Source organism: Aotus nancymaae, unplaced genomic scaffold (assembly GCF_030222135.1).
Source record: "Aotus nancymaae isolate 86718 unplaced genomic scaffold, 86718_ANA_hifiasm-v0.15.2.pri h1tg000012l, whole genome shotgun sequence".
Lineage (NCBI taxonomy): Eukaryota > Metazoa > Chordata > Mammalia > Primates > Aotidae > Aotus > Aotus nancymaae.
Genome location: NW_026988423.1, coordinates 48,615,383 through 48,868,437, shown reverse-complemented (window position 1 = coordinate 48,868,437; position 253,055 = coordinate 48,615,383). Strand labels below are relative to the sequence as shown.

Below are 253,055 nucleotides of genomic sequence, written 5' to 3'. Positions count from 1 at the left end.
TGGATTGCTTGAGCTCAGGAGTTCGAGACCAGCCTGGGCAACACGGTGAAACCTCATCTCCACTAAAATACAAAAAATTAGCCAGGCATGGTGGTGTGCACCTGTAGTCCCAGCTACTCAGGAGGCTGAGGCAGGAGGATTATTTGAACCTGGGAGGCGGAGGTTGCAGTGAGCTGAGATCATGCCAGCCTGGACGACAGGGCGAGACTCCATCCAAAAGAAAAAGAAATAGAAAGAAAGAGAGAAAGAGAGGAAGAGAGGAAGGAAGGAAGGGAGGAAAGGAAGAAGTGTCTTCTCCAGGTAAGGAACAGGGAGTGCAGGGGACAGGACAGGCAATGCTAAGGGCATGGTAAGACCCAGGGACCCTTGACTAAGAGGGCTAGGGTGAAAAGGAATTTCTCATGAAGAAAGCTGCATTCCTGTGAAGGTGGTGGCTGGAAACATAAGATGAGACCTTCCAAGAAAAAGCCCAGTGTGGGGACAGTGGGTGGGCAGCGATGTGCCTCCTGATTTTTCTGGAGGAAAAAGATTCTTTGTAATTGTCAGAAATGAGACAGAACTGAAAAATATGCATGAAACCAGGTCCTTAGTCTGGGTCTTGGTCAAAAATAAGTGTGCAGCAACAATGGTTTGTTAAGATATTTTATCAAGCTGGGAAAGAAAAGCCATCTGCATTGTGCCAAGGAATCTAGGCGTGTCCCCACTCCAAATCCTGGCATTGAAGCCAGGTACAGCCAAGACGGGGACATATTCCCTGGAGCACTCTCCTGCTGAACCTTCCCTTCCCTGTGGGAACCCTCTGCAGACCTCCAGCCTTGAACAGTTTATCCTGGAGGCTTCCCCTGTGCTCACTGCCCAAGAGCATGGGGCTGGGGGAGTAAGGACCACAGGACCAGGAGACACCCCATCAACTCCAGGGTTGAGTCATTCATTCAGGTCACAGCTATTTGTGAATGGCTACTCTGGGGTTCACCAGAGGATAAGAGAGAAATGCAGAAAGAGAAGCACAGGTGCTTATCATGCTGGGATGATGGGTGAATGGCAGAGACATCTAATGGAGCTGGGGTGTGTCAGGAGAGAAGCGTAGCTAGGAGGTCTTCCTGGAGGAGAGATCTTGAAGCATAAGTAGGAGTTGGTGGGACAAAGAAGGAGGAGAAGGATGTCCTGGTCAGGGTGTAGGGGTGTGTGGGAAGAAGGGATGGAGAGGAAATAGAGAAAAGCATGGACTTGTGGCTGGGCGTGGTGGCTTACACCTGTAATCCCGGCACTTTGGGAGGCTGAGGCGGGTGGATCATTTGAGGTCAGGAGGTTGAGACCAGCCTGGCCAGCATGGTGAAACTCCATCTCCACTAACACAAAAAATTAGCCAGGCATGGTGGTGGGTGCCTATAATCCCAGATACTTGGGAGGCTGAGGCACAAGAATCGCTTGAACCCTGGAGGCGGAGCTTGCAGTGAGTCAAGATCATGCCACTGCACTCCAGCCTGAGCGACAGAGGGAGACTCCATCTTAAAAAAAAAAAAAAAAGCATGGGCTTGTCTTGGCTGAACCCACTGAGCCAGGAGGGTAGCAAGGGCCAGACCCCAGGGCCTTCAGAGCCAGGCTGAGGAGCTAGGACCATATTCTGCAGGCAATAGGGAGCCAGTGAAGGGTATTGAGCGGGGGAGGTCAGATTTGCATTTTGGAAAGATCTCTCTTGCAGCTTTTTAAAAATTATTTTTGAGACAGGGTCTGATTCTATCACCCAGGCTGGAGTGCGATGGTGTAATTATGCAACCTCACTGCAGCCTCTGCCTCTTAGGCTCAAGTGATTCTCCCACCTCAGCCTCCCAAGTAGCTGGCCACTACTACACACAGGCACATGCCACCATGCCCAGCTAATTTTTAATTTTTTTGTAGAGGCAGGATCTTACTAGGTTGCCCAAGTTTGTCTCTAACTCCTGGACTCAAGCAATCCTCCTGCCTTGGCCTCCCAAAGCTCTGGGATTGCAGGTGTGAGTCACCGTGCTCAGCTCTCTCTTGTAGCCTGATGCCCTCAGACCCCTGCCTTTTGGAGAAAGTTCTGCTCCTAGAGGATATCCCGGTCCACATGAACCAAGACAGACCTGTGCCGATCAGCCAGTAGCAGATGGGTTCAAATCACTTACTCTGTGTGCTTAAGTGACTTAACCTCTTCCTTATCTGTAAAATGGGGTTAATATAAATACCCCCACCTCAGGGTAAGGAGTAAAGGAATAACGTGTGTACAGTGCAGCACCTGCGTAGGTGATAAGTTCTATGCATTACATGTTAGCTTTTATCAGCCATTAACTACCCCAATCAGTCTAAAGCATTACAGGCATGAGTTAGACCAGGAGGAAATATAGATGCATATAAATCAGAACAGATCAGATTGATAATTACCATTTTAAATCAGTACAAACACTCATAGCCCAATCATGGTACTTTTCACAAATACAAACCCACATAGACCGGTAGAGACCAGTAGGGACGGGTAACAGGCCAGACATGGTGGCTTATACCTGTAATCCCAGCACTTTGGGAGGGTGAGGCAGGTGGATCACCTGAGGTCAGGAGTTCGAGACCAGGCTGGCTAACATGGCAAAACCCCTCTACTAAAAATACAAAAAGTAGCCAGGCGTGGTGGCGGGCACCTATGATCCCAGCTACTTGGGAGGCTGAGGCAGGAGAATCGCTTAAACCCGGGAGGCGGAGGTTGCAATGAGCCAAGATTACGCCACTGCACTCCAGCCTGGACGACAAACCGAGACTTTGTTTAAAATTAAAAAAAAAAAAAAAAAAAAGACGGGTAAGAAGACACTGCAGGAGGAGGTGGCGTAGGCAGCCAGCAGAGAGAGGTTAGCCCAGTGAGCTTCCTCCATGTCTCCTTGGCGTGTCTCTGGGGAGGCGCTGGTGCTGGCACGGCTGTTTGTTACCCAACCCTCCACAAGACGCGGTGGGGGGAGGGGAGCTGCTGAAAGCCTTGCTTTCAATTATTCAGCAGCAGGAGCTTCCTGCCGCCCCTGCTGGAGCTGGAGGAAAATCTTGGCCAGAGCCCCCAGGCTCTCCGGCTGGGGGTGGGAGGGCCGGTTCCTGGAGGGGCAGGCAGCCTGGCCTGCAAAAATGTGGGCACTACAGCTCTGTGTTCTAGCCACAGCCCCGGTAGTCCCTCTTCTACCCTCCGGTTTTCAGTCTAAGGCTGGGTCCAGCGGTGCCTGGGCAGGGCTCGGGCTGTCCCTTTTTCCTGCTGTCTCAGTCTGTGCTGGGGAAAGGAGGTGGCTGGGCTGGCAAAGTTTCCAAGGGCCAAGATGAGGTGCCCAGGGCCGGCAAGGCAGAGAGGGCAAGAAAGTCCTGGTGGCATGGCTGGCAATGTGTCCAGCCCCACGCTAGTCCCCGTCCAGCCCCACACGGCGTTCTGCTCCACCCAAGAACGCACTGACCCACGCTGTTCCTCATACCTGGAAGGTCCTTCCTCATCTACCCATCCTGCAAGACTGCTCAAGCATCACATCCTGCGTGAAGCCTTCCCTGACTGCCTGGAAGGACTTCCTGGGGGGACGTGCCTCTGCTGTTACCCTCTGGCTACTACTAGCAATCTAGCATGACTGTTTGCCTCCTGGCTGACCGAGGGCTGTCCAAGGGCAGAGACTAGGCTGATCCGCCTCCATCTCCCTAATGCCCAGTGCAGGGCTTGGAACAGAGCAGCCACCTGGGTCTGTTTGTTGAGACCCAGCCTGTGTTTGCACCGATAGGGAGCCCACTACTTGTTTTTACCAACACCATCTCTGGGAATTACAGAGGGAAAGGTCCTTGGTCACTGCTCTCACTACGCCTAGACCATGTGTATGCTGACGTTTACATGGGCCTCATGGTCATCTACTTTGTAAGCCTTGGAGTCCAGCCCTGTCTTTTTTTGTTTTTGAGACAGGGTCTGGCTGTGTTGCCCAGGCTGGAGTGCAGTGGTGTGATCTCGGCTTATTGCAACCTCCACCTTTTGGGTTCAAGCCATTCTCATGCTCAGCCTCCCAAGTAGCTGGGATTACAGGTGCATGCCACCACACCCGGCTAATTTTTTGTATTTTTAGTAGAGACGGGGTTTCACTATATTGGCCAGACTGGTCTTGAACTCCTGACTTCAAGTGATCCACCCGCCTTGCCCTCCCAGAGTGCTGGGATTACAGGTGTGAGCCACCACACCCAGCCCCAGCCCTGACTTTGAATAGATAGGAAGGATTTGCCTGGTCCAGGCTCCGCTCTTTGTTGGCTTTCATTTGAGTTCCTGGAGCAAAGGTTTGGGTGGCAATCGAGCAGGGTGCCCGGGGCATCCCCCCAGGTTTCTGCTGGGCTGGCTGAGATCAAAGGAGACAGCTGGGGGCCAGAGCATCACTGACAAGGGACAAGAGGGGACAAGGAGGCTTCTGCTGTCTGCTCCCTCCAGAGGAATCCACAGTACAGGTAATGCAGCCCCCGTGAGAACAGGTAACAATGCTCAGGTGAGATCAGAGCAAACTGAAGTAGCCCAGGGCAGGTCATACAGAGCCTTATAAATGGGACAGACCCAGCCAAGCCAGGGGCTCAGACTGGCTGATCAACAGAGGACAGTGGGGACACTGCACACCAGCATGATAGACCTCTGGAAGATATCAGAACAAGCAACGCTGGCTACTGAAAGCAATACAGGTTGGGCGTGGTGGCTTGCGCCTGTAATCCCAGCACTTTGGGAGGTCGAGGCGGGTGGATCACTTGAGGCCAGAAGTTCGAGATCAGCCTGGCCAACATGGCTGTCTACTAAAACTACAAAAATTAGCCAGGCATGGTGGTGGGTGCCTGTGACCCCAGCTACTCAGGAGGCTGAGGCAGGAGAATTGCTTGAACCTGGCAGGCGGAGGTTGCAGTGAGCGGAGATCACGCCACTGCACTCCAGCCTGGGCAACAAGAGCGAGACTCCGTCTCAAAAAAAGAAAATTAACCAGCTGTGATGGTGCATGCCTGTAGTCCCAGCTACTTGGGAGGCTGAGGCAGGAGAATCGCTTGAACCCAGGAAGTGGAGGTTGCACTGAGCCGAGATTTCACCATTGCACTCCAGCCTAAGCAACACAATGAGACCCTGCCTCAAAATAAGAAAGAAGGAAAGAAAAAAAAAAAAAGCAATACAGACCAGTTCAACCCAGCAGACAGATCTGTAAAGTCCAGAACTGATATGAAATAAACAAGTAGTGGTTTGGTCTCCTCTCCCCTGCATTCTAGTGGAAGAAAAGAATCCCTGCCTCACTCAGTCCTCCTGCTCTCTGTCAGGGCCCTCAGTGGCCTTGTGGGAGGCTGAAGCCTTTCCACCAGGAGCAGACAGCTTCCCTGGGGCTGCCTGAGTGAGAATGGAGATTGGGGGTGGAGGGAATGTTCTACAGAAACAGCTTCAGCTTAGCCCAAGAAAGAGCAGTCTTATGACTGAGCTGTCACTGATGTAAGGTGGCAGTGTCTGTGTCCCAGGAGGGTGCAAATCAGATGGCCTTGGGGAGACACGGAGGGAGAGCCACCTGTGTGTCAGAAGCCTATGCTCTCTGAGGACCCTCCCAAGCTGGCCTTGAACACTGACCCTGCAGTGAAATCGGAGAAGCTTATGTGCTTTCCCTGGTTTTCAGCACCTCCTTCTCCTTCCTCCAGGATCAGATCCCAACCCCGGCTTGGGCTCACACCTGGGAGCTAGGCAGAGGAAGTTGCAATGGGTTAGAAGCTGTATAACCAGATCCCTTTTTTTTTCCTGGGTCTCAGTTTCCCTCATTTGGACCAAGTGTCAGAAGCGTGGATACTACTAGCAGGGCTGGGGTGGTGTTAGTCTAAACTGCACCATTTCCTAAGCTCCTTGCTCTTTTGCAGATCTTGGTCAAAGAGAAACATTTCACGGGGTTCGAACCATGAGAAACATCCCGCCTAACCACCTGACCGCAAGGCGAACAAAGGCCCAACTGAAGAAACAGCCTGCCTCTTAATGATATTCTGCAGGGAGAAAGTGCAGGGAGTACCACATTCTGCCGGAACAAGGGCCAGACTGCCTCATCACTGGGACATCTTATCAATATCCTGCCGGGCAAGCCAGACTGCCCAGACTCCCCCCGCCCATACCTGTAAATTGCCCCAGGCTGTAAGCAGCGGTGAGCTCTGGCATTAGGCTGGTCCCCTACTTCTGTAGGTTTTATGCTGGACACAAAACCTGCATTTGGGGCCGGGTGCAGTGGCTCACGCCTGTAATCCCAGCACTTTGGGAGGCTGAGGAGGGTGGATCATCTGGGGTCAGCAGTTTGAGACCAGCCTGGCCAACATGGTGAAACCCCGTCTCTACTAGAAATATTAGCCTGGTGTGGTGGCGGGCGCCTGTAATCCCAGCTACTTGGGAAGCTGAGGCAGGAGAATCTCTTGAACCTGTGAGAAGGAGTTGGCAGTGAGCCGAGATTATGCCATTGCACTCCAGCCTGGGCGACAAGAGCAGAACTTTGTCTCAAACAAACAAACACCCTGCATTTGCTTTTGAGCTGCCCTCTTCCTGTGTGTGTGTCATTCTATAACCCTCAGCTTCCCTTCAAAACCTAACAGGTGGGGCTGGGCTCTGAGTCCCTGGCAGTGCAAGGCTGACAAGAATCAAAATTGGATGGTGATGTCCACCCCTGACCCTACCCGCTACCAAGGCCAGAGCTATCAGCAGGAAGGATGTGTGCTGGACAGACAGACAGTTGACCCCTTCCACCCGCTGGGGAGGGTGACAGGAGAAGCCAGGGGCAGCTGCCTCCACTGCCCATACAATCTCATTATGGAAAATTCCCTCTATTGACTCAGCTCCAATCAAGCTGGCTGCCCGGGGGCTTCCTCCCAGGTTTCTGCTGGGCTGGCTGAGATCAAAGAGAGCTGGGCTGGGGGCTGGAGCAGCACTGACTTTGCCATCGATCCAGATGCGCCTCTCGTTGCTAGGCAACAGCCTCCAGTCTCTCCCGTCCTTCCTCCCCCCGGGGGCTGCAGAATTGGACAGTTAAGGGGGAGAGAGGGAGAGACCCCACATTAGCTCTCCATGTCATCCCTTCTCAAGCTAGAAACCTCTGTCACCAACCTAGGAACCCCTCCTCCCTAGAAAGCAATCCCCCATCCAAGATGAGCACTAGACCCTCCCACCAAATGAAGCTCTTCCCTCCCCTCACATTTGTATGCACCTCCAGGGTACTGGAAATCCACCCCTCCTCTGCTCCATGTAAGCACTCTCTCAGGAAGACAGGCCAGGGACTCACCATTGAAGAAATCAAGGCCCAGAAAGGGGAAAGGACCCTCAGGAGTTCAGTGCAAAAGTCAAGATAAGACTGTAGGCTCCCTGTCCAGGGTTGGTGGCTCATGCCTGTAATCTCAGCACTTAGGGAGGCTGAGGTGGGAAGACCGCTTGAACCCAGGAGTTCAAGACCAGCCTGGGGCCAGGCATAGTGGATCACGCCTGTAATCCCAGCACTTTGGAAGGCTGAGGCTGGCGGATCACCTGAGGTCAGGCGTTCAAGACCAGCCTGGCCAACATGCTGAAACCTCATCTCTACTAAAAATACAAAAAATTAGCCGGTGTGGTGGCACATGCCTGTAGTTCCAGTTACTAGGGAGGCTGAGGCAGGAGAATCACTTGAACCCATGAGGCGGAGGTTGCAGTGAGCTGAGATTATGCCATTGCACTCCAGCCTGGGCAACAGAGCAAAACTCTGTCCCAAAGAAATAAAAAAAGACCAGCTGGGGCAACATAGCAAGACCTCGACTCTACCAAAAAGAATTAGCCAGGGTGGCGGTGCATGCTTGTAGTCTTAGCTACTCGGGAGACTGAGGTAGGAGGATCATTTGGGCCTAGAAGTTTGAGGTTGCAGTGAGCTATGATTACACTACTGCACCCCATCCTGGGCAACAGAGTCAGACCCTGTCTTTAAAAAAAAGGGGGGGGCTGGGTGCAGTGGCTCACACCTGTAATCCCAGCACTTTGGGAGGCCAAGGTGGGTGGATCACAAGGTCAGGAGTTCGAGACCAGCCTGGCCAAGATGGTGAAACCCCATCTCTACTAAAAATACAAAAATTAGCCGGGCGCGGTGGCAGACACCTGAAATCCTAGCTACTCGGGAGGCTGACGCAGGAGAATCGCTTGAACCCAGGAGACAGAGGTTGCAGTGAGCCAAGATCTTGCCACTGCACTCTAGCCTGGGTGACAGAGCAAGACTCCATCCCTGCAACCTCCCCCCGCCCCCACTACAAAAAAAAGAAAGACTGCAGGCTGCTAACTCCCAGCCCAGTATTGGACTAAATATGGGAGCCATTTAATCTTCAGAGAATGGCTCTAAAGACAAATGCACACTCCCATTTTTCAGTGGGTTGGCTTTTTTTTCCTCTTCCCAAAACGTAGGATGCATTTCATAGTAGTTTTTTTTGTTGTTGTTTCAAGTGCTATAATTTAAAACTGTTGGTTGTGTTTTAAAACAGGCATAAAAATGTACTGTGGGTTTTGGGGGCTGTAATTGACTAAATAATGCAAATCTGATCATTTTATCATAGTTTAATATTTTGCATATTTTATCTACCCTACACTGCTCATCTTTTCTGTTTTTTTTTTGTTTTTTGACTGAACATATGCACGTCATCCTAGCAGTTGTTATGTGGTGACCTACTTACTTCACGGCTTATTTAGAATTTTAAGGTCCCTCTCCCTCTGAGGTCTTTACAGCCCTTGGGGATAGAGGAAGGAAAGTCTCTTGGATGGGCACTGTGGCTCATGTCTGTAATCCCAGCACTTTGAAAGGCTGAGGTGAGAGGATCACTTGAGATCAAGAGTTCGAGACCAGCCTGGGCAACATAGCAAGACCCCATCTCTCTCTCTCTGTCTTTTTTTTTTTTTTTTTTTTACAAAAAGGAAAGTTTCTCAGTCTTCCCCTGGTCCCTGTCAAAACTTTTCTTAAACAACTAAGGGAGAGGAAGAGGTGATGTGTGTCCCAAGGTGTGAGAGGCCAGAACTCAGAAGCTGGTGCTCCCTGAGAGGTGCCAGGAGGTGCACAGTCCCTGAGCAGTGGTCCTGGTGGCCTTGGAACTGCCACTGCCTGCCACCTGCATACCCCCAGCTGTTCAGCACGGTGACAGCTCCTCCCTGACTCCCCTGCCCGGCACCAGTCACACACTTCAACTCTGAGAAGCACAGCTTTTCAAGGTCCTTGACAAATGGTAACCAATTAATGTCAATTAATCTGATTAGCCTAAATAGTTAATTAAGCAGCTAATTAACAACATCATTGACAATAACCCACAGCCCCTGAGGAATGGTGGGTGGGGAGGTAGGAATGGTGGGGATGCTGAAGGGAGGTCCTCTTTTCTCTGGGAACAGGTGAGCCCCTTAAGGTCAGATCGGGAGCGGGAGCTGCCCTTGCAGCCGAGCCATCTCTAAGTCTCCACTCTGCTCTGCCATCATCTGAGAATCTCCATTAGGGTACCTACCCCCAGGCCGGGGTCAAAGGGGCTGATTTCTGTGGGACAGGCTGAAGTACAGCACGGCGGAGGAGGGACAAGTTCTCCTGTCTGGGAAACAAAATCCCAGAGAGGGCTGGGCGCGGTGGATCACACCTGTAATTCCAACTCTTCGGGAGGCTGAGATGGGAGGATTACTTAGTCCGGGAGTTCAAGACCCACCTGGGCTGCATAGTGAGACCCCCCCCATTCCTACTAAAAATGAAAAAAAAAAAAATTAGCCAGGCATGGTGACATGGACCTGTAGTCCCAGCTACTTGGGAGGCTGAGGCAAGAGGATTGCTTGAGTCTAGAAGTTCAAGGCTGCAGTGAGTTATGATTGTGCCATTGCACTCTGGCCTGGGTGACAGAGCAAAACCCTGTCGCAAATAAATAAATAAATAAATAAATAAATAAAACATAGAGGAGCCTCTGCCACTGCTCCCCATCCACACCACGCACTTTATAGCTCACAATCTCTCTCATATCCCCAAGCTACAGAGCAGCCCTGGGAGATAACTGCTCTTCTTCAGCCCATCCTACAGATGAGGAAATTGAGTACCTCTTAGATACCAGGCCCTGTGCTTGCACTGACGACCTGCAACAGTGAATCCCACAAGGTCCCTGCCCTCAAAGAACGGCCACTGTGGGGCCTCACAGTGCCCCGGTGCAGCCTCTGCGGGTCAACCACTTCTTAGCCGGGTGATGTTATCAACCTCTCCGTGACTCCATTTCCCAAACGATGACCTGCCTGCTTCACTGGATGTCGTGAGGACTGAATAAGTTAATACATGCAGTAGCCTCCGGCTCACAGAAAAGGCTAAATGAGTTGGAAAGGTAACCACCAGACAGAATGGGGTGTAAAGTGGGCCGGGGAAGCAGCAGCACTGGGCCCTCGAGGGCACTCAGACTGGAACAGTGCATCACAGAGAAGAGGTCTGAGCAGAGCCTGGCGCTCAGGGAAGCAGAGGAAGAGGGAAGAAGGGCGTTCCAGGTGAAGGGAACTGCATGTGCAAAGCGATAAGGCACCGGTTCTCAACTCTAGCATGTAGGGTCACCTTGGAGCCTTAAAAAATGCAGACTTTGGCCAGATGCGGTGGCTCACACCTGTAATCCCCGCACTTTGGGAGGCCGAGGCAGGCGGATCACTTGAGGTCAGGAGTTCAAGAGCAGCCTGGGCAACATGTCAAAACACTGTCTCTACTAAAAAGACAAAAATTAGCTGGGCGTGGTAGTGCACGCCTGTAATCCCAGCTACCTGGGAGGCCGAGGCAGGAGAATCACTTGAACCTGGGAGGCAGAGGTTGCAGTGAGCCAAGATTGTGACACTGCACTCCAGCCTGGGCAACAGAGTGAGATCCTGTCTCTAAAAATAATGATAGTAATAATAATAAAATTATTGCAATCAGTCATTTTGGGTGAGTCCTGGGAATCTACTCATAGACTGTTCTAGAAATACTAGGGCAGGGGGCTGGGCATGGTGGCTCATGCCTGTAATCCCAGCACTTTGGGAGGCTGAGGTGGGTGGATCATTTGAGGTCAGGAGTTTGAGATTAGCCTGACCAACATGGTGAAGCCCCATCTCTACTTAAAATACAAAATTAGCCGGGCATGGTGGCGCATGGCTGTAATCCCAGCTATTTGGGAGGCTGAGGCAGGAGAATCACTTGAACCAGAGAGGCGGAGGTTGCAGTGAGCTGAGATCATATCATTGCACTCCAGCCTGGGCAACAGTGAAACTCTGCCTCAAAAAAAACAAACAAACAAACAGAACTTGGGGAGGTACCTCTGCACCTAGGAACCATGGCTGCAGCGGTTCTGGGTGTCCAGGTTGGGCTGAGCCGCAGAGAGGAGGGGAAAGGCCCCAGGCCTTATGACCCATGTCCTGAAAACACAGCACAGGCCCCCTGTTGTCTCCATCTGTCGAAATCACACCCGCTCTTCAGGGTGACCTTCCTGGAACAGCTCTGGCCATGCTCTTACCTACTGGGAACATTCCTGGCGTTCTCTGCTGTCCATGGAAAAATAGGCTAGACTGCCTGGCACTAAGACCCCCCCACTGGGACACCCCTGTCTCCAACCCTGGGCTTCAGCTCCTCCACCCAGACCCTGGCACTCCAGCCACACTGTTCCCAAGCACCGGGTGCTCTTGCCTCCTCCTCTCTGCTCCTGCCAAAAGCACCCGGCCTCCTTGTGCCTCCACCTGGCAAACCTACACTCATTCTATGAGCTCCATCTGTGATGCCAGCTCAAAAGTTAATCAAAGTCAACCAGGTCAGGTGGAACTTCCCCACACCAGTGTCCCCGCAGCCCTTGGAATGCTCCTACATCTAAAAACATTCTCCAGGGCTGCTTGGGATCAAGAACTGTCCTGCTCCTCCCAGTTTTTTAGAGACAGGATCTCACCATGTTGCCCAGGCTGGAGTCCATTGGCTATTTACAGGCGCGATCATAGCGCACTACAGCCCCAAACTCCTGGGCTCAAGCAATCCTCGTGCCTCAGCCTCCGGAGTAGCTGGGACCACAGGTGCACACCACTGTGCCCGGCTCCTGCTTCTCCTCTCTTTACCTAGTGCCTAGCACAGGACTTGGGGATGACAATGTGTTCATGCAGCTTTAAGTGGGGAGGAGCTGCTGCTGTGTGATGATGAATGAATGAGTGAATGAATGACCTTCTCTGCTTTCTGATGTCTGAAGAGCAGGAGAGAGAAGAGAGCATTTGAGAGGCAGGGAAGAGAGAGGTGTTTGGGGAGAATGATGGATGGGTCGCAAAGACCAAGACACATGTGTCACACAGGGCTTGACAGAGAGGGAAGAAAGGACTGCCCCGAGGAAAGACCCACTGAGTGTTCCAGCTTGCCTGCCACCCCAGAAGCCCCCTCTGGGGCCCTGATGGGAGAAGGGGTGGCTTGGAGATTCTGCCAGTCTTGAAGCCTGCTCCTCTGACAGTGGTACCATCACCTCCTGCCCAGATGAACAGGCAGACGGACACCCCCCTGGCCTCTCTGCTCTTGGTCTCTTTCTCTCCCTCTCTCCCTCCTACCCCATTGCAGCCAGAGGGGGCTTCCTGAAGTGCAAAGCTGAGATGGCATTGCCCCAGAGCATATGACTGTCATTGCTTTCTGAATAAATTTCCAGCTCTTGACGGGTGCAGTGGTTCATGCCTGTAATCCCAGCATTTTGGGAGGCTGAGATGGGAGGATCGCTTGAGGCCAGGAGTTTGAGACCAGCCTGGGCAACATAGTGAGACCCCGTCTCTACAAAAACATTAAAAAATTAGCTGGATGTGGTGGCACAGGCCTGTCGTCCCAGCCACTTGGAAGACTGAGGCAAGAGAATATCTTGAGTCCAGGAGTTGGACTCAACTACAGGAGGGTGTAGTGAGCTATGATCTCACCATTGCACTCCAGCCTACCTGAGGGTGAGACCCTGTCTCAAAAAAAAAAAAAAAAATTCTAGTTCTTACTATGGTTTTCAGGGTCCTTCAAGGCCTAGCCTGTCTGACCACGCCCACCGGGCTGCCCTCTATTATCAGGCCCGCCCCTGTCCAGGGCTATGTCCACATCTGATAACTCTCTATCCCCTGAATCCAACCAGGAGGTTTCATACCTCTGTGCAATTGCCCATGACGCCGTCTGGAGTGCCAAGCCTCTGCCCTCTGTGTCTAGCACCTCCCCTGTCATTCTTTTCTTTTTTTTTTTAAGATGGAGTCTCCCTCTGTCGCCCAGGTTGCTGTGCAATGGCATACTCTCAGCTCACCGCAACCTCCACCTCCTGGGTTCAAACAATTCTCCTGCCTCAGCCTCCCGAGTAGCTGGGATTACAGGCTCCCGCCACCACACCCAGCTAATTTTTGTATTTTTAGTAGAGACGAGATTTCCCCATGTTGACCAGGGTGGTCTGGAACTCCTGACCTGATGATTTGCCCGCTTTGGCCTTCCAAAGTGCTGGGATTACAGGTGTGAGCCACTACGCCCAGCCTACCCAGCCTTTATAAGGCCATTAAAAATATGCTTTTTGAAGAATATTTATATATTTATTGAAACAGTCTCACTCTCTCACCCAGGCTGGAGTGCAGTGGTGCGATCTCAGCTCACTGCAGCCTTGAACCCCCAGGACTCAAGCAACCCTCCCACTTCAGCCTTCTGAGTAGCTGGGACTAGTCTGGCTAATATTTATCTATTTATTCTTTATTTCAGTAGAGATGGGATTTCACTATGCTGCCCAGGCTGGTCTCAAACTTGTGGGTTCAAGCGATCCTTCTGTCTCAGCCTCCTGAAGTGCTGGGATTACAAGGGTGAGCCACCAAACCTGGCCCTAAAGAGTATTTATTTATTTATTGAGACGGAGTCTTGCTCTGTCGCCCAGGCTGGAGTGCAGTGGCACGATCTCAGCTCACTGCAACTCCGCTTCCCAGGTTAAAGCGATTCTCCTGCCTCAGCCTCCTGAGTAGCTGAGATTACAGATGTGTCCCACCACGTCCAGCTAATTTTCATATTTTTAGTAGAGACGGGGTTTCATCATGTTGGTCAGTCTGGTCTCAAACTCCTGACCTCGTGATCCGCCCACCTTGGCCTTCCAAAGTGCTGGGATTACAGGCGTGAGCCACTGCACTTGGCCAAAAGTCTTTAAAGACATCAGTGAATGCTCATGATAGAGTAAAAACAGCCACAGACCTCCCCCAGCCACGTGTTTCTGGTTATTTAACTCTATGTACCTATGGACACATGGAAAAAAGCCTGCAAGGAAATACCATACTGTATTCAAAGTGGTTGTCTCTGGGTGGTGGAACTACGGATTTTTTCTATTTTCTCCTTGGTTTCTGCATTTCCCAAGACTTGTACAATGAAGGTATGCCATTCTCTGTGTGTGTGTGTGTGTGTGTGTGTGTGTGTGTGTGTGTGTTTTCTTTTTTTTTGAGATGGAGTCCCACTCTGTCGCCCAGGCTGGAGCATAGTTGTGCAATCATAGTATACTATAACCTAGACTTAAGCAATCCTCCCACCTCAGCCTCCCAAGGAGCTGGGACATCAGGCACATGCCACCACACAGGGCTTATTTAAAATTTTTTTTTTAGCAAGCTGAGGTCTTGCTATGTTGCCTAGGCTGAAGATATGCCATTCTTATGATTATAAGAATCTAACAACTTGCTTTTACCTGTCTCTATCCTGGGGAGTCCTGGGAAATGGTGGTGGGGAGGAGTGCTGGACTGGGAGGGGCTCAGCTCAGGAAGCTGCTTGGACCCTGGGGTCTGGGTAACCAGGTGAAGCCGCCTCACAGCCCTCAGAGGCCCCGGCAGGATGCTGAGGGAGCCGCGGCACCGTCCGCCAGCTTCCACCGGCACAGCAGTCTCAGCAGTGGGCAGGAGGCCAGAGCGGGGGCGGCTGGAGGCTGAGGCCAGGCTGGCTGCCGAGGAAGCGGCACTGCAGACGGACAGGCCGGCGGCTTTAGGCTCTGGAGGAGCCATTGAGGGGGCGAGGACTGCTCTGGAGCCAATGCACACATGGCCCCGGGGGGAGGGGGCCTGTTTTCTAGGTCAGCAGTCAGCAAGGCAGCCTGAACCTGGCTCACCCACCCAGGCCCTCTGAGAACCCTATTCTAGATGACATGGGGCCCACAGACTGAGCCTCTGGCATGGAGATGTCACCCTCCTGTGCTCATGACTCATAAGAGGGCATAGGGGCAGCACCCCAGAGGCATCAGCAGGTGCTAAGCCACAGTGAACGCCTAGGCTGGGCCAGGCTGGGTCTGTAATTGGTGATAACAAGCCCTTCCCTGTCATAATCCCCTCTGTTCTCCTGGGCCTCCCGCTCTCTCTCTCTCTCTGACCCATTTCTCCTCTCTGAACCCACTCCTCACTCTGCCTCCCAAACGCCTTCCCTTCCCCTCATCTGACTCTTCTCCACTCATCAAAAGCTCTTCTTCGATGGGCGTAGTGGCTCACACCTGTAATCCTAGCACTTTGGGAAGCCAAGACAGCATAGTGAATCTCCATCTCTAAAAAAAAATAATAATAACTGCATGTGGTGGTGCATTCCTGTAGTCTTAGTTATTTGAGAGGCTGAGGCTGGAGGTCTGCTTGAGCCCAGGAGATCGAAGCCGTAGTGAGCTGTAATTGTGCCACTGCACTCCAGCCTGAGCAACAGACTGGGTCCCTCTCTCAAAAAAAAATTTTAAAATGGGTTTTGACTAGATGATCCCCCCAACCCACGAAGGCCCTGTCAGTCCCAAGACTTAAACATCTCTCTGCCCTATAAATCTGTATGTTAGGAAGCCTGCAGTTTCATCACTAGAGGTAGAAGTCACCTCCAGTGTTTCAAGCTTTGATTTATTGGAGCTGAGATTTCAAATTCACCTGTTCCAAGTCACCCACAGACTTGGGTCTTAATTAAAGGGGAAAATAAGGCTAAACAGGCCCAGTGGCTCACCTAGAGATCCCAGGACTCTGGTTGAACCAAGATTAGAGTCCTTTCTGGCCCAGAATTTGAGGTGAGCTGCAGAGACACCAAGATGTCTTCCATACACCTCCTGGGGTGGTTCACCAGAGCCCAGGAGGCCCCCCAAGGACCACAGGCATGGGACTGGAAAAGCAGCAGAGGTGAGGTGATTGAGGCTTATTCATGGAATTTTGGGGAAAATAGGACTGAGTTTGCAGCTGGTGCTGTAAAGAGAGGAGGCATGGCCGGGTACAGTAGCTCATGCCTGTAATTCTAACACTTTGGGAGGCCGAGGCAGGTGGATTACCTGAGGTCAGGAGTTTGAGACCACCTTGGCTAATGTCACAAAACCCTGTCTCTATTAAAAACACAAAAATTAGCTGGGCATGCTAGTGCATGCCTGTAGTCCCAGCTACTAGGGAGGCTGAAGCAGGAGAATTGCTTGAACCCAGGAGGCGGAGGTTGCAGTGAGCCGAGATTGCACCACTGCACTCCAGTCTGTGTGACAGAGTAAGACTCAGTCTCAAAAAAAAAAAAAAGAGAGAGAGAGAGAGGTCAGGCACAGGCTCGGTGGCTCACGCCTGTAATCCCAGCACTTTGGGAGGCCAAGGCAGGCAGATCACATGAGGCTGGGAGTTCTAGACCAGCCTAACCAACCTGGAGAAACCCCGTCTCTACTAAAACTACAAAATTAGTCAGGCGTGGTGGTACATGCCTGTAATCCCAACTACTCAGGAGGCTGAGGCAGGAGAATTGCTTCAACCCAGGAGGCGGAGGTTCCAGTGAGCTGAGATTGCGCCATTGCACTCCAGCCTGAGAAACAAGAGCAAAACTCCACCTCAAAAAATAAATAAATAAAAAAAAGACAGGAGGCAAGCCCTGCAGAGGGACTGGGTCAGTGTGCAAATGAGTCCACGCTGAGTGGGAGGGACTACAAGAAATGGAGATGAAGGGCTTTCTCAGTTCCAACACCTTGGCTCAGTGAAGGAGTGGAGGGCTCAGAGACGGGGCAGGGTTCAATGAGGGGAGAGGGGATCAGGAGTGAGGACTCACTGAGGGGCAGGAGGCTGAGTGAGGAGAAAGGAGCTCAGAGAAGTGGTGTTCAGAGAAGAGTAGGCTTCTTTTTACAATTTTTTAAAGAGATGGGGTCTCACTCTGTTGCCCAGGCTAGTCTTGAACTCCTGGCCTCAAGGGATCCTCTTGCCTTGGCCTCCTGAAGTGTTAGGATGACAGGTGTGAGCCGCCACACCTGACATTGAACCCCATCATTTTAGGATTGGGGGCACTGAAGCCAGAGATAGGAAAGGCCCCCTTCAAGGTCATACAGGGAGCCAGGATCAGAGATAGGCCCAGAAAGAAGGTCTTGAACTCCTGTTCAAGTAAGTGTCCTTCAGTTGCCACCAGCACCTGCCACCCACCCCTCCAACACTCACCGGCCTACAGTGCCTGGGTTGATTTTCACCCTGGGGAGCCTGGAGAATTGGGGGCAGAGTGGTATTGTGGAAGTCATCCTGGGGTCCTGAGGCAGTGGACTTGGGTTGCACTAAGACCTTGCTCTGTGACTTGAGAAAGTCCCACCACACTCTCAGGCCTTGGTTTGCTCCTCTGTGAAACGGAGATGGCAGCACCTTTGGCTCCAGGTTACGTGAGGTGAAGATGAGACCATGTATGTGAAGTTACAGGACCACGGGCAGAGGTTCAGTGTACATATAGGAGTGAAGGAAGAGGGGCTGGGCTCCCCTAACCTCCCTATCAGTGCCCCTAGCAGGCTTCTGAGACTGGAAAAGCTATGATTTTGTCCCTGGGAGGGTGTGTGGCAATAAAATGTGGGCAGAGGAGGGAGAAAAGTCAGGAAGGGAGACTGACCCCAGCAGCGCCAGTAGCCATGTCTGGCCATGGACCGTCTCAGGAGGTGAGGGTGATGCACTAAGAAAGGAAGGGGCAGTCACTGGCTTGTAGAGGTCAGCAAGAGGTTGGCAGGCAGAGGAGATGCAAAGTGGGTGCAGCAGTGAGCAGATGGGACTGTCAGACCCAGACTTCCCCTTTGGCAGGCGTGACAGGGGGAGAGGCACCCAGCTGGCCGGTTCAAAGCATATTCTACCTCCAAGTATCCCAGTGACCTTGCGGAGTCACCTCCTTACTGCACTGTACACTCTCATCCATCTCCCTCAGGCTCCCCACCTGTAAATCTGGCATCGTGAATCAAGACACTGGCATTGAACTGGGCCTTGATAAACAGAGGATGGGACAGGTCATCAGTAACTCTCCTGCCTCCAGAAGGACAGCGTGAGTGGCTTCATGACCTTGGGAAAGTCACTCAAGCCTCATTTCTCAGCTATGAAATAGGGACAATGATGCCTTCCTCATGAAGCTTCCGTGAGGATTAGCTGAGTCAACCGTTGCATTGTGCCCAGCATGGAGCTGGCTATGAGGCCCTCAACCAATGTTCATCTCCTCTGGGAACAGAAAAATATGCTTCAAATATCACTGAACACTCTTCCACATTTATACAGCTCTTTAAGAAATTCTTACTTGTCTCCTATTTACTAACACTCACCCAGCATTTTATACCGTAAAAGTAGTCTCCCATCCCCTCATCCAGAGTATTTCTTTCAACAGCAAAGTAGACATTGTTAACACCACACCTGCTTTGCAGACTGGAAACAGACTCAGAAAGGTCAATGGCTTACCTGAGGTCACATAACCTAGATTTGATCCTATGTCTTTCTGACATCAGAGTCCACGACTCCCAACCCACATATCCCCACCTCTTAAAACCCAGTTGACTCTTTAGTCACTCTTCAAGAATACCTCCTCCACCCCACAGGAGAGTGGGATGGGGTATAAAGTTAAGGAACCAGAAAGCTAGTGTTGTGTGGGAACAATTTCCTAGCCAGCTGGGTCCTATTTTTGGCTGAGGAAGAAGGTGGCACAAGCCAGGGCCATGACCTTAAGATGCCCCCTGGATAGAGGAACTGGTGTACATCTCTCCATCAAAGCCCAGCACCTGCCATTTCTCTTGCCATGGGACAAAAGACCAGCCCAAGCCCCCTGATGCTACGGTTAGTGAGGTCTTAGGGCAACAAGAAGTTATGACTGGAATAGGAAACAGGCATTGAAGTAGCAGGCCAGACCTTGGTACAACCTTCCCTTGCTCCCCCTAAATCTCTCCCCACAATGGATCTGCTGTCAGGAGCAGGAACTGCAGGAGGCTTCAACACTGTCCAGGCAGAAGCCCTGGGAGGGAGGGGGAGGTGGATGCAAGGCAGAGGCTGCGTCTTTTCTCAGTTCTCCTCTTTACCAGGAATTCTCTCTGGGGCTGGGCTAACTCTGGGCTCTAGAAACTCTCTCTGGGCATCTGGGGGTAGGGGGTGTGCACAGAGAACCCCCCCAAACTCCTAGTAGCTATTTTCTCTTCTGTGTCCTCCATCCTCTTCCCAGTGCAAGAGTAAATGCCATCCTGTGTGAAACCCAGTTCTCCTTGCCAGCTCCTGCCTCCCTAGGGGCATTTGGGCAGCTGGGAAAGGGGCCAGGCTGTCCCCTGGGCTGGCACCTCTTGCTGGAGGGAGGCCCAGCATCCAGGTGGGGGCCTGCTCCCTCCACCAGGGCCAGTGACCAGCATCTCCACGGGGTCCCTGCATCGGTCTCTCCCTTCCCTGGGGAGCAGGTCCTTCTCCTCAGTGGGACTGCAGTTGGGGGCCTCCCTGGCACCCTCGTGGACCAGGCCATGGTCATTTATGCCCAGGGGAGTCCTGCTCATGACCCCATAGTGTCCCCACTGTCTCCATCCCTCTCAGTGAAATGAATGTCCCTCATCTCTGCTCTCCGGGTGCCTGGCACTCCTGGACAGACACCCTCACTGTCCCCCCACACCGCCCCTCTGCTCGGAGGGCCTGCAGACCCTGGGGGTGCTGGGGAGGCCCGGGCTTCCAACCAGCCCCAGCCCCTTTGGGAGATGCCCCCGCCCCACAGGCGCTCTCACCTCCCCGCTGACCGCCGCGATCTGCCGGGCGGTGGGGCCAGGCCCTCGGGTCCCGCCGGTTCAGGCTGCCGCCTCGCTTGGGCTGAGCTGGGCAGGGCAGCTCCACGGCCCCCACGGCCCCGCGCCCTCCGCCTCCCCGCGGGTGCCGCCGCCGCTTGCTGAAATGCTGGACAGCGCACCGCCACCGAGGCGCCTCCCTGCCCGCCCGTCGGCCAGAGCGGCGCGGTCCCGTATCCGCAGCGCCCTCGGCAGGCCTGGAGGAACGCTCGCAGCGGAGGCAACGGCAGGGAAGGACGGGACGAACCCTCCCCACTGTCCACCCACTCCCCGCCCCGGGGAACGTTTGTTGTGAGGCTGAGGCAGGAGAATCGCTTGAACCTGGGAGACCAGGTACTCCGGAGGCTGAAGTGGAAGGATGGCTTGAGCCTGGGAGGTGGAGTTTGCAGTGAGCCGAGATTACTCCATTGCACTCTAGCCTGGGCAACAGAGACACAGCTTGTCAAAAAACAAACAAACAAACAAACAAAAACCTTTAAATTTTTGATAGAGCTAGGGTTTCACTATTTTGCCCAGCCTGTCCTCAGAAAGGTCAATGGCCGGCCTCAAGCAATCCTCCTGCCTTGGCCTCCCAAAGTATTGGGATTACAGGCATGAGCTGCTGCAACCGGACTTTTTTTTTTTTTTTTTTTTTTTTTTGAGACGAAGTCTAGCTCTATCACCAGGCTGAAGTGCAGTGATGAGATCTCGGCTCACTGCAACCTCCGCCTCCCAGGTTCAAGTGATTCTCCAGCCTCAGCCTCCGGAGTAGCTGGGATTACAAGCACCTGCCACCACGCCCAGCTAATTTTTGTATTTTTAATTGAGACGGGGTTTCGCTGTGCGGGCCAAGCTGATCTTAAACTCCTGACCTCGTGATCCACCCGCCTTGGCCTCCCAAAGTGCTGGGATTACAAGCATTAGCCACTGTGCCCAGGCCTTTTTTTTTTTTTTTTTTTTTTGAGAGAGGATCTCGCTCTGTTGCCCAGGCTGGACTGCAGTGGTGTGATCATATCTTACTGCAACCTCAAACTCCTGGGCTCAAGCCATCCTCCTTCCTCAGCTTCTCAGAGTGCTGAGATTACAAGCATGAACCACTGTGCCTAGCCGGGGGGAAGAGGATTTTGAGAATGGAAATGCTGAGCCTTTGATGTTGCTGGGTTGGGAGTCTGGGGTCCACAGTTCAAGTCACCATTGGATTACTCTCTGTGTAACCTTGTTCTGTTCCTCCCACAGCTCCTGCCATCCTTTCAGTGAGCAGGCTAAGTGGAGAAAATTCAGAGGTGGAAATGCTGGGAGACCAGAGACCTTCCCTTAATGGAGACGTTAGGAACCAGGAAAGTGGAGGCCCCTGTTTCAAGCTCACCATTGATGTCTCCAGGACTGTGTCGGAAGGCAGGACTGGAAGTGCTGCAGCAGGTCTGACTTGGGAGGACAGTGGTGAGGCGTATCAGGTGACAGGGGTGCAGATTTTAGAAAGCATTTGCATGACACCAAGAGGCATCCCTGGGTCTGAGTGTATGTTTGTTGTGAGCCTGTGTGTGGGTTTGTGTGTGTATGTGCCCCTGTGTGTCTGTGTCTGTGCATCTGTTTTAATTTTTTTGAGACAGAGTCTCACTTTTGTCATCCAGGCTGGAGTGCAATGGTGTGATCTCAGCTCACTGCAACCTCTGCCACTTGGGTTCAAGCAATTCTCCTGCCTCAGCCTCTGGAGTAGCTGGGATTACAGGTGCATGCCACCACGCCCAGCTAATTTTGGTATTTTTAGTAGAGATGGGGTTTCACCATGTTGGTCAGGCTGGTTTCGAACTCCTGACCTCAGATGGTCCGCCCCCCTGATCTCCCCAAAGTGCTGGGATTACAGGTGTCAACCACCGTGCCCAGCCTTTTTGTTTTGATCTTTGGTTTTTTTGAGGCGGAGTCTCGCTCTGTCGCCCAGGCTGTAGTGCAGTGGCACCATCTCAGCTCACTGTAACCTCCGCCTCCTAGGTTCAAGCGATTCTCCTGCCTCAGCCTCACAAGTAGTAGCTGGGACTACAGGCGCCTGTCACCATGCCCAGCTAATTTTTTTGCATTTTTAGTAGAGATGGGGTTTTACCGTGTTAGCCAGGATGGTCTCGATTTCCTGTCCTTGTGATCCACCCACCTTGGCCTCCCAAAGTGCTGGGATTACAGGCATGAGCCACTGTGTCCGATCGTTTTTGTTTTGTTTTGTTTTGTTTTTTTTTTTTTTTTTGAGACGGAGTTTCGCTCTTGTTACTCAGGCTGGAGTGCAATGGCACGATCTCGGCTCACCGCAACCTCCGCCTCCTGGGTTCAGGCAATTCTCCTGCCTCAGCCTCCCGAGTAGCTGGGATTACAGGCATGCGCCACCATGCCCAGCTAATATTTTTTTGTATTTTTAGTAGAGACGGGGTTTCACCTTGTTGACCAGGATGGTCTCGATCTCTTGACCTCGTGATCCACCCACCTCGGCCTCCCAAAGTGCTGGGATTATAGGCGTGAGCCACCGCGCCCGGCCTTGTTTTGTATTTTTAATAGAGACGGGATGTCACTCTGTTGGGCAGGCTGCACTCAAACTCCTGACTGCATGCAGGTGATCTGCCTGCCTCAGCCTCCCAAAGTGCTGGGATTACAGTCCTGAACCACCATGCCTGGCCCTCTGTTATAATTTTTGCAAAGGCGGTTTCACTCTTCCCTTCCCCTCTTCCTTTGTCCAGATTTCTTTACCTACCAGTATCTTTGGAGTGTGTGTGTGTGTGTGTGTGTAAGATCCTTGAACTGCAGGCCCTTGCACTATCTGCAGAACAATGATTGAGAGTGAGGGAGGGGGTGGGCGACAGCTGCTGTCACCAGTACTGCAGCCACAGCCCCGGCAGGGTGAGTCCTCTGCTGGTCTCCTACCTTCTGGCTGCATGAATATTTCATTTGCTGGGACTTTGGGCTGGCCTAGCACCAGTCAGCTTGCTTGCTCCTTCTTCCTGAGAGGAGCTGCCCCCTCTGTGCCTGGTTGGGACTTCCAAGGCGAATCAAGGTCTGGGAGAGATCCCTGGGAGTGGAGGGTTGGGGGTGGCAACTGCAGATCTCTCCTTGATTGAAAAACCATGGCCAGGTGTGTGGAGAGGCGTGAGGAAACTCACAGGAGGCAGAGATGCAGCATCATCTCAGGGTGAAATGCGTGCCTTAAATGAGTTGGATTTTTTTTTTTTTTTTTTTTTTTTGAGACGGAGTCTTGCATTTTGCTCTGTCTCCCAGGCTGGAGTGCAGTGGCACGATCTTGGATCACTACAACCTCTACCTCCTGGATTCAAGCGATCCTCCTGTCTCAGCCTCTCGAGTAGCTGGGACTACAGGTGCACGCCACCACACCTAGCTAATTTTTGTATTTTTAGTAGAGACAAGGTTTTACTGTGTTGGCCAGGCTGGTCTTGACCTCCTGACCTCAGGTGATCCACCTGCCTTGGCCTCCCAAAGTGCTGGGATTACAGGCGTGAGCCACTGCGTGCAGCCAAAGTTGGTTTTATGAAACCTCACCACATTGCTTTGGTTCCTGACCAGCCCTGGCCTCAACTCTAGAATCAGCACCTGGGAACACTTTGCCCCAGCTGGGCACACCTTCTCCTACCCTCCCCTAGTCCGTCTCTGCATTCTGCCTCCCTGGTTTCACAATGGGAGCAGCTTCAAGGGAAGAGGGGATTCAGGCCCATAAAAGCTGGCTGCGGCCAGTCGCAGTGGCTCACACCTGTAATCTCAGCACTTTGGGAGGTCGAGGCAGGCAGATCACTTGAGGCCGGAAGTTCAAAACCAGCCTGGCCAACATAGTCAAACCCCGACTCTACTAAAAATACAAAAATTAGCCAGATGTGGTGGCAGGTGCCTGTATTCCCAGCTACTCGGGAGTGTGAGGTGGGTGGATCGCTTGAACTGGGGAGGTGGAGGCTGCAGCGAGCTGAGATCATGCCTCTGCACTCCAGCCTGGGCAACAGAGCAAGACTCTGTCAAAAAATTGCTGGCTGCAAGCAAACTTTTCCAGCTGCCTGGAGCTCTCCATGCTACCAGTCTCGGAAATACCAGGCCACCTCTCCATCCCAGTATTCCCCCCTCTCCCTTCTCACTCCCTTCCCCCGGCTCATAGAGACAGACTCTGACTTGGTTTCCCCACCCGGCCTGCTAACTTCCCAAAAAAGCGCTCCTTCCCTTGTGCGTCTCATTTCAACAAGCGGCACCGCCATCTGTGCTGGCTTTTCTTCGTGCGATCCTCTGGCTGTCTCTGCCCTGCTCCAAGCCTTGGCGGAAGGCTGACCTCTGCAGGCCAATTACCCAGGCCCCCTCGCTCTTGGAGTCTGGTTGGGTTCATCTAAGGAGAGGCATCACCAGGAGAAGCCAGATCCAGGAGAAGGGGAGGAGAGAGCTGTTAGGGATCTGTTCCCCTGCTGAGCTCCTCTCCAGCCTCGCTTCTCCACCTCCTGTTCTTCTGGCCAAGTTCTGGCTTTCGGCTTCCTCCCTGCAGCCTAGGAGTGGTAACGGCTTCCCAGTAATTTAAGTCCTTGGCCGCTTCTCTATGTCTTGTCAGTCCGTGCTCCTATCCTCATCTGCACCTGTGTGCAGGGTCCCTTCATCAAGCTCTCGTTAATCGGACCTTTGGAAGGGGATGTCTATTTCATTCTAGATCTCTGACTCAACAACCTTCCCTGCCCCAAGTCTGGTCTGTAAGTCAGAGACTTGTGAGTTCACAGGATTCTCCAGTTCCTCCCTTGCCCTTTAGACCTTCCATCTCCTGGGACGGTCCCCAGTTCTTCTTCTTCTTTTGTTTTAGATGGAGTCTTTGCTCTGTCGCCCAGGTTGGAGTGCAATGGTGTGATTTTGGCTCACTGCAACCTCCGCCACCTAAGTTCAAGTGATTCTCCTGCCTTAGCCTCCCGAGTAGCTGGGATTACAGGCACCTGCCGCCATGCCTAGCTAATTTTTGTACTTTTAGTAGACACCATGTTGGTCAGACTGGTCTCGAACTCCTGACCTCGGGTGATCCACCTGCCTCGGCCTCCCACAGTGCTGGGATTACAGGCGTGAACCACCACACCTGGCCCTGTCCCCACTTCTGCAGCCTCAGAGTGTCTGTCTGGGCCAGGCCTTGATACAAGACCCCTGCCCTGTGTCCTCCCCTTCTCCAGTCACTCTCCCTCTGAACAGGCAATCTCTGCTCAGATGGCACTTGGCCAATGAACCTTTTCAAGACATCTGCATATAAAACAGTGTCTCGCCAGCCTGGGCAACATAGCCAGTATCTGTTTCTTTAAAAAATAAATAAATAAAAATGTGCTGGGCTTGATGGTGTACAGCTATAGTCCAAGCTACTTGGAGGCAGAGGCAGGAGGATTTCTTGATCCAGGAGGTCGAGGCTGCAGTGAGCCGTGATCGTGCCACTGCACTCCAGCCTCGGCGACAAAGCTAAACTTTGTCCCTGAAAATAAAAAATAAAATAAATAAAACAGTATCACTGGCTGGGCGTGGTGGCTCACACCTGTAATCCCAGCACTTTGGGAGGCCAAGGTGGGTGGATCACCTGAGGTAAGAAGTTCGAGATTAGCCTGGCCAACATGGTGAAACCCCGTCTCTACTAAAAATACAAAAATTAGCTGGGAGGTATTACTAGAGTCTCAAGCCAGGTACAGGATGTGGCTAATTCCATGGGATGAGTGGGATCTGGAATCAGACCCAGGATCTGAACCAGATTTGCTGCTTTGTAGCTGTGTGAACTTGGGAAAGTGATTTAAGCCTCCTGGAGCCTCAGTTTCTTCATCTGTAAAATGGGGCTAGTAACACCTGTCTCTGAGGGTTACTATGAGGTCTAGTATTAGAAATCTTCTTGGCTGGACACAGTGGCTCACGCCTCTAATCCCAGCACTTTGGGAGGCCAAGGCAGGTGGATCACCTGAGGTCAGGAGTTCGAGACCAGCCTAGCCAACACGGTGAAACCCCGTGTCTACTACAAATACAAAAATTAGCTGGGTGTGGTGGCGGGCACCTGTAATCCCAGCTACTTGGGAGGCTGAGGTAGGAGAATCATTTGAATCCGGGAGGCAGAGTTTGCAGTGAGCCGAGATCAGGCTACTACATTCCAGCCTGGGAGACAGAGGGGAACTTGATCTCATGGTTATAAACTGGAGGGATTTGATGATGGGTGTGGTACCTTTTATCTGGGAATGACAAAACCTGGGCCAGGTGCTGTGTCTCACGCCTATAATCCCAGCACTTTGGGAGGCCAAGGCAGGAGGATTCCTTGAGACTAGGAGGTCAAGACCAGCCTGGGAAACATGGCAAAACCCCGTCTCTACAAAAAAATACAAAAATTAGCCAAGCGTGATGGCAGGAACCTGTAGTCCCAGCTACTTGGAAGGCTGAGTTGGGAGGATCCCTTGAGCCCAGAAGGTTGAGGCTGCAGGGAGCTGAGATCACATCGCTGCACTCCAGGCTGGGTGACAGAGCGAGGCCCCGTCTTATACGAAACAAAACAAAACAAAACCTGATCTCTCTGCTGTCCCAATACCTTAACTGCCCACTCTGCTGGCCCAATCCATCAGCGTTCCCGTGCTATCAGCCTCCTTTTTCTCTCCTCACTCCCTCTGGCATCTCCCTGGTGCTCTGTCCGTGCCCAGCACTTTGTTGGGTTCAGATCATATTGAGGTACCCCTGTGGACCACGCGGCCTCCTTCTCTTTGTGCCCCTCTGCCTAGCCCACCCAGGTCTCTTCCTCTCCATCTCCCTCCCCTCCCCCAGCCCATCTCCCTCTCTCTGCAGAGCCTGGGAAATTGAGGAGTCCCTTGTGGCAGGGCTGACCTTGAAGCAGATCTTTAATAAAAAATGAGCAGAGTCGGCAGCCTCCCCTGCTCGCCCCTCCTCCCTCCCAGCTTTCTACTCTTTTCTCTGTTGCTCATAAATCCACCATCAGGGGCCATCGCTCCAGGGTAAGCATTGCCCTCATTAGGGTCTTTTAAAACGTGCGCATCCTTGGGATGTGGGGATGTGAGGGAAGAAAGCTTTTGTTGAGATCTGGGGGTGTGATGTAGAAGGGGAGGGGGCTACACTTCAAGGCTGTGGCCTCTGCTGCTTCTGCCCTCCCGCCCCCAGGACCCCCTCTCACCACCAAGGTGTCACACGGTCCTAATGGTCTGGTCCCCATCTCAGCCTGGGGTCATCCTCCTCTGGGAAGGGACGGCTGTCAGCAGCAGCCTATGCCTCACTCACTTGGAGGGGCTTCGAATCATGTCTCCTACAGACCCACGTCTGCTCTCAGCCTGAGCCCAGGAGCAACAGTGATGCACATCTTTGAAAACTGCACTAATCTGGCTGGGCGTGGCTCCTGTAATTGCAGCACTTTGGGAGGCCAAGGTGGGAGGATCTCTTGAGCCCAGGAGTTCAAGACCACCCTGGGTGACATAGTGAGATCCTGTCTCTACTAAAAAAAAATAAAAATTAGCTGAGTGCAGTGCACATACCTGTAATTCAAGCTACTTGGAAGGCTGGAGCAGAAGGATCCCTTGAGGCCAGGAGTTTGAGGCTGCTGTGAGCTATGATCGAACCACTGCACTCCAGCCAGGATGACAGAGTAAGATTCTCTATCTAAAAATAAATAAATAAGGCCGGGCACGGTGGCTCACACCTGTAATCCCAGCACCTTGGGAGGCCAAGGTGGGAGGATCATTTGAGGTCAGGAGTTCGAGACCAGCCTGGTCAACATCACGAAACCCTGTCTCTACCAAAAATACAAACATTAACTGGGAGTGGTGGCGGGCACCTGTAATCCTGGCTACTCAAGAGGCTAAGGAGGGAGAATCACTTGAACCTGGGAGGCAGAGTTTGCAGTGAGCTGAGATCAGGCCACTGTACTCCAGCCAGGGCTAAAAATAAGACCCTGTCTCAAAAATAAAAAAAATAAATAATAAAAAAATTTAAAAATGAAAACTGCTGTATTCCAGTGATTGTATTTCCTCCTGATTACCTCTAATCCCACAGTGAGCCCGTGAGGAAAGGATCAGCATCCCATCTTACAGATGAGAACACTGAGGATCAGGGCGGTTCAGAGCTTAGCCACAGCCATCTGGGTCCATAAGCAACCTGGGCAACGATCTGAGCCAGGATCTGTCCGACCCAAAGCCAGGCCTGCCCTGAGCCAGTGGCCTTGAGTCTGTGCCCCATCTCATCTCTCTTCCTTGGGTCTGCGGCCCAGGCCCCTACCTTGAGCAGGGCACACAGCTCTTCCCCTTTCCTGATCCTGGAACCCACCCAGGCCCAGAACCCACCCAGGCCCTTGAAGGCGGGCCGTGCTAGAGGGACAGAGCTCCTTAGAACCAGGTTGTCAATTGCCCGACTCCTCACCACGTTCCCTCTCTTCCCTTGGATCTCTTGGTTCTCTAGAGCCTGAAGCCCCCTGAGCTGTCCACATGGTGCGTCTGGGACCCTGGCTGGCCCTGCTACCCTGCTCAGTCCCCTAGGTCTTGAATGGGTCTTACAGGAGGTGCAGATGTGTGTATGAATGCGTGTGCACAGATGAGTGTGTGCATGAGACATGGGGGGGGTGAGTGAATGAATAAATTCATGAATAATTTTGCAAATGAATGAATGAATGAGGATGCATTCCAATGAATAAGTGAATGAGGCATTGAGTCAGTGAACTCTGCCTTCCAGGCAAGGCTGAGGCAGAGGCAGAGACTTCATCCTCTCTGGGTTCTCCCTCCCCATGACCCCCACTGTGACCACCAAATGTTCCTGCTTCCCTTCCTGGGAGAAGAGTGCCAATCTGGGGACTACATCTCCCAGCATTCCTTGTTGGTATAGAGATGGACCAGGTGACTAATTCTCACCCATGGAATACAAGCAGATGTGACCACTTCCTGGAATAGCCCCTAGAAAGTAGATGGGCCCTCTCTGCTCACTCCTCCCACACTGCATTGGCTGCTGGCAGAATGCCCAGGATTCCAAGGCCCTGGATTGGGTGGGGAGCCACAAGATGGAAGAGCCTGGGTCCTTGAATCACCACACGGAGGAGAGCTGCCTGCTGACCACAAACATCAACTTAGGATTGTCACTTTGGGAGGCTGAGGCAGGAGGATTGCTTGAGGCCAGGAGTTCAAGACCTGCCTGGGCAACATAGTGAGACTCTGCCTTTATTTCTCTAAAATTAAATTAAAAATTAAAACAAAGAAACAAAAAACCTTAGAACTACCAGAACATAAGAAATAATAAGTAGAGAGAAGCCCCTGAAATGCTGCGGTTTATTTGTTGCAGCAGCACTGCCTGAACACACTTGCACAAGCAAATTGTTTGTCATCAAGGTATATTTAGGCAGAGGTCCCCTGTAGGCTTGAGCCAAAGAACTTAGCCCAGAAATCTGGCTGGGTGCAGTGGTATACACCTGTAATCTTAGCACTTTGGGAGGCTGAGGCAGGTGGGTCACATGAGGTCAGGAGTTTGAGACCAGCCTGGCCAACATAATAAAACACTGTCTCCAATAAAAATACAAAAATTAGCCGGCATGGTGGTGCATGCTTGTAATCCCAGCTACTTTAGAAGCTGAGGCAGAAGAATTGCTTGAACCCAGGAGGCAGAGGTTACAAGATCACACCACTGCACTCCAGCCTGGATGACAGTGAGACCCTGTTTAAAAAAAAAAAAAGGCTGGGCGCAGTGGTTCATGCCTGTAATCCCAGCACTTTTGGAGGCCAAGGCAGGCAGATCATGAGGTCAGGAGTTTGAAACCAGCCTGACGAATATGGTGAAACCCTGTCTCTACTAAAAATACAAAATTAGCCGCTGTGGTGGTGTGTGCCTGTTATCTCAGCTACTTGGGAGGCTGAGGCAGGAGAATCGTTTTATTTTTAATTATTTTTTCTTTTTTGAGACGGAGTTTTGCTCTTGTTACCCAGGCTGGAGTGCAATGGCGCGATCTCAGCTCACCGCAACCTCCGCCTCCTGGTTTCAAGCAATTCTCCTGCCTCAGCCTCCCGAGTAGCTGGGACTACAGGCACGTGCCACCATGCCCAGCTAATTTTTGTATTTTTAGTAGAAACGGGGTTTCACCTTGTTGACCAGGACAGTCTAGATCTCTTGACCTCGTGATCCACCCACCTTGGCCTCCCAAAGTGCTGGGATTATAGGCGTGAGCCACCACACCCGGCCCAGGAGAATCGTTTTAAACTGGAAGGCAGAGGTTTCAGTGAGCTGGGATTGTGCCACTGTACTCCAGCCTGGGCCACAGAGGGAGACTCCATCATAAAAAAAAAAAAAAAAAGCCCAGTAGAGGGAAGGTTAGGATGTGGAGAGAATAGGGTGAGACAGAGTCTCGCTCTGTCACCGGGCTGGAGTGCAATGGCGTGATCTCGGCTCACCGCAACCTCCGCCTCCCGGGTTCAAGCGATTCTGCTGCCTCAGCCTCTCAGGTAACTGGGATTACAGGCGCGTGCCACCATGCCTGGCTAATTTTTGTATTTTTAGTAGAGATGGGATTTCACCATGTTGGCCAGGCTGGTCTTAAACTCCTGACCTCATGATTCACCCGCCTTGCCCTCCCAAAGTGCTGGGATCACAGGCGTGAGACACTGCTCCCTGCACTCCGCCTCTTTCCTTGGCCATCACCTACTCACCATAGTCCCTCCATCCCACACTGGGGACCTGTTTCCAGGTCGACTGGACAGGTGCCCAGCCTGGAGACCCTCACCCCCAAGGATTGCACAGTGAGCTCTCTCTCCTTGGAGGCTGGGAACACTGCACCTGGGTCCCTGTATTCCAACTCGGGGCAGAGACAGCAGCTGAGGGTACCTGGGACAATGTGACCCACTTTCATCTCTTGCATCTGTCTGCCAGGAGAACAGATTTAGTCACCTGAATTCACTGCACACATCCACACCCACACACCAGACTCACACACATCTACCATGTATTGTATATCGTATATACGTGCCACCTACGCAAAGCCACGTGTCCCCCACGCTTCTACACGCACCCCTCATACGCCATGATGTGCTCCCCTGTAAGAATCAGACTTCAGGCACACCCCACACTCACGCAGCTGCCGCCATCCACAACACACACACTCCCATATAACCAGACTGGCCAACATAGGGAAATCCCGTCTCTACTAAAAATACAAAAATTAGGGGCCGGGCGCGGTGGCTCACGCCTGTAATCCCAGCACTTTGGGAGGCCGAGGCGGGTGGATCACGAGGTCAAGAGATCGAGACCATCCTGGTCAACATGGTGAAACCCCGTCTCTACTAAAAATATAGAAAATTAGCTGGGCATGGTGGCGCGTGCCTGTAATCCCAGCTACTTAGGAGGCTGAGGCAGGAGAATTGCCTGAACCCAGGAGGTGGAGGTTGCGGTGAGCCGAGATCGCGCCATTGCACTCCAGCCTGGGTAACAAGAGCGAAACTCCATCTCAAAAAAAAAAAAAAAAAAAAAAAAAAATTAGTCTGGGCGCAGTGGCTCACACCTGTAACCCCAGTACTTTGGGAGGCCGAGGCGGGCAGATCACGAGGTCAGGAGATGGAGACCATCCTGGCCAACATGGTAAAACCCCATCTCTACTAAAAAAAAAAAAAAAAAAAAAAAAAAAAAAAAAAAAAAAAATTAGCTGTGTGTGGTGGTGTGTGCCTATAATCCCAGCTACTCAGGAGGCTGAGGCAGGAGAACTGCTTTTTTGTATTTTTAGTAGAGACGGGGGTTCACCGGGTTAGCCAGGATGGTCTCCATCTCCTGAGGCAGAGACTGCAGTTAGGCAAGATCGCGCCACTGCACTCCAGCCTGGCGACAGTGTGAGACTCTGTCTCAAAAAACAAACAAAAACAAAAATTAGCCAGGCATGGTGTGTATGCCTGTAATCCCAGCTACTTGGGAGGCAGAGGCAGGAGAATCACTTGAACCCAGGAAGCGGAGGTTGCAGTGAACCGAGATCATGCCATTGCACTCCAGTCTGGGAGACAGATCGGGACTTCATCTCAAAAAAACATGGGGACCCACACCTGTGCACCCATGCCTAATATACCCACCAATGTGTTAGACCCTGGCCTGCCAAACTATCCTCAAACAAACCCTGGTCTCCAAATTTTCAGGGAGATTGATTTGAGTAATAATTCTGTCTTCTACGTGGCATGGCTGGCCTCATGACACTTACCACCCTTTCTTTATTGCAATGCCATGGTCTCAGGGAATTGGTTTCATCTGTGCAGTGGGCAGGAAGAACCCATCGGCGACTACAGCCCCCAGCCAGACACGATCCAAGAGCGAGCCCAGGGCAGCTATTGCTGTCTTTATGGGATGGCCACCCTACTGGGCATGGATGTGGGGTGGGGAAATGAGCAAGCTGAGGCTCAGAGTGGAAGACCTAGCCTGTAGAGGTGGCTGCCGGTAGGAAGAGCAAACCCACACTGACTCAGAGCCCCGGCTACCCAGAGACAGGAGGAGATGGACTGAAGTTTCCTCCACGGGGTCCTAGCCTGGGGCCCCATCTCTTCCACAAGGCCTTTTCTGACTGCCCAAGGGGTCCCAGTCCCCAGAGAAGCCCAGGCAGCAGAAGTCTTTCCTTACTTTTTTTTTTTTTTAGTAGACAGGGTCTGTAAGGAGCAGTGGCACATGCCTGTAGTCCCAGCTACTCGGGAGGCCAAGGTGGGAGGATCACTTGAGCCCAGGAGTTCTGGGCTGTAGTGCGCTATGCCGATTGGGTGTCCGCACTAAGTTCGGCATCAATATGGTGACCTCCCGGGAGCGAGGGACCACCAGGTTGCCTAAGGAGGGGTGAACCAGCCCAGGTCGGAAACGGAGCAGGTCAAAACTCCCGTGCTGATCAGTAGTGGGATTGTGCCTGTGAATAGCCGCTGCACTCCAGCCTGGGCAACATAGCGAGACCCCATCTCAAAAAAAAAAAAATAGACTGGATCTCACTCTGTCGCTTGGGCTGGAGTGCAGCCGTGTGATCATAGCTCACTGAATCATAGCTCTTGCATCAGCCTCCCTGGTAGCTGGGACCACAAGTGTGCCCCACCACATTGGCTAATTTTTATTTTATTTTTTAGTAGAGATGAGGATCTCACTACGTTGCCCAAGCTGGTCTCGGACTCTTGAGTTCAAGCAATCCTTCGCCTTGGCCTCCCAGAGTGCTGGGATGATAGGCATGAAGCACCTCACCTGTCTGTACTTCATGTTCTTGGTTTTTGTTTTGAGACAAAGTTTTGCTCTGTCACCCAGGGTGGAGTGCAGTGGTGCGATCTTGCCTAACTGCAGTCTCTGCCTCAGGAGATGGAGACCATCCTGGCTAACCTGGTGAACCCCTGTCTGTACTAAAAATACAAAAAAGCAGTTCTCCTGCCTCAGCCTCCTGAGTAGCTGGGATTATAGGCACACACCACCACACACAGCTAATTTTTTTTTTTTTAGTAGAGATGGGGTTTCACCATGTTGTCCAGGATGGTCTCGAACTATTGACATCAAATGATCCACCCACCTCTGCCTCCCAAAGCGCTGGGATGACAGGCATAAGCCGTCATGCCTGGCCTGTAATTCATATTTTATGTCCACATTCTTGCTCCACTTTTCCTGCAGGGCTATTTATTCCCCCCACCCCCCCCCCCCGCTTTTTTTTTTGAGACTGAATCTCCCTTTGTCACCCAGGCTGGAGTGCAGTGGCAGGATCTCAGCTCACTGCAACCTCCACCTCCAGGTTCAAGCGATTCTCCTGCCTCAGCCTCCTGAGTAGCTGGGACTACAGGCAAGCGCCACCATACCCAGTTAATTTTTTGTATTTTTAGTAGAAACGGGGTTTCACCGTGTTAGCCAGGATGGTCTCCATCTCCTGACACAGTGATCAGCCTGCCTTGGCCTCCCAAAGTGCTGGGATTACAGACGTGAGCCGCCGCGCCCGGTCACTTTGTCCTTTCCTTTAAGTCTCCTTACATTTGTACTGAGCGGTGTTCTAGGCAGCGCCCCCCAGGATGTGGTAGACTCAATGTGCTGTCTTCTAGCATTTCTGATACTCATATTCGTATGCGTGAATTATTCATCATCCACAAAATGAACATGTGTAAGTCATCTTGGCACCCCTTGGAGAGGCCTGGCTTGGCTCCCAGCACCAGGCCCTGCCCAGAGCTCCTGAGACAATCCCACTCCCTCCCACAGCCAGGCTGATGACCGCACTCCCTTACCCAGAAAAAGCACTGTGGGGTAGGGTCTGCTGGGGCTCAGAGGATTCAGGTGCCGCCCACCCATCTCGTGCTGGGTGACTGCAGGCTAGGTCTTCCACTCTGAGCTTCAGCTTGCTAATTTCCCCACTCCACATCCATGCCCAGTAGGCGCCTGACACAGAGTGGCCGTCCCATAAAGACGGCAGTAGCGGCCCTGGGTTCACTCTGGGATCGTACCTGGCTGGGGGCCATAGCCGTGCGATGGGTTCTTCCTGCCCACTCCACAGACAAAACCAATTCCCTGAGATCACAGTATTACAGTAAAGAAAGAGCATAGGCCAGGTGTGGTGGCTCATGCCTGTAATCTCAGCACTTCGGGAGACCCAGGTGGGCAGATCACCTGAGGTCAGGAGTTCGAGACTAGCCTGGCCAACATGGCGAAACCCTGTCTCTACTTAAAAAAAAAAAAAAAAAAATTAGCCAGGCGTGGTGGCAGGTACCTATAATTCCAGCTACTAGGGAGACTGACACAGGAGAATCTCTTGAACCCAGGAGGCAGAGGTTGCCTTGAGCCGAGATCATGCCATTGCACTCCAGCCTGGGCATCAAGAGTAAAACTCGGTCTCAAAAAAAAAAAAAAAAAAAGGAAGAGTGCAATTGACAAGAGGCTGGCCACGCCACTCAGGAAACGGAATTATTACTCAAATCGATCTCCCCGAAAATTCGGAAACCAGGGTTTTTTGAGGATAGTTTGATGGGCCAAGAAGTGCACATCTGGGTGGGGCCACATGGCTGGTTGGTGGGTCTGGATGAGGCAATCAGTCATCAGAAATGCAAAAGCCTGGCCAGGCACAGTGGCTTATGCCTGTAATCCCAGTAGTTTAGGAGGCTGAGGCAGGAGGATTGCTTGAGCCCAGGAGTTTTTGACCAGTCTGGGCAACATAGCGAGACCCCATCTCTACAAAAATTAGCTGAGCATGGTGGCACACAACTGTTCCCAGGTACTCAAGAGGCTGAGATGGGAGGATCACTTGAGCCCAGGAGGTTGAGGCTGCAGTGAGCCATGATCATGCTATTGAACTGCAGCCCCAGCAACAGAATGAGACCCTGTCTTTAAAAACAACATTTAAAAAAGGCAAGATGGGGATTGGTTGGATCAGATCTCTTTCACCGTCATAATTTTCTCACTGTGATAATATCTGTGAAGGCGGTTTCAGGGCAGCCCCTCTCTGCCTCTCCATGTGTAATGTGGGGTAAACAGCCTCCCTCGGAGGCCTCCGGGGACTCTGTGAGATGGCAGATGGAAGATTCCAGGCGACAAAATACTCTGCATGCAGGCATTTCCAGGATTTGCTCTGGGGTTTGCAGCAGGCGTTGGGGGGGTTCCACTGCACCCCTCTTTCCTGAGCCAGACCTTTCAGCTGAGCTCAGCCCAGCCTGGGGTATATCTGCCATCAGTCACCACTGTCAAAGTTTACCGTACCCAGCCCTCAATACATACACACCCATGAACGTAGCACTGCCCTCTCCCTAACACAGGATCAGCCTCAGCCCGTGGGGGGAGCATTTTCACTATCCCCGACCATGGACTCAGGCAAGAGACATCCCTCCAGGGCTGCATCGGAGTTAACCTAATTCCGGGCCTGTGGTCTGCCTGGCACACTGGCGCCGGCTCACAGCTCACAGCCGGCTGGGAGAATACAAACCAGAAAGAACCCGGGGGGAAGCCAGCAGGACGTGGAGGAGTTATTTTTAGACAGCAAGGTGGGGTTTGTGGTGGATCTGGTGGGTTAGGGAGGAGGGGCCTTCACAGAGTGATGGGAGGCTCCAGTCAGAGGGACAGGGTGGTGGGTGTGTGTCTTCTCCTTCGAGGGACCAGGCAGGCCGGCCTGGGGCTTCCAGGAAGGTGGGGAGGGGGCTGAGAGCCAGAAAAGGGGTTGCTGTGGCTTCCTGCCAGAGCTGTCCCCACTGGGCCTGGGACAGATGCAAAGCACACATAGGGGTTTTTGGGCCAAAGAGGCCAGCTTGGGAGAGTGAAATGGCTCTCAAGTGGGCAGAAGGTTGGGCATGGTGGCTCACACTTGAAATCCCAACGTTTTGGGAGACCGAGGTGGGAGGATCGCTTGAGCCCAGGAGGTTGAGGCTGCAGTGAGCTATGATTGCACCCCTGCACTCTAGCCTGGGGGACAGAGCAAGATCCTATTTCAAAAAAATGAAATGAAATATAAAAATCGTGGGCAGAAGGTTCTGGGGTGTGTGTGTGTGTGTGTGTGTGTGTGTGTGTGTGAGAGAGAGAGAGAGAGAGAGAGAGAGACAGAGTCTTGCTCTGTCACCCAGGCTGGAATGCAATGTCATGATATTGGCTCACTGCAACCCTCGCCTCCCAGGTTCAAGCGATTCTCCTGCCTCAGCCTCCTGAATAGCTGGGATTACAGGCATCTACCACCAGGCCCAGCTCATTTTTGTATTTTTAGTAGAGACGGGGTTTCACCATGTTGGCCAGGCTGGTCTCGAATCCCTGACCTCGTGATCCGCCCACCTCGGCCTCCCAAAGTGCTGGGATTACAGGCGGTAGCCACGTGCCTGGCCTCTGCCTTGCTTCTCGGGGACAAGGATGACAGAGTCTGCACTTCCTGCTCTGATACTGTGTCTCCGGTTTCCACTGGCCTCCTGGATCCACTCCCCCTCCTTCTCGTTGTCTGATGATGGCTGTCCCTCCTGCCTAAAGGAGCAGAGACCAGACAGAGCCGCGAGCTGGATTTGGCTATGGAATGCTACTGCGCGCTCCGCCGACAGCGACCTCGCGGGACTGGAGCAGGGTTGGTGCAGCCGCAGCCTCTGGCTCCCTCTGCAGGCAGCAGGCGGGAACTGCAGGGGAGCTGTGGCCTGCGGGAGACCAGGTCTTCCTCGAGGAGGTCAGGACAACCGCGTTCGCAGATTCGAGACTTGCCTTCCTTATAATTATCTAGCATGGCTGGGTGGCCCGAGGAGTTTCTTTGCCGGATGGACTCCCCTGCTGTCTCATTAGTCCATCCGGCAAAGAAACTCTTCGGCTCACCCAGCCACGCTAGGTAATTATAAGGAAAGCAAGTCTCGAATCTGCGAACCCGGTTGTTCTGACCTCCTCGAGGAAAATCTGGTTTCCCTAAGGCCACAGGCCCTCTGCTCCCACACTCGGTTCTTTAAAGACTGCTTCTCCGCCTGGTGGGTGGCTTATGCCTGTAATTCCAGCACTTTGGGAGACTGAGGCGGGAGGAATCCAGGAGGTGGAGACCAACCTGAGCAACATAGAGAAAGCCTGACTCTACACACACAAAAAAAAAAAAAAAAAAAAAAATTACAAACATTAGCCAGGTGTGGTGGCATGTGCCTGTAGTCCCAGCTACTCAGGAGGCTGAGGCAGGAGGATCACTGGGGCTGGGAAGGTGGAGACTTCGGTGAGCTATGATTGCACCACCACACTCCAGCCTGGGGAACAGAGGGAGACCTGTTCTCAAAAACAAAACAAAGGCCAGGCACTGTGGCTCACGCCTGTAATCCCAGCACTTTGGGAGGCCAAGGCGGGCGGATCACCTGAGGTCAGGAGTTCGAGACCAGCCTGGCCAACATGGCGAAACCCCATCTCTACTAAAAATACAAAAATTACCCAGGCGTGGTTGTGGGTGCTTGTAATCCCAGCTACTCGGGAGGCTGAGGCAGGAGAATTGCTTGAACCCGGACGCAGAGGTTGCAGTGAGCCGAGATCACGCCACTGCACTCCAGCCTGAGTGACAGAACAAGACTCCGTCTCAAAGAAAAAAAAAAAAATGCAGAATCTGTGCCCAGCATCAGGCTCCTGGGTCAATGAGAGCCCCTGCAACCCACACTTTGTGGAGTGTGAGCAGCCTTGGCCACTGTGTCACTATCCTGCTCAGCTCCTGTGATGCCCTGTTCCTGTCATCCACAAGCTCTTCAGCCTGTCTGCTCCGGTAGCTGCCTAAGACGCCAGTCTCACCCTCCCTGCTGACTGAAATCCTGCCCAGCCTGCAGAGCCAGTGCGTATGCCATCTCCTCCTCCTCTTCTTCCCTCCTCGATAGGGCAGTCCTCCCTGACTCTTGCTCTGCCAAGATGTGCTGAAATAACTTTGCCCTCCTGTGGAGTCCCACAGTACCGACTCTGCATTCTTCTTGTGGATTCTCGAGCACCTGACTTGTCTGTAAGCCCTGGAAGGCAGGGGCAGGCCTAGAGGGTGAATAGCCCAGGGACGGCCGTTAACTCCAACCCCCTTTGTCATCATCTGGAAGAATCTGGGATATTCTAGGTTCCAGGTCCTCCTTTTAGGATGCTAGGTCTAAACTTCTGAGATAAAGCCAGAAACGGGCTTTTTTTTTTTTATTTTGAGATGGAGTCTCCCTCTGTAGCCCAGGCTGGAGTGCAGTGGCACGATCTCAACTCACTGCAATGTCTACCTCCTGGTTCAAGTGATTCTCCTGCCTCAGCCTCCCGAGTAGCTGGGATTACAGGCATGCACCACCACACCCAGTTAATTTTTGTATTTTAGTAGAGATGGGGTTTCACCATGTTGGCCAGGCTAGTTTTGAACTCCTGACCTCATGATCCACCCGTCTTGACCTTCCAAAGTGCTGGGATTACCGGCGTGAGCCACCGTGCCTGGCCTGGGCCTTTTTTTTTTTTTTTTTTTTTTTTGTCTTGCTCTGTCTCCCAATCTAGAGTGCAGTGACACAGTCACAGCTCACTGCAACCTCGAGCTCCTGGGCTCAAGCAGTCCTTGCACTTCAGTGGAAGTATCCTGAGGAAACTCTCGGAGGTTCTTAAGGGGTAGCCCCTGGTATAAGGAGAGGTAGTGACCGTCCTCAACTGAGACACAACCTGACCTAGCTCTTGTCCCAAGTCCTGTCAGGTCGTTGTAAGGATCCCATAAAATGGCAAATGCACCCCAAACAGAGCCAGAATAGTGTTCTGCTCTCCACAGCAGTGAAAAATGAAACCACTGAGTTATCCACCCGCAAGGTTATCCAGCTGTTAAAAGAACGCCGGCGCACGGTGGCTCATGCCTGTAATCCCAGCACTTTGGGAATCGGAGGTGGGAGGATTGATCGAGGCCAGGAGTTCAAGACTAGCCTGGGTAACAGAGCAAGCCCTCCCCACCCAGACCATCTCTACAAAAGATTACAAAATTAGCTTGGCGTGCTGGCAGGTGCTCATAGTCCCAGCCACCGGGGAGACTGAGGTGGGAGGATCTCTTGAGCCCAGGGGTTGGAGGCTGCAGTGAGCCATGATCATACCACTGCATTCCAGCCTAGGCAACAGAGACCTGTCTCCAAAGAAACATTTAGAAAAGTGACAAGGGGCCAGGCGTGGCAGCTCCCGCCTATAATCCCAGCACTTTGGGAGGCTGAGGCAGGTGGATCACAAGATCAAGAGATCGAGACCATCCTGGTCAACATGGTGAAACCTCATCTCTACTAAAAATGCAAAAATTAGCTGGGCGTGGTGGCATTCGCCTGTAGTCCCAGCTACTCGGGAGGCTGAGGCAGGAGAATTGCTTGAACCCAGGAGGCGGAGGTTGTGGTGAGCCAAGATCGCGCCATTGCACCCCAGCCTGGGTAACAACAGCGAAACTCCATCTCAAAAAAAAAAAAAGCAAAGTGACAAGGGCAAATACAGCGAAAGGACAGGGTGAGCAGCACATCTGCAAAGATGGCCACCAAAAGTCAGGTCTCTCATAGCCACACCTTGTATGGTTCCCGCCCACATCTGTGCGTGCCTTGTGACTTGCTCTACCCTGGAGAAGGCAGTGCAAGAGAAGCTGTGCCGGTTCTCAGCCCAAGCCGCAGAGCCTGGCAGTTCCTGCTTTTGCTTGTGGGAACAAGTCATCAAGGAGCCTGCCCACCTTGCCGTAGAGGCCCCGTGAAGAATGAGACGCCCAAGACCTTGAGGAAAAGGCCCGCTGTCCAGGCATCTCTCAAACAGCAGCCCTCACCTCGCATGCTCCAGCCCAGCCAGGCCTCCAGCGATCACAGTGGGAGCGGTGGCCACAGAACCACTCAGCTGAGTCCTGTCAACCCTCAGCATCGGGAGATAGTAACAGAAATGACCTAAAAGCCACCAGACTGGAGAGGGGTGGGATTGTTACAGTAACGAATAACCCGAAGAGCAGGCTGCCTTCTCTCAGCCTGTGAAATATGCAAGAGAAGACAATATTATCAGTGGTTCCTTTCTCGCTTTATTTTTTAGCTGCTTTTTGGGTTTTATACAATGAACAGGTATTACTTGTAGAAGCAAACGATGTCATCCTTTATGATAAAATCCATTTCTGTTTTTTTTTTAAAAAGCTGTTGTGGACAGATGAACGTCCAAGTACTGGGCACGCCTCCAGCCCTCCCCCTTCCACGGAAGGTCATTGCCTGTTGCTAGAAAGTTCTTTCCCAGGTATGCAGCCGTGTCTCCACTTCAGAGGCCGCAGTTCTGGGGAACAGACTGCCCCAACACTAAAGGGAGTCAAATCTCTTTAGTTCCCCACTCCTCGATACAACAAAGTCCCTTCTCTGGGGCCACTGATGGAAACCTGGAACCCCCTTTTGATGGTGGCACAGCGTCCTCAGCCTCGACACAGCAGCTGGGGTTTGAGCTGTCCACATGCACCCTCACCCTGGTGTCCCCACAGCTCTGGCCATGGCTATCTCTTGTCACTGTCACTGAACATCAGGGCTTGGTCAGAAGATAAAATCCAGAGGAGGAGAGATCAGCAGAGGCAGCTCAATGAGAAAGATGCCATTTGCTCAGCCAGAAAACAGCTACCTGGCATTCACCACTGCACTATGACCCCATGAGGGTGAACCACCCCAAGGAGGAATCAGGCCTGGATGATGCAAAGGTGCCTTCAGGAGGGGCAGGGGGAGCATGTACAGGCAAGCTTTGCATACTGTGTCCAACCTCATCAATTAACATTTTAGACTTTCTCGAAGCTACTGATGAAAGCATCACACTTCAGTCTAACAGTTAAACAGCATCTAATTCTAACTGGTAACCAAGAGGAGGCAGACACTCTAAAGTCAGCTCTCACCGGGAAAAAAGCACATTTATAGAAGGGACCTTGAAAAATAAAATCCAGGACGGCTTTTATTGATGCACCCATGATGAGCCACCCACAATTTGGAAGGGATGATTATGTTAATACAGCAATCATCACCAAAGCAAATTAAAATACAAAGGTTATCTGCAACAGCTTTGCAGTGACATGATGCCTTCATAAATTAAGGAAACTGGCTGCCCAGCACGGCTGCTCACTTCATGGTCTTCACAAAATCTTCCCCCTTCTTGATGGAGGCCTTCAGCTCGGGGATGGCCTCGGCGATCATCTTCTCCTCAAAAGAAGAGACTTTGCCGATGCCCAGGTTCTTCTCAATGCCCTTTTTCTGAGGGAGGGAGGGAAGTGGGAACATGGTGAAATGAAGTTTCCAGGAAAGTGCTTGTTACAGAAACCCCGACCTGTCACTTCATCAGCCTCACAGAGGAGTGTGTCTACACCTGTGAGCTGTGGGTACCTTGCTGGGGCTGCCCTGCTGACCAGGTGGGTGGGTCTGGGCTGTGGTTAGGAGTGCAGGCCTCAGAGTCAGAGGGTGCTAGGAGCGGCTCCTGTCATTGTCACTGCCTAGGTAGGTACCCTGGACAATGCCTGACCTTCCAAATGTGTTTCCTTAGCTATAAAACAAGCACCATCCACCTCCGCGCACACGAGGACAGTGTGACAAGCACCTGGATGCCAGGCACTCAACCATCAGGGACACTCCACTGCATTCTCCCCAACAGACCCTGTTTCTGGGTTCTTGTCTCTTCCCTGAAAAAGGACTGAGAAACACCGTCACAGTCGCCTGAATCACACATCACTAAATAGGTAAATGTCTGACATTGGCAAAAACAACAGGTGTCTCTGCCACCATCTCCCCTCCAGAAACTGCAGGGCTTGTGCGGCAACAGCCTCAGACCTCACTTCAACTCAATCCCCTCCTACTGCCTCCCCTGGCTCAAGGGCCTCCGAGAGCCAGGTGTGTCTCACGTGCAGACCCCGCCTCCGCACACCTGCACCAGAACTACACTGCTGAGTGCCTCTCACCAAGGCCTGGGGCCATGGCTGAAGGATCTTTCAGTATCGAAGCATCTCTGAGAAAGGCCCTGGTGTGGCCCGGCGAGCCACGATACTTTCTGGCCACACAATGAAGGCAACCATACATCTGCCTGATTTTAGCACACACATGAGAAATGGAAACCCAGCTTGAGGGCTTCTGAGTGAGGCCTAAGGGTTTCTGCTTGCTGAAGACTCAGGCTGTCTGGCCTAGGCACACCCTGGAAGAGGAACGAGACCTTAAGCCCCCGCAGTCAGAACAAGATGAAAAGGCGGGGTAGGGAGGCCTCCCTGGGCTGCCTGGATATGGAGTGTCTCATCAGTCAACACTCCTGGGGACCTGCTGCCGAACTGCAGGGAAGGAGACCCACTTGCTGGGAGGTTTGCGTTTCGCAGTCTGTGATTTCTCCCAGCTCTTCATTCTCGGGTGTGCTTCCACCCTCAAAAACCCCCACGCTCACCTGGCAGGGACATGCAGTTACTGCACGAAGAGACAGGGGAGCTCCCGAGGCTGAAGCAGAGGGAACGCCCCTTCTCCAGAGACAGAAGGACCCACATCCAGATACGTACCCCCAGCAGCAGCGGTGTGGAGAAGTAGGCACATTCCGTTTCCTGTGACTTCACGAACGAACATTCCACAACGCCTTCCTTTCCGTTCATTGCATCCACAAGGGAGAAGACGAAGCGGGCACCGGCATACGCCATGGAGAGGGTGGCGGAGCCTGGGGGGCACAGGCAGGTCAGCTAGGCTGGCGCCACAACCGTGTCACCCAGGTGAGCCGGCCCCGCCAGCCAAGGCACCTGCACATCTTCCAGCCTGACAGTCGAGAACTTCGGTCAGCACCCCTTAATTTTTTTTTTCTTATACACAAATGGTGTGAAATTGGCTCCGCCACCCTCAAAAATGACTCTCAACCCCACAAAGCAGGCTGAGCTGCCCTCTCACACAGGGATTTCCCATCAGGCAAATGTAAATCAAACACTGCAAAGGACCCATCTGTGCCCAGGGACAAGCAGTGTTTCTCTCCAACCCTGAGCTCTCGCAGGGCCTCACTGGCACCCAGCCCCAGGCCTGACTGAGACTCTACCTGCTCCGGCTTTAGCCTTGACGACCTCCGTGCCGGCCTCCTGGATCCGCCCAGTGAGCGTCGTCAACTGGTCCTGGGGAAAGTCCACCTTGGGAGTGCACTGCAAGCCAAGCCGTGGGGTCAGCGAGCGGCTTCTGGGCCACCACCCCAGGCCCACTGCCTCCTGCCCACGCCCGACCCCTCCTTGCCCTCCAGGGCATGGGAAAGGTTTGCCATAAAGAAGAAAAAGAAAACCTTTATTTAAAAAAAAAGGACACGCTATGCTGGGCACACTGCCTATGGGATAGCCTTCTTCCACAAGGAGCAGCAAAAAAATAATGTTTTTAAAAAAGAGTCAAATCAACTCTGTCGGGAAGCCTAGTGAGTCCCTACTCATTTGTTTCTGGAGGCAGGGTCTCACTGTTGCCTGAGCTGGAGTGGTGCAATCATAGCTCACTGCAGCCTCAACCTCCCAGGCTCAAGCAATCCTCCTGCTTCAGCCTCCCAAAATGCTGGGATTAGAGGTGTGAGCCGCTGTGTCCTGCCCTGGACTCATTTTTAAACAAAGCACCTCGCCCACTCCAGCCTAATCAGTAACCTGGTGAGGCTCGCAACAGCGGTTCTCCTTGTGTGCTGGAGCCGGCGGCCCTGAGCAGCTTCTGCCCACACTCGCTCCACGTCTCACCCTGCCCCGCAACAGAGGGCTGAGGGTCTCTATCCCCCACTGGAGCTGCCGGCAATGGGAGCCCTTCCAAAACCCAGGGCATGGCCAGGCCTTCTCCAGTCTGCCAGGACTGCCTCAAACAGGTCCTGGTAAAGGGACCACTGACCCCGAAGTCCCTCACAAGGTCACACGCGTGTACCTGAGAGATCAGGGGGATGATGGTCTTCCCGGCATGGCCACCGATGACAGGGACGTTGACTCGAGCTGGATCCAAACCCTGGTGACCAAAAGTGTGAAGCTGGATGAGTTTTAAGCTCTTTGAGCACAAAACATGTCGCAGCTGCCCACAGCCCCAACACTGGAAAAGCCCCCAGAACTCAGGGTGGAACAGAGCGAGCTGGGAGGAGGCCCTGTCCTGCCCCTGCTGCGCTTGGATTTCCTGCCTCGGTGCCCCAAAGAGCTGAGCATGAGCGCCAGCAGGGGCTGTGAGGACTCACCGCCATCCAAACACCACCATTCAAGACCGCCTCATTTCTTAAACTGGAGGTACCACACCCCCAAGAATCTGTGACAACAAGGTTTGGTTTTTTTGACACAGGGTCTCTATCCCCCAGGCTGCAGTGCAGTGGCACAATCTTGGCTGGCTGCAACCTCTGCCTCCTGGGCTCAATGATCCTCCCACCTCAGCCTCCCACGTAGCACACACCTCCACGCCCAACTTATGTTTTTTAAATTTTTGTAGAGATGAGGTGTTGCCATGTTGCCCAGGCTGGTCCTGAAATCCTGGGCTCAAGCCATCCTCCTGCATCGGCTTCCCAAAGTGCTGGGATTCTAGGCATTCACCACTGCACCCAGCTAAACCAAGTATTTCTTGAAACAGACAATAACCCGCTGGGAGTGCTGGTAGGGAGAGGGGCAGCCACTTGCCCCGATGGCCATGCCTGCTGAGAGCCCAGCCCTAGGTTGGGAAAGAAGCCTGGCCTGGGAGAGGGAGGACTGGCCTCATGCGCGGGCAAAGCAGGATTAGCTTCATGGAGCTGAGAGCCAAAGACCCGAGAGGCTTAGCTTAGCTGGCGGTGTGTAAGCACACACGTGCGGGCACTGTGTGGTCACCAGGGATGGAGAGCTGAAGGGACACAGTTCTGCTTTCCAGAAGCTTGTCCTCGAATACAAGACTCCTAGAATGGATTTTCCTAAGACAGGAGGAAAAGGAGGCTTTGCAGCAAAGGGGAGCCTGGCATCGGCCTGGGGGGTCCGGGAGCTATGTTGAAAGGGAATACGACGGGTGAGAGGATGAGGGAGGAACCAGACACCGCAAGTTTAAGGATATTCATTTTGATACAATCCAGGAAATTTCCAGAATGTCAGGCAACCAGGGTAATGACAGTCCACTTCAACGTTGGAGGTGGGGGACAGGGGATCTCGCAAGGGACCCCCCCCATGTAGCTAGTGGCAGCTGTGGTGCAGGGCAGGACTAGGGCCTGGGGCTTGCCCAGCCCCGAGAGCTCATGAGAATGAATGCTGTTGCCTCCAGGACGCCGGGGGATGCGCCTCTGGAGGTGGAGGCAGGACACTGGCTGGTGTGTCCACTTCCAGACTGTGGCCATCACAGGGGAACTCTACTTACCTGCACTGACCTGGTCACTCAAACTGTCTTTTTTTTTGGGGGGACAGGGTCTTGCTGTCACCCAGGCTGGAATGCAGTGGCACAATCACAGCTTATTGCAGTCTCGAACTCCCAGGCTCAAGCGATCCTCCCACCTCAGCCTCCCAAAGTGCTAGGATGACAGGCCTGAGCCACCACACCAGGCTTAAACTGTCTCTTAAATTCAAGTGTTTCTCCCATTCCATGGAACTTCAAGGCCTGGGGCCATGCCTTTTGAATAGACGTGTACTGCCGTGTGCATTACAGTGGGGCACCTCTAATTCCTCAGAAGCAGACCTGCCCGGCCCTCGGGAGTAAAGTGAAGGCCGAGGGTGCCGGCGTGCACTTCCACCACACTGAGCGCCCGACAGCCTCAAATCTGCCGTCAGAACGAAACGGCGTGAAGTGCAAGAGGAATACTTTCTGGGGCCAAAGGAAGTGGCTCTGCGGGCTCCACAATGGAAGCCAGTGGAAAGCAGGCTGTGCAAGGACTCCAGACCCAGCGCTGGCACCAAACCAAGACGACCTCAAGCCCCCAGCAGCTCAGCCTCGGTCCAGCAGCCCAAGGGCCAAGCACCTGGCCAGGCCCGGACTCTCCAGGGTGAGCTACCATGGGCAACCTGAAAAAGGCAGTGCCAGGGACCAGGGCCAATGACAATTTTGATGCCTCAAGACTTCTGGCGCTTTCCTCAGTTCTTCATGTTTGCTCATTTTACCATGCTTTATCTAGTGGCCAGCAGGTGAATCCTCCTAGGACCAGTTTTCAGAAGCAAGGAGAAAGGGGAGGACTGGGGGAGCACTGTCCAAGTCCAGCCACTGAGAACCCCAGAGAAGGTCTGAAGCCGCAGCGCTCTCTGGGAGAAGGAAGAGAGCCATGAGCCAGGGTTGATGCCAGCAGGGGCCGGTTGCCTGGATCCCACAGGAAACACAGGGGCTGCTTCCACTAAGGGAGCGAGCTCTAGAAACACTGAAAACCCCCAAGTGACATGTGACCTGAGCATGCCCTGGTGTCTTCCATGCCCGTAAATGGGCAGGGGTGGCGGGAGACGTTCAGAAAGGTCACCTAAGCAACACCCACGCTGCCCTTACCTTCAGCTCTGCGACAAAGGTGTTGGCTCGGACGATGTCCAGGGTCGTCACGCCAAAGATCTTGTTGGGGTCGTATGCTCCGTGCTTCTTGAAAACTTCTGCTGTGATGGGGATGGTGGAGTTGACCTACGACATCCAAGAGACAGGTGTGACTTGCCCCGGGTTCCGAGAGCAGGGCCAAGCCAGAGAACGTCAGACCACTAACGAGTCCAAAGATGCCACATTAAACCGCCCTGTCTGATAACTCTGTGTACTGGCAAGCCACCCGCTACACTGACAGGCCACACCCTGTGAACAAAGAAACCCTTTACTGTAGAGGATGCTTCTTCCCTTGGTGGACCTTCAGCGATCTACTGAAATGTGTGATGATGGCTCCCTGGGCTACCTTCTGCCCGGCCAGGCCTCACAGTGGAATGGCGGCTCCTGCTGGGAGAGCGGCGCCCAGTGGCTGCGTGCGCCAAGGAAGCAGGCCCACCGGCAGCTCTGTCCCTCCGTGCTGCAACCCTGTGCAGGTCACCCTAACTCTCCGGGACCAGTATTTTTCATCTGTAAGTGGGGGAAACGACCACCTCATCAAGTCGTTGTAAAGGCTAAATGACTTCACACAGGGTGAGTGCTGAACACGTCACCCGGGACGCCGGAAGGGGACATAACAGCAAGGTTTCTGTTAGGCACTGCTTAGCTCCCCAACAGAGGGAGCAGCAGCTCTCTACGTGTGACCCACCACCCCGAGGAGGGCGAGCTTTTGGGGAAAGCAGGACCCTCTTCTCCAGCTGCTGTTTAGCAAGTGAGCACGAGGCCCTGAAGGTCAGGCTGGGGAACCATGGCCACGCTCTCGATGAGGGCAAGGCACTCAATGTTTCTGAGTAAGCAGCTACCTGCAAAAACCAGTGAGCGGGGCTTGGGGTGGCTGTGTGCGCCTGAGACTGTGTGTGGGTAAGGGGATGGGGATGACAGGGGACCGGGAATGCAAATACTGAGTAGAATGGAGTCCCACCTTATCCATGGTTTACTTTCTGCTGTTTTAATTACAAGCAGTCAACTGAGGTCTGAAATTATTAAATGGAAAATTCCAGAAATAAAGAATTCATGGGTTTTAAACCAGCCAGGTGCAGTGGCTTGCACCTGTAAATCCCAGCACTTTGGGAGGCTGAGGCAGGCAGATCACCTGAGGTTGGGAGTCCAAGACAAGTCTGGCCAACATGGTGGAACGCCGTCTCTACTAAAAATACAATTAGCTGGGCGTAGTGGTGCCTGCCTGTAATCCCAGCTACTCAGGAGGCTGAGGCAGGAGAATCGCTTGAAACCGGGAGGGAAAGGTTGCAGTGAGCTGAGATCGCCCCACTGCACTCCAGCCTGGGCGAGCAAGCAAGACTTCATTTAAAAAAAAAAAAAAAATCGAATAAACGAAAAATAAACTGCATGCCATCCCAAGTAGCAGGATGAACTCTCACTCCATCCCACTCAGGACAGAGGCCAACCCTCTGCCCAGCATACCCAGCGGTCTACACCACCTGCACTCTCACTCCATCCCACCCAGGACAGAGGCTGACCCTCTGCCCAGGATACCTATGCTGTCTACACCACCTGCACTCTCATTCCATCCCACCCAGGACAGAGGCCAACCCTCTGCCCAGCATACCCAGCTGTCTACACCACCTGCACTCTCACTCCATCCCACCCAGGACAGAGGCCGACCCTCTGCCCAGCATACCCATGCTGTCTACACCACCTGCCCCTGAGTCACTTAGGAACCATCTTGGTTATCAGAGCAGCTGCTGAGTGATCACGATGTTTGTGTTCCAGTTGTCTTATTTCACCTTTTAACAGCCCCAAACACAAGAGTAGTGATGCTGGCAATTTGGATAAAGCAGAGAAGCCATAAAGTACCTCCCCTAAGCGAGAAGGTAAAAGTTCCTGACGAAAGGGAAGGAAATCACTTTTATTATAGTATCTTGTTATGACTGTTTTATTATAAGTTGTTGTTAATCTCTCACTGTGCCTTGTTTATAAACTAACTTATCACAGGTGTGTATGCCTAGGAAAACACACGGTACATACAGGGTTCAGTACTACCCACAGTTTCAGGCACCTACTGGGCTCTTGGAAGGAAGGCATTTCCCTCTGATAAGTAGGGGCTGTTGTATAATAAAAAGGGAATCAGCAGGCCACCACAATCTTCAGGTGGGGAAACTAAAGCAGAGAGAGACATGGATCTGCCCAAAGCCCGAGGCTGGCTGGCTGGCTGGCTGTTACAGCTCTCCTTCAGTTAATGCCGGGAGGAGTCCTCAGGAAATGCACGGAAGGGCCTCTGCTTAGTGCACCTGACCTCTCCAGCTGAGCTCATTCATCTGTGTACCCCCCAACCCCCCAGCACATCAGCAGCCTCTGTTGCAAATCATAAGCTTCTCACGCACTGCCGGCGCCTATGTGCCTGCCACAGCTGCGAGAGCTGGGCGCCGCCACACTCACCGGATTGGCAATGACGCAGATCATGGCTTCAGGGCAGTGCTGGGCACAGGCAGCAGCCAGGGTGGCCACAATCGTGGCGTTGGTGTTAAACAGGTCGTCCCGGCTCATGCCTAGAAATGATCCAATGTAAGATGTTAACAGAGAACACAACACATTTCCAGACAGGCGGCATGTACTGAGCACCAGCTGTTACAGGAAATTTAGCCACCCAAGGTCCCCGTTTCAAGTCAGTCTCTCTTGTAGGGTAAACGATCCAGGATGATGAGTCCCAGAAGAGAGGTCCGTGGGAGTCGATCGGGGAAAGGAAGCAGGGAGGACAACATCTGAGAAGAATCATCAAGGGTTAATAAGAACCCCCAAGGGAGAGTGGGGCCGAGGAGAGGGAAGGGCGTTCTGTGCACAGAGGCACAAGGAGAATGGCAAGAGGACTTTGACCCCAGGCCAACCAAGAGATGTGACCTTTGCCCCACAGGCAACAGGAGCTGGTGCCATTTTTCAGGCAACGAAGCAATCAGATTAAATCCATTTTTAATAGAAAATAGATTTAATCCCCACATCTTCACCTGGGGAGGTACCAGACAAGGCTTTCAAACACAAACCTGGTTTTCTGGGGACTCCAGCCGGAATAACTACCACATCGCAACCTTTCAGGCAGTCAGGCAGCTGTTCAGGTCCAAGGTAGCCTAGAACAAACATCCCACAAGAGAAATTTCACCTCTTCTGATTCGGAGTAGCCTGGAAAGCTCAGCCCCTGGCCTTAATGCCAACTAATGGCCTCAAGAAAGGCTAGAAGGCCCCGCCTGTAACGTCTTCCTTCTGTTGCTGACTGCCGCCCTGTGAGCGGACAATCCCTGTGGCAGGAATCCTCCCCTTTTACCCGCTTTCCCCGGCCTCTCCCTGCCCAGGCCTCATCTAGGATGGGTCAGCCCTCCAGGTTTCCACAAAAGCAAGCTGAGCCGCTGCTCGTCTTCATCCTACTCGTGAGCACTTGTAAGTCACTCTTGGCGTTCTTACTCTGGTTAGAATTCGAGCTGCTCATTCCCACTCACCACCACCCTGATGAAAACTCCTTTTTCTTTTGAGATGGAGTCTTGCTCTGTCCCCCAGGCTGGAGTGCAGTGGTGTGATCTCGGCTCACTGCAGCCTCCACCTCCCGGGTTCATGTGATTCTCCTGTTTCAGCTTCCTGAGTAGCTGGGATTACAGGCATGCACCACCATGTTTGGCTAATTTTTGTATTTTTAGTAGAGAAGGAGTTTTACCATGTTGGCCAGGCTGGTTCTGAACTCCTGACCTCAAGCGATCTACCCACCTTGGCCTCCCAAAGCACTGGGATTACAGGCATAAGCGAGTTTGCCAATCCAAACTCCTTGATCAGAAGGCACTGAAGGCCAGGAAAGAAAACACCCTGTGCTGACAGACTCTAAATATTACCATTTGGTTCACTCCTATCATCTGAAGGAAAAAGTATGTTTTCAAAGATTTCAGTGAAATTTGCCACAATATCCAAAATCTGCTTTGATCTTGACTTTTTCCTTATTGCAGGGGGCTTCAGAAACTCAAATATATGGCCCAAAAGAAAATGGGCAAATCTGGCCGGGCATGGTGGCTCATGCCTGGAATCCCAGCACTTTGGGAGGCCAAGGCGGGCAGATCACTTGAGGTCGGGAGTTTGAGACCAGCCTAAACAACATGGAGAAACCTCATCTCTCTACTAAAAATACAAAGTTAGTTAGGTAGGGTGGTGTATGCCTGTAATCCCAGCTACTCGGGAGGCTGAGGCAGGAGAATTGCTTAAATGTGGAAGGTGGAGGTTGCAGTGAGCCAAGATCTCGCTATTGCCTGGGCAACAAGAGCAAAACTCCATCTCAAAAAAAAAAAAAAAGAAAATGGGCAAAGCCGTTCAGAGAACTCTGGAAGGTGCATGAACATTTGATTTGTCAGGCAGCCTCTCCAGTTGTTTACACCAACTGCAGACTCATGTAAACACCATCAGACATGGTATCCTCATATGCTGTCCACGGGGAAAGAAATTGGTAGAACCTTTCTGGACAGCAATTTGGAACTTCACAGTAAAAGCTTTGAATATTTATACCTACTAACTCTATGTTTAGAACTCTAAGAAACAAGATGTAAAGATAAACATCTGTACTGCAACTTACATTAATATATATATATTTATAGAAGAAAATAGCAGACAGCCAATGGTCAACAGTAGGGCCATAAGACATGATAACTTACAGCTTTAACAATGATTTAATCAAGGATTTGGGCTGGGCGCAGTTGCTCACGCCTATAATCCCAGTAATTTGGGAGGCCGAGGTAAGTGAATCACTTGAGGTCAGGAGTTTGAGACCAGCCTGGTCAACATGGTGAAACCCTGTCCCTACTAAAAACACAAAAATTAGCCAAGCATGGTGGCACATGCCTGTAGTCTCAGCTACTTAGGAAGCTGAGGCAGGAGAATCACTTGAATCCAGGAAGGAGAGATTACAGTGAGGCAAGATTGCGCCCTATTTTCCAGTCTAGGAGACAGAGCAAGACACTCTGACTCAAAAAAAAAAAAAAAAAAATTGTGAAGGTTAAATAAGCAGCATATATACATATACATAATTATGAATGATTTTTTTTTTTTTTTTGAGACAGGGTCTCGCCCTCTCACCTAGGCTAGAGTGCAGTAGTGTCATCAGGGCTCACTGGAGCCTCAACCTCCTGGACTCAAGTAATCCTCCCATCTCAGTCTCCCAAGTAGCTGGGACCACAGATGCCCACTACCACGTCTGGCTAATTTTTGTATTTTTGTGTTGAGATGAAGCTGGTCATGTTACCCAGGCTGGTCTTGAACTCCTGGGCTCAAGCAATCCTCCTGACTTGGCCTCCCAAAGTGCTGGGATTACAGGCGTGAGCCGCTGCACCAAGTCCAATGAACAATTTATTTGACAACGTTTACTGGATATCCGACACTGCCTTCAGCGGATGGGGAGATTTCTCTAAGAGGCTGTGCTTTCTGAGAGGCTATCAAGACAACCCTGGGATGGAGGGAAGGTGGCCCACAGCTGGGAACACCACCTTACTGGCCCCAAATCCTCACCAGAGTTCCCAACACTTCCCTCTTCCCCAGCCTCATACTACATTCCAAATTAGAAAAAGTGGAAAATGGGGCCAGCCATGGTGGCTCATGCCTGTAATCCCAGCACTCTGGGTGGCTGAGGTGGACACATTATGAGGTCAGGAGATTGAGACCAGTCTGATCAACATGGTGAAACCCCATCTCTACTGAAAATACAAAAATTAGCCAGGCGTGGTGGTTCGCACCTGTGATCCCAGCTACTCAGAAGGCTGAGGCGGGAGAATTGCTTGAACTCAGAAGGTGGTGATTGCAGTGAGCCGAGATCACGCCACTGCACTCCAGCCTGGGTGACAGAGCGAGACTCTGTCTCAAATAAAATAAAATAAAATAAAAATAAAGAAAAAGTAGAAAATGGGATGATTAGGCTCCCTCGCATTTCTAAGACACTGCCGTTTCAATTTTAATAGACCCAAGTCTAAAAGGGTGTAATCGCTTGTAAAATTTAAAAGTAAAACACGGAAACCCCAAGTCTCTAAGTGTCTAGCTTCATCTAAGAATCCTACTCAAAACTCAGATCCTGGCCTAGTGGGGAGAGGATGCAGGTCTCTAGGGTCAGCGCGCCCAGTACCTTTCACAGTTGCTTTGGTCTCAATGTGGCTCAGATCTGCAGCTACTCCGGGTGTGTGCGCGATATCATAGAGGGTCAGGCGGCTCACCAACGGGCTGTTCTTCAGGAGTAGCGAAAGGGGCTGCCCAATGCCTCCAGAGGCCCCTAGCACGGATACTTTGGCATTGTTCTAAAAAGAGGCACAGAGAAAGGACTCTTAGGATGAAATGAGAATGAAAAGGATTCACATGCTATCCTGCCAAAATATCGCACTGGGCCTCTTTTTACTGCAGTTGCCGAAGCAAGATACAATCATTGTATTTGTATCGGTGTCATTCTGGTAGAATTATGGACCTTCATTCCAAAGGTCCACTTCTTTTTTTTTGGAGACATAGAGGCTTGCTCTGTCACCAGGCTGGAGTACAGTGGCACAATCTCGGCTCACTGCAACCTCTGCCTCCCGGGTTCAAGCAGTTCTCCTGCCTCAGCCTCCTGAGCAGCTGGGACTACAGGCATGCGCCACCACGCCCAGCTAATTTTTTTGTATTTTTTTTTTTTTTTTTTTTTTTTTTTTTTGAGACGGAGTTTCGCTCTTGATACCCAGGCTGGAGCGCAATGGCGCGATCTCGGCTCACCGCAATCTCCGCCTCCTGGGTTCAGGCAATTCTCCTGCCTCAGCCTCCTGAGTAGCTGGGATTACAGACACGCGCCACCGTGCCCAGCTAATTTTTTGTATTAGTAGAGACGGGGTTTCACCATGTTGACCAGGATGGTCTCGATCTCTTGACCTCGTGATCCACCCGCCTCGGCCTCCCAAAGTGCTGGGATTACAGGCGTGAGCCACTGAGCCCGGACCAAAGGTCTACTTTCGAATGGGGGGAATTTATGTCTATAGAGGCTGTGATCCTCAGTGTACTTCAAAACCCTCCTGAAAGATGAACAAACTTGACTCCATCAGGCAGCTGGACTGGTAATAGCAGCCTTACCTTCAACCTGCAGCTTTAAAAACTACAAACACACACTGAGTGCCTAGCAACAGCCCCTTCCAGTAACTGAGGTTGCAGGAAGACCCCTGCTGGCTCTGTAGGAGACTGGTAATGAGATGCTTTAGGAGCTGAGAGAAGACTGTCACAAGAGCCCCTGGTGCAAAGGGAAGATGGGGGCAGGGCAATCAACTCGCTGCAGGGATGGGGAATCAGGGAAGCAACTTCCAGCTGGAGCCTAAGGCAGGATGTGGAGCTGCCTAACGGGGGAATGCACACTGCGAAAGGCTCCATCCCTCCTAGGTGAGTCGGATCTGTCATCTTGGGCTCCAGTATCTCACACCGGTTCTCCAGCTTAGGTGTGTATCAGAATCACCTGCTGAGTTAACGAAGCCTACCCAGGACTAGGCTCCTGGTAGCGGGATAGAGCTTAGGCCTTGGCATTTTTGCCATCTTCCCCAGCTAATTTTGATGCCAAACAGTTTGAGAATCACTGCTTCATATCGGGATCATCAGAAGAACAAGTAGCAAAGTTGTCAGGTCTCCATATGCAAGCCTGGAGCCTGAAAGTCTAAGTCCTGCTTGCCTCGGCCGATGTCTCCCACCCCCAACCTGCGTTCGCCATTGTCCGTAACGGCCCAGCTTTGGAGCTTCCCCATACAAGCCCCTCACCCAACCGTGCCATTGTAACTGAACTTGTGGTCGTGTATACTCCCTTGCCCCTACCCCCCACCACTGTAACTGATCTTACTCTGCAACACCCCCGCCCCCCAAAAAACTACCCAAACCTATAAAACCAACTCCTATCCCACTGCCCTTTGCTAATGCCGGCCTTAGCCCACCTGCACCCAGGTGAATAAACAGCCATGTTGCTCACACAAAGCCTGTTTGGAAGGTCTCTTCATTCAAAGTGTGCATTTTTCAACAAAAGTAGCAGCTGGCCCTGGACATTTCAGCTTGGGACAGTTAGGAAAGTGATGGGGTGAAAGTGATCCAACCCCGCATCCAGCAATCACTCCCATTATTCAAATATTCAAAGGCTCCCCTCTGGGTCTCACTCAAGGTCTGACCAAAATTCCAGCCACCCCCAGGGGAGCTTGTTTCCAATCCAAACTCACAAATGATAAGTGGAGCCTGTTCCTGGCAGGCAGGCAGGTAGCTGCCAGTGACAAACTGTAATCCCAGCACTTTGGGAGGCCGAGGCAGGTGGATAATGAGGTCAAGAAGTCGAGATTATCCTGGTCAACACAGTGAAACCGTCTCTACTAAAAATACAAAAATTAGTTGGGCATGGTGGTGCACACCTGTAGTCCCAGCTACTCAGGAGGCTGAGGCCGGAGAATTGCTTGAACCCAGGAGGCAGAAGTTGCAGTGAGCCGAGATTGTGCTACTGCACTCCAGCCTGGTGACAGAGTAAGACTCCGTTTCAAAAAAGGTGAACCCCTGACTGCCCGGAAACTTGAACCTGTCAGACCCGCTCAGAACCTGAGGTCGGGCAGCCTCACCCACTTCTGGATCTTCAACTCTCACTCCCACATCTTCAATCTTTGGGACTCTTAAACTGCATTCTCAGTTGTTAGGCATTCCATGGGTTCCACAAACCCAACTGTCCATTTATCCTGCCCCCCCTCCCTCCATCCCTCATCCCCAATAGCACTTGTGTTCGCTAAACGTAAACTTTTAGAACCATCCTCTGCCGCTGCCTTCTTCCTTATCAGAGACATCAAGTCAAGACATGAAGAACTTGTCAGCTCAACCACCCTCCTGACCCATTCCTTCTCTTCGTTCTATTCCATTATCTAACTTAGGTACTCAGCGATACCTCCAAAGCACCCTTCCCCCAAATCAAAGTCTTAATCCTTCACTTCCATGCTCAAATATCTAGCTGGCCCGGTGCTGTGCACCTGTAGTCTCAGCTACTCAGGAGGCTGAAATGGGAGATCACTTGAGCCCAGGAGTTGAGGCTGCTGTGAGCCATGATGGAGCCACTGCACTCCAGCAGAGGCACAAGATTCCATTTCCTTAAAAAATAAATAATTAAATCTTCTGGGCCAGGAGTGGTGGCTCAAACCTATAATCTCAGCACTTTGGGAGGCTGGGGTGGGTGGATCACCTCAGGTCAGAAGTTCTAGACCAACCTGGCCAACATGGCAAAACCCCATCTCTACTAAAAATACAAAAATTAGGCAGGTGTCATAGCCCACACCTGTGGATCCCAGCTACTCAGGAGGCTGAGGCAGGAGGATCGCTTGAGCCCAGGAGTTGGTTGCAGTGAGCCAAGATCATACCACTGCACTCCAACCTGGGCGACAGAATGACACTCTGTCTCAAAAATAAATAAATAAATAAAATTGGTCGCCTCTTCCCTAACACAAGTACCCCACAATCCCCATTTTTCTTGTGTGTTCATCACTATTTTAAGATACCTTATAAGAAGGGAGTACAGTAAAATATCTAGTAATTTCCATGAAAGCAGACTTCTGTGTTTTGTTCACCACTGTATTTCCAGTACCTAGCTCAATAAATATGTCGAATATCTGAAAATCCTACCCAAACTCAACCACAGGCCGGGCACAGTGGCTCATGCCTATAATCCCAGCCCTTTGGGAGACCGAGGCGGGTGGATCACCTGAGGTTGGGAGTTCAAGACCAGCCTGACCAACATGGAGAAACCCTGTCTCTACTAAAAAATACAAAATTAGCTGGGCATGGTGGTGCATGCCTGTAATCCCAGCTACTCAGGAGGCTGAGGCAGGAGAGTCGCTTGAACCGAGGAGGCGGAAGTTGCGGTGAGCCGAGATTGCACCACTGCACTCCAGCCTGGACAACAAGAGCGAAACTCTGTCTCACAAAAACAAACAAACAAATAAACAAAAAAACACCTTAACCACTCCCTGGACATCATTCTTCCCTGTCAGCTGCCCCTCCCCCACACCTCACCATAGACCTTCATCGCCTCCACCTGTCCTAAGTTTACTAATTTCTGTCCCAAGTGCCACTTGTCACTTAATCTTGGTATCCCCAGCAGCGTTGTTGGCAACTTATGATGGGGTCGCCTGTGGGAACCCACTGCAAGTTGAAAATATGCAAAGTTAAAAACTCGCCTTTTGACTTATGATATTATCAACTTGCGAAGGGTATGGGAAGTAGCCATAAATCCAGGAGCTTTGTATTTATTTTTCAAGTGAACTAGATGTACAGGAAACTGGAATGAGAACTTCAATGATAAATTTGGATTCCCCTTTAAAATGATCCCCCTCTTGGGCGTCGTAATTAAAGGGCAACGCAGGCACCTCTTGGGTACTCAAATTTAGGTTTAATTCGATTCACTTGGTAAAAATGCAGAAACCCTGGTCTTACGCTTCTTCAATGAGCCCAGGCCTTTGTTCTTTATTAGCTTTCAGGTGATTCTGATACACAGCAGAGTTTAAGAACCACCGTCCTAGAAGACGGCTAAAAATAGCTTTGGCTTAAGTGGTCGCGGGCCGAGTCCAGCACCGTGTTAAGACACCTGGAGGCCTGCTCAGTCCCGCCTACAACGGAAGAGATCCTTCAAAAAGGTTAAGAGGAAGCCATCTTCAGGTCAGAAGAGCTGACTTTTAATCCTCTGGCCAAATGGCTGTGTAAACCTGGCCCAGTTCTCTAGCCTCGGTGCCTCGGTTTGTCCATACTATGGAGTTGAAAATTACACGATTTCTTTTATTCACGCACACTCACACGGATGCAGGAAGGAGCTACGTCAAAGCAATGGAAAGCTGCAGAAAAAACGTAAGTTTACTTTCAGATCCAGAGCCTTGGTTTCCCAACCTTGAAGGCGTGCAGGCCAAGAGCAGGCCCTCTGGGGGACCCCTGCCAAATGCACCAGCCCTGGAGCGGGACTACCTCGTCCCCTTCTCCCCAGCTTTCTCCCCGGTACGTCCCTGCCAGTGTCAGGGCCTGTACCGGGCGCCACAGCCTCCAGCCTGCGGTCCAGGCTGGCCTGGAGAGGGTCAGAGCTGCCCGCGAACCAGGGACGCACGTGGCCCGGGCCGGGGGGCCTCCGCATGCAGCCCGCCCCTCGTCGGGTTTACCTGGGCAGAGGTGCTGAAGCTGCGGCGGAGAGCGGCGCTGGCAGGCCGGGCGAGGGAGGAGAGCATGGCTGGAGCGGGCGGGGCGCGGACCGGCAGGCACAGGAGCTGGAGACCGGCAAGTGACTCCAACGACCTCCACACTGCGCAGCGCTCCAGAGTCCGTTCCGTGGGGCCTCGCGAGAGTGACAGGACTTCCGGTTGCGTTCACCTCCCTGATCTCGTGAGATCACGGCTACTTCCGGGAGTCGGAAAGGAAGGCCCCGGGACGCGCTTGGCCGCTCAGGTGTTTTGCTGAGGCTTAGCGTGGCAGTCTGTGTGGCCGGTGGGGGACCTGCGGTCGCAGTGGGAGGGACAGTTCGCACCCGAGAGGTGGAAGAGAACGGGCTTTAGGCTGGAAGCGACTTAGAGGAGCCATTTTTCCAGGTGGGGCCCCAGGCAGAGGCTCGGAGCCGGGAGTTGGAGTGCGTCTCAGACTCGAGCCCCAGACCTCAGCCAAACCCATCCCTCCTGCCCCTAGAGGCCAGAGAGGGCTCTGAGCTCCGAAAAGGCAGGTCCAGGGGAGGCTGAGAGTCCTTGGGCGGGGTGGGAGGAAGGGGCCGTGTTCTCAGATCTGGGCCGTCGCCCTCCAAGTTGCAGAGACCCTTGCGTTCAGGTTTACAAAGTTTTATAGCGACGCCACTGCTGATAATGGCGACCTCCAGCCCTGCGAGCTTTAGAGGACCGCTACTCTGTGTTCCGGATGAGCAAGTAGGTTGTAGGGACAACAATTTCCGTGGTCATACAGTTCCTACCTTCTCTCGCCTGCCCAGCAGTGCTCTGAACGCGGTCCCACTGTTTCTGCTGTGCAAATAAAGACCCTGTGGGTGAGGCCTAGTGGATATGCTCAGAGTTAATGCAGACAGAAAGTCGAGTAGAATTCCCTGCTCACAAGGAGTTTGTCATTTAAATCTATGAATTTATTTTTGAGACGGAGTCTCGCTCTGTAGCCCAGGTTGGATTACAATGGCACGATATTGGCTCACTGCAACCTCCTCCTCCCAGGCTCAAGCGATTCTCCTGCCTCAGCCTCCTGAATAGCCGGGACTACAGGCGTGCGCCACCACACCCGGCTAATTTTTTATGTTTTTAGTAGAAATGGGGTTACACCATGTTGATCAGGCTGGTCTTGAACTCCTGACCTCAAGTGATCGCCTGCCTGTGTCTCCCAAAGTGCTGGAATTACAGGCGTGAGCCATTGCGCTCAGCCTAAATCTCTAAATTATGAGCTTCATTCTGTCCCCCCGTGCTATTTTCTGGGCATACAGAAATGTCTCAGACACAGTCCTTACCTTGAAAAAGTTTCACAGTCAAGTGGAGCCAATCGATGTGCCACAGGTTGCCACCCTGATAGAGGCATGTATGAACCCAGCTGGGACCAATGACTAAGGTAGCCTGGGGCCAGTGGTTGGGAAAAAGAGGAGTGACAATAACAGCAGAAGTGCTAAAGGTATCGATACAAGAGTTCACGGCGACTGCTGTACTCTTTCCTCTCTTCCACGTCTTTTTTTTTTTTTTTTTTTGAGACGAAGTTTCGCTCTTGTTACCCAGGCTGGAGTGCAATGGCGTGATCTCGGCTCACCGCAACCTCCGCCTCCTGGGTTCAGGCAATTCTCCTGCCTCAGCCTCCCGAGTAGCTGGGATTACAGGCACGCACCACCATGCCCAGCTAATTTTTTGTATTTTTAGTAGAGACGGGGTTTCACCATGCTGACCAGGATGGTCTCGATCTCCTGACCTCGTGATCCACCTGCCTCGGCCTCCCAAAGAGCTGGGATTACAGGCGTGAGCCACCGTGCCCGGCCTCTTCCACGTCTTTATTGAACTGCTAAGATATGCCAGCCTGGCTGGGGGCAGTGGCTGACCCCTGTAATCCCAGCATTTTGGGATGCCGAGGCCAAAGGATCGCTTGAGCCCAGGAGTTTGAGACCAACCTGGGCAACATAGCAAGACCCTATCTCTATATTTCATTTTTAGAAGGAAAAAAGTTTTGGCTGGGCCGAGTGGCTCACACATGTAATCCCAGCACTTTGGGAGGCCAAGGCAGGTTGATTATGAGGTCAGGAGATCGAGACCATCCTGGCCAACATGGTGAAACGCTGTCTCTACTAAAAACACAAAAAATTAGCCGGGTGTGGTGGCATTCGCCTGTAATCTCGGCTAATTGGGAGGCTGAGGCAGGAGAATTGCTTGAATTTGGGAGGTGGAGATTGCAGTGAGCCGAAATTATTGAGCCACTAGGCTGGGTGACAGAGGGAGACTCCATCTCAATATATATATATATATATATATATTTTTTTTTTTTTTTTTTTTTTTGAAAAAATTTGCCAGCCCAATTTGGGAACTGAGTATTCAACTGTGAACAGGATCTACACATTCTCTGCCTTCAAGGAGCTTGGAGTCTGGGGAGAGACAAGTAAATTGCAAGCAGCACAAATAAACAACAATAGAAGTGTGAATTGCTATAGGGACGCAGAGGAGATAGATCTAACCCAGGATTGGGCTGGGGGTAGGTGCTGTGTGAGAGAGGATCTTCCAAATCTGAGATGTGGCTGGATGTGGTGGGTCATGCCTATAATACCAGCACCTTGGGAGGCCAAGGTGGGAGGATCACTTAAGGTCAGAAGTGTGAGACCAGCCTGGGCAACATAGCAAGACCCCATCTCTATATTTTTAAAATTTAAAAACACCGCCAGGCATGGTAGCTCATGCCTGTAATCCCAGCACTTTAGGAGGCTGAGGTGGGCAGATCACTTGAAGCTGGGAGTTCGAGACCAGACTGGCCAATATGGTGAAACCCCATCTCTACTAAAAATACAAAAATTAGCCCAGCGTGGTGGTGCCCACCTGTAGTCCTAACTACTCTGGAGTCTGAGGTAGGAGAATCGCTTGAACCCAGGGGGTGAAGGTTGCTGTGAGCCAATATCATGCCATTGCACTCAAGCCTGAGTGATAAGCAAAACTCCATCTCAAAAAAAAAAAGGTGTGCGTGCGCGCGCGCACACACACACACAGAGCAGATAGGCTGAGACATGCTGGAAAAGTAGGTGTTTCTCAGTGGAACATTCAACTCCAGAGGAGGGAGAGATCCCTTGCCTGGGAATTGGAATTCTCAAAGGAGGGACACTAGGGCCTGGGCATTTAATAATGGGAAATGTTTAGACAGGAAAGGAGGAAAAAAAGCCAAATAACCTGGCGGGGGGTAAAAAGCACAGGCCAGTATTCAGGGAGCAGGGTATAGGTCATTTATTTTGCAGTAGGGATGTTAGGACAGGCAGTGTCCTTTATCTTATCACTGACTGTGTCCTCTGGTAATTATTTACCCCTCTGTCTTGTCGTTAGAACTGAGCACCTTGGAGCCAGGTACTAAGCCTTTCGTCTCTGTCTTTTTTGTCCAACTTGCAACTAGGCTGAGAGTGGGCCTCAGTGAATTTGGGGAGAGTTAAATGGTCTTAGGTACAGCTGGAAACAGCAGGTTGGGAAAAAACTAGATCATGCTGGTCCTGTGAATGTTAGCTGAGAAGTTTGTATTTCATTTCTTGGGAAGGCTTTTTTTTTTTAGATAGGAGTCTCACTCTGTTGCCCAAGCTGGAATACGGTGGTATGATCTCAGCTCACTGCAGCCTCCTTCTCTAGGCTCATGCAATTCTCCTGCTTCAGCCTCCTGAGTAGGTGGTATTACAGGTGTGTACCACCATGCCGAGCTCATTTTTGTATTTTTAGTAGAGGCAGGGATTCGTCATGTTTACCAGGCTGGTCTCGAACTCCTGACCTCAAGTGGTCTGCCGGAGTCAGCCTCCCAAAGTGCCGAGATTACAGGCATGAGCCGCCATGCCTGGCCAATCGAAGACTTTTATGACACCTCCAGAACTGTGTTTGCGGAATATTAGACAGACCTTGTATGCTAAGGATTCCCAGGGAAGAAAAAAAAGGAGGGCAGGGAGATTGTTTAGGAATCTGTTTTATGAGGTGACAAAGGTCTGAATTATGGTGGTGGCCATAGAAATGGAGAGGGTAGGACCAGTGTGGGAGAGGTCTCATGGGAAGAATGGGTTAGTCTGTGCTCATCTGGGTTTGAGGAATGAATGAAAGGAATGTGAGAAATACATACTGAAAGAGGGAAGTCGGGTTATGCCAAAGGAGAGCTGGCTGGAGGAAAAATAAAGAGCTCCATTTTAGAATTGGGAGTGATGCTGAGTTAGCCCTATAGAACTATCAGTGGACTGGGCTGCGCCCATGCCTGTTATCCTAGTACTTTGAGCAGTCAAGGCAGACAATCAAGCTCAGGATTTCGGGACCAGCCTGGGTAACATGGCAAAACCCTACCTCTACAAAAAGTACAAAAATTCAGCCAGGCGCGGTGGCTCACACCTGTAAACCCAACACTTTGGGAGGCAGATGGATTGCCTGAGGTCGGGAGTTCAAGACCAGCCTGGCCAATATAGTGAAACCCCATCTCTACTAAAAATGTGAGAAATCAGCTGGGTGTGGTAGCAGGTGCCTGTAATCCCAGCTACCTAGGAGGCTGAGGCAGGAGAATCACTTAAACCCAGGAGGTGGAGGTTGCAATGAGCCTAGATCACACTATTGCACTTCAGCCTGGACAACAAGAGCGAAACTGTCTCCAAAAAAAAAAAAAAAAAAAAAAGTACAAAAATTCTCTGGGCATAGTGGTGTGTGTGTGTCTGTAGTCCCAACTTCCCAAGAGGCTGATGTAGAACGATCGCTTGAGCTCAAGCCATTAGGGAGATCAAGGCTGCAGTGAGCCATGACTGTGCCACTGCATTCTGGCACAGGTGACAGAGCAAGACCTTGTCTCATTTAAGGAAAAAAGAAAAGGAAATGGGGGATTGAAACAGAGAGGCCAGGGCGGAAGTCACCTCTATCGAGGGGTAGAGTTGAGACCATGAGCAATCAACTGGAGTCACAGATTCTCAGACTCACTCCCACACCTGGAACTCGGTTTCCTTCACATCCCTCCCAAGTCAGCATCTCCACAGAAGAGGAACTCACCACCTCCTAAGCCTTCTACTTGGGCCATCCCAAACAACTTGACTGCTAGGGAAGCCTCCCATTTGGCCCGTGCAGTGTGGCTCACGCCTGGAATCCCAGCACTCTGGGAGGGCAAAGTGGGAGGATCGCCTAAGCCCAGGAGTTCGAGACCAGCCTAGGAAACACAGGGAGACCCTCTCTCTACAAATCATAAAAATTAGCCAGGCATGTGCCTGGGGTCCCAGTTAGGAAGCTGAGGCAGGAGGATTGAGCCTGGGAGGTCAAGGCTGCAGTGAGCTGTGTTTGCACCACTGCACTCCAGTCTGGGTGACAGAATGAGACCCTATCTTAAAGGAAAAAGCCTCACATTCAGCTCCTACCTGCCTCTGAGGATATACCAAGATAATTAACGATAGTCTTAATGGCTGCTGTATCAAGCACTGTGTGGTAGTCATTGATTTTACCTGGTGCTTTGCAAGTGAAACTTGAATTGAACAAGCAGTTTCCATAGTCAAGAAGCAGAGTTAAATCATAAAACAGCTGTCTTCTAATCTTTGCCCTTGGATTCCATCTGGTTACCAGGACAGACTTAATGCAGTAGCCACAATGTTCAGTTCACATTAATAATCAAAACTAGGACTTTAATTCAAGATAAATTCTCCTGAGGCAGGAGAATTGCTTGAACCACAGGAAGCAGTGGTTGTGGTGAGTGCACTTCAGCCTGGTACACACTTGTAGTCCCAGCTACTCAGGAGGCTGAGGTGGGAGGTTCACTTGAGCCCAGGAGTTTGAGGCTGCAGTGAGTGATGATCAATTCCCAAGGCAACATTCAATTCCCAAACATAAAGCTGGTCCTGACAGCCTTGATGTCACTTAGGGAGTAGGGGGGTTTTTCTGGGATGACAGGAGAGGCTCATATCCCACAGAACCAAACACCTCACATTCCTTCGTTCAAACCTCTCTGTTCTTCCCCATGGTTCTCTTCCAGAAGTGAGACCCTGTCTACAGAAAATAAAAACTTGGCCAGGTGCGGTGGCTCACGCTTGTAATCCCAGCATTTAGGGAGGCGAAGGTGGGCAGATGACCTGAGGTCAGGAGTTCGAGACCAGCCTGGCCAACGTGGTGAAACCACGTCTCTAAAATAAATAATAATAAAAACAAAAACTTTATGAGGTGTGGTGTCACGCACCTGTAGCCCCAGCTACCCAGGAGGCTGAGGTGGGAGGATTACTTGAGCCCAGGAGCTTGAGACTGCAGTGAGCCATGATTGTGCCACTGCACGCCAGCCTTCCAACAGAGTGAGCTGCTATTTTGGGGAAAGAAACTGAGGGTAGGAGTAAAGGAATTGCTGTTTCCTAAGCTCCCGCTATGTGTCAGGCCCAGTGCTAGGCAATTGACATCATTTAGCTTTTCCTCAAAAGCTTTCCATATAGCTTTCCATATAACTTTCCATCAAAAGCTATAGGAATGATCCTATAGCTTTTCCAGTGTGTGTTATTATCTCGGCTTACAGGTGAGGGCATTAATGCCTGATGCCTGTCACTGTGTTTAAGCCTTGGTCATCCTGGCACAGCCTGAGCTTACCACCGAGAACCAGAACAGTGGTGGGGATTGACTGTGGACTCTGATTCTTAACCTGTGCTGTTCAGCCTGAGCCAGGATCACAAAGTGAAGCTCATGGTCTGGCTTCTCCAGGATCATCAAGTGTTGTCTCTTCTCCACCAGAAGCAAATGCCCATCAATCGTGCCCACCTGGACTGTCTGGGGGTTTGGGATGGGTTGGCAGCTGAGCACTGTGTCAAGCCCTTGGTGTCCTAGAGCTCCTACGAGAAGCCTGTGGTCAGGCCCAGCCTCTGACACCTCCGCTGTCAGTCAGGGTGGAAGTTTTCTGGGTGTTGAGCAGACACAGGGAGGTAGGGAGATGAGCTGGATCTGGCTGGGTCCCTGCTTAGTCACAGGCTCTGGCAACCTCTAATGAAACATCCCTTCCCAGTTGGCCATTGTCCCCAAGTATAGACACATGCTGTCACTGGAGGGGAGCTTGCCAGCCTAACTGCTTCTGGACCACTGGGCTGACTCAGGGAGAAAGCCACATATGAACCCGGGTCATCATATGGAAGGTGAAAGACCTTCCCTCGGTGGGTGTACTGTCTGCAGGGACAAGGCCTGTGCTGGCACCCTGCTTTCTTGACAGTAAGTGGCTTTGGGCTGGGCATGGTGGCTCACACCTATAATCCCGGCATTTTGCAAGGCTGAGGTGGGCGGATCACCTGAGGTCAGGAGTTTGAGACCAGCCTGACCAACATGGTGAAACCCTGTCTCTACTAAAAATACAAAAAATTAGTTGGGCTTGGTGGTGGGCGCCTGTAATACAAGCTACTTGGGAGGCTGAGGCGGGAGAATCGCTTGAACCTGGGAGACAGAGGTTACAGTGAGCAGAGATCGCGCCACTGCACTCCAGCCCTGGCGACAGTGCTGCGAGACTATGTCTCAAAAAAAAAAAAAAAAATTGGCTGGGCATGGTGACACACACCTGTAACTGCAGCTACTCAGGAGGCTGAGGTAGGAGAATCACTTGAACCTGGGAGGTGGAGGTTTCAGCCAAGATCGTGCCACTGCATTCCAGCCTGGGCAACAGAGTAGGACTCCATCTAAAAAAAAAAAAAGTAAGTGGCTTTGCTTGTACCCCCAGAAAGCTATGTGGATTTCTCAGAGGGATCAGTTCATAGAAAGGTCTGTCTTTCACCCTCAGCAAGACAGATCCCTACAAAGTAGTCTCTGACCACCTCATCCACCTGCCTGTCCATCCCTCTGCAAGAACTATCACACTAAGCGCTCTGAGAGTCTCTCTCTCTCTCTCTCTCTCTGGTTTTTATGTTTTTGAAACAAGTTTTTGTTGTTGCCCAGGCTGGAGCACAGTGGTGCAATCACAGCTCACTGCAACTTCAGACTCCTTTGTTCAAGCGATCCTCCTGCTTAGGCCTCCCCAGTAGCTAGGACTACAGGTGCACACCACCATGCCTGGCTAATTTTTAAATTTTTTATTTTTATTTTTATTTATTGAGATGGAGTCTTACTCTCACCCAGGCTGGAGTGCAATTGTGCAATCTCGGCTCACTGCAACCTCTGCCTCCTGGGCTCAAGTGATTCTCTTGTCTCGGCCTCCTGAGTAGCTGGGATTATAGGCGTTTGCCACCATGCCAGGCTAATTTTTTGTATTTTTAGATGAGGTTTCACCATGTTGGTCAGGCTGGTCTCAAACTCCTGACCTCAGGTAATCTGCCTGCCTTGGCCTCCAAAGTGCTGGGATTACAGGTGTAAACCACTGTGCCTGACCTAAACTTTTTTTTTTTTGTAGAGACAGGCTCTCACTGTGTTGTCCAAGCTGGTCTTGAACTCCTGGACTCAGGTGATCTTCTGCCTTGGACACCCAATATGCTGGGATTACAGGTGTGAGCTACCACATTCCACCAAAGGTCTCTTAAGAAGAGCTGTGCTGTGTTTAGAGTCCCGCATGAAGGAGGATGTCTTAAACTTGCCATTTTGACTCTACTGTTTTAAATGGGTCACCATGAAAATGAGACTTGATAGAAGTAATTAATACAGGCTGGGCGAGGTAGCTCAAAGCAAAATAAAACAAAACTCCTCCCCCGCCAAAAAAAATTCACATGGAAAAGATTTGATCTTGGGAGAAATATATTTAATCAAAATTGAAGGTGAAAAAAATGGAAACTGGCTAATTGTGACATACAGAAAATCAATTAAGGAATTAAAGTGGCTTCATGGATTCACAAAGGAAAATCGTTCTGGCAAAAACTCGTCTATATTACTTTAATATTTTTATGTAAATTCACGATACATCAGAATATCCTTAAGGGCCCAAATGGTGGAGCCAAGGACATCTAAACTCTTCAGGGGCCGGGCACGGTGGCTAACACCTGTAATCCCAGCACTTTGGGAGGCCAAGGTGGGCAGATCACATGAGGTCAGGAGTTTGAGGCCAGCCTGGCCAACACAGTAAAACCCTGTCTCTAAAAATAGAAAAATCAGTCGGGTGTGGTGGCGCGTGTCTGTAATCCCAGCTACTCGGGAGGCTGAGGCAGGAGAATTACTTAAACCCAGGAGGTGGAGGTTACAGTGAGCCGAGATTGTGCCACTGCATTCCAGCCTGGGGAACAGAGTGAGACTGTCTCAAATAAATAAATAAACTCTTCAGGGTTCAGAGTAGCACCAAATGGGATGGTTACCCGTGCTAAGTCCTCAATTTACCCAAGGCTAGAGGTGCCCTAATTTCAGTTCACAGGGACGTGTCTGCTCTCAGAATCATGCCATTTGGTTCAGGGACTGCTCTCATCCTTCCAGCACTTTACCAGTGGGTGAGGGGCAGTTCCTGCCTGACCAGGTAGATTCCCCGCTTTGAGAAGAAGGATCTACAGAAGGAGATCCCTGGGGCGGGGTTTTTATCTAGAGGACCATAGACGATTCTTTGGCTAGTGAGTAAGGACATGGCAATGGGGGAAAGTCGGTAGTTTCTTGGTGGAATTGTTTCACAAATTTGGGGGCTGTTACCTCAGGAATGGCTGATTTCCCATCTACAAACTTGCACCATCCTTCTTTAGTATAATTCCCTGCTTCCCGAGCAAATCATGCCTTGTCATTTGGAGTTGGGAGGTGGTGAACAGTGTCTTGGGGAGGAGGGTCATGGCACAGGCAGCCTTCCTGGCCCCTGTGTGGGATGGCAGGGCACCACCCACACTGCCCGCTTGGCCTCCCTGTCTGCTTTTTCTTTCAGCTTCCGATGTTCCTGCTTTTTGGTGGCCCTTACAACATATAACGGCTACTTCTTTTGGTGCCTGTACTGCATCTAAAAGCTGCAAAATTTCTTCTGGATGCTTTGTCCCTTGGGCTGTTAAGAGCCCTCTTTATAGATATTCCCATGCACATGCAGGGTGGCAAATGCATATTTGGAGTCAGTGTATCTGTTGGCTCTTTTGCCCTTTGCCAGTAATAATGCTCTGGTTAAAGCTATTAATCCTGCTCTCTGGGCTGATGTTCCTATTGGCAAGCATCGGGCTTCTGTTACTGAGTCCAAAGTTAATACTGCATTCCCAGCCCACCGATTTCCTGCCTCTATGGAGCTGCTCCCATCAGTGAAGTATTCTCATCTGGGTCCTGGACGGGGCGTAAGATCCTTCTGGCTGGAGAACACTTCATCTATTGTTTCTGTGCACTCAAGGTGCGGGGCCCCTGGTTCTATGGGAAGCAGGGTGGCTGGGTTGAGGGTCTTTATGGTCTCTAGAGTTATGTGAGAATTCTCGCATAAGAGCCCTTGATCTTGGGTCCTCCTTGGATTTGACAGCCAGTGGTGTCCTCTTTGATCCATTAAGGTTAGGACTGAGTGCGGCACTGGTACAGTCCGGTGCTGCACACACGGCTCGGGAGATGAAACGGCTCGGTCAGTTTGTCTGCTTCCTTCACCAACAGGGCTATGGCAGCCAATGCCTTAAAGCAAGGGGGGCATCTTCGTGCCACTACATCTAATTATTTAGATAAATAGGCTACTGGGCAGTGCCAAGATCCTAGGACTTGAGTTAAGACCCCAGTGGCCATTCCTTTCCGTTCATGTACGTACAAGAAGAAAGGGTTGGTCATGTCTGGTAGTCCTAGAGCTGGAGCCTCAGTTTAAGGCTTGCTTAATTCATTTAAATGCCTTTTCGTGTTCAGTTCCCCAAAGGAAAGGTTCTTTTCCCCCCGTTTTGTGGCTTCATTTAAGGACTTTGCTGTAAGTGAGAAGTTTGGAGTCCAGATACAGCAGAACCCTGCTGCCCTAAAAACTGTTGTATGACACCTGCAGGCTGGGGTTGGAAGGCTGCAAACAGCCTTTCCAGGGCAAACCTAGACTTTGCTTCCCTTGGCTTATGCTAAATTCTAGGTACCCAGCACTTCTCAGGCAGACTTAGGCTTTCTTTCCTGACGCTTTATATCCTACTTTCCATAACAGGTGGAGCAGTCTTTGTGTCCCTTGGTAACAATCTCCTAGGGTTGGGGCTGCTAAGAGAAGATCATCCACGTGCTGCAATAGGACACTCTCTTTGTTGAGAGGAGCATAGGCCTTAAGATCTGTTGCCAATGCTTCCCCTGAAGATGGTGGGAGAGTTCTTAAACCCCTGCAGAAGTCTGACCCAAGTGAGTTGAAAATTGCCCCATTGGAAGGCAAATAATGGTTGGCTTATGGGTGCTAGACGGAGGCAGAAAAAGGCATCTTTTACATCTAGCACGGTAAACCAGGCTGCACTTGCCAGAATAAGAGTTATTAGAGTGTAGGGGTTTGGCTCTACTGGATGAATAGTGACTGTAGCCTCATTAATGGCTCGCAAATCCTATACTGGCCTGTGGTCATATACTCTTGGTATATGAGGTTTTTCTGTTGGCTTCTGCACTGGTAGGAGCAGAGTGTTCCAGGGGGACTGGCGTGGCACCAGAATGCCGTGGTTCTGAAGTTGTTCTGTGTGTTTACATATACCTCTGATGGCTTCATGAGGCAAGGGGTACTGACAGAGTCAGACAGGGGTGGCACCTGGTTTTAATTCTACTGCAATTGGAGCATGATTTACTGCTGACCCAGGCAGGTTAGTTTCAGCCCAGACCTCCAGCAATTCATCTATTAGCCTAGGTTTCTTCCTCTGGGGATATGGGGCAGTTTGGCGCCTGCATCATTTTAGTGTGCACTCTCCATTCCTCAGCCTGTGGCACAGTCAGGGCTAGCACCATGGCCATAGGCTTGGTGAGATCTAAAGTTATATTTCTTTCCGATCTAGGGGAGATCTGTGCCTGTAGTTTCTGAAGCAGGTTTCTCCCTAACAAAGGGACCAGGCAGTTCGGGAGGTATAAGAATTCATGCTGGACTTCCCATCCTCCAATAACACACCCTTTTGATGGGTAGAAAGGCCTTTTCTCTGCCACGCCTGTGACTCCAAATTATAGTAGCATGATTTAGTCAATGCTCCAATTGGTTGAGTTACTACTGAGTGTTCAGCACCTGTGTCTACCATGAAGTCTGTTTCTTGGCCCCCTACCTCTGTTCTGACCATAGACTCCTGGGGGCCTAAAGAAATGGAGCCAGGTCTGTTTCAGTCCTCCTAGCTCTCAGCTCCTGCCAGACTGATGAGGTCGGCATCCTGATCATGTAGGGTGCAGCGTCTTGCTTTTTGATTCTGTGTCTTTTTCTGTCTCTTATTACTGTCGCCTGCCTCCCTTTCCGGGCATTCATTCTTCTGGTGTCCTTTCCTTTTGTGTATCGCACACTGATCTTTCCCTATCTTAGGCCAATACTCAAAATCTTTTCGAATTAAACCTCTCTCTCGTCCTCGACCATGGCTGTGACCCCTCATGGCATTTGCTCCCCTTGCTGTGAGGGCCGCCACTAGCAGGTTGGCCTTTCGTTTAAGCCTCTGATCTGTTTCCCTCCTAGCTTCCCTTTTTGCCTCTTCCTCCTGGTTGATGAACACTTCGTGAGCCACTTGTATGAGCTGAGTGGCAGTCACACCTTAAACCCTTCCAATTTCTGGAGCTTTCTCCTAATATCACTCTGAGCCTGACTAACAAAGGCTGCGTTCACCATGAACTGACTTCCTGCTGCCTCTGGATCAAATGGAGTGTAGAGTCGGTATACCTCACAGAGCCTTTCGTAGAACCCACCCGGGCTTTCAGCTGCCTTCTGACGGACCTCGGAAATCTTTCCCCATATTCAGGGCCTTCTTCCCTGTGGCCTCGATTCCATTTAGAAGGGCCTCCCTAAATGCTCGCAGGCGTGTCACCCTTCTGCCTCACTGGGGTCCCACCGGGGATCTGTCATCAGGTAATGCTCCTTGGCATATTGGTGGGCATCAATTGTGCCTACTGGGGCGTTGCTCTCCAGATATTGGAGGGTTGCCTGGGTTACTCTGTGCTGCTCCTCTGTTAATGGGCAGCGTGAACAGGAGCTCCTGGCAGTCTGCCTATGTAGGGTTGTGAGTCAAGAAGATAGACTGCATTAGATCAGTAATGGCTTGGGGCTTCTCCGTGTAGGAGGGGGTGTGTTGTTTCCAGTTTGGGATGTCAGTGGTGGAGGGCTTGTGGGTAAAGAGCCTTTCCCCATCTCTGACTTGGCCCTCAGAATCCTGGTAAATTTGTGACCTAGTCTCCCAGAGGGGCATCTGCAAGGCTTGGGTGTGGCCGGGCTGGAGTCTACTAGAACTGTTTCTTCCCATTTCCTTGGTTTCTATGGGTATGTATTTCCATTCCTTGCCAAGGGGTGGCGCAACCTGCTTCTCCAGCTGCTTTTCCTTTCGCCTTGCCTCAGATTAGCCAAAGATGGTTATATTGGTACATAACGGGGTGGGCATTCTCTCTCCTCTGGACGGGCTTGTAGGACTGGTTTTTCTTGTCTTTCCTGCTTCCCCTTTCCTACTTTCTGGGTAAGGGGCAATGTGGTTTCCTTTACTGCCTTGGATTCAGCTGGAGCTACTAAAGTCTTACAGTACACTGACTGATAGGGCTGGAGCCACTTGGGGTTTAATTGTATTACATTTAGCCAGGAGTGAATGTATGGGTACTGATCAGGGTGTCCAGATTGTCCTCCGACCCCAGTCACTACCTAATACATACAGTCAACCACTTCACAATCTATTGTCCCTTCAGCTGGCCACCCGACATTGAAAGAGGGCCATTCTAGTTCACAGAGTTCTTAGCCTTTGAGGAGTTAGTTTAACCCCGTAATCTCCTCCAAATCCTTTTTTAAAGTTACTCAGCATGCACTCCAGTGGAGCTGGTTTCAACGCTGTTCCTCCCATCTCCTCCCTTGTGGCACTCTATCACCCAGCCTTTTGTTCTGGACAAGCCAATTCAGGTCCCACTACAGGAGTTTCAGGCACTGCTTAGCCAAGAGAGTGCCTTAATCCCTCCACAACAGCTGCAGTCATAGGGCAGCTCCTATCGGCCATATGTGGAATCGCCCTAGATCTGGTCAGTCCTACACTTGCCTCAGAGCGCACAGTCCACCCTAAGGGACCTGTGTCTCCCCATGTCACTTCCCACATTGGTTCCTCCTAGAACCATCTCTTTCACACACCTCCTCTTCCCAGTTTTTGCCTTTCCTTTTCTATGTTGGTGGGTATGTGAGTTTCATCCAAATTAGTGAGCTGCTCTCTCCTCCCCCAGCCCTACTGGGTTGCATTAATAATCACTGAAGCTGATCAAGTTGTGGTTAGGTGAGTTTCACTTGAATCGGGAGCCACTCTTGCTTCCCCTAGTCCTACTAGGTAGGGTTACTAGTCACTTCCTTGGAAGGTGACTGAAGCTCCAGACCTCCTTTCCTTTTCTTTAAGCCCCAAATGTCTGACTGTGGTTCCTAAAGCACGCTGATCCTAAAGTCATTCTGCAGCCTCTTCCCAGTTCCTCTGCACTGCCTAGGGAAGGCACCGGGACTTGGGAGAGCTGATCTTCTTGAGAGAAGCCTCCCGGTGGCGCCTAGGTTCTCAGGTCTCCCTCGACTCGGGGCCCTGGCCTCACAGGCAAAGCAGACAGCAAGCCCGTCATCTCCAGTCTCAGATGAGCCCCTAGACATGTTGCAGAATTTTAGAGATGGGAGAGACCATTGAGGTTGCAGAAGGAGTTTATTTTAGAGGTACACCGGCCCAGCTCAGATTCACATCCAAAATGGCTGCATACCCCACAAAGACAGAGCTTGACTTTTTATACATGAAGTATACAGTGGCACAAAAATAAATTTGCAGGTGCAGAACAAAGACAATTTATCAAGCAATGACAAGGCACATAACTCAGGCTTACATGTAACTTTTGCTATGCAGCACAGATGCATGCTATCTGTAGACCTCAAGGATTCTAGCATGGGCCTTATCTGTTGTCCTCCACTACAGCACCTAGAAGGCTGGAGTCTAGCCTGCTTAGGCATTTCTTATGCCCTTTGCTGTGTTACAGAAACTTACAGTTAACAGCTATAGAGAAAAGAATACAAGAATTTATAAACTTAAACTTGCAAGGCAAGGTGCAATTCCACAGGAAGGGGAAGGACTCAGGGAAGTTTGCTTGTATAGGAAAAATTTATATTATGTTTTATTAATTTTTCTTTTCTCTCTTCAATACCACTGTACTCCAACCTGGATGATAGCACAAGACCCTGTCTCAAAAATAAAATAAAAGGTAGCCTTCCTGCAGGAAGCTGCCGCAGAGGCCTGACCCTTCCAGAAACAATTGGGCCCAGGAGGCAGTGTTCCAAGAGCAGCTCTGCCAACTGGAACTCAACTCAAGCCTAGCTCTGTACACACCAGCGATTTTCCAGCCAGCAGTGACTGTTGGGATCCCTAACACAGAGGCGACCTGTGTTGGCCCCTGCAGTGTCTTATCCAGCTCTTAGTGGAGCCACACCAGGCTCCTTTGAACTCTCCCAGATACTGCACTTGCACCTGCCCCCAGGAGAATGTCCTTATCCTCTGTTTCACCCTCTCTCCCCTCCTCCTCTTGCCCAGCCTCCTGTCTCAGTTTAGCAGTCACATCCCTAACAACCCTTGGCCCATTCCTCCAACTAGGTGAGAACTTCGTCTTCTTAGGTACTCCTGTGACAATGGATCCTTCTTTTTTTTTTTTTTTTTTGGAGGTGGAGTTGCTCTGTCACCCAGGATGGAGTGCAGTGGTGCAATCTCAGCCAACTGCAACCTCCGCCTCCTGGGTTCAAGCAATTCTCCTGCCTCAGCCTCCCAAATAGCTGGTTTTACAGGTGCATGTGACCACGCCCACCTAATTTTTGTATTTTTAGTAGGGATTCATTTCACCATGTTGTGCAGGCTAGTCTTGAACTCTTGACCTCAGGTGATCCTCCTGTCTCGGCCTCCCAAAGTGCTGGGATTACAGGTGTGAGCCATCATGCCCAGCTGATCTTTTTTTTTTCCCCCCAAGACAGAGTCTCACTCTGTTGCCTGGGCTGGATTGCAGTGGCATGATCATGGCTTACTGCAACCTCACCTCCCAGGCTCAAGTGATTCTCCCACCTCAACCTCCTGAGTTGCTGGGGCCACAGGCATGTGCCACCCACACCTGGCTAACTTTTAAAATTTTTTTGTAGAGATGGGTCTCACTATGTTGTCCAGGCTGGTCTTGAACTCCTGGGCTTGAGCAATCCCCCCACCTTGGCCTCCTGAATAGCTGGGACTGCAGGTGTACACCACCATGCCTAGCTAGTTTGTATCACAGGGTCTTGCTATGTGGTCCAGGTTGGTCTTGAACTCCTGGGATCCAGCCTAGGCCTCCTCCTGCCTAGGCCTCCCAAAAGTGCTGAGAATACAGGTATGAGTCACTATGCATGGCCTCAAGATCTTTTATAGTGCTCTTACATCTTGCAATTCTTTCCCCAAGTGTCTGCATTTCATGCCAGACTGTAACCTCCATGAAGGCAGATTTGTTTACCATAGTTATTTCCAATGCCTGCGACATCGTAGGTGCTCAGTAATTATTTGCTAAATGAACAAATGAATTGGCAGCTGTTTTACAGCTCATGTGATATGTATATGGCTCAGATACGTTGTATTCAAGATTTTATTCTCCTCTGCCCACATTTCACTACACTTTTTTTTTTGAGATGGAATCTTGTTCTGTCGCCCAGGCTGGAATGGAGTGGCACGATCTTGGCTGTAACCTCCGCCTCCTGGATTCAAGTGATTCTCCTCCCGCAGCCTCCTGAGTAGCTGGAGTTACAGGTGCCTGCCACTGTACTTAGCTAATTTTGTATTTTTAGTAGAGACAGGGTTTTACCATGTTGGCCAGGCCGATCTCAAACTCCTGACCTCAGGTGATCTACCTACCCGCCCTGGCCTCCCAAAGTGCTGGGATTACAGGTGTGAGCCACCGCACCCAGCCGACTACACATTTTTGAAGCCTTCCTGATCACTTACATGATTATGCTCATCTTTATTTGAAGGTATATTAAGAAAGAATTGAATTCAATATATTACTTTTTTTTTTTTTTTGAGACTGAGTCTTTGTCACCCAGGCTGGAGTGCAGTGGCATGATCCTGGCTCACTACAACCTCTGCTTCCCAGGTTCAAGTGATTCTTGTGCCTCAGCCTCCCGAGTAGTTGGGATTACAGGTGTGCACCACCATGCCTGGCTAATTTATTTATTTATTTTTGAGACAGCATCTTACTCTGCCCCCCTCAGGCTGGAGTGCAATGATGTGATCTCAGCTCACTGCAGCCTCTGCCTCCCAGGTTCAAGTGATTTTCCTGCCTCAACCCCCTGAGTAGGTAGGACTATAAGCGCTCACCACCATGACTGGCTAATTTTTGTATTTTTTGTAGAGACAGGGTTTCACCATGTTGGTCAGGCTGGTCTTGAACTCCTGACCTCAGGTTATCCACTCGCCTCGGCCTTCCAAAGTCCTGGGATTACAGGTGTGAGCCACCTCACCTGGCCAAGTTTTTTGTATTTTTAGTAGAGATGGTCTTGTCATGTCAGCCAGGCTGGTCTCAAACTCCTGGCCTCAATTGATCCACCTGCCTCAGCCTCCCAAAGTCCTGGGATTACAGGCGTGAGCCACCATACCTGGCTAGATATGTTGTGTTTAAGATTTTATTCTCCTCTGCACACATTTCACTACACAGTTTTGAAGCACTCCTGATCACTTGCATGATTACTGTCATCTTTGTTTGAAGGATGTTAAAAAAGGAGCTGAATTCAATATATTACTTTGTAATCACTCATCTAAAATAGAAAGAGGTGTGTTACGCTGTGCATTCTAATTCTTCCCAGTAGGATGCCTCGTTTGGTTTTGTGTGAACCGACAGAGCTTTACAACATTCTGAATCAGGTCACAAAACTATCCAGATTAACAGAACCCAACTATCTCTGTTTATTGGGTAAGTACTTGGGGAAAAAATGGGGGAGGTTGAACACAGTGTCCTTTTGGGAGGGGGAATGAATGACTTTAGAACAGGGGTCCCTGGACCAGGTGAGATGGCACACTCCTGTAATCCTGGCACTTTGGGAGGCCGAGGTGGGTGAATCAGTTGAGGCCAGGAGTTCAAGACTAGCTGGGCCAACAGGGCAAAACGCTACCTCTACTAAAAATATTAAAAAATTAGCCAGGCATGGTGGTGCACACCTGTAATCCCAGCTACTCGGTGTAGGGCTGTTGGCCCCACAGGGTCGTGGGGTGTCCCCTATAGCTGTGCTGAAGCGCAGGATCCAAGAAAGAGACGGGTCACAGAAAAACTGGAAAAGAGCAGCTGGGCTCGGGGGGCCGCACCACCTATGTGTGGAGACAGGCGAGGCCCCGAGCATCTAGAAGCATCTGTATTTATTGGGTACAAGGCAGGGGGAAGGGTCGTGAGTGAGGTCATCTACAGGCTTAATGATAGGGCATACATAATCACATGAGTAGCAGGTGAGAGGGCCACCCCATTATGTCACCTGGGCAGAGAGGTGGGCTGTGCGCAGTAGGGGGGCGTGCCGTGCACAGTAGTAGAGGGTTGTGTAGAAAAAGGGGGTCCATCCCCATTAGGTCACTGAGACAAGGAGGTGGGCTGTGTGCAACAGGTGTCATGCGCAACACTTCTTATCTGGGGGCTGGAGACTTCAAAGGATTCTTATAGAAAGATGCTGTAAACCAGTGCAGTGGGAGCTGACAGACTTGTGCTCTTCTCTAAGATACTTTATGGGAGGATAATTTGAGCTAGCACAGAAGCGAGAAAAGGCTGAAGGTGTACAGCCGCCGTGACTGGTCACACCAGAGGGGTTCTTCTCCCTCGGTTACTTCCAGGATCTCAGGCCTGAGGCCTACTTTCCACAGGAACTGGATGCAAGGTACTACAACTCCTTTATCCGGAGGAGAGGCTCTTGCTCCAAGCCTGCCATACGGCGTATGCCCTTTCAGGCAGGGACGCCACCGCCTGGGTCTTTGGTTCTTGTCCTGGTCTGGCTGTTTTTCCCATATACTGCTTCTGTTCTGTGACTGCTCTAGGCATTCCTCCTACTATAAACTACTATATGGTTATATAGAAGGATTCTATAAATCAGCACTAAATGTGTCAGTACAGCTCTGACTACAATACCTATATGATTATATAGAAAGATTATATAGAACTAAGTATGCTAGATCTAAGTACTAAGTATGATTATATAAGCTAGATACATGTAAGCAGTAAGTTATACTTCAGGCACTAATTCTGTAAACTAATACATGATTATATATAAAGGATTATAAAAAGGAAATAACTGAGTAATAACACTTTAAACTAATATATTCTTCAGGTACTAATTGTGCCTGGGTTTTGCACAGCTCTCCTTCCTCAGTGCCCATGTTGGGGGTTATCCACACTCGGGAGGGTGAGGCGGGAGAATTGCTTGAAGCTGGGAGGTGGAGGTTGGAGTGAACCGAGATTGCACCACTGCATTCCCAGCCTGGGCAACAGAGTGAGACCCTGTCTCAAAAAAGAAAAAAAAACAAGAAAACAAGCAGGGGTCCCCAACCCCCAGTACCAGTCTTCCTGTTAGGAACCAGGCTGAACAGCAGAAGGTGAGGAGCAGCTTCACCTGTAGTTACAGCCACGCCCCTTCGCTCACATTCCTGCTTGAGCTCCGCCTCCTGTCAGATCAGTTGCAGCATTAGATTCTCATAGGAGTGTGACCCTACTGTGAACTGCAGATGCCAGGGATGTAGGTGGCATGCTCCTTATGAGAATCTAATGCCTGATGATCTGTCACTGTCTCCCATCACCCTCAGATGGGACTGTCTAGTTGCAGGAAAACAAGCTCAGGGATCCCATTGATACTACGTGGTGGTGAGTTACAGAATTATTTCAATATATATTACAATGTCATAACAATAGAAATAAAATACGCAAAAAATGTAATGCGCTGGAGTTATCCCCAATTCATCCCCAACCCCACAGTCCTGTCCTGTGGAAAAATTGTCTTCCACTAAACTGGTCCCTGGTGCTAAAGAAGCTGGGGATTGCTGCTTTAGAAAGCTGTTAAGAGGCCAGGTGCGGTGGCTCATGCCTGTAATCCCAGCGTCTTGTGAGACCAAGGCAGGAAAATCGCTTGAACCTGGGAGGCAGAGGTTGCAGTGAGCTGAGATCATGCCCCTGCACTCCAGCCTGGATGGGGATTTAGTGTGAGCTCACTTCAAATTTGATTTCTTCCTTTCCCTCCCTCCCTCCCTTGCTTCCTCCATTTCTTTATTTATTTGAGACAAAATCTTGCTCTGTTGCCCAGGCTGGAGGGCAACGGCATGATGTTGGCTCACCTCAACCTCCACTTGCCAGGTTTAAGTGATTCTCTTTCCTCAACCTCCTGAGTAGCTGGGATTACAGGCATGCGCCACCACGCCCAGCTAATTTTTGTATTTTTAGTAGAGACAGGATTTTGCCATGTTGACCAGGCCTCCTGGCCTCAAGTGATCCACTCGCCTCAGCCTCCCAAAGTGTTAGGATTACAAGGGTGAGCCATCGCGCAGCCCTGCATCTCAAGTTTTAAACCAACAATGACTATCCCTTAGCTGCCCAACAAATAGATGTTGATGACGATGGAAGTCCTCTAAGTAGTTTGGTCATGTGCTCCTTTGCAAATTCAGTTCTTAGTTAAATACTTTTCCTTTCCAGATGTCCGTTCCAAACGGGAATATGACGAGAGCCACGTGATTACAGCCCTTCACGTGAAGAAGGTACGTGGGCAGAGCCAGGATCTGAGGTAGGCTGGCTACACTGCAGCCAGCTGGGGAAGAAGGGGAGGTTTTACCCTCAATCCAGCGGGCAGCAGAGGCTGGACTGTTTTCTCTGCGTCCACCATGGTGGTCTTCCACACCTCTCACTCTCACACATTTTCTCAGGTATCCTCCCATCCCCCAATAATTATCAACACTCCATTAGACAAATATTGATTTTTTTTTTTTTTTTTTTGAGACAGGATCTTGCTCTGTCACCCAGGCTGGAGTGCAGTGACACGATCATAGCTCACTGCAGCCTTAAACTCCTGGGCTTGGCCAGATGCAGTGGCTCATGTCTGTAATCCCAGCACTTTGGGATGCCGAGGTGGGTGGATCACCTGAGATTAGGAGTTTGAGACCAGCCTGGCCAGCATGGTGAAATCCCATCTCTACTACAAATACAAATATTAGCTGGGTGTGATGGTTCACGCCTGTAGTCCCAGCTACTCAGGAGGCTGAGGCAGGAGAAATCACTTTATTTCTCAGGAGCTACTCAGGAGGCGGAGGTTGCAGTTAGCTGAGATCACACCATTGTACTTCAGCCTGGGTGACAGAGTGAGACTCGGTTTCAAAAAACCTCCTGGGCTCAAGCGATCCTAACCCGCTCAGCCTCCAGAGTAGCTGGGACTACAAGGGGCTGCCACCATGCCTGACTAATTTTTGGATTGTTTTGTAGAAATGGGGTTGTACTGTGTTGTCCAGGCTGCTCTTGAACTCCTGGCTCTAGCTGTCCTCCCGCCCTGGCCTCCCAAAGCGCTGGTATCACACTTGTGAGCCACGAGGCCTGGCCAGATATTGATTTAATTCCTTGATGTGCCAGGTACTGTTCCAGACCTCGGGAACACAACAGAATATAACAGCCTGACCTCATCCCTGCCCTCATGGAACTTTCTCTCTCTTTTTTTCTTTTTAGTTATTTTTTCTGTTTTTGTTGTTTTTATTTTATTTTTTTCATTTTTATCTTTATTTTTGGAGTTTTATTTTTTAAATTAATTTTTAGGGAAAGGTCTTGCTCTGTCACCCGGGCAGGGGTGCAGTGGCACAATCATGGCTTGAACTCCTGGGTTCAAGCCATCCTCCCACCTCAGCCTCCTGAGTAGCTGGAACTACAGACTTCTGCCATTAGGCAAATTTTTTTTTTTTTTTTTAAACAGGATCTTATTATGTTGCCCAGGCTGTTACAGACCTTCTGTTCTAGTCACCAAACAGACAATACACTCCAGAGATAACTGGCTATAATCCAAAGATGGAAACCCCTCCCTTTTTTCCTTCCCATCCCATCCCATCTTCCCTTCCCTCTCCTGAGAAGTGGACAGAGCCCTGCAGTCACCACATCCCCTACTACAGTGAGAATTCTCCCCATACCTCCAGTGTGTCTTCTCCCTCCAGTCATTGCGAAGCCTGGCCACCTTCACCCAGGATCTGTCTCTGTCCTCCTCAGTCCTGATCACATTCTCTGCCCTTCACTTGGAGGTTCTCTTGGACTTCTCTATTATTTTCTATCTCTTTGGTTCACCTTCATTTTCTTTTTTTTTTTGAGATAGAGTCTCGTCCTGTCCCCCAGGCTGGAGTGCAATGGCGTGGCGCGATCTTGGCTCACTGCAACCTCCACCTCCCAGGTTCAAGCAATTCTCCTGCCTCAGCCTCCTGAGTAGCTGGGATTACAGTCATGCACCTCCACACCCAGCTAATTTTTTGTATTTTTAATAGAGACAGGGTTTCACCATGTTGGCCAGGCTGGTCTCAAACTCCTGCCTTTGTGTTCCATCTGCCTGTAGCCTCCCAAAGTGCTGGGATTACAGGTGTGAGCTACTGTGCCCAGCTGGTTCACCTTCATTTTCTCCTTCTGCCACCTGAAGATAACTGTTGGTCTGTACTCCTTGATCTCCGTATCTGTCAGGGTACTTTCTTGCCAGAGATTTCACTGGAACTTAGAGCTGCAATGATATATGCATGTGCAATTAGCAGTCCTGTCAAGTTTACTTCTAAAATTGTGGGCTGGGCATGATGGCTTACACCTCTAATCCTAGCACTTTGGGAGGCCAAGATGGGAGAATTGCTTGAGTCCGGGAGTTCAAAACCAGCCTGGGCAACGTAGCAAGACTCCTGTCTCTACAAAAAAATCGAAAGATTAGCTCAGTGTGGTGGTGCACATTTGTAGTACTGGCTACTTGGGAGGCCGAGGTGGGAGGATCGCTTGAGCCCAAGAGGTTGATTGCACCACTACACTCCAGCCTGGGTGACAGAGCAAGACCCTGTCTCAAAAGTAATAAAATAAAATTTTGTCTTCAAAAATTCTCCTCTACTCCCCATTTCCGCTGTGTACTCTTATGCACCCCATCTCTGCTCCTTTTTCTACGCATAACTCAATGACTCGGCAGGGAGCATGGGCAGGGTATATTTTTCCAGGATATTTCCCCGTCCCAATCCATCATTATTGTCTTTTTGTCTTTTATTTTTTTTGAGACAGAATCTTGTTCTATCTGCCCAGGCTGGAGTGCAGTGGTGCGATCTCGGCTCACTGCAACCTCCATCTCCCAGGTTCAAGCAATTCTCCTGCCTCAGTCTGCCAAGTAGCTGGGGTTGCAGGCACCTGCCACCATACCCGACTAATTTTTGTATTTTTAGTAGAGATGGAGTTTTGCCATGTTGGCCAGGCTGGTCTTGAACTCCTGATCTCAAGTGATCCGGCTGCCTCAGCCTCCCAAAGTGCTGGGATTACAGGTGTGAGCCACCGCACCCGGCCCACCATCTCACTGTTAATCCCCATTAAAGGCCTCTTTCTTCAACCTGTTCAGAGCCCCTCGTGGTATATGGGCCTCTGTTCCCACTGAGCTCTCAAGTCTGTGCATTTCTTTGATTCTGGCAGCACCTCCTGCTCTGGGAAAGAGACGTTCTCTCCGCCTCTGCCCCTCAGTGCCTCTCATTTAGGCTGATAGCTCTTGCCTTCCCTCCCTAACGTCCCAGTTTGCAGATCGAGGCCTTCAGGGCATCCCCAGCCCCAGCAGGACAGAAAGGCTCCCAGCTCCGTGTTCGCAGCCTTCCTGGATCTGACCACATCTCTCTCCAGCCTCATCCGCAGTACACGTCCACTCTCACTGACGCCTCAGCAGCCCTGTGCTGCCACGTTTCCTTGCTTCTGTGATGCATGTGTATCCCATACTGTAACATTTTTTGAAAACAGGATATGTCCTACCATTGATTTGTATGGAGTGCCGCTCTCTCGCCCAGGCTGGAGTGCAGTGGCACGATCTCGGCTCAATGTAACCTCTGCCTCCTGGGTTCAAGCAATTCTCTCACCTCAGCCTTCCGAGTAGCTAGGACTACAGGCCTGTGCCACCACACCCGGCAAAATTTTTTTTTTTTTGGTATTTTAGTAGAGATGGGGTTTTACCGCGTTGCCCAGGCTGGTCTTGAATGCCTGAGCTCAGGCAATCTGCCTGCCTTGGCCTCCCAAAGTGCTAGGATTACAGGCGTGAGCCACCTCGCCCAGCCTGTTTTTATTTGTTTTGTTTTGAGACAGGGTCTCATTCTGTCACCCAGGCTGGAGTGCAGTGGCACCATCACTGCTCACTGCAGCTTTGAACTCCTAGGATCAAGCAATCCTCCCACCTCAGCCTTCCCAGTAGCTGGGACCATAGGCATGCACCACCATACTCAGCTAACTTGTATTTCTTGTAGAGATGGGGTCTTGCTATGTTGCCCAGGCTGGTCTTGAACTCCCAGGTTCAAGCGATCCTCCCTCCTCAGCCTCCCAAAGTGCTGGGATGACAGGCCTGAGCACCAGGCCTGGCCTGATTTGTATTTTTAATATGGTGGTGTCTCTTTCCCAAAAAGTGGGTGTGGTGAACATCTTTTGTTTTTCTGCCCAATACCTCCCCCTTTTGGGGGGCAAATTCTCCTCTCTCTGCTCAAACCATGGGTTTCTAGTGGCACTCTCTAAAATAACATCCTGGCCCAGCGCAGTGGCTTGTGCCTGTAATCCCAACACTTTCGGAGGCTGAGCTGGTCTGAGACTTGAGTCCAAGAGTTCAAGACCAGACTGGACAACATAGTGGGACCCCAGAAGGCATTTGTTTACTGCCTTCTTTTTGAGTGTTTGTTGTTGTTGTTGTTGTTTTGAAAAAGAGTTTCACCCTGTCACCCAGGCTCGAGTGCAGTGATGTGATCTCGGCTCACTGCAACCTCTACCTCCTAGGGTCAAGCCATTCTCCTGCCTCAGCCTCAGCCTCCTAAGTAGCTGGGACTACAGGCATGCGCCACCACACTCGGCTAATTTTTGTATTTTTAGTAGAGATGGGATTTTACCCTGTTGGCCAGGCTGATCTCGAACTCCTGGCCTCAGGTAATCTGCCTGCCTTGACCTCCCAAAGTGCTGGGATTACAGGCATGAATCACTGCACCTGGCCTTGTTGTTATTGTTTTGAGACAGGTCTTGCTTTGTCTTGCTCTGTCACCCAGGCTGGAGTACAGTGGTACAATCATAGCTCATTGCAGCTATAGCTCACCTCCAAGGCTCAAGCGATCTGCTCACCTCAGCCTCCCGAGTAGCTGGGACTACAGGTGCACTCCACCACACCTGACTTTTTTGTATCTTCAAATATATATAGAGAGAGATATAAATTAGCCAGGCGTGGTGGTGTATGCCCATGATCCCAGCCACTCAGGAGGCTGAAGTTGGAGGGTCATTTGAGCCCAGGAGTTCAAGGCTGCAATGAGCTATGACTGCACCACTGCAGTCCAGCCTGGGCAACTCAGTGAGACCCTGTCTCTAAAGCAACATAAAATCATAACCAGGACCCTGGCTGCAGTGATTGGTCATGGGTCTGGGATGAAAGCTGAGCCAATCAGAATTGGAATTAGAGAAGGGTATCTCTGTCCAGCCTGGTGGTAGAACTGGGAAGCCAGGAGTCTGAGCATTGCCGGGGTGTGTGGCTCAAGCCTCTGGAGGAAATCCTCTGAGAAGGGGAAGTCAGTGTGCAGGGGGAAGGGGAGAGAAGGAGAGCTCAAAGGAGATCTGGCCTTTAGGGCCTCTGGGTCCTAAAGCCAGCTGGTTTAGGTTTGGAAACCAGCTGCATCTTTGCCTTGCCTGGAGTGTTATCTGCCAATAAGTCCCTCTTTTGTGCGTACTCCTGATCAAATTGGTAGTACATCTTATCCAGTGTCTGTTTGTTTTTTTTTTTTTTCTGAGACAGAGTCTTACTCTGCTTGAGTGCAGTGTTGCAATCATAGCTCACTGCAGCCTTGCAGTGAACTCCAGGGTTCAAGCAATCCTCCCACCTCAGCCTCCCAGGCAGCTGGGATTATAGGCATGAGCCACCATGACTAGCCATATTTGATCTTCTAGTTCATCTCATTTCTTCTGCTCACTCATGACTTCTGCTTCTACACACTGTCTACCTACTGCCTTCTTTTTGGGTGTCTTTTGTTTTGTTTTTTTGTTGTTGTTTTGGGACAGGGTCTTGTTCTGTCACCCAGGCTGGAGTGCGGTGACACAATCACAGCTCACTGCAGCCTCCATCTCCTGGGCTCAAGTGATCCTCCCACTTCAGCCTCCTGAGTAGCTGGGACTATAGGAACATGCCACCATGCCTGGCTGATTTTTGTATTTTTTTTTTTCATAGAGACAGTGGTCTTGCTGTGTTGCCCAGGCTGGTCTCAAACTCCTGGCCTCAAGCAGTCCTCCTGCCTTGGCCTCCCAAAGTGCTGGGATTACAGGCGCAAACCCCCACATCCAGTCTGGTGCTTCTAGATTCAGTCTCCCATGCCAAACACCCTCTCTATGAGAAAGGATGTCACAATTCAATTGACCACAGTTTCTCTGACACCAGGGCACCTAACAGGCTGTGGACCAGTCAGCAGACCAGCCGTTCTTTGGTCAGGCACTTCTCTCTGATCCAGTCAGCTGTGGTCAGCTTTTATCAGAAGGAGACATAGTTGCAGAGGGATTTAACAGACTCTCCATCCACTGTCAAAGTGCTTCTGGGCCTGTGTCTGTAGTCAGGCAAGAGAATGCAGTCTTAGCTCCCCCCAGTGCTGGTATGCAAGGAGTCTCTGCCCAACCAAACCTGCCCACCAACAGACTTCTCTTGAGTGTTTTTTTTTTTTAAAGAAAGAAAGAAAAAGAAGACTGAAGAAGAGGAAGAAAAAGGAAGAGAGAGAGAGAATGGGAGTATTGCTTTCTTGCCCAGGCTAGAATGCAGTTTAGTAATGGGTATTGAAAACCTCTTTTATACCAATAATTATACTTAATGATGTAGACAGGAAGGAATAAGGGAAGAAAATAACAAACAAGCAGCCAACCAATATTTCATTTAAACCTATGAAATGCTATGCGATTACTGAGGAGTGATTTACTTCCAATTATGTAGTCACTTTTGGAATAGGTGTGAGGTGGTAATGTATGTTTTGTGTATTTGAAGTGGAGAGTTCTATAAATGTTTATTAAGTTTACTTGTTCCGGGTCTGAGTTCAAATCCTGGATGTCCTTGTTAATTTTCTGTCTCTTTGATCTATAGAATCGTTAGCTCTTCTTGTTACATTGATCCTTTTGCCATTATATAATGTCCTTCTTTGCCTCTTTTGATCTTTGTTGCTTTAAAGTCTACTTTATCAGAGGCAAGAATTGCATCTCCTGCTTTTTGTTTATTTATTTTTACTCTCTGGTTGGTTGGTAAATCTTCCTCCTTCTCTTTGAGTCTTTGTGTATCGTTGCATGTGAGATGGGTCTGGATGCAGCATACCAATGGGTTTTGGCTTTTTATCCAATTAGAATATATATAAGTTTAATACTGGCATTTGATGCTAGCTGGCTGTTTTGCCCATTAGTTAGTGTAAATTTTTCATTGTGTTAATGCTCTTTGCTTTTTGATATATTTTTGGAAAGGCTGATATTGGTTGTTCCTTTATATGTATAGTGCTTCTTTCAGAAGCTCTTGTAAAGCAGGCCTGGTGGTGGTAAAGTCTCTAATTACTTGTTTGTTCACAAAAGATTTAATTTTTCCTTCTCTTACTCTTAAAAAGCTTAGTTTGGCTGGATATGAAATTCTGGGTTGAAAGTTCTTTTCTTTAAGGATGTTAAATATTGGTCCCCACTCTTTTCTGGCTTGTAGGGTTTCTGCTGAGAGATCTGCTGTAAGTCTGATAGGTTTCTCTTTATGGGTAATCTGACCTTTCTCTCTGGCTGCCCTTAGTATTTTCTCCTTCATTTCAACCCTAATAAATCCCGCGATTATGTGCCTTGGGATTGGTCTTCTTGAAGAATATCTTTGTGGTGGTCTCTGTATTACCTGGAGTTGAATATTACCCTGCCTTGCTAGGTTGGGAAAGTTTTCCTGAATGATATCCTGAAGAGTATTTTGGGTTCATTCTTTTTGTCACATTCAGGTACACCTATCAAACGTAAATTAGGTCTTTTCACATAGTCCCATATTTCCTGGAGACTTTGCTCATTCCTTTTTATCCTTTTTTCTCCAATCTTGTCTTCTCATTTCATTTCACTGAGCTGGTCCTCGACTTCTGATATCCTTTCTTCTGCTTGATCAATTCGACTGTTTAAACTTGTGCATGCTTCATGAAGTTCTCGTGTTGTGTTTTTCAGCTCCATCAATTCACTTATGTTCCTCTCTAAATTGTCCATTCTTGTTAACATTTTGTCTAACCTTTTTTCAAGGTTCTTAGTTTCTTTGCATTGGGTTAGAACAAGTTCTTTTAATTCACAGAAGTTTCTTATCACCCACCTTTTGAAATCTGCTTCTGTTTTTGGAACACACCGTTCTCCATTAAGCCTTGTTCCGTTACTGATGAGGAATTGTGATCCCCTGTAGAGGGAGAGGCATTCTGATTTTGATTATTCTCTGCCTTTTTAGTTTGGTTTCTTCCCTTCATTATATATTTATCCCTCTGTCGTCTTTGTAATTACCAACTTTCTAACTAGGTCTCTGAGCGGACATCCAACTTGTTGATTCCCAGCACCGAAATCTGAGCAATCCACTGCTCCGGCCAAAACAGCGGTGTTAAGATTGATGGTGCTTTTCTGCCCGGGAATCTCCGGACTCTGCACCAAGAACTGCCACGCTGAGGCGCCAGCAAAACAGCCGCGCCAGCCACAAGAGTCGCCCTGGCGACCCATGGGGCTCCTCCGCTGGGAATCTCTTGGTCTGTGAGCAACAAATATTTGTCTGAAAGTGTGGCGTCCTCTCGTTCTCTGAGCTTTCACTGGGAGCTACGAGCCCAAGCTGCTAGTGATCAGCCATCTTGCATCTCTCTTCTCTTGTGTTTTTTTAAGAAAATGAATGAATATCTTCTTCCGGAGTCTGTGGACCTGGAGTGTGTGAAGTACTGCGTGGTGTATGATAACAGCACCAGCACTCTGGAGGTACTCTTTGATGACGACGATGGTTCAGACTCGGATAGTGCTGGCAAAGGTGGGTTTTCTGTGACAGCAGCAGGAATAACAGGTAATAGCTGTTGGACAAATTTGTTATAGGGCCAACAGGTTCGTATGCCCGTGGCGCGGGAACAGGCCCATGACACACAGCAGGGTTTGCGTCAGAGAAAGAGCTTCCTGATCACAGGAGATGGGAGGAGGCCCTCAAATCCATCTCCCCAAGGAGTTGTGGAATGGGTTTTGTTGGTGGTGGTGGTGGTTTTTTGTTTTGTTTTTTTCTTGAGACAGAGTCTCGCTCTGTTGCCAGGCTGGAATGCAATGGCGCTATCTCTGCTGACTGCAACTTTGCAACCTCTGCCTCCCTGGTTCAAGTGATTCTCCTGTCTCAGCCTCCCAAGTAGCAGGGATTACAGGTGCACGCCACCATGCCTAGCTAATTTTTGTACTTTTAGTAGAGACAGGGTTTCACCATGTCAGCCAGGATGGTCTCGATCTCTTGACCTTGTGATCTGCTCGCCTCAACCTCCCAAAGTGCTGTGGTTACAGGTGTGAGCTACTGCACCCAGCCAGAATGGGGCTTTTAAGGGGATTGGGGAGGGTGAGGGGCTGAAAAGTTGGGGTTATTGATTGGTCGAGGAAAGGGAATGAAGTCATTGGGACGTGGAAACTGCGTTCTTTGGTGAATCAGCTCTTGGGGGGCCCTTCAGAGCAGCTGTCAGTGGTTTCATTGGTGTGCAGGACCTGAAATAATATCTCTAAGGGAAAACAGTGTTTCATAACATTCAAGTTGTCATCTACAGAGCAGGGAAGGGGAACTGTGTTCTTATAACAGTCCATGTGATTCCAGCACAGTCAGCATCAAGCAGCTGTGAGCAAGCAGGTTGGAGAGCAAGCAAGGTGACCTAGTAAGGAAGGCTGAATGTGCTTCCAGCTTGGCTTATTTTCACTTGTTTCCCTGCTTCCTTTCCTGATTAATTTCATAACGTTTATGGGGACAGTTTCACATGTGCCATGTGCCAGGAAGCAAGTGCTTCACCTGGGTCTGTTCACGTAGTCTGCAGAACAACTTACAGGGATGCTAACATCAAGAGCTGTGAGGGTGCCGGGCCCAGTGACTCATACCTGTAATCCCAGCACTTTGGGAGGCTGAGGCAGGAGGATCACCTGAGCCCAGGAGTTCAAGACCAATCGGAGTGATATGCTGAGATCTGGTTCCCAGCTCATTTATTTCCTTTTTTGTAGGGACTGGGTCTTGTTGTGTTGCGTAGGCTGAGACTTAAGCTTTTAAAAGTGTGTGGACATATTTTTAAACCATCACACCTGTAAGTGGTAGGGCTAGGATTCAAACCCAGACCTTTCAGCTCTGTCTTGTCTCCTGGGGATTGGGAGCGTGCAGCCCCGAGTCAGAACAATAAAGCGCGGTCAGTTCCAGTGTGCTCCATTGAACCTCTGAGGCTCTGCTGTGTTCTTCATGAGCCCCTAGTTTTGGGCTGACCACTGGGAGCTCTGCTTCTAGGAATCAGTAGCCAATGAACGTGTGTGGGTGCAGTTACAGAAGCTGGGCGCACTCACACTAACTGCCACTAGGCGGCGCTATGCGCCCACCTTTCATAAAACCAGCGGTCTGGACTTTCTTCCCAGGAGGTCCTTGGCCAGGAAATTCTCCCTTTTTTCCTAAGCTTATCCTGTGGGGCTCCGGTCTGCAATCTGAGAACTGTAAGCTGGACCTTGAAATCCTAGCAGATGGTGCTCGACAGGGATAATCCCCTTTATGTTCTGTAACTGACCTCACTTTGCTATGGGGCCCCATTCACAGGAAACCACAATGACGCGGACAACTTCGGCACTCAAGCCAACTTTTCTTGTTTCAAATGTCATCCTTCAGGCCATTGCAAAGTCTTTGGGGTTACAAGACCATCTCAGGGCTTCTCTCAACACCCCTCTTTCCTTTTTTTTTGAGTCAGCGTCTCACTCTGTTGCCCAGGCTGGTCTTGAACCCTTGGCTTCAAGGAGTTCTCTTGTATTAGCCTCCCAAAGTGCTGGGATTATAGGCATGAGCCACCATGCCTGGCCTGGACTCTCTGACTTCTGAGCCAGGCCCTGTGGGGTGAGCTTTGGCTCCTGTCTTGACAGCTGCAGATTTTCTCTCAGTCTGGCTGCAGACTCCAGATCTTCCTCTCAGTGCCATCTCTCAGACAGGTCCCAGCCACTTAAATCCTCCTCAGCTCCTTCTGGAATTGTCTTTGTCTCCCTGAACAAAAATTCAATATGGAAGCAGAGTTGGCCAGGCACAGTGGCTCATACCTGCAGTCTCAGCACTTTGTGAGGCTGAGGCATTAGGATCACTTGAAGCCATGAATTTGAGACCAGCCTGGGCAACATGGCAAGGCCTGGCTCTACCAAAAATACAAAAAAAATTTAGCCGGGGATGGTGGTACACGCCTATAGCCCCAGCTACTCAGGAGGCTGAGGCAGGAAGATCACTTAGGCCCAGGAGGTCAAGGCTGCAGTGAGCTATGACTGTACCACTGCATTTCAGCCTGGGTAACACATAGTAAGACCCAGTCTCAAAAATAAATAAATAAAACTTTAAAAAAATATTTTTTTTATTTTTTTGAGACGGAGTTTCGGTCTTGTTGCCCAGGCTGGAATGCAATGATGTGATCTCGGCTCACTGCAACCTCTGCCTCCCAGATTCAATCTGCCTCCCAGATTCACTTCCCAAAGTGCTGGGATTACAGGCGCAAGCCACTGCGCCCAGCCTCATTCCTTTTTATGGATGAGTAATATTCCACTATGTGGACAGACCACATTCTGTTCCACCCATTTAGCTACTGATAGACACTTGGGTTGCTCGTGCCTTTTGGCTATTATGAATGACACTGCTATGAACATTCATGTAAAAGCTTTGGTGTAGTTGAGTTTTCATTTCTTTGGGTCTATATCTTAACTTTCTGAAGAAACACCAAGCTGTTTTCCACTGTGGCTGCACCATTTTACTTTGTGGTTAGCAGTGTATGAGGCTTCCAATTTCGCCATGTTCTCAACACCACTTCTTATTATCCGTCTCTTTGATTATGACCATCCTAGTGGGTGTGAATGATATCTCACTGTGGTTTTGACATCAATTTAATCTTAAACGCTGTCATTGATCAGCAGAATCACAATTAGACTGCATGCGAATTAGATATATGTGACAGGAAGCTTGCATAATTAGGGCTAAGCCAAGACATCCTTAAGCCAAAATATCCTGAGGCCAGGTTCTAACCCAGAAACAGAAATACTGAGTATTGTGCAATGGATTTCAGAGAACGAGATAAAGGCATAAAGGAAAGAACATGGACTCTAACTTCTTTTAAAAAAAAAGAAAAACTGCTGGGCACAGTGGCTTGCGCCTGTAATCCCAGCACTTTGGGAAGACGAGGCAGGCAGATCACCTGAAGTCAGAAGTTCAAGACCAGCCTGGACAACATGGCAAAACCCCATCTCTACTAAAAATACAAAAATTAGCCAGATGCGGTGGCACATGGCTGTAATCCCAGCTACTCAGGAGACTTGAGGCAGGAGAATTTGCTTTTTGCTTTTTTTTTTTTTTTTTTTCAATTGAGACAAAGTTTTTCCCTTTTTGCTCAGGATGGAGTGTGGTGATGTAATCTCGGCTCACTGCAGCCTCCGCCTCCCAGGTTCAAGCGATTCTCCCGCCTCAGCCTCCCAAGTAGCTAGGATTACAGATACGTGCCACCACACCTGGCTGATTTTGTATTTTTAGTAGGGATTGGTTTTCACCATGTTGGCCAGGCTGGTCTTGAACTCCCAACCTCAGGTGATCCGCCTCCCAAAGTGCTGGGATTACAGGTGTGAGCCACCACATCTGGCTATCTGCATCTTTATTTCTATATGTACCTGATGTTTAGCTTGTGCTTATAAATGAGAACATGTGGTATCTGGTTTTCTATTTCTGTGTTAGTTCCTTTAGGATAATGGCCTCCAGCTGGAGGTGCTGCAGAGGATATGATTCTGTTCTTTTTTTATGGCCGCATAGTAGTCTATGAGTGCCACATTTTAAAAATCCAATCTGGGGCCAGGCACGGTAGCTCATGCCTGTAATCCCAGCACTTTGGCAGGCCAAGCTGGGTGGATCACTTGAAGTCAGGAGTTCGAGACCAGCCTGGCTAACATAGTGAAACCCTGTCTCTACTAAAAATACAAAATTTAGCCCAGCATGGCAGCATATACCTGTAATCCCAGCTACTCAGGAGGCTGAGGTAGAAGAATTGCTTGAATCTGTTAAAATGTGCGTGCTGAATGAAAAGAGCCCCCAGACTGGCTTTATGTGAGCTACGTGGCTGTTTATTCACCTGGGTGCAGGCGGGCTGAGGCTGAAAAGGGCGTCAGCAAAGGGTAGAGGGATAGCAGTTGGTTTTATAGGTTTGGGTTGGCAGTGGAAAGTTACAGTTTAGGGTGGTTTTTTGCAGGCTTGGAGGGGATCGTAGGGTGTGGAGTAGGGTCGTAGGGTTGACCAAGGTCGGTTACAAAGTCCAATAGCCTTATCAATTAGGGCCAGAATGAGGAACAATAGAGAATGTCTTAAAGTTAGATGGGTGCCACAGGGGTTGACCATTTCTTCCTCTTTTCATGGTCTTCTAGTTGCTTTAGATTTTCCAGGAACTCATCTGGAGTGTCCGTGCAGGTCACAGAGGATAATGTGGCGTCCATAGCACTGTCAACCACCCTAAAAGACCTTACAGAACCCAGGGAGGTGGAGGTTGCATTGAGCCAAGATTGTGCCACCACACTCCAGCCTGGGCAACAAGAGCGAGACTCCGTCTCAAAAAAAAAAAAAAAAAAAAAATCCAACTGGTTGTTGACGGGCCCTTGAGTTGACTGTATGTATTTGCTGTTGTGAATAGTGCTGCAGTGAACATAGGGGTGCAGGTGTCCTTTTGGCATAACAATATATTTTACTTCAGATGTGTATGTAGTAATGGGATTGCTGAGTTGAATGGTAGGGTTTTTTTTTTTTTTTTTTTGAGATGGAGTCTCACTGTGTTGCCAGGCTGGAGTGCAGTGGCACAATCTCAGCTCATTTCAACCTCTGCCTCCTGGGTTCAAGTGATTCTAGTGCCTCAGCCTCCTGAGTAGCTGGGACTACAAGGCACATGCCATCATGCCCAGCTAATTTTTGTGTTTTTAGTAGATACGGGGTTTCATTATGTTGACCAGGATGGTCCCGATCTCTTGACCTCATGATCCACCTGCCTTGGCCTCCCAAAGTGCTGGGATTACAGGTGTGAGCCATCGTGCTCGGCCACATGGTAGTTCTATTTTTGGTTATTTGAGAAAGAAATCTCCAAACTCCTTTCCACAGGGGCTGAACTAATTTACATTCCCATCAACAGTATGTAAGTGTTCCTTTGGCCACAGCCCTGTCAAAATCTATTATTTTTGGCTTTCTAATAAAAGCCATTGACTGGTGTGAGAAGGTATCTCATTGTGGTTTTGATTTGCATTTCTCTGATGATTAGTGATGTTGAGCATTTTTTCATGTTCGTTGGCTGCCTGTATATCTTCTTTTGCAAAGTATCTGTTATATCCTTTGCCCACTTTATTTATTTATTTATTTATTTATTTATTTATTTTAAAGATAGGATTTCACCATGTTGGTCAGGCTGGTCTTGAACTCCCGACCTCAGGTGATCCGCCCGCCTTGGCCTCCAAAGTGCTTGGATTACAGGCGTGAGCCACCACGCCCAGCCCCCTTGCCCACTTTTTAATAGAGTTGTGTATTAGGGTGTATATATTTATGTATCTTTCCTATTATAGGATATATATATTAAAGGATGTAAATTTATATAATAGGAGATATATATAAATATATATATATACACACACACCCCCTAACACACACACACACACACACAAACACACACACACATCTGTATAAAGGGGAGTTTATGAAGGAGTATTAACTCATGTGATTAACTGTCTGCAAGCTGAGGAGCAAGGAAGCCAATCCGAATCCCACAGCCGAAGAACTTGGAGTCTGATGTTTGAGGGCAGGAAGCATCCAGCCGGGGAGAAAGGTGTAGGCTGAGAGGCTAGGCCAGTCTAGGCTTCTCACGTTTTTCTGCTTGTTTTATATTCTAGCTGTGTTGGCAGCTGATTAGCTGGTGCCCACCCAGATTGAAGGTGGGTCTGCCTTCCCCAGCCCAGTGACTCAAATGCTCATCTCCTTTGGCCACACCCTCACAGACACACCCAGGATCAATACTCTGCATCCTCAGTCCAATCAAGTTGACAGTCTTAACAATCATAGATTGTTTGTGTTTGGCTCCTTAAGTTCCTTATAGATTTTGGATATTAGATGTTTGTTAGAGGCATAGTTTGTGAATATTTTCTCCCTTTCTGCAGGCTGTTTACTCTGGTGACTTCTCTTGCTGTGCAGAAGCGCTTTAGTGTAGTTAGGTCCCACTTGTCAATTTTTGTTTTTGTTGCAATTGTTTTGAAGGACTTAAGGCCAGCGTCGAGAAGGGTATTTCCTAGCTGTTCTTCTAGGATTTCTATAGTTTTGAGGTGTTCCATTTGAGTGTTGAATCTATCTTGAGTTGATCTTTGTATATGGTGATGGGGTCCAGTTTCATTCTTCTGCACGTGAATAGTCAGTTATCTTAGTACCATTTATTGACCAATAATTGGCAGTCCTTGCCCCGTTCCTATTTTTTTGAGACAGGGTCTTGCTCCGTCTCCCAGGCTGGAGTGCAGTGGCACAACCATGGCTCACTACAGCCTCAACCTCCCTGGCTCAGGTGATCCTCCTGCCTCAGCCTCCCTAGCAGCTGGAACTGCAAGTGCCCGCAACCACACTCAACTAATTTTTTTGTATTTTTTTTGTGGGGGGGATGGAGACGGGGTCTTGCCATGTTGCCTAGGCCAGTGTCAAACTCGTGGGCCGAGGTAGTCCTCTGCCTGTGCCTTCCAAGGTTCTGGGATTACAGGTGTGAGCCACCATACCCAGCCTCCATTGCTTATTTTTGTTAAGTTTGTTGAAGATCAGGTGGTTATAGGTGTATGACTTTATTTCTGGGTTATCTATTTTGTTCAGTTGGTCTATATGTTTTGAATTGTATATTTTAAATGGGTGAATTGTATGATATACAACATATGGTTTACATATATAATACGTAAACCGTATGTATACATGTGAGTGGTTAACTGGAGCTGGGAGTTCTGTAAAACTCAGATTTTTCCATGATGTTGTATTGTATGATGTTGTATATCATATAATACATATATCTCAGAGTTTACAGAAAAGAAGATTAACCTAGGCTGGGCATGGTGGCTCATGCCTGTAATCTCAGCACTTTGGGAGATTGAGGCAGGCACATTGTTTGGACTCAGGAGTTCGAGACCAACCTGGGCAAAAAAGTGACACTATGGTGCTCGCTTGAGCAGCACATATAGTAAAATTGGAACGATACAGAGAAGATTAGCATGGCCCCTGCGCAAGGATGACATGCAAATTCGTGTAGCGTTCCATATTTTTTATTAAAAAAAAAAAAGTGCCACTACAAAAAAAAATACAAAATTAAGCCAGATGTGCCTGGTGTGTACCTGTAGACCCAGCTACTCTGGAGGCTGAGGCAGGAGGATGGCGTGAGCCCAGGAGGCAGAGGTTGCAGTGAGCTGAGATTGTACCACTGTACTCCAGCCAGATAGAGTGAGACCCTGTCTCAAAAAAAAAAAAAAAAAAAACCTGGTGGTAAGCTGCTTTTAAAATTTTAATTGTAACTCATCTCTATGCTTGTTTCAGCTTCCTAAATAATTGCATTTCAGGTCAGGCACAGTGGCTCACACCTGTAATCCCAGCACTTTGGGAAGCCAAGGAGGATGGATCACCTGAGGTCAGGAGTTTGAGGCCAGCCTGGCCAACATGGTGAAACCCTGTCTCTACTAAAAATTAGGAGAATCGCTTAAACCAGGGAGTCAGAGGTTGCAGTGAGCCGAGATCGCGCCACTGAATTCCAGCCTGGGGGACAGAGTGAGACTCTGTCTCAAAAAAAACATTTCATTCCAAAAGAAAGTGGCCATCTATCCCAGCTTGAGACCAATGGCAGATACACAGGAAACATTCATGTCTTTGGTCTCCACTCTCAGATGTGATGCCTCAAGCAGCCATTCAGTATGGCAGGATCCTGACCCGCCTCACCTGCCACCCCGTCTACATCCTGAAAGGGGGCTACGAGCGTTTCTCAGGCATGTACCACTTCTTCCGGACCCAGAAGATCATCTGGATGCCTCAGGTAGGGCAAAATGCTGAGCATAGGCAGGCCCAGATGGAAAGGATGGGCCTGGAAACTGACCAGCGGGTGACTGAATAGGAGAAATAGGAGAAAGGGACAGAGGATGTAGAGAAAGTGGACAGGATGGGGGAGACTGGGCTGCAGAAATGAACGTGGGGCTGCCAGGAGTCCAGGTCCAGTTTTTCGGTTTTTGGTTTTTATTTATTTATTTATTTAGAGACAGAGTCTCACTCTGTTGCCCAGGCTGGAGTACAGTGGCGCAATCTCAGCTCACCACAACCTCCACCTCCCAGGTTCATGTGATTCTTCTGCCTCAACCTCCTGAGTAGCTGGGACTACAGGTGTGTACCCTATGCCTCGCTATTTTTTGTGTTTTTAGTAGAGACGAGGTTTCATCGTGTTGCCCAGACTGGTCTCAAACTCCTGACTCTAAGTGATCCACCCACCTTGGCCTCCCAGAGTGCTGCAATTAAGGTGTGAGCTTCTGTGCCCGGCCCCAGTTCTTTATGAGGAATTGATCACTGCACGGTTGAAACAGTGGAGCCTGTTCAGGGGGCAGCCTTCCTTGAGGGAGATCTGGATGGTGAACCGATATCAAGGTCAGACAGTCAGGGGCATGTCGACCCGAGACCACCTCTTTTTTCTTGGCTGTCTGGTTTCACAAATCCTAACTGGATCCAGAGGATACAAAAATACAGAAATGTGGGAAGGATTGGTCAGGCTCATGGCTCACGCCTGTACCCCTAGCACTTTGGGAGGCCGAGGCAGGTGGATTGCATGAGCACAGGACTTTTGAGACCAGCCTGAGCAAAATGGTGAGACCTCGTCTCTACAAAAAGTTTAAAAAATAGAGCTCGGTGTGGTGGCTTATACCTATAAACCCATCACTTTGGGAGGCTGAGTTGGTTGGATCATTTGAGCTCAGGAGTTTGAGACTAGACTGAGCACCATGGCAAAACCCTGTCTCTACCAAAAAATACAAAAATTCACTGGGCATGGTGGCCCACCTGTAGTCCCAGCTACTCAGGAGGCTGAGGCAGGAGAATCACTGGAACCCAGGAGGCAGAGGTTGCAGTGAGCCGAGATCTTGCCACTGCTCTCCAGCGTGGTTGACAGAGCAAGACCCTGTCTCCAAAAAAAAAAAAAAAAAAGATAAGAAAATCAGCCAGGTGTGGGGACTCACACCTGTAGTCCTAGCACTCTGGGAGGCCAAGGCAAGAGGATTGCTTGATATCAGGAGTTCAAGACCAGCCTGGGTGATGCAGTGAGACCCCATCTCTATTATAATTTTTTTTTTTTTTAATGCAGAGACAGGGTTTCACCATGTTGGTCAGGCTGGTCTCCAACTCCCGAACTCAAGTGATCCACCCACCTCGGCCTCCCAAAGTGCTGGGATTACAGGCGTGAGCCACCTCACTCAGCCTATTATAAATTTTTATGCAAAAGGAGAATCATATCTGAAACCCCTCTGTCCCCTAGCTCCAAACATTATCAACTCCTGGTCAGTTCTGTTATAACAAAACAATTTTGAGATACCAGTTCCTGCTGGTGAGTAGCTGCGTCTGTGGGGAAGGCAGTGGTTGGGCCAGGGACACCCCAGACATCTGGAGCCCAGAGAAGGGACACTTTAGCTTTCCAGAGCCAAAGCTGGAGGAGGAGGAGCTTTGGAGGAAGAGAACTGGGTGGAGCTGTCTAAGGCTGGCACCAGACTGTGATTGGCAGGCAGGGCTCAGTCTCCAGAGGGTGCTGTATACAGATGTCTGGTTGATTGAAGCGTCTGAACACAATGGAATGTAAACAGAAAGTGGTTTTAACTATTTTTTCTCTTTTTTTTTTTTTTTTTTGAGATGGAATCTAACTCCTTCACCCAGGCTGGAGTACAGTGGTGCAATCTTCGCTCACTGCAACCTCCACCTCCCAGGTTCAAGCGATCCTTCTGCCTCAGCCTCCTGAGTAGCTGGGATTACAGGCACACACCACCACGCCCTGCTGATGTTTGTATTTTTAGTAGAGACAGGGTTTCACCATGTTGGCCAGGATGGTCTCCATCTCCTGACCTCATGATCCGCCTGCCTCAGCCTCCCAAAGTGCTGGGATTACAGGTGTGAGCCACCACACCCAGCTGGTTTTAACTTTTTCTAACAGTTGCCTTCAGCTGTGTTCCCATTCCTGCCCTTAGCAACATCTTGAGTAGATTCCATACTTTCTGGCCACTTTTGATTACAAAAAACTTCAATAGGGCCGGGCGTGGTGGCTCAAGCCTGTAATCCCAGCACTTTGGGAGGCCGAGGCGGGTGGATCACGAGGTCAAGAGATCGAGACCATCCTGGTCAACATGGTGAAACCCCATCTCTACTAAAAATACAAAAAAGTAGCTGGGCATGGTGGCGTGTGCCTGTAATCCCAGCTACTCGAGAGGCTGAGGCAGGAGAATTGCCTGAACCCAGGAGGTGGAGGTTGTGGTGAGCCGAGATCACGCCATTGCACTCCAGCCTGGGTAACAAGAGTGAAACTCCGTCTCAAAAAAAAAAAAAAAAAAAAAAAACTTCAATAGAAGTCATAGTATAGGATGACTGGGCAAATGTGACTATTCACAGGATGTGTGATTGTGTTAAGGAATTGTTGGTTTTCGAGAAGAATTGAAAGAATTGAAGATTCTTCCAGTCTTCAATTGGAAGATCAAGCATAATAACCAATAATATGGTTAATAACCATAATAATATTATTATAGTTATTATTAAAAAGTGCAAGTCCCGCCAGGCATAGTGGTATGTGCCTGTAGTCAGGAGGTTGAGGCTGGAGGATCGCCTGAGTCCAGGAGTTCTGGGCTGCAGTGTGCTATGCCGATTGAGTGTCCGCACTAATTTCGGCATCAATATGATGACCTCCTGGGAGTGGGGGACCACTAGGTTGCTTAAGGAGGGGTTAACTGGTCCAGGTTGGAAACGGGCAGGTCAAAACTCCCACGCTGATCAGTAGTGGGATTGCGCCTATGAATAGCCACTGCACTCCAGCCTGGGCAACATAGCGAGACCCTGTCTCTTAAAAATTAAAAATATAAAAAAGTACAAATCCATATCTTTTAGACATACAGAAAAAAATATTTACAGGTAAAATGACGTGACATCTGGAGTCTCCTTTCAAATAATCCGGGATGAGGTGAGAAGGCAGTGAGGGTATAGAGGAAAGCCCATGACCCGTCCCCTGCCCCACATGTGCCCACATTCCTTCACCAGAACCCCAGAATAATGCTGTGTGATAAGGCAGGGACTCCTGCCTGAGGTGAGACATGTTCCCAGATCCAGGGTATGCATGTCTGGCTCCCAAAGACATCCCCTTCTTCCACTGAGATAACAGCACTGTGAATTTCAGCTCAACAGGTGTACGATAAGTTAAAGGAAGTAAAGGCAGTCAGTCTAGCATAAGCCAGGGCAGTTCAATCTTCCAGCCTCAAATCTGAATCCATTCTTATCTTGATTAGAATGCCTCCTTGCTCTTAGAGGACCCCTTCCTGGCTTTGCAGGGTGCAGAGCGATTAGTTTCTTCTCTGCAAACCCTGCACTGCTGATAACTCATCATCACCACCCCCTCATTTCTGCAGCTTTAGTAAGGTGTAATTGACATGATGAACTGCACATATTTAAAAGGCCCAGTGTGGTCCGTTTTGACATATGCGTATTCCTGTAACTTGCCTTTGCCCCTAGTCTTATCAAATCGGGAAGAGGGGGCAGGGTCGTGGCTGGGGTGTCTGCGAAGGTTGGATTGGGTTACTTGTCTGTGGCTATCTTTAGAATGTAGGTGACTGGCCAGCTGTGGCGGCTCAAGCCTGGAATCCCAGCGCTTTTGGGAGGTCAAAGAGGTGGGAGGATCGCTTAAGCCAGGAGTTTGAGACAACATAGTGAGACCTTATTTAGACAAAAATTAAAAAAAAAATAGCTTAGCATTGTGACACACACCTATAGTTCTAGCTACTCAGAGGCTGAGGTGGGAGGATCGCTTGAGCCCAGGAATTTGAGGCTGCAGTGAGCCATGATTGTGCCCCTGAACTCCAGCCTGAGTGACAGAACAAGACCTCATCTCTTAAGAAAAAAGAAAGATCTTAGCACTTTGGGAGGACAAGGTGGGTGGATCACTTGAGGTCAGGAATTTGAGACCAGTCTGGGCAACATGGTGAAACCCTGTCTCTACTAAAAATACAAAAATTAGCTGGGTGTGGTGGCACACGCCTGTAATCCCAGGTACTCGGGAGGCTGAGACAGGAGAATCACTTGAACCCAGGAGGTGGAGGTTGCGGTGAGCCAAGATCATACCAGTGCACTCCAGCTTGGGCGACAGAGCGAGGCTTCATCTCATAAAAAAAAATAAGAAAGATTTAGGAGGTAGCACTGATCAGACATGAGGGCATGGGAGAGAGAGGGTGCTGGGATGATGGTCAGGTTTTAGGCAGTGACGGAGGGCTATGATATGGTTCATTGTGAGGAACATTCGGGAGAGGTCGGGGAAGAAGAAGGTGGTTTTAGGAGGAAAGGCAGTGGACTCAATTTGGCCACATTCATTTGAGATATTCATTTCCTTTGCATTGTGTCACTGAGGATTCACACAATTTACAGTACGGTATTTTTTTATGCGCACCACACCCTCTTCCCAGCCAAACCCACACAACCACAGAAAAGGAAGCTGGTTTCAAAATAGCAGGAAGAGCGTTGATAGATTTGCTATGGGATTTTTGCAGTTTTTTTTTTTCCTGTCTCTGTTGCTCAGGCTGGAGTGCAGTGGCACAATCTTGGCTCACTTCAACCTCCACCTCCCAGGTTTAAGTGGTTCTCCTGCCTCAGCCTCCAGAGTAGCTGGGATTACAGGCACCCACCACCACATCTGGCTAATTTTTGTATTTTTAGTACAGATGGGGTTTTACCATGTTGGCTAGGCAGGTCTCAAACTCCTGACCTCAGGTGATCCATGCACCTCAGCTTCCCAGAGTGCTTGGATTACAAGTGTGTGGCACCACGCCTGACCTTTTAGTGAGATTTTTCAAGTGGAAATTGAATGGGGGATTTCACTTGGCACCAGCAGGCTGAGTGTTCAGGTTAGGGGCAACCCACATGCTGGAGTAAGCATTGGACCCGCCTGCAGGCAATGGGGTCATGCCTCTCCGTGTCACAGGCTTGAGAACTGGCTCAGCTTGGTGTCTGTTCTTTGCTAATGGCTTTTGAAGCTAGTGGCTTGGGAAGGATGTGGGCTTGCAGAGAGTTCACTGCTGTGGGGAAGGGAATGAGGTGTGCTGAGTTCAGGTGGCTCTGAAGGACCCACACAGGCAGTGAAGTAGCTGGAGGTCCTTAAGATGTTGTTCCTGAGTCGGACTTGGAGCCAGGGGACTTTTGGAACTGATTTTGATTTTTGGCAAAGTTCAGCATTTTCTTTCTTTCTTTCTTTTTTTTTTTTTTTGAGACGGAATCTCACTCTGTCACCAGGCTGGAGTGCAGTGGCATGATATCAGCTCACTGGAACCTCTGCCTCCTGGGTTCAAGCAATTCTCCTGCCCCAGCCTCCTGAGTAGCTTGGACTACAGGCGTGCACTGCCACACCTGGCTAATTTTTTTTTTTTTTTTTTTTTTGAGACAGAGTTATGCTCTTGTTACCCAGGCTGGAGTGCAATGGCGCGATCTCGGCTCACCGCAACCTCCGCCTCCTGGGTTCAAGCAATTCTCCTGTCTCAGCCTCCTGAGTAGCTGAGATTACAGGCACGCACCACCATGCTCGGCTAATTTTTTATATGTTTAGTAGAGATGGGGTTTCACCATGTTGGTCAGGCTGGTCTCAAATTCCTGACCTCAGGTGATCTACCTGCCTCGGCCTCCCAAAGTGCTGCTGGGATTACAAGCATGAGCCACTGTGCCTGGCTTTCTTTGTTTTCTTTTTTACATAAGAGACCGGCTGGAGTGCAGTGATGCGGTCACAGCTCGCTGTAACCTCAAACTCCTGTGGGATCCTCCCACTTCAGCCTCCTGAGTAGCTGGGACTATGCCCATGTACCACCACACCCAGCGATTTTTTTTTTTTTTTTTGTAGAGAGAAGGGTCTTGCTGTGTTACCCAGCTGGTCTCAAACTCCTGGGCTCAAGAGATCTTCCCCTCTTGGCCTCCCAAAGTGCAGGTGTTACAGATGTGAGTGGCCACTGTGCCCAACTTCCTTCGAACCTTTGATTGCTAATGTACACCTTGTTTCTGAAAGAGGAATCATAGGTACAGCTGTCCATTTGTACAATTGTCCTTAAGTATCCATGGAGATTGGTTCCAGGGCCCCCAACAGATACCAAAATCCTTGGATCTTCAAGTTCCTGATATAAGATGGTGTAGTATTTGCATCTAACCTGAGCATATCCTCCTGTATACTTTATTTATCTATTTGAGACAGAGTCTTGCTCTGTGGCCCAGGCTGGAGTGCAGTGGCACGATCTCGGCTCACTGCAACCTCCGCCTCCCAGGATCAAGTGATTTTTCTGCCTCAGCCTCCCGAGTAGCTGAGACTACAGGCATGCACCACCATGCCCGGCTGATTTTTGTGTTTTTAGTGGAAACAGGGTTTCAATTGTTGGCCAGGCTGGTCTCAAACTCCTGACTTCAGGTGATCTTCCTGCTTCGGCCTCCCAAAGTGATGGGGTTACAGATGTGAGCCACCTCACCTGGCCCCTCCTGTATACTTAAATCATCTCTAAATTATTTATAATACCTAATACAATGTGCATGCTATGTAAATAATTGTTATACTGTATTGTTTAGGAAATAATGACAAGAAAAAAGTGTGTACATGTTCTGCACAGACACAACCATGAATTTTTTATTTTTTAATTTTTAATTTTTTTTTTAATAAAGATGGGGTTTCACCATGCTGGTCAGGCTGGTCTCTAACTCCTGACCTCAGGTGATCTGCCCATCTCTGTCCCCCAAAGTGCTGGGATGACAGGCGTGAGCCACCGTGCTCGGTAACAACCATGAATTTTTTTTCTGGATATTTTTGATCCAAGGTTGCTTGAATCCATGGATATGGAACCCGCAGATATGGGGGCAGATTGCATTTGGTTATCTGAACTCCTGAAGCCTTTTTTCATAGTGCCTTATGGGGGACTAGTGTTTCTTAGAACACACTTTGGAAAATGTAGAGATAATCCTTCACTTTGTGTTTTAAATAAATGAAAGTTTTAATTATAACGTTGGACCTGGAACTCAGGAAACTCCCATTTAAGTAGTTGTCTTGTTCTCTCCACCCCTCTACACATACGCTGGCTTAATCAGAATTCATTTTTGGACATGCAGGTGGCTCACATGTGTATCCCAGCACTATGGGAGGCTGAGGCAGGAGGATCACTGCAGGCCTGGAGTTTGAGGCTAGCCTGGGCAACATAGCGAGACCCCATCTCTACAAAAGATAAAAGTACCAAAATTATCTGGGTGTGGTCATGTGCACTTGTAGTGCCAGCTACCTGGAAGGTTGAGGCAGGAGAATCACTTGACCCCAGGAGGTCAAGACGGCAGCGAGCTACGATTGAGCCACTTGCACTCCAGTCTGGGTAGCAGAGTGAGACCCTGTATCTTAAAAAAAAGAAAAAGATAGGCTGGCATGGTGGCTCACGCCTGTAATCACCACTTTGGGAGGCCAAGGCAGGTGGATTACTTGAGGTCAGGAGTTCAAGACCAGCCTGGCCGGCATGACTAAGGCTCATCTCTACCAAAAATGCACAAAAATTAGCTGGGTGTAGTGGTGCACACCTGTAATCCCAACTACTTGGGAGGCTGAGGCAGGAGAATCACTTGAACCCAGGAGGCGGAGGTTACAGTGAGCCAAGATGGCACCACCACATTCCAGCCTGGGCAACAGAGCGGGACTCTGTCTCAAAATATATATGTGTGGCCCGGTGTGGTGGCTCATGCCATAATCCTAGCACTTTGGTAGGCCGAGGCGGGCTGATCACAAGGTCAGGAGATCGAGACCATCCTGGCCAAGATGGTCAAACCCCATCTTTACTAAAAATACAAAAAATTAGCCAGACATGGTGGCATGTGCCTGTAGTCCCAGCTACTTGGGAGGGTGAGGCAGGGGAATCACTTGAATCTGGGAGGCGGAGGTTGCGGTGGGCTGAGATCGCGCCCTTGCGTTCCAGCCTGGGCAGTAAGAGTGAAATGCTGTCTCAAAAAAATGTGTGTGTTTGTGAGGTTTGGACAAAAAAAAAATGTGTGTGTGTGTGTGTGTGTGTGTGTATAAAGAGAGGAGGGTGTTTAAATTCTGGTGGTCTCCAAGTGTAATGAGAGATCTGTCCTTTTCCATTCTCCCAAGCCCCCAGTACACGCCGGGTTGTTACAGTTCTGGGCCGCAGCGTCCTCAGTACAACCTTTGTGCACCTGGCCAAGTGTACACTGGTGTCATGGAGGGAAACAGACACCAGTGCTGAGACCCCGCACTCTGCACCATGAGACTGCGGTTCAGTGCTTTTGTCGTGACTTGCCCTGCACCCCCACACACGTTATGGCATGCCAGTCTCTTTCAAAGTCTGGATCTCCATCACTGTCACTGGAACTGCCCTTCCATGCCTGTTTGCCGAGCCGTGTTTCAAGAGACAAACATCCCTCTTCCCTGAGGAATATGCTCATAGCTGCCTTTCTCCTTCCCCACTTCAGGAACTGGATGCGTTTCAGCCATACCCCATTGAAATCGTGCCAGGAAAGGTCTTCCTGGGCAATTTCAGTCAAGCCTGTGACCCCAAAATTCAGAAGGACTTGAAAATCAAAGCCCATATCAATGTCTCCATGGAAACAGGGCCCTTGTAAGTACAGGAGATGCTATCAATTTGTATTTCATTTTATTTTTTAATATTTACATTTATTTGTTTTTATTTTTGAGAAAGAGTCTTGCTCTGTCACCCAGGCTGGAGTACAGTGGCACAATCCTGGCTCACTGCAACCTCCACCTCCCGGATTCAATCAATTCTGCCTCAGCCTCCCATGTTGCTGGGATTACAGGCGTGAGCCCCCACGCCCGGACTATATTTTATTTTTTATTTCATTTTAGAGACAGGGTCTTGTTTATTCATTTTATTTATTATTTTAAAGACAGGGTCTTGTACTGTTTCCCAGACGAGGTCTCACTATGTTGCCCAGGTTGGTCAGGAACTCCTAGCCTCAAGTGATCTGCCTTGTCCTCCCAAAATGCTGGGATCATAGGCGTGAGCCACAATGCCTGGCTAAGATAGGTACTTAAAAAAATTTTGAGGGGGATTTCCAGCTATCTGGAATCCCCTCCCACATAGTGGGAGCTTAAAATAAAAAATAAAAATTAAATTTTTTTGGCTGGGCGTGGTGGTTCACGCCTGTAATCCCAGCACTTTGGGAGGCCAAGGCGGGTGGATCAGCTGAGGTTGGGAGTTTGAGACCAGCCTGACCAACATGGTGAAACCCCGTCTCTACTACAAATATAAACATTAGCCAGGCATGGTGGCACATGCCTGTAATCCCAGCCACTAGGGAGGCTGAGGCAGAAGAATCACTTGAACCTGGGAGGCAGAGATTGCAGTGAGCTGAGATTGTGCCACTGCACTCCAGCCTGGGCAACAGAGCAAGACTCTGTCTCAAATAAAAAAGACGAACTCTCGCTTTGTGATCCTCCCACCTCTTGTCTCCCAAGTTACTGAGCTTAGAGGCATGAGCCACTGCACCCAGCCTGGATGTTTTTTCCCAGGAGTGGTTGAGTTACCTGTGCACAGTCCCCTTACACAAGCTCAGCGTCCTCCCTGTGGCCTTTCTGCTGTGATGAAAACCCCACAATGGGGTTGTGTGTCTTCTGCGTTCTGCCTGATGACCTGTGTGGTCCTTCGTGCAGTTTTGCAGGCGAAGCTGACAAGCTTCTGCACATCCAGATAGAAGATTCCCCAGAAGCCCAGATTCTTCCCTTCTTACGCCACCTGTGTCACTTCATTGGTAAGGAGCGTTCCTTGGCCAGGTAGCCACTGGCCTATGTCTGGGAAGCAGAGGGGCAGTGGCGCCTCCTTCACAGGCTTCTTCTGGATCATGACTCCCTGTGCTCTGGAGAGAAAGGGCAGGGCCCGGCACGTGCCCAGCCTGGGTGGGACGAGCTCCAGGACAGGTCCAGCATCTCAGGAGCCCTCAGTGAAATGAGCGACCATGGCATTGACCTCCGGGGGAGTGGGGCCCAAGATGGTGGGTTGAGCGTCCTAGGCTCTGGCCCTGGCTAGACAGCTGTGCCCTTCTGGGCTTGTAAAATGAGGATGATGTCTGCCCACAAGTGTACACGCTCATAGAGGCTCTGGGCTGAGCTCTGGGACCAGGAGGCAAATCTCTCTCCACCCACGCCTTCATCCTTGGTCTGTGGTCTGCGGGTGGAATGGAAGGAGGACTGCAAAGCCCTTTCAGCTCTGGCTTCCAAGATTTTCTTTTGTTTTTGTTGGTTGGTTTGTGGAGTTGGGGTCTTGTTATGTTGCCCAGGCAGGTCTTGAACTCCTAGCCTCAAGCGATCCTCCTTCCTCAGCCTCTCAAAGTGCTGGGATTATAGGCGTGAGCCACCATACCCAAGTGATGCCCACCAGTTACTTAACTCATCGAGAGTGGGTTTTTTCACTCAATACTGGGGCTCCAGATGGCCTGAGGAGAGTAAGATCCATAGAGACAGCAGGGCTGAGTCAGGTTGGAGTCCCCACCCCGTGCCTGCCTGTCTGGCACCAACACAGCCCCTGGCCTGAGCCACTGTACCAAGGGCTGGAGCATGGCGTTTTGGCCCAACCATCCCTTATTTTGAACTTTAAGGGGAAGGTGGGGGAGAGGAGGGGGGAGGGGCATAGGGGAAGGGGGAGGGGAAAAGGAGGAGGGGAAGGGATGGGGAGGGGGAGGGGAGAGGAGATGGGTGGGAGGGGGAGGGGAGGGAGAGAAGAGGGGAGGAGGGAGGAGGAGGGAGGGAGAAGAGAGGAGAGGAAAGGGAAGGAGGGAGAGGAGAGGAGAGGGGAGGGGAAAGGGAAAGGGTAGGGTTGGATCTTACTCAAGCCCCATAACCAGTAAGTGGCAGTCAGGATTGGCACTGAGACTACACTGCCTCTGTCAGCTCCTGAATGTTTCTGAGTCGATGGTGGTCCTGTCTGCCTCATCCTGGGAGGCCAGTTGGTCACAGAACTTCCTGGGCTAGAAGCCTGGAGTTCAGGAAAAGGTCTTTGCCTGGTGATGCTGGTTACCCAGGCATGATTCTCTGGAGTTTCCAGCCAGGTCTGAAGGATGCCCACTTGCTAGACAACGAAACGGATACCCAGAGAAATGATGGGACTTTCCGAGGTCGCGTGGGCTGGTCCTGAACTCATGCTTGGACCATGGCCCATGGAGGCCAGCATCTGATAGCAACCCAGGTCCCCAGGGAGGAGGGCCAGGCATGACCCAAACCCCACTTCTTTTTGCAGGAATTCATCTTCAGCTTGGCTCTGTCATTCTGATCTTTTCCACCCGAGGTATCAGCCGCAGCTGTGCCGCGGCCATAGCCTACCTCATGCATTGTAATGAGCAGACCTTGCAGGTAGGCATTCCTGGGCCAGGCCTACACCACGGCCACCCCTGGGAGGCGGGGTCAGAGTGCGACCTGGGAGGAGTGGGGCCCTGGTACTGCTTTGGGAGGAAGAATCCCAGAGAACTCCAAGTCTTGGGTGCTCCCCAGCCCATGTCCCAGTGTTGCAGGCTTGAGGCCTGAAGCTGGACACCAGGGACTCAGGCAGGGTCAGGCTGTTCTGCAGCCCCCTTGGCGTGGCCCCTGCTGCTGTTTGTCCACCCGCATGCGTTTGGTGTTGCCCAAGGGAGAACTGCTAGGAGTCCCAGAACTGCAACACAGGCGCCCACCCACTCCCGCCAACCTCCCTGTACCTTGGGTGCAAGGTCCAGAGAGGAGAGGGAAGCAGGGACCCATCGCGGCAAACCCAGGCAGAACTTGGGGCAGCTGACTTGCACACAGCACCTTTCTTAGGGGCTTGCCCTGCCTGTCACAGCCTGTTAGTGATCTCAGAGGGCTTGGTAGGACCCACAAAGCCCTGACATTTGCCCAGAGGTATGTTTAGAGGAAGGAGATGGATGAAGAATAAAGCCCCTTGGCCAGTGGTTTTGGTTGTCACCCCCATGTGAACTTTGGGGGTGAGTTGCAGGCTAGAGTCTTTTTTTTTTTTTTTTTTTGCAATGGAGTCACCTTCTGTCACCCAGGCTAGAGGGCAGTGGTGCAATCGCAGCTCCCTGCAACCTCCACCTACTGGGTTCAAGTGATTCTCCTGTCTCAGCCTCCCTAGTAGCTCGGATTACAGGCGTGCACCACCACGCCTGGCCAATTTTTGTATTTTTAGTAGAGACGGGGTTTCGCCATGTTGGCCAGGCTGGTCTTGAACTCCTGACCTCAGGTGATCTGCCCGCCTCAGCCTCGTGGGATGACAGCCTTGAGCCACTGTGCCTAGCCTAGAAAGTCTTGGATATCCAGGAATTCTGCTCCTGGGTGTGTGCCCAAAAGAAGTCGGAGCAGGAACTTCAGCAGATATTTGTATGTTCATGTTCATGGCAGTGTTACAGCAGCCAAAGGGTGGGAAGGACCCAGGTGTCCCTGGACAAATGAATGGAGATATAAAATGTGACATATACAGACAGTGGAAAATTACTCAGACTTTAAAAGGAAGGAAATTCTATTAGCTGGGTGTGGTGCTGCATGCCTGTGGTCCCAGCTACTCGGGAGACTGAGGTGGGAGGATCATTTGAGCCTGGGAGATTGAGGTTGCAGTGAGCTATGATCGTGCCACTGCACTCCAACCTGGGTGAAAGAGTGAGACCTGTCTCTTAAAAAAAAAAAAAAATGCTGGGCACGGTGACTCATGCCTGTAATCCCAGCACTTTGGGAGGCCGAGGTAGGTGGATCATGAGGTCAAGAGATCGAGACCATCCTGGCCAACATGGTGAAACCCCATCTCTACTAAAAAATACAAAAATTAGCTGGGCATGGTGGCAGGCGCCTGTAATCCCACCTACTCGGGAGGCTGAGGCAGGAGAATTGTTTGAACCTGGGAGGCAGAGGTTGCAGTGAGCCAAGATCACGCCACTGCACTCCAGCCTGGCACCTGGTGACAGAGCAAGACTCTGTCTCAAAAAAAAGGAAATTCAGACATGCTAATGCTACAGCATGGATGAACTTTGAGGTGGTTATGCTAAGTGAAATACACCAGTCACAAAATGACATACATATTCCATTTATATAAGATATTACAGTATCAAAATCACAGAAAGGTAAGTGCTGGGGGACAGAGGGGTAATGGGGAGTTAGTGTTCCATTGGGACAGAGTTTCAATTTGGGAAAATGAAGAAGTTCTGGAGATGGGCCAGGCGCAGTGGCTCATGCCTGTAATCCCAGCACTTTGGGAGGCCGAGGTGGGCAGATCACTTGAGGTCAGGAGTTCGAGACCAGCCTGACCAACGTGGTGAAACTCTGTCCCTACTAAAAATGCAAAATTAGCTGGGCGTGGTGGCGTGTACCTGTAATCCCAGCTACTCAGGAGGCTGAGACAGGAGAATCACTTGAACCTGGGAGGCAGAGGTTATAGTGAGCTGAGATCATGCCACTGCACTCCAGCCTGGGCTACAAGAATAAAACTGTCTAAAAAAAACAAAGTTCTAGAGACGGATAGTGGTGATGGTTACACAACAGTGTGAGTGTGCTTAATGCCATTTAACTGTGCACCAAAAAATGGTTATAATGGTAAATTTTATGTTATGTATATTTCAACACAATTTTTGAAAAGGCAGGGCATGGTGGCTCACACCTGTAATCCTAGCTTTTTGGGAGGCTCAAACAGAAGGATTGCTTGAGGCCAGGAGTTTGAAATCAGCCTGGGTAACATAGGGAAAGCCCATCTCTACAAAAAATAAAAAATCAGTGTGCACCTGTGGTCTCGGCTACTCAGGAGGCTAAGGTGGGAGGATCACTTGAGCTGAAGAGTTCAAGGCTGCAGTGAGTTGTGATTGGGCCACTGCACTCCTGCCTGAGTGATAGAGCAAGACTTTGTCTCAAAAAAAGAGTCTGGGCCAGGCACAGTGGCTCACACTTGAAATCTCAGCACTTTGGGAGGCCAAGGCAGGCAGATCACTTGAGGTCAGGAGTTCGAGACCAGCCTGACCAACATGGTGAAACCCCGTTTCTACTAAAGATACAAAAATTAGCTGGATGTGGTGGTATGCCTGTAATCCCAGCTACTGGGGAGGCTGAGGCAAGAGAATGGAAAACTGTCTCAGAAAAAAAAATACACACACACACACACACACACACACAACCATCTTGGGTGGGCACGGTGGCTAACGCCTGTAATCCCAGCACTTTGGGAGCCTGAGGCAGGCGGATCACGAGGTCAGGAAATTGAGACCATCCTAGCCAACATGGTGAAATCCCATTTCTATTAAAAAAATACAAAAAAAAAAAAAATTAGCCCAGCGTGGTGGCGCACACCTGTAGTCCCAGCTACTCCAGAGCCTAAGGCAGGAGAATTGCTTGAACCCGGGAGGCGGAGGTTACAATGAGCTGAGACAGTGCCACTGCACTCTAGCCTGGCAACAGACTGAGACTCTGTCACAAAAAAAAAAAAAAAAATTACCATCTTAACCATTTTAAAATGTATAGGTTAGGAGCATTAAGTACATTCATATTATTGTGCAACCAATCTCTCAAATTTTCCATCTTGCAAAACTGAAACAACAACTCATTACTTCCCCCATCTTCATCACCCCATGGGAACCACCATTCTACTTTCGTTCTCTATGAATTTGGCTACTCTAGGTCCCTTATATAAGTTCCATCCTTTTAAGGCTGAATAATAATCCATTATATGTGTAATTCACCAGTGATCTCGTCAGGGCTGGGTGCTTTCTGTTTTGGAAGATTACTAATTATTGATCCAATTTATTTAATATATGTAGGTCTGTTCAGATTGTCTGTTTCTTCTTGTGTGAGTTTTGGCAGATTGTGTCTTCCAAAGAATTGATCAGTCGCATTCGTGGGTGTGAATATTCTTTTATTATCCTTTTAATGTCTGTGGGATCTGTAGCAGTGTTTCCTCTTTCACTTCTGATATCAGTAATTTGTGTCTTCTCTTTATTTTTAGTCTGGCTAGAGGTGTATTGATTTTATTGATCTTTTCAAAGAACTGGCTTTTGGTATATTGATTTTTCTCTGTTGATTTCCTGTTCTCAATTTTATTCTTCTGTATGGGGATATCTAGTTTTCCTGGCATCATTTGTTGAAATGACTGTCCTTTTCCCCCATTGAATGGTCTTGGCACACTATCAAAAATTGCTTGACAGGCCAGGTGCAGTGGCTCACCCCTGTAATCCCAGCATTTTGGGAGGCTGAGGTGGGCAGATCACCTGAGGTCAGGAGTTTGAGATCAGCCTGGTCAACATGGCAAGACCTTATCTCTACTAAAAATACAAAAATAAGCTGGGCGTGGTGGCACATTCCTGTGATCCCAGCTACTTTGGAGGCTGAGGCACAAGAATCATTTGAACTCAGGAGGTGGAGGTTGCAGTGAGCTGAGATTGTGCCACTGCACTCCAGTCTGGGCACCAGACCGAGACTCTGTTTAAAAAAAAAAAAAAATGCTTGACCATATATGTAAAGGTTTATTTCTAGGCTGGCTGTTCTATTTCAGTGGTCTCTTTGTCTTCATGCCCATACCACACTGTTTTGATTACTGTAGCTTTGTTAGAAGGTTTGAAATCAGAAACTGTGAGACCTCCAACTTTGTTTTTTTAAAATATTTTGTATGGAGTCCCTGAGATTCCATATGAATTTTAGGGTAGATTTTTCTATTTCTGCAAAATAAGCTGTTGGGATTTTGATAGGAATTGCCTTGTACCTGTGGATTGCTTTGAGTAGTATTGGCATCTTAATAATACTAAGTTTTCCAACCCATGAACACAGGATGTCTTTTCATTTGTTTCTTTAATTTGTTTCAGCACTGTTTTGCAGTTTTCAGTATACAAGCGTTTTGCCTCCTTGGTTAAATATTTTCTTCTTTTTGATGCTGCTATAAATGGAATTGTTTTCTTAATTTCCTTTTTGAATTGTTTATTGTTAATATATAGACAAGCAACTAATTTTTGCATGCTGGTTTTTTATCCTGCAACCTTGCTGAATGTATTAGCTCTGTGTGTGTGTGTGTGTGTGTGTGTGTGTGTGTGTGTGTGTGTGTGATCTTTAGGGTTTTCTACATAGGAGATCATGTCATCTTCAAACAGAGGTAAGTTTACGTCTTCCTATCCAGTGTAGATGCCTTTTTTTCTTTTTCTTGCCTCATTGTTCTGGCTAGGACTTCCAGTACTATGTTGAACAGAAGTGACGAAAGCAGGCATCCTTGCCTTGTTCCTGATCTTAGAGGAAACACTTTATCTTTTGCCATTGAGTGTGATGTTAGCTGTTGCCTTCTCATATATGGCCTTTATTGGGGTGACGTTATTTCCTTCCTTTTTTTTTTTTTTTTTTTTTTGAGACAGAGTCTTGCCCTGTCACCCAGGCCTGGAGTACAGTGGCGCAATCTTGGCTAACTGCAACCTCTGCCTCCCGTGTTCAGGTGATTTTCTCTCAGTCACCCAAGTAGCTGGGATTACAGGCATGTGCCACCATACCTGGCTAATTTTTGTATTTTTTTAATAGATATGGGGTTTTGCCATGTTGGCCAGACTGGTCTCAAACTCCTGACCTCATGATCGGCCCGCCTTGGCCTCCCAAAGTGCTGGGATTACAGGTGTGAGCCACCACACCCGGTCATTTCCTTCTATTCCTAGTTTCAGGCACCACTCTTGCCTTTCCTCTTCCTTTGTCCTCAATCCAGATGGAGACCAGGTGCTCACCCTCCTTCATGCAGCAACCCTTCCTTTAAGGTGGATGCCTGGAAGAGGGCAGCTTGAATTTTCCTTCAGAGAATTTGCCCACAGTTCTCTTCCTCTTTCCATTAATTCATCCAGTCATAAGGCAAACCTTTGTTGAGACTGCACTAGGCTTGGCATAGTGTTTTTCATCCACAGGTGGTTTCAGGTATGTTGTCTCAATCCTCCCAGGAGCTGTTTGAAATAGGAATTGTTTCTGTCCCCAGATTTAACATGACTCCCAGCACTGATGAATTTATGCCAGGCTGCCTTGTTTCTGCGTCCAGCCCTTAAGCTGTGTTGCTGGCACTATGCAAGTGCCTCCTGTCTCTGAAAGTCGCCTCTGATCCAAGTGGAAAGGGCCCAGGACCAATCCTGAAGTTCACTCTCTCTCTTTGTGTTTGTATTCATAGAGGTCCTGGGTCTATGTCAAGAAGTGCAAAAACAACATGTGTCCAGATCGGGGGCTGGTGACTCAGCTGCTGGAATGGGAGAAGATTATCCTTGGAGATTTCATCACAGACATCACGGATCTACTCTACTGATCTCCACGGCCCAGTGAAGGGTGCTGAAGGGCCTCGCTTGGGGGCTTTTTGTGGGTGGAGGGCCAGAGTGTGTATACCCAGGCTTGTCTGGAAGAAGGCCTTTGCCACCTGAAAGTCTCATGTCAGCTTCCTGTACTGATTCTTCCCAAGTGCCTGTTCACGCCACACAGCAGGTGCGTCCTGCTCAGGCTCACAGAATCCACATCCCCAGGGCATCCTGGGCCATCCCTCCTGCACCCCTGTGGCTGCCTCTGGAAGAGTATCTGCCTGCTAGAGCAGCTGCCCCACATCCCCCTGTGACCTGGACCCTTTGGGGGCTGCCTGGGGGCACCCAGAGGTTGCCTGTGTTGGTTCACAGAGGATATCACAACACCCACCAATGGGCAGAGATCCCCTATCCCAAGATACCAAGCCCAGCCTTGTCCAGGCCCCAGGCTCCTGGAATGGGGTCACACCCTTGCCTCATCCCCAGTGCTTCCTGCCATCTGTCCCTTGAAACACATTTCCTTTCCCTGCTCCCCACTCATTTCTGTCTGGCTGTGTCCACCAAGGAGAGATTCGCACCCTCCCATCTCCAGCTTGCTAGAAATTCCTAAGGTCTTAAAAGTTTTCCCTTTTTTTCCTCCCCTTTCCTCTTTTTTTTTTTTTTTTTTTTTGAAGCATGGTCTTGCTCTGTCTCAGGCTGGAGTGCTGTGGTGCTATCATGGCTCATGCAGCCTCAACTTCCCAAGGCTCAAGGGATCCTCTTGCCTCAACCTCCTGAGTAGCTGGGACTGCAGGTATGCACCACCACACCTGGTTAATTTATTTTTATTTTTGTAGAAACAGAGTCTGGCTCTGTTTCCTAGGCTGGTCTCGAACTCCAGGCTCGGCCTCACCAAAGTGCTGGGATTACAGACGTGGGCCATGGCGCCCAGTTGGAAGCTGTTTTCTGAATGCACTTCTCCAAAGCTGACAGTACCCACAGTACAAACTGGGCATCAGAAGACGGCAGACTAGGGGGCTGGTAGGGGATTAGGATGTCCATTCATGCGGGGCCTTCCCCAAGTCCCTTCGGCAGCCATTCCCTGCCCCCACGTGGGTGGGGCTGGGAACAGAGAGATGAATGCCATCCCACCACCTAGCACTCACTGCAGAGGGATGGAGGGGGTGTGGGATTCCCCCCAACAGTAGGGCAGGCCTTCAAGGAGGAGTGGGGTTTTGCCAGCTGGGAAGGGCTTTCCAGGCAGCCCCAGCTTGAGTTGGGACAGAGACCGAGATGGCTGCAGAGCTCTGTCTGATTAGGGACCTACTGGTGGGCAGGACTGAGCCGCTGGAAAGTTTTAAGCAGGAACATGATGGGGAATCAGCCTTGTGTTTTGGGAAGGGCAGTCTGGTGGCTGCAAGAAGGGACAGTGGAGGTGAGGCAGGGAGAAAGGAGGCCGCTGTCAAAATCCAAGCGAGAGAAGCAGCTCTAATTCCCTTCCCCAAAGGGGCTGAGCTTTCCAAGGACGAAAGTGTTGCAGGCAGGTGTTACCTTCCTGAACCTTGGTTTGCTCCCAGCATGACGGGCCAGAGCTCTGCTCGCTGCACCACGCGGCTGGTACAGTCAGTGCAGTCCAGGCCCAGGGGCTGCAGCCGCTCCAGTCCCGGTCCAGGCCGCAAGTCGCGGGGCCAGCAGCAGCAGCCCTCGCGCATGGCCCCGCCCCTGCCCCGCCCCTTCCTCGGATTGGCTGGGGTGGGGGCGTGTCCTTTCCCCATTGGTTCCCGCGGCGGCGCGAGCCCGGAAGCGGACGGGGGCGGCGGCGGAGGCACCTTGGGCGGGCCGGGGTTGCTGTGCCTTCCTAAGCTCCTGGCTCCGAGCGCTGTAGCCATGCAGCCTCCGTCCCCAGGCCCGCTAGGCGACTGCCTGCGGGACTGGGAGGATCTACAGCAGGACTTCCAGAACATCCAGGTGAGCGCTGCTGCGGATGCCCGGTGGCCCCCGAGCCGCGTCTCGCTGGCTTAGGGTCAAGGGTTGGTCAGCCCTGGGTCAGGCAGCGGGGAGCTCAGGGTCAGGGGTCGGGGCCCTGGCGTCACTCCCGAGGGCGGCGAGGCCCCAGGTCCTGGTGTCCATCGCCGCTCTCTCCAGTGTCCAGGGACTACGGCGGGACCCCACCGCGCTCGGCGACCTTGGCCTCCAACGAGGGCCTTGGAAAGGGGCCCAGACCCCGACCCCGTCCCCTCCCGGGAGAGAGCGGGCACCTGAGTCACACGAGGGCTGGCCCAGCCTTGGGTCAGCCACTCAGCAAACGCGCAGCTGGCAGCGTCCGAGAGGCAGCCCGGGTCGGGGGAGCGGTGTTTAGGGGGAAGTCCTCGGCCTGGATGTCGGGGGAGGCTGGGGGGGCGCCCCAGGCGGAGGGACGTCGCCCGCCGAGCCTTTAGAAGGAAAGAGGGGACTTGACAGGCCCATGTGGCTGCACCAAGGAGAGCCAGGGGAGGGGTGGGCGGGGCCAGCCCAGGCCCTGCAGGGACACTCTAGCCTGGCAGAGATTGGAGTCCCTCTGAGGCCAGTGGAAAGCTACGGGAGGAACTGTCTGGATCGGGCTCCGCGGGGCCACCGTGGCTGTTCTGTCCAGAGGCCAGGGAGGAGGAGGCTGCTGGCCTCTTCCAGGCAGGGGAGAGGGCAGTGGCTGTGGGTAGGCAGAAGTGGCACATGCTGGGGTCCGAGGGGGCGTGGTGACTCCTCCTGGGCATGAGAAACAGGATCCAGGCAGAGTAGAGCCTCGGCCAGCTGATGGCTTGGTTAGGCGGTCGCTTCTGGACGGGCTCCAACCCCTTCCTGTCGGCAATGAAGCCGGCCCTGCCAAGCCACCTGCCATTGGTGTTTCTCCCCAGAGATCTGAGCTGACCCAGTCTCCATGCCTGGCTGCTGCTGTCCTGGCCGCAGCCCCGGCTTGGCTCTCCCCACACTGCCCTTTGCCCCATCTCTAGGTTGCGCCTTCTTGAGACTTACCCACCAGGGCAAAGTGCTCGGGGAAGCCTTGGGCCAAAGGTGCTGGGGGAAGGAAAGATGTCAAGAACGCCTGAGAACCTGAGCGCCCCCTATACTAGAAGGCTGGACAGGCAGGAGGAGCTTCGAGGACAAAGGGGTGGCTCTGGGGGTCCTGCTTGGTCCACGAGGTGGTCCTGGAGGCCTAAGCTCCAGAATCAAGGTGGGAAAGAGAGCCCCTCCGTGTAGGGTGGGGAGAACTAGCAGATGGGCTGAGACTAAGAAAACCTTGGCCCGGGGCGGTGGCTCACGCCTGTAATCCCAGCACCTTGGAAAGCGAGGTGGGTGGATCACCTGAGGTCAGGAGTTCAAGACCAACCTGGCCAACATGGTGAAACCCTGTCTCTACAAAATACAAAAATTAGCCGGGCATGATGGCAGGTGGCTGTAATCCCAGCTACTTCATCCCAGGAGGCTGAGGCGGAAGAATGGCTTGAACCTGGGAGGCAGAGGTTGCAGTGAGCCGAGATCATGCCATCGCACTGCAGCTTGGGTGACAGAGACTCTGTCTCAAAACAAAACAAAAAACTCCTAGTCTGTTTCTGAGAGAGGGGTGCGATGGAGGTCTTTGGGCTCGAGGAGGACACCCAGGTCCTCGCCTGCCTTGGGGAGAGAGCCACGTCGTCCCTAGGCAGGCCCACAAGTTCTGCCTCCTTTCCCGCTGAGCAAGTCCTGGGGGAGCCCATGCCCCACATCCTGCCTGCAGGTTCTAGCTCAGTGGCTTCCCAACCGGCCTGAGCCTTCTTCCCTCCGGCCCCCAGGAGACCCATCGGCTGTACCGCCTGAAGCTGGAGGAGCTGACCAAACTGCAGAACAATTGCACCAGCTCCATCACGCGGCAGAAGAAGCGGCTCCAGGAGCTGGCCCACACCCTGAAGAAGTTAGGCGCCCCTACCCCACCTGCCATGGGCTGAGTGCGGGGTGGGAGGGCTGGTGCTGCGAGACCCTGGGCACAGCTCCTCTCCTCACTGGGCTGTGTTCGCCCTTCTGCCCCGGTGGGAGTCAGGTAGTCCGCCCGCCCTGACTCTCCCTGGTCTCACCCACAGATGCAAACCCTCCCTCCCAGCAGAGGCCGAGGAGGCCGCGCAGGAGCTGGAGAACCAGATGAAAGAGCGTCAAGGCCTGTTCTTTGACATGGAGGCCTATTTGCCCAAGAAGAACGGGTGAGGGCCCCCACCACCCATCCCCAGCTCAGTTCCCAGCCACTCCTTCGGGGGAGGCCTGAAGCCTGGTGCTGTCTCTTCTTGGTTATTGAGTCAGCAAATGTTCCCTGGGCCCAGTTCAGGCTGAGCAATGAGGCCCGGTGCTGACTACAGGGGGGACGTCCGGCTGAGGGTGACAGCTCACTGTGAAGGCGCTTTGTAGGGGAAGCACGGGGGATGTGGTGGTGCAGTGAGGGACACCTGACCCAGGCCAGGGGGTTGCAGAAGGCTTCCTGGATTAGGGGATGGCTGGCCTGAGTCTTAAAGAATAAAGAGAGTGGGCCACGTACCGTGGCTCTCACCTGTAATCCCAGCACTTGGGAGATGGAGGCGGGAGGATGGCTTGAACTCAGGAGTTCAAGATCAGCCTGGACAATACAGTGAGACCCTCTCTCTCTATTTCAAAAGAGAAAAATAGGCTGAGTGTGGTGGCTCATGCCAGCACTTTTTCGGGAAGCCAAGGCAGGAGTTGAAGTCAGGAGTTCAGGAGTTCAAGACCTGCCTGGGCAACGTGGTAAAACCCATCTCTTAGTACAAAAGTTAGCCACGCCTGGTGGTGGGTGCCTGTAATCCCAGCTACTCGGGAGGCTGAGGCAGGAGAATCACTTGAACCCAGGAGGCGGAGGCTGCAGTGAGTTGAGATCATACCACTGCACTCCAGCCTGGGTGACAGAGTGAGACTCCGTCTTAAAAAGTAAATAAGCAAATAAATATAACGAGTGAGGCAGACACGTGGGCTGAGGGGGAGAGTAACAGCAGGTGGACACAAAGGCCATGGGCAAAGCCTGTAGTGGCCAGAGCTCAGGGCGGGAGGTGAGAGGAAGAGAAGGGATCAGGGGCTCTGCTGGGCTGCAGTGCTTGCCTTGAGCCCAGTAGGCAGGAGAGAGGGAGGGGCGAAGTGTGCACTTAGAAAGGCCAGCTGCTGTCACCCAGGATGGACGGGGCAGCTGCTGTCACCTGGGATGGACGGGGCAGTGCAAAACCCTCGGCTGAGTGAAAACTTCCAGCAGAGGCTGCGGGCAGGGAGACAGCTGGGAGAGGGCATGGCCCAGAAGCCAGGGAAAAAAGAGTGTCCGTAGCCTCAGGTCAGTCCTGTGATAAGGAAGGGGACCCGCTTCCTGGAAATCAGGTCACCTTGGCAAGAACCATTTGATGGAACGGGTGGACACTGATCTTGGGGGTGACAGAAGAGCCAAGGAAGGGAGATAGCCAAGTCTGGGAGACTTTTTAGAGCTCGGCTGTGAGCGGAGGGAGACAACTAGGAACTAGGAAGTGGAAGTTAGCACTGGGTCGAGGTGCAGCTGCTGCCTGGGTTCAGGGTTACTGTGTCCCTGGGAAGACTCGAGCACATCCACCTGCTGAGAGGAGGGGCTGGGAGGGGAAGGACCCAGGAGAGGGGCTGGGGGTGATGGAAGGAAGCCCCCGGAGAGTGAGAGGGGCTGCGGGAGGGGGGTGGACAGTGCAGAGATGAGGGTGAGGAGTGCTCTTGGCACAGTGCTCCCTAGGGAGCAGAGGCCAGGCTGTCTTCTCTGCCGTGTTGCATGTGGGGCCCGGGATGGGAGGAGACAGGATGAAGGGTTCAGGGGAGAGGATGTGGAAAGGCCACTGCTGGGAACTGGACGGGGAGCTGAGTAGGGACGAATCTGCGCCTGGTGGGTTGGCACTGGAGGCTGGAGCTGGCCTGCGTGGGGAGTACTGTGCCAGGAGCACTCTGTACAAGGAGAGGCATGGATGGGAGCTCCCGCCCTGGCCCAGAATCTCTTTCTGGTCTTGTGCAAATTGCCTAACCACGCTGAGCCTCTGTCCGTTTGGCTTGAGGGTGAACAGGAGCCCATGTGTCAGGGGCAGGTGCTGAGAAAGTGACTGTGGCTTTGCTGTCACCTCTTGGAGTGTCTCTGGCAGAGAAGGGCAGGATGATCTCAGCTGGTGGGTGTGGAGGCTGGAAATTAAGGAGATTGGCAAGAAAGTGGTGGAGTTGGTGGGTGGCCTGGGGACTTAGCCGGCTCTGACAAGATCTGGGACCGGAGATGGTGGGGGGCTCGGTGAGGGATAAGGGGGTCACGATGGGGAAAAAATACGCTGGAGGCTGAGCACTTAGGGTCAGCAGTCAGAGCTCCGAGTTTCTGTTCTGGTTTGGGAGGAGGTCCCAGGTGTGTGGGTCACTGAAGTGGACCCAGACCGAAGGTTCTGGAGGGGAGGTGGCAGGGAGGGGGTGTAGGTGGTGACCATCTGCACAGAGGAGCAACTGGGGACATGGGGATGGCCCTCAGGGGGAGGGAGAGCCAGGTTCTCTTGGGGCCCCAAAGTGGGGGAGTTTCAGGCAAGACTCAGTAGATAGGGGACACCTTCTCCAGGGGAGCAGGTGGCGAGGGAGGCAGGGTATGGCAGGGAGTGGGTCTGCAGCCCCCAAGGTCAGAACCCGATACCGAGGCCATGCAGAAAGCAGCGGGGGTGGGAGGTGGCACAGGCTGTGGCCTGGCAGGCGTGGCTGAGTGCTGTGGCTTCTGTCATTCGGCCTCTCCTCACCCTGCCACCTCCTCCCCGCTAGGTTGTACCTGAGCCTGGTTCTGGGGAATGTCAACGTCACACTCCTGAGCAAGCAGGCTAAGTAATCAGGCCGGGCCTCCACCCCCCAACCCCCCCACCTCCCCTCTGCCCAACTTCCCTTGGCTCAGCCTTAGAGTTCAGGGGCTGGCTGCCTTCCTGGGGTGGGGGCACACATGGGCCCCACCAGCACCCCACCCGCACCCCACCCGTCTCACTGGCCTGTGCCCCGCTAGGTTTGCCTACAAGGACGAGTATGAGAAGTTCAAGCTCTACCTCACTATCATCCTCATCCTCATCTCCTTCACCTGCCGCTTCCTGCTCAACTCCAGGTGGGAGTTCCTCCCTGGCCGAGGCCTGGCCCCATCCCCAGGTGCTGCAGCCCCAACCCTTGGTCCCCTCCCTCTGCAGGGTGACAGATGCCGCCTTCAACTTCCTGCTGGTCTGGTACTACTGCACCCTGACCATCCGGGAGAGCATCCTCATCAACAACGGCTCCCGGTGGGCAGGGCGGACCCCGAGGCTTTCCCCATGGGTGGGAGCATGGGAGGGGAGCACAGAATGGGGCTCTGGGACCCTCTGGGAAGCAGGAGCAGGCCCTGGGGGTGATTGATGGTGGCTCTCTGCTCCAGGATCAAAGGCTGGTGGGTATTCCATCACTATGTGTCCACCTTCCTGTCGGGAGTCATGCTGACGTGGTGAGTGAGTGGGCCCCAGCAGGGGCAGAAGCTGGGACAGGGAGGGGACAGACGGTGTCCCCAAGGGTCCCCACACTGCCCTCTACCTTCTATCTTAGGCCTGATGGTCTCATGTACCAGAAATTCCGGAACCAGTTCCTGTCCTTTTCTATGTACCAGAGTGAGTGTCCCAGACGTCCGTGCTGAGCCCCGGAGGCAGCCGTGGTTGGGGGTGGGGGCAGGGAAAGCCCCCAGGCTCAGCCCCACTATATCCTCCGCCGGCCCAGGCTTCGTGCAGTTCCTCCAGTACTACTACCAGAGTGGCTGCCTCTACCGCCTGCGGGCGCTGGGCGAGCGGCACACCATGGACCTCACTGTGGGTGAGCGGGGCTTGGCCTGGCATCTGGGCATGGAGGCCGGGATACCCTCCTCTCCTCCCATCCTGGGTCTGAATGGCGGCATCCCATCCATCCCTGGCCATCCTGTGCCCTGACCTTCCTCCCTGCAGAGGGCTTCCAGTCCTGGATGTGGCGGGGCCTCACCTTCCTGCTGCCTTTTCTTTTCTTTGGACAAGTAAGTCATGCCTGTGTCCCCACCTGTTTGTCCGTCCTCTGCTCTGGCTTTGGGCATGAGCAGGGACTGGGTTTTCTGAATAAAACACCGCCTCCTCCCTGCTCAGTTCTGGCAGCTTTTTAATGCGCTGACGTTGTTCAACCTGGCGCAGGACCCTCAGTGTAAGGAGTGGCAGGTGAGCCAGGGTCCCTGGAGAGACGACTGTGGGGCCGGCCCAGGCCCAGTCCTCACCCGATTCTTCCCGCAGGTGCTCATGTGCGGCTTCCCCTTCCTCCTCCTCTTCCTCGGCAATTTCTTCACCACCCTGAGGGTCGTGCACCAGAAGTTTCATAGTCAGCGGCAACGGAGCAAGAAGGATTGAGGCTGGGGCTTCCATGCCCCATGTGTTGTGGGAGGGGATGGGCGGCACCCTTCCAGAGGAGTGAGTGTGTGTGTGTGTGTGTATCGGGCGGGGGGGCGGGGTCTCTGTTCTCCCCTGGGGCTTCTATGCCCCGTGTGTTGTGGGAGGGGATGGGCGGCACCCTTCCAGAGTGTGTGTGTGTATCGGGGGGGTCTCTGTTCTCCCCTGGGTTTTGTGGGCTCTGTGGGCCCTGAAGGAAGACCTGGGCCCAGTGCCCTCAATGAAGAGAGGCCCAGAGGTGGCCTGAGCATGTGTGTTCTCCCGGGGGAGGACAGGGCTTGGCGGCCCCATCACACAGGTTCCTGGGGTCCGAGTTAAGGTGATCCAGGTGGAGGCCCCGGATCTTCTCACAAGATACCAGGCAAATACAGAAAACAGAATTTATTCCAAGGGTGAGAGGTATTTAAAATTATTTACACTCATTGGAAATCACGTGGAGCGGCTGGGCCCAGCTCAGCTGAGAGAAAGAGCCCTTCTGTGCAGCCACCAAGGGCTGGCGGCGTCCCGAGGCGTGGGACCCAGTGTCCTGGCCGCTGCAGACCCTGGCGGACCTCACCTGGCCTGGGAGGTTCAGGAGGGTGAACCCCAGGCCCGGAGGAGTCTTTGTCGCTGGGCCTGCACCTGTGCCAAGGTCAAGCCGAACCCACCCAGGAGACTGTGGGAGGGAGCCAGAAGAGTGATTACAGGCCACAGCCTGCAGGGCGGGCGGGGCGGGCAGAGCCCTAGCTCCACACGTCCAGGGAGTAGCGCCCCTTGGTCATCAGCTTCTTGATGTAGTCCACAGCCTGCGCGTGCTCCATGGCCCCGAGCTCAGCCACGATGTCGCAGAAGGTGTTCTGCACGTCCCTGGCCATGTTCCGCGCATCCCTGGGTGGAAAGAGGGGGCGCTGAGGGCTGAGCCAACTGACAGGGCCTTGTCCTCCCCACCCCCTACTCCAGTGCCCCCACTTACCCACAGATGAAGACTGGGTGCCGCCTTCCCTGCCTGCTACTCCAATCCCCCCACTCACCCGCAGATGCAGATGAGGGCACCATCCTCCCCGCCCCTACTCCAATCCCCCCACTCACCTACAGATGAGGGCACCATCCTCCCCGCCCCTACTCCAATCCCCCCACTCACCCGCAGATGAGGGCACCATCCTCCCCACCCCCTACTCCAATCCCCCCACTCACCCGCAGATGAGGGCACCATCCTCGCCAGCCCCTACTCCAATCCCCCCACTCACCCGCAGATGCAGATGAGGGCACCATCCTCCCCGCCCCTACTCCAATCCCCCTACTCACCCGCAGATGAGGGCACCATCCTCCCCAGCCCCTACTCCAATCCCCCCACTCACCCGCAGATGCAGATGAGGGCACCATCCTCCCCGCCCCTACTCCAATCCCCCCACTCACCCGCAGATGAGGGCACCATCCTCCCCAGCCCCTACTCCAATCCCCCCACTCACCTGCAGATGCAGATGAGGGCACCATCCTCCCCACCCCCTACTCCAATCCCCCCACTCACCTGCAGATGCAGATGAGGGCACCATCCTCCCCACCCCCTACTCCAATCCCCCCACTCACCCGCAGACGTAGATGTGGGCGCCGCCCTCGATCAGCTTCCACAGGTGCTCTCGGTCCCGCTTTAGCAGGTGCTGGACATAGACCTGGGGCCAAGGGTGATGCCATGAGTGGGGCACCGCGGCTGGGGCCCCGCCAGCCCCATCCCCGCCTCCATGGGTGCCTGCCTGCCTCACCTTGTGGGGCTGCTCCCGGGAGAAGGCCACGTTGAGCTGGGTGAGCGTGCCGTCCTTGTGGAACTGCGCCAGCTCCTCACGGTACAGATAGTCTTCATCGGAGCGGCGGCAGCCGTAGTACAGCAGCGTCTCCCCCACCTCCTTGCCTGCATGGCAGGGGCCGAGGTGAGCGCGGGGCTCCCACTCGTCACCACCCCACCCCGCCTGCCGCCCACTCACCCTGCTGTTGCAGCCAGGCCCGCTCCTGGATGAAGCCCATGAAGGGGGCCACGCCGGTGCCGGGGCCCACCATGATGACGGGCGTGGTGGCCTTGAAGGGCAGGCGGAACTGGGACTTGCGCACGAACATGGGCACCAGCGCACGGCCGCCGTTCTCCCCGGCAGGCTCCTTGGCCCGCAGCCAGTTGGTGGCTACGCCCTTGTTGATGCGGCCGGCCTTGGTCTCGTACTCCACAACCACGGCGCAGATGTGCACGGAGTTGGGGTGGACCTGTGGGAAGGGCCGTGTGAGCTCCTTGCCGAGGGCCCTGCCCAGCCTCACACCGTGTCCCGTTCTGCGGCCATCCCTGCCCACCAGGGCCTCTTCCCACCCACCTGATGCCCAAACCTCAGAGGCCCCTGCCCCAGCGGCTTCCCAGACTGGCTCTGGGGACCAGGGCTGGACATCTTGGGAATCTCACAGGTGAGTCCCACTGAGTCCACAGTCTGGGGAGGCATTTAGGACTGCGCTGGGGCTGGAACTGGGGCTCGGGGCTCAGAGCTCTTGTGCTGCCTCCAGTCCTTGTGCTCTGCCTGCCGTGATCAGGGCTAGGCCCTCACCTTAGAGGAGGAGGCGATGGAGTAGTAGCGGGCCTGCAGGCGTGGCAGCAGCTCACACAGGTGGTCGATGGGGGGCCGCAGGGACGGGCAGTCCTGCAGGATGGCCAGGATGTGCCTCCGGGCCTCCACCACCCAGCTCAGGTACAGCTCCTAGAAGGAGACGTGGGGGTGAGAGGGGCTGGATGGGGGCCCACGGAGCTCGGAGAACGGCGGGGTGACAGGGCAGAGGACGCGGGGCTGAGGGGGCGCACCTTGCCCTCGCCGGAGGAGGAGGCCATCTTGCGCAGCAGCTCCTGCTCCGAGGGCTCCGAGGCATACTGTGCCAGCTCATACAGCACGTTGGTGCGCGGTGGGTTGGTAATGTCCAGGTAGTAGGTGAGGGCTGTGCGGTAGGACGTGGGGCACGGGAAGGGGTGCTTCTTGTTGGACTCCTCTGTGGGGAAAAGGAAGGCAGGACTTGGGGTGTACAGGCACCTCCTGGGGATGGGTGACTGCCATGGGAGGGGGTGATGCCGTGGGCAGGCTCTGCAGGAACAGGTGCCCCCTCTGGTGCTGGAAACAAGGCCTGCGCTTTCTGATGCCTCCCTGGCCCTGGAGCCAAGGCTTGGGCCTCCAGTCAGGCAGGAAGGACGTCCTCATCAGAGGCAGGACCTTGCTAGGGGAGGTTGGGGACAGGGCTGCGCACTAATGCACCTGCTGTGCTTCCACCACACACACGACACGGTGTGGCCCGGCCTAGCCCCTTTTCCTGCTGCTCCCTCACAGGCGGGTGTGGAACCCGACAGTAAGGGCAGCCCTGGTGCAGTGGCTGAGGACCTGCAGGCAGGGCTGGGTCGAGGCAGGCTGGGCCCAGGTCGGTGACCCGTGGGGTCCAGGGGCTTCACAGAGGGAGGCTCGAGCTGGGCAGCACTCCCAGGCCCAGGCAGCCCTGCACCATGGCTACTACTCCTCGGCACTGGGCACCTTCTGCTAGGGCTGCCGACTCCTGACTTCTCCCTTGAGGAAGTGGGGACAGCCCCAGGCCCTCCTCTCCAGCAGGTCACAGTGGCCATGGGGGAGCTGGGGCTGGCTCTGCCTCCAGGCCTCAGCACCTCACTCCCTTAAAGGACTATGACAGTGACGGCGACCCTACAGCAACTCTGCCTCCCGTTTGCTCGGGAACCGGTAACCACGGAGTCTCAGGGGCGAGGGCCTCCCAGGCACCAGGGCTTCAGGCCTAAGCAGAAGCTGAACCCAGGGCCTTCCTGCACACCCGATCCCATGGCCACCTGGGCCCAGCAGAGTGATGGTGACTGTGGCACTCACCATCCAGGTTGTTGAGGGAAATGATGACATCCAGGTCGGCACCCAGGATCTTACCCAGCTGGTTGACGAGGGCTGAGTCGTTGGCAGGGTACACGGCCACGTGGTCCCCAGATTCATACCTGGAGGGAGATGCAAAGCTGGGGAGGGGCAGACGGCTGGCCCTGCCGCAGGTCGGGAGGCCTGGAGTGAGGGTTCAGGGGCCGACGGCAGCGGCTGGTACCTGACTTTGGAGTCCGAGATGTCCAATTCCAGGTGCATGAGGTGGCGCTCGGCTCCCTGGTTCAGCTTCCGGTTGGTGGTGACTGCAGCCAGGAACGGATTCTTGGCATCAAAGGGGCTGGGTGGGGAGGAGAGAAGCACAGTGGCGGCCAGGGCTCGGATCCGAGTCTCCCTGTCCCCAAGGACCATTCTGGTTGCACAAAGCAGAGGGAACCTCAGAGATCTCCACGAGGAAGTCTCACTGGTGACACTCACTGGGCAATACCAGCCTGGACCAGTGCGGTTCTTTTTTTTTTTTTTTTTTGAGATGGAGTTTCGCTCTGTCACCCAGGTTGGAGTGCAGTGGTGTGATCTCGGCTCACTGCAACCTCCGTCTCCCAGGTTCAAGCGATTCTCCTGCCTCAGCCTCCAGAGTAGCTAGGATTACAGGCATGCACCACCACACCTGGCTGATTTTTGTATTTTTAGTAGAGATGGGGTTTCACCATGTTGGCCAGGCTGGTCTTGCACTCCTGACCTCAGGTGATCTGCCCCCCTCAGCCTCCCAAAGTGCTGGGATTACAGGTGTGAGCCACCTCTCTATAGTTCCACCACGTGACCCAGAGCTGGGTCATCAGTGTCTCCATTTACAGACGTGAAAACTGAGGCTGGCCCCTAAAAGACCTGTGAGGCCCAAGCTGATGGCACCACAGGCTAGAAGGTGGCTGGGTCCCCAGATGACCGCACAGAGCACAGTCCCCCCACCCACACATGTCCTGGGCTACACCATGGACAAGAGAGAAACTTCCGCTCCGGAAAGCCCCTGAAATGCGTGGCTTCTCATCCCAGCCAGGCTGGAGCAGGCCTGCAGAAAGCAGGGCGGCTGGTCTTGGATGCAGTGGCACGAGGACTTCCCTGGGCAGCACCCAGGGGCCATCAAGGGCGCAGAGAGGAATGCTAGGTTTTTGCCCAAGTCTATCTCTGGAGATAGATTCTAAGGAAATGAGCCCTTCTGCCAAAGAGGATCCTAGCCACAGAGCCCAACGCGCTGTCCTTGCTGAGAAGTGGGATGCAGCTTGCTGCCCCTGGGCAGTGCAGAGTAAGGCAGCAACGTAGCTCAGTAAAAACTGGGTGAGGACCGGTCCCCCGGGGCCAGGTCCAGGAAGAGCACTGCGTTGGGGCATGGAGCAGCTACTTGGCTCTTGGGCAGTTCCCCTCTCTGCTCTGGGTCTCATGCCCTCCCTGTGCAGGGACGCTCACACCCACTCCCAGCACAGGGTCTGGCAAGAAGGGCCCTGGGAGGATACATGACAGACTGAGCCTGGGGTGCACCAGGGGCCACAGAGACATCTGCCCCCGCACGGTCCCTCCACTCACGGCTTCTGGTTCTCGTAGCTCTTCAGCCGGCCCATCTCCCCCATGTACACCTTGGCTGCGTCGATGTCACTGTGGACCACAAGCTCATACTGGCGAATGCTGGAAAAGGGAGACCAAGGGTGAGGTCGGGAAGCTGCAGGGGTCAGTCCCAAGAGGGAGGGGTTGGACTGCAGGGAAGACAGTGCATGGCTTTTGGGGCAAGGGCCCAGGGACACACAACAAGAGACAGGGGAGCCCCTGCTGCAGATGCACGAGGGGCTCGAGGGAGGGAGGAGTTGAGGGAGCGAGGAGGGGGAGGAAGTGAGCGAGCGAGGAGGAAGGAGGGGAGGAGGGAGGCAGCGTGGCCCTGGGCAGGCTTCCAGGAGATTCTGGGAGACGGAAAGCCCGGGCAGCACCCAGGGGCCATCAAGGGCGCAGAAAGGAACATTATGATTTTGGCCAAGTATATGGAGACAGATTTTAAGGAAATGAGCCCTTTTTGCCAAAATTGAACCTAGCCACAGAGACAGACACGCCGTGTCCTTGTGGAGAAGTGAGATGTGCCCCGCTGCCCCAGGGCAGTGCAGAGCAAGGTGGCAAAGTGAATCCTTGGCCGGGACCAAGGTTGCTCCCTATGACGGAGTGTCTTCTAATCTTGCTGTGACCCATGGCCAGCTCCCATTCTGGGGTGGCTGCCCTCGGCACCAGACCCGCCCAGGCCTCCCACCGCACCTGCGGGCACTCGCTCACCTGGACTCCTCACCAGTAGCTTCCACCCCAAAGTGCTCGCACACGGCCGGCCAGAACTGCTCTCGCCAGGTGATGAAGTCCTCCTCCAAGCTGGCCCGAGGAGAGGACAGAAGAGAGAGGAGGGGCTCAGGGGAGGCCAATGTGGTAGCAATACCTGGTGCCAGGCACACCCCATCCCACCCCACCCCACCCCAGAGCTCAGGACTGCGCTCCCTGGAACGCCCACTGACATAAACCCAGAGCATCAGGAAGGCTCAAGGGAATTGGGCAAACTGAAAAGCAAAGCCGGCAGGGGCAGGGCAGAGGCAGGCAAGCCCCTTCCCTCTGTGTGGGTGGTGTGTGTCGCTGAGTCTCAGCTGACACAACGGTGTGCAGCCCACTCACGTTCCACGGCCCCTGCCTAAGCCCGCAGCGCTGACCCACGGCGGCAGGGTGGGCACTCACTTCCCATCGTCGTCGCCCAAACCCAGATCAAAGATGCGCTGGGCGCCGAGCTGCTCCAGCCGCTTGTCCACGTACTTGCCCATGGCATTGAAGTGCTCATAGGTCTTGTTCCCAAGACCAAACACCTGTGTGGACACAGGGGCCGCTCTGAGGCCTGGCCCTCAGCCTGACCAGTAGGCAGTGCCATGGGGGCAGGGTGGGAGGGGGGGAGCCCCACAGCGCTGGCTGAGCTGCTGGGATCACCTGCCGGCCTCTGTCCCACCAGGCGCTTAGCACTGCGAGGAACACTGGGCAACCTCTGGACCCTGAAGAGGCTTTGTTCCAGTGACCTGCAGCCCATAGCCTGCCCCGTCCATGGCCAGCCTCAACCCACGGGGCAGCGGGGACAGCCCACCCTCCCCACTGGGCTCCAGCTCTCCGAGCCCAGCCAGGTCTTGCTTATCCAGCCAGACTGCTCTTGCCTTTAGTCTCCAGCAACCAATGCCCCCTGAAGCCAACTGGGGCTGGGGACAGGGAGGGGATGCTCTCTTAGTGCTGGGGTCCAGGGCAGAGGAGAGGGTCTCGTGAGTAGCCTGCCCTGGCTGCTGAGAATGGGGTGGGGGTCTGGAGGGCTGCGTTTCAGACCTGAGGATCCGGAGGCCCAGGGGAGGTGCTGCAGGCCACCAGGAGCCCACAACAGTCTTTGGGCGACTCACCGCGAACTTGACCCCAGAGAGATCCACGTCCGTCTCCTGGAGCCAGTCGTAGAAGTCCTGGGCATTGTCTGTGGGGTCCCCCTCGCCATAGGTGGCCATGCAGAAAACGACCAGGGCATTTTCAATCTCCGGCAAGCTGCTCAGGTCAGCCTGCAGAGACATGGGCAGGACCGCACCCCCGCCATGACTAAGCCTGCTGGAGGTTCAACCCGTACCAGATGAGGGAGGCCAGATGCTGCCCAGGGCAGCACCAAGCCAGGGATGTCCGGGTGTTGTGGGATCCGAGAGAAGGAGCAACACAGAGGGGGTGGGGCATGGGCATTTGTGCCAGGTGGGCAGAACAAGGCCATCTGTGTTAGGCTGGAGCAGAGAGAGGGTGTTTCTAGAGGAAAGGGAACCTCGGCACCAAAGAGCCATCAGAACCCGGCCCCCTGTATGATGCAGTCCGGGGCCACCCTGGGAACCTCGTCGTTCCAGGGCTCCCGGGTGCCGGTGCTCACTGATGTCTAACTAAACTGTTCATCAACTTGAAACTCGGCCTGGAGGTGGCTGTGGAGTGGTGCCCCTCACCAAGACCCTGGAGGAGGGGAGTGGAGCAGCTGGGGCAGGCAGCTTTGGTTTGGGAGATAGGGTGGCCACGGGACAGCTGCTGGCGCTCGGTGGGGGCTGGTCCTGGGGAAAGGACGCCCGGCACATGGCTGCAGCTGCAGGGATGGCAATGACCCCCACAGGAAGGCAACTTCCAAGGACGTCTTCCCGGGACCCCACTCCCTCCCGGCCTCCCACTGCTGAGGGTGCCTATAAACCTGCTCCCTCTGTCCTGCCCACTGCCTCCATCTGGGGCCAGCGCTCGGTGGCAGTTACCAAGTCGTACTCCTCAGGGTCCGCTGCCATGCCTCGCATCCCATAGCGGTGGGCGTCCTTGGACAGGCGGTTGGCAAACTCTTCCGCAGTCCCCGTCTGGGAGCCATAGAACACGATGATGTTCCTCCCCTAAGGAAGGCAGACGCAGGGTTGGTGAGAGCCACAGACCTCAGCCACGGCTCCAGTGGACACCCACAGGGCAGGCCCGGCGGGGGTGGGGGGGCCCTCCAGGCCGTCCCCTTTCCTCCCTTGTTTTGAGTCCTTTCTAAGTTTCTCCTGGACTGGCTCTTCATTGTCACAGCCACTGTGGTAAAGGAGGGCAAAGGTCACCAAGGCAATCTCACAAATGCGGCTAATCAAGATCACACTTCTGACACGTTTTCATGAGACGGGAAAACAAAAGTTTAAGTAAAAAAAGAAGGTAGGCAACGTACAGCTCACTCATCCCTTGGTATCTGTGGGGATTGGTTCCAGGACCTCCCATAGATACTTAAATCCAAAGATGCCGCCAGGTGGGTGGCTCACGCCTATAATCCCAGCACTTTGGGAGGCCGAGGTGGGCTGATCACTTGAGGTCAGGAGTTTGAGACCAGCCTGGCCAACATGGGGAAACCCCATCTCTACTAAAAATATAAAAATTAGCCAGGTGTGGTAGCGTGCACCTGTAATCCCAGCTATTCAGGAGGCTGAGCAGGAGAACAGCTTGAACCCGGGAGGTGGATGTTGCAGTGAGCTGAGATTATACCACCACTGCACTCCAGCCTGGATGACAGAGCGAGACTCCACTTCAAAAAAAAAAAAAAAAAAAAAAAATTCCAAGGATGCTCAAGTCCCTGCTATAAAATGATGTCATATATTTGCATGTAACTATACACATCCTCCCACATACTTTAAGTCATCTCTAGATTACTTATTAATATAATACCTAATGCAATGTAAATTCTCTGTAAACAGTTGCTATGCTGTATTGCTTAGGGAACAGTCACATGACAGTACGTGTTCAGGACAGATACCACCATCCATTTTTTCCTCCAAATATTTTCAATCTGCAGTTGAATTCTGAACTCAGAACTCACGGATATGCAGGGCTGGCTGTACAATCCCATTCTGTTATATAAATAATAGATACGTATATGCAAACATACATATATTATTTCTAACCCACATGCACAAAGAAAACAGATTGGCAAGAAATATACCAAGAGTCTCCGAATGGGGAGTTCTGGGTGTGTTTTTCTGGTTGATTATCATACATATTCACTATAAAATTATAGACAACAAGAAACGGTACTAGGGGTTGGCTCATGCTCTTCCATCCACCCTCCTCCTACAGCAGCTGTTCAAAAGCCTGAAATCCTGTTCCCCAGAGCCCCTTAGGGCTGGAGTTACAGTCAATTCAGTTCAGCCAATTGGACGTGCTTTGCAAGATCTGAAGGGTGAAAGGGAGGCAAAGGCTTCCTGGCCCCTCATGCTGATAAGAGGTTCTCTGGGGTGCCTGTTCTTCAGTGCCTGAGGGATTTCTAATCGTTTTGGTAGCAAGTTCCCAGTCCTGGCTACTGGCTTATGAGATGTTCAGAGGCAGTTCCAGAAATAGCTTCTAATCTTGGGAGGCCAAGGTCGGCGGATCACGAGGTCAGGAGTTCGACACCAGCCTGACTAACATGGTGAAACGCTGTCTCTAGTAAAAATACAAAAATTAGCTGGGCATGGTGACGCATGCCTGTAATCCCAGCTACTCAGGAGGCTGAGGCAGGAGAATCACTTGAACCCGGGAGGCAGAGGTTGCAGTCAGCCGAGATTCTGCACTTCAGCCTGGGCAACAGAGTGAGACTCCATCTCAAAAAAGCAAAACAAAACAAAAAAGTAGCAGCTTCTAATCCTGGATCACAGCTACACATGGTGCGTCCTGAACTCAACAGTTTCAGACTGGATTTGAAGGGAGCAGCTACCTTGCAGGTCACTTCTGTTATATCTTAGAGACCAACCTCAAATCTGCCTCTTCAGCCCCTCCAGTAACTGGGAAGCAAGCGCCCCCTTCCCTGTGTGAAATCCCTTCCAGATTAAAATGCCTAAAGTGGTCTCTAGTTTTCACACTGAATCCCAACTCATACAAGATAAAACTTACGGGGCCAGGTGCAGCAGCCCACTTCTGTAATCCCAGTACTTTGGGAGGCCGAGATAGCAGCCCGACTCGAGCCTAGGAGTTTGAGACCAGCCTGAGCAACATGGCAAAACCCTGTCTCTACTAAAAACACAAAAAAATTGGCTGGGTGTGGTGGCGCATGCCTGTAATCCCAGCTACTCGGGAGGCTGAGGCAGGAGGATCACTTGAACCCGGGAGGAGGAGATTGCAGTGAGCTGAGATCATGCCATTCCACTCCAGCCTGGGCAAGAAAGTGAGACTCTGTCTCACCAAAAAAAAAAAAGAACAAAGCTATCTAGATGGGCAAAGACCTCCTTAGTCTCATTCATAAAAATGTAAACTACAACTATACAGAGGTGTTTTTTTTTTTTAACCTAGAAAACTGGCAAAAATCTAGATTTTCATAAACTGTTGGCAAGGCTGTGGGGAAGAGTTTTCTCACACGTTGCTATTCTTGAGCGCGTGCCACGGTGTGACTCCTACAGGAACGATTTGGCAGCTGCTATCATGACTGAAAACACATCTCCCTTCCCATCAGCAATTCCACTTCCGGGAGTGCTTTGTATTTGTAAAGGTGCAAACTGAGCTATGTATGCACAGCAGCACTGTTGTTAACGGCCAAAGAGTAGAAACATCGCCAGCGCCCACCTTTCACAGGGCAGAGTTAAATACATTACAGCACATCCAGACGGCCATACAATGGAATCATGATACAGCTAAAATAATGATGGCAGCTGAATTCGAGTTTCGGACTCAAAGAATGTTAAAATAATAATAATAATAATGATGGCAGAATCTTTGTATTGATGTGGATCTCTGAGACATATATATATAACATATTACACACACACATATATATAACATATATAACACACACACATATATATGTATATATATATTTTTAAAGCAAGGTCTGAAACAATGCATATAATATGCCACCTTTTGTGTTTTAAGAAAAGTGTAGGCCAGATGCAACGGCTCACGCCTGTAATCCCAGCACTTTGGGAGGCTGGGGCAGAAGGACTGCTTGAGGCCAGGAGTTCAAGACCAGCCTGGGTAACATAGCGAGAACCTGTTCCTACGAAGCATAAATTAAAAAATCAGCCAAGCATGGTCGTGTGTGCCTATCTATAGTCCCAGCTACTTCGGAGGCTGTGGTAGGAGGATCGCTTGAGTCTGGGAGTTTGAGGCTGCAGTGAGCTATGATGGTGCCACTGCACTCCAGCCTGGGCAATACAGTGAGATCCTGTCTCTAAAACAAAAAAGGGAGGTTTTTTAATTAAAAAATAAGAGAAGTGAAAAATACGGGTCTGTGTTTTATTTGTATGTACATACAGGAACTCTAGAAGGATCCACAAATAATAAGAACAGTGGGGATGAGTGGGCAGCAGAGGGGAGTTCTCCACCGGACAGTGGATGTTTCTATTTTAATCATGTAAATGTAGTACTGACGCCTAAAACTCAACAGTTAAATTGGCTGAGTCCAGTGGCTCAGGCCTGTAATCCCAGCACCTTGGGAGGCTGAGGTGGGCGGATCACTTGAGATCAGGAGTTCGAGACCAGCCTGGCTAACATGGTGAAACCTCATCTCTACTAAACAAATACAAAAATCAGCCGGGCATAGTGGTGTGCACCTGTACTCCCAGCTACTCGGGAGGCTGAGGCAGGAGAATTGCTTGAACCCGGGAGGCGGAGATTGCAGTGAGCTGAGATCGCACCACTGTACTCCAGCAGGGGTGACAGAGCGAGCATCCATCTCGAAAAAAAAAAAAAATTAACAAAAACAGAGATAAAATGGCAGTGGTGCCCTGACCGCAGCTATGTGAGATTTACCTTTGCTCCTGGACAGTCTGAGACCAAAAGGGAGAAAAAGGGCAGCTCATGAGTTAGAGGGAGGGTCCGTTCTTAGACTTCGGTTTGTTCAAAAAGTAAACATTCAAGGAAACGAACTGTCCAGCAGCTGCAGAGCTGCTTCAGGGCCCGGGGTAGACGAGAATGCACTCCCAAGTGAGGCAGGCTGGGCTCTCTCCTGGCCCCGGACCTCCTCTGTGCGGTGACGCCAGCCATTTGCTGGACTTGCTTACATGCCCAAGGCTTCCTGAGAAGAGCAAAGACATGCAGGAAACTCACCGTTTTCTTCATCTTTTCCACGAAGCTGCTCTCTTTGACAGAGGAAGTCCTATAAGACAAAAGTGTCCAATGAGCCTGGGAGGCAGGTGTTGTGGGATGTGGGTGTCGTGGGACATGGGTGTCCTTAGATGCAGGTTTCATGGGATGCTGGGGTGGCACAGGGAGGGGACGTTCCAGCTGTGTCCTGTGCCACTCCCCAGGGGCTGAGCCAGCAGCTGGCCTCTAGTCCAGCACCTGGGTTTCCTGGCCTCCTGCGCCAGCTCACCCTTCCCATTTCCCCTACAGCAAAGCCTCCTGTGACACCAGTGCTTTGCAAAGTCAAGACCTCTCCAGCATCCAAATAAATACAGGCTTGTTTCCCTCAAAGAATAGCCAAGGTTTCCACTTCCCTCTTCCTCTCCACCCACAGCCCAGGTCCCCCTGGCCTCGCCTCACCTCCCCCTTCCACCTCTTCACCTCTTCCTTCTCCAGACCCTGAGTCACACACCTGCCACTGCGCTGCTCCGCTCTAAAACCTTCAACAGCTCCCATGACCCACAGGATCCAGGCACACGAGTCCCCTCAGAGTCTGTTCCCTGCATCACCTGCAGTTCACCTCCACAAACCATGCTTGATCCAGCATGGGGGGTGAATCACACCCCCTCCCTGCACGGTGGCCTCAGAATCCTGTGCATGCCATCGCCTCTACCCAGAGCCTTCCTGCCGCACGCCCCTCACCTGGCTGACGCCCACTCTGCCCTCCAGGTCCTGCGCAAGGGTCAGCTCCCCTGAGATTCAAAGACCCCCTTCGCTTCCCCTGCACTGGGACCACGTTTCATTTTTCCCTTCTCTGCGTTCCTGGGACGACAGTCCTGACCTGGGTCTGTCCCCTCCAGAGGGCAGCCTGGTGCCTGCCAGCCTCAGGATCAGGCTGGGGTGACACGATCCTTTGTCCACTCTCCACTTCCCAGTTCCGGCCTCCTGCCCCCACCCTCTCCATTTTTGGTCCTTCTGTTTCCTTCTAACTGCTGCCGCAGGCCTGCAGGCCCACAGGAACAAGCCCAATGCCACTTGCCCAGGACTTTCGAGCTGAATGAGGTTAAAAACCCTGGCCGAATACAGCAGGGTGGGAAACACCCTCCGGGTGGCAAATGTTAGGATATTTGAAATATGGCCATTCTGAATCAAGTGAGAAGCCTGAACATGAAAATACAGTTGCTCCCATTTAAAATGACATTTTTGGCCGAGCGTGGTGGCTCATGGGTGTAATCCCAGCACTTTGAGAAGTTGAGGCAGGTGGATCACTTGAGATCAGGAGTTCGAGACCAGCCTGGCCAACATGGCAAAAGCCCATCTCTACTCAAAATACAAAAATTAGCCAGGCATGGTGCTGTGCAACTGTAATCCTAGCAACTCGGGGGGCTGAGGCACGAGAATCACTTCAACCAGGAGGCGGAGGTTGCAGTGAGCTGAGATCGCACCACTGCACTCCAGCCTGGGCAAGAGACTGAGAATCTGCCTCAAAAAACTAAAAAACTAAAATAAAATGACACCATTAAAGGAAGGAAAGGCAAGCTGCAGCATGGGAGAAGGTATTTGTAATGTACTTACATGTGGACAAAAGACTGTGAGACTGTAAGAAAGCCCTACAAATCAACGGGAAAAAGACACATCCTTCATCAGAAAAACTGTCAGAAGACTTGAATATGCATTTTCTTAAAGAGAGTCTCCAAGAACCTGGCTCAGTGGCTCACACTTGCAATGCCAGCAGTTTCAGAAACCAAGGTGGAAGGATCACTTGAGGCCAGTTTGAGACCAGCCTGGGTAAAATAGCAATATTCTATCTCTAAAAAAATGTTTTTAAAAGCCAAGTGTGGTGGTCTGTGCCTGGCTGAGGTGGCAGGATGGCTTGAACCCAGGTGTTTGAAGCTGCAGTGAGCTATGATCTCACCACTGTGCAATCGTATGACTGTGTGGTGTGATCATGGCTCACTGCACCTTCAAACACCTCAGTTCCAGCCTGGAAGACAGAGCGAGACCCTGTCAATCCATCAATCAATCAGTCAATAGAAATAAACAGAAGTGGTGCACGTGTGGCCTGACCGACTGATTTGGAAGCCTTCAACAATAAGAACAATTAGAATAAGCTACACGCTGAGTAAGGAGACCCTGGCAGAGAAGATATTCTAAATATTCAACACCCCTCCCGCAGCGGCCCAGCCCCATTTCCTGCCTCTCCAGCCTCTGGTCTCTCTGGGCTGCACTGAGCTATTCACATTTCCATGGGGCTCCCTGGGCTCACAACACTCTTCTTGTGACCCCTCCCCACGAACTTCTACAGAACTTAACGTTCCTCTCCCGAGGCCATCCCTGCCCCTCACGCAGCAAGGCTACCTGTCGCCATGTTCGCTGTGGCACACACACCAATCAGCCAATGCCCTCTACTCTGGGTGTTCCCACAGCTTAACTGGAGGCCTGGGCTGAATAACCTTGGGGAGGCATCCGTGTGTCCCTGCCATAAGCGCAATGCCTGGCACATGGCACAGGACGCCGTGTCTCCTCCTAAAGTGGTCAGTCCCGAGCTCTCTGTCCAGCATGAGGCTGGAATGGGCGGACTAAGGCTGAAGGCACTTCTCACTCCCTAGCTACCTCTGAGGTCTGATCTGACATCAGCTGAAAAGCCAACCCCTATCTCTTCTCAAAGGACGGATGCTTTCAGGGAAGTTCCAACAAGGTGGATCTGAAGCTGTGCTGAAGAAAAGGACAAGAGGCAAACCCCGGTGTCCGTGAGTGCTGGGTGGCTCTCCCTGTACTTGCGGGAAACGCACGCCAGCCAGGTGGGAGCGTGGGAGGCACCGTGCCAGGCACCAAGGGCGTGAGACTAGAACGAGCCAATCTCTGACTTCACAGGGCCAATCCTCCAGCCAGGGGAAGACAGGCTCTGAGGAGGATCCCAGCAAGATGGGAAGAGCCACGTGGCAGAGCAGACCTGGCTTTAAATCCTGGCTCTGCCACCAGACAGGCATGGGACTGCCCAGGCCCTGCCCCTCTCTTGCCTACACTCCTATTATTTAAAGCGTGGCATCTGGTCTCTGCAGCCTCCCTGGTGCCTAACTGGGGAACTTAATTAATGCCCAATAGAAAAAAGAGCATTCCTTAGAAACCGGTCAGTCTGTGATTTCAAAGACATCCATGGCACAAGGTGGCATGTGCTAAGACCACACGGATGGATGGCACGGTTCACGCAACAGGGACAGATGGGACAGGATGGGTTCACGCCCCAGCTTCAAAGGGAGCAGACGCTTATGGCTGAAGAAACCAGGAAAGGCCTCTTGGAAGAGCTGGCTTCTCTTCTCAGGAACAGAAAATGCCCCCCAGAAAGACAGCGCCACGGGAAGTGGGCTGCCAGGGATGGCAACTTCTGAGCTCGGCTCCAGCCCCCGAAGCCCAGCACGTGGGTGGGGAGGAGGACTTGTGTGTGGATAAAGCAGAACGCCAGGCTAGCTGGCTCTGAGGGTAGAGAGGGGAGCCTCTGGGCTGGAGCATCAGAGTGGACAGGCTGTACCAGCTGCTCTGCCCCAAGGCAAGGGTTCTCCCAAGAAGTGTGAGCGGTCTAGCGGGGAAAGGGAACCCAAGGAGACAGGAAGACCTGTGCCTCTAGGTCACTGGCGCAACACAGAACAATTCCTTTAAGTTCCTGCTGGTTAAACCCATCCTGCCAGCAAGGCTGCCAGGAAACTCCCTTCCCACTCAAGGCCCTGCTGCTGGGCCCGGGAAGCAGGGTTCACAGGCTCAGCCCGAGGGGGCCCACACCGGACTGCTCTGAACGGGCTCTATTCCATCGAAGGGCTTCAGACGTGGATTTGCATGGGGAACCTGATTGATTATAGGCGGAGAAGAAGGTGCATGAGGCCTTCCTGGTCTCCAATCCAAATTCCTTCCTTTGAAAGCAGGAAATGCAGGGTGCAAGTCTGGGACCAGCGGGGCGACCAGTACCCAGGCCCAGCAGAGCCCCTTGCCACAGACAGGAGCAACAACCCTGGGAACGGCTGACTTTGCTGTTAACTCCAAGCAGCCGCATCTTCAGGCCTCCAGTGTGTCCCCACCAGGAGGAGGTCTCCCACACTCGAGTGACGGTGCGGGTGTCCCCTGGCCAAGGGGCATCAAGGGAGTCTGCCGCCAGGGACAGTGTCTGGAACTGACCTTCTCGGGGCGGGTTCCTCAGATGGAGATGAATACGTGCACCCCATGGCTCCTCACTCCCAGCTCCAGGACTTAAGGGAAAAGGAGGATGGCAGCTCTCTCCCGGACACCAGCAGGGGCCAGCGGATGGAAAGTTCAGGCCTGCACATCCCCCGTTCTGTGCTGGTGGGGCAGCTGCCTGGGCCCGTGGCCTCAAAGTGCTCCTGGACACCCCAAAGTCCTCTCAGAATCTCCCCCAGCTCCTGCCTGCCTCTGTCCCCACAAGCCCGAGAACTCTGCAACATCTGGAGCCCCAGCAGGCAGGACTCCGGATGCCAGACTGAAGCCTCCCATGAGCCCCTGCGCCGGGCACACACCCCTCCTCCTTCTGTATGGACCGAGGGAAGGAGAAAACCTTTCCAACCCCGACTTGGGTCTCCTTGGTAACTGTTTATATCAGAGCTCTTCTCCCCAGCCCTCCCCCTTTCCCATCTTCAAAAAAAAAAAAAAGGAAGTCATGTCTGTGAAACAAAGCTCTTAAGAGACTCTAGAAGGCAGCCTGCAGGTTGCTATGGCAGGGCTGCTCTCCATAAAGAAAGCCACGCTGATCCCGCTGCCAGGGCACTGCACAATCACATTAAATTAGATCTGGTCCCCGTCTTCCCCCACACAAAAGAACTTCGGACAAACAGAGCCTAAGACACTGGGTCTGTGTCAGCGGGAAGCGTCCTGTGTCTGTGAAGCACACACCTGCCCCCCCATCGGGGCAGTCAGGGAAATGCCCAGCAAGGTGAGCATCCATTCTCGAGGGAGATGATCCATCTTGGGGACCACCCTTCAGAGGTTCCTGAGTGCACACGGCCCATCTGAAAGCCCAAGACTCAGTGGGGTGCGGTGGCTCACACTGGTAATCCCAGCACTTTGGGAGGCCAAGGCGAGTGGATGCCTGAGCTCAGGAGTTTGAGGCCAGCCTGGGCAACATGGCGAAACAGCTCGTCTCTACCAAAAATACACAAATTAGCCGGGTGTAGTGGTGTGCGCCTGTGGGCCCAGCCACTTGGGAGGCTGAGGTAGGAGGATCACTTGAGCCTGGGAAGTGAAGGCTGCAGTGAGCCATGATTGTGCTACTGCACTCCAACCTGGGTGGCAGTGAGACCCCCATCTCAAAAAAAAAAAAGATAAAGCCAGAAACCTCAAGGCTCCAGCCGTACAGAGGTAGCAGCTGTCCCAGGCCTGGAGCCCAGAGACCATGTGACTCCAGAATGGCGCACGAAAGGTTCCAATTAGGCCTCTCCACGCCTAAATTGGGAGCAGGAGTTTCTCTGGGTTCAGGCTCAGAAGTCAGCTGCAGTCCACCGCCTGGGGAAGATGAGGGAGGGTGGTGAAAAGCACTGAGTCACTTGGACCAAGATGAACCAAGATGTGCGGTTCATTTTGCTCCAGTCCCAGACGACACTGAGCAGTGTTTCTGGAAACTGCAAATTCAGTTGGATTTTCTGCACAGCGGGCCTGGTTTCTCCTGAGACTGTCCCCTGCCCTTGGTGACACATGCGGAAGCTGCTCTGGACCAGCTCCCCTTCAGGGCCTAGCGTCTAGTGCCAAGTTCTCCAGGCTCCAGGGTCACAGGTGCCCACGGCGAGAGAAGGGGTGGCGGCTGAGGCACAGATGGCAGCAGAGCTGGGGGCAGCCTGCTCGTGGCAGGACGGACAGTGGGCTCCGCTAGGCGGGCCCAGGTTTCTTTACCTTCAGAGCCTTGTGGCATGAGGCTAATGGTTTGAAATGCTGGCCTTTGGTGAAAACAGAAAGAGGTTTTCCAGAGCTTAGATAGAAGCCAGCAGCTGTCTCTGTGGACGGGGACTCTGATGAATACGTGGGGAGGGCACCTGCCTGAGACAGCTGGCCACAGGCAGGGGGAGGTGACAGTAGATGTGAGGGGCCACAAGTCACAAACAAAACAGGGGAAGGGAATGACTACTTACCGAGTGCCTACTGTATGCCAGCTAGCATTCAAGGAGCTATTTTATTTCATTTAATCCTCACTACCCCGTGCAGTGAGCAAGGGTTTCTATTCACCTTGACAGGACGGTAAGGCTGGGGGTGGAGTGGTAATTCGACTCCAGGCTTGTGAAAGCTCCAGGCCACAGTGGCCCTGTGCCCAGGGTTCCTGTCTGCTCCCCCAGCCAGTTGCATCTACCCCCACCCTACCCTGTCTCCAGTGAGTCCCAGGCATGTTCAGGGAGCGCATCTCACGGCCCTTCCCAGGGATCCTGGGGCCCCGTCCTCAGGACTCTCTAGGGCCCTGGTGGGCTGCCGCTCCCTCATCCCCACCCTCTTATGTCCTCCACGTGTTCACATCGGGACTCCATGAGCAAATCTGTGAAGACCCAAAAGCCTGCTGTGCCAACACACGCGAAAGCCTTGGGGCGCTCTTCTGACCACCTCAGCAGTGAGCCTGAGCCAGTGGGTGGCCAGGACTAAGGCTACCGGAGACAGAGAAGAGAAACTCAGGGTTATTCAGCCCCTCAGTGACAGAGAGAAAAGGCCACAGCCTCAGACAGTAAGATGATGTGGCACAAAGTGGCCCTGCTATTTTGTGAGCAATCAAAGGGGACGGAAAGGAGGGCTGGGCTGCAGCGGCCATGACAAGAGCCAGGGGTCCTAGGGAGAGCGTGGTGCAGGAAGCCCCAGGCTGGAATCCCAGCTCTCACACCTAACGTCGGCTTTGGCCAGGTCATTCACTCGCTTCTCAGATCAGCACTGCCATTTGTAAACTGGGGATAAAAACCTCACCTCTGGTGGGTGATGAGGGTCTCAGAATTATGTTTTCAAAAGCCGTGGCTTGGAGCCCTTTCTCTGATCTGTTGGTACCTTCTGCATTTGCTCTCCGCTCTCCAGCTGTGACGTGGGGCCCTGGTCAGTTTCTGCGGGGCTGAGGCCAGCAGCCTCCTAGCCCATCTTCCTGCTTCCGAGTCAGCTCCCTCCACTCCAGCTCCAAATGGTGCTTCATGGGACCACCGCTCTCAAGACCCTGCCTCCTACAAAGGCTTCCCCAGCTCCCTGTTGGCGTGATACACAGGTATCACTTTTTTACACTGATTTTTTTAGTTTTTCTAGAGATAGGGTTTGTCCTGTTGCCCAGGCTGGAGTGCAGTGGTGTGACCATAGCTCACTGCAGCCTGAAACTCCTGGGCTCAAGCAATCCTCCCACCTCAGCCTCCCAAAGTGCTGAGATGACAGGTCCACACCACCACAGCCAGTTGATTTTAAAATTTATTTTCAAGTTTTTGTAGAGACGAGGTCTTGCTACGTTGCCCAGGCTGGCCTCAAGTGACCCTCTCGCCTCAGCCTCCCAAGTAGCTGGGATTACAGGTGTAAGCCACCATGCCTGGCTCAAAACATCACTGTCGAGAAACATTAAGTTCGCCCTGCCCCGTGGCTCCTTTGTGGAGGATACCTTTTAGTTTGTAATTAGTGGTAGGCAGGTAACAGCTGCCTACTTGGTATATTTTTGAGTTATAAGCAAATACAGAACACCTGTTTGTTAATAAGAATCACCTGTTAAGAGAAAATAAATCTGTGGATGAGAATCTGCTCGGGGCCTTCAGCCTGGAATGCTGTGAGCCCCTGAGGCTCTCAGCTCGGTGGGCAGCTGGTCCCTCCGGATGGATCCACCCTGTCGTCCTATCTGGGTGTCTGCCTCTCATTACCTTCAGCACCGTGTGGGTGGGTCTCCCGACTGAGATGGTACTTGGTACATCATATTGTATACTTTAAACTTACATAATTTTAAATGTACGTATATGATTTTTATTTGTCAATTATGTCATTTTAAAGCTGAGAAAAGTAAAATTTACAAAGAAAGAAAAATGCTTAGGCTGGGCACGGTGGCTCATGTCTGTAATCCCAACACTTTGGGAAGCCCAGGCAGGTGGATCACTTGAGGTCAGGAGTTTGAGACCAGCCTGGCCAACGTGGTGAAACCCTGCCTCTACTCAAAATACAAAAATTAGCCAGGCTTGGTGGCATGCACCTATAGTCCCAGCTACTTGGGAGGCTGAGGCAGGAGAATCACTTGGACCTAGGAGGCAGAGGTTGCAGTGAGCGGAGATTGCACCACTGCACTCCAGCCTGGGCAAGAGCGAGATTCCGTCAAAAAAAATAAGAAAAGAAAAGAAAGAGAGAAAGGAGAGAGAAAGAAAGAAAAAAGAAAGGAAAGAAAGAAAGATAGATAGATGCTCTGATAAATGTATATAATTTTTGTCATTTATACCTCAATAAAGCTGGGAAAAACCCCATACCCCTTGGAAGGTCCCAAGGCCCTCTAAGATGCTCTCCTGTGTCAGCTCCCTCCATGATCCAACTTCCTTGGTGACCACAACTCTTTAAGACCCCTGATCCCTCCATGACCTGTGCCTCCCTTGGTGACCTGTGCCTGGGCTCTACCAGGATGTGCCTTCCTCAGAGGAGCCCCGAGTGTCCTCGCCTCCCGGCCTCTGCACAGGCAGCTCTTCCCCAGCCTCCTACTCAGTCTCCTAGGCTTCTGTGGGGGCATCTCATCCCTGACACACCCGCAATGCGGTGGGGGGGTGCCCTTTCTCTGCATTCCCACCGCCCCCAGGCCAGTAGAGCATGTGTCCCACTGTGCCATCAACAGCTCCCCCTTCTGCACCCCGACAGTGCCCAGTGAAGTCAGGAGGTCAGACAACATGTGCTCTGCATGGCAGTTCCCGACAGCCCATGTCTGGAGTTTCAAGCACTTGTTAGAGTGACAGAAACCACCCCCATCTCATCAGGGACCAGGAAAGGAGGTAACGTCCTCTTGGAAGTCAGGTGGCAGCAGAAAACCCAGACCTGTGCTTGCAGGAGTGGCAGAAACATCCTGGCCCATGTCCTGGCCATTCTGACAGTAGCGGGAAGCACTGGGCCCTGTGTACCATCTACACTTGTAGCCATAGGCTTCCCTAATGCTTTCTTCCTTGAAAGTCTCATTTGTGTTTCTCTTTTCATGTTTGGTGGAGCCAAGGACCTCACTACAGAGAAAGTGACCCAGAACTGGATGTGGCGAGACCTCCGGATCCACTTCCCATCTGTCAGCACTCAGGGGATAAAAACAGACATGTTGAGCCAGGCGCAGTGGCTCACGCCTGTAATCCCAGTACTCTGGGAGGCCAAGGTGGGTGGATCATCTGAGGTCAGGAGTTCAAGACCAGCCTGGCCAACATGGTGAAACCCTGTCTCTACTAAAAATACAAAAATTAGCCGGTGTGGTGGCGCATGCCTGTAATTCCAGCTACTCAACAGGCTGAGGCAAGAGAATTGCTTGAACCTGGGAGGTGGAGGTTGCAGTGAGCCAAGATTGTGCCACTGCTCTCCAGCTTAAGCGATGGGAGAAAAAACAAAACAGAAAACAGACACATGTGATGCTGGCAGCCCTGATCCCTGGCTCTCCCGGGCTTTCTGTCAAGAGCAGGCCCCAAAATGAAGCTCACTCAGGAAAATGAGATCTTTTGTGGCTTTTCAAAAGCAGTCCCCAGGGGGATGTAATCAGGAAACTCCAGACTGTGGGAAACTCTATGATACAAATGACATTTTGAGGAAGAAATGGGATGGAAGGGAAGCCTAAGAATGGAAAGGGACTTGACGTGTAGGTTAAACGGCAGGGACAGGAGTAAGACTGGCAGTTGCCAGAGGCTGACTGCCCGGCGGAAGAGAACGATTGCAAAGAGATAGAAGAACATTTCGGAGAGACAAAATGTTCTAGATCTTGATTGTGACGTTGATTACAGAATTGCATACGTCTGTCAAGACTCATGAAATTATGCACTTAAAAAGGAAAGTTTTGGCCCAGCGCCATGGCTCATGCCTGTGATCCTAGCACTTTGGGAGGCTGAGGCAGGAGGACCACTTGAACTCCGATGTTCGAGATCACCCTGGGTAACATAGTGAGACCTTGTCTCTACTAAAATTAAAAAGAAAAATTAGCCGAGTGTGATGGCACATGCCTATAGACCCAGCTACTCGGGGGATGAAATGAAAAGATCCCCTTGAGCCTGGGAGGTAGAGACTGTAGTGAGCCCTGATTACACCACTGCACTCCAGCCTGGGTGACAGAGCACCCTGTCTCAAAAAAGGGTGGGGGGGGCATTTTACTGTATGTAAATTATATCTTAATATAGCTGACCTCTCCCAAAAGAACATTTGTTAATCAACTGCAGTGTATGGATCTTGTTTAGATCCTGAATTTTAAAAACTGTTAAACAAAATAAAACACTGATCAATCAGGGAACTATGAATAAATGTTGCCTGGCTACCTAATGATGCGGAAGAATTACTGTTGACTTTCAAGGTGTGAGGATGGCATTATATTATGTTCAGAAAGGAGAATTCTTGAATTTTACTTTTTTATTTTTTGAGACAGGGTCTCACTCTTCCCCCAGGCTGGAGTGCAGTGGCGCAATCTCAGCGCACTGCAGCCTTGGCTTTCCAGGCTCAGGTGATCCTCCCACCTCAGCCTCCCAAGTAGCTCCGACTACAAGAGTACGCTGCCATGCCTGGCTAATGTTTGTATTTTTTTTGTAGAGACAGGGTTTCGTTATGTTGCCAGGCTGATCTTGAACTCCTGGGCTCAAAGTGATCCCCTGGCCTCGGCCTCCTAAAGTGTAGGGATTACAGGTGTGAGCCACCACACCCGGCAGAAAGGGCCATTTATTATCATTACTACTGCGATTATTATTAAAAAGAACCTGCTGCTCATAACCACGCCTCTCTAACAAGTCTTTAATTGCTATTACAAAAGTCCAAAAGTCCTCCTCTGGAGGGATAAAACAATGTTTATGGAATGGAAGGCTCAATATTGTAGGATGTCAACTCTTCCCATATTAATTTACAGACGCAATCCAATTCCATCAAAAAAATCCCACCAGGTTTTTTTTAAAAAATGTGTTTGGCTTGGTGCAGTAGCTCACACCTGTAATCCCAGCACTTTGGGAGGCCAAGGCAGGTGGGTCACCTGAGGTCAGGAGTTTGAGACCAACCTGGCCAACATGGCAAAACCCCGTCTCTACTAAAAATACAAAAATTAGCTGGGCATAGTGGTGGGCACTTGTAATCCCAGCTACTTGGGAGGCTGAGGCAGGAGAATCGCTTGAGCACTAGAGGTGGAGGTTGTGGTGAACCGATATCGTGCCACTGCACTCCAGCCTGGGTGACAGGGCGAGACCGTCTCTAAAACAAAATAAATAAATACCAATTCTAGAAGCTGCTAGAAATCATGGTGAGAATTCCTGATATAGTCCTGGGCCACATACCTTCCCCACACTAAGCCCTATGACTCCCCACAGCTCTGTGCTGTGGCAGAAATCACCTTTCTCATTAAAATACAGGTAGCCGGAGACATTGATGTGGGATTTAGAGGAGGAGGTCTAGCCTTGAGGCCCGGCTGTTATCAGCTAGGTGACCTTTCTGAGCCTTAGTTTTGTCATATTTTTTATAGAGACAGGGTCTTGCTATGTTGCCTAGGCACGTCTAGAACTCCTTGGCTTAAGCAATTGCCTTGACCTCCCAAAGAGCCGGGATCACAAGCGTGAACCACTACACCCAACCTCCTACTTTGTAAAATAATATCTACAGGCTGAACGCCCCTAATCTAAAAATCTGAAATCTCAAAAACTTTTTGAGCACCAACATGATCCTCAAAGGGAAGAATCATTGGAGCATTTCAGATTTTCAGATTAGAAATGCTCAGCCTGTGAGTAGAATACAAACATCCGAAGTCCAAAATCCAAAACACTTCTGTCCCCAAGCACTTCAGACAAAGAATACTCTCCTCAAAGGTAAATTAACACCATCGTTTTTTTTTGTTTATTGTAGAGATGGGGTCTCCCTATGTTGCTCAGGCTGGTCTTGAACTCCTGGCTCAAGTGATCTTTGTGCCTCAGCCTCCCAAAGCACTGGGATTACAGGCGTGAGCCACCATGCCAGGCCTATTAACATTATCTTGGAAGACTGAAAGCAGCATAGCAAAGTAGAGAAAATATGGCTTGTGGAGTTTACAGACTTCATTCATAAGCCAACCCTGCTGCTACTTAGAAGTTAGGTGAGCTTGAGCAAACTCCTCAATCCCTGGTGCCTCGGTTTCTTCGTCTACAAAATGGGCTGCTAATGTTTTCATGGAAGGGCTCTTGTAAGACTGGAGATGGTATTAATAAAAATAATGACACACGGCCAGGAGTGGTGGCTCACACCTGTAATCCCAGCACTTTGGGAGGCTGAGGCAGGTGGATCGCTTGAGCCCAGGAGTTTCAGGCCAGCCTGGGCAACATGGTGAGACTCCTATTTGTACCAAAAATACAAAAATTAGCCAAGCGTGGTGGTGCATGCCTGTAGTCCCAGCTACTTGGGAGGCCAAAGTGGGAGGATCTCTTGAGCCTGGGAGGCAGAGATTGCAGTGAGCCGAGATCATGCCAGCGTATTCCAGCCTGAATGACAGAATGAGACCCTGCCTCAAAAAAATAAAAATAAATAATAATAAATAATAATAACCCATAACATCTGAGAGCCTACTACGCACCAGTAACTGGGCAAAGAGCTCTATGATGGATTAACTCAGTTTTCACAGCATTACGAGGTCAGTACTATTACTACCTCCAGTCTATAGCTGGGGACAAAGACTTGGAAAGACTGTCACCTGGCCAATGTCACATGGCTAATGTGGCAAAGTCAGGACTTGACCTTAGCCACCCAACTTCAGGGTCCAGAATTTAGCCCTGGTACTAGAAATATTTCTCTTGTACAGTGTCCAGGCAAAACCCCTGGCCACAGCAGGTATCCAGCGTGATTTAAGGAGTGAAGAGAAAAGACTCTGGAAAGGGCAGTTCTCCATACACATAAGGTTAGAAGATCATGATTAGGTGGAGAGAACAGAGTTTCAGCATCCTGGCACAGAGAAACAGAATCAACAAAATACAAGTGCTTTGGGACCCCACAGCTCCAACAGTCTACACGTTTTATTTCAAGTTCATCTTGTGAGGCCAGAGAAGTGACGGTGAGAATGCATGAGCTAAGAGAAAAACCCTGCCTCCTTTGGTGGCAGCTCCCCATGATCCCAGGACCCACCCACATCCTCACTCAGGGTGGGAGCAGTTTTACAGATAAGGGCCAGTTCAGAAGCTGGGTCCTGGACCCTGGTCTCTTTATCTTGAGTACTAGGCTTTTTTATCAAAAGTACTATCCCACACCAGCAATGCCAGCCCCAGACGGGATGGGCTGGATTCCAGCTGATCTGCCCTTCCTATCTCTGCTCCAAAGTCCTTTCAGCCTCTACCTTTAAGAACCTGCCCATGGCCAGGCGCGGTGGCTCAAGCCTGTAATCCCAGCACTTTGGGAGGCCAAGGCGGGTGGATCACGAGGTCAAGAGATCGAGACCATCCTGGTCAACATGGTGAAACCCCGTCTCCACTAAAAATACAAAAAATTAGCTGGGCACGGTGGCGCACGCCTGTAATCCCAGCTACTCAGGAGGCTTGAGGCAGGAGAATTGCCTGAACCCAGGAGGCGGAGGCTGCGGTGAGCCGAGATCGCGCCATTGTGCTCCAGCCTGGGTAAGAAGAGCGAAACTCTGTCTCAAAAAAAAAAAAAAAAAAAGAATCTGCCCAACACCCCTCCTGCAGGACATGGTCTGATGTCTGATCCTCGCACCAGAGGGAATTCCTTGTCTCGGAGAGCTGGAGGAGCCTGTCTCTCCAGCCTGGCCCTGCAACCTCCCAGCCACCTGGCCCTGGGCATATCCCATAACCTCTCTGAGAGGAGAAATGAGGCAACTGACGCTGCCTAATGCATGGCACTGTTGCAAGGAGGTCCTGATTAGACAACGTAGGTTAAAGCAGTTCACAAACGATTTCTAAAAAGAACACTGTGGCCGGGCGTGGTGGCTCACACCTGTAATAACAGCACTTTGGGAGGCCAAGGCAGGTGGCTCACCTGAGGTCAGGAGTTCGAGACCAGCCTGGACAACAGTGTGAAACTCCATCTCTACTAAAAATACAAAAATTAGCCTGGTGTGGTGGTAGATGCCTGTAGTCCCAGCTACTCATGAGGCTGAGGCACGAGAATCGCCTGAACCCAGGAGGCAGAGGCTGCAGTGAGCTGAGATTGCGCCACTGCACTCCAGCCTGGGTGACAAGAGTGAAAGTCTGTCTCAAAAACAAAAAAAGTATGTTGCAACACCCTCATTTTCCAGCTGCTTTAACGTAAGTGCCAGCTCTGTGGTCCTTATTGCACCCATCACCGTGCCTGGCACAAAACGCAATCAACGCTAACACTACACAGCTCCTATCCCCCAGGGGCAGTGCTGGTGAGTTGATAATCTCTTCCTCATTCAATACAAAAGCCCCACGAGATTGGGACTACTGCCTCCATTTAGCAGATGAGGAAACTGCGGGGGAAAGAGGTTAAGGTCTCGGGCAGGGCTCACCCAGCACTAGAGCGTAAGCCTGATGAAGACAGCATTCACGTATTTTCTTCATGGCTGCGGCCACAAACCTTAAGATAGTGTCTGGGAAACTGTAGGTAGGGCCTCAGGAAATATTTGCTCAGTGAGTCAATGATGGAGATAAGATTGAACCCAGTTGTTTTGTTTTTCTTTTAAGAAGGAATCTCGCTCTGTCTCCCAGGCTGGAGTGTAGTGGCACAATCTTGGCTCACTCTGCCTCCTGGGTTCAAGTGATTCTCCTGCCTCAGCCTCCCTAGTAGCTGGGATTACAGGCATGTACCACACCCTACTAGTTTTTGTATTTTCAATAGAGACAGAGTTTCGCCATGTTGGCCAGGCTGGTCTCGAACTCCTGACCTCAAGTGATTCACCCACCTTGGCCTCCCACAGTGCTGGAATTACAGGCGTGAGCCACTGTGCCTGGCCCTAAACCCAGTTTTAAAAAATGTAAAACTAATTCCCTGGCCATGGTACAAGAACTGTGTTGCATGAATATCTGCTTTCATGTGTGAAGGCTGTAACTGTTACCCAGCTTGGAACAGGGCGTCGGGACTTGGTGTGGACTGCATGCTTTACCGTGCTCAGCCTTGGAGAATGACTTTTCCATGTCGCTTATTCTTGCCAAGACAGCCACAGCCTTGGACTGGAACTGACATGACAGACAGCCCCCACTGGTGTCAGCACCAGCCCAGGGTGGTCCTGGGGTACAAGCTACGGCTGCAGCTGGGACTGGGTCCCCTGCAGACAGAGAGAATCAACGGGGTTCTAGTCTGAGAACGGCTCCCAATCCTGCCCCATGCCAAATCTAGGGAGTCTCTGAAGGCAGCAGGCCTGTGCCCCTGGAGCTCCCTCAGCCCAGACCTGACCTGGCAGGTCCCCACTCAAACCTGGCTTTGGGCATCTGGAGTCTGAGACTGAGCTGAGAGTAACCACAAGAAAGTGATTCTGGCTGCAGGACCCTCAAGTCTGGAGAATGACATTTCCATGTGGCTTAAGGAAATCCATCTTGGAGAGACAGGGACGAAGTCACTTAGGCAGACTTTCCGTATCATTTTTTCCTATGTACATACCATCTGTACCATTATTTCATGTTTTTCTTTTAACTAGTCCATCTTTTTCACTTATTCTTAAAAGGAAGCTTCATGAAAGGTTTAAAAGAGCAACAAAATAAGGCCTGTCCAAAGATTTTGTGCCCATTAGCACACAGCCTTAGACTTTAAAATGCCAGTTCTAGGTTGGGAACACTGGCTCATGCCTGTAATCCCAGCACTTTGGGAGACCAAGGTGGGTGGATCACTTGTGTGCAGGAGTTCAAGACTAGCCTGGGCAACACGGTGAATCCCTGTCTCTATTAAAAAAAAAAAAAAATACAAAAATTGACTGGACGTGGTGGCTCCCACCTGTAATCCCAGCACTTTGGGAGGTCAGGAATTTCAGACCAGCCTGATCAACATAGAGAAACCCCCTCTCTACTAAAAATACAAAATTAGCTAGGCATGGTGGTGCATGTCTGTAATCCCAGCTACTCGGGGGGCTGAGGCAGGAGAATCGCTTGAACCCCAGAGGTGGAGGTTGCAGTGAGCTGAGATGGCGCCATTGCACTCCAGCCTGGCTAACAAAAATGAAACTCCATCTCAAAAAAAAAAAAGAAAATTAGCCGGGTGTGGTGGTGGGCACCTGTAATTTCAGCTACTCTGGAGGCTGAGGTTGCAGTGAGCTGAGATCACGCCACTGCACTCCAGCCTAGACAGAAGACCAAGACTCCATCTCAAAAAAAAAAAAAAATTAGCTGGGTATGGTGCGCACCTTTAGTCCCAGCTACTTGGGAGGCTGAGGTGGGAAGATTGCCTGAACCTGGGAGGTGGAGATTGCAGTGAACCTGATTGTGCCACTGCCACTGCACTCCAGCCTGGGCAATACAGTGAGACCATGTCTCTTTAAAAAAAAAAAAAAAAAAGGGTTCCAGCTCTAGCGCTACTGTTGCTTGCTAATGACCTTGGCAGGCCCGTTAACATCCTTGAGCCTCCAGTTCTTTATCTGTAAACTGGTGTCATTCTCGGAATACCTTCTGTGAAGGTCAAATAAACAGCAGATAGAGAAGGGTCTCAGAAAACCCACATAAGAGATTATTAAGGGAGAGCTGAAGCACAATCTAGCAAGAAGGCAAAACCCAAGAGTTGCCCCAAAATGCTACAAGGAACCTTGCCTCTTTCAGCCTGCAGACCACGTGCAGGACGCTGCCTGGAATGGTGACAGAAGAGGGAGAGAGAGGAGGCTGAGAGGCGGCACTTACGATGTCTGAATTTTGGTGAACTCAGGGACTTCTTCTTTTTTCTTTCTAAAGAGGAACCAGTAGGTGAGGAGACCCACGATGAGTGAAAACAGAATCACGTCCGTCATGCTGAAAAGAGACACTTCTTCGGCCGCTGCCTCGGACACAGTGGAGCTGGTGTCCACGTTGGAGTCCCCCATGTTGATCATGAAACTGTCAGGAGAGAGACACAGCAGATGTCAGCAGTGGGGAGCAGGGTGCCCCTGAGGCAGGCTGGGGTGGCCACCTGAATGCTGGGCCACATGCCCCTGGGGCATGTCAACACAGCCAGGTTCCTGCCAAGACAGCCACAGCCTTGGACTGGAGCTGACGCAACAGACAGCCCCCAGTGGTGTCAGCACCAGCCCAGGGTGGTCCTGGGGTGCAATCTAAGGCTGCAGCTGGGACTGGGTCCCCTGCAGACAGAGAGAGTGACAGCCACTGACTCTCAGTGTGCTGGAACACCCTCCAATCCCACAAGGACAATGCACAGGGTCGGGGTGGGGGTCCATGAGAGAAATTTGCAGCAAACCCTTTCCCCAGCTGTGTGGCTGGCTGGGGTTGCCCCAAACTCTGCACGTTCCAAAACCAGTCCTGGCCCTTGAGTGGCTCCTGATATTCATGAGCCTTGAAATATCCTGCCTGGCAAGAGTGTCTCTGTATTCCTGAGACCTTAGGCCATGAAGGTAGTTCCTGCTAACAATGAGATTTATGGTGAATGCCTGGGCGTTTTTGTTCTTGTTTTTAAGAGGTAGGGTCTTGCTCTGTCACCCAGGCTGCAGTGCAGTGGTGCAACCAAAGCTCACTGTAGCCTCAAATTCCTGGGCTCAAGTGATCCTCTCAGCCTTCCAAGTAGGACGTCTAGGACTACTGGGGTGCGCCATCATACTAATTTTTAAATTTTTTTCTATTGACAGGGTCTCACTATGTTGCCCAGGCTGGTCTCAAACTCCTGGGCTCAAGCAGTCCTCCTGCCTTGGCCTCCCAAAGCACTGGGATTACAGGCGTGAGCCCCTGTGCCTGGGGTTTTGAATCGAGCTGTGTCAGTCTGATGTCTGTGGGTACTGGAGACGGAGTAGGTAAGCCTTGAGACTCAGGCGCTCCATGCCTACATGACTGACCCACCAATAAAAGCCCTGGACACCTTGGCTTGGGTGACCTTCCCTGGGCATCAAGTCTTCACACGTGTTCTCACACATCGTTGCTGGGAGAATTAAGTGTGACCAGCAACGATGGAAACACACGTGTGACCCACTGGAAACTCGTGTCTGGTCTCTCCTAGACTCTGCCCTACATGCCTTTGACCTTTGCTGATTATAATTTGCATCATTTTGCTGTAATAAGCTGTCATTGTAAGCAAAAGCTTTTCTGAGTTCAGTGAGTCCTGTTGAATCACTGAATCAGAGGCGGTCTTGGGGAAGCCTCAAGTCACTGGTCTAGTCCCTATGAAAGATGCTCAACTGGTCCTTCCACCACTGACACCTGGTAGGCAGATCTGACATGAGTCAACAAAGCCCCAAGTGAGAGTCCATGAAACATCAGCTTCTGCTGCTTACCAAGGAGGCTGGGCTCAAGACATGAAATCAACATCATTCCATTTTGCAATCACGGATATGACCTACTGTGTTTCTTTCACCACAACCAGAGCACCCAGATGCAATCAGGAATGCCTTAGTCATGTGTCAGCAATTAGGCAACGGGAAACTAGGTTCCAGATGACTTCTGATGGCTGTCACTGTCACCAGGAAACCACAGGGCTGGTCTGGGAAGCCAGGGCATCTGAGGGTTGTGAGCATCAGTACACCCCTATACAACCTGCTGGGAACAGGCCATTCAGAACAGGCCCGCAAGCCTGGGTCTTTGCTTTCTCACTAATCTGAGATGCTTTTCCAATGGCTTGAGTTAATCTCAGTTTAGTTTTGTTTTTTGTTTTTTGTTTTTTTTTTTGAGATAGAGTCTCTATCTGTCGCCTAGGCTGGAGTGCAATGGCGCAATCTTGACTCACTGCAACCTCTGCCTCCCAGGTTCAAGCGATTCTCCTGCTTCAGCCTCCCAAGTAGCTGGGACTATAGGCGCCGGCCACCATACCTGGCTAATTTTTGTATTTTTAGTAGAGATGGGGTTTCACTATGTTGGCCAGGCTGGTCTCAAACTCCTGACCTCAGGTTTTCTACCCACCTCGGCCTCCCAAAGTGCTGGGATAACAGGCGTGAGCCACTGTGCCTGGCCTCAATTTAGCTTTTTTGATATGACATTAAAGGACAAAGTGAATTCTGTTGTCCCCAGAGAATACTGTTTATATTTAATCTTATCAACACATTTAATATTTACTCAAAGCTAGTCATATCAGGATCTGTCAAGCTTATGAGCCACCGGTCACACTTTCATGGAACCAGACAGAGGGGCATTTAGGATCTGCTTTGATGGATGCTAGCAGGACCTGTCTCACAGAATCATGAGGCAGCAGATACTCAGAGGCCAACTGCAACCAGCTGGGAGTTCAGTGATGACACAGGAAATAATCCCCTAGCTGTCACCCATCACAAGGCAGCAGCTGATAAGCTTGCACTCCCTGTTCACCCTCCTCCCTTCTAACTCCCCAGGTGACCCGGTCCCCTCATTTTCCAGAAGAGGAGATCTAATGCCCATGAAGCCAAGTCCCTGTTTCTCAACACAGACCCAAGCTGATTGTATAACTCATGGCAGTTTCTATGAATTAATCAACCATGCTGAGAGTGAGGTTAGTGGCACATCTGTACCCACATGATCACCGCCAAGAGACTCCTGATGGACGGGCCTTTCCCCACACAGCAGCCAGGTGGATGCTTTAAAAAATCAGGTCAGGTCCCCTCCCTGACTTTTTTTTTTTTTTTTTTTGTTGAGACGGAGTTTCGCTCTTGTTACCCAGGCTGGAGTGCAACGGTGCGATCTTGGCTCACTGCAACCTTCGCCTCCTGGGTTCAAGCAATTCTCCTGCCTCAGCCTCCCAAGTAGCTGGGACTACCGGTGCATGCCACCATGCCCAGCTAATTTTTGTATTTTTAGTAGAGACGGGGTTTCACCTTGTTGACCAGGATGGTCTCGATCTCTTGACCTCGTGATTCACCCGCCTCGGCCTCCCAAAGTGCTGGGATTATAGGTGTGAGCCACCATGCCTGGCCCCGCTCCCTGACTTTTTAATCAAAACCAGGGATCCTGGGATTGATTTTTGTTTGATCAAAACCCTGAGATGGGCCGGACATGGTGGCTCATGCCTGTAATCCCAGCACTGTGGGAGGCCAAGGCAGGCAGATCACCTGAGGTCAGGAGTTTGAGACCAGCCCGGCCAACGTGGCAAAACCCTGTCTCTACGAAAAATACAAAAATTAGCTGGATGCCGTGTCGTGTGCCTGTAACCCCAGCTACTCAGTGGGCTGAGTCTGGAGAATCGCTTGAACCCCGGAAGCGGAGGTTGCAGTGAGCCGAGATAGCACTATTGCACTCTAGACTGGGCGATAAAGCGAGACTCCATCTTAAAAAAACAAAAACAACAACAAAAAAATCCTGAGATGTCTTCACATCATACTTAGAACAAAAACCTAAAGTGGCCAGGCGCGGTGACTCACGCCTGTAATCTTAGCACTTTGAGATGCTGAGGTGGGCAGATCATGAGGTCAGGAGCCAAGTGCAGTAAACCGAGATCGCACCACTGCACTCTAGCCTAGGCAACAGAGCGAGACTCTTGTCTCAAAAAAAAAACCCCAAGAAAAACCTAAAGTCCTTACATAGCTCACAAGGCCCATTATGACCTGGGCCTTAGAATCTACTCCCATCACCCACATTTCTTATTACACTCCCCTTCCTCACACCTCACAGGTCACACTGGCCTCCTTCTGTTTCAGGGCCTTTACACACAGCCATCTTGTTATTTGCAAAATTCACTCCCTCATTTCATTCAAGTTTCTGCTCAGATGTCACCATCTCAGAGAGACTTTGCCTGAGGACAGAATCTACAACGGCCCCTTGGCCACAATCCCCACCCTCTGACCCCTCAACAGAGCTTATCCCTAATCTGACATGATATTAAACATTCCCCCCAACCCCACCTATTTCCCTGACTAGAGGGTCAGCCCTTCAAGGGCAGGAACTTGGCTTCGTTCACAGACTGGCATATAATGAGCATTTATGTCAATCTGTCGAATAAACATGTGAACAGAAGGCAAAAACCTTCCGATTTTCGGGTACCTGGACTGGCAGTGCCTGGCACATGGACTATGGAATGCCTTCATCATCTGAAAACCACACTGCAGCTCCATCAGGACACAGTCTGGGAGGCTGACTCGATTCCCTCCTCTTCATGCTGGCTGTCTCTAGCACCTGCACTCACAGCTTCTTTCAGGCTCTTCCCCGAGTTCCAGAGTCAGGACCACACATTCTTGTGCCTCTAAGGAAACTAACATGCAACACCAAAGAAAGCAACAGGAGCTGCTCCTTGAGGCCGTGAGGGACTCCCTGCAGGCAACAGCGGTGGCCTCGGCCCTGAGCGCCCTCCGCCCCAACCAGCACGCTGGGCACTCCCAGCGCTCAGCCTGGAGGCTCCACAGACCGAGAATGTTCCCAGCAGCTTTGACTTTTAAGTATCAAATGACTTCTGACAGAAGACATGTGTGGTGGGAAGGGCCCAGCCATCACTTTATCCAAGGCCCTGAGTTACAGATGAAAATACAAGGGGTAAGCAGTTCGTCTGAGGGGCGAAACGAGAAATAGGCCCAGCCTCCCGGCAGGCTGTGTTCACCACCCTCTACTTAGGACATGGGTCTCTCTCCCACTCGGTGTGAGCTCCTTGAGGGAAGAGCAGCATCTCAGGCACCTCTGTGTCTGGCATGCAGTGGGAAAGGAAGGACTCACAAAAAAGAGGTTAAGCTTGGAGGAATCCCAGGATCCAAGCAGCGTGCCTGGGGGCTGAAGCCACAAGTAAGCCCCCAGGTTAAGAAACGTAACCATTTTCCCCTTGACACACACACAAACACCCACCCATCTCTCCAGTCCCACCCAGAGGCACTCTCCGGCTCGCACCTCTGCGGTCCTGCCCCACAGCCCAACAGGTGTCTGAGATGCCCCTTCTCTCAAAGCTTTGTACTCATTCTCCAGACCTCAGCTCCACCAGCCCTTCCCCAGCACACACTTCCTCGGCACAGAATCCAGTGCGCAGTAACTACTCACGAGAATGAAGGGAAATCGGTGAATGCACTATGACATGTGCAACCTAAAATGTGCAGAAATCAAAAACATGAAGTGCAAGGATTTAAAACACACATTGGGGCCGGACACCGTGGCTCATGCCTGTAATCCCAGCACTTTCGGAGGCCGAGGCAGGCACATCACTTGAGGTCAGGACTTTGAGACCAGCCTGGTCAACGTGATGAAACCCCATCTCTACTAAAAATACAAAAATTAGCTGGGTGTGGTGGCACGCACCTGTAATCCCAGCTACTCCAGAGGCTGAGGCAGGAGAATCGCTTCAACCAGGGAGGCAGACGTTGCAGTGAGCTGAGATCGTGCCACTGCACTCCAGCCTGGGCAACAAAGCAAGACTCTGTCTCAAGTAAATAAATAAATAAAACACATGTTGGGCGTGTCATGTGTTCTATTTATTTATTTATTTATTGAGACAGATCCTCTGGAACAGAGAAAATGTTCATCGTCCATGGAGCCCTTGGTATCTCAGCAAATTTTTCATGGTATCCACAGGCCAAAAAAAAAAAAAAAATGCCTAACAGTTCCGCATATAAAGTAGTTAGGTCCAAACAACCACCGCAAACCCAGCTTCGCAAAGATGTAAAATCCTAAGAAGGAACGCAGCAAAGATCTCACGCTGGAAATGTAAGCTGCTGCAAGCTAGCGCTTCGCATGGAGTTCAACAGCCTGGAGGGTCTGCAGCATTTGAGAAAGAGGCACTTGTGAGTTTGCTGCAGTGTCCCGGCACAGTTTGGGAGCCACTTCTGCTATACCAAATACTCTGATGGGAAAACTCCAAATGTCTCGACTGACGACTCTCTTCCAGGTCAGGTGGTCCCTACAGGCACTCCGAGGAGGTTCTGGGAGCCTGTGTGAGCCTTCCACCCTGAAAGGTCTTTCATCTCGAGTGTAAACCTTCAGCAAAAGGAACGGGGGACAAAGCAGAGTTCATGGGGCCAAATGCAGTATCAGTCCGCAACAGCAAACAAAAACTAGACCAGGCTCTTGCCACAGCCCCGCCACACCAGCTGGCTGGGATCCTAGACACACCCCTTACCAACAGAAGGCTTTGACGTGCTCATTTATAAAATCAGGCACAGAGCTGGGTGCAGTGGTTCATGCCTGTAATCCCAGCACTTTGGGAGGATAAGGCGGGCAAACTGCTTGAGCTCAGGAGTTTGAGACCAGCCTGGGCAACATGGCAAAATCCCACTTCTACCACAAAGTACAAAAATTAGCCAGGCCTGATGGTGTGCGCCTGTAGTCCCAGCTATGTGGCAGGCTGAGGTGGGAGGATCGCTTGAGCCCAGGAGGTTGAGGCTGCGGTGAGCCATGCTCACACCACTGCACTTTAGTCTAGGCAAAAGGGTGAGATCCTGTTTCCAAAAAAGAAAAAAAAAAAAAAAAAAAAGGCACAGAAAAAGGTATATGTCAAAATAGCAGCCAAACAGATCTCCCTTACTCTAAATAGAGAAGATCTGACTTGATCTTTTATTATAGATTAGGTCTCTGTAAGTTTTCATTGTTAAATACAACAGACAGACAGAGAAGGGTAAACCTAGGCATGTATAGCTTGACCACAATTCCTCGTCTATTTCGGTAGCTGGCTGGTTCCCACCAAGGTAGCAATCGAGGGCAGCAGCTCCAGTCTTGCATACCACCAAGCAAGGTAGACAAATAAACCAGGGGGCACACAGGCTGGGGGGCACTGGAGGGAGCTTCACCAGCTTCTCAAAGGGAGAATGACGCAAGAACACAAGGGCTGTCTGTATAACCGTTTGCAACACTGGAACAGGTTATCTTCCAGGAAGTATTTGCAGTTTTGCATTTACTGTTTCCAATTTCTGGTCAGTAAACAAGATTGAACAACCAACTCAGCACCGATATTAGGGTGAGTCAGACACCCCAGTCAAAGCAGTAACAAGGAAGGAGAAACCATGTAATTTAGCCCTTTAGCTGACTGTCACTGGCATGTCACGGCCACCTACACAAGGTTCTGGCATCCACCCTCTGACTACAGGGGGAGCAGGGTTTATTTGGGTTTACAGACCCCTCAGGCAAGGTTTAGTGGCTTCAAGATGAGGGAAAACCCTCACAGAACCATACCCTACTGCTGCCTAACAGCTCAACCGCCAGAGACTGAGAGGTACTCAGGGAACACCACACTCTCCAGGGTGACCTGTTAAAAAGCAGTGTTCAAGAGTAACTCAGACAGACACAGCTAGAGTGCCCAGGAAGTTTATTATCCATACTGAAATGTTGGTGTAGATTTCTTTTTTCTTTCTTTTTTTTTTTTTTTTTTTTGAGACAGTTTCACTCTTGTTGCTCAGGCTGGAGTGCAATGGCACGATTTCAGCTTACCACATCTCTGCCTCCTGGGTTCAAACAGTTCTCCTGCCTCAGCCTCCTGAGTAGCTGGGATTACAGGCATGTGCTGCCACACTTGGCTAATTTTGTATTTTTAGTAGAGACAGGGTTTCTCCATGTTGATCAGCCTAGTCTTGAACTCCCAACCTCAGGTGATCCGCCCGCCTAGGCCTTCCAAAATGCTAGGATTACAGACGTGAGCCACTGCACCTGGCCTGGTGCAGAGTTCTTTGTGTTTATCTTGTGTGGGGTTCGCTAAGCTTCTTGAATCTGTAGATTTATGTCTTTTGCCAAATATAGCAACTTCTCAGCTTTTGCTTTTGGAGATATCATGGCACAATCATGGTTCACTGCAGCCTCAACTTCTTGGGCTCAAGGGATTCTCCTATCTCAGCCTCCTGAGTAGCTGGGACTACAGGCGTGCCTCACCACACCTGGCTAATTTTTGTATTTTTAGTAGAGATGGGGTTTTCCCATGTTGCCCAGTCTGGTATCGAACTGCTGGGCTTCTGCCCGCCTCTGCCTCCCAAAGTGCTGGGATTATAGGAGTGAGCCACCATGCCCGGCCGCCATTGTTTTTTAAATTACTTTTCAGCCCCACCCTCTCTCTCTTCTGGAACTTTGGTGACATGAAAGTTAGATCTTTTGTTATTAGTCCCACAAAATCCTGAGGCTCTGTTCATTTGTTTTGTTTTATAAGTCTAGTTTCTGTCATTTGGTTTAGGTAATTTCTACTGTTCTAACTTCAAGTTCACGGATTCTCTCTCCTGTCTTCTCCATTCTGCTGCGGAGCCATCCATTCAGTTGCCTATTTTGGCTATTGTATGTTTCGGTTCTAAGACATCCATTTGGTTCTTCTTTACATCTTGTTTAATTCCAGCATCTGTGTCATCTTGATGCTGGGGTCTGTTGACTGTCTTTTCTCATTCAAGTTGAGAGTTTTGTGGCTCTTGGGATAGTGATTGATTTTTATTGTACCCTGGGCATTCTCAATACTTTAAGATCCTGAATCTTATTTAAGTCTTCTATTTTATTTTATTTTCAAGACAGTCTCTATTACCCTGGCTGGAGTGCAAATTGCATGATCTTGGCTCACCGGTACCTCTGCCTCCCAAGTTCAAGTGATTCTCATGCCTCAGCTATCCGAGTAGCTGTGATTATAGGCGCATGCCACCACACCTGGCTAATTTATGTTTTTGTATTTTTAGTAGAGACAGGGTCTCACCACGTTGTAGGGGCTGGTCTCAAACTCCCAGCCTCAAGTGATCCACCCACCCTGGCCTCCCAAAGTGTTGGGATTATAGATGTGAGCTACACCCGGACTCTTTTGATTTTATTAAATATTCTCTGTCACCCTGCTGGTAGGGAAGGAACATATCAATTCATTGCTGTCAGGCAAGACTCAGCCTTCCTCCTGGAGCTCTGCTGATAAACCCTACCTTGGAGACAGAAGAGTACCTCATTATTACTCCCCAGATGGTCTCCACTGACACGTGGGGTGGGGCTTCCTGTTTCTGCCAGGTGGTGAAGTCCTGACTTGCACTGGGTCCTCCTCTGTCATTCCCAAAGAAAGTAGGTTTCCTTGCTTCCTTGAAGAGTTGAGATTTCCTTGGCTATTTTTTTTAAATTTGGTAATTTTTCCTCTTGCAAATTTCTCTTAAAAGATGTCGCAGGTATAAAATTAGACTGAGCCACAGGCGCAGCACAGCCCTTTGGACTTCCCTGCAATTTCTATAGCATTCACTCGTATCTTGGAAGCATTTAGAGGGAAGCCACTAAGAGGATTTAAGAACACAATGCCTTGGCTCTTGATGAATCTAAAGACATTACCAATACTTTTCAGTTGTTGTTTACTTGGAGTCAATACCAAGTTTGAAGAATTAGCATGTAACAACTACAAATAAGAGCATTTTCAAAGAAGTTAAGAAAACTTTAGTACAATCTGAAATGGAATCTACTAAGATGTGTTATAATGAATGTGAGGGACAAAAAATGCTTAGTTGGAGCCTATGGTTGTTTACTTTGTTATTCTCCAGCAGATACTATGCAAAAAGTTTGAACCTATTATATGTGATTGAACAAGGGAATGTCAACAGTATCTGCCTCTCATGGACTTAACCTAAGTCAGTCTTATGAATTTTTGCCAAAAATAGAAGCTGAATATCCTGTCCTACCATACAGAAGTTCAGCAGCTTAGCAGTGGTAAAGTCTGGTGTGACTATTTTGAGCTCAGAGTGAATACTAAAACTTTTCCAAACAAGAAGAACTGAAAAGTACTGCCCTCTTATTCTAAAAAAAAAAAAAAGAAAGAAAAGAAAGACAGATAAGAAAAAAGAAAAGAAAAAACTGCCTTCAACCACTATTACCAAATAAGAAATGGCTTTGGGAATTAGCTTTTGCTGCAGACTTGATGTTTCTTAATGAGGACAACCTAAAATTATAAGGCAAAAGAGCAGTTATATGCAAAATTTATACTGCAGTAAAGTCATTTCAATGAAATTACCATTGTATGAATCACAAGTAATGTCAACCTGAGTCATGCAATTCCTAGACTGTCAAGGGTAAAACAGGCAAGATAACTTTCCACATTTTTCTGAGCTCAAACCATAGTTCTAGCCTTAGCAGTTTTTCAGATCTTGATCTACGTATGAAGGAAATGTCCATATTTAAAAATCCATTTAACTGTGCAATGCAATTGAGGAGCTCTCATCTAACCTTCAATTGGATGTGGCTGATCTGCAATGTAATAATGCAAAAAGGCAAATATCAAGAGGGGAATCTAAAAAAAAATAAAATTCTATAAATACTATCTTCCAGTGATTAATATGCTCCATTAAAGTTTATGCTCCCTGACTAATATAACTTGGCAGTGCCTATTTGCGTGAAAAGATATTTTAGGCTGGGCGTGGTAGCTCAGGCCTGTAATCCAAGCACTTTGGAGGCCAAGGCGGGCGAATCACCTGAGGTCAGGAGTTCAAGACCAGCCTGACCAACATGGTGAAACCTCGTCTTAAAAAAAAAATTAAAAAAAAAAAGAAAAGATATTTCAAAGCTGTAACCTATACAATCTCATTACAGATGAGCGCTGACAGGTGGGTATTTGCAGCAGATTTTGATATTTGGGAACACTAACTCAGAACCCCAATGAAACAAAATGGTTTTCTGGTTTTTTTTTTTTTTGAGACTTGGTCTTGCTCTGTCACCCGGACTGTGGTGCAGTGGCACAATTACAGCTCACTGCAGCCTCAACCTTCTGGGTTCAAGTAATCCTCTCACCTCAGTCTCCACAGTAGTCGGGACTACAGGCACATACTACCATGCCCGGCTAATTTTTTATATTTTTTTATAGAGACAGGGTTTAGCCATGTTGCCCAGGCTAGTCTCAAACTCCTGGACTCAAGTGATCCTCCCAACTCAGCCTCGAAGGGTGCTGGGATTACAGGTGTGAGCCATGGCACCTGGTCCAAAATTGTTATCCCTACAAAAATCATTCCATTCTTCTTAATAAACCTGTATTAAAAACCTACACTCAATTGTTATTTGTTGTTATTTGAATTTCTTAAAAACTACATTTTAAAATATAGAGATGGAGTCTGGCTGATCGCAAACACCTGGGCTCAAGCAATTCTCCCACTTTGGCCTCCCAAAGTATTGGAATTACACTGTGTGACCCACCACATCCAGCCTTATTTGAATTTCATCAACAAAAAATGTGGAAACTTGTTGCCTCTCTTGTTATGTGTAATATCCTAGATTTTAGCTCTTGGGATGCAAAGCCCAAAATATTTATTACCTGGCCTCTGACGGAAAATAGTTACCAATGCCTACTCTAGATAACTGAAGTGCACCTAGTTAACAGGAGCTCTGCACTGATTGAACAGTCTAGATGCCAGAGGCTCTGGCTGTAGGAGTCTGGGCAGGTTACTTGACCTCCCAGGCCTCAGGTTTCTTCTCCATAAAGCAATATGGAGATGGTCACCAAAGATTATCCTCAGCTCTAAAATGCTACACAGCTAGAGAAACACTTCTGGAATATGCGAACCATGTCCATGCTGTCTAGAGTCCATGCAGGGTTCCTTTTGTAGATTACTCAGCCATCGTGTCACTGTACAATGTACTCAGGGCTTAATGATGCAGGAGAGGCTGCTTGCACCCAGAGGGAACCCAGGCTGTGGATCTTAGGTTCCTGCATCTTTTTGGTTTGTTTGTTTTTAGAGACATGGTCTCACTCTGTCACCCAGGCTGGAGAGCAGTAGCATAATCATAGTTCATTGCAGCCTCAAATTCTTGGGCTCAAGCAATCCTCCCACCTCGGCCTCCCAAAGTCCTGGGATTCCAGGTGTGACCCACCATGCCCAGCCCCTGCTGGGATTCACTCAGGTGGCAAAATATTAAGGGAAATATTAGAGAAAGTTGTAAGATTATAGTCTCAAACCTTTGGAAGACTGAAAGGTTTTCATGGGACAGGCTGAAGGCAGACAGTTCTTACTTTAAAGCATTAGGTCCTAGGGTGAAGATTAGGGATAACAGAAGCTTCCCCAGTTAAGTAGGTTTACCCCACATTCCTTTGTCTCTGTTTTACTTATGTAAACTTTGTGCTGGATGGCCCTCTCGGGGGAGGTTGAAGGGGGATTACCCATTAATGGTGTTTGCTCTGGGCTCCAGAAGCAAAACCTTTTATCATTCGTAAAACCACTCTTTTAACCATGTTAATTATCCACAAGTCTACTGACTTAGAATCTCTATTATGAAATCTACACTGAATAAACGTGAGGAGAAACAGCTAGCAAGGGGTCAGGCAGCTGTAATCGCCCTCTGAGAGCAGTGATGAACTCCCTAGCCCACTCGATCACCGTACTCTAGTATGTGAGTGTATTTCCTTCATCCGTCTCAGAGTCAGGCTTTGCAGGACAGACCCCCACAGGTGGTGATCAACGTCTCAGGCGGTGACCCCGACATGAGCAACGCTGCAGGCCCTTGCATCTTTGTTGTTGATGGTGTTTGTCTTTTCTTGTGGCAGGATGACTCTCATCATTATAAGAGTGCCTATATTTTTTCAAAAGTCTCTCACCCACTTCAAACTGGCTGCTTTGAATCTGTATAAATGAGAAATCAGCTGTTTGTTAGCTTGATATCTAAGATAAGAGTAAGCCAGGCACAGTGGCTCATGCCTGTAATCCCAGCACTTTGGGGGCCGAGGCAGGTGGATCTCCTGAGGTCAGAAGTTTGAGACCAGCCTGGCCAACATGGCAAAACTCTGTCTCTACTAAAAATACAAAAATAATTAGCCAGGTGTGGTGTCACATGCCTGTAATCCCAGGTACCTGGGAGGCTGAGCCAGGAGGATTGCGTGAACCCTGCAGGTTGAGGCTGCTGCAGTGAGCTATGATTGCACCACTGCACTCCAGCCTGGGCAACAGAGCAAGACCCCATCACTATATAATAACAACAATAATAGTAGGAGTAAAGAGGGCTAGGTGCAGTAGCTCACGCCTGTAATCCCAACACTTTGGGAGGCCAAAGCCAGTGGATCACTTGAGGTCAGGAGTTCAAGACCAGCCTGGCCAACATGGACAAAACCCCAGCTCTACTAAAAATACAAAAATTAGCCGGGTGTGGTGATGGGCCCCTGTAATCCCAGCTACTCTGGAGGTTGAGGCAGGAGAATCACTTGCACCCAGGAAGCAAAGGCTGCAGTAAGTCGATTGTGCCACTGCACTCCAGACTGGGGAATAGAATGAGACTCTGTCTTGAAAAAAAAAAAGAATAAAAAAAGAATAAAGAGTAAAAAAAGAGTAAAAAAAAGAGTTCTGTATTTTAAAAAACAAACAAACAAAAAGACTGTTGAGTAGGGCCTGCAGGCCCTCTTACACACAGACTTTGTGAAATTCATTCCAGAAACTCGGAGTCGCTTCCAGATTCTTAGCTGTGCGGGAGATGTGCTCCGAAAGTCTCACAAGCTACTGCTCTGTGTGGCTGAAGACGCTGAGCACTCCCACCAAAGCAGGCCTGGAACGAGCACCAGGCCTCCACTGGCCTGTGGGGCCCAAAGCACTAAGGGTTCCGGGGAGTGCAAGGCAGGCAGGCTCCTGATCTCACAGAGCTTACAGTCTGGAAGAGCCTCTAGACAATGTTCAGGTACAAAAACGTCAAGTCGAAGGACTTGCCTCTGCCATTCTATGTCCACGCATGCAGCAAACAGCTGAGGAGCACCTGCTGCATGCCAGGAACTGTGCAGGTTGAGGTGGGGTGGACACTCCAACTTTGCCCTGAAGAGCTCTCCTGCTATGAGAAAGGGCAGACCTATCCCAATGGGCACAGCTACTCAGCGAGGCCAGGCACGGGGGAAACAGAGCTGGCAGGAAAAAGCAGGTATGACCATCTGAAACAGTCAAGGAAGGGGCACCCAGAGGTCAACATCTGAGCTGGACTGTGAAGAATGACCAGGGTCCACCAGTCAGATAAGGAGGATGAGCGAAGCTACCAAGAGAGTGTGTACCAAGGCCTAAAACATGGAAAACTCAGGGTCTGGGGTAACTCAAGTGAGTTAATCCCATGGTGCAAGGGGATGTACAGATGGCGAGTAAGAGATAAGCATTCATTCATTCAGTAAACAGGGTCTTGCTCTGTCACCAAGGCTGGAGTGCTGTGATGTGATCATAGCTCACTGCAGCCTCCAACTCCTGGGCTCAAGCAATCCTCCTGCCTCAGCCTCCTGAGTAGCTGGGACTATAGGCATGTACCACTATACTAGCCGATGTTAAAATTTTTTTGTAGAGATGGGGTCTTGCTTAGTTGCCCAGGCTGGTCTCAAACTCCTAGGCTCAAGCAATCCTCCCACCTTGGCCTTCTAAAGTGCTGGGATTACAGGTATGAACCACCACACTCAGCTGAGATAAACTTTTAAAAGAGACACCCAGATAAGTGTGTAAGGCCCTAGGGGCCTATATGCCAGTCTAAGGTGTTTGGGCCCCAGGGGGCTGGTGAAGATGGGGCAAAGAGGGTGGTGTGATCAGAATGCTGCTACAGGAAGGTAATACTGTACAACAATAACTGCACCCCCAATATCAATGCAGTCATGTGGCCTTGACCAAGGTGTCCTGGAAAACACTCTCCACTGAAGATGCCCAAATGTCCCCAGCTGACGACCTTTTCCCCACACAACAGAACTTAATTTGGAAACACATGACCAGCATGTGCCCGATGCCATGACATGAAAGGGGAAGGCAGATGCTGAGTCAGAGATGTGCAAGTGTAATTCGGGGGGCAGTAGGTGAACCGCAATCATGGCTCAGCACAAATCAGTGGGCATGACTCAGCACAAATCAAGCTGACCAGGCCCACAGGGGCTGATGCTGCAGCTGCAGCTCCCTGTGCCTGCTTCTAGCAGCATCTCTGAGGCCTTGGCTCCCTGGCTTGAATGCCAAACGGGGCAAGCCTACAGTTCCCCTAAGCTCCGGGGCATTGCATGGATATAATTCAGTGACACCATTAAAAGGTAGCACAAGGTGATTTATGGACATAAAACTCTCCATAGGAGTTGATGCTGGTTCATCCTCCTGACCATCCCCCCTTTTGCCTCAATTACATTTTGTTTTTAAATTTGAGACACAGTTTCATTCTTGTCGCCCAGGCTGGAGCTCAGTGGCATAATCCTGGCTCACTGCAACCTCCACCTCCCAGGTTCAAGCAATTCTCCTGCCTCAGCCTCCAGAGTAGCTGGGATTACAGGTGCCTGCTACCAAGCCTGGCTAATTTTTATATTTTTAGTAGATACAGGGTTTCACTACATTGCCCAGGCTGGTCTCGAACTCCTGACCTCAGGTGATGCACCCACCTCAGGCTCCCAAAGTGTTGGGATTACAAGTGTGAGTCACCACACCCAGCCCTTTTTTTAAAAATAAAAAAAATTAAAAAAAAAAAAAAACAGGGCCTGGCTCTGTCACCCAGGCTGGAGTACAGTGGTGTGATCTTGGCTCACTGCAAACTCCACCTCCCAGGTTCAAGCAATTCTCCTGCCTCAGCCTCTCAAGTAGCTGGGATTACAGGTGCCGGTCAACATGCCTGGCTAATTTTTGTATTTTTTTTTTGTACAGACAGGGTTTCACCATGTTGTCCACGCTGGTGTCAAACTCCTGACCTCAAGTGATCCACCTGCCTTGGCCTCCCAAGTGCTGGAATTACAGGCATGAGCCACTGTGCCTGGCTGATTGCCTCAATTAATTTTGAATAAAAATATAGAAAAGAGAAACAGAGCCAGGGGACTTGCTTTACTTTTCTCAAATTCTGGGAGGATCAGTTCTGAAGTCTGCTTCTGCCTCTAGCGCTCGGACGACAGTCTGGAGAGAACACCCTGAGGCAATCAGAACGTCCCCCGACCCCCGCCCACACACGGATGTGTTATAATTCCTACAGCATGTCCACCATGGCAGCAAGCCCGCAGCGTGGACAGTGCTACTGCCTCCTCTTTGACAGAAACGAGAATGGGATGGGCCGAAGCCAACATGGCCTCTCCAAAAGGGAATGCATGCTAAGAATGGGTTCGTTTTGTGCTCGATTTGAGAGAGTCTCACTCTGTTGCCAGACTGGAGTACAGTGGCGCAATCTCCACTCACGGCAACCTCTGCCTCCTGGATGCAAATTCTCCTGCCTCGACCTCCCGAGTAGCTGGAACTACAGGCGTGCGTCATCATGCCCAGCTAATTTTTGTATTTTTAGTAGAGATGGGGTTTCACCATGTTGGCCAGGATGGTTTTTTCTTTTTTTTTTTTTTTTTTGAGACGGAGTCTTGCTCTGTCACCCAGGCTGGAGTGCAATGGCGTGATCTTGGCTCACTGCAACCTCCATCTCCCGGGTTCAAGAAACTCTCCTGCCTCAGCCTCCTGAGTAGCTGGGACTATCCGCACCCACTGCTGCACCTGGCTAATTGTATTTTTAGTAGAGACGGGGTTTCATCCTGGGGTTAGCCAGGATGGTCTCGATCTCCTGATCTTCTGATCCACCCACCTCACTCTCCCAAAGTGCTGGGATTACAGATATGAGCCACCGTGACGGGCCGGATTGTTCAATAGAGTTCCAAATGAGTTCCACATTGATCATCAAAGACAAACCGCAACACAGTCAGAAAGTGACCCTAGGGCAGAACAGTCCCCAGCACCTGTCACAAGAGAAATAGTGGGCCAGGCATAGTGGCAATGAGCACTTTGGGAGGCCGAGGCTGGAGAACTGCTGAAGTCAGGGATTTGAGACCAGCCTGGGCAACAAAGTGATACCCCCATCTCAAAAGAAAAAACCTACCCAGATGTGGTGGCATGCACCCATAATCCCAACTACTCAGGAGGCTGAGGCAGGAGGATCACTTGGGCCCAGGAGATAGAGGCTGCAGTGAGCCATGATTGTGGCTCTGTGTCACTCCAGCCTGGGTGACAAAGCGAGACCCTCTCCACCCCCACCCCAAAAAAAGAAACAGTAAAGGAACTGGACAGGTTAATCCTAAACAAAAGAAGATTCAGAGGCACTTTATCCCTTCTTTAGGTGGTCAGAAAACTGCCAAAGGGAGAGGCCCAGGCATTCAGAAACAGAAGTGGGCACAGAGGACAGAGGTTTACAGCCCTCCAAGCAAAGACATTCTAATAAAGGAGTCTGAACATACAATGCGCTATTGTGAGCGTGGCTCCCCATCATGGGAGATGAGTCGCAGAAGGCTGGGTCACGTGAACTTAATGACAGAAAGTGCCTGCACCCCAAGGGCCTGGGAACAGACCAACCAAATTAATGTTAATTAATCTGTGCTGGCTCATTGGTGAGGATGCTGTTGAAAAATCCCAAGTGTCTGACCTAATACTTAAATACAGATCTCTGTCTTTGAATCACGCACACACGCACGCCCCAAGCAGTCCTTGGAAAAAGGCAGCAAGGGAGAAGTACCAACCCTCTCAATTAAAAAACTGGTTCCACCAGCCAGGCACAGCGGCTCGTGCCTGTAATCCCAGCACGTTGGGAGGCTGAGGTGGGAGGATCACCTGAGGTCAGGAGTTCGAGACCAGCCTGACCAACATGATGAAACCCCATCCCTATTAAAAATACAAAAATTAGCTGGGCGTGGTGGCAGGCACCTGTAATCCCAGATGCTTGGGAGGCTGAGGCAGGAGAATCGCTTGAACCCAGGAGATGGAGGTTGCAATGAGCCAAGATCACGCCACTGCACTCCCATAGTACTGGGATTACAGGTGTGAGCCATTGCACCTGACAGACAGTCATTAAATCTTAAAGCTCCAAGATGATCTCCTCTGACTCCATGTCCCACATCCAGGGCACACTTGTGCAAAGGGTCAGTCCCAAGGTCCTGGGCAGCTCCACCCCGGTGACTTTGCAGGGTTCAACCCGAGGCTGCTCTCACAGGCTTTGAATGCCTGTGGCTTTTCCAGGCACAGGGTGCAAGGTGCTGGTGGATCTACCATTCTGGGGGCTGGAGGACAGCGGCCCCCTTCCCACAGCTGCACTAGGCAGTGCCCCCGTGGGGACCCTGTAAGGGGTCTCGAAGCCCACATTTCTCTTTTACACTGCCCTACTAGAGGTTCTCAGTAAGGAGTCTGTCCCTGCAGCAGGCTTCTGCCTGGGCACCCAGGCTTTCCCATACGTCCTCTGAAATCTAGGTGTAGGCTGCCAAACCTCTTCACTCTTGCACTCTGCCCACCCACAGGCTTACCAACACATAGAAGCCACCAAGACTTACAGCTTTCACTATCTAGTGCGGCAACCTGAGCTATATCTGGGCCCCTCTGAGCCAAGGCTGGAGGCTGAGTGGCCAGGGATGTGAGGAGCAGTATCCTGAGGCTGCGTGGGTCAGGAGGAGGGGCTGCAGGGAAGGTCTCTGAAATGCCTTCAAGGCCTTTTTAATTACGCAAATCGCCCTAGCAAGTGGTTGTTCCATAGCCTGCTTGAATTTTTCTCTTGAAAAAGCTTTTTCTCTGCCACATGGCCAGCCTGCAAATTTTCCAAACTTTTACGCTCTGCTTTCTTTTTAAATATAAACTCCAACTTTAAGTCATTCCTGTGCTCCCACATCTAAATGTAGGGTATGAAAAGCACCCAGGTCACCTCTTTCTTTTGTTGCTGTTCACTTTGTCGCCTAGGCTGAAAGCGGGATCTTGTTATGAGAGAACGTGAGACAAACCCAAACCAAACAGACGTTGACAAAGACACAGCCTCACGTTTTGAAAAATGTCAAGGCCACGAAAGATAGACTGATCTGAGTAACACACACACACTCTCTCTTACACACACACTCTCTCACTCTCTCTCTGTGGTCTCTCACACCTGTAATCCCAGCACTTTGGGAGGCCGGGTGGGAGGATCACTTGAGGACAAGAGTCCAAGACTAGCCTGGCCAACGTGGTGAAACCCCGTCTCTATTAAAAATACAAAAAAAAATTAGCTGGGTGTGATGGCGAGTACCTGTAATCCCTTAGCTACTTGGGAGGCTAAGGCAGGAGAACTGCTGGAACCTGGGAGGTGATGGTTGTAGTGAGCCAAGACTGCACCAATGCACTCCAGTATGGGTGACAGAGTGAGACTCTGCCTCAAATAAATAAAAATCATACAGTAAGTGGCCCTTTGTAACTGGCTTCACTTAGAATAATGTCTTCAAGGTCCACCCACATTGCAGCATCCATCAGCCTCATTCCTCTTCATCCCTGAGTAACATTTCATTGTATGGATATTCCACATTTTGTTTATCCATTCACTGGGTGGATACTTGAACTGATTCCTCTTGGGGTCTATTATAAATACTGTTGCTGGCCAGGCACGGTGGCTCATGCCTATAATCCCAGCACATTGGGAGGTTGAGGTGGGAGGACAGATTGAGGCCAGGAGTTTGAGACCAGCCAAGGCAATAGAATGAAACCCCATCTCTGCAAAAAAATTTTAAAAAATAGTGAGGCATGGTGGTGCACACCTGTAGTCCCAGCTACTCAGGAGGCTGAGGTAAGAGGATCACATGAGCCCAGAAATTGGAGGTTACAGTGGGATATGATCCTGACTCTGCACTCCAGCCCGGGTGACAGAGCAAGACCCTGTCTTTAAAAAATAAATACATAAGGGTTGGGCAAGGTGGGTCATGCCTGTAATCCCAGAACCTTGGGAGGCTGAGGTGGGCAGATCACTTGAGGCCAGGAGTTCAAGACCAGCCCTGGCCATCGAAACCCCATCTCTACTAAAAATACAAATATATATATATATATATATATATATATATATATATATATATATATATATGTCAGCCAGACGTGATGGCACATGCCTGTAGTCCCAGCTATTTGGGAAGCTGAGGCAGGAGAAATGCTTGAATCTGGGAGGCGGAAGTTGCAGTGAGCTGAGATCGCGCCACTGCACTCCAGCCTGGGTGACAGAGCAAGACTCTATCTCAAAAAACAAATTAAAACGAAATACATAAATAATGTTGCTACATTTGGGTATGAGTATCTGTTTGAGTATCTGTTTTCAGTTCTCTTGGGTGTATACCTACAGGCAGAATTGTTGGGCAGAGGTTAATTCCACACTTAATGTATTGAGGAAATGCCAAACTGTTTACCATAGTGGATGCATTTTTTTTTAAGAGATGGGGTCTCGCTATGTTGCCCAGGCTGGAGTGCAGTGGCTATTCACAGGCGCGATCCCACTGGCACGGTAGTTTTGACCTGCTCAGTTTCCAACCTGGACCAGTTCACCCCTCCTTAGGCAACCTCATGGTCCCCCGCTCCCAGGAGGTCACCATGTTGATGCCAAACTTAGTGCAGACACCCGATCGGCATAGCGCACTACAGCCCAGAACTCCTGGACTCAAGCAATCCTCCAGCCTCAGCCTCCCGACTAGCCGGGACTAGAGGCACGCGCCACCGCGCCCGGCTGGATGCACTACTTGACATTCCCATCAGCAACGTATGAGGGCTCCAAATGCCCCACACCCTTGCCAGCACTATTTTTTGTTTTGTTTTTGTCTGTCTGCTTACTTTTAATAGCCGTCCTAGTAGGTGTGAACTGGCATCTCATTTCTCCTGGTTTTGAATTGCATTTGATTTGCATTTTCCTGGTGACTAATGATGTGGAGCATCTCTTCATGGGCTTGGTGGCCATTTATATATGTTCTTTGCAAAAATATCTATTCGAGTCCTTCATCCATTTTTAAAATTGGCTTGTTTTGTTGTTGTTGAATTATGAGAGTTCTTTTCATATTCTAGATACCAGACCCTTATCAGACATATAATTTGCAAATACTTTTTAAATTAGCAATAATCGCGCCTCGGCTAAACCTCATTGGCTACGATACTGCCACTGTGCTTGCAAATATACTTTTTATCCCATATGAGAATTCTCATTGTCTTGATAGTGTCCTTCGATAGAGAAAAGTTTGCAATTTTTATGAAGTCCAATTTATCTTTTTCTTGTTGTTCCTTGTGCTTTTGGTGTCCTAGCTAAGAAACCATTGCCAAATCCAAGGTCATGAAGACTTAACCCGCCTTTTCTTTAAGAGCATTACAGTTTCAGCTCCTGTATTTTGGTATCTGATTCATCATGCACTGATTTTTGTATATGGTACAAGGTAAAGATCCAGCTTCATTTTTTTCACATGTGAACAACCAGTTGTCCCAGCACCATTTGTTGAAGAGACTATGCTCTCCCCTACTGAATGGTACTGGCACTCTTGTCAAAAATCAGGAAATCATAGGCGTGAGTTTATTTCTGGACTCTCAGTTCTTTCCCCTGATCTATATGTCTCACACATGAGAGTATCACACTGGCTTGAATACTGTAGTTTGCAGAAAGTTCTGAAACAAGGAAGTATGAGTTCTCCAGTTTTGTTTTCCTTTTGCAAGATTGTTTTGGCTATGTGGGGTCCCTTGCAGTTCCATCTGAATTTGGGATCATCTTTCCCATGTCTGCATAAAAAGTCATTGGAATTTTGATAGGGATTGTACTGACTATATTGCTTTGGGACGTAACAATATTAAGTCTTCCAATCAAGGAACACTGAGTATCTTGCCACTTACAGATCTTATTTGCTTTCAGCAATGTTTTGTAGTTTTCAGTATAAACATTTTCTATCTCCTTGTTTAAATGTATTTATTTATTTTTATTTATTTTTGAGACAGAGTCTTGCTTTGTTGTCCAGGCTGGAGTGCAGTGGTACAATCATGGTACACCGCAGCCTCCCTCTCCCAGGCTCAAGTGATCCTCCCACCTCAGCCTCCTGAGGACTACAGGTGCACACCACTACATCTGGCTAGTTTTTGAATGTCTCTAAAACAAGAGATAGTATCCTTGGTTTTTTTTTTTTTTTTTTTTTTTTTGAGACAGAGTCTCCCTTTGTTGCCCAGGCTGGAGTGCAATGGCATGATCTAGGCTCACTGCAATCTCTGCCTCCCGGGTTCAAGCAATTCTGTCTCAGCCTCCTGAGTAGCTGTAATTATAGGCATGCGCCACCATGCCTGGCTAATTTTGCATTTTTAGTAGAGACAGGGTTTCTCCATTTGGTCAGGCTGGTCTTGAACTTCCGACCTCAGATGATCTACCCACCTCCACCTCCCAAAGTGCTGGGATTACAGGCGTGAGCCACCACACCTGGCCCTAGTTTTTGAATGTCTCTAAAACAAGGGTTGGTAACCTTGGTTCTTAAGAAAAAGTGCTCAGAATTGCAGAAGACAGAAAGGCCTGCCTAGTCTACACAGCACTGTGTTTATGCAGGCTCACTAAGCAGGAGCCACGCAATGCAACCAACATTCACTCAACACCTTCTGTGTGCCAAGCCCCCGGCTAGGTACTTTCTACAATTTCTTTCTTTTGATTCGTATGATAAACCTGTTTAGAGAAATATTATTTCACCCATTTTTTAGACTCAGGTTCTATAAAATGGAACTAAGGACCAAGCAAATTACTGTAGTTCCCACAACTTACAGAGGGAGATGTAAAGATCTTGTGGGACCCCCTCTGTCACTTCTTGTTGCAACCCTAGACAAGGAAGGGGTGACTCAACTCCTGGCTCACAATGGCCTTGGTGGTTCTCATGCTGGCTACTGTCGCCCCACATTCAGCTAGTACTGGGCTATGCCATTCAGCTAAAACTGAGTTTCTACTAGTACATGGAGGACCAGAGAGCCACGGGGGTGCTCTGGGCGACAGCTTCACCCACATAACAGGTCTTGGTCAGTGCCTTCCTTCTATCCAAAAAGAGGCTTCAAACTAGCTCTTCCACAAGCTGACAGGAACAATGGTGCTAATGAGATAGGCCTGATGGCCCCTGGGCTGAGGCCTCAGAGGACACCATATTGGTCATTCCCTCCGAAGTGTTGCTTGCATTTCACCTTGACATTAGGTCATTGCTATGCATTTAAGACTGGTGTCAATCAAATGTATATTAAGGCTAGATGCAGGGGCTCACACCTGTAATCCCAGCACTTAGGGAGGCCAAAGTGGGCAGATCTCTTGACATCAGGAGTTCAGGACCAGCCGGGCCAACATGGTGAAACCCCATCTCTATTAAAAACACAAAAATTAGCTGGGTGTGGTGGTGCACGCTTGTAATCCCAGCTACTCAGGAGGCTAAGGCAGGAAAATTGCTTGAACCCGGGAGGCAGAGGTTGCACTGAGCCAAGATCTCACCACTGCACTCCAGCCTAGGTGACAGAGCAAGACTCCCTCTCAAAAAACAAAACAAAACAAAAAAAAGTGTATTGGGCACCAACTCTAGGTCATCTCTGTGACCTATGCTTGGATATTCACAGCATATGTTTAAATTCTAGAAGGTGGGCAGTAGGGTCATTAAAAACCGACAACATGAACAAGTCAGTAATAATTAGATCCTATTGCTACAGTGTCAAAGGACTGTCATACAGTGTCTATAAAAGCATCACAATTACTACACCATTTACAAGATTGCACATACAGAGCTTTTTATTGCCCCAAGTTGTCTTATAAGGAAGACAAAATCCTTTGATGCTGGCCTGACATCGTATTATGCCTGCTGCTCCAGACAGGCACACTAGATTACCCAAGATGCTCCTTTAGGCTGAGGGCTTAATGCTCCACTTGTCAGACACCACCAAGAGAGCTACGTACTTAACTACAGCGAGCTGTGGAGATGTGCTTGGGTTAGGAGACCCGCAGCTCTGCTGCACCTGCTGTGGCTTCCCCTTAGCAAAGAGACCCACCACATCACACAGTACCCCTGCATGAGAGGCTAGAGGGAAAGTTCTCCAGGCCACAGCACTAGAAAAAGAGTCCTTCTGAGCAGTGACTCCCATCCCATGGCTTCATGCTGAACTCTAAGCAACAACTAGTGTGGGCAGGGTGACTCTGCCAGGCCCTTGGCCTCCATAAGGTGACTCTGGTTCAAGCAGCTTTTTCTCTTGTCATTCCACAATCTCAACATACAACTTCTGGGTCTGTCTTGATGAGAAGAAGATTGTTGGAGGGCCCAGCCCTGGCTCCTAAATACTTCCATCCAGAAGTGACATACATCACTTCCTCTCACAGACCATTACCCAAAGTTAATTTCAAGAGGGCTTAGAAATGTGTGGGAGCCGCCGGGCATGGTGGCTCACGCCTGTAATCCCAGGACTTTGGGAGGCTGAGGCGGGCAGATCACGAGGTCAGGAGTTCGAGACCAGCCTGGCCAACATGGTGAAACCCCATCTCTACTAAAAATACAAAAATTAGCTGGGCGTAGTGGTGCATGCCTGTAGTCCCAGCTACTCGGGAGGCTGAGGCAGGAGAATTGCTTGAACCCGGGAGGCGGGGGTTGCAGTGAGCCGAGATCGTGCCATTGCACTCCAGCCCGGTGACAGAGCGAGGCACCGTTTCAAGGAAAAAAAAAAAAAGAAACATGCGGGAGCCCAGAAACATGCAGTGAACATATGTCTGCTGCAGGTGTACAGGGCTCGCTCAAGGTGATAGGAAACTGGCGGCAGAAGTGGTGGGAGTCTAGCTGCTCCAGAACTCATGACTTATAAACCTGATTTTGAAAAAACCGAGATAGAGGCTGGGAGCGGTGGCTCATGCCTCAGGCCGAGGTGGGTGGATCACTTGAGGTCAGGAGTTCGAGACCAGCATGGCCAAGGTGGTGAAACTCTGTCTCTACTAAAAATATCAAATGTAGCCAGGTGTGGTGGTGGGCACCTGTAATCCCAGCTACTTGGAAGACTGAGGCAAGAGAACCACTGGAACTCGGGAGGCGGAGGTTGCAGTGAGCTGAGATTGGGCCATTGCACTCCAGCCTGGACCACGGAACAAGACTCAGTCTCAAAAAAACAAGAACAAAAAAAGCTGAGATAGAATTCACATACAATTCATCATTTTAAACTGTGCAATTCAGTGGTTTTTACCATATTCACCCACTGTGGAAGCATCACCACTACCAGATTCCAGAACATTTTTCACACCCCAAAAAAGAAATCCCATACCCAACAGCAGTCATTCCCCACTTCTGACCTGCTTTTTGTTTTCTGGGGTTTTTGAGACAGGGTCTCACTCTGTCAGCCAGGCTGCTGTACAGTGGCGTGATCACAGCTCACTGCAGCCTTGACCTCCCAGGCTCAGGCGATCTTCTCGCTTCAGCCTCCTGTGTAGCTCTGGGACTACAGGTGCCCACCACCAGGCCCTGTTAATTTTTGTATTTTTTGTAAGCTATGGGGTTTCGCCCTGTTGCCCAGGTCTCAAACTCTTGGGCTCAAGCCATTAGCCTCCCTCAATCCCCCAAAGTGCTGGGATTACAGGCATGAGCAACCAAGCCTGGCCCTGATTTGTTTTTAATTCATGAACAGAGTGAGTTAGGTCTAAGAGAATACCTTCCCCTCTTATAATGTAATGTACACGTCATAACAGCATGTATTAAGCACTTACAGTATGACTTTTTTTTTTGAGATGGAGTTTCACTATTGTTGACCAGGCTGGAGTACAGTGGCACAAGTCAGCTCACTGCAACCTTTGCCTCCCGGGTTCAAGCAATTCCTGCCTCAGTCTCCTCAGTAGCTGGGATTATAGGCGTGTGCCACCACACCCGGCTAAGTTTGTATTTTTGGTAGAGACGGGGTTTCTCCATGTTTGTCAGGCTGGTCTCAAAATCCTAACCTCAGGTGATCTGCCCATTTCACCCTCCCAAAGTGCTGGGATTACAGACATGAGCCACTGCGCCTGGCCAGCACCCATTATTTATTTGCTGAATGACTGAATGAACAGAATCTCCCAGACCAGAATCAACATTTCGCCCTCAATGGCACAGCACACTGGACCTTCAGCCAGAAGCATCGGAACAGAGTTGTGCCGCTTTCTAAGACCACTTGGCTCTGCCTGAAATCACCTACTAAAGGACAAGAAACCAAGCCAGGCTCTTCAAATTTCACAGCAAAAAGGCAGGGGGCCAGGTGCAATGGCTCATGCCTGTAATCCCAGCACTTTGGGAGGTCAACAGGAGGATTGTTTGAGTCCAGGAGTTTGAGATCAGCCTGGGCAACATAGCAAGACCCCATCTCTGCAAACCAAAAAAAAAAGAAAGAAAGAAAGAAAAACTAGCCAAGCAGGCTGGGCGCAGAGGCTCGCCCCTGTGATCCCAGCACTTTGGGAGGCCAAGGCAGGCAGATCACGGCCTGACCAACATGGTGAAATCCTGTCACTACTAAAAATACAAAAATTAGCAGGGTGTGGTGGTAGGTGCCTGTATTCCCAGCTACTCAGGAGGCGGAGGCAGGAGAATCCCTTGAACCTGGGAGGCAGAGGTTGCAGTGAGTCATGATCGCACTACTGCACTCAAGCCTGGCTGACAGAGCAAGACTCTGTCTCAAAAAAAAAGAAAAAAGAAAAACTAGCCAATCATGGTGGTGTGTACCTGTAGTCCCAGCTACTTGGAAGGGCTTAATGAGTTTGAGACTGCAGTGAACAATGATTCTATCACTGCATTCCAGCCTGGGTGACAGAGCAAGTGTCTTGCCTTAAGAAAAAAAAAAAAAAAAGCAGGACATGCACATGGGAGGTACTAAGAACTTCAGAACCTCTACTTTGGACTGGCTGCCTCTCACTCTGGCACAAGATCGCTCCCCATTCGGTCAGATTCTCAAGCTTCACTCCTGCCTGCTAAAATAATCACTCTGTTTCTATTCTCTTGTTCACACCTCCCAAAGATCTGCCCCTACAGAATTTACAACCAAGCCTGAAACTCTCAGCCTCTTAACCTAGATGGGACCCAGAAAGGGTCACCTGTGGGAACACTCCTCTGTTCTTGAAAACAGCGCCTCCACCCTGGCCTCGGCCAACATCATCTTTCATTTTATTGGTCTTTTCCACACACAAGGGTACTCCCAGCACCTTGAAAAGAGCTTGGAACATAAATGCAGCTCTACAAACACTTGCTGAGTACAGGGGCTGCTGCTCATTGCTTTATTCAACGATCCTCATGTAAAGGCCCAGGGAAAAGCACTTTTTGAAAAAATTTAAGGCTGGGCATGGTGGCTTATGCCTGTAATCCCAGCACTTTGGATGGCAGAGGTGGGTGGATCACGACGTCACGAGATCAAGAGATCGAGACCATCCTGGTCAACATAGCAAAACCCCATCTCTACTAAAAACACAAAACTGAGCTGGGCGTGGTGGCACGCGCCTGTAGTCCCAGCTACTCAGGAGGCTGAGGCAGAATTGCTTGAACCCGGGAGGCGGAGGTTGCAGTGAGCCGAGACCGTGCCTCTGCACTCCAGCCTGGCGAAAGAGCAAGACTCCGTCTCAAAAAAAAAAAAAAATTAAGAGACAAGTTCTTGCTCCATCACTCAGGCTACAGTTTAGCGGCGCAATCACAGCTTATTGCAGCATTGAACTCTCAGGCTCAAGTGACCCTCCTATTTCAGCCTGCTGAATAGCTGGGGCTAAAGTTGTACACCACCAGGCCTGGGCTAGTTTTTTAAATGTGTATTTTCTTGTTGAAGAGACAGGGTCTCTCTCTGTTGCCCAGGCTGGTCTCAAACTCCTGGCCACAAGTGATCCTCCTGCCTCAGCCTCCCAAAGTGCTGGGACTACAGAAATGAGCCATCGTGCCCAGCTGAAAAATACTAACAAGAAACTGACCGGCTTCCTTTTTCCAATAATGTTTGCTATGCAAACCCGTCCTTCTTTGCCTTGGCATCTACACTCTGGGCGGAGTTGTGTGCTCAATCACAAGAGCTCCCCTGGCCTGTTTTTGATACCACTACCTCCCAGAGTCTTTCTCTCAATGACTAAGCTCTCAGCTTTCAGTTCCCTCTATGGTTTTTGGTTTGGTTCGGGAAAGCGTGGAACCTGAAATTCAACAAACTCACAACCCAGTTGAGCCACGAAAGGTCAACCGACCTTGGTTCAAAACCCAGATATGCCACCTCTGCACCCTGGGATCCTGGGCACATGACTGATTACAGCCTGTCTCCGGGATGACCACCCCCACAGTGCTACGCTGGTTACATGAGACAGAAACACCCAGCACAGACACTCAAAAGTTACACTCAACCCCTTTTATTTTCATTAGACTTTTCTATTATGTATTAATTATTCATTTTGGGAATTTTCTATTTTTTGTTTATTATTATTTGAGATGGGGTCTTTCTCTGTCACCTAGGATGGAGTGCAGTGGAGATCATGGCTCACTGCAGCCTCAACCTCCCCGAGCTCAGGTGATCCTCCCACCTCAGCCTTCCAAGTAGCTGGGACTACAGGCACACACCACCACACCCAGCTAATTTTTAAAAAATTTTTCAGAGATGGTGCTTTGGCATGTTGCCCAGGCTGGTCTTGAATTCCTGGGCTCAAACAATCCGTCCACTTCAGCCTCCCAAAGTGCAAAGATTATAGGCATGAGTCACTGCACCAGGCCCAGGAATTTTTTAAATAAGCAAATGTATCCGTGTCTTCAGCATCCAGGTAACTGATCTAGAAAGATTTAGAAAGAGTTAAAATGTTCTTCTTCTACTATAAAGTAATTACTGAATAAATTATCAACTACAGAAGGAACTGGAGATACAAAATTTTATACCTAGATGGAAAACTAAAGTCCCACCAAAAGGTCCCATTGTACCTGGGAATAATCTTCAAAAACACAGATCAGGCCAGGCGCAGTGGCTCACACCTGTAATCCCAGCACTTCAGAAGGCCAAGGCGGGCAGACTGCTTCAGGCCAGGAGTTCGAGACCAGCCTGTGCAACATGGCGAAGTCCCTTCTGTACTAAAATTGCAAAAAATTAGCCAGGTGTGATGGCACACAACCGTAATCCCAGCTACTCAGGAGGCTGAGGCACGAGAATTGCTTGAACCTAGGAGGGAGAAGTTGCAGTGAGCAGAGATTGCGCCACTGCACTCCAGCCTGGGCGACAGAGCGACACTCTCTCTCTCAAAAAGAAAAAAAATACAGATCAGACCCAATTTTGACATCTGGGCTCAGTCAATATGCAGGAGAGAGTTCAGCAGTAAACTTGGGGGATAGAAGCCATATTTATTCATCCATTCATTCATCCAAGTGCCTACCATATGCCTGGCATTCTTCTATGCACCAGCTTAACTCACAGAAACAGGGAAGTTCCCTGTTCTCACTGAATTCACCTTCTATTCCAACCGTATTGCTACTAGGGAGGGGAGAATTAGACACTTTTCATTATAAACCACTGTTTATTCTTTATGAAAGCAGATGTAGAAGAAAACACACAAGACAGTGACAGTGGCCAGCCGCAGTGGCTCCCAGCACTTCGGGAGGCTGAGCTGGGTGGATCGCTTGAGGTCAGGAGTTCGAGACCGGCCTGGCCAACATGGTGAAACTGTCTCTACTAAAAATACAAAAATTAGCTGGGTGTGGTGGTATGTGCCTGTAGTCCCAGTTACTCGGGAGGCTGAGGCATGAGAATCACTTCAACCTGGGAGGCAGAGGTTGTAAGTTTGCACCACTGCACTCCAGCCTGAGCGAAGAGACTCTGTCTCGAATTAAAAAAAAAAAAAAAAAAAAGAGCCGGGTGCAGTGGCTCATGCCTGTAATCCTAGCACTTTGGGAGGCTGAGGTGGGTGGATCACCTGAGGTCAGGAGTTCAAGACCAGCCTAGCCATCATTGTGAAACCCCATCTTAAAAAAAAAAAAAAAAAGACAGTGACAGTGATTACACATTCTTTAAGAAAGGAGGGGTGACCCAAGCTCCAAGATCAACTAGTAATGGTACCATGGAAAGATCTTGGGATGTGGTGGGGAGGGGAAGAGAGGGAGAATTAGGGGTCAATTAGGGGTCGGCGCAGCAGGAAGTGACAAGGGTTACAGTGAGACCACAGCAGTAGAAAGAGATTCAAAGACCAAAACCTGACAGGACTGGGTGGTGGTGGGAGTCCCAGAATGGAGAGGAAGGGAAAAGGGACAGGCGTCTTTTGTCCCTGGAGCCTCAGGGCCCGGGAAGTCAATGAGGCTACCGACAGAGACAGAGCTCTTGTTGCGGAGGCTTCAGGTAGAGGGGCTGGGAGCTTTTGACCACTGCTGTGACACTGAATGACTCCTGAGACTTTGCAAATCACATTACATAAGGAACACATCCAACGTGTCCACGTAAGACTGTGTGGTTTCGTAAGCAGTTACGAAGGGTCTGAAGCTCTTAACCAAAACCAACAGCGGCTTTTCTTCACAAGACCACAAATAACTGATGGAACATTTTCTGAAGCCCAGACTGTGTACCAGCCAAACTGCACTCTGAATGATCCCGGGCACCATTGGCTAATACATTCTCCTGTGCGTTTCAAGAACTGCCATCGCTGTTTGCAGTGTTGAAAACTGACCCCAGGTGACCTACAGTCATTATACATGAGTTCAGAAAGGTGACCAGAGTTCATGTGTTCCTATCTAATCCTGCAAACCTTTGTACAGACCCAGCCTACCCTACGCACTGATGATGTATCCTCATAAAGACTGAGGTATCATAAGGATACCACATCAACACCTGCATCAACACCACAGAGGTGATGTGGATGCTGAGCTCCGCAAACAGGTCAGGAGTTCAAAACCAGCCTGGCCAACATAGTGAAACCCCGTCTCTACTAAAAATACAAAAAACGTAGCCAGGCGTGGTAGCATGTGCCCCTAATCCCTGCTGCAGGAAAAGGCACTGAAGATAAAAACGAGGAGAGATAAACAGAATGACTAAGTACCGTTCCTAACTTTGACCTAGAAGTAAATTACATCCGTTTCAAGTTAGAGGACATGCCCAAGTGCCCTATCTTCCTCCCCGTTACTACATCCAGGTAGACAAAAGGCAACTTTTTCCCTTCTGTTTTCCTACCGATATCTTCTAAAGAATTCAATTCTTACGCTAGGTACGGTGGCTCACGCCTGTAATCCTAACACTTTGGGAGGCCGAGGCAGGTGGATCACTTGATGTCAGGAGTTCAAAACCAGCCTGGCCAACACAGTGAAACCCCATCTCTACTAAATATACAAAAAAAATTAGCCAGGCATGGTGGCATGCACCTGTAATCCCAGCTACTCAGGAGGCTAAAGCAGAAGAATTGCTTGAACCTGGGAGGCGGAGGTTGCAGTGAGCCGAGATCACACCACTGTCCTCCAGCCTGGGTGAAAGAGTGAGACTCTGTCTCAAAAAAAAAAAAAAAAAGAATTCAACTCTTGGAAAACAGTCCACAGCTGACAGCACCACAGTTTGGCCACCACATTATTCTAGGTTAGCCTTAAAACTGATGCATTTCAGGAAAGTATGTGTACAATTCTCTCAGCTGTGTACAGATGTTGCACAAAGGAGATCCAAAAGCCACACCCTTCAGCACTCCAATTAAAGGACAAGTCTTAGATATCCCCTTTTACAAGTCACCTCTTTATAAGTGAAATAAACAAGCTTTCCACATCAACAGTTTGCTGCACAACCCATCAGAAGGATCAGGTTCCCCAGAGCTTCATTCACAACATGGCCAAGCATCAACCGAGCTGCCACATCGACCAGCATCAGAAGTAACAGTTACTGGGCTGGGCACAGTGGCTCATGCCTGTAATCCCAGTGTTTTGGGAGGCTGAGGCAGGAGGATCATTTGAGGCCAGGAGTTCAAGACCACCCTGGGCAACATAGCCAGACCCCACTTCCACAAATAACAATAATAAAGACGGAGAGATAAAGAAAAAAAAGAAGGAAAGAAAGAGAGAGAGAGAGAAAGAGAGATAGAGATGGCAAGGCATGGTGGCTCACACCTGTAATCTCAGCACTTTGGGAGGCCAAGGCGGGCAGATCACGAGGTCAGGAGATTGAGACCATCCTGGATAATACAGTGAAACCCCGTCTCTACTAAGAATACAAAAAATTAGCCAGGCGTGGTGGCGGGTGCCTGTAGTCCCAGTCCCAGCTACTTGCGAGGCTGAGGCAGGAGAATCACTTGAACCCAGGAGGCGGAGGTTGCCATGAGCCAAGATCATGCCACTGCACTCCAGCCTGGGCAACAGAAAAAGACTCCATCTCAAAAAAAAGAAAAAAAAAAAACAGAGAGAGAGAGAAATAGAGAAAGAAACAAACTGACGAATGTGGCTCCAGTGAACCCATCCAACTGGAGCCACCAACCTGCAAAGAACCATGGTTTGCCCCATGGACTCCACCATCTTCTCTCCCTCTCTCGTATGTACACACAGACACACATACACACACACACATGCACAGACAGGCGTGTTCACACTAATCCCAACAGGTATACAACTGACATAAACGTCTCGCTTGGGGAGGAAAAACTTGTAAGATGTAGAGCTCTAAAACAGTATGACTGCAAATTTAGGCACACTACAAATTTCCCAAATGGTTGTTTGTTCAACCAGAGAGAAGGCTATTAGGCAGCAGGAAAATATGCAGTGCAAGGAAACACTGTTCCTGAGCCGGGCGTGGTGGCACACGCCTGTAATCCCAGCTACTAAGGAGGCTGAGGCACAAGAATTATTTGAACCCAGGAGGCGGCGGTTGTAGGGAGCCAAGATCACGCCACTGCACTCCAGCCTGGGTGACAGAGTGAGACCCTGTCTTAAAATAAAATTAAAAAAAAAAGGGAAGGAAAGAAAACACTGTTCCAAGCTAGTCACACAGCCCTGACCTTTTAAAACACCTCCCCATCTCTTCACATGGTTCCTAAGACTATTTCAGACGAGTGCCACCACGCAACCTCAGCCTCATGCAACCTACACCCTACACGCCCCCAAAGCCTGAGTGGACTCAGAGAACTGCTAGCAATCCGCCAAGACCCGACCCAAACATCACCTCTTCCATGGAGCCCCGTTGTGGAAACAAACCAGGCTGACCACCAATAAACATCTCACCCAATCACCTCAAGAATGAATGGAACATACCATGCCATTCTTGTTGATTTTTACGTTTGCTCCCTTCCCTGTGAGACGTCTCAAGTGCCCAAACCAGAAACTACACAGATCCTGAGGCCAAATGTGTGTTTTTTTTAATGTATCACAACACAGGTATCCAAACACTGCCAAGAAGAGGAAGCAGGACCCACTGTTGACAGGGTAACACCTTCTGAGCTGTCCCAGAGGCAGGTGGAGTGGGGATTCTTTCTCTGACTTTACGGACAAAGAAACTAAGGCTTAGTGTAGGCCAGTGGCCGGTGCAAGCAGGTAAGTGACCTCTGACTCAGGTGCTTCTCCCACCTACCCGGTGGGTCCAAATTTCTGCTCAATGCCAGATGACAGAACTGCACAGCAAAACAAGTTGCCATTATTTATTTTTTTTTGAGACACAGTCTCATTCTGTCACCCAGGCTGAAGTGCAGTGGCTCACTGCGACCTCCATCTCCTGGGTTCAAGCAATTCGCCTGCCTCAGCCTCCCAAGTAGCTGGAATTACAGGTATGCACCACCACACCCAGCTAATTTTTGTATTTTTAGTAGAGACAGGGTTTCATCATTTTGGCCAGGCTGGTCTCGAACTCCTGACCTCAAGTCATCCGCCGACCTCAGCCTCTCAAAGTGTTGAGATTAAAGGTGTGAGCCACTGCAATTTGTGTGTGTGTGTGTGTTTGTTTGTTTGTTTGTTTGTTTTTTTAAGAGAGTCAAGGGTTCGCCGTGTTGCCCAGGCTGCTTTCAAACTCCTGGACTCAAGCAGTACGCCCAACTCAGTTTTCTGTGGGGATTACAGGCATGAGCCACTGTACCCAGCCTAGAATTGGCATTTTAAAGTCTTTTAAGGCTATAACCACCTGGGAGGCTGTGTGCTAATGAGCACAAAATCTTTGGACAGGTAGTGGTTACCTGTAATCTCAGCTACTCGGGAGGCTGAGGAAGGAGAATCACTTGAACCCAGGAGGTAATGGCTGCAGTGAGCCGACAGTGCTCCCGCCTGGGCAACCGAACGAACTCAGTCTCAAAAAAAGGAAATTGTAATTTCTCCACTTCGCTTTTCCTAACTTTAATTTGTTAAGTGAGTCTGACATATAATAAAAAGTTAAATCCCTAAGTGCTCAACTGAGGCCACACACGTGCTACTGCTAGACCTTGACCTCTGTTTCTCCCAATCCACTCTGCTCCTCCCCAAAGCACAAGGACGCTGAGGCTCTTTCAGGAGCGGCCAACCTCTCTGGAACCACGAAAGGTCCTATAACTTCATGAACTTCCAACAGAAAAAATAAAGAAATAAATAAGAAATAAGAAAGCCAGGCATGGTGGCTCACACCTGTACTCTGAGCACTTTAGGAGGTCAAAGCAGGAGGATCACCTGAGCCCAGGAGTTCGAGACCAGCCTGGGTGACATGGCAAAACCAAATCTCTACAAAAATATTTAAAAAATTAGCTGGGTGTGGCAGTGCGTACCTGTACTCCCAGCTACTTTGGAGGCTAAGGAGGGAGGATTGCTTGAATCCTGGAGGTTGAGGCTGCAGTGAGCTATGATCGTGCCACTGCGCTCCAGCCTGCACCACAGAATGAGACCTGTCTCAAAAAAATAAAAAAAATTCCTTAAAAGCTTAATTATTTTTAACTTGAAAAGTTCCATGGGCTTCACAAATAAACGTTCTGGATTTGCCAACAGTTTTTATTTCAATTGGTCTGCCTCCTAAGTATACACAGACTTACCCAATACAGATCCTGATTTTCAAGGGGTAAAGGGTGGATCAACACAGAGTCAACCAACAGCAGGTCCTAAGATTCAAGTTTGTCAGGCAGTAAACATCCTCTATGGCATTTACAAACTCCTGCTACCCAGGATGATGCACACCTGATTTACATTGGCTGCGGTCAATGCTGCTATTTTCAGGAATATCCCTGGGTTGTTTCATTTCAAATCTACCTATTATTTTTTCAAGTGCTAGACCTGAAGAATTTTGGAAAATTAAGACGACTCCTAAGTGTCCACACCACCAAACAACTGGAAGCTAACATTCCATTCTCTGAAATGCAGATGTTGCACAAATACTTTTTATAATAAGCTATCTGCTCAGAGAAACAGTTTCCAACATTAGATGGTATGAAGGTCCTAAGTAGCTCAAAAACCATGAAAATAAGAACTTCTAAGACAGCCCTCCTCCCAAAAAAAGGAAGTGGACCCTTCTGGGTTTCCTGGTTTACTAACTGGGACTTTGGGGCTTTTCTCCTGACCAAGCCAACTCCATAACCACTCAAGAGGGAATTCTCATAAGAGGTTAATCAATCGGCCGGGCGCGGTGGCTCAAGCCTGTAATCCCAGCACTTTGGGAGGCCGAGGCGGGTGGATCACGAGGTCAAGAGATAGAGACCATCCTGGTCAACAGGGTGAAACCCCGTCTCTACTAATACAAAAAAATTAGCTGGGCATGGTGGCGCGTGCCTGTAATCCCAGCTACTCAGGAGGCTGAGGCAGGAGAATTGCCTGAACCCAGGAGGCGGAGGTTGTGGTGAACTGAGATCGCGCCATTGCACTCCAGCCTGGGTAACAAGAGCGAAACTCCGTCCGTCTCAAAAAAAAAAAAAAAAAGAGGTTAATCAATCAATGCCTTCTCCATAAAACAAGACCCAAGGAATTACAGCAGTCAACAACGGTGGGGACACCGGATTCCAGAGGGTTCCATAAACGCTCTGCTTACCAGGAAGACTAAAGTTCTCTATGCCACTCTCTGGGACCCTGTCTTGATCCTCAGAATCTCAACCCTGTGGGGAGAGCAGGGGTGCTGTCTTACTACCCGACCCACTGATCAGAAAACAAGCTCAAGAAGGTATCTTGCTATTATAGTTAGCCAAGACTCAAAGCCAGGGCACCCAGTCCAGTCCTGTCTCTCTTTGTGCTGGCATCATTCTCCAGCTTGGCCAAGCTCAGAGGCAAGGCAAGGCTGCAGCTTTAAGGGTTTAAGAAAGGTGACAGTCACTTTCATTGAAACAGCCCCAAACTCCTTGACTGGTCACCAGTTTACGCAAGGGTAACTCGCTTTTAAAACAACACGCCGAAAGTTGAGGTCAAGCTCACTGAAACCCCCCTCCCTCCTCCCCCTGGAGCTCAGGCGACCTCGAACTCTTACCCAATTGCCCCCACGAGCTAAGGGTGTTTCGGCTCCCCAGGAGAGCCGGGCAAGGTGTGTTGCGGGGGCCGCCGAGACACCTGCCTGAAAGGGGGACTGCACTCAGGGAGAAATGCATTCCGGGCTGCGGGGGCTCGGTTCAGCCCACCTGATACTGCAGGGTCAGATTCGGCTCCCACTAGCACGCATCGAGCGCCTCTCACGTTAAGTGCCCCCGGCATTCGCTGCCTCCCGAGGCCCATCGTACAGATGAGAAAACGGAGGCACGGAGAGTTAAAGTGGCTTAGCCCGTGGTGGGCGGCGGTGCGGGGACTGGACCTCGAGCCCCGACCCTCAGCCGAGGACCTGCCGGGCTCCCTAGGCCCAGGTTGTGGAAAAGTCGACCCTCAGGCCGCCGCAGGTCAGTTCTAGAAGGGCGACGCGGAGGGCCGGGGTGGAAGCCATCCTTCCGCCCGAGCGGCGGGCGAGACGCGCCGCGCCCCGGCCAGAGAACCCACCCCGACGCGGAGAGCCGGGCGGCCGCGGCGAACTGAGGCGCCCAGCAACCCCGAACCCCGGGGCCCGACCTCACCCACCCGGCTGTCACCGCGAAGGCTCACACTCACCACGGGCAGCTCAGCTGCTCTCTGGGGGCCCCTGGGCAGGACGCAGGCCCGCACCACTGAGGCGCTACCACAGCCCGTGCCGGCCGCGGGGGTGGAGGCGTGGCCATAGGGCCGCCGCCCCGCCCACTCAAGCCTTGCGCGCTATCGTGGCCCCGCGCTCCCGCCCCCCCAGCGAATCCGCGCTCTTGGTACGGCCCGTCTGGCCACGCCCCCTCGCAGCTCGGCTGGGTTGCCCCGCGGAGAACCCAAAGTGAGTCATTTTGGGGGTGGTAAAGTCGCCTGGCGGCAGCCGCTACAACCATAACTTCTCCAGCTCTGACCCTGCGGTTCACCGGGCCGGCTGCCCACCCTCCTGGGGGGTCACTGCAGGGCCGTAGCTGTGCGCCGGCCGGTCTGGCCTCCTCCTTGGGGCCACCGCTCGCTTGTGATCGCCCCATTGTCTCTTCCACGACCCTCAGTTTCCTCACCTGAAGAGGGCGAGGCTGCAGGCCCGGGTCGTCTCCCTGGGTTCCCTCCATCCAATCTGACGGCCGAGGGCGCGCGTTTGTTTTTAGAGACAGGGTCTTGCTCTGACGCCGGGGCTGGCGTGCAGTGATGCAATCACAGCTCACTGCAGCCTTCAACTCCTGGGCTCAGGCGATTCTACCACTTAAGCCTCCCAGTACCGGGGACTACCGGCGCACGCCACCACACCTAGCTAATTTTATTTTATTTTATTTTATTTTTTATTTTTTGCAGAGATGCGGTCTCGCTATGATGCCCAGGCTGGTCTTGAACTGGCCTCAAGCGATCCTCCCTCCTCGGCCTCTCAAAATGCTGGGATTACAGGCGTGAGGCCCCACACCCTGCCTAGAACTTAAATTTGAAGGCTGGCCAGTTGAGGGTGGGAAGTGACCAAGCAGGAGTCAAGCCCTGTATGGAAGAGGAGTGGTGGCGGGGTACAGAGAGCTTCTGGGGTTTGAAAAGTCTGGCAGCCTTGGTGGGAATATGAAGCCCACCTCTGCCTCCTGCTATGGTTTCCATGTCACCGGGTCATGAAGTTTCAGTATAACCTTTGTTCCTAAAGGATTTACAGCAGGGTGTTAGTGAGTATTCTCATCGCCATTGTTACTACTTCTACTACTACTATTATTGCCAGCTATGCTGTGAATTTCTTTTGCAGCACTGAGCAGCTCACTTCTTTCAGGGTTCCTTCTCCATCTTTTAAAAATAGGCCGCATACGGTGGCTCATGCCTGTAATCCCAGCACTTTGGGAGGCCGAGGCTGATGGATCACCTGGGGTCAGGAGTTTGAGACCAGCCTGGCCAACATGGCAAAACCCCGTCTCTACTAAAAATACAAAAATTAGCTGGGCATGGTGGCAGGTGCCTGTAATCCCAGCTACTTGGTAGGCTGAGGCAGGAGACTCGCTTGAATCTGGGAGGCAGAGGTTGCAGTGAGCCGAGATTGCACCACTGCACTCCAGCGTGGTGGACAAAGTGAGACTCTGTCTCAGAAAATATATATATATATGATATTTTTATATATTGTATATTTTATATATAACATATATAAATATAGCATTTTTATATATTATACAAATATGTTCTATAATAATATATATATTATTTACTTTTTGAGACGGAATCTCCCTTTGTCACCCAGGCTGGAGTGCAGCCTCCACCTCCTAGGCTCATGTGATCCTCCTGCCTCAGCCTCCCTCATAGCTGGAATTACAGACATGTGCCATCACACCCAGCTAATTTTTTTTTTTTTTTCATTTTAAAGAAAGTTAATTGAAATTTTTTTGTAGACATGGTGTTTTGCCATGTTTCTCAGGCTGCTCTCAAACTTCTGGCCTCAAGCAGTCCTCACACCTTGGCCTCCCAAAGTGCTGAGATTACAAGTGTGATCACTGCATCCAGCCTAAATTTTTAATTTTCTGTAGAGACAAGGTCTCACTATGTTGCCCAGGCTGGTCTCGAACTCCTGGCCTCAAGTGATCCCTTGCCTCAGCCTCCCAAAGTGGAGGGATTACAGATATGAGCCACCATTCCCATCCACTCTTCGTCTTTAAAATATTGTGAAAATAGCAAAATCCTATATAAAGAGATTATTACCATGGTCCGGGTACCAGGCTTCCTATGTCCAGAAACCAGTTCCTCCAATAGATTGGATGAATGCAGTAGCCCTCAGGGTGGGGCACAATACCTGTCCAGCTAAGGGATTGAACAGGTAATTCCCACGTTCGCCCCTGGAGAGAGCTGCGGAAAAATTCATCACCCAGCTATCTGATACTCTGTGCCATCTTTTCTACACTCTGTTGGATATCTCCCCTGGCTGTCCCAGTGACGCTCCAAATTTCAACTCTGACTCCATGCCCCCTGCTTTTTTGTGAAACCAGAACTCCTAAAACACTTGAGTCTTCTCTCTCTGCTAATAATATCATAGCGTCACTAAGGAAACATCAAGAAACAGGCATTTTACCTCTTTTTTTTTTTTTTTTTGAGATGGAGTTTCGCTCTTTGTTACCCAGGCTGGAGTGCAATGGCGCAATCTCAGCTCACCGCAAGCTCCGCCTTCTGGGTTCAGGCAATTCTCCTGCATCAGCTTCCCGAGCAGGTGGGATTACAGGCGCGCGCCACCATGCCCAGCTAATTTTTTTTTTGTATTTTTAGTAGAGGCGGGGTTTCACCATGTTGACCAGGATGGTCTCAATCTCTTGACCTCGTGGTCCACCCGCCTCGGCCTCCCAAAGTGCTGGGATTACAGGCATGAGCCACCGCGCCCGGCCATTTTACCTCTTTGGGCTTCTCCCATTGAACCAATAACCAGGTCCTGTGAATTCTATCTGCAGGACTTCCTCTTATCTTTTCTGCTGTCCCTGCTCTAGTTAGGGCCACGTGAATTCACTGTTTACCTTGATGATCTCAGCAGCTTTTTTTTTTTTTTTTTGAGATGGAGTCTCACTGTGTCACCCGGAGTGCAGTGACACGATCTGGGCTTACTGCAACCTCTGCCTCCTGAGTTCAAGCGATTCTCCTGCCTCAGCCTCCCAAGTAGCTGGGATTATAGGTGTGAGCCACTGCACCCAGCTAATTTTTGTATTTTTAATAGAGACAAGGTTTCACCATGTTGGCCAGGCTGGTCTGGAACTCCTGACCTCAGGTGATCCATCTGCCTCAGCCTCCCAAAGTGCTGGGATTACAGGTGTGAGCCACCATGCCCAGCTGGCTTCCTGACTATGTCCACCTCTGGTTTCTGCTACACCCACTGACAAGAAAGCTTCTCTTCTTGCCACGTGGCCCCAACTAGTCTATAAACAACAACAACAAAATTAGCTGAGCCTTGTGAGCACCTGTAGTCTCAACTACTGGGGAGGCTGAGGTTGGAGTATTACCTGAGCCTAGGAAGTGGAGAAAAATAAAAACTCAGCCAGGCTCGGTGGCTCAGACCTGTAATCCCAGCACTTTGGAAGTCCAAGGCAGGAGGATCAGTTGAGCTCAGGAGTTTGAGACCAACCTGGGCAACATGGCAAAACCCTGTTTCTATTTTAAAAAATAAAACTAAATTAATAAAATTGAAAATATCAAAACTCGATGTGTGACAAACAGCTACAAGTAAAGTCAAAAGACAAATGACAAACTAGGAGAAAATATTTGCAATTATATTTAAAGGACTAATTTGCTTAATAAAGAACACTACTAATTAATAAGAAAAAACTAATTCACACAAATTAGACAAAAGATATGAGTCATCAGTTCACATGAAAAGAAACACAAATGACTCTTAACTACATAAAAAGTGCCTCTACTGCATGCATAAAGAAATGCAAATGAAAACTTGGCTGACATGCCATTTTTTACCTGTGACTATGACAAAATCCAAAAGTTGATGGCACACAATTAGTGAAGCTGTGTGGAAATAGACTTATTGTTGCTACATCCATATTTGGATACCATCCAGCTATAAAAACAAACGAGGGGCCGGCTGGGCACCGTGGCTCACGCCTGTAATCCCAGCACTTTGGGAGGCTGAGGCAGGCAGATCACCTGAGGTCAGGAGATGGAGGTCAGCCTGGCCAACATGGTGAAACCCCATCTCTACTAAAAATACAAAAATTAGCCGGGCGTGGTGGCACATGCCTGTAGTCCCAGCTACTTGGGAGGCTGAGACAGGAGAATCACTTGAACCCAGGAGGCGGAGGTTGCAGTGAGCTGAGATTGTGCTGTTGCACTCCAGCCTGGGTGACAGAGCAAGACTCCATCTCAAAGAAACAAAGACAAACAGAAAAGAGGCCAGCAGGGCACGGTGGCTCACACCTGTAATCCCAACACTTTAGGAGACTGAGGCAGGTGGATTACTTGAGGTGGGGAGTTTGAGACCAGCCTGGCCAACATGGTGAAACCTCGTCTCTTGAAAATACAAAACATTAGCTGGGCGTGGTGGTGGGCACCTGTAATCCCAGCTAGTTGGGAGTCGGAGGCAGGACAATCACTTGAACCTGAGAGGCAGAGTCTGCAATGAACGGAGATTGCAACACTGCAGTCCAGCCTGGGTGACAGAGTGAAACTTCGCCTCACACAAACCAGCAAGGAAGCTCATTGCTTAAACAGAACAATCTCTGAGACATATTGATAAAAGAAATATGCAAGATTTGGAACAGCAGGTATAGAAAGTTACTGTTTGTGTGTTCTCGAACAATTGTGGTGGGAAGTGAAGGAAGATATTACCTCTGGAGTCCTGCTGATGTGAGTTAGGTCATTTAAACCACAGCTCACCTCCCCTTTCCACACCCTTCCAACATAATTACTTATATACCTAATTATTATTATTTTTTGAGACAGAGTCTCCCTTTGATGCCCAGGCTGGAGTGCAATGTCATGATCTTGGCTCACTGTAACCTCCGTCTCCTGGGTTCAAGCAATTCTCCTATGTCAAACTCCCTAGTGGCTGGGACAGTCACATGCAACCACGCCTGGGTAATTTTTGTAAATTTTTTTGAGATGGAGTTTCCCTCTTGTTGCCCAGGCTAGAGTGCAATGGCAGGATCTCTGCTCACCGAAACTTCCGCCTCCCCTATTCAAGCAATTCTCCTGCCTCAGCCTCCCAAGTAGCTGGGATTACAAGCATGCGCCACCACGCCTGGATAATTTTGTATTTTAGTAGAGACAGGGTTTCTTCATGTTGGTCAGGCTGGTCTTGAACTCCTGACCTCAAGTGATCGACCCAACTCAGCATCCCAAAGTGCTAGGATTACAGGCACGAGCTAACGCGCCCGGCTAATTTTTGTATTTTTAGTAGAGACAGGGTTTCAGCATATTGCTCAGGCTGGTCTCAAACTCCTGACCTCAGGTGATCTGCGTACCTTGGCATCCCAAAGTGTTGAGATTACAGGCATGAGCCACTGCACAGGCCCATATACCTAATTTAGTTCCTCTGTTAATCATTTTTATAATTTAAGTAGTAGTCTGGTGCCTTTATTTTTTGTTCTATGAACAGTATCTCTTAATATTGTACCATGAAGCTTCCCTTTCCCTTTGCTCTGATTGAACTTGATAACATCTATATTCTAAATACGTTTTCTGGCCAGGTATGGTAGCTCTCAACACTTTGGGAGGCTGAGGTGGGAGGATGGCTTGAGGCCAGGAGTTCAAGACCAGCCTGGGCAACACAGTGAGACTCTATCTCAAAAAAAAATTTTTTTTTAATTACCCAGCCTGGGCACGGTGGCTCACACCTGTAACACCAGCACTTTGGAGGCAGAAGCGCGCAGATCACCTGAGGTCAAAAGTTGGAGACCAGCCTAGCCAACATGGCAAAACCCCATCTCTGCTAAACAAATACAAAAATTAGCCGGGTGTGGTGGTGGGTGCCTGTAATCCCAGCTACTTGGGAGGCTGAGGCATGGGAATCGCTTGAACCCAGGAGGCAGAGGTTGCAGTGAGCCGAGATTGTGCCACTGCACTCCAGCCTGGATGAGAGAGTGAGACTCCATCTCAAAAAGAAAACAAATAAAAGCAGTGGAGCTGGGCATGGTGGCTCACGCCTGTAATCCCAGCACTTTGGGAGGCCGAGGTGGGGGATTGTTTGAGGTCAGAAGTTCGAAACCAAACTGAGCATCAGAGCAAGACCCCGTCTCTACAAAAAATAAAAAATTAGTCAGGTGTGGTGGCACGTGCCTGTAGTCCTAGCTACTCAGGAGGCTGAGGTGGGAGGATTACTTGAGCCTGGAGGCTGAGGCTACAGTGAACTGTGATTGTGCCACTGCACTCCAGCCTGGGCAACAGAGCCAGACTCTGTCTCAAAAAAAAAAAAAAGAAGAAAAAAAAACGAAAAAGAAAAAGTGGATTCAGGCCGGGTGCGGTGGCTCACACCTGTAATCCCAGCACTTTGGGAGGTGAAGGTGGGTGGATCACCTGAGGTCAGGAGTTGGAGACCAGCCTGATAAACATGGAGAACCCCGTCTCTACTAAAAATACAAAATTAGCTGGGCATGGTGGCGCATGCCTGTAATCCCAGCACTTTGAGAGGCTGAGGTGGGTGGATCACCTGAGGTCAGGAGTTCAAGACCAGCCTGATAAACATGGAGAAGCCCATCTCTACTAAAAATACAAAATTAGCTGGGCATGGTGGCGCATGCCTGTAATCCCAGCTACTCAGTAGGCTGAGGCAGGAGAATCGCTTGAACCTGGGAGGCGGATGTTGCAGGGAGCTGAGATTGTGCCATTGCACTCCAGGCCTCAGCAACAAGAGTGAAATTCCATCTCAAAAAAAAAGAAAAGAAAAAGTGGATCCCAGATTAACTTGGCCTTGAGAGAAGCTGGATTGACGTCCCCCACAGATGCTAGAGGGGTGTGGTTGATCCAATGAGGAGACATTCCCATTTCCCCCGAACTACGGATGTCACACCAGCTTCTGACACAGTGTCTCATGTGTGTCCAGTACCACACCATGGCCTTTGGACAGGGCAGTTCATTTCCCTTGAGCGATGTCCATAAGGGTGCAAAGCAAGTGAGTTGGCAGATTTCCTGGAACTACAGCACTGGGATGACCCTGCAGGGTCAGGGGTGAGAACATCACCAAAGTGCAGAAGCACAGACTCTCTCTCTGGATATCGGGGGCCAAATTCCAATTAGACAGAACCAAATACATGGGCTTGGGCAAGTGTCTTTATTACACTCCCTGGATAAAGTCAGTGGCGACCAGGCGTAGTGGCTCATGCCTGTAATCCCAGCAATTTGTGAGGCTGAGGCAGGAGGATCACTTGAGGCCAAGAGTTCAAGACCAACCTGGACAACACAGTGACACCCCCTATTTCTCTCTCTCTCTCTTTTTTTGAGATGGTGTCTTGCTCTGTCACCCAGGCTAGAGTACAGGGGTGTGATCTCAGCTCACTGCAACCCCACCTCCCAGGTTCAAGTGATTCTCCTGTCTCATCCTCCTGAGTAGCTGAGATTACAGGCGCACACCACCATGCCCAGATAATTTTTGAATTTTGAGTAGAAATGGGGTTTCATCATGTTGGCCAGGCTGGTCTTAAACTCCTGACCTCAGGTGATCACCTGTCTCGGCCTCCCAAAGTGTTAGGATTACAGACGTGAGCCACTGCGCTCAGCCCACCCCATTTCTATGTTAAAAAAAAATAAAAACAAAAAATAAATTAAAATGAGATCAGAGAAACAGGAAGGGGGCAGTTGCTGTCAAGTGCAAAGCCCTGAGGATGGTTGCCCCGCCTGGCTCTCTTCAATGTCCAGATAACTTCCCCAGACCTTCTTCCCTGCCTCTTTGTTGCCCCACACCCCTGGGTCCTCCTAACACCAAAGTTTAAAGGTTTCAAAGAGGCAGCCCTGAAATGAGAAAGCAATACAAACCAGTGCTTCCATTCGTGTTGTGGAAAAAAAAGAAAAAAGAGAAAGGAAAGGAAATGAAATGAGAAAGCAAACACGACCTTTAGCTACAGCAGATCGGGTTTCCAGCCAGCTGTGTGGCCAGGGATGGGTCCTGGGCATGCGGACCCAGGCAGTTGCGTGAGGATTAAATGAGTTGCTGTATGTGTGACGTGAGCTGGTGCACGCAGCGGTTCTCAGCGCCCAGGACGGCTTCTTTCTCCTTCCTACTCCCTGCATACTCACCCCCGCTTCCCCGATTTCACTCCCATTCTTTGTTCCTCTCTGTTACGCAACCAAACTTTCGACTCTTCTGGGTTTGCATGCTGGAGTCAGAGCGAGCTTCTAGGGAAATGAGAGGGTGCGTTAGGGGAGAGGGGGCTTTGGAAGCCACGCCCTTTCTCCCCTTATTCCTCCCCATTCTTGTCCACATGCCAATGGGCCAGAACCTTTGCCCTGCGTCCCCAGCGTGACACAAGCCCCATGATTCTGTGCCTAAAATTGCTTGGCTGCTGCTCCTGGCTGTTGCCAAGGCAACCAGCACCATCGTGCAAGGGCCAATGAAGAGAAGGCTGCCTGTTCAGACAGTGCTTAAAGGACACCTGCCTGTGCCTCTGACAGTCACTTAGCAGAAAAGGAAGTTGATGAGAGCTGGTCCCTGGCCTCCAGGGGCTGGGAGTCTCCAGGCAGACTCATATCCCAGCACCTACTGGTCTAATTCAGTGATTCTCAAACCAGGAACAACAGCCTCACCTGGGAACTTGTTAGAAATGTCAAATTAGGGCCGGACGTGGTGGCTCAAGTCTGTAATCCCAGCACTTTGGGAGGCTGAACTGGGCGGATTGCTTGAGCCCAGGAGTTTGAGACTAGCCTGGAGAACACGGCGAGACCCGATCTCTGTAAAAAATTGGCCAGGAGAGCTGGGCACGGTGGTTCAAGCCTATAATTCCCAACACTTTTGGAGGCTGAATTGGGCAAATCGCTTGAGCCCAGGAGTTTGAGACCAGCCTGGAGAAAATGGCGAGACCCCATCGCTACAAAAATTAGCCAGGCGGGCTGGGCACGGTCACTCATGCCTGAAATCCCAGCACTTTGGGAGGTCGAAGCGAGCGGATCCTGAGGTCCAGAGATCGAGACCATCCTGGCCAACAGTGGTGAAACCCCATCGCTACTAAAAACACCAAAATTAGCCGGGCATAGTGGCGAGTACCGGTAATCCCAGCTACTCAGGAGGCTGAGGCAGGAGAATCACTTGAACCCGGAAGGCGGAGGTTGCAGTGAGCCGAGATCGAACCACTGTACTCCAGCCTGGGTGACAGAGGGAGACTCTGTCTGAAAAAAAAAAAAAAAATTACCAGGCACAATAGTATGCACCTGTGGTCCCAGCTACTCAGGAGCTTCAAGTGGGAGGATTACTTGAGCCTGGAAGGTTGAAGCTGCAGTGAACTATGGTTGTGTCACCGTACTCCAGCTTGGGTGACACAGCAAGATCCTGTCTCAAAAAAAGGGGGAGAGAGGGAGGGAAAAACGGAGAAAAATGACTGACAAGTTTCAGGCCCCTTTCCAAATTGATTGAATCAGAAAGTCTGGGGGTGGGGCCCTGCCATCTGTGGCTTAACAAGCTCTCTAGGTGATGCTGATACAGGCTGAAGATTGAGAACCACAGATCTGTTCTTTTCCTTTTTTTTTTCCCCCGCTGGAGACAGGGTCTTCCAGTCACCCAGGCTGAAGTGCAGTGGTGCAATCATAGCTCACTGCAGCCTCGATCTCCTGGGCTCAAGCAAATCCTCCCACTTCAGCCTCCCGAGTAGCTGGGACTATAGGCTCACACCACCCCCGTCAGCTACTTTTTCTGTGAAGACAGCATCTCACTATGTTGCCCAGGCTGGTCTTGAACTCCTGGGCTCAAGCGATCCTCCTGCCTCAGCCTCCTAAATAGATGCACACTACCATACCTGGCTAAGTTTTTTATTTTTTGTAGAGACTGGGTCTTGCTCTGTTGCCCCGGCTGGTCTTGAAGTCCTGGGCTTAAGCGATCCTCCTCTCTTGTCCTCCCAAAGTGCCAGGAGTACAGGCCTGAGACACCACGCCTAGCCTAAACCCTAGTCTTGAGATCTCGCCGACATGCCAGGTTGATCTCTTTCCACACTTCTGCCCCCACAGACTCTCAGGGTCCCATCTCATAAAACATATGTCTGAATGCTTCACTCCTTCCCACAATTTTTTTTTTTCTTTGAGACAGAATGTCGCTCTGTCGCCCAGGCTGGAGTGCAGTGGTGCAATCTCGGCTCACCGCAATTCCCTGCCTCAGTCTCCTGAGTGGCTGGGATTACAGGCAGGCCACTGCACCTGGCTAATTTTTGTATTTTTAGTAGAGACAGAGTTTTGCCATGTTGGCCACACTGGTCTTGAAATCCTGACTGTAAGGTTTGTTCTTGGGTTCTTGCCGAGTTTAAAAGGAAGAAACTGAGGCCAACACAAGAAGATCCAATATGAAAGATTTATTCAGGCTCCTGGGCGAGGTTCTACAACCCGACAGGAGAGGTTGGAGAAGTCGTGCAGACTCCTCTCAGACGTGGGGTTTTATAGGGAGTGAAGGAGCTCGATTGGTTGTGGGAGAGCAGGACTACTATTGGATAAGGTTACAAGCCTTTGTTTGCATACAGGACTTGGCTGCTATTGGTTAGAATTACTCGGCTGCTATTGGCTAGAAAGACTCGGCTGCTATTGGCTAGAAAGACTTGGCTGCTATTGGCTAGAATCACAAGACCCTGCTGGCATACTGGGTTCTTTAAGGGAAAGCCAGGCTGTGCGAGAAAGGGAGAAGGAAACATGCCCGAGCTTGTCCGAGCTTTTGGGGAAAAAAGGCGGGGGGGTGTGCATCCGAACTCCCGGCAAGGCAATCGGCCTTACACTGATCTCAGGTAATCTGCCGGCCTCTGCTTCCCAAAGTGCTGGGATTACAGGCATGAGCCGCGGTGCCCAGCCCCTTCTCACAATTTGGAATCTCCTTTTTTTTGCATACATATCTCGACTAGGAGCTCCTGACCTATTTAGGCAGTGCATGGGCTTATGAAGTCTCCCACTGGTTTAAGTTTCCCTTTGAGTAAGCTGAAATATATCCTCATGTAAATCCACATTTTATCATATGCTTGTCTAATTCCCCGTAACAGAGATTATAGGATTCTTTTATTTTATTTTGGGGATGGAGTCTCACTCTGTTGACCAGGCTGGAGTGCAATGGCACGATCTCAGCTTGCTGTAGCCTCCACCTCCCAGTTCAAGCAATTTTCCTGCCTCAGCATCGTAAGTAGCTGGGATTACAGGCATGTGCCATCACATCCAGCTAATTTTTACATTTTTAGTAGAGATGGGGTTTCAGCATGTTGGCCAGGCTGGTCTTGAACTCCTGACCTCAGGTGATTGGCCCACCTTGGCCTCCCAAAGTGCTGGGATTATAGGCATGAACCACTGTGCCAGCCACAGGATTATTTTTAAAGTATGAGAGGAAGGAGGAATATCTATGCTATCCATTTCCTCTGCAGGTAGACAAAGCAGGTAGGCTGGGTCCAGTGGCTCATGCCTGTAATCCCAGCACTTTGGGAGGCCGAAGACGGAGGATCACTCAGGGGCAAGAGTTCGAGACCAGCCTGGACAACAAGGCAGATCCCATCTCTACAAATAATTTTTAAAAAATTTTTAAAGGCCAGGTGCAGTGGCTCATGCCTGCAATCCCAACACTTTGGGAGGCAGAGGTGGGAGGATCACTTGAGGTCAGGAATTCAAGACCAGCCTGGGCAACAGAGTGAGACCCCATGTGTACAGTTTTTTGGTTTTTTTTTTTTTTTTTTGAGATGGAGTCTCACTCTGTGGCCCAGGCTGAAGTGCAATAGTGAAATCTTGGATCACCGCAAACTCCACCTCCTGGGTTCAAGCAATTCTCCTGCCTCAGCTTCCTGAGTAGCTAAGATGACAGGCATGTGCCACCTTGCATGGCTTTTTTTTTTTTTTTTTGAGACAGAGTCTTGCTCTGTCACCCAGGCTGGAGTGCAGTGGTGCAATCTCAACTCACTGCAACCTCTGCCTCCCAGATTCAAGTGATTCTCCTGCCTCAGCCTCCCAAGTAGCTGGAACTACAGGAGTGTGCCACCATGCCCAGCTACTTTTTTGTATTTTTAGTAGTGTTATAAGTAGAATTTTCAATGCTGCAAAAGAAGTAGCACTTGGATATAAATTTCCTCAGCAACCCATTTACTTCTATACAAGGGTGCGGCTCACAGATGGAACAATGGCGAGTGCACATTTGGACAAGGATGGGGAGGGTACTTATGCCTGATGGGGGTCACCCCTACTGCTGTGTCATTCCCCTATTGGCTAGGGTTAGAACGCACAGGCTAGACTAATCCCGATTGGCTATTTTAAATAGAGCAGGGGTCCAAGCTGGAGTGGCAGGGTGGGTGGTTTGGCGGGAAGGATGGTCACGGGTGGGTCAGAGCAGGTAGTCAGGGGTGACCTACATCAAAGAAGATGACCGGAGCAGGTGACCGGGATGAGTCAGGACGGAGCCGGGGGCCAGGGGAACAGATGTGAACTACTGATTAGAACCAGTGGAGAAGGTTGTTTACTGAAACTACAAGAAAGTTAAACTTTAAAATAGAGAATCAAAGAATAAGAGAGCTGAACATACTGACATACTGATTCTTTGAAGAGAAACTTGGGATTTACTATATCTAACAGTAGAGATGGGGTTTCACCATGTTGGCCAGGATGGTCTCGATCTCTTGAGCTTAGGTGATCTGCTTGCCTCGTCCTCCCAAAGTGCTGGGATTATAGGCGTGAGCCACTGTGCCTAATTTTTGTATTTTTAGTAGAGATGGGGTTTCACCATGTTGCGCAGGCTGGTCTCAACCTCCTGACCTCAGGTGAGCCACTCGCCTTGGCTGGCCACCACACCTGGCTGGGGGAGACTTTTTGTCCCAGAGGCAGCTCTTGAGCTCTCAGGGCCTAAGAGAAACACTGCTGCTGCTGTTGGGGGTGTGCCGCTGGTATCTGGAAAAGTAAGAAACTTAATCAGGCCCCTTATGTAGATCCTTGGGGACAATGACAGGATTATTTTAATTGTTTTGGCAATGTTGGTTCTGGCAAGTGTGGCAAGAGAAAAATATAATGCCTTAGCTCAAAAAAGAAAAAAAAACACCTGGCCTCATTCTGCAGAACATGTTTTTCAAGAGGGATTAGTGTTTTGCATGAGAAGGAAGGAGCCTCAGAAACTATCCATTTTTGCCTTGGGCTACCAGAGGGGACATGGCTGTCTGTACCCTCTGTTTGAAGAGGATGTCTCTTTTTTTTTTTATGGTTCTCTTCCTCCTCCCTTTTTATTTAAATTTTTATGTTTTTATTTATTTTTTTATTTTATTTGAGATGGAGTCTCTCTGTTGCTCAGGCTGGAGTGCAGTGGTGCGATCTCAGCTCACTGCAACCTCTGTTTCCTGTGTCCAAGCCATTCTCCTGCCTCAGCCTCCCGAGTAGCTGGGATTACAGATGCCCACCATCACACCTGGCTAAGTTTTGTATTTTTAGTAGAGATGGGGTTTTACCATGTTGGCCAGACTGGTCTTGAACTCCTGACCTCAGGTGATCCTCTCACCTCGGCCTCCCAAAGTGTTGGGATTAGAGGCATGAGCCACCGTGCCCAGCCTATTTTTTATTTTTTTTAGAGACGGTTTCTGTCATCCGGGCTGGAGTGTAGTGGCATGATCATAGATAGCTCACTGCAGCCTCAACCTCCTGGGCTCAAGAGATCCTAATGCCTCAACTTCCCGAAGTGCTGGGATTACAGACGTGAGCCACCCAGGAATTTTTTTACTAGCATTTCCACCTTGCTGGCGTTCCTGGAAGCATAGAATTGGAGAAATAATTACGGTGGTTCTCCGGGGACTCACTCCCAGTCCCTGCAGCGGGGCAAGTCTTCCCAGGCCCCCACTGGAATCGTGTAGGAAGCACAGGCCTCAATGAGCCAGCTGTGTGCTACGCCAGCTCTGAGGCCTTGGCCCCTCCACTGCCCTTCCTTCCACTGATAATACCTGCCTGGCTGCCTCTCTGTGCTCCACAAGGCCCTGGAAAATCCCCAAAGTCACCAGCCCTTAGCCCTGGGGGCTCAGGGCTAGAAATCAGAAATGGCGCAGGAGGCCAGGCACAGTGGCTCGCGCCTATAATCCCAGCACTTTGGGAGGCCGAGGTGGGTGGATCACGAAGTCAGAAGATCGAGACCATCCCGGCTGACGTGGTGAAACCCCGTCTCTATTAAAAATACAAAAAATTAGCCAGGCGTGGTGGCGGACACCTGTAATCCCAGCTACTTGGGATGCTGAGGCAGAATTGCTTGAACCCAGGAGGCAGAGGTTGCAGTGAGCCAAGATCACGCCACTGCACTCCAACCTGGCGACAGAGGAAGACTCCGTCTCAAAAAAAAAAAAAGACTACAGGGTGGGATGAGGGTGGGAGCAGGTGGGGTGCAAGGTGACGACATAGGGGCGCCAACACCCAGTCCCCCCACAGACTTAAAGCAGAGGTGGTCGGCATGGAGGAAACTTCCAGATCATCACACCAGCATCCTCATTTTACAGATGTGAACACTCAGTCCAAAGAGGTTGAAGCATGTGTGCAAAGTCAACAGGAAAACAGCAGCAAGGCTGGGACTAGGGTCCCTGGTTCAGATCACTCTTTGGGGCTTGTCCCTGTGACACCACCCAGGCCTTGGCACAGCTGTGGGGGCAGGACCTGCACCAGCTCACGCCTCTTCCCCACTTCCGGGCTGGGACAGGTAAGAGGGCATGGCCATGCCCCGTCCATGCTGGGCCCTATCTCCAAGGCTCGGAGCTGGTGCCATTCCGCCCCCAGCTGCACTTCAGGGCTCCGCTCCAGCCGACCCACAGTATACAGCCAGCCTGCTCTCTGCCCTTCTTCCCTGGAACCATTTGGAAGGACAAGGAGGGTGGGGCAGCAGGACCACCACCTCCTAGGGCTCCGCTTTGGTCCCCATGCCCCCATCCTGCCCTGTCCCCATGCTGAGGTACACTCACCTGGATGGCTGGGACCGTGGGCGCCGCAGGCAGGGCTGAGCAGCCACGGCAGGTCCTGAGGGTTGTCTTGGCTTCCCTGGGCTTGAGCCTCTTTATGGACCAGAGAGGCGTGGCATGAGGGATTGGGGTGTAGCTCATGATAGCTGCACCTGAGAAATGCCCCACCCTGAGTGCCCCTGCCAGGCACCAAAGGCAGCAGCTGGGGCCCTTCTAGCTCTGGGACAGCCTCTGCTCTGACCAAGGCCCTTCCCTCCCCACGAACATGAACAGAAGCCATGGGGCTGGGCAGGGGCCTGGGAGTGAGGCTCATTAGGTACCAATGACCTCTCCAGCTGCCTTTAATCCTCTCTTCAACACTCAGGCCCCTACCTGAGGAGCAGGGACCTCTGGAGCCAGCCAGACCTGACCATGGCCAGTTACCCTGAAGCCTCAAACAAGTGAGGCTCCTCCCAGCCTTGGTTTCTTCATCTCTAAAATATAAATCGTAAGAATAGGCCTGTAGCCCGGCGCAGTGGCTCACGCCTGTAATCCCAACACTTTGGGAGGCTGAGGCAGGCAGATAACCTGAGGTTGGGAGTTTGAGACCAGCCTGACAAATATGGAGAAACCCCGTCTCTACTAAAAATACAAAATTAGCCAGGTGTGGTGGCGCATGCCTGTAATCCCAGCTCCTCAGGAGGCTGAGACAGAAGAATCACTTAAACCTGGGAAGTGAAGGTTGCGGTGAGCCGAGATGGTACCACTGCACTCCAGCCTGGGCAACAAGGGTGAAACACCGTTTAAAACAAACAAAAAAGGCTGGGCGCGGTGGCTCACGCCTGTAATCCTAGCACTTTGGGAGGCGGAGGTGGGTGGATCACCTGAGGTCAGGAGTTTAAGACCAGCCTGGCCATCATGGTGAAAACCCATCTTTAAAAAAAAAGAAAATAAAAAAGAACAGGCCTGCTGTGGTGGTTTGGGAGGTCGAGGCAGGAAGATCGCTTGAGCTCAGGAGTTCAAGACCAGCCTGGGCAACATAGTGAGACCCTATATCTTCAAAAAATAAAAAATTAGCTGGTCATGGTGGTGAACTCCTGTGGTCCCAGCTACTTGGGAGATGGAAGTGGGAGGACTGCTTGAGCATGGGGGTCGGAGGCTGCAGTGAGCTATGACTGCACCACTGCACTTCAGCCTGGGCTACAGAGTGACACCCTGTCTCAAAAAAGAATCTATCGGGCTGGGCGCGGTGGCTCACACCTGTAATCCCAGCACTTTGGGAGGTCGAGGCAGGCAGATGGATCATGAGGTCAGGAGATCGAGACCATCCTGGCTAACACAGTGAAACCCCATCTCTACTAAAAATACAAAAAATTAGCCGGGTGTGGTGGCACGCGCCTGTAGTCCACCTACTCAGGAGGCTGAAGCAGGAGAATCACTTGAACCCGGGAGGCGAGGTTGCAGTGAGCCAAGATCGCACCACTGCACTCCAGCCTGGGCATCAAGAGCGAGATTCCGTCTCAAAAAAAAAAAAATCTATCACTATATATAAAATTATATATAACTATAAATATATAACTATGTTTTATATATATACATAGTCATTTTAACTGCTAGGTCTAGGAATAATTTATTATGCAGCAATAGATAACTAATACAGGGACCTGAGCCATCAAGATCTCATTCTCCTCATTGTTCTTTCTAGGATAAGGGAGGTTTACTGATAGCAGCACGGGGGGAGGAGCTCACTAGTCATTCAGCCCAGCACTCTTTACTGCTTTCAGGGAATTTTACTTATTTATATATTTATTTTTGAGATGGAGTCTCACTCTGTCACCCAGGCTGGAGTGCAGTGGCAAGTTCTTGACTCACTGCAACCTCCACCTCCCAGGTTCAAGCAATTCTCCTGTCTCAGCCCCCCCAATAGCTGAGACTACAGGCACATGGCACCACACCAGGCAAGTTTTGTATTTTTAGTAGAGACAAGGTTTCATCATATTGGTCAGGCTGGTCTCGAACTCCTGACCTCATGTGATCCACTCCTCTTGGCCTCCCAAAGTGCTGGGATTACAGGCGTGAGCCACCATGCCCGGCCTATAATTTTTACTTTATTTATTGATTTTGTGAGCAGAGTGTCGCTCTGCTGCCCAGGCTGGAGTTCAGTGGCATACTCTTGGTTCACTGCAGCCTCTGCCTCCTGGGTTCAAGCGACTCTTGTGCTTCAGCCTCCCGAGTAGCTGGGATTACAGGCATATGCCACGATGCCCAGCTAATGTTTATATTTTTAGTAGAGATGGGGTTTTGCCATGTTGGCCAGGCTGGTCTTGAACTTCTGACCTCAAGTGATCTGCCCTCCTCGGCCTCCCAAAATGCTAGGATTACAGGCATGAGCCACCTCTCCCGGCCTATTATTTTTTTGAGACAGGGTCTTGCTCTGTCGCCCAGGCTGGAGTGCAGGGGCATGATCAGGGCTCTCTTCAGCCTCTATCTCCTCCAGCAATCCTCCCATCTCATCCCCGAGTAGCTGGGACCACAGGCACGATAAATGAGCATTTTCACTTAAGCAAGCTTTTCACTGTTGCAACCAACTACAGATGGGGAAACTGAGGCTTAGAGAGGCAGAGTGACTTACTCAAGACTATGCAGTTTGGGCCAGCTGCGATGGCTCATGCCTGTAATCCCAGCACTTTGGGAGGCTGAGGTGGGTGGATCACCTAAGGTCAGGAGTTTGAGACCAGCCTGGCCAACATGGAGAAACCCCATCACTACTGAAAATACAAAAATTAGTCAGGCATGGTGGCGGGCGCCTATAATCCCAGCTACTCAGGAGGCTGAGGCACGAGAATCGCTTGAACCCAGGAGGCAGAGGTTGCAGTGAGCTGAGATCACTCCATTGCACTATAGTCTGGGCAACAAAAGCAAAACTCCATCTCAAAAAAAGAAAAAAAAAAAAGACTATGCCGTTTGTCTATGGTGGGGCCTGAATCACAACATTGCAACCTGGCTGTGGGTGGACCCCATACCGTGGGCCTTCAACACAACCTGATGTCTTGGCAGGCAAAGGTTGGAGCTGCTGACAGAGCCCCTGCTGACAGCTGCTCTGGCCTCCAAGACAGCTTCGAGTGGAAGTGCCCATGTGGACCTCTCTGGGGGGGGAGGTGGCTCTCGTGTGACCTTCTGAGGAAGACCTTCACTGCCAGGCAGGTTCAGGATGAAAGGTGGCCCTGGCATTTGCAATGATTTTGACCAGCCTGGGTCAGATAGCGCCCGCAATCTGATAGGACAACTTCGTTCTAGATTTAGTGAATAAAACCACAGGACTCAGCTTCCAGCTTTTTCTCCTTCCCTGGGGCTCCCGTCAAGGCTGAGGAGTCCTTGAGGGCAGAACTCCAGGGCCAGATCCCATCTTTTGAAAAATGTGTGAAATGCAGGGGTGAGGGGAGGGAGCCCACCAGACAGCTTCCTTGGCTGGTGCTGGAGGAAACTGACAATCCTCTGCTGCCTGGCTTCAAACTCATGTCCATTCACAGAGCACGGGGCCGTGGGCTGCAAAGAAAGAGCCCCAGAGGAATTTGCAGGACAGCAAGGAAGGCAGACAGATACCCGACAGCCTAATGAGCAGGACAGGTGCTCTGTGGGGTATTGGAGATGCCCGGGGTTAGCAGGGACAGAGCGGAGCAGACACTTATCTGTCAATCTGTCCAAGTCACAGCCAGTTGGGGGAGGGCTCCATGCTTGTCCCTGCCAGTGGACTTGAAGGGCCTGGTCTCAGCACTGCCCTCTGCAACGTCTGATCTGTTGTTCCCAAAGCCTCCCTACACCCTGATGGTCCTTCTGGCACTGGCTTCCGTTCCCAGTGCACAGCGTGGCTTCACACCAACTTCACACTTACTCATTCTGCAGCCAGAAAGCCTGCAAGGCCCCCAGAGTCCTCCCAAGCGTTGGCCCCCTGGGAAGAGTACCTCCATCTTGCTGTTTTTTTTTTTTTTTTTTAGAGAAATAGGGTCTCATCTTGTTGCGCACGCTGGAGTGCAGTGGTGCGATCATAGCTCACAGAAGCCTCAACCTCCTGGGCTCAAGTGATCCTCCTGCCTCAGCCTCCCTAGTAGTTGGGACTACAGGTGTGCTGCCACACCTGGCTAATTAAAAATTTTTTTTAATTTTTTGGGCCGGGAGCAGTGGCTCACGCCTGTAATCCCAGCACTTTGGGAGGCCAAGGCAGATGGATCACAGGGTCAGGAGTTCCAGTCCAGCCTGACCAACATGGTGAAACCCCATCTCTACTAAGAATACAAAAATTAGCTGTGTGGTGGCGTGTGCACATAATTCCAGCTATTCAGGAGGCCGAGGCAGTACAATGGCTTGAACCCGGAAGGGGGAGGTTGCAGTGAGCTGAGATCACACCACTGCACTCCAGCCTGGGTGACAGCATGAGACTTGGTCTCAAAAAAACAACAAAAAATTTTTTTTGGCCAGGCATGGTGGCTCATGCCTGTAATTCCAGCACTTTGGGAGGCCAAGGTGGGTGGATCACCTGAGGTCACGAGTTTGAGACCAGTTTGGCCAACATAGTGAAGCTCCGTGTCCACTGAAAAAAAAAAAAATTAGCTGGGTGTGGTGGTGCATGCCTGTAATTCCAGCTACTTGGGAGGCTGGGGCAGGAGAATCACTTGAACCTGGAGGTGGAGGTTGAGTAAGTCGATATCACACCATTGCACTCCAGCCTGCGCGACAGAGCAAGACTCCTTCCCCAACAGAAAAATTTTTTTGGCTGGGAGTGGTGGCTCATGCCTGTAATGCCAGCATTTTGGGAGGCCTAGGCGGGAGGACTGCTTGAGCCCAGGAGTTCAAGACCAGCCTGGGCAACAAAGATCCCATCTCTACAAAAAAACACAAAAATTAGCCAGGTGTGGTGGTGTGCACCTGTAGTCCCAACTATGTGGGGGGGTGGCTCAGGTGAGGCAAGACGACACTTTAGCCTGGGAGTTTCAGACTGCAGTAAGCCCTGTTTGTGCCACTGTCACTCCAGCCTGGGTGACAAAGTGAGACCCTTGTCTCACAGACTTTTTTTTTTTTTTTTTTGTAGAGACTGAGGTCTCACAATGTCATCCAGGTTGTTCTCAAACTCCCGGTCTTAAGAGATTTTCCCACCTCCACCTCACAAAGCACTAGGATTACAGGCATCGGCCACCATGCCCAGCCTGTAACAAATTGTTCAACAGACAACTGTAATTTCATGACAAGGCTGGGTGTGGTGACTCATACCTGTAATCCCAGCACTTTGGGAGGCTCAGGTGGGCAGATCACTTTAGGTCAGGAGTTCAAGACCAACCTGGCCAACATGGTAAAACCCCATCTCTACTAAAAATACACAAATTATCCGGGCATGGTGGCAGACACCTGTAGCCCCAGCCACATGGGAGACTGAGGCAGGAGAGTCACTTGAACCCAGGAGGCGGAGGTTGCAGTTAGCTGAGATCCTACCAGTGCACTCCAGCCTGGGCAACAGAGTGAGACTCTTGTCTCAAAATAATAATAATAATTTCATGACAAACTGGAGGGCCAAGTTCACATTCCTAGTCCTCAGAGTTCCATGCTTGGGCCTGTGGTGTCACTTGTCCCCACTCCCCAGCCCCGTGGGCCACTCGCTGCCCTTCTCTTCCCACCACTGCTCAGCCTGCACCATGCAGGGCCTCCTGCATGCTACCCCCTTAGATGTCCCAGCCACATACCCACACCGGGGCATAACCTCTGCCAACAGCAGCCCCTGGGCCTGGGATGGGCCTGCTGGGGGATTCATCCTCAGGAGGATGGACTTGGTTAAACAACGCCCCTGGAGCCAGGCAGGGGGCCCTAAGGGCAGAGAGTTTCAGGATCCCAGGGTGTGCTCCAGAATCAGGGAGCATGAGTTTCAGGCTGGCATGTCCCCTTGGTCCTGAGAAGCACAGGAACCAGCCAGGGGTTCTTTGCTCAAGCCCAAGGACTGTAGCATACAAAGGCATGCATGGGAATGCACATCCCCCAACACACACACACACACACACACACACACACACACACACACTTCCCATGCCAAGGTCTGTCTGCAGAGGGAGCTTCACCCACCCACCTTCCTAGCTCACCTTTCCAGGTCTCCCTGTCCTGGACCTCTGGGCCTTTCCCCAAGTCCTTCCCTCCTACCTTTTGTTTTTGAGACAAAAGTCTTGCTCTGTCACCCAGGCTGGAGTGCAGTGTCACGATCTTGGCTCACTGCAACCTCTGCTTCCCAGGTTCAAGTGATTCTCCCACCTCTCAGTCTCTCGAGTAGCTGGGACTACAGGTGCCTGCCACCACACCTGGCTAATGTTTTTGATTCTTTGGTAGAGATGGGGTTTTGCCATCTTGGCCCGGTGCAGGTCCCCAACTCCTGATCTCAAGCGACCAGCCCACTTCGGCCTCCCAAATTGCTGGGGTTGCAGGCATGAGCTACCACACCTGGCCTAAATCAGCAGGGCATGGTGGCACATGCCCTATGATCCCAGCTGATCACAGGCTGAGGCACAAGAATCGCTTGAACCTGGGAGGTGGAGGTTGCAAGGTTGCAGTGAGAAGCAAACCTCCTTCTCTTTGCAGGCTTCCTTGGGTAGTGGGACATCTGGGTTCCATCCTCTCCGTGGGGAGTCTGGCTCTGTCCTCCCCCACCTCTACTGGTAGGTAATCTTTCTGTGCACCTGGAGACTTGTGAGTAAACAAAAGATGGACCACACCTGAGGGCAACAAAGAACTCACAGGAGGCTCAAGGGTTTTAAATTCCTTTCCCTGCCAACCTCAGGAATGCACCCTGGCCAGGCGGAGAATGGAGGAGTGGACCTGTCACACAGCACTGAGGAAGCGCAGCTCACCTTTCCACCGAGATGCCAGCCACGTGAAAGGGCCAGTCCCCTGGAGAGAGGCCTGGGGCTCAGGCACCAGGCTCAGACTCCCTGGCCCCAGTTCGGTGTACAGTAAAATTATCAGAGAATCATGGTCATTATCGTGGTCACTACACCCACAGGGTCAAGTCCAAAACCTCAGGCTGGACTTCAAGCCCTTCCCACCCCAGCCTGAGTGGCCTCTCCATGTCCTTCTCCCTGAGCCAGCCCTGTGTAACCTCCCACACCCTGCTTTCTTGTCCTGACAGGCAGGACACAGTTGTCCTTGGCGGCCACCACCCTCTTCCCCTGGAATGTCTTTTTCTGCATTCCACAGGTCTGGCCAGCCCTTGAGGCCTGGCCAGAGGTCACCTCCCTGGAGAGACGTTGGCTGGGTCCTGCAGAACTGGTTGCTTCTCCTAGAACTGGTGCCTTCTGGCATTACCATGGGTTTCTGTCTCCCTTAGAGACGGTGCTGGGTTGAGGTCTTGATCATCTCTGTGTCCCCTGCCCCTGGGATAAGGCCAGAATGTAGTACATGCTCAGTAATTATTTGATGAGAGAATGAATGAATGTGTGAAAGGGTGAGCGGGGGGGTGGCCAGGGCTCAGGCTCCCAGGATCTGTGGCCTTTGACTGTGAGTTCCCCATTGGGCCAGGCAACAGGTCATCAGGCCTCAGAGCACCAAGCCATGAGCGTCGGTGGGGCCTCCCAAGCCCCTGCTGTCCTTGTGCAGATGGCCAAGGCAACAAACAATTATTGAGCACCTGCTGTATGCATCACCCGTCATGCTCCTGCAGCCACTCTGTCACGTTGGGTGAGCGTGCTTGGCTCGTTTCCTCCTGGCTCTCTGTTCTCCCGTCCACCCGGAATCTCTTCACCTGCTTCTCTCCTTGGATTCCTTCAGGTCTCAGCAGCCAGGAAGGCCATCCTTGACCACCGGATCGACAGTTGCCACTCTCTCTTTTTCCTTTTTTTCTATTCTTTTTTTTGAGACGGAGTTCCGCTCTTCTTGCCCAGGCTTCAGTGCAATGGCGTGATCTCGGCTCACTGCAACCTCTGCCTCCCAGGTTCAAGCAATTCTCCTGCCTCAGCCTCCCAAGTAGCTGGGATTACAGGCATGTACCACCACGCCCAGCTAATTTTGTATTTTTACTAGAGATGGGGTTTCTCCATGTTAGTCAGGCTGGTCTCAAACTCCCGGCCTCAGGTGATCTGCTTGCCTTAGCCTCCCGAAGTGCTGGGATGACAGGCATGAGCCACCACACCCGGCCGCTTCTTTTTCTTTTTTTGAGACGGAGTCTCACTCTGTTGCCCAAGCTAGAGTGCAGTGGTGGAATCTCAGCTTACTGCACTCTCTGCCTCCTGGATTCAAGCTATTCTCCCGCCTCAGCCTCTTGAGTAGCTGGGATTACAGGTGCCCATCACCACACCCGGATTCTGCATTATGGTGAGTTGTAGAATTATTTCATTATATATTAACGATGTAATAATAAGAAAGTGCACAATAAAGGCCGGGCGTGGTGGCTCACACCTGTAATCCCAACACTTTGGGAGGCCGAGGCAGGTGGATCACGAGGTCAGGAGTTCAAGACCAGCCTGATCAACATGGTGAAACCCCATCTCTACTAAAAATACAAAAATTAGCCAGGTGTGGTGGTGTGTGCCTGTAATCCTAGCTACTCAGGCTGAGGCAGGAGAATTGCTTGAACCTGGGAGGCAGAGGTTGCAGTGAGCCGAGATCACACTGTACTTCAGCCTGGGTGACAGAGTGAGACTCTGTCTCAAAAAAAAAAAAAAAAAAGAGCACAATAAATGTAATATGTTTGAATCATCCTGAAACCATCCCCATCCCTGTCTGTGGAAAAATTTTCTTCCATGAAACTGGTCCCTGGTGCCAAAAAAGTTGGGGACCACTGCCTTAGAGTACAAGGGCAAGCCCATCTTCTGATCTCTGAGCTGAGGAGCAGAGCCTATCTGGTTTGAAGAGTGAGCCGGATATGATTCTGCTTCTCTGCTGCCCTCAACCGACAGAGCATAGAAATTGATAATGTCTGGAAGCTTCTCTGGCTGCCAGGGGTCCTGCCCTGCTTGGGAATGGGAGGGGAGGGGTTTCCAGCATGCGGGGAGTAATGCTTTCGCTTATGCTAAATGAGCTGTGCTCTCCATCCTCGTAACGGCCAGAGGACATAGTTAATACCCTCTCACCCTCCCTCCGCAGCCCCTCTCTCTTTCCATGGAAGGGTCAGTTCTCAGGATCCAGCTGATCCCTGGCTTGCCATGCCCCACTGGGCTGGGGGCCTCTTCTGTGCCCCTGAAGTGCTGCTTTACCCCATCACAGCTTTGCAGGGCACTGAATGATTTTTTTTTTTTTTTTGAGATGGAGTCTAGCTCTGTCACCCAGGCTGGAGTGTAGTGGTGCGATCTCGGCTCACTGCAACCTCCGCCTCCTGGATTCAAGCAATTCTATTGCTTAAACCTCCAGAGTAGCTGGGACTACAGTTGCGTGCCACCATGCTCGGCTAATTTTTGTATTTTTAGTAGAGATGGGATTTTACCATTTTGGCCAGGCTGCTCTCGAACTCCTGACCTCGTGATCCGCTTGCCTTGGTCTCCCAAAGTGTTGAGATTACAGGCGTGAGCCACTGCACCCGGCCTCCACTCCTATTTATTGAGTGCCAGGCCCCGTGGCAGGGGCTCCCTGCGCACTTGGGGCTTACCATTATCACGTAGCTCTGGCCCCAGCCTCCAGCCTGGCACAGAATCAATGAATGGTTTCTGGACACGGGAATGTTAGTGGATAATTTGACAGGCAAATGGGGGAAGGGGTTAGGGCGGTCTCTAGTGCTTCCAAACTGCTGGTGAGGGTGAGAAAGGGTTCCACTGTGACCTAGCTGCAGGCTGTGTTGTGCATTCTGGGCAGACCAAGGAAAAGTCCCAGGGGAACAAAGAGATGTAAAAACCAAGGCCTGGCGAGGTGGCCCACCCCCTCACCCCAGCGCAGGCCCCTTCTTGCTCACAGCTGAGGCGCCCCAGGGGTGGGCCTGTCACAGCCCTGGGTGACAGGGCTCACCAGGCTGGGTGGGCTTGGGGCTTCTGTCTTTTCCACATCTAAAGACCTAGGAACTACCAGAAAGCCAGTCTAGAACAGGCCATCCAGCTCCCGGGATAAATGAAGGCCACGTGTTATTAGGTCCACGAAACACAGGACAGCTGGCATGGCTTCTTGACACAGCCTGCTGTGAGAAGCCCCAGCTGTCCTCAGGGGCTGGCCAGGTGACAGCTCAGCCACACTCCTCATCAGTGCCCTGCCCTGTCTCACAGAGGGGCCCCCCTCAACCCTGGCTCCTGGTTAACCAGGCCAACAGAAGACACTGGCAGTAGAAACCAGGGTTTGCTCCCCTCCCTCTTGCCTCAGGGGACATCGCCAGCAGTGCCCATGTCCTTCTTGGCACAGCCCTGCCAGCAGCCCTCCTAACTGCAGTCCCAGCTTCCGAGCTCTGGCAACACCCCCTCTCCTTCGGGGCAGTAGTGGCTCCTGCTGGTACCTATCTCATGGGTACCACGAGACCCCACACTCCTGACCCACTGAGCCTGGGTCATCTGCCTGACTCGACGCTGGCGCGTCCTCCTCTGCTGCCACACCACACACTGCCACTGCCTAGATCTCACTGTGCTCCCAATTCCCCAGCCAGACCACAAAGGAAGCACACGCCAGCACGGCAGGTCAGAGGCTGTTTCTTTATACAAAGGCAGGTAACACGGACCCCTCAGCACACTGCTGCAGGGGAGACACTGCACAGGCCTGGGACTGCCAAGTACACCAGCTGTGAGCTCCTGAAGGACAAACACACGGACACTGTAATCACGAACACAACACAGCCACAGGGAGGAACAGTGGGGCTGGGGACGGCCATCGGCAGCCACTGCCAACTGCTGCCCTCTTCTGCCACGAGTTCCTTGGCAAAGAGCCTTGTCTGTGTCACTAAAGAGCCACGTGACTTCATGTCACGGCAGAACGTCGCCCTGTCTGCATCTGTAAGCCGGGCCAGTACACTGTACTCTACAGGGCTGCCATGAGCACAGATGAGATTGAAACGGACATTTATCAAAGTATCCAACACAGCCTGGCACATAGAGGTGTTCAATAAATAATCTGTGTCAGGAGAATCTTAGGGAGGACCTCCTTCAGAAGGAAATTCTCTTAGGGCATGGGGACCCGGGAGGATTCCTTGGAGCCTGTAGCCCCTGGAGTGCCCAACGCCCCAGAATATACCGTGCCAGGGCAGTTAACAGGGGTGGGGGGCTGGACGCCCAGGGAGGTACCCGCAGAAGCTGGGTAGACACTGGAGGAGTTGGGGTTTGGGCCAAAGTGATTCTGCACATAGCACAGGCCGGAGGCAGGCTGGTACGGAGGCAGGGTGGGCATGTGCCCGGGGCTGCAGGAGGGCCAGGAGGCCAGCTTCTGACCACTGGAGTGCTGCGTCTGGGACACGGGGTGGCTCGGGGACAGGTGAGGGTGGCAGCTCTGTGTGGGGTAGGAGCCGGGCACTGGGTTCAGCCTGGAATGGAACAAGAGAGAAAATGGTCATTCAGGGAGTCATGCCGAGGTCACCCCCTGCTGCCTAGTACTTTCTGTGACTTGCTCTAAGTACCAAGTGGGAGAAAGGTTAACCTCAACCAATCAGAAAACAGAGACGTCCAGAGAGGGTGTGGCCCGTCAAAGTCCTACAGCAAGGGAATTAGATGAAAGGACACTGGTCCCACATAGGACCGTCTGGTTGCAGGAAAACAAGCTCACAGTTCCCACTGATTCTGCATTATGGTGAGTTGTAGAATTATTTCATTATATATTAACAATGTAATGATAAGAAAGGGCACAATAAAGGCCGGGTGCGGTGGCTCATGCCTGTAATCCTAGCACTCTGGGAGGCCAAGGTGGGTGAATCACTTTGGGTAACACCCCCCATGGGCACCGAGGAAGGAGAACTGTCCAGACCCCAGGCACAATTAGTGCCTGAAGAATATCTTATAGTATTACTCAGCTATTTCCTTTATATAATCCTTTATATAATTACATATTAGTTTACAGAATTAGTGCCTGAAGTATAACTTACTGCTTACATGTATCTAGCTTATATAATCATACTTAGTACTTAGATCTAGCATACTTAGTTCTATATAATCTTTCTATATAATCATATAGGTATTGTAGTCGGAGCTGTACTGACACATTTAGTGCTGATTTATAGAATCCTTCTATATAACCATATAGTAATTTATAGTAGGAGGAATGCCTAGAGCAGTCACAGAACAGAAGCAGTACATGGGAAAAACAGCCAGACCAGGACAAGAACCAAAGACCCAGGCGGTGGCGTCCCTGCCTGAAAGGGCATACGCCGTATGGCAGGCTTGGAGCAAGAGCCTCTCCTCCGGATAAAGGAGTTGTAGTACCTTGCATCCAGTTCCTGTGGAAAGTAGGCCTCAGGCCTGAGATCCTGGAAGTAACCGAGGGAGAAGAACCCCTCTGGTGTGACCAGTCACGGCGGCTGTACACCTTCAGCCTTTTCTCGCTTCTGTGCTAGCTCAAATCATCCTCCCATAAAGTATCTTAGAGAAGAGCACAAGTCTGTCAGCTCCCACTGCACTGGTATACAGCATCTTTCTTTCTTTTTTTTTTTTTTTGAGACGGAGTTTCGCCCTTGTTACCCAGGCTGGAGTGCAATGGCGCGATCTCAGCTCACCGCAACCTCCGCCTCCTGGGTTCAGGCAATTCTCCTGCCTCAGCCTCCCGAGTAGCTGGGACTACAGGCGCGCGCCACTGTACCCAGCTAATTTTTGTATTTTTAGTAGAGACGGGGTTTCACCTTGTTGACCAGGATGGTCTCGATCTCTTGACCTCGTGATCCACCCGCCTCGGCCTCCCAAAGTGCTGGGATTATAGGCGTGAGCCACCGCGCCCGGCCAGCATCTTTCTGTAAGAATCCTTTGAAGTCTCCAGCCCCCAGATAAGAAGTGTTGCGCACGACACCTGTTGCACACAGCCCACCTCCTTGTCTCAGTGATCTAATGGGGGTGGACCCCTTTTCTGTACACAACCCTCTACTACTGTGCACGGCATGGCCCCCTACTGCACAGGGCCCACCTCTCTGCCCAAGTGACATAATAGGGTGGCCCCCTCACTTGTGAGTCACGTGATTATGTATACCCTATTACCAAGCCTCATTCATGACCCTACTCCCTGCTTATACCTAATAAATACAGATGCTTCTGGGCATTTGGGGCTCTTGCTGATCTCCGCTCACAGGTGGCGTCAGGTGGCGTGGACCCCTAGAGTCCAGATGCTCTTTACCAGTTCTTCAGTGTCCTGTCTTTTTACTGCTTGGATCCTGCACCTCAGCACAGCGTAAGGGACACCCCATGACCCTGTGGGGCCCAACAGCCATACAAATCACGAGGTCAGGTGTTCAAGACCAGCCTGGCCAAGATGGTGAAACCCCGTCTCTATTAAAAATACAAAAATTAGCTGGGTGTGGTGGTAGACACCTGTAATCCCAGTTACTCAGGAGGCTAAAACAGAATTGTTCAAACACGGGAGGTGGAGGTTACAGTGAGCCGAGACTATGCCACTGGACTAGAGGTTACAGTGAGCCGAGACTATGCCACTGGACTAGAGGTTACAGTGAGCCGAGATTATGCCACTGAACTAGAGGTTACAGTGAGCCGAGATTATGCCACTGGACTAGAGGTTACAGTGAGCCGAAACTATGCCACTGGACTGGTGGAGGTTACAGTGAGCTGAGACTATGCCACTGGACTGGTGGAAGTTACAGTGAGCCGAGACTATGCCACTGGACTAGAGGTTACAGTGAGCCGAGATTATGCCACTGGACTAGAGGTTACAGTGAGCCGAGACTATGCCACTAGACTGGTGGAGGTTACAGTGAGCCGAGACTATGCCACAGGCTAGAGCCTGGGTGACAGACTGAGACTCTGTCTCAAAAAAAAAAAAAAAAAAAAAGGACACTGAGCCTGCCAATAACCTGCTCACGGCAGCTCCCAAACCAGATGGAGAGTCAGGACCAGGTCATACCCATCAGTGCCTGTGTGGCTGGCTTGACAATTCTGCCCAAAGAAAAGGGATTCAGGCCAGGCACGGTGGCTTACACTTGTAATCCCAGCACTTTGGGAGGCCAAGGCTGAGGTCAGGAGTTCAAGACCAGCCTGGTCAATATGGTGAAAACTTGTCTCTACTAAAAATAAAAAATAAAAAAAAAAGAAAGAAATTAGCCAGTGTGGTGGCAGGCACCTGTAATCCTAGCTATTCAGGAGGCTGAGGCAGAATTGCTTGAACCCGGGAGGCAGAGGTTGCAGTGAGCCGAGATCATGCCACTGCACTCCTGCCTGGGTGACAGAGAGAGACTCCATCTCAAAACAAAACAAAAAAAATTTTTTTTTAAAAATTAGCCAAGCCTAGCGGCATGTGCCTCTAGTCCCAGGTACTTAAGAGGCTGGGTAGGAGGACTGCTTGAGCCTGGAAATTCGAGGCTGCAGTGAGTTATGACTGTGCCACTGCACTCCAGCCTAGGCAACAGAGCAAGACCCTGTCTCAAAAAAAAAAAGAATTTCTTTATCAACAAAAGCCTCTGAGGAGACAAGCTGTCCAAACGGCCATCTCGCAGCCAAAATAAACGTGTGTGATGACATGGCCGGAGAGCCACTGTCAGGCTGCCTGAAACACAATGTTCTGAGTGTCAGCAGCAGGCCCCGGACCTGAGGGATTGGACTCCATGCCATTTGGGGAACACAGAAGGAACACCATCTTCCTCTCAAACCCCAGATCTGCCTGTCACAGGGAAGAACTTTCTCATCAGGGGCGGTCTTGGAGAGTGAACACTTGTCACTAGGGGTATGTGAGGTACAGCTGGTGACCATCATCAGCTATGACAGAGGGGATTCCTTGGTGACAGGCAGTTCTCAAGAGTCAATGAGAATCACCATCAGCTATGACAGAGGGGATTCCTTGGTGACAGGCAGTTCTCAAGAGTCAATGAGAATCACCATCAGCTATGACAGAGGGGATTCCTTGGTGACAGGCAGTTCTCAAGAGTCAATGAGAATGATTAAAAAACACAAAACATCTAGTCCTAAATTGACAGTCTCCCCCACAGTGAGACCCCAGGAGTTACTTGCCTGAAGCAACAATGCGGTGAGTCCGCATTTCTGTTTTCCCAGCAGCCCTCCTGGCCTTTTAGGAAAATAGTCAGAGGGCCCAGGCGCGGTGGCTCACGCCTGTAATCCCAGCACTTTGGGAGGCCGAGGCAGGCACATCACAAGGTCAGATCAAGACCAGCCTGGCCAACATGGTGAAACCCTGCCTCTACTAAAAATACAAAAAATTAGCTGGGCGTGGTGGCAGGCACCTGTCGTCCTAGCTACTCTGGAGGCTGAGGCAAGAGAATCATTTGAATCTGGGAGGTGGAGGTTGCAGTGAGCCAAGATTGTGCCACTGCACTCCAGCCTGGGTGACAGAGCAAGACTCTGTCTCAAAAAAAAAAGAAAAATAGTCCTAGGGCTCTGAGCTGGTGACAGCTGAGAGCACCTCCTGGAAGAAGCTCCAGGGCGTAGCTTGCGATTCAACAAAAACCCCCACATCCAGGCCAGTGTGCAGGGGAAAACTGACTCCACAGCTGGTGGAGGGCCAAAAAGGGCCACTGACCAAGCACTCTGCCTTCTGATACAGTCTGGACGTTTCCCCTGCTTCATATCACATGCTGAAATGTGATGCCTGGCTGGGAGCAGTGGCGGGTGCCTGTAATCCCAACTACTCATGAGGCTGAGGCAGGAGAACTGCTTGCACCCAGGAGGCAGTGGTTGCAGTGAGCAGAGATCATGCCACTGCACTCCAGCCTGGGCCACACAGTGAGACTCCGTTTCAAAAAAAACCCAAATGTGATCCCCAGTGTTCCAGTGTTGGAGGTGGGGCTGAGGGGGAGGTGTCTGGGCCACGGGGGCAGATCTTGCATGAGCAGGTTGGCTTCCACCCTACAGGAATAAGTGAGTTCTCCTCCTGAGTTTATGTGATTGCTGGGTGTTGAAGAGCCTGGCACCTCCCTCTAGCTCTCAACTTGAAGTGCTCCCTCCCCTTCTGCTATGATTGGAAGCTGCCTGAGGCCTCACTGGAAGCAGATACAGGCGCCATGCTTCTTGTGTAGCCTACAGAACAGTGAGCCAAATAAAGCTTTTTTCTTATAAATGACCCAGCCTCAGGTATTTCTTTATAGCAATACAAAATGGACAAACACACCTTTCCTAGTGAGCTCCTTTTTTTTTTTTTTTTTTTTTTGGGGGGAGGACCACTGAAGAAAAACTACACTGTGAAGTCTTGGTACGGACAGAAGCCAGTGGAGAACTCAAGAGGCAGGAGGCAGTGGGAACAGGAGAAAGGGGAGGGGGCCTCCTAAGCAGGGGACATGCTTCTAGGCGGCCCTTCTGCTGACTCTGTTACCTGGAAATACAGGGGACTCGTGGGTGAGAAAGACCCTGTCCTCTTTGGGCCTCCTCTATAAAATGGAGTGAGGCCACACAAACTCTGGTGGCTTACCAGCACTCTCCATCTGAGAGTCCATGAGCCAACTGGAAAACAGTAAACCTCACCAGAAAACATGGGCCAGGCCACCTCCTAAGCAGCCTAGTTGGCCGTGTGGACTGTCTCCACCTTTTGTTTTTTTGAGACAGTGTCTCACTCTGTTGCCCAGGCTGAAGTGCTGTGGCATGATCTCGGCTTACTGTAACCTCCACCTCCTGGGTTCAAGTGATTCTCCTGCCTCAGCCTCCCCAGTAGCTGGGATTACAGGCATGCGCCACCATGCCTGCATAATTTTTGTATTTTTAGTACAAAAGGGGTTTCACCACGTTGGCCAGGCTGGTCTCAAATTCCTGACCTCAGGTGATCTGCCCACCTCGACTTCACAAAGTGTTGGGATTACAGGTGTGAGCCACTGCACCCAGCCCTGTCTGCACTTCTTATCAGGACTATTGTGTGTCACAGCCTAGGTTTACCTGCAGCAGGTATGTGTCTACTGTCAATTAGATAGGGGCCCTCCTGCCCAACCTGTCTAGAAGTCACTCAGGATCACACGTTAAGTGTCCTCAAATGCCCTCCTTTTCCTGCTCAGTTGGTGTTTCAGAAGCAGTTGTGCAGAATCCAGAAGGCTCAGAAGACATCTGTCCATGATTTTCCCATCTGCTGCACCATATTTCTTTATTACTCATGGCAATGAACTAGCCACACCCTCTACATGCCTGGGAGTTGCCTTCATAATGTCATGCCAGGCTCAGTGGCTCACACCTGTAATCCCAGTACTTTGAGATATTAAGGAGGACTGCTTGAGACAGGAGTTTGAGACTAGACTGGGCAACATAGTGAGACCCTGTCCCTACAAAAAAATTAAAAGCCAGGTGTGGTGGTGTGTGCCTGCACTCTCAGCTACTTCGGAGGCTGAGGTGAAGTGGGAGGATCACTTGAGTCCTCGAGTGTGAGGCTGTAGCGAGCTATGATTGCACCAATGCACTCCAGACTGGGCGACAGGGCAAGACCTGTCTTCCAAAAAAAAAAAACAAAAACAGAGTAAGATTTAACAGCATTTAAGAGTTCTGTCACTTACTTGCGGCTCTGAGCTGCCCTCCTTTCCGCTGAAGACCCTGAGACATACTTGAACACGGATATCCTCCTCATCAGGCTGAAGGGAAATGTCTGATCCAGCTTCAACGCGACTCGCTCTGAGAGGTCGAGGGAATAGCAGTAGGTGAGGCCGTCTGAGGTTGGCCCGTTAAGTGAAATTGGAGGCAGCAAACAAAGGAGGGTCGAACACTCCACTGGGGAGAATACAGGTTCCCACTTACTCTACAGAGGCCTTCATGCTTAGCATACTGCACACTCTGGCTGGAGCTTGCAGCTCAGAGGAAACCCAGAGCCAAAGTTTTCTATCCACTGTACCTCACTGGGAATTAATGTGCCCAGCAACAGGGGGTGTTAATGCTGTACCTCCTCCTGCAACCACCTGTGCTATCGCCTCACCCTTCTAGCCACTGCAGCCAGAAGCCAGCACACACCTCTGCTGGTGTAGCGGGTGGGGTCTCTGCTGGTGTAGCGGGTGGGGTCTCTGCTGGTGTAGCGGGTGGGGTCTCTGCTGGTGTAGCGGGTGGGGTCTCTGCTGGTGTAGCGGGTGGGGTCTCTGCTGGTGTAGCGGGTGGGGTCTCTGCTGGTGTAGCGGGTGGGGTCTCTGCTGGTGTAGCGGGTGGGGTCTCTGCTGGTGTAGCGGGTGGGGTCTCTGCTGGTGTAGCGGGTGGGGTCTCTGCTGGTGTAGCGGGTGGGGTCTCTGCTGGTGTAGCGGGTGGGGTCTCTGCTGGTGTAGCGGGTGGGGTCTCTGCTGGTGTAGCGGGTGGGGTCTCTGCTGGTGTAGCGGGTGGGGTCTCTGCTGGTGTAGCGGGTGGGGTCTCTGCTGGTGTAGCGGGTGGGGTCTCTGCTGGTGTAGCGGGTGGGGTCTCTGCTGGTGTAGCGGGTGGGGTCTCTGCTGGTGTAGCGGGTGGGGTCTCTGCTGGTGTAGCGGGTGGGGTCTCTGCTGGTGTAGCGGGTGGGGTCTCTGCTGGTGTAGCGGGTGGGGTCTCTGCTGGTGTAGCGGGTGGGGTCTCTGCTGGTGTAGCGGGTGGGGTCTCTGCTGGTGTAGCGGGTGGGGTCTCTGCTGGTGTAGCGGGTGGGGTCTCTGCTGGTGTAGCGGGTGGGGTCTCTGCTGGTGTAGCGGGTGGGGTCTCTGCTGGTGTAGCGGGTGGGGTCTCTGCTGGTGTAGCGGGTGGGGTCTCTGCTGGTGTAGCGGGTGGGGTCTCTGCTGGTGTAGCGGGTGGGGTCTCTGCTGGTGTAGCGGGTGGGGTCTCTGCTGGTGTAGCGGGTGGGGTCTCTGCTGGTGTAGCGGGTGGGGTCTCTGCTGGTGTAGCGGGTGGGGTCTCTGCTGGTGTAGCGGGTGGGGTCTCTGCTGGTGTAGCGGGTGGGGTCTCTGCTGGTGTAGCGGGTGGGGTCTCTGCTGGTGTAGCGGGTGGGGTCTCTGCTGGTGTAGCGGGTGGGGTCTCTGCTGGTGTAGCGGGTGGGGTCTCTGCTGGTGTAGCGGGTGGGGTCTCTGCTGGTGTAGCGGGTGGGGTCTCTGCTGGTGTAGCGGGTGGGGTCTCTGCTGGTGTAGCGGGTGGGGTCTCTGCTGGTGTAGCGGGTGGGGGTCTCTGCTGGTGTAGCGGGTGGGGTCCCTGCTGGTGTAGCGGGTGGGGTCCCTGCTGGTGTAGCGGGTGGGGTCCCTGCTGGTGTAGCGGGTGGGGTCCCTGCTGGGGTAGCGGGTGGGGTCCCTGCTGGTGTAGCGGGTGGGGTCCCTGCTGGTGTAGCGGGTGGCGTCTCTGCTGGGGTAGTGGATGAGGTCTCTGCTGGGGTAGTGGATGAGGTGGGAAGCTGTCTCAGTGTCCTCCTGAGGAACTGACACCTCTTGTCCTTTTATCCCAAATTGAAGGCACCTGCCTCAATGCAACCATGTGAGCTTCATGTGAGCGTCTTTGCATGTGCTTCCCCTATACTCTGTCACCATCTCCAGCGACTTGGTGGCATCCTGGTCATCTGACCCACCACTGATTAGGCAACCACAAAGATTCAGCCTGTTAATAAAGGCTATGCCGGCCGGGTGCGGTGGCTCACGCCTGTAATCCTAGCACTTTGGAAGGCAGAGGTGGGTGGATCACCTGAGGTCAGGAGTTCAAGACCAGCCTGGCCATCATGGTGAAACCCCATCTTTAAAAAAAAAAAAAGAAAAAGGCTATGCCAGACTCTCCAAAAAGAGCTTACAAACAAACCTTAAGTTTCAAGCTAATCTTCAAGTAGTTAACTACCTACTAGAACAAAAGTAAACATTTTGTAAATGAAACAGCCCCTAATACAGCATTCACAGTGTCTGTGAATAAAATATTTATCAGACATGAAAAAATAAAGTAAAAAAAAAAATTATCAGACATGAGTTGGGCACGGTGGCTCACACCTATAATCCCAGCACTTTGGGAGGCCAAGGCGGGTAGATCATCTGAGGCCAAGAGTTCGAGAGAAGCCTGCGCAACATGGTGAAACCCTGTCTCTACTAAAAAGAAAATGCAAAGATTAACCAGGTGTGGTGGTGCACGCCTGTAGTCCCAGGTACTTGGGAGGCTGAGACAGGAGGATTGTTTGAGCCCAGGAGGCAGAGGCTGCAGTGAGTTGAGATCTCGCCACTGCACACCAGCCTGGGTGACAGAGACTGTTTCAAAAAAGATAAAAAATCAACCCGACTCTACCTACTTGACACCCTAGACCCTCCAGCCTGGTTCACCCTTTGACATGCATCTTTCTATAGCTCTCTGCTAGGAAGGATACAGGACAGCCCGATGCACAGCCCGCAGATATTACTGAGGAAAGAGGTCTGGGGAATGAGCCATGAGGCGCCCAGCAGGAGCCACGGCACCAGGACTGAGGGCACAACCATGCCAAACACCAGGGCCCGCCTCATCCGAGAACGGACAGAGGTGACTCCCAGCATGGCAAAGGCCACTGGGGTGAAGCCTCTGGCATCCTCCACCTCCCCCAGCTTCGACAGTGATGACACAGCCTCAAATGACAGGAATATGATAGCGGAGAAGATGGCGAAGATCACGGTGAAGAAGCAATGGCGGACGGTACCCACGGTTCTCTCGAAATTGCCAGCAAAGCGCCAGATGATGATAGCGCCGCAGAGCAGGGAGATGGGATTCTCGTAGACGAAGATGTAGGTTACCAGCCTGTAAACTGCAAAGGGAGCTGGGTTAGGCGGATTGCTCCAAGGAGGGAAGCCAGGTTAGAAGGCGCCTAGGAAAGGCAGAAAGCTCCTGTGACAGAAGTGAAAGCCAGCGAGACCGAAGCAGGAGGCAATATAAGCAGTGCATTCAACAATGAAGGACCCAGAGGCTCAAAGGAGAGGCATGAATATCTAATCCCTGCTCTTCCCCAGGCCTAGAGCAACTCTTAGTGGTAACTGACTTCCAGGAGTAAAAAATAATGCTTTTCCCTAGGGGGTGGTTTCTGAATTTGTAAAGTGCTTTGTAATCCTTTTTTAGGTTTTCATACTGACCTACCTCACTGGGCAGTTTGAGGGTTAATTAAGTTTAACAGCTTCGGGGTGGATTGAGTGGGTGTCACTTATGTGTCAGGCTCGTCTGTTGTAATCCTGACCCCTCCTTCCATAGTGTCTGTTCAGAGGAAGAAAAAAGGGACCAGGAATTATTTTGCAGCTTTAAAAATTATAACATTATCATTAATAATAAAGATGTTGAAATTAGAAGTCTTCCTGCAAAGTGCTTATCCAATCTTACCGTTAGTGATGCGTTATAGGTAATAAGACAGCAAAGAACCCTACTTTTTTCCTTTTAGAAAAAGTTGTTTTTTTTTTTGAGACAGTCTTGCTCTTGTCACCTAGGCTGGAGCATAGTGGCGTGATCTCAACTCACTGCAACTTCTGCCTCCCAGATTCAAATAATTCTCCTGCCTCAGCCTCCTGAGTAGCTGGGATTACAGGCGCCCACCACCATGCCTGGCTAATTTTTGTATTTTTAGTAGAGACAGGGTTTCAGCATGTTGGCCAGGCTGGTCTCGAACTCCTGACCTTCTGATCCACCCGCCTCAGCCTCCAAAGTGCTGAGATTACAGGTGTTAGCCACCGTGCCCAGTCTTTTTAAAAAATTTTTATTTGTAGAGATGAGGTCTTGCTATGTTGCCCAGGCTGGCCTTGAACTCCTGGCTTCAAGTGATCCTCCTGCCTTAACTTCTCAAAGTGCTGAGACTACAGGTATGAACCATCACTCCTGGCCTACTTTTATTTTTCTAAAAGCAGTTATCGCCAGGCACAGTGGCTCACACCTGTAATCCCACCATTTTGGGAGGCCTAGGTGGAAGGATCGCTTGAGCCCAGGAGTTCAAGACCAGCCTGGGTAATATAGTGAGACCCCCCCCATCTTTTTTTTTTTTTTCTTTTTGAGATGGAGTCTCGCTCTGTCCCCCAGGCTGGAGTGCAGTGGCACAATCTCGGCTCACTGCAAACTCCGCCTCCCGGGTTCAAGCAATTCTCCTGCCTCAGCCTCCCTAGTAGCTGCGACTACAGGCATGTGCCACGATGCCCAGCTAATTTTTTGTATTTTTAGTAGAGACGGGGTTTCACCGTGTTAACCAGGATGGTCTCGATCTCCTGACCTTGTGATCTGCCAGCCTCGGCCTCCCAAAGTGCTGGGATTACAGGCATGAGCCACCGCGACTGGCTGAGACCCCCATCTTTAAAAAAAAAATTTTTAATTAGCCTGGTGTAGTGAGTGATGTGTACTTGTAGTCCCAGCTGCTTGGGAGGCTGAGGCAAGGAGGATTGCTTGAGTCCAGGAGTTGAAAGCTGCAGTGAGCTATGATTGCATCTCTGCACTCTAGCCTGGGTAACAGAGAAAGACCCTATCTCTAAAAAAATTTTAGAAGTGGTTACCTCTGAAGTACTTTTATGTCCCTACAGCCCAAAACACTACTAAACTGAAGGAGGGAGACCAATGAATTGATGGTAATATTGGACTTAGGGGTCTAAAGACTTGGAGTGGAATCCCCGCTCTACTACATCCCAGCTGGCTGAGTTTAATCATGTCACAAGCCCTCTAGGTGTCAGTTTCCTCATTGTAAAGTAACAGAGTTAGACTGAGGCCTTCCAAGGTCCCTTACGTCTCTAATGCTCACATGTCCATGAAACCCACACCCAGGGAAATGAACTCAAGAAAGTGAAAGGTTAAGCTTAGGTTGGTATTTTGTTTCTGTCTGTGAGGTGGTGCTGTGCATACCTAGGGTGGGGGAACTGTTTTAGATTTGAGTAGGGAAGCAGGCTATGGAGCCATATGCCTCAGCCTGGCCATCTCCAGAGGCTTCATTATCTGAAGAGTACTTCATTATTTAAGTATTTCCAAAACTGAAATTTCTTTCTTTCTTTTTTTTTTTTTTTTTGAGACAGAGTTTCGCTTTTGTTGCCTAGGCTGGAGTACAATGGTGCGATCTCGGCTCACTACAACCTCTGCCTCCCGGGTTCAAGTGATTCTCCTGCCTCAGCCTCCCCAGTAGCTGAGATTACAGGCATGTGCCACCACGCCCGACTAATTTTGTATTTTTAGTAGAGACAAGGTTTCTCCATGTTGGCTAGGCTGGTCCTGAACTCCTACCTCAGGTGATCTGCCCGCCTCAGCCTCCCAAAGCGCTGGGATTACGGCATGAGCTACCATGCCCAGCCCCCAAACCTGAACTTTCAAGTATAAACATGAAAAGATTCTAAAAGCAACTCTGCATGATTTGGAGATTATGTACCCCAGGCTCTAGTTCCAAAACATCACACAATAAAAAGAAAAATCTAGATTCCTATCTCAATTGTATGAAGCAACAGCTCTGAGATTCTCTGCAGGAAGCCTCCACAGTCCTACATCATGGGTTCCTTGAGAGGGTTAAATGAGATTAATACATATGAGTGTGTGTGCTTTGCAAAACAGCAGGAGATATACAAATTTCCTGCGTTCCTCTCGAGAAAATGAGGAAGACACGGAGACTAGGAAGGTCTTTTAGCAATGGATGTTCATACGTAATTGGTCTGCAAAATTTCTCTCCCCTAGAGAAAAACGAACACCTCTCTCCAAAGGCAGAAGACACCCTGGTACCCTCATGAGCTGGGAATGGCAGTCAAGATTAAGATACAAATGAAAAAGTAGAAGAAATTCCAAAGCTCAAGAGAGCAGGACGTTTATAGGGCTTACAGGGGTTTGTAGATAAAGTCCAATGGTCGTGATGAGGGTCTGAAAAATGTTTTTCAGTGAGGCTTAGGCCTAAAGCATACGTAGGTGTGTATGTGAAATGGGAGTGGGAGAAGAAGAATCTTTATCCTTGGAGAGCAAGCGTGGGTTTGCTAGCGAAGGGATTTGGGGCCTTAACCAGTCTGGTGGCAACAGGGAAGGGAACAAATTCGGGCAGGGAAGGAATTAAATTGATGACGAAGATGGGCTCTGCAGACAAAGGTGTGGAACATGGAGGGCAAGAGACGGTGCTGGAGGTCGGTCCTCCGGATGGCAGGCGAGATGACGAGACGGGGGAGGCTGGCGGTGAGGCCTGAAGGGGCGAGTCCTGGAGGCTGAAGCCCAGGGACCAGCGAAGTCGGAGGACTAGGGCTCGCCCCGCGATCCCGGCCCGCCCCTGCTCACCTTGCCAGTTGCGCAGGGCCTCGGACTTCAGCGTGAGGCCCGAGGGCGCCAGGGGCGGCTGCAGCAGGAACAAGCGAGGCCCGGACACAAGGAGCGAGAGCAGTGCAGTGAAGAAGGTGGCGGATGGCACCTCGGGACACAAGCACCAGCTGCGATACCCGGGCCCCGAGGCCGCCATGGCCGCCGTCGTTCCCGCGCTCCGCCTAGACGCAGGCTGCGGGTCCTCGGCTCCTTCCGCTTCCCCACGGCTGTTTCCCTTGGTAACAGCGGAGGAGCCAGCCGGAAGCCACGCCTCCCCGAGGCCCCGCCCCACACTGATTTGCCCAATCCGGTCGCGCCGATCAGCCCGCCCCCGCGCCAGGGAGGCCGGGAAGAGGGTCGCGGCCACTTCCGTGCAGGAATGTTCCAGCACCGTCTTTGCTTCCATCCTCCCTGTCCTGCAACTGCTCCCATAAACTTTATGAAATTAGGGACGACAGGAGGGGGAGAAAGGAAAATGAACTAAGCTTGAAGTACACTCAGCGTTCATCACTAGATCACCTTAACTCCACAGATAACTTCAACATTGTGAAACGTTTTCCCTTTGAAATATGTTTTCAGGTCCCGCATACCAGCATAATTACTGACATCAGTTGGTCTGAAGTGGTCTGAAGGACCTCACAGAACCAGACTCAATGGGGACTGCAGTTTCCATCGCCTGAGGATTTCATCTCCTCTTACCCTGACCAGTCAATGACCCCAATTATCCGGACCCCGACCCTCCACGATGCCCTTTAAAATCCCAGCCCGGAACTCCTCGGGAAGATGGATTTGATGATCTCTTAGCATCTCTTCCTAGGCACCCTGCCATCATTAAACCCTTTTTCTGCTGATAACCCTGCTGCCTCAGTGTAACTGGTCTGTTACTCTGCAGGGCGGCTGTAGGCACCTGTTAATCCTGTAACAATACATCATGATTTTTTTTTTTTTTTTTTTTTTTTTTTGAGTTTCGCTCTTGTTACCCAGGCTGGAGTGCAATGGCGCGATCTCGGCTCACCGCAACCTCCGCCTCCTGGGTTCAGGCAATTCTCCTGCCTCAGTCTCCTGAGTAGCTGGGACTACAGGTGTGCGCCACCATGCCCAGCTAATTTTTGTATTTTTAGTAGAGACGGGGTTTCACCTTGTTGACCAGGGTGGTCTCGATCTCTTGACCTCATGATCCACTCGCCTCGGCCTCCCAAAGTGCTGGGATTATAGGCATGAGCCACCGCGCCTGGCCAATACCTCATGATTTTTATGCCTTACGGCTCACAGAGCCCTTTCATACCACGATCCCCCCATTTGTGTTCATCCCTACTACACCAAAGACAAAACAGGTCTAGGGAGGTCCCTAGGTAATTCAGTTTCATAGCAAAGACAGAATTAGAGCTCAGCTCTTAGATCACAAGGAGATCAATACCATCCTGGCCAGCATGGTGAAACCCTGTCTCTACTAAAAATACAGAAATTAGCTGGGTGTGGGGGATCGCACCTGTAATCTCAGCTACTGAGGAGGCTGAGGCAGGAGAATCGCTTGAACCCGGGAGGCGGATGTTGCAGTGAGCTGAGATCGCACCACTACACTCCAGCCTGGCCACAGAGCAAGACTCCGTCTCAAAAAACAAACAAACAAACAAAAAACAAAAAAACTGTGGCCCAGAATTGGCCTCCACTACTGCCAGGGGCAGCTTCGTCTTCAGATTGAAGAAAAGGGCAGGGCACAGGGGAAGGATTCTCTGGAAGGGACTTAAAAGTTAGGGATGTAATGGAACACTCATCATCGAGATCTGTTTCAGCACTTTACAGTTTGAAAAGTGTTTTTGCTGCAGAACAGCTGTTTAAGGTGGACAGCTGGAATATCACTTCCCCAATTACAGATGTTTTAGTAAAGGGGAGGTAACTTGCCCGAGGTCACCAGTGGAAAGTGGTAAAACTAGGATTTGAATACAAGGTTGCTGGGTCCCAGCCTTCTGGTCTTGTCACTGTTTTCTTCAAATATGTTGCCCACCAACTGTATATAAATTTGACTTGAGGCCACATAGACTACTGAAAAGTTACCGGTTGCTTCACTCTCTGTGCTGATGTGGTGGATAACACGTCTATTTTTTTTTTTTTTTTTGAGACGGAGTTTTGCTCTTGTTGCCCAGGCTGGAGTGCAATGGCTCAGTCTCGGCTCACTGCAACCTCTGCCTCCAGGGTTCAAGCGATTCTCTTGCCTCAGTCTTCTGAGTAACTGGGATTATAGGTACCCACCACCACGCCCGGTTATTTATATATTTTTTAAATTTTTAGTAGAGACGGGTTTCGCCCTGTTGGCAAGGCTGGTCTCGAACTCCTGACCTCAGGTGATCCACTCTCCTCGGCCTCCCAAAGGGCAACAGGTCTATTCTTGACCCTACCCTTCCCATCCACCCCTCCTGCAGTTTAGGCAGTGTTTGACTTCCTCTCCAGCAACGGATCCTGTCAGCCAGCCCCTCTTCCACAACGTTAACGCCCATGAACTCTGAAACCATCATTTCCTCCTTTTCTCTTTCAGACTAGGGGTGCTAGTGGCTCCCTGCTTATGCTAGTCCCTGAATCCCCCCACCGTCTGTTCTTTGTTCTCCTTAACTCTGCAACACATTTTATTTCTTTCAGTTAGACTTTCTTTTTCTTTTGAGAGAGAGTCACGCTCTGTCACCCAGGCTGGAGTGCAGTGGCACAATCTCTGCTTACTGCAACCTCTGCCACCCGGGTTCAAGCTATTCTCATGCCTTAGCCTCCCGAGAAGCTGGGACTACAGGCGTGCATCACCACGCCCGGCTAATTTTTGTATTTTTAGTAGATATGGGATTTACCATGTTGCTCAGGCTGGTCTTGAACTCCCAACCTCAGGTAATAAGCCTGCCTTGGCCTCTCAAAGACATGAGCCACCTTGCCCAGCCTCGGTAGGACTTTCTAAGGGTACTTACTACCTTTTTATTTTTCTCTAGCGACCCTGCCCAGTACCCCCTCCGCTCATATGGTAGAGGTGTTTGGCTCCTTCCCCATACACCCACCCTAATGTTATCAGCTCCATTTCTTGCCCACAGCTGTAGGCTTTGGTTTGACTCAGCTGTAACTGCTGAGTCAAAATCTGTGTAACCCCACAGATTAGAAGCTCCTGCTGACTCTGAAGGAAGGAGGCTCGATTTGGGGGCTTGTGTGTCCTGCTTCAATAGCACAATCATAGCTCACTGTAGCTTTGACCTCCTGGGCTCAAGGAATCCTCCTGCCTCAGTCTCTCAAGTAGTTGGAACCACAGGTGTGTGCTACCACACCTAGCTAGCTGCTTCTTTCTTTCTTCCTTTCTTTTCTTTTTTTTTTTTTTTTTTTTGAGATGGAGTCTTGCTTTGTCACCAGGCTGGAGTGCAGTAGTGCAATCTTGGCTCACTGCAGCCTCCACCTCCCGGGTTCAAGTGATTCTCCTGCCTGTCTCCCGAGTAGCTGGGATTACAGGCATGTGCCACCATGCCTAGCTAGTTTTTTGTATTTGCAGTGGAGACAGGGTTTCACCATGTTGGCCAGCATGGTCTTGATCTCCTGACCTTGTGATCTGCCTGCCTTGGCCTCCCAAAGTGCTGGGATTACAGATGTGAGCCACCATGCCTGACCTGTTGTGTGCTTTTTACATACTCATTAAATGTTCACAACCCTTATGAGGCTGGTTCTGCAATTACCCCATTTTACAGATGAAGCAATGGAGACACAGAGAAGTTAAGTAACTTAAAATTAGGCAACTAGGCAACAAATCTCCAGGAATCTTTTCAGACTTCCTCCCACTCCCCATCTTCCCTGAGTTTCCATCATGCTGTCTGTGACATGCTAGCTGTTGTAACACTTCCTATATTATACTATCATTGTGTATTTATGTCAGTAATTGTGAGCTTACCAAGGGAAGAAGCCATGTCTGATTTATACCTGTGTCTGTATCCACAGCCCTAGCACCTAACACACAGTGGGGCCACAGAAAATGTTCAATGCAAAGTTCTTTTTTTTTTTGGAGACGAAGTCTCACTCTGTCACCCAGTAGCTGGGATTACAGACATCCACTACCGCGCACAGCTAATTTTTTGTATTTTAGTAGGGACAGGCTTTCGCTGTGTTGCCTAGGCTGGTCTTGAACTCCTGACCTCATGATCCACCCACCTTGGCCTCCCAAAGTGCTGGGATTACAGGCATGAGCCACTGTGCCCGGCCTTTTATTTATTTATTTATTTTTGAGACAGAGTTTTTGCTTTTGTTGCCCAGGCTGGAGTGCAATGGCACGATCTTGGCTCACTGCAACCTCCGCCTCCCGGGTTCAAGTGATTCTCCTGCCTCAGCCTCCCAAGTAGCTGAGATTACAGGCATACACCACCATGCCCAGGTAATTTTATATTTCTTTTAGTAGAGATAGGTTTCACCATGTTGGTCGGTCTGATCTCGAACTCCCAATCTCAGGTGATCTGCCCGGCCTCAGTCTCCCAAAGTGCTGGGATTACAGGCGTGAGCCACCACACGCAGGCTCTCAATGCAAAATTCTTAGCCTTGATGCCTTTGGAATGTGACCTTCTACTTCCCTTCCTTGTCTCTTCTCCAGAAGCCAAGGGCTCTCAGGTCATGGAGACCCCTGGGGACTGTTGTATCAGGAGCCACCATCCCAGATGCATTTCACACTGGATTTCCGGCAAGAGTTTCAAGATAGTTTTTGGAGAGGAGACCTGGTGTACACCAGTCTAGGATGGCATGGCCAGTCAGCCCACGCAGCTCTCTGTAGAAAGAGTTTTCAGCATTTGCTGACCGACTGGCGCCTCCTGTTTCACCTTCCTGTAGGTGGCAGGCTTGGTCTTGGGGAAACTCTCCAGAAGACAATGTTTTTACTTAAAACAAGATCAAACCCAGGAACCTTTTAACATGTGAGCCCTAAAGCTGTAAACCGAAACCCTTTCACATGTGATTTCTAAGGCTGTAAACCTAAGATTCTTCCACATGTAATATCTAAAGTATAAGCTTATATAAAGGTAGACCCTTCCTTTGTTAAACGAGCTGGGTAATTTGGAGCCATCGCTCAGCTCCCGGCCGTAATATTAATAATATTAATAATGATAATAATAATAAACCCTTTCCTTCCCCATTCAGTGTTTGAGAGCTCTGTTTCTCTCGGCTGCTCCTGCAAATAATAATAATAAAGGTTTTACACAACAGGAAGGAGGATATGAATTAAGAGCGGGCTGAAAATAGCATCTTGAGAACTTGGGATCTTGAGCTGCTGTCACTGAGGTCTGGGGCTTGGAAAAAGGCAGAGGTGGGGTGGTCCCTTCCTCTGTGTGCCAGTCAGGCCACCCTAAGAGTTCTGGTTCTAATTCTAGACATATGCTCTGAAAAAGGATGTAGGCAAACTGAAATTTGTGCAATAAAAACCAGGACTGGGGACAAAAGGGAACCTTCCAATGACGCTTATTGAGAAACAATTATGGGGACCAGGAGGCCTCCCTGGAGAAGTTTCAGGAGTTCTGGCCGCTGCATAGTTTCAGCAATGCAGAGCAAATATTGTACAGTTGACACTGAGCCTTGATGATCTTTACTGACTGGAATTATCCCATTCCCCCATTGCCCACCTCATGCAGTGTATATGGCGAAGGAAGATATAAAAATTTGAGCCAGTTCATCGATGGACTTTTGGGACAAAAAAAAAAAACTTGAGCCAGTGATGAAAAATATTTATTTTTGACACATCGGCATTTTTTTTTTGGTAAAGATAAGGTCTAGCTATGTTGCCCAGGCTGGTCTCGAACTCCTGACCTCAAGCAATCATCCTGCCTTGGCCTCCCAAAGCCAAGGGATTATATTGAATGGATTACAGGCATGATTATATTGGCATTTAAAAAAATGTTTTATTAAGGTTTAATTGACTGAGGCTGGGTGTGGTGGCTCACACCTGTAATCCCAGCACTTCAGGAGGCCAAGGCAAGAAGATTGCTTGAGGTCAGGAATTCAAGACCAGCCTGGTCAACATGACGAAACCCAGTCTCTACTAAAAATACAAAAATTAGCCAGGTGGGGTGGCAGGCACCTGTAGTCCCAGGTACTTGGGAGGCTGAGGCAGGAGAATCGCTTGAACTCGGGAGGCGGAGATTGCAGTGAGCCAACATCGTGTCACTGCACTCCAGCCTGGGCAACAGATCGAAACTCCGTCTCAAAAAACCCAAAAAGGTTTAATTTACTTACAATTAACTACTTACAATTACCATATAGATTTTGATAAATTTTAACATATATATATATACACATATACACCCATGAAACTATTGCCATAATTTAAATAATGATATACCCAGCACCCCAAAGGTTCTCTCTCCCCTCTCTATAATCCCTTCCATTCTATAATCCCTGCCTTCTCCACCCCAGGCAACCAATGGCTGCTTTCTGTCACTGTAGATTAGTTTAGATTTTCTAAAACGTTATATGAATGGAATTATGTAACATACACTTGCGGTTGTGTCTACTTTCTTTCACTTGGCCAGATGATCTGAGATGCATCATGTTGTTGCTTGTATTAATACTTCTTCCAGGCCGAGGGCGGTAGCTCACACCTGTAATCCCAGCACTTTGGGATGTTGAGGAGGGAGGATTGTCTGAGCCCAGGAGGTCCAGGCTGCAACAGTGAGCCGCCATGATCGCGCCACTGCACTCGAGCCCGGGTGACAGATCAAGACCCTGTCTAAAAAAAAAAAAAAAAGGAGGAGAGAGAGAGAGGGTGTTGCATGACTCAGCCTTTAAGCTCAGCTTTCCCTTTGGGAGAAGAGGGAAAGTGTTGGGGATCCTGAGATTTTACATTTTCCCTTTATGGGCGCATTGTAGAGTTTAGGAGGTGATGTTTCACTTTGCACAGCTGAGACAGCTCTGGGACTCATGCCAGTCACCCCACTTAGCCAGTTCTGGGGTGGTTTCTGGATTGACCTCACCACCACAGTTGCACATCTGCAGACCCCTTGGGAAGGCATGGAATGACTGCAGGGTTTGGAATGGTTGAGGGTCGGGTGGGACCCGGACCTCGTCCACCCACTGGGCATCCCAGGGGAGCAGGACATCAGATTCCTCTGGTCCCCCACCCCTGGTGGTCCCAGCCTCTCAGGCTCGTGCCCCAGGGAGCAGCATGGCTCCTTGTTCAGCTGGAGAGTGTCATGGGTAGAACCCAAGGGGTTGGTTGCCAGCTCCGGACTCTGGCTCATTTAACTGTTCTGCAGCCCCCACACCGGGTCCTCACTGCCTCATGGTGGACAGCTGGGTGCGGCTTCCTCTGGTTTGTTGGAGAAATGGCCTCATCCCAAAGCAGAGTACTGTCACCTGCTGGCTGGCCTGTGACATGGCTCACTTACAGACGATGACTTTAAACAGGGACCCCAAGGCCCCAATTTCCCCAGGTCCATTATACTGGATGGCAGTTCACCAACTGCAGCCTTCCTTCCCTGGCATTCCTGTGCCATGATCTCCTTCCCCACACTGTTAGGATGGGCACAGTCCGCAGGTCCACTGCCCAAGCGCACATCCCCTTGGAAAGAAATGCCAACTCCCCACCAACCCTTCTAGCTGGCGTCCCCTAGATGTCCCCAACACTTGCCTTCAGCAGGGCACGGGAGTTAAGACGGGCAGGTGTCAAGGCAAGCCCTTGTAGGCCGAGGTGAGGAAAGTGGATGCCATTTCCAAGGACAGTGGGAAGTCGCTTAGAGAGCTTAAGCTGGGAGGGTAATGACTAATGACCCATTTATGTTTTAGAAGTGTTGCTCGCGCCTGTAATCCCAGCACTTTGGGAGGCCGAGGCAGGTGGATCACGAGGTCAAGAGATCGAGACCATCCCAGTCAACATGGTGAAACCCCGTCTCTACTAAAAATACAAAAAATTAGCTGGGCATGGTGGCGCGTGCCTGTAATCCCAGCTACTCAGGAGGCTGAGGCAGGAGAATTGCCTGAACCCAGGAGGCGGAGGTTGCGGTGAGCTGAGATCTCGCCATTGCGCTCCAGCCTGGCTAACAAGAGCGAAACTCTGTCTCAAAAAAAAAAAAAAAAAAAAAAAAAGAAGTGTTGGGAGCCAGCCCGAACCTCATACATGGGTGCCCTTAGTCCCGGCGGTGACGAGGGATTGAGAAAAGGAAATAAAGACAGAGACATGAGAGTAGAATTTACAGCGTGGGTCCAGGGGACCGGCGCAAGCGTGTTAACTAGAAATCAAGCGGCAACAGGAGGCCTAAGGCGAAGACCATCCGAGAGCACAGTGACGCCGGGGCACCGAGGGGTGGCTGCAGAGCAGGGAATGCTGCTCTGGTCCCACGGATGCCTTCTCAACATGGAGACTCATAAAGAGGGAACATGGAGACTGCACGAGGGCCTCATAAAGGCTTATGCAAAGATCTCTGAGAAGGGAGGCGACCTCTGCTCACAAGATCCAGAAGGATCTTTGCCTTAGGCCTCCTGTTGCTGCTTGATTTCTAATTAACTGCACCAATAATATAGTTTAGTTCGGTGTATAAACTTCAGTGTACTCTGAGCCGAGATTGCACCACTGCACTCCAGCCTGGGTGACGGAGTGAGACCTTGTCTTTAAAAAAAAAAAAAAGAAAGGAAAAAACACAATAATAAACATTGATTATCTTGCATACTTCTTGGGGGTCAGAAATTCAGAAATGACTTAGGTACGTGGTTTGGATTTAAGGTTTCTCTTAAGGTTGTAGCCAGGATGTTGAACTCCTGGGTTCAAGCAGTCCTCCTGTCTCAGCCTCTCAAAGTGCCGGGATTATAGGCGTAAACCACCACACCAGCCTCTATGGGAGCCATAAAGTGGTTAATTTAATCACACACACATCAAACCAATTCTACTCATGATTTTTATGGAAATCGGTGAAGTCCCCTCTATCTGGAGAGTTTATGGAGGCTGAAAGAACTCCATCTTGGAAGCTAGACTTTTGATTCACCCTGGATCCAGGAATGCCTCTAAGATTTCCAGTTTATCTATCATTCTCTGTATAAAAGCACGTCCTTATCATTAATACTGTTATGCCAGAAGCGTTCGAACCAGAGTGACTCCATCTTGAGTGAGGGCTGAGAAAAATGAGGCTGGAACTTGCTGGGATGCATTACCAGAAAGTCAGGTATTCCTAGCCTCTAGATCTTTACAGTTAAGGAAACAGATGGATAATGTTTACTAAACACACCTAGATGTGGGAGTGTCCTGATATCCTATCTTGAAAACAGAAGCATTCTTAATTTTGCTTTAAAGACAATATCTCAATTCTTATGAAATACAGTAAGAAAACGGATCCTTTATCACAAACCCTTGTAGCAGAGCACCATCTCCCCATATTTTTTTTTTTGAGACGAAGTCTCACTCTTGTCCCCCAGGCTGGAGTGCAATGGCACGCTCTTCGCTCACTGCAACCTCTGCCTCCTGGGTTCAAGCGATTCTCCTGTCTCAGCCTCCTGAGTAGCTGAGATTACAGGCATCTGCCACAGTGCCCGTCTAGTTTCTGTATTTTTTGGTAAAGACAGGGTTTCACCATGTTGGCCAGGCTGGTCTCGAACTCCTGACCTCAGGTGATCCACCCGCCTCAGCCTCCTAAAGTGTTGGGATTACAGGCATGAGCCACCGCTCCCGGCCTCCATGATCTTTTTTATGCTAAGTATGAACAAGTATTATACCTAGGGTGGACGCATTCCTCCTCCTACTTTTGGGAACACTCTAATCTGTCTATGGAGCAGCTTCACCACTTTACTTTCCTAATAAACTTGCTTTTACTTTACTGTATGAACTCGACCTGAGTTCTTTCTTGTGTGAGATCCAAGAACCCTCTGTTGGGGTCTGGATCAGGACTCCTTTCTGGTAACACTTAGATCAAATCAACCTTGATGAACTCTTACTTACTGTAAATGCTGCCCTTAAGCAAATTCTTACATAACTTCTGGAGCACGTGCACTCTTTCCTTATGGTGTATAGTTCCGGGGTCCGGGGTGTAACAGCGTGGAGCTCTACCTGCCTTGTGACCACCCAATACAATGTTTCTGTCCGTAGCTTCCCCAGTGAAACACCCCATGATGACAAACTGGATTTGTCTGCCTCATTTTTGGTTTCTTGGCTCCTTCTGCATTTAGAGTTGTCTTGCATGTAAACCGCGTTTGTGAAATAGAGGTTTAAGGTGAGTCACTGTTCTGTCTGGAAATACACGTTCTTGTTTCTGTTGATCTCCACTTCTGTGGGAGTGTTTCCCGTTCTGGAAATCTGCTTGCTGGCCCCTGGGGCACCTCTGTTAATAATGACATCAGAGGCTGGCACAGTGGCTCACAGCTGTCACCCCAGCACTTTGGGAGGCCAAAGTGGGAGGATTACTTGAGGCCAACAGTTCATGACCAGCCTGAGCAAGATAGTAAGAGCCCATCTCTATTTAAAAAAAAAAAACGTACATTTTAATTTTAGTTAGCCACATGTGGTGGTAATCTCCTATCGTTTCAGCTACTTGGGATGCTGAGATAGGAGGATCGCCAGAGTCCAGGAGTTCAAGGCTGCAGTGAGTTATGAATGTGCCACTGAACAATGAATGTGCCTGGAAAATAGAGTGAGATCCTGTATGTATTAAAAAAAAAAATCGGAGGCTGGGCGCGGTGGCTCACGCCTGTAATCCCAGCACTTTGGGAGGCCGAGGCGGGTGGATCATGAGGTCAAGAGATCGAGACCATCCTGGTCAACATGGTGAAACCCCGTCTCTACTAAAAATACAAAAAATTGGCCGGGCGCGGTGGCTCAAGCCTGTAATCCCAGCACTTTGGGAGGCCGAGGCGGGTGGATCACGAGGTCAAGAGATCGAGACCATCCTGGTCAACATGGTGAAACCCCGTCTCTACTAATACAAAAAATTAGCTGGGCACGGCGGCGCGTGTCTGTAATCCCAGCTACTCAGGAGGCTGAGGCAGGAGAATTGCCTGAACCCAGGAGGCGGAGGTTGCGGTGAGCCGAGATCGCGCCATTGCACTCCAGCCTGGGTATCAAGAGCGAAACTCCGTCTCAAAAAAAAAAAAAAAAAAAAAAAAAAAATATACAAAAAATACAAAAAATTAGCTGGGCACGGTGGCCCGTGCCTGTAATCCCAGCTACTCAGGAGGCTGAGGCAGGAGAATTGCCTGAACCCAGGAGGCGGAGGCTGTGGTGAGCCCAGATCGCGCCATTGCACTCCAGCCTGAGTAACAAGAGTGAAACTCCGTCTCAAAAAAAAAAAAAAAAAAAAAAAAAAAATCGGCCTGGCATGGTGGTTCACGCCTGTAATCCAAGCACTTTGGAGGCTAAGGCGGGCGAATCACCTGAGGTTGGGAGTTCAAGACCAGCCTGACCAACATGGTGAAACCCCGTCTTTAAAAATAAATAAATAAAATAAAATAAAATAAAATTTAAAAATCCACCGGGTGTGGTGGGTCACATCTGTAATCCCAGCACTCTGGAAGGCCAAGGCGGGCAGATCACTTGAGGTCAGGAGTTTGAGACCAGCCTGGCCAACATGGTAAAATCCTGTCTCTACTAAAAATACAAAAAAATTAGCCAGGTGTGGAGGCTCATGCCTGTAATCCCAGCTACTCGGGAGGCTGAAGCAGGAGAATTGCTTGAACCCGGGAGGCAGAGATTGTGGTGAGCTGAGATCTCGCCATTGCACTCCAGCCTGGGCAACAGAGCGAGACTCCGTTTCAAAAACAAGACAAGTAAACAAACAAAAATAACAAAGCGACAGCAGGATGGTGGCGTCTGTCTTGCTTACAGGCTGTCCTGTGGGTTAGAAACAGTGTCTGGCACACAATATGGATACTTGTCAGTGGTAAATGCTCATTACTTGGCAGGGAGACTTTCAGCTCTGAATCCAGCCTGCAAACACCCCAATACTACTCTTTGGACAGAAATATGGGCACTGTGACACTAAGCTGGAGGCATGGCATGTGGAGAGGGCTGGCCTGTGGAAATAAAGCAATTTTCGGATCCAATAAAGCTTCCTAAAGCTGAGGCCACCTAACAGGTATCCGTCAAACACTTACCTTGTGTAGGATTCTTCTGTGTATTTTCGTCCAGTGGTCAGCGAGAGGCCAGGAGTTCCTGGACTACCCATCCAGGGTCCCAGGAAGGGTTAAGGACAGAGTTAAACCAGACTTCAATTTCATCATCCTGACTCAGCAAGAAGGAAATGTCTTTTATCAGTGTGGGTGGGAGTAGTGCTTCCCCTGAACCGAGTGGAAATTTCAACAAAAGTCATCCTGGAAAGAGGCCAGACTTTGGAGATAGAAAAGAAAAGGAAAGAGAAAAAAGAAAAGGCTGGGCGTGGTGGCTCACACCTGTCATCCCAGCACTTTGGGAGAGCGAGGTTTGCAGATCACTTAAGGTCAGGAGTTCAAGGCTAGCCTGGCCAACACGGCAAAACCCTGTCTCTACTAAAATTATAAAAGAATTAGCCGGGGGTGGTGGAGCACACCTGTGGTCCCAGCTACTCCGGAGGCTGAGGCACGAGAATTGCTTGAACCTTGGAGGTGGAGGTTGCAGTGAGCCAAGATTGCACCACAGCACTCCAGCCTAGGTGACACAGTGAGACAAAAAAAAAAAAAAAAAAAGAAAAAGAAATGGGCTGAGTGTGGTGGCTCACGCCTGTAATCCAAGCACTTTGGAGGCCAAGGTGGGAGGATCACCAGAGTTTGGGAGTTCAAGACCAGCCTGACCAACATGGTGAAACCCCATCTTTAAAAAAAAAAAAAAGGAGAAGTGTCGGGAGGTGGAACTCAGATTGAAGAGAAAACAAAGCGTTTTCTCTCTGTCCAGGCTGCAGGGCTGCTAAACCTGAATTTTGAGGCACAGACAAAAGGGCTGTGTTAACTTTCTGACAACTTGGCTAGTCTAAGATGCCTGTCTAGACACCAGTCTAGGTGCTAAAAGCAGTCTAGGTGCTACTACAAAGGTAATTTTCAGACATGATTCGCTTTTAAAAATTTTTACCTTAGAGACAGAGTCTTGCTCTGTCACCCAAGCTGGACTATAGTGTTGCGATCACAGCTCACTGCAGCCTTGATCTCCCAGACTCAAGTGAGCCTCCCACCTCAGCCTCCCAAGTAGTTGGGTCTACAGGCTCACACCACCGTGCCCGGCTTTATTTTATTTTTTGTAGAGACGGGGTCTCGCTATGTTGCCCAGGTGGGTCTCAAACTCCAGGACTCAAAGGGATCCTCCTGCCTTAGCCTCCCAAAGTGCTGGGATTACATGTGTGAGCCATTGTGCCTGGCTGTGGTGAACATTTAAATCAGCAGCCTTTGAATAAAGACGATGACCCTCCACAAAGCAGGTGGGTCTCATCCAATCAGTTGAAATCTTTAATGTCAAAGACTGAGGTTTCCTGAAGAAGAAGGAATGGGCCTCAATTCCACTGTAGCACAGAAACCCTGCCTGGGTTTCCAGCCTCCTTGGCCTGCCTGCAGAATTCAGACTCGAGGCTGCAACACCACCCTTTCCCTGGATCTCCAGCCTGCCAGCCTACCCTACAAATTTTGAACTTGCCAGCCTGTGCAATTACATAAGCCAATTCTTTTTTTTTTTTTTAACCTTGAGACAGAGTCTCTCTTTTGTTGCCCAGACTGGAGGGAGGGCAATGGCGTGATCCCAGCTTACTGCAACCTCTGCTTCCCAGGTTCAAGTGAGTCTCCTGCCTCAGCCTCCCAAGTAGCTGGGATTACAGGCACCCACACCTGGCTAATTTTTGTATTTTTAGTAGAGATGGAGTTTCACCTGGTGCCAGGCTGGTCTTGAACTCCCGACCTCAGGTGATCCACCTGCCTTGTCCTCCCAAAGTGCTGGGATTACAGGCGTGAGCCACCATGCCTGACCTAAGCCAATTCTTTAAAATAATGAAAGGAGGGGCTGGGCGCGGTGGCTCACACCTGTAATCTCAGCACTTTGGGAGGCCGAAGCGGGTGGATCACGAGGTCAAGAGATCGAGACCATCCTGGTCAACATGGTGAAACCCCGTCTCTACTAAAAATACAAAAAATTAGCTGGGCACGGTGGCCCGTGCCTGTAATCCCAGCTACTCAGGAGGCTGAGGCAGGAGAATTGCCTGAACCCAGGAGGTGGAGGTTGCAGTAAGCCGAGATCGTGCCATTGTACTCCAGCCTGGGTAACAAGAGTGAAACTCCGTCTCAAAAAAGAAAAGAAAAAATAAATAAATAAATAAAAATAATGAAAGGAGGCCGGGCGTGGTGGCTCTATAATCCTAGCACTTTGGGTGGCCGAGGTGGGTGGATCACAAGGTCAAGAGATCGAGACCATCCTGGTCAACGGGGTGAAATCCCATCTCTACTAAAAATACAAAAATTGGCTGGGCATGGTGGCGCGTGCCTGTGGTCCCAGCTGCTCGGGAGGCTGAGGCAGGAGAATTGCTTGAACCCAGGAGGCAGAGGTTGTGGTGAGCCAAGATTGTGCCACTGCACTCCAGCCTGGGTAACAAGAGCAAAACTCCGTCTCAAAAAAAAAAAAAAAATAATAATGAAAGGATTCATTCTCTCTCTCTGTATGTATTTCCTGTTCATTCTGTTTCTCTGAGAATGATGACTGATACAGTTTCACCAGAAATTGGCTCCTACTGCAATGACTGAGGCTGGAGTTGGGTAGGAATCATGTTGGAAGAGATATTGTGGCAGCTTGGTATCTGTTGGTATCTGTGGCCCCTTCTAAGATTGAGCTGGAAGCTTCTGATCAGGGATCGGAAAACTCTAGCCTGTAGACTCGCAGACCAGTCTCACTCTGTCGCCCAGGCAGGAGTGCAGTGGTGTGATCTCGGCTCACTGCAACCTCCGCTTCCCACGTTCAAGCAATTCTCTGCCCCAGCCTCCCAAGTGGCTGGGATTATAGGAACCTGCCACCACACCTGACTAATTTTTTAGACACGTGGGTTTCACTATCTTGGCCAAGCTGGTCTTGAACTCCTGACCTCATGATCCACCCACCTCAGCCTCTCAAAGTGCTGGGATTACAGGCATGAGCCACCATGCCTGGCCACTGTTTTCGTGTTCTTTATTTTTATTTATTTATTTTTTTAAAGACGGGGTTTCACCATGTTGGTCAGGCTGGTCTTGAACTCCCGACCTCAGGTAATCCGGCCGCCTTGGCCTCCAAAGTGCTTGGATTACAGGCATGAGCCACCACGCCCGGCCTGTTTTTGTATTCTTAAAGGGCTTTTAAAAACAAATAGACAAGCCGGAGGCAGTGGCTCACACCTCTAATCCCAACACTTTGGGAGTCCAAGGCAGGAGGATTGCTTGAGCTCAAGAGTTCCAGACCAGTCTGAGCAACATAGCAAGACCCGGTCTTTTTTGTTGTTGTTGTTAGACGGGGTTTCTCCATGTTGGTCAGCTGGTCTTGAACTCCCGACCTCAGGTGATCCACATGCCTCGGCCTCCCAAAGTGCTGGGATTACAGGCTTGAGCCACCATGCCCAGCCTCAATACCATGTCTCTATTAAAAATTATCCACAGGTGGATGAGATGGTGCATGCACCTGTAATCCGTCTACTCAGCAGGCTGAGGCAGGAGGATTGCTTGAGTCCAGGAGGCAGAGGTTACAGTGAACTGAGATCGCACTGCTGCACTCCAGCCTGGGCAACAGGGTGAGATCCTTTCTCAAAACAAAACAAAACAAAAAAACGAAGCTAGAATAGAAGACTACAAATATCATGCTTCCCCCCAAGAAAAGGCCTAAAATAAAAGTTTTTTTTCTTATTGAATACATAAATTATTAGGGATGCCAAATCACATGTCTACTTGTGATATTTTATTTATTGTTTAGCTCTATGTTTGTTTTTAAATCACATTTTCTTTCTTTCTTTTTTTTTTTTTGAGATGAAGTCTCGCTCTGTCGCGAGGCTGGAGTGCAGAGGCACGATCTCAGCTCACTGCAACCTCTGCCTCCTGGTTCAAGTGATTTTCCTGCCTCAGCCTCCCGAGTAGCTGGGACTACAGGCGTGTGCCACCACACTCAGCTAATTTTTGTATTTTTACTAGAGATGGGGGTTTCACCATGTTGGCCAGGATGGTCTTGATCTCTTGACCTTGTGATTTGCCTACCTTGGCCTCCCAAAGTGCTGGGATTAAGGCATGAGCCACCGTGTAGGGCCTTAAATCACATTTTCTATTATAGCAATTTATTACTTTAGAAATACTGAATTTTACACTTTTTATTTTTATAAAAGTAGTTTTTTAGCAGCCGGGCGCAGTAGCTCATGCCTATAATCCGAGCACTTTGGGAGGCCGAGGCAAGTGGATCACGAGGTCAAGAGATCGAGACCATACTGGTCAACATGGTGAAACCCCATCTCTATTAAAAATACCAAAAAATTAGCTGGGCGTGGTGGCACATGCCTGTAGTCCCAGCTACTCGAGAGGCTGAGGCAGGAGAATTGCTTGAATCCAGGAGACGGATGTTGCGGTGAGCCAAGGTTGCGGTGAGCCCAGATCGCACCATTGCACTCCAGCCTGGGTAACAAGAGCGAAACTCCGTCTCAAAAAAAAAAAAAAAAAAAAAAGATTTTTTTTTCAAATTTTCCCTGATTCTTTGACACCAGTATTTTCTTTTTAATCATCACCAGAATTTCTCCTCTTTAAAAAAAACAAACAGGCCAGGCATAGTGGCTCACGCCTATAATTCCAGCACTTTGGGAAGCCGAGGTGGGTAGATCACCTGAGGTCAGGAGTTCGAGACCAGACTGACCAACATGGAGAAACCCTGTCTCTACTAAAAATACAAAATTACCCTGGCATGGTGGCAGGCACCTGTAATCCCAGCTACTCAGGAGGCTGAGACACGAGAACTGCTTGAACCCAGGAGGTGGAGATTGCAGTGAGCCGAGATCGTGCCATTGCATTCCAGCCTGGGCAACAAAAGTAAAACTCTGTCTCAAAAAAAAAAAAAAAGAGAAAAGGAAATGGAAATTACTGTCATGAAGGAAAAAGTGAAAAAGTTTTTACTGTCAGATTCCTAGAAACAAGAGGTTGTGTTCCACACAGTCACATGAGGAAACACCAGGGCAGCCAGGAGGCAGAGGGAGAGGGGGGAGCATGGAAAAGACTCTTGACTGTGGTTTCCATGGGAAGGAATGGGTAATGCAGGGTAACCAGGCTGAGGATGGGCTGGTTTGAATCAGTTCGGTGGGCTTAGGGAATAGGGCCTAGTTGTCTGGGACTGGGCCAAGGGGAACTGCGCTGGAGTGTAAGAGCTTAATAAACGGGGTTGGAGTGTAGGTTCTGGCTTGTCTGGTTTGTGTATTAAAGGTATGCTCAGGTTCAGTGTGGTGGCTCACACCTGAAATCCCAGCACTTTGGGATGCCAAGGCAGGAGGATCGCTTGAGGCCAGGGGTTTGAGACCAGCCTGTGCTACGTAGCAAGACCCTATCTCTACAGAAACTGTTTGAAATAGCCAGGTGTGGTGTTACATGCCTGTAGTCCCAGCTACTGGGGAAACTGAAGCAGAAAGTTCACTCGAGTCTGGGAGTTCAAGGCTATAGTGAGCTCTGATCGCACCATCGCACTGCAGCCTGGACAGCAGAGTGAGAATCTGTCTCTAAAACATAAAAACTCAGAACCAAACAAAAAGATATACCCCCAGCCATCAACCACCTCCACACTTCAGCCCACTCCAAAACCCTGAAAAACCCTTAAGTGTAAGTCATTTGTTATCTCTAGGAATTAGCTAACCCTGGGAAGGGCAGTTTCTCTCCTCTAGCACCAGCAAGGCCCCAGATGTCAAAAAAAAAGAATCAAAATACAGGCCGGGCATGGCGGCTCACCCCTGTAATCCCAGCACTTTGGGAGGCCGAGTAGGGCGGATCACTTGAGGTCAGGAGTTCAAGACCAGCCTGGCCAACATGGTAAAACCCCATATCTACTAAAAATACAAAAATTAGCTGAGCATGATGGTGCATGCCTGTAATCCCAGCTACAAGAAAGGCTGAGGCATAAGGATAGCTTGAACCCAGGAGGCAGATGTTGCAGTGAGCCAAGATCACGCCACTGCACCCCAGCCTGGGCAACACAGCAAAACTGTGTCTCAAAAACAAAAAACAAATACAAAAACAAAAGTATCAAAATGTAGAAAATAAAGAGACGTGCTTAATACGCTGGCTCATCTAGTGATTCTGAGTTTGTTTGTTGGTTTGTTTGTTTTTTGAGACAGAATCACGCTCTGTCGCCCAGGCGGGAGTGCAGTGGTATGATTTCAGCTCACTACAACCTTCGCTTCCCAGGTTCAAGCAGTTCTCTTGCCTCAGCTTCCCCAGTAACTGAGACTACAGGCACGCACCACCATGCTTGCTTTTTTTTGTTTTAATTTTTATTTTTGTTAGACACAGGGTTTCACCGTATTGGCCAGGCTGGTCTTGAACTCTTGACCTCAAGTGACCCACCCACCTCAGCCTCCCAAGGCGCTGGGATTACAGGCATGAGTCACCGCACCCAGCCTAGTGATTCTATGTTTAACATTTGGAGGAACTGCTTTTCCACGGCACTGTACCATTTTACATCATCACCAGCAATGCAGTGTGCCTGCAGATAGGTCCCTCGTCTGATGTTCGCGGCAAGTCAATGCACAGATACACCAGGTTGCAGTAGAAAAGGAGGTTTCTTCATAAGGCCACCAAATGAGGAGATGGAGGAAACCTCAAATTCGTCTCTCCCAGGAATTTGGAGTTAGGGGGTTTTCAGGGTTTTGGAGTGGGCTGAAGTGTGGAGGTGGCTGATGGCTGGAAAAGTGCAGGGGGAAGTCATGGGACAGGAAGATGAAGAAGCTGTGTTCTCACACTCACTCTCTTCCTCTGTGGGGGTCTTCAAACTGGTTGGCATCAGCTGATTCACTGGAATTCAGGATCTGAAAAGTATCTTAAGCAATTCTTTTTGTGCTTGTTTGGGTTTTTTTGAGATGGAGTTTCACTCGTTGCTCAGGCTGGAGTGCAATGGCATTATCTCGGCTCACTGAAACCTCTGCTTCCCAGGTTCAAGTGGTTCTCCTGCCTCAGCCTCCCTAGTAGCTGGGATTACAGGTGTGTACCACCATGCTCAGCTAAGGGGTGTGTGTGTGTGTGTGTGTGTGTTTCAGTAGAGATGGAATTTCACCATGTTGGCCAGCCTAGTCTCGAACTCCTGATCTCAGGTGATCCACCTGCCTTGGCCTCCCAAGGTGCTGGGATTATAGGCGTGAGCTGCTACGCCCGGTCAGCAATTCTTAAGCAAAAGTCTTATGATTTTTTTTTTTTTTGAGCTAGGGTCTTGCTCTGCTGCCCATGCTGGAGTGTAGTGGTGAGATCATGGCTCATTGCAGCCTCAAACTCCTGGGCTCAAGTGATTACCTCACCTCAGCCTCCCAAGTAGCTGAGACTACAAGTGCAGCCACCCTGTCTAGCCCCAATTTTTTTTTTTATTTTTCTTATAGCCTTATTATTTTGAAATCAATTTCAAGTGTCACATAATTATACATGTAGCATGTATCAGAGTCTCTTATGGAATCAGTCTGTCATTTTCCAGAGTATAACATCTTCACTCTCTTCCTTCCCTGGAGCACCCAGGCCGGGAAAGACTGGGGCTGGGATGCTGAACCTGTGTGTGCTAAAGGTGGTCAGGTCCTTAATCCAACATGACCAGGGCCCTTAGAAGAAAAGAAGAGACACAGAGACAGAGACACACAGGGAGAAGATAACCACGCAACAGCAAAGATAGAGATTAGGGCTGGGCGCAGTGGCTCACGCCTGTAATCCCAGCACTTTGGGAGGCCGAGGTGGGAAGATCATTTGAGGTCAGGAGTTCGAGACCAGCCTAGCCAACATGGTAAAATCCTGTCTCTACTAAAAATACAAAAAATCATCTAGGGGTGGTGGCACATGCCTGTAGTCCCAGCTACTGAGGAGGCTGAGGAAGGAGAATTGCTTGAACCCGGGAGGTGGAGGTGGCAGTGAGCTGATACTGCGTCACTGCACTCCAGCCTGGGCGACAGAGCAAGACTCTGTCTCAAAAAAAAAAAAAAAAAGAAAGAAAAGACCTCCCTTTCACCACGTATTACTTCTCAAGTATACCCCTCTATGTTGGACATAGAAGTTCCTGGTAGAGCTGTTAATGTACTCCCAGTCCAGGCTACTTTGAAACCCAGTGTTGGTGACCCATGAGGAAAACAGTATCCTTTGAGACCAGGAGCACAATGACACAGCCCCTGATCGCAAAGTTTCTAAAATACAGATTATTACCACCCTGTCAGTCTCCACGTAACGCCCCTTCCTACCTGTAAAGAAACTATTAATAAATAGGGATACAGATTTGTTCAAAATCTGGGGGCAGTTAATGAGGTCTTAGTCCCAGTCCACCCAATAGCTTCTAATTCTTATACTATATATATATATATATATATACATCCACTGTATATACACCACATACAGGCATCCACTATATATACGCCACATGTAGACATCCACTATATATACACCACATACAGACATCCACTATATATACACCACATGTAGACATCCACTATATATACACCACATACAGACATCCACTATATATGTACTATATACATCCACTATATGTACACATCCACTATATACATACTATATATATACATCCACTATATACGTACTATATATATACATCCACTATATGTACACATCCACTATATATATACTATTCATTTACATCCACTATATACATACTATATATACATCCACTATATATATATATATATAGTTGTTGTTGTTGTTTGTTTTTGAGATGGAGTCTTGCTTGCTCTGTCCCCCAGTCTGGAGTGCAGTGGTGTGATCTTGGACAGGTTGAAGTGATTCTGCTGCCTCAGTCTCCTGAGTAGCTGGGATTACAGGCATAGGCCACCATGCCTGGTTAATTTTTGTATTTTTAGTAGAGATGGGATTTCATCATGTTGGCCAGGCTGGTCTTGAACTCCTGACCTCAGGTGATCCATAATGCTGGGATTACAGGCGTGAACCACCATGACCGGCTCCTTACACAATATTGATGCAAATGGCTGAAGATGCTAATTGGTTCATGGTGTTTTTTATATATCTTTACACCCACAGTCCCAGTATATTTTTGCTTTTGAATGGACTGATCTAGATACTCTCAGTTTACCTGGTTTGTCCTTCCCCAATGTTTTGGAGACAGTCTCCATCTCTTTGGGAATGTATTGGCAAAAAATTAAGGGAAAAAATACAAAACAGTAGCTGAGTGTGGTGGTGGGCACCTGTAGTCTCAGCTACTCAGGAGGCTGAGGCAGAAGAATCGCTTGAACCCAGGAGGCAGAGGTTGCAGTGAGCCAAGATCGTGCCACTGCACTCCAGCCTGGGCAACAGAGCAAGATTCCGGCTACAAAAAAAATAATATTTTTAGGAATGGTTGGATTCCTGGATTCATGGGTTGGGGGAGATATATATATATATATATATATATCTTGGGAATATATATATATATGTATAAAGCTTGGAAATATATATATGTATATAATATGTATATATATATCTCTCTCCTATATATATTTTTCTGTTTTTTGAGATGGAGTCTCACTCTATCACCTAGTCTGGAGTGCGGTGGCATGATCTCGGCTCACTACAACCTCCGCCTCCTGGGTTCAAGTGATTCTCCTGCCTCTGCCTCCCAAGTAGGTGGGACTCCAGGCACACGCCACCATGTCTGGCTAATTTTTTGTATTTTTAGTAGAGATGGGGTTTCACTATGTTGGCCAGGCTGGTTTTGAACTTCTGACCTCAAATAATCCAACCACCTCAGCCTCCCAAACTGCTGGGACTACAGGTTGGGACTTATATCAATAGCAAAACCATTCTATGAAGACCTACAAGGAAATGATCATAAGCCTTTGAATTGGGATGGAACCTGCCCACAGGCATTCCTAACCTTAGAAAACAAAACAAAACTGGGAACAGACCCTGCTTTGGGACTCCCAAACTTAGAAAAACTTTTCACCCTCTATGTGGCTGAAAAACAAGGGAGAGTTTTAAGTGTTCCAAAGCTTGGGAATAAGCCTAGAGCAGTGGCTTGTTTCTCTAAACAGCTAGACCAGGTGGCAGCTGGATGGTCAGGATGTTTGCAAGCTGTGGCCACTACCATTCTATTGTAGAAGAAACCACTACGTTTATCTTAGGACAACAATTAGATGTCACGAACCCCTGTGTATTAATACATTTTCATGATGCTAATAGAGACATACCTGAGACTGGGTAATTTATAAAGAAAAAGCATTTTTTTTTTTTTTTTTTTTGAGACAGAGTTTCACTCTTGTTACCCAGACTGGAGTGCAATGGCGTGATCTCGGCTCACCGCAACCTCTGCCTCCTGGGTTCAGGAGATTCTTCTGCCTTAGCCTCCTGAGTAGCTGGGATTACAGGCATGCGCCACTATGCCAAGCTAATTTTTTTTTGTATTTTTAGTAGAGACAGGGTTTCACCATGTTGACCAGGATGGTCTCGATCTCTTGACCTCGTGATCCACCCGCCTCGGCCTCCCAAAGTGCTGGGATTACAGGCGTGAGCCACTGCGCCCAGCAAGAAAAAGCATTTTAATGGACTCAGTTCCACATGGCCAGGAAAGCCTCACAATCATGGCAGAAGGCAAAAGACACGTTTTGCATAGCAGCAAGCAAGAAAGAATGAGAACCAAGCGGAAGGGATTTCCTCTTATAAAAGTGTTAGATTTCGTGAGACTTATTCACTACCATGAGAACAGTAATTTTTGTATTCTTAGTAGAGACCGAAACTACTCCTGTGATTCAGTTACCTCCCACCATGCCCTTCCATAACACATGGAATTAGGGGCGCTACAATTCAAGATGAGATTTGGGTGGTGACACAGAGTCAAATCATATCACCCTATCAAGGACAAGAGGTCCTGGAGGCAAAAGGACACCAATGTCCAACAGGGGCTCAGTTGCTTAAGTATCAGATCCTTCTGCTTGACATTCCAGATGTTACGTGCAAGGTATGTCAAGTTTTCTTTTTTCTAGACAGAGTCTTGCTCTTGTCGCCCAGGCTGAAGTGCAATGGTGCGATTTTGGCTCACTGCAACCTCCACCTTCTGGGTACAAGTGATTCTCCTGCCTCAGCCTCCCAGTAGCTGGGATTACCACCACCACGCCCAGTTAATTTTTGTATTTTTATTTATTAAAAATTTTTTTAAAAATTAAGACAGGGTTTCACCACGTTGGCCAGGCTGGTCTTGAACTCCTGACCTCAGGCGATCCGCCTGCCTCGGCCTCCCAAAGTGCTGAGATTACAGGCATGAGCCACTACGCCCGGCCTAATTTTTGTATTTTTAGTAAAGACAGGGTTTCACCATATTAGCCAGGCTGGTCTTGAACTCCTGACCTCAGGTGATCCACCCGCCTTGACCTCTCAAAGTGCTGGGATTATCGATATGAACCACCATGCCCAGCCGAGGTATATTGAGTTTTAAACCCTGTTACCCTATTGCCAGACCCCATATTCCAAGAAACAGATCCCTAAGTCTTCTGCTTCTGTGTGGAAACAATGGAACACACCTACTCTAACAGGCCTGACCTACAGACAAGCCCTTGCCTAACCCTAATGTTGAGTGGTTTACAGACAGAAATAGCTTTGTTCACAAGGGAGTAAGAAAGTCCGGTTATGCTGTGGTTAGCCAACAAGAAGTTACTGAGGCCAAAGCTTTCCTTCTGCAGACTTCTGTTCAAAAAGCAGAATTAACTGCTCTAATTAGCGCCTTTGGACTGGGAAAAGGCTTAAGAGTTAATATATTGGCTGGGTGCGGTGGCTTACGCCTGTAATCCCAGCACTTTGGGAGGCTGAGGCGGGCGGATCACGAGGTCAAGAGACTGAGACCATCCTGGCCAACATGGTGAAACCTTGTCTCTACTTAAATACAAAAATTAGCTGGGCATGGTAGTGTACGCCTGTGGTCTCAGCTACCTGGGAGGCTGAGGCAGGAGAATTGCTTGAATCCAGGAGGCAGTGAGCCAAGATCACGCCACTGCACTTCAGCCTGGCGCCTGGTGCCTGGTGACACAGCGAGACTCTGTCTCAAAAAAAAAAAAAAAAAAAAAAAGAGTGAATACAGTGAATATATTTAAGAACTAATATATTATAAATATGAGTTCCTGTTGCTCTGTGTTCATGCGACCATGTGGAAAGAGGGGACTGCTAACAGCTGAGGGATATACCCCATAAAACATTACTCTGAGATCTTGTTTTTTTTTTTTTTTTGAGGTGGAATCTGGCTCAGTTGCCCAGGCTGGAGTGCAGTGGTACGATCTTGGCTCACTGCAACCTCTGCTTTCCAGGTTCAAGTGATTCTCCTGCCTCAGCCTCCTGGGTAGCTGGGATTACTGTGCCTGGCCTATTCCTTTATTCTTGAAGGGCCTTTTAAACCTGGCCTAAATTGAGAATATGTGAGCATTCTATGTGTCTCCTTATCAAACAGAAGGTCTAACATTAAAAAGAGCTTCCCAATGGTCATTTCAAATGGGCTATGTCTTTAAAAAATTTTTTTTAAATTATAGGGACACAGTCTCACTATGTTGTCTAGGCTGGAGTGCAGTGGCGCGATCTTGACTCACTGCAACCTCGCCTCTCAGGTTCAAGCGATTCTCCTGCCTCAGCCTCCCAAGTAGCTGAGATTACAGGTGCCCACCACCATACCCTGCTAATTTTTGTATTTTTACAAGGGGGAAGGATCACTTGAGGCCAGGAGTTTGAGACAAATCTGGGCAACATAGTGAGACCTCATCTCTATAAAAAAATAAACAGCTTTAGCCAGGCATGGTGGTGCACGCCTGTAGTCTCAGCTACTTCTGAGGCTGAGGAGGAAGGCCTGCTTGAGCCCAGGTGTTGGAAGCTGTAGTGAACGGCAATCATGTCACTGCACTCCAGCCTGGGCAACTGAGAAACAAATTTACCCCTATATTTCTTCCCTCTGTTTTATAGTTCTAGCTCTTACATTTAGGTATTTGATCAATGTTAAGTTAATTTTATTTAAATGGATGAAGTCTGGCCATGTTGGCCAGGTTGGTCTTGAACTCTTGGTCTCAAGCAATCCTCCCACCTTGGCCTTCCAAAGTGCTAGGATTACAGGCATGAGCCAGCATGCCCAGCCAAGTTAATTTTTGTATATGACGTGTGGTAGCAGTTATTCTTCTTTCATTTGTGCGTGGATATTCAATTGTTCTAGCACCATCTGTTGAAAAGACTTCTTTCCCCACTGAATGGCCTTGGCACTACTGTCAAACTTCAATTGACCGTAAACATGAAGGTTTATTTCTAGACTGTCAATTCTATTCCGTTGATCTATATGTCTATCTGTATGCCAAGATCAGGATGATCATAGTTTTGTATTAAGTTTTGAAATCAGGAAGCAGGAGTCCAATTTTGTTCTTCCTTTTCAAGACTGTTTTTGCTCTTCTGGGTCCTTGGAATTTCCATATGAATTTTAGAGTCAGCTTGTCAGTTTCTTTCAAGAAACCAGTTGAGATTCTGCTGGGGGTTGTGTGAAATCTGTAGGCCATTTGGGGAGTCTTGTCATCTTAACAGTATTCAATCTTTCAACACATGAACGTGGGATTTTAAAAAGTTTATTTAGGTCTTCTTTAATTTCTTTCAACAATGTTTTGTAGTTTTCAGTATATAATTCTCCCACCTCCTAGGTTAAATTTATTCCTGGTTATTTCATAAGCGATATTGGTATGTATTTTTCTTTTCTTGTGATACCTTCATCTGTTTTTTGGTATCAGGGTAATACTGTCCTTATCAAATGAGTTGGAAAATATTCTCTCCTCTTCTATTTTTTGGAAGAGTTGGTGAAGAATTGGTGGTTAATTCTTTTTTCTTTTTCTTTTTCTGGGATCACAGGGGTCCTCCACCATGCCCGGCTAATTTTCGCATTTTTGGTAGAGACCGGGTTTCACCACGTTGCCCAGGCTGGTCTCAAACTCCTGAGCTCAAGAAGTCCTCTTTGCCTCTGCCTCATGCCAAGGTGCTTTTGCCGCTTTTCTGTTTTAGCTAGTCCTCAATCCAGTCCAGAGTTTGATTCCCTGTCTCTGGAGTTGAGTCCCACGTCCTACCTCAGCTGGACCATAAAGGAAAAAGTCATAGGAGCCGGGTGCGGTGGCTCACACTTGTAATCCCAGCATTTTGGGAGGCCGAGGTGGGCAGATCACTTGAGGTCAGGAGTTCGAGACCAGACTGGCCAACATGGCGAAACCCTGTCTCTACTAAAAATACAAAAATTAGCCAGGTGTGCTGGTGGGCACCTGTAATCCCAGCTACTTGAGAGACTGAAGCATGAGAATCTCTTAGACCTGGGAGGCTGGGAGGCGGAGGTTGCAGAGAGCTGAGTCGTGCCACTGCACTCCAGCCTGGGCGACAGAGGGAGACACTGTCTCCAAAAAAAATAAAAAAGAAAAAGATATGCAAAACAGTCAGAACCTCTCATGTCACATAGATGCTTTGGAGTTGGTATATTCTGGGGGATTGT

The 253,055-nt window shown here is 50.4% G+C and overlaps 5 protein-coding genes and 3 non-coding genes across 22 annotated transcripts; 3 read left to right on the top strand and 5 right to left on the bottom strand.

The window, feature by feature from the left end:
• Positions 1 to 40,325: 40,325 nt before the first annotated feature.
• Positions 40,326 to 58,072, bottom strand: MDH2 (malate dehydrogenase 2). The gene is made up of 9 exons (XM_064375689.1): positions 57,914 to 58,072; positions 52,882 to 53,050; positions 49,784 to 49,867; positions 49,185 to 49,294; positions 46,713 to 46,838; positions 44,178 to 44,255; positions 43,336 to 43,435; positions 42,818 to 42,969; positions 40,326 to 41,540 (listed from the first exon to the last, which is right to left on the bottom strand). Exons 1-9 carry the CDS (start codon positions 57,977 to 57,979, stop codon positions 41,409 to 41,411), a joined length of 1,017 nt encoding a protein of 338 aa, XP_064231759.1. The 5' UTR covers positions 57,980 to 58,072; the 3' UTR covers positions 40,326 to 41,408.
• On the top strand, positions 57,400 to 112,978 carry STYXL1 (serine/threonine/tyrosine interacting like 1). Of its 12 annotated transcripts, none has more exons than XM_064375682.1 (10): positions 57,400 to 57,611; positions 74,598 to 74,691; positions 75,747 to 75,850; positions 78,596 to 78,657; positions 86,987 to 87,125; positions 95,243 to 95,388; positions 104,061 to 104,206; positions 105,259 to 105,356; positions 106,838 to 106,950; positions 112,724 to 112,978. In XM_064375682.1, exons 3-10 carry the CDS (start codon positions 75,748 to 75,750, stop codon positions 112,853 to 112,855), a joined length of 939 nt encoding a protein of 312 aa, XP_064231752.1. In that variant the 5' UTR covers positions 57,400 to 57,611; positions 74,598 to 74,691; position 75,747; the 3' UTR covers positions 112,856 to 112,978. The 12 variants fall into 12 exon arrangements, with proteins under 12 accessions (XP_064231752.1, XP_064231750.1, XP_064231747.1 ...); XM_064375680.1 differs by having other exon boundaries at positions 75,744 to 75,850; XM_064375681.1 differs by lacking the exon at positions 57,400 to 57,611 and adding an exon at positions 58,166 to 58,336 and having other exon boundaries at positions 75,744 to 75,850.
• On the top strand, positions 94,525 to 94,631 carry LOC135274743 (U6 spliceosomal RNA). The gene has a single exon (XR_010342507.1). It is a non-coding gene; the product is annotated as a U6 spliceosomal RNA (small nuclear RNA).
• Positions 112,979 to 114,642: 1,664 nt separating the features above from the next.
• On the top strand, positions 114,643 to 121,398 carry TMEM120A (transmembrane protein 120A). The gene is made up of 13 exons (XM_012449025.3): positions 114,643 to 114,788; positions 116,627 to 116,745; positions 116,912 to 117,028; positions 119,616 to 119,675; positions 119,848 to 119,943; positions 120,023 to 120,112; positions 120,244 to 120,309; positions 120,408 to 120,469; positions 120,576 to 120,668; positions 120,797 to 120,861; positions 120,968 to 121,036; positions 121,109 to 121,271; positions 121,383 to 121,398. Exons 1-12 carry the CDS (start codon positions 114,708 to 114,710, stop codon positions 121,220 to 121,222), a joined length of 1,032 nt encoding a protein of 343 aa, XP_012304448.1. The 5' UTR covers positions 114,643 to 114,707; the 3' UTR covers positions 121,223 to 121,271; positions 121,383 to 121,398.
• Positions 121,399 to 121,627: 229 nt separating this feature from the next.
• LOC105714893 (NADPH--cytochrome P450 reductase) lies at positions 121,628 to 195,497 on the bottom strand. Of its 4 annotated transcripts, none has more exons than XM_021672190.2 (16): positions 195,475 to 195,497; positions 150,648 to 150,839; positions 133,705 to 133,753; positions 129,432 to 129,560; positions 128,568 to 128,717; positions 127,873 to 127,997; positions 127,429 to 127,518; positions 126,700 to 126,798; positions 125,345 to 125,461; positions 125,125 to 125,243; positions 124,071 to 124,252; positions 123,820 to 123,969; positions 123,220 to 123,490; positions 123,001 to 123,146; positions 122,828 to 122,910; positions 121,628 to 122,128 (listed from the first exon to the last, which is right to left on the bottom strand). In XM_021672190.2, the coding sequence occupies exons 2-16, from the start codon at positions 150,833 to 150,835 to the stop codon at positions 121,984 to 121,986; spliced, it is 2,043 nt and encodes a 680-aa protein (XP_021527865.1). In that variant the 5' UTR covers positions 150,836 to 150,839; positions 195,475 to 195,497; the 3' UTR covers positions 121,628 to 121,983. The 4 variants fall into 4 exon arrangements, with proteins under 4 accessions (XP_021527865.1, XP_021527866.1, XP_021527873.1 ...); XM_021672191.2 differs by lacking the exon at positions 195,475 to 195,497 and adding an exon at positions 187,360 to 187,420; XM_021672198.2 differs by lacking the exon at positions 195,475 to 195,497 and adding an exon at positions 187,330 to 187,352.
• LOC135274683 (small nucleolar RNA SNORA14) lies at positions 159,912 to 160,046 on the bottom strand. Its single transcript, XR_010342466.1, has one exon. It is a non-coding gene; the product is annotated as a small nucleolar RNA SNORA14 (small nucleolar RNA).
• Positions 171,462 to 171,596, bottom strand: LOC135274735 (U4 spliceosomal RNA). The gene has a single exon (XR_010342500.1). It is a non-coding gene; the product is annotated as a U4 spliceosomal RNA (small nuclear RNA).
• Positions 195,498 to 212,898: 17,401 nt separating the features above from the next.
• Positions 212,899 to 226,686, bottom strand: RHBDD2 (rhomboid domain containing 2). Its single transcript, XM_012449029.2, has 4 exons — positions 226,472 to 226,686; positions 222,612 to 223,019; positions 219,844 to 219,994; positions 212,899 to 213,738 (listed from the first exon to the last, which is right to left on the bottom strand). The coding sequence occupies exons 1-4, from the start codon at positions 226,647 to 226,649 to the stop codon at positions 213,381 to 213,383; spliced, it is 1,095 nt and encodes a 364-aa protein (XP_012304452.1). The 5' UTR covers positions 226,650 to 226,686; the 3' UTR covers positions 212,899 to 213,380.
• Between the last annotated feature and the right edge of the window lie 26,369 nt (positions 226,687 to 253,055).

What these genes read in the sequence shown, in the direction of transcription:
- STYXL1 (XM_064375677.1), top strand. Translation starts at nt 57,565, where the DNA reads ATGCAGGAAGGAGCTACGTCAAAGCAATGGAAAGCTGCAGAAAAAAC. An exon ending in TGGAAAGCTGCAGAAAAAAC is followed by an intron (nt 57,612 to 75,743) that starts GTAAGTTTACTT and finishes AATTCTTCCCAG; the next exon opens with TAGGATGCCTCGTTTGGTTT. An exon ending in CAACTATCTCTGTTTATTGG is followed by an intron (nt 75,851 to 78,595) that starts GTAAGTACTTGG and finishes TTTCCTTTCCAG; the next exon opens with ATGTCCGTTCCAAACGGGAA.
- MDH2 (XM_064375689.1), bottom strand. Translation starts at nt 57,979, where the DNA reads ATGCTCTCCTCCCTCGCCCGGCCTGCCAGCGCCGCTCTCCGCCGCAGC. An exon ending in CCTTTGTCGCAGAGCTGAAG is followed by an intron (nt 44,256 to 46,712) that starts GTAAGGGCAGCG and finishes TTTGGTCACCAG; the next exon opens with GGTTTGGATCCAGCTCGAGT. An exon ending in CCACACCGCTGCTGCTGGGG is followed by an intron (nt 41,541 to 42,817) that starts GTACGTATCTGG and finishes TCCCTCCCTCAG; the next exon opens with AAAAAGGGCATTGAGAAGAA.
- TMEM120A (XM_012449025.3), top strand. Translation starts at nt 114,708, where the DNA reads ATGCAGCCTCCGTCCCCAGGCCCGCTAGGCGACTGCCTGCGGGACTGG. An exon ending in TATTTGCCCAAGAAGAACGG is followed by an intron (nt 117,029 to 119,615) that starts GTGAGGGCCCCC and finishes CCTCCCCGCTAG; the next exon opens with GTTGTACCTGAGCCTGGTTC. An exon ending in CTTTTCTTTTCTTTGGACAA is followed by an intron (nt 120,862 to 120,967) that starts GTAAGTCATGCC and finishes CTCCCTGCTCAG; the next exon opens with TTCTGGCAGCTTTTTAATGC.
- LOC105714893 (XM_021672190.2), bottom strand. Translation starts at nt 150,835, where the DNA reads ATGATCAACATGGGGGACTCCAACGTGGACACCAGCTCCACTGTGTCC. An exon ending in ACCCTGAGGAGTACGACTTG is followed by an intron (nt 128,718 to 129,431) that starts GTAACTGCCACC and finishes ATGTCTCTGCAG; the next exon opens with GCTGACCTGAGCAGCTTGCC. An exon ending in GCCCACATCTACGTCTGCGG is followed by an intron (nt 122,129 to 122,827) that starts GTGAGTGGGGGG and finishes CTTTCCACCCAG; the next exon opens with GGATGCGCGGAACATGGCCA.
- RHBDD2 (XM_012449029.2), bottom strand. Translation starts at nt 226,649, where the DNA reads ATGGCGGCCTCGGGGCCCGGGTATCGCAGCTGGTGCTTGTGTCCCGAG. An exon ending in GGCCCTGCGCAACTGGCAAG is followed by an intron (nt 223,020 to 226,471) that starts GTGAGCAGGGGC and finishes CTCCCTTTGCAG; the next exon opens with TTTACAGGCTGGTAACCTAC. An exon ending in AGGGCAGCTCAGAGCCGCAA is followed by an intron (nt 213,739 to 219,843) that starts GTAAGTGACAGA and finishes GTTCCATTCCAG; the next exon opens with GCTGAACCCAGTGCCCGGCT.